This window comes from Colossoma macropomum, unplaced genomic scaffold, assembly GCF_904425465.1.
Source record: "Colossoma macropomum unplaced genomic scaffold, Colossoma_macropomum, whole genome shotgun sequence".
In the NCBI taxonomy this organism is placed as follows: domain Eukaryota; kingdom Metazoa; phylum Chordata; class Actinopteri; order Characiformes; family Serrasalmidae; genus Colossoma; species Colossoma macropomum.
Genome location: NW_023494787.1, coordinates 34,224,343 through 34,468,135, shown reverse-complemented (window position 1 = coordinate 34,468,135; position 243,793 = coordinate 34,224,343). Strand labels below are relative to the sequence as shown.

The 243,793-nt window shown below is 38.6% G+C and overlaps 5 protein-coding genes and 1 long non-coding RNA gene across 11 annotated transcripts; 3 read left to right on the top strand and 3 right to left on the bottom strand.

Moving 5' to 3' along the window:
• The first annotated feature begins 633 nt into the window (after positions 1-633).
• hsd17b8 (hydroxysteroid (17-beta) dehydrogenase 8) lies at positions 634-15,289 on the top strand. Its single transcript, XM_036567068.1, has 9 exons — positions 634-728; positions 4,676-4,878; positions 5,110-5,226; positions 7,325-7,420; positions 7,883-7,968; positions 9,827-9,911; positions 12,757-12,799; positions 12,911-12,985; positions 13,072-15,289. The coding sequence occupies exons 1-9, from the start codon at positions 683-685 to the stop codon at positions 13,089-13,091; spliced, it is 771 nt and encodes a 256-aa protein (XP_036422961.1). The 5' UTR covers positions 634-682; the 3' UTR covers positions 13,092-15,289.
• A 793-nt stretch (positions 15,290-16,082) lies between these two features.
• col11a2 (collagen, type XI, alpha 2) lies at positions 16,083-64,513 on the bottom strand. 4 transcript variants are annotated; one of them, XM_036567064.1, is made up of 66 exons: positions 64,248-64,513; positions 63,980-64,110; positions 59,918-60,079; positions 57,361-57,571; positions 56,871-57,033; positions 55,604-55,726; positions 50,952-52,160; positions 48,862-48,993; positions 47,374-47,595; positions 45,819-45,872; positions 45,245-45,286; positions 44,924-44,986; positions 44,749-44,823; positions 44,144-44,230; positions 40,687-40,743; positions 40,493-40,546; positions 40,268-40,321; positions 40,079-40,132; positions 39,800-39,853; positions 37,689-37,742; positions 37,537-37,581; positions 36,043-36,096; positions 33,800-33,844; positions 33,632-33,685; positions 33,383-33,427; positions 32,705-32,758; positions 32,271-32,315; positions 30,545-30,598; positions 28,794-28,838; positions 28,607-28,660; positions 28,165-28,272; positions 27,913-27,966; positions 27,753-27,806; positions 26,758-26,802; positions 26,554-26,607; positions 26,423-26,467; positions 26,104-26,157; positions 25,872-25,925; positions 25,549-25,602; positions 22,831-23,028; positions 22,605-22,658; positions 22,379-22,486; positions 22,172-22,279; positions 22,028-22,081; positions 21,850-21,903; positions 21,629-21,736; positions 21,500-21,553; positions 21,359-21,412; positions 21,207-21,260; positions 21,053-21,106; positions 20,833-20,940; positions 20,681-20,734; positions 20,421-20,474; positions 20,023-20,076; positions 19,752-19,805; positions 19,495-19,602; positions 19,183-19,236; positions 18,880-19,041; positions 18,607-18,660; positions 18,440-18,475; positions 18,293-18,346; positions 17,884-18,169; positions 17,410-17,522; positions 17,199-17,267; positions 16,811-17,047; positions 16,083-16,323 (listed from the first exon to the last, which is right to left on the bottom strand). In XM_036567064.1, the coding sequence occupies exons 1-66, from the start codon at positions 64,271-64,273 to the stop codon at positions 16,177-16,179; spliced, it is 6,588 nt and encodes a 2,195-aa protein (XP_036422957.1). In that variant the 5' UTR covers positions 64,274-64,513; the 3' UTR covers positions 16,083-16,176. The 4 variants fall into 4 exon arrangements, with proteins under 4 accessions (XP_036422957.1, XP_036422958.1, XP_036422959.1 ...); XM_036567065.1 differs by lacking the exon at positions 48,862-48,993; XM_036567066.1 differs by lacking the exon at positions 50,952-52,160 and having other exon boundaries at positions 64,248-64,512.
• A 24,988-nt stretch (positions 64,514-89,501) lies between these two features.
• rxrba (retinoid x receptor, beta a) lies at positions 89,502-124,175 on the bottom strand. Of its 2 annotated transcripts, XM_036567062.1 has the most exons (11): positions 124,036-124,175; positions 123,201-123,430; positions 114,704-114,857; positions 112,968-113,147; positions 112,058-112,218; positions 111,472-111,601; positions 108,326-108,458; positions 95,692-95,733; positions 95,024-95,115; positions 93,982-94,087; positions 89,502-93,180 (listed from the first exon to the last, which is right to left on the bottom strand). In XM_036567062.1, the coding sequence occupies exons 1-11, from the start codon at positions 124,049-124,051 to the stop codon at positions 93,033-93,035; spliced, it is 1,392 nt and encodes a 463-aa protein (XP_036422955.1). In that variant the 5' UTR covers positions 124,052-124,175; the 3' UTR covers positions 89,502-93,032. The 2 variants fall into 2 exon arrangements, with proteins under 2 accessions (XP_036422955.1, XP_036422956.1); XM_036567063.1 differs by lacking the exon at positions 95,692-95,733 and having other exon boundaries at positions 92,901-93,180.
• An 18,609-nt stretch (positions 124,176-142,784) lies between these two features.
• Positions 142,785-151,925, top strand: LOC118805909. 2 transcript variants are annotated; one of them, XR_005007068.1, is made up of 5 exons: positions 142,785-142,862; positions 145,938-146,119; positions 146,257-146,361; positions 147,951-148,049; positions 148,543-149,617. XR_005007068.1 is itself a non-coding variant. In XM_036567061.1 (5 exons), the coding sequence occupies exons 2-5, from the start codon at positions 146,341-146,343 to the stop codon at positions 151,520-151,522; spliced, it is 690 nt and encodes a 229-aa protein (XP_036422954.1). In that variant the 5' UTR covers positions 145,779-146,119; positions 146,257-146,340; the 3' UTR covers positions 151,523-151,925. The 2 variants fall into 2 exon arrangements, 1 of the variants encoding a protein (XP_036422954.1); XM_036567061.1 differs by lacking the exon at positions 142,785-142,862 and adding an exon at positions 151,058-151,925 and having other exon boundaries at positions 145,779-146,119; positions 148,543-148,647.
• Positions 151,926-164,999: 13,074 nt separating this feature from the next.
• Positions 165,000-234,745, top strand: sdha (succinate dehydrogenase complex, subunit A, flavoprotein (Fp)). Its single transcript, XM_036567059.1, has 15 exons — positions 165,000-165,132; positions 169,774-169,857; positions 171,618-171,779; positions 180,885-181,028; positions 188,233-188,397; positions 204,370-204,518; positions 209,923-210,047; positions 214,171-214,339; positions 214,718-214,913; positions 217,321-217,492; positions 217,653-217,771; positions 232,848-232,959; positions 233,858-233,988; positions 234,202-234,315; positions 234,442-234,745. The coding sequence occupies exons 1-15, from the start codon at positions 165,073-165,075 to the stop codon at positions 234,526-234,528; spliced, it is 1,989 nt and encodes a 662-aa protein (XP_036422952.1). The 5' UTR covers positions 165,000-165,072; the 3' UTR covers positions 234,529-234,745.
• Positions 234,475-235,802, bottom strand: LOC118805908. Its single transcript, XR_005007067.1, has 2 exons — positions 234,658-235,802; positions 234,475-234,562 (listed from the first exon to the last, which is right to left on the bottom strand). It is a non-coding gene; the product is annotated as an uncharacterized LOC118805908 (long non-coding RNA).
• Positions 235,803-243,793: the final 7,991 nt, after the last annotated feature.

Here is a 243,793-nt window from a genome sequence, read left to right as displayed (position 1 = left end):
AGCCCATGTTGATACCTAGAGAGAAAGGAACAGAATTAAACACAGCGCAGTGCAATACATTTCAATAAGTGCAGTAAAATACATTACAATAAATACTTAACTCAGTGCTCACTTAAGTGCTGTACAAAGAGAAGTGTCTTCAGTCTGCGTTTGAAGACCGCAAGAAAGTCTGCTGTTCGGACAGCCAGCGGGAGTTCGTTCCACCACCTGGACGCCAGGACAGAGAAGAGTCTTGATGCTTGTATAACGAGGAGACGAAGAGAGAGAAAAAGAAAAAGAAAAACATAACACATATGTGCATCGCAGGCACGTAACAACATCTCTCTATCTCGAATTGAAAACTACATGCTTTTTAGTTATGTGTACCTACCAGGCTGTAAACGCAATCTACACATTTTTGGAAACACATGAAGGTCACGGAAGTCAGATGACCGAACATTGCTAGATTAAAATGCCTTTTGCCCATGTCTGCATGTACGTACGATACATTTACATACATGCATAGTACATAACTTACCACTGTAAAATCTATAGAGGGCAGTTACTTAGGTGTACTTAAATGGCTGAACAACTTCTTGCATGCTAGCACTGTTGGTTTTTGCTGACATTTTTTCGCCATCTGGTGGACGTTTTGCTATTTGCAGCTTATCTTGCCTCTCCCCTCCACTTCCCCAATATCATCATGGCGGCGCCCTGTCGACTCATTTCAAGGTTGGCTGTTGTGTCAGGTGACTTTTTTTTTACTACTCTTTTTTGTTATTCTCATTCAGATCATTAAGCTTAAAACAAGAAACACTTACATGCCTTCATTCAAGGGCGACAAAGATTTATTTGAAATGCCAACCGAGAATTTCATTCATGTGTGTTTAAACTCGAAAGCTTAACAAATATGTTGGCTAAGGATAACATAAATCAAAGACAAACATATTTGCTATCCGTTTGGATGTAAACGGCTTCGTCTAAACCGTCAACAGCTAAGCACTCTTGCAAAGGTACATATCGCTTAGCCAGTTTCGGATCAGTTTAAGCAGGTGCCCAAAACTACTGTGGTTGTCGCACTGAAAAGGATCTGGCGGTGATATCGTGCCGTAAGTAACGTTTGTTCAAAGGAAAACAATAATGCATCCAGGAGAAGCGCTGTAAGCTAGCTACCTTAGCTGCAGATTACCTACTCACATGGGTTGATAGTCTACCCTTTGTGACCTGTTCTTAAATGGTTAGATTTTATAGTTCATTCCAAGTCTGTACACCAATGTAACCCATTCATAACGTAGTTCATTTTTATAGGTTTGTATAACAGTACTTAGGTAGAGTTGCAGGCCCTTTAATTCTTTTTTTTTTGCAATATTGTTGTATTATTTTGTTACTTTTCATTTATATATTGTTTTTTTTGTTTTTATATGTTGTATAATAACTGATTAATGTTTTGTTTTGGGAAAAAGAAGTTATTATGAAGCTCAGGCAAAGTCATATGACTGCTCAGGTGTTGTTATTTATATCACTTGTGTTGAGTTTGTTTAATGACTCTTCCTTATGATGGCTCACGCCAAGACAGAGAGACAAGAGATTTTTGAGAGATTGAGAGATGTTTGTCTATATATATTATAACCTAGGGTTAATTATGGGCAAGTTTATGATAATTACATTTGATTGGCTCCTAGCTCTGTAAGAATAGTAATACATTAATCTTACACTACCAACGTTGCTACTGATGTTGGCTGATTAGTTCTGGATCACAAATGCCATTTCAGCTCATCCCAAAGGTATTCATCCATTGGTGCTCCATTACTCCAGAGAATGCAGTTCCACAGGCCAGTGCTGGGGGGGTTTCACGCCCCTCTAGCTGTGGATGACCAAATATCCCTGTTTTTCGGAGACATCCGTGTTTTTGGCCTGTCCCCAGCTGGAGCGGTCCCGGGAAATGTGAATTAAAAACACCTGGAAGTTCCAAAGAAAGACCTGGCAGCAGAGCAGAAGGGCAGATGTCTCACGTTGTGTTTTGCCAACAGAGGGGGCTGGCTGCTGCTACTAACCACTTCTGTCACTTGCTTGTCTAGTTTTAAAGAATACTGCTGTATAAAACTCAAACAGAAGTTAGCTAGTGTCAAGTAAGTCCACAACATCACCACAAATGTCTTTTCAAGACACAAGGTAACCCAGAGGTTAAAAGCAGCGTTTGGGTTACAGGACTTGCACCATGCTGCCAAGTGATAGGCAGCCTGTCTGATTTGTACAGGCATACAGGCTATGTAGGCTACCATGCAATCTACAAATAGTGCATAATTTATTAAAACTATGTCACTTCTCTGGCCGTCCATATATGGCATATGTTGTATATGTTGATAGCGGTCGTCTGTCTCTACAGAACTGGAGTGTGTTTAAGGTCTGGCTATTGGGCTATAGCCACAGGTCTCCTTTTACTGCCAGAATATTTAATATGTATATGAATTATGGGTTCATACTACCACTGAATAATTTTTTGGTAATGTTAACATCAGCCTCAGTCATCAGCTTCTCTGGCACTAGTAGCTTTTGGTTGTTAAATTTGTTTTGGGAGAGTTTTTGGGTTTAAATTAATATTTTCCATCACATCTTTATGTTCCTGCGCACAAATGGGAAATGCAGGCCATATACAGTGAGCATTTTTCATGTTTCATGTATTTACTGCAGCAGACTGAGCCAGCTCCATTTTTATAATGTTCAATACTATCAGTGATCTTTAAAAGTTGTGGTAAAAGACAAAATGTTTAAATGTCTAAGCAGACTATGATAATGTGAGATACTGCCTGCTTGTTATCCACTGCAGGCTCCCCTGGCTTAAAAAGACTAATGCTGTAGCCTAGTTTGTTAGCAATAGATAGCTAGTTTAGTATGTCTAGATTTATTTACTTCATTAAAACTAGACAAAAGCTTTTATATCTAAAGGTGTACTAATGTGTTTCTGTACCTGTGTATGTCTAACTAGGGTTGTCAAGTGTTCCGATTTTGGACTGTTCTAGCCTTCTCATTGTGCTTCTCTCTCTCAGCCCTCTGTCTAAAAGCTATGCTGATCTGTGCCAGAGGAATCACAGGTCTTTGTAAACAGCAAAGAAGAAAAGGAAGCAGATATTAGAATTTTTTTGAGTGTCAGAGGCAAAATGTGAGCGTAAGGAGTTGTTTTACCATGTAGAGAATCGGTCAGATACTTCACTGTTCTTCAACTGTGTTGTAATTGTGAGTAATTCTGGTAATAGGGAGATTGATAGCATGAATTTGATATTTTCAATGTAAGAATATTTTGCATATTGGATAACCATTTAATGGTGCATTCCTAGTGTACAATCAGGGTCAGGCAAAATGCTTTGAAAAAGTAGTGATGGCTGAATTCTAAACACACTGTCCTAAATTTATTATAGTATTCTTTTATGATGCATAACACTAACATACTCAGAATAGATTTAGAATACATTTATAATACATGTCACCTGTCCAGGGTATTTCCTGCCTCCTTCCCATTGACCGCTGGGACAGGCCCCAAACCCCCCCCCCCGTGACCCAGAAGGATAAGCGACTTAGAAAATGTCTGTGTGTGTGTGTGTATAATACATGTTGGTAAGAGAGATGGGAAAACCTTTTCCTAAGAAAAATTCCTAACTGTTTTTTCTTCCCTCACCACCTGCCTCAGTCCTCTGCTACTCCACAATTCCCTGTGCAGGAGTCCAGTACAACACTAATGCCAACTTATCACTTGTAAACTTTGTCCACTACTTAGAATATTATTGGCTTGATCATTCCTTTACAAGAGCTCAGTAACACTGAGATTAATAACTGGTTCATCACATTGATTTATCAATCTACTCAGTAATACTGAGGTTAATAACTGATCATCGTATTGATATATCAGTCTACTCAGGCTTTAGCAGAGCTCAGTAACACTGAGATTAATAACTGCTTATCACTTTGACTTATCAGTGTGCTCAGGCTTTAGCATGAACTTCAGTGCTTGTGAAGAGGTTATGTGACATGTGCACTGATTCTGAAATAGTTTGACTAAGGTTTTTTTTACACATATTGTATGTTTTTTATTTAGTGGATACGTATTCTAAAAGTATTGTACCAAAAATATAAAAAGTAACTGTATTCTGATTACTGCCTTTGCAATGTAACTTGAGCTGAATGCAGACACTTCATTTTTGTATTCTGAATATGTATTCCAAATACTTGTATACTTGCATCCCAACCTTGTGTAAAATGTACTTAATGCTAATAATTAGTATAAGACATTTGTCAAATGATGGATCAGGTAGTATGAGCAGTGCACCTGAAACACATAAGCTGCCTTTTGAAAGAATACTTTGCCAAAAATAAAATGACAGTCTTGTAATGATCTGTTTAATATAAAGACCATTTGGTTTTAAATTTTGTTTCCTAACACAGTGAACTTAATACATTTTTTAAGTATGACATAAATGCCCAAATTGTTTTTGGGGCTGTTGTATATAATCAATGACATGTTTATTTTGTTTGTTAAAATCTAATCTAATCATGCTCACAAGTGATTAGAAAAGTAATTTTGCCCTCAATTCTTACATTAAATGACAAATTTACAGGTTGGGGAGGCAAACATTGATCAGTTGAAAAGTGCATTAAAACATTCTGACTTTGATGTCTCATAAGATAATATTTCTTTTTGCAGGAGGGGGCAGTGGCATTGGAAGGGCAGTGTGCCAGAGGTTTGCTTCAGAAGGTGCTTCCGTAGTTGTAGCTGACCACAACAAAGAATCAGCCCACAAGACACTTGAACTCCTTTCACGTCACTACAGAGGACAGGAACATGTGGCACTTGAAGTGGATGTGTCATTGAAGAAGAGTGTAGGAAGATTAGTAAATACTATACAGGTGTGAGATTATTTTGTACATTCTTACAGTTATTTCTTTATTAGCATCCATATACGCTCGTTTACAGACAAATTCAGTCAAATATTCACTCTAAGTCTTGCTGCTTTGTCATAAGAAGTGTATGAGCATTCCAGTGCTCATAAAGTACAATCAATCAACAATACAAATAGGAATTTACTGAATATAATATTAATGAATATAATGTTTATTAACGTATTTTTGGTGTTCCAGAGCCATTACTTCCAACCACCCTCCATATGTGTGAGCGCTGCTGGCATTACTCAAGATGAGTTCCTACTGAAAATGGAGGAGAGGGACTTTGACAGCGTCATTCAAGTCAACCTCAAAGTACTTCCCTGTGTCATGACAGTGATATCCTTGCAACATTATATACTGAGGCAGTATAGTTGGGTGGCTACCTTCAAAAAGATTTCTAGAGGACGCATATTACGACTGACCGTAGACCATAGATATATATGTAATATGATGTAAATGTTTTATTTTATAACTAATGTATATCTGAACTTATCTTAGTATTCATACAGCTTATTTCTGGTATCTGAAAAGGCATGTGTAGTTTGGAATAGAACAAAACTGAAAAAAATTGCATTATCTTGTAATTTTTAAATAGATTTTTGAGTGTGCAACCTAGAACTGCACAAAAATACATGTGATTCTGAGGCATACCTTAAGGAAGGACCTTTAAAAATCTAAGAATTGAAACTCAATGCAAGTCGGCAACTTGTATATGTATATACACTCCCTGAGCACTTTATTAGGAACACCTGTACACCTACTCTAATCAGCCGATTGTGTGACAGCAGAGCAGTACCTAAAATCATGCAGATATGGGCCAGCAGCTTCAAGTAATGTTCACATCAAACATCAGAATGGAGAAATATGTGATCAAATCACATAGTGATTTTGACCATGGCATGATTATTGGTGTCAGACAGGATTTTCCCACACAGCAGTCTCTAGAGTGGTGAAATAATGAAAAAACATCCAGTGAGCGCCCATTCTGCAAATGGAAATACCTCGTTGATGATGTTAAAAAAGAATTGCCAGACTGGTTCGAGCTGACAGAAAGGCTACAGTAACTCAGACAACCACTCGGTTCCACTGTGGTCAGCAGAAAAACATTTCAGAATGCTTGTCGAACCTTGAGGAGGATGGGCTACAACAGCAGAACGTCAGCCAAGAACACAAAGCTGAGGCTGCAATGGGCACAGGCTTACAAAACTGGACAGCTGAAGAGTGAAAAAAGTGTAGCCTGGTCTGATGAACCCATAGACCCAATCTGCCTTGTGTCAACAATCCAGGCTAGTGGAGGAGGTGTAATGGTATGTGTAATGTTTTCTTGGCACACTTTTTTCGCCAATTAATACCAGTCAATCATTGCTTGAATGCCACAGCCTATTTGAGTATTGTTGCTGACCATATGCATCCCTTCATTGCCACAATTTGCCCATCTTCTGATGGCTTCTTTCAGCGTGTTAATGCACCATGTCACAAAGCAAAAGTCATCTCAAACTGGTTTTATGAACGCGACAATGAGTTTAGTGGTCTTCCGTAGCTTTTCCAGTCAGAGGCTCTGAATTCAATAGAACACCTTTGGGATGTGGTAAAATGGGAGATTCACAGGATGAAAGTGCACCTGAAAGATTTACAGGAATTGCATGATGCAGTCATATGAACAGAAACTTAAAGGAATGTTTCCAACATCTCATGGAATGCAAGCCATGAAGAATTGAAGCAATGGGAGGCCCTACCCAGTATTAGTGTTCCCAATAAAGTGCTTGGTGAGTGTACATGTGTGTGTGTGTGCTACAGATAGTACTTTATTGGCTAAAATTCTATGTTTTTTCAAATAATTTTGGAAGTATTTTAACTTGTTTACCTATGTAATGCCATAACTAGATCAAAATTGCGTTTTGTTTTACTTCTTGAATAATGCAACTCTCTATCCTGTGGAAAGAAGTTAGTATGGCTTATTGCTTCATCACTTAGTGGTTACTGCTCCACTTTACAATAAAACCATTTACATTTGACCACAGCAGCTCTAACAGGACAGAAATTTGACAAACTGACTTGTTGAAAAGGTGGCATGCTATGATAGTGCCACATAGGAAACCAATTCTACTGCTGGTGTTTGTATGGCTGTGTGTTAGCAATTAATGTAGCTTATATAGCCTAACTGATTAGAATAGGTGTCCACATACTTTTTTCATGTACATAAAATCACACAAATGTTATAAGTGGACTTATACAAGAAAATGTAGAAACCCTTTCATACAACTCTGAGCTTGCTTACATAAATGTGTTTCCCAGCAAATGCGATATCAGGCCTCTGCTTTATTTAAACATGCAAATTCTTGTGTTAAAAGTGTTGAAGCATTTTAACTTTTGTGCACCATCAGCTGTTACACTCTCTTCTCTCTTTTAGGGTACTTTTCTTCTAACACAGGCAGTCTCAAGCGCTCTTGTAGCTGCTGGCATTTCCAAAGGCTCCATCATTACAATGGGCAGCATAGTAGGCAAGGTCAGCTAAATTTTAACACATAGTGTTAAAACATATGTGCAACATACAACGTTGTATGATGCCACACTAAACTGTGTAATTTGCAAACAAATGTATAAAATTGTGTGATTTGGTTTTAAAGAAAATATGCTGATGAAACTGATGAATTCATTTTGAAAATAATATTGCTTTCTGGTAGGAGATCCAGGATATTATATAATGATGACAAATTTGTGTAATCAATTTGTTATGAGCTATGTGGCCACCTGTAAAATGTGATGTGAAAACATACAGATTCCTCTTAAATAGTGGGTTTATATGAACTTTACTCGATCACTATTATGGCTATATTATGACTTGACTGAATCTGGGCTTCTGTTCTTGCCTCATTTTTCATAGGTACAGTTTGTACAGAGAACTACATGTACCCTTTGTTTCTATGCTTTGACTGTTTGCTTCATGTTTGTTCTTGGCTGTCACAAGGTAGGGAACGTTGGTCAGATCAACTACTCAGCCTCTAAAGCTGGAGTGGAGGGACTCACTAGGACAGCAGCCAAAGAACTTAGCAAGTATACACACACCCACACACACACACACACACACATACATGGGAAGAAGTAGGTACACCCTGTGAAAAGTTCAGACTTTTTGTTGGACATATAAATTTGTATTATTTAAACAATGTTGATAGGTAAAAGTGATATAATTCAACAACTGACACTTAAAATTATTTTTTTGTCATTCTTTATATGATTGAAATAAACAGAAATGCAATTTCTATATGTGTGAAAAGTAAGTACACCCCTGTCTACCACTTGACAAAATGTGTCAAATTGAAATCAGGTGCTAATGTTTAGAACACGATTAGTAAATATTTTGGAGGATCCTGTCAAATATCTGGTCTGGTTTGCTCTTTGTTTTTTGAGTTTGGGGTATCATCATGCCTAGACCATAAGAGCTTTCTGAGGCCTTCAGAAAGAATCCCTGTGAGTCTGGGAAGGAGTTAAAGAAAATATCACAAATATTGGAAATGTTTAGCTGATGATCAAATACCGATACGCCCACATGCCCACAAAAAAGCGTGCTTTACACATGAGTGAGTGTGTGTGTGTGTGTGTGTGTGTGTGTGTATATATAGCCACAGGTGTATAAAATTAAGCACCCAGTCATGCAGTCGGCCTTTGCAAACATTTGTGAAAGAATTCTAAAGAACTCACTGAATTAGAGCGTGGCACTGTAATAAGATACCACCTTTGCAACAACTCACAAAATCCCCCCACTCAAATATTCCATAATCAACTGTGAGTGGTATTATTGAAAAGTGGAAGCGTTTAAGAACCACAGCAACTCAGTCATGAAGTGGCAGACCATGTAAAGTTACAGAGCAGTGTTGTCGAGTGCTGAGGAGCATAGTGCATAAAAGTTGCCAACGCTCTGCTGAGTCAATAACTGCACCGAGTTCCAAACCTCCTCTGGCATTAACATCAGCACCAAAACTGTGCGCCGGGAGCTTCATGGCAAGGGGGTTCCATGGCCGAGCAGATGAATGCAAGCCTTACATCACCAAGCACAATGAAAAAGCGTCTGACTCTGGAGCAGTGGAAACTTATTCTGTGGAGTGACAAATCACGCTTCTCTATCTAGCAGTCTAATGGATGAGTCTGAGTTTGGTGAATGCCAGGAGAATGTTACCTGTCTGACTGCACTGTGTCAACTTTAAAGTTTGGTGGAGGAGGGATAATGCAATGGAATTGTATTTCAGGGGTTGGCCTATGCTCCTTAATTCCAGTGAAGGGAAGTCCTAATGCTTCAGCATACAAAGCAATTTTTGACAATTGTATGCTTCAAACTTTTGGGGAGTTTGGGGAAGGCCCTTTTCTATTTCAGCATGACTGTGCCCCAGTACAAAAAGCAAAGTCCATAAAGGCATGATTGGGTGAGTTTGTTGTGGAACAACTTCACTGGCCCACACAAGCCCTGACCTCAACCCCATCAAACACTTTTGGGATGAACTAGAACGGTGATTGCGAGCCAGGCCCTCTCATCCAACACTGGTGTCTGAGTTCACAAATGTTCTTCTGGATGAATGGGCAAATATTCCCAGAGACACATTCCAAAATCTTGTAGCAAGTCTTTCAAGAACAGTGGAAGCTGTTATAGCTGCAAAGGGAGGACAGACTCCAAATGAATGCCCATGGATTTAGAATGGGATGTCATAAAAGCTCATGTAGGTGTAATGTGTACGTGTCCCAACACTGTGTCCATATAGTATATATGAGTATGTTTGTGTGTATGTGTGTGTGTGTGTGTGTGTGTGTGGGCAAGCAGGTACCTTGTTATACTGTAAGTGTAGCAGAGAAAAGAACAGGAATTAACCTACATTATGCTAACGTTGAGACAGTTTTAATTTTTAAATTGACATTTCAGATATGGGATACGCTGTAACTGCATCCTGCCAGGGTTTATTGCCTCACCTATGACGGAAAACATGCCAGAGAAAGTCATGAGCAAGGTATGACATGTCATAGAACCAGTGTTGCCAGCTACCTTCAATGGAAAGTAGCATTAATTTTGCTAGATGACGTCTGCGCTAATTAGCATATTTGCAGAGGTGGCAGAAGTACACAAGTTTCTTACTTAAGTAAAAGTACTAGTAATCTAGTAAAAAATACTCAAGTAATTTGACATTGTAAATGGACATTGTTAGAATCTCCACCAAAAAAAAACTGTTGATTTATACTTTAGTAGTCAGTACTGAACACCTTAAAAATGTTCAGTAAAAATTCTTTTAATTAAGGCCAAGGCCATGAGTTACATTATGCAGACCAGCCCACCCCAAACTACACACACACACACAACAAAACACAATAATGTCCTGCAGTGTCATTATATCAGGCTATAGGCTGTCAGCCGTGCAGTCATCACCCTACATATTCCAACACTTCCACCCTGATACAAAACTAGAGCAGTCAATCAGAAAGCTGGATTCGTACATACACAACCAATGCTGCAGGACCTTCCCTATAAAGCAACTTCCTCCCAGAGAAGATGACAAATTAAAGTCAGACAGTTAAACTGACAAAGTTAAAGATGTACAAACTTAAAACCTAATAATTATTGAAGCCAAAAACACAGGTTACTGCCACAACGGGCAGACCCAATGCAGACGACATGAAAGTTAGCATAGAATAGAAAAGTCAAACAGCTAATGTGTGAAGACAGAGAATTATACAACAATTAGTTCCAGCCACGCAAGCTGATTGGTTGAGAAGCGTTCTTTTTTTTACAAACATTGTATCGCTCCACTGGGACGCCATTGTTAAGCAACAACTTTGACAGCTGTAGGAGATGCTCAAGCCATTTGAAGGTTTTTGCTTCTTACTTTGCTCACAAACAGAAAATGGATACTTTTAAGAGTACATTTGACCTACAGCCGATTTGGTCAGACTCTGAAGATGAGACTACACTAAATTCAGAAACTGTCATTACCACTGAGCAAGCTTTTCAGTCGGCAGCTGTGACAGAAGAACACCAAAACATCCTGGAATTAGCCAGAAATGAACCAAATACCATTTGGCAAACAAAATGGTTGGAACAAAACAACATTAATATTGATCTAGCAAAAATGGACGAAACTGAGCTAAACTTGATATTGCGTCAGTTTTATGGCTCGGTCCAAATTGGACAGACTCTGAAGATGAGACTACACGTTTGGGAAATGGTATTCGGTTCATTCTGGCTAATTCCAGGTTGTTTAGGTGTTCTGTCACAACTGCTGATTGAAAAGCTTGCTCAGTGGTAATGACAGTTTTGGAATTTAGAGTAAGGAGCTGGAGAATGAACTGCTAGCTGTGCAGCGAGTGAGCAGAGTTCGTAACTCTGACATAGCAACAAGCTGCTTGTTAAGGAACTATAATTTGGCGGAAGGAATTGATAATATTAAAACATATTAAATGCCACGTTCACAGCCTAATTTATTTATTTCTTACTTTATTTTAACTGTTGTATAAAAACAATAGAACACTTGAGGTTGGGCGTGTGTTATCACGAACCAGTGCCTGTGACCAAATCACAGCCGTGATGTTATTTCGCGATCACACACTCCCTCTCGTGTTCTATTGCTTATATATAACACGGCAATCTTAAACACCTAAACCTAATCATTGTAGACAAAAGTATTTAGCCATGGCGGGATATGAAACACATTCATGGTCTGTTTATGGTCTATATATATATATATATATATATATATATATATATATATATATATATATATATATATATATATAAATCATGTTAATGCAATAAGTAGTGATTATATGTAAGCCAATGTGCTTATTTAACTATGTCCTGACCTCATCTCAGCGCAGTACTATTTGTAGATATCATCCAACACTTCATTAGGGTAAAAATCAAATATCAAGGACTCATCTGGAATCAAACTTTGTTCTGACTGCTTCAGAAGATATCAGCTACTTTTTTGAAAACAAGAAATTCATGTTACTTTTACTGTATTTTTACTGTATTTTACTTGCATTTATTTTAGTGATATGGTGCTTTTACAAGCACAAGCACACTTATTGTCAAGATAAATTGTTTACCAATGTGATTAGGTGCCTAACACTTGCACAGTACTGTTTATACACTATATTGCCAAAAGTATTCACTCACCCATCCAAATCATTGAATTCAGGTGTTCCAATCACTTCCATGGCCACAGGTGTATAAAACCAAGCACCTAGGCATGCAGACTGCTTCTGCAAACATTTGTGAAAGAATGGGTCGCTCTCAGGAGCTCAGTGAATTCCAGCGTGGTACTGTGATAGGATGCCACCTGTGCAATAAGTTCAGTCATGAAATTTCCTCGCTACTAAATATTCCACAGTCAATTGTCAGTGGTATGATAACAAAGTGGAAGCGATTGGGAATGACAGCAACTCAGCCACGAAGTGGTAGGCCACGTAAAATGACAGAGCAGGGACAGCGAATGCTGAGGTGCATAGTGCGCAGAGGTCGCCAACTTTCTGCAGAGTCAATCGCTACAGACCTCCGAACTTCATGTAGCCTTCAGATTAGCTCAAGAAGAGTGCATAGAGAGCTTCATGGAATGGGTTTCCATGGCTGAGCAGCTGCATCCAAGCCTTACATCACCAATCGCAATACAAAGCATCGAATGCAGTGGTTCACGCTGTCACTGGACTCTAGAGCAGTGAAGAAGTGTTTTCTGGAGTGACTAATCACGCTTCTCCGTCTGGCAATCACTATTTCATCACTATCACTATACAATATTGACGCACACACATCTGGAACACAAGTCATGTCATTGTGTTGTGTATGAACTGTTTTCTATGTTACAGATCACCCCACTGATTCCGTTGGGCAGGATGGGGAAGCCTCTAGGTTAGTTACTTTATTGACCTATAATGTAAGCTCTAGCCTGTCATATTGTCTTCTAAAATATAAAATTACATTTGTCACTTGTGTCACTCCCTCTGCATCATATCTTTGTAGAGGTAGCTGATGTTTGTGCATTCTTGGCCTCAGATGATAGCCAGTACATAACTGGAGTCAGCATTGAAGTTGCAGGTGATGATTTTTTTTTCTTCAGTTTTTGTCATTTAGTTTTGTATAAATTTAAATCTGATGTTTATTTCTCTCCACCACTTCTTCAGGAGGATTGTTCATTGGTTGATATTGTGCTCTGCTGCCCTGAGTGAAAACAACTAAATTGCAAGATCTCCAAGTGGTGCCTTTACTGTTGTAAATGACCTCATGTAAACACATTATATGTAAATGGAAATTTTAAATTACTACTTGAAAACTGTATTGTTATGGGGAAATTATAATACACTTACAAGTAAAAAAAAATCATCAAGTATTTCTTTTAAACATATTGCAAAATATTTTGTTTTAATTGTTAGAAGGATCAGAATCCAAATCTTTATTCTTAGTAGAGATTTTAACATAAATTCCAAATATAAAAAAACATAAAATATGGGGGCAGAAATGTATCCTGTCTGTTCACATAAAGTAGGAAAACCACAACAAATGATGGATATTCCAACAAGACAGTGCAAGATGCCACACACTTCATGACGTGAAATTCAGGCAAACCCATTGAGAGGCATTTTTGGGAAATGTGTAGAGAAAAGAAAATCCAACCACTTTTGATAGTTTATGGACAGACATGAAGAATGTGTTGGATGCAGTGTTTAACATTTCATCTAGTCTTGGAGACAACCTCACACTGCTTTATCATACTTTCCTAAAGTTTTTTAAATGGAACTTTTACCAATTCATTCTTCACCATTGTCCACAAACCATCCAGAGTAACTGTTTTTTTTTTCTTGTCCACACATTTTACAACGTAGCCCAGATCAATGGGTTTTAAGTTGTGCCTGAAGTTCATTAATAAACTGTGTGGCGTCTTGCATCTTGTCTTGTTGGAATGTCCATAATTAATGTTTTTCGGTAAATCTTTATTTTGTGGATGCTTTGTTGATGCTTATCTTGCATTTAACTTGCATTCAACTACGTATTTCTTAAATTTATCTTATTTTTCCCTAACCCTGGCCCTAATGCTAACCCTAATCTTAACCCTAATATTAACCGCAACTCAAAACCTAACAGTTCTTACCTAACAGTGTTGCATTTATACCTAGTTCATAATTCAGCTCAGTCCAGTAAGATATCATTCATTCTATGAGCAGTTTAACAAAAAGTACAAGTAGAAATTTAGAATGATGTTGGAACTAACAACTACAAAAATTTGGAGCACTGTTTTGAAAATTTGCATGAATAGTTTTTTGCTTAATTTTTTACCTGAAAATGCAAAACATGACCAGTTGATAGTAGTAGTAATAATAATAATAATAATAATAATAATAATTATTATTATTATTATTATTATTTTGACTGAAATTATAAGGCATTTAGCAGTCTCACTGTTCAGATCCCTAATTTCCCTAAGTAAGGAAACCAGCAATTTGAAGAGGAAGATGATAAATAAAAACAAGTGAGTCATATAGATCTTTTTAAAAAGATTATATATATTACAGAAACAACATTTAAAAAATACTTACACACATACAATAATCTTTTTCTCAGCACCATATTTTAAGACATAGATGTTTGTTTTGCAATAACACAGCACACCCCTCCTCAGTGTTTCCTGACGAGAAGACCACACCATTAAGAATTGTGTATAGCTTTTGTGTCTCCCATCTCACTTATGATATAAAAAACAACAATGTCATTTAAATAAAATATTTTTGGCAATACCTTGTGATATTTTTATTTGTTATCCTTCCCACATGCTCTGCCCTCCTCGTTGTAGCTCTATAAACCGTTTTATCATCTTTATAATCTCCACTTGTGTCAAATGAGATATTGTTCCACTAAAATCCACTTGATCGTAGTCTGTACATGACAACGTATTTACTTCACAAGCAAATAGACAGAAGTGTAGTGTACTGAGAAGAGTGTAGTGTACATAGAAGGCAGTTTTTTTGTCTTAAGTTTTAATGCTTATATATGAACTGGTGAGAAAACTAGAGGGAATAAATACAGATGAAAATACCACATTTTATTTTATATTGTAAGTGTTTTGTCTTTGTAGTTAACATTCTGGTTCACTTTCTAAAAAATAAATACAATAAAATATTGTTACTGTACAAATGGTTTCTAATGCACATTTCCAGCCTGAACACTGCTGACAAGAGAAGTTAGTCATTGTAAGATGATGAGCTTGTTGTCAATACTGATCACTTGGATATAGCACCTTCACCATCTGCTGTCAATCTTAACAACAAGGAATTAATTCTACTATAAAGAATATTTGTTTTGTGTCACATTTGCATGTGCCTCATGCTTGAGAACAAAGATGCATTGCAAAAATTAACTTTACTGTCTTCTCTGTAAATACTGGTCTAGTATAACGGCTTGCTTGCAAAATCTTAACATCAACCTCTGAAAACACTCAATTTTCATCTCTCTATTAGACATGTACACATCAATACAATTTACAGGGATTTTGACTTCATTGCATATATTAGGCTCAACAAAACAGTCATACAGTACAAAAACATTGCTAGGGTTTTAGTACAGTAAGGAAAGGGTAAATGTTTGATCTTATTCACATTTGATTCCAACCAGAAATATCAAAGTGAGAAACTCCTCCTCATTCATATGGCTTGATTTCACCTTATTTTTCAATTATCTAAAGGAAATGACCTTGCTTTCGTCCTCATTTCCTTATTTGCATTTTAATAAGGTAAAATGTACTACATGGCTGGGTTTGTATGAAACTAAAAGTGGACATAGAGGTAGAGAGAGTAGGACACCTCAAAAGAGCACCAACGAGGGGAGAGAGGGATCTGAGGGGTCTTTTGGTGGCTTTGCAGCAGGACCTGCAACGTCGGCCAACAGCTCGTGCCAGAGCACACCTCTTTGTAATACACATCCTTGCGAGTTGATATTTAAGCTCTTCTGCCACAAGAATATTTCACCTCGGCTCTTTCTCCTCTCTTGTCATCCATCAGATGGTTAAAGGATATTTTCCATGGGCGTGTACTTGTTTGAGTTAAAGTCTGCTTTACAACAGCTTTTGTGTATGTTTGTGTGAATTGCACATCTTAGATTGTCACTGAGCATGTTTTTATTTTGGCACACCTTTGTGTGGTTATTATTTGTCATGGCTTTAGGTGTGTGTGGTGTGTGTATGTCTGTGTGCTCTCATTTAGGTTTGTGTTCCTTTTGCTCTTTGCATGTATATATGTTTACCCTAGGAAACAAATAGGTCCCACTTCAAAACCAAACTTCTGATCATTCTCGCCAAAGTCAGTGATCTTAATGTCCAGGAGAGGGAGCTGCTCCACCTGAGGCGTATTTACCTCCAGAACTGTTCTGTCATAACCTTTCCGATACTAGGTAGAAAGAGAAGAAAAAAATATTGGTTTTGGAAAAGAAGAAATTGTTTTTTAAATTTATAAAGGAACAACATTTTTTGGCATTGCCAAATAAAATGTTAAGCATGAATGATTCAGACCTTAATTCCCTGTGAAGTACATACCTTCAGTGCCAAGCAGGCTGGTAAGCAATTAATATTCGAAATTAATTCTCAAATGTTTTTCAATACATCTTTTAGCTGTTATATATATATATATATATATATATATATATATATATATATATATATATATATATATATATATATGTGTGTGTGTGTGTGTGTGTGTGTGTATGCTTAAAATCCTCTAAAAATCCTCTAAAAGCAACCTGTAATAACCTCAATAAGCTAGGGATGGCAACAAACCTATTTCTGCACTGTGGAGAAACAGCCTAAGCTGGATGGGCTATTTAGGGGTTCAACAATGTTGCTTAATAATTTAGAAAGAAAAGGTCATAACTTACAGAACAGCCATCTGAGAGGGCCTTGATATAGGGGTTAGTCTCATAACTCAGCTCTTCTTCATTAGCACCCAGGAAATGCAGTGCCCTGTGGTAGCCATTGTCAGAAGTGCTGTCAGCCCAGGCCACAGAGTGGTGGCAGTGGTAGGTGAGGTTCTGGCGGGCCTGAATACTAAGCAACCGCAGGAAGCCCAGCTGGACCACACCCACAGGCTCACCATTTGAGTCCACGTATGAGAGCTGTGAAAATTGTAGTTTGCTAAGCATTTTCATTGATGACATACTCAAAGCAAAGCTTTTAGACTGTGGCTGAGGTCTCTCTGCTGGCCAGGTCATAATAAATTACTTTTTTGGTGTAGGTACACATTTAGTTCAAAGAAGAAATGCTCACCTTGCTTCCTTTAGCAAAGTTACTGTACCAAGATCCAGGCTTCTCCTTTGGCCAAGAGTTCATCTTTACCTGTGAAGATTTACACACACAAAGACCATAATACATTACGTATTCTGATTGATGTAAGTGTAGACATTTAATGACGCATGAAAGGTCTTCTTCCAATGTGAGAAAATAATAATTTGAGACTGTGTGACCTCCATTTGCTTACATTCTCCACATCCTTTCCAGGATAGAGGCAAGTCTCCCCACCAGCTGTGAAGTTGCAGTAAACCTTAAACGAGTCACGATCGCAGCCCTGATTAGGATCAATCCAGTATTCACCTTGACAGAAATGAAGAGAAACCAAAGAGAACGCTTTACTAACTTGACATATTTAGTCGAAGAAATCTGATGTGACTGAGAGCTAGGATGCGATGTGACAGGCCCGAAACATCATTGTGCTTAGACAGTCTGAAAATCATTTCTTTATGCCCACAGATACCATACTTTCAGTGTGAGGTAAGTTGAAGTCAGGGATTCTCTTTTCTCTATTCTGCCAAAGCCTTTTTAATGTCTTGGTTGCTTGGTTGTTTTTTCTGTTGTTACCTTCACTTAGAATCAGTTTGCCTATAAGTTATAACATTGCTACAAAAGTAGTACTTCCTACTTCTCAACATATGCAAAATATTTATGATCACCATACCATCTTTGTAATCTGGTTGACTGAGGTGGAGATCCTGGCAGGTGCGGGCTGGACTTTCTTTTGTTCCAAGTGGGAAACGCATGGCCTCAATCTCCAGGCGAAGAGAGTTGAGTGAACCAAAGATCTCTTCCATGCCTTCGTTGCCAGTCAGGAATTCAGTGCCTGTGGCATCAGCCTGGGCAGCCTCATCTTCCATCTCAGAGAAAATCTTACTGGCATCAATGGATCGCTTGGATTTTTTCAGGATCTGAATGGGCAGGGGCTGGATGACATCACCAGGTGGTCCCTAGAAGTTCAACAATGAGATGTTTGAAAATATAATATGCTGTACCTCCTCCAATATGTGTTATTTTTACATTATCAAAACTGACAATAACTGTCACATTTTGGTTGTGTGTTAAGAACTTACAGGGGGTCCTGGAGGCCCTTGTACACCTTTCTCTCCTTTGGGTCCAGCTCCACCCTATAATATCACAGTAAAGGCTTTAGAATAGCATGATCCCACCTACCACAACTTGGAACAGCTGTTGAAGACTTTTTTGTAGTAGATACTCACAGTGGCACCCTTTGCTCCCTTAATACCCCGTGGGCCCTGTAAGACAAAAGAAGTTAATTTTTTTGTGTGATACATGTGAACATGTAAAAATCTAAACAGTGTGAAAACACCTGCAGTGGTGCATGTATCAACTATAAACAGACAAAATTCTGCAAAAATATGCTCACAGGCAAACCAGCAGGACCAGCAGGGCCTAGAGGGCCAGTTCCACCAGGCATACCCTAGAACAGAGAACAACACATCAAATACACCTTTGCAAATTCTGTGAAATGTATGCTGCTCTTTCATACATGTATATACAAGATATTAGCACAAATCTTAATAGTTTTTTAGGAGGTATGTGCAGTCAAAGGAGTATGGTGTAAAGTTGAATTGGTGTTTTTATATGCAGTTAGCTGAGCTGGACAACCAGCTGGACAAGGTTGTTAAGCTTCACTTACAGTTTCTCCTTTGGGCCCAGGTGATCCTTGAGGGCCAGGCAGTCCTCTGTCTCCCTTTTCTCCCTGCTCTCCTGGTGGTCCGATCAGACCAATCAAACCTGGGTGTCCCTTTTCACCCTTAGCACCAGGGTCACCACGCAGACCCGGCAAACCTGAAGGACCCTGAGAAGGAGGGGGGAGTTAACTGAGTATTTAACTGAATAAATTTGATAGAATTGATTGATGAATTCTAAATCATAAAGTGTTAAATTACACAATATACATTCCTTATTATTATGTAATTTTAATTTTATAAATATTTACAATGGGTCCAGGAGGTCCTTTCTCGCCCGCAGGACCTGGAGCACCTTGCTCTCCCTGAGAGAAATCAAGAATTAAATTGGATTAAACAAAAATTTAGATAAACGCTGTACTCTATTACTGATACTACTGTGAACTGTGCAAATCATGTTGGCAGAACATAAGGTGATTCAAGTATAACACGGATCTTTTCCACATTTCATGAGATATTTAAGGTTGAGACCCCGCAAAAAATCTAAAGCAGGGCCACTTTCAAACAATGAATAAGCCAAAAAGGGGAAATTTACCACAGACAGTGGTTGACTATGAACATACCACTGATCCTGGCAGTCCTCTCAGACCCTCTGTTCCTGGTTTTCCAGGAGGACCCTGTGGCCCCACAGGACCAGTCTTTCCCGGAGGCCCAGCAGCTCCTGAAGCACCCTAAGAAAAATATATTAAGAGAGGGAGATAGAATCTATATTGAAGGTCAGTGTCTTTCAGCAACTCCCAGCTCGGTGCCCTGAGCAATAGCAAAAAGAGCAATAGCCTCTGTTAAATGATACCATTTAATTTTTTGGTGTCATCCTTACCTTGCTTCCCTTCTCTCCTTCACGACCTTCAGGTCCTCTTGAACCTGGAGGACCCTGAAAAAAAGTGTTTAGATATGTTTTAGAAAAGGTTCAGAATTGTGTTGAGATGGTGATTCAAATCATATAAAATGCCTGTTTCAAATCGCTCAAGAGGCATTATTTTGTGTATAATTTTAGCATTAGTGAAAGTCTGAAAATCACCTGTGTACGATCAATGAGGGTCAAATATATGAAGAAATGTCAAAATGTTGGTTGTGATGTTTATTCTTACTCTTTTTCCTGGTGGCCCAGGTGGTCCATTTTCTCCAGGAGGTCCTGGGGAGCCCTGAAATGAGTGTCAGAAGTATATGTACCTTGCAATTGATATGAACTGTGCAACGTCTTGTCCAGAAAGGAAATTAAATTTATAAAGTGTCAAGATTGTTTTAAATCAATATAATACTAGCATTGAGATCACAACCCTTAACCAGGGCTTCAACTGTTTTCATCAATGTTTTATTTCGTTCTTGACCTGGTGATTTGGTGTGATCGTACAGCAAGTTGTAACTTTTTTTTTTGTGTCGTGAAATTAATCTGACTACCCATCATGTTTCATATACATAATATGTCAAAGCATTTGGGACTCTCTAACTGGTGTCCAAAACAAAAGACTTAACAAATGCCACTCACAGCCTCTCCTTGTTCACCATCCTCTCCCCTCTCTCCTTTTGCTCCATCCTGGCCCTTTTTTAAGATAAGATATTAGAAATATTCTTACAGATGTATCAGTAAGGATAATTCCAATCAATAGAGCTCACAAATGAGCAAAGATTAACCTTAATAATAAAATCTCTTAATTGGAATTAAATGCAGCAGCGTTTCAGTAATGAAGTTCAACATGCAGTAGCCAATTCACAGCTATATCAGATGTGAATACAGTATGTACTTACTCTAGGTCCAACTTCTCCAGGGGGGCCAGGATCACCAGGGAAACCAACAGGACCCTTAAAAAGAGATAAAACAGGGGCAAAGATAAATCTCTACAGAATCATATTTGGACCTACTTTTTGTATCAGGTGGCTTTTTACTTTGTACCACATACAGGGTTTCCTTTAGGACCATCATCTCCAGGAGGTCCTTTTCCACCGGGAGGACCAGGAGTGCCTGGTTGTCCAGCTTCACCCTTCTCACCACGTTCTCCTCTTGGGCCCTACCATCGGTGTCAATCAAACAGTATATGAAAAATAGCCAGAGAAATAAAGAGCAGTGAAAAGCAGTGAGAAAGTGGCTCAGAATACAATAAAATTACAATTAATTCTCACCTTTTTTCCTGGCTCTCCACCTACACCTGGTGGTCCATTTTCACCAGGTTCACCCTGTCAGTACATGTTAAAGGTCAGCACAATCTATGACAGGCATACCCCTTACCATACATATTAAACAACAACTGCACAAAAAACTGCATTTTGTATTCACCTTTTCTCCAGGGGGACCTGGGTTACCCAAACCGCCAGGAGGACCTTGAGGACCCTGGTGAGGAAAGCATGTGTTGCATAAGTGTTAGCTGTGTACTTTATAAAACTGTGACAAACAATTGTATTAAATGGTATAAATTTATGATTACTCACATCAGCACCATTCGGACCAGCTGGACCACGGGGTCCAGGGGGGCCGGGAGGACCCTAATAAGTGAGATAAATCAGAATCATAACTCAATATGGTCGACTGATCCTTTTTTGGACCAGCCATATTTGAAAATGAAGACTCACCAGTGGTCCGACATCTCCAGTCTCACCCTTCTCCCCAGCAGGTCCTGGCAATCCCTGGGGAAAAAAGTATACTGATCATACAACTGCTTGGTAAGAAAATGGTGAATCTCTTTTCTTTTGATTTGGTACCTGTAGCCCAATGGGGCCTGGAGGTCCAGGGAATCCCCGTGTTCCTTCATCTCCTTTTGCACCGAATGGGCCCTGCTGACCTCTGGCACCTGTTTCACCATCGGCACCCTGACAAAAAGACAAAGGAATGCAGGCTCTATCTCATTACCAAGAACTTGTTGAAGGTTAGTCTACATTCTATTGAAATGTTTGAATATTAATTGGAGAAATTTCATGCTTACAGGTGGACCAGGCTGTCCAACAGGACCCATTGGCCCAGGTGGGCCAGGTGGACCCTGTCAATAAACAGTTATCGCATTACAACATGAAATAATCACATACATTGTAAAACGCTATGTGGAAAATCTACACACTATTTTGGTCTATTATGATTTATCATAAATGTGCACATTCACTCACTTGCTCTCCTTTGGCTCCCTTTGCTCCCTTTTGTCCATGTTCTCCAACTTCACCCTGTTAGAGGATAAATCACAGTGTCTGTCTTTAGCACAAATAGACAATATAATTTTCTGGCTTAAGAATTGAGATGAATAGATCACTCACCTTGTCACCATCCTCTCCTGGAACACCTGGGGGTCCAGCAGGGCCTGGGAGACCCACTGGGCCTTGGATGCCATCACGACCAGCTGGACCAATTGGGCCTTTCTCTCCCTGAAAGATGAGAGAATGTCATGTTACTGGCTTATGATATGTACTTTCAATATTAGGTTTCAATATTATGAGTACAGCTAAACTGCAGTTAAAACTTACAGGCACTCCTTTCTCTCCTGCAGCTCCAGGGGGTCCTTGAGGTCCAGGTCTTCCAGGAGGACCAATGGGTCCTGCTGTACCTGCCAGTCCTCTCTCACCTGGTGATCCCTATACAGCAATTCAGCTCAATTATTGAAAGAGAAGTTGTCATGAACTAAGTCATAACTAAGAAATTAAATACATCTGTTGTACTTTTTGAAATGTAAGATCTAACATAAAAACTTACAGCTGGTCCAGGTGGTCCTGCAGGTCCCTCATTTCCTTTCAGCCCACTGCCACCCTATTGAGAGCACAAACAAATGTAAAAATATAAATCTATATCAATTGTAAAGGCTCTACAATTTTGTGGCCCCACGGATTTAGTCCAGTTGAACTGTACTTCCTATACTACATGTAATTCCTAATGTTAGTGTTTTTAAGATCTCTCAATCAGTTTTGATGAATTTCCTTACTGGTGTTCCTGGGAGTCCTCTCTCTCCAGGGAAGCCTCTCAGTCCAGGAGGTCCATCTTTGCCAGGGCCACCAGGGGGACCAGGGTCACCTTTGGTTCCTTCTTTACCAGAAGGGCCAGGAAGTCCTTGCTCACCTGGTGGTCCAGGAGGTCCAGGGTGGCCACGCTCACCCATTGGGCCAGTCTCACCTGAAGGACCCTTAATGATAAAGAATGATGATTAACTGAAGGAGTATGGTTCTGTGTGTTGTGTGGCGACGCTGCCAGTTCCAGCAGTTTCTGTCTGCGGTTTAACTGTTTAATATGACTTTAACATGACTTGAGAGTATTCATAAAACAATTTCCTCAGAGATTGTTTGCAAACTTCTGATTTTATTTAAACATTTAAGATTGAAATCAAGCTTTCAGTGGAATACTGAGAATACTGACAAAGCATTAACAGACGAGTGACAAATATAGTTGTTGGGTATCCTTGAATTGCCAAAACAGCTTAAATGCACCTTCTTCACCTCTCTGTAACTGTACTGGAAGAACAGAACACCATTCTTCCAAAAGATATTTCCTTAATTGGTGGTGGAATGTGCTGTCCAGCATGTTGTCTCAAATTCTCTTGTAGGTGTTCAATTAAGTTGAGATCTGGTGACTGCAAATTGCCATAATACAGAGGTGTCCAGTCTTATCTGTAAAGGGCCGATGTGGCTGTAGGTTTTCATTCCAACAAAGCAAGATCAACTGTCTGAAGACCAATTGATTAAACAAGTGAATCAGGTGTGTTCCTGGTTGTTTCTGCCAACTCCTATCAAGTTACAAACACTTCATCATAGAACAAAGGTAATTAGTCAGACAAAGTGATACATATACATATGTGTCAATACAAATACTTCTGTATTGTTTTAAATTTTCCTTTCCCTCTAAGGGCACAAGTGGACACCAACCTTGTCAGTAAAATGCCCCACACTATAACAGAGCCATTAGATACCTTTGTACATGCAGGCCTATACTGTTCTCTTGGTATACGGCACACAACACTTGCTTATGGTTATCAGTGCTTATGGTTTTGCACCATTGAACTTTCAAATTTGCATTTGTTTTTGTATTTTGACTAGCAAGAAGAGCGGTCTTTGTGACTGAAGCTTTTGCATTCGTGTCCCAGTGATAAACTCTCTTTCATAGTTTCCCTTATAACCACCCCATAGAAAATTATACTTTAATTTGTTAAAACTTTAATTTGTTACTAACCTGTATTTGTCTTTCAGCAAATTCGGCAAGCATTCATAAGATGCATCTTCTTTATATATTTGTTTTATGGTCAAAACCATGGCAATGGAGCCTCAATAACACATGCCCAATACATACACTGATGTCACTCCTCCTTAAAAATGTTGGTATGGGTGAAAACCACACCCTCCATTACTGGCCATTACCAACTACAAGGCTCAAATAGGGAGATCTTCACCAAGACATCAAGACATTGAAGTAAAAGTAATTTATAAAACAAGATAAATACAGATTTTAAATCTTATTTTCTTATTTCAATCTGCTTCAAATGATAAATAAATCATTAATCAACACAGAATGACCATTCATGACCAACCAACAAGCAAACGGTATGTTGTACCACAGTAAAGCTAGCTGGGAATGCATACTGCTCTGGGAATGCTCTGAATGTTGAATAAAGTTTTTGTTGTTTGCACATCCTCAGTACTGCTCAGTGTTGCTAACATGAGTGACGTTTGTTATTCAGACAGTTTTTTATTATTATTTTTTTTTTATTATTATTTTTATGGATATAAACCAGAGAATGCTAGTATTAGGCCCAATCCCATTTCACCCCTTGCCCCTACCACTTAGCCCTTAGCCCTCTGTTTTACGCGTTCACGTCTAGGGTTAGGGTGTCCCAATTTTTGTTGAGATAGAGGGGTAGGGTGAAGGGTTGGGGCTACATGCAGAGGCACACTCCAAATGGAGTGTTATGAGAAAAAAAAGAAAAACCAGCAAGATGGCTGCACAAGCGACCAAAGAAACCCACAAATGTAAGTATTTTCTCTGTTAAAAAATTGCTCTAACTATCGTATTATCTTAGTTTAATGTCGTTTCAATGTATTATGGTCGTCTTTTTCATAACAAGCATAAAAATCGCTAATAGCATGCTAATGTCTGAGTAGCTAGCTAGCTAACTTTCCCATTCCACCTTAAATAGTCCAGCAGTGCTAACGCCTGAAGCGCCAGGATGTAACTGCTGCACCATTTAAGGTGGAACGGGAAAATACGAACAAGAAGCTGGTCAATAGCTGACTTGAGCTTTGTATCACCAAAGAATTAGCGGTGGGCGATAATCAATAATTGTCTTATACCCCCTCTTTGAAAGGATATGATGCCCTAAATGTAACTAAAGCCCAGCAGCGAGGTTGCTGAACTTTTCCCTTCTCTGCTATCACTGAAGACGGGCCGGGTCGCCTACAGAGCACTGCTAGTAGCCTGTTAATGAAGCAATGTTTTTTTTTAAATTTGAGAGTTGTCCCATTTCGTAGGGCAAGATTTCAACCACTACTCCTTGTTCCAAGGGGTTAGGGTGACACTCGAAAACAAGGGGTAGGAGTAAAAAAAAGAAATGGGATTGGGCCTTAATCCCATTTCATACAATTAATTTTGCTTATATTTGGTAATTTGATAGTAACAAGTACACAAAAGATGCCGATGACAGTTAAATAAAGTTTACCTGAGGTCCAACAACTCCAGGTGGCCCAGGAGGCCCAGCCTTGCCTTGGAAACCCTAATAAAAAGAAAAACATAAATAAAGAAAGAAAATCAACTTTAACACTAACACTGACTCCTGAGGATCTACTTGCAAGAACACTTTGTATACTTTGTTGACAAAAAGTATAAATGCCAAAAGTTATAAACAGAATAATGTTCTGTTATAAACCTCTAGCATACTCATACAAAGCATTTATGCATTACATTTTACAATTCAAGTGAATCAGCAAAATAATTAAATATTGTGCAAGTTGCCTGATAAATAAAGTTTGACAAAATACTCACAACTTCGCCTCTCTGTCCAGGGTGTCCAGGCAGTCCGTCTTTCCCTGGCGGTCCCTTCATAGATCAGAAGTCGAATTAAAAAAAAAAAAATTGGTATTAAAAAAATATTTAAACTGAATAATCTTTTAAATTATTAAATTAAAAAATGTGACACTAAATAATACAATTATTTTTAAAATGTTATATTTAATTTATTTTCTATAATAAGTGGAATAATGACGAGTTCTCATACTGGAGGTCCCTTTGGCCCTGGGAATCCATTTGCTCCTTGAGGTCCAGGTAATCCCTGAAACAATTAAGTAAAAACAGAAAGTCAGATTTAATGGGTGACTATTATTTGAGCTACATGGAATAGTTAGTGAGAAGTTTGTTAAAGTAGTGAGTAATTTAAAAATAAATTGCTGTTTTAACTAAAATGAGTGAAAAAAATGTTTGAAAAGTGAGTTTACTGAATATCAAAGTTATGGACATCTAAATTAACTTGACCCAAGAGAAAAACCTATAACACTAAAAGAATACATATTTTATATTGAATACTTAAATAAACTTACTCTCTCTCCTGGTGGTCCAGAAGGGCCATCACTACCTGATGACCCCTAAAATATAAAATATTAAATGTTATTCATATGAGGCTGATATTTTTGTAATATTGAGAAAATATTCTGCTAGAAGTGATGTTTACCTTGGCACCTGGTTTTCCAGTAGATCCACGCTGACCTCTCTGTCCTCTGGGCCCCTAAAGAGTTAGAAAGTTGGGTTGGTGATTGAACAGAGAGGAACAGAATTGTGTTGATAGGAATTTGACTGCTGTATAACTTGATTTGAAGAGAAGAGAAGAGAAGAGAAGAGAAGAGAAGAGAAGAGAAGAGATGAGACAAGATCATACTGTTGGTCCCCTTTGCCCTCTTGGCCCAGTCTTTCCAATTAGACCCTGTAAAAAGAAAACTTAATTCAGAAGTGGTTCAAAGCAAAGTGCATTTAGAAATGAAATAACAAATAATTGGTGAATTAAAGCACTACTTAGCACGAAAGATTTTCAGGGTCAAATTCCAGCTGTGCCACATATATCTGGTTGGGAAGGGATGGGCTCTAAAAAACACAACTGCCTTATCCCCCAGTTGGAGCAAAGTGTTTACTGAATGTACCGAAGCCACAAACAATAATGTGTGATCAGATTTTAAATTTGTTTTAGTTGTAGATTTCATGAAGAAAGCTCAAGCAGTTATCTCCCTCCCAGACTGGATACCTGAAAAGGAAGTTATGCTACACTGGAAATTCACTCTGACCAACCTAGAAACCTAAATAAATATAAAATGTATTAAATAGTTTCACTGGTTGTATTAAAGCTTGATAGCCCTGATGTTAACAGTGACTATAATTACACAGTGACACTACAGGCACAATTGTACAGTATTAATTGATTTATTAATACAGTATTAATTAATATTGATTTTTTTCAGAGGTAAAATTTTAGTGTTGATTCTGAAGTTGTTTTTTCACCCACTGTGTAAGCAGTATTTTTGAGGCATGTAAGCACTGCAAGCTTGTGCAAGGAGATGGTAAACTACTTGTCAGGTTGAGATCGTTGAAGATGAATAAGGCAACATAAATAAAAGGAATACATTTCTGAATTGTTCATTGCTGCTGTTAATTTTGTTAAATTTAAGTTTTTAATTTTTAATTTTGTTTTGGATGGTTTTGTTGTGACGATAAATCAGACATTTGTTTACTTACTAAAACAGTGATTTGCCATTTCAGAAATGAAATTATTAAAATATTAAGTGGTGAAAACAAGGATAATAAAATTCAGTACAACTGTTACTATTATTATTATTATTAGGTTATACTATGTCCATTTGTCCATCTGTTTGGAAACCTTACCCTTGCACCCTTCTCTCCATTTGTGCCAGGGAATCCTGGAAAACCAAGTGAGCCCTGACAAAACACAAAAGGCCACAAACGTACTATACAAGTGTATAAGTTGCTTTTTGTAACTGTGCTACAAATAAATTCTTCAAATCACAGATGAAGTGCAATTTACCTTAGGCCCTTGCCTTCCTGGATAGCCAGGCAGTCCTGGTACACCAAGTTTTCCCTAAAACAGCATATTTTGGCTTAAAATATTCAGTGCATTTTTTACATTAGTTAACAAACAAAAAAATACAACAACAAAAAAACACAGTTACAGACATGCACATTAACAAATGGACAAACTGTTACTATGCTAAATAAAAGTTCACAGGTACTGCATGTATCCAAATCCATATTAAACATACTCATATTTTCAATTTACCTTATCACCAACCAGGCCAATAGGTCCAATCTCACCAGGAGGACCAATACGACCTTTTGGTCCCTCAGGACCATCCTCTCCTCTGGGACCTGCCACTCCTACTTCTCCCTGTGAGACAGCAGGACAGAAAATAGAATAATTAAAATGGAATTTACACAAAATGTTAGCAAAATAAGTTTCTGGCATCTAGGATGTAGGTCAAAATTTAATAGTAATGTAATATCACAAAGAAGTAAAAATGCACTGTTATTTTACTGCAATCCTCTTATTAGGCTGCAGATGTATTTAGGGAAATGTATATTGCGGATTATAGTGCATTGTTTAACCCCTTATACACACACACATATATATATATATATATATATATATATATATATATATATTATAGAAGTGTGTGATAAAACTTGGTAAGAAGTAATTATGCACACTGTGAAAGTCTTACCCTCTCTCCTTTTGGGCCAAAGTCTCCCTTGATTCCAGGGAAACCATCCTCTCCCTAAAGGAAAAGCATAGTATAATTTTACACATACAAAAATGAAAAATGCCAGAGGTACTTCCAGAAAAATGTTGGCCAAGTCTAGAGGTCTTTGAATGTCTCACTGATTTAAATGCACACAAAAATTGCTCACCTTCTCTCCCTTATGACCCTTCAGTCCACGTATACCTTGAACTCCCTGGGAATATTACAAAACGCTTTTAATTATAAGTCTGTCACTGTCATTAAATAATTTTTGACTGTCTGTCAATGTCAAACAAAACAAGGAGTAATCATAATCTTCTGTAGCATAGAACAAATAATAGCTTTGACAGTCAGAGCTAGTATCTCTGCTACAAGGATTGACCAAATATTCAATCTACTTGCCCCCCAACTGACGACATGACATTCTGCACATGGCTCCACACTACACGGCTAGGAGACTATATTTCCAAAACTATACTGACACAAATTACTGAAGTCAGCTCCTTTAAGATGCACCTATCGCTAACACAGGCACTCAACTGCGCACACACAGCTTGTCTCCATAGAATGGTACTGCCAATAGAATGGGTGCTCAGAAGCAGCTTCACATGAGCCTAAGGTCACCATGCCCCATGCCAAGCATCAGGTACAGGGATATAAAGCCTCCCAGTACTGGGCTGTAGAGCAGGGGAACTGCTCTACTAACATGTCTGAGATTAGTCTGAGTGCCATTTGTGATACAGAACTAACTACACAACTTCAGTGCACTATTGCTCTTAAGGCTGAATACAATCAAATCATCATTGCAATCATTGCTCTCCATTAGTACCTTAGATTTTAGAAGACCTTGCCACAGGACGCCATTTTCCCAAATAGTCAGCTCATAAAATTTCTGACCTGCGCCTAGTATGCACTGTTATTGTAAAGTGGAAATGTGTAGGAGCAACAATAGCTTAGGTGTGAAGCGGTATGTCACACAAACTCACAGAGCTGGACTGCCAAGTGCTGAAATGTGAAGCATTTAAAAAACTGCTACTGGAGCAAAGTCATCACAAGAACTGCTCTTTGGGAGCTTCATGGATTGGGTTTCCATGGCTGAGCAGCTGAACACAAGCTTAAGACTCCAAGCATCCACTGGAGTGGTGTAAAGTACACCAACACTGAACTCTGGAGTAAGTTTACATATTCTCTGGAGTGAAAAATCAGTCTACCAGAAGACTTTGGTTTTAGCAAATGCCAGGAGAATGCTACCTGGCTGAATGCATAAAGCTTGGTTGGGGAATGATAATGGCCTGGGGATGGTTTTCATGGTTTGGATCTAGGACTCTCAGTTTCAGTGAAAGAAAATCTTAATGCTATTAGTGTTCAATAACATTCTAGAGAACTATGTGCTTCCAACTTTAAGGCAATAGTTCAGGGAAGGCCTTGTTTCTGCATGGCAATGCCTCTGTGCACCAGGTGGGATCCATAAATCAATGGCTTGCAGTTTCTGGTATGGAAGATATTGAAGGGCCTGCAGAGAGCTCTGAACTTAACTCCATCAAACACTTTTGGGATGAATTGGAATGCAAATACAAAAACAATTGGGATGAACTGTGAGCCAGGCCTTATCGCCCAACCTTGGTGCCCAAACTCTTTGATGATCTTGTGCCTGAATGTTTCAACATCTAGTGGAAAGCGTTCCCAGAAGAGTGGAGGCTCTTGTAGCAGCAAAGGGGTATCAGTTCCCCTAATGCCCATAAAAAAAGTTCAATGAGCACATATGAATGCGATGTTTGGGTGTCCACATACTTTGGCCATGCAATGTATATTAACTGCACATAACTTCTTTATTTATATATTGGTTGTGCAACCAAGTGCCAGATCGTCATCTACACCCACTGTCATTAAACATTAAGTAAAAACAGAGAACTGTCATACCTTAACTCCACGAGGGCCAGGATAACCGATAGAACCCTGAGGACCGCTAGGCCCCTGTGACAGAAAGTGACAAATACATTAAAACAACTTTGATAATATATGATGATAATAATAATATTATATAATGATAATAATCTTAAACGTTGAACTGGATTTGTTAAATCTATGAATTAGACTCCTGAGTAAATTACATGACTGGTTGATCTATTATGTGTACAGGGGATGACGAATCAGTTTATCAGATGCTATGTTTACATAGTAATACTTCTAAGTAAGATGCATGCTATTTAAGACATTTTATTCTGTGGTAGGAAGATATAAAAATAGAAATAATAATAAATGAATAACTGAAAGAATAAATAAATAAAAATAAAAATAACTGGACATTCTGAGCTTCATAGATCTGGTACATATTTCCATACACTGTACACCTACAAGGATTTCTTAATCACTCCATAATGACCCAATGGCTAAATTAACTAAAATGCTGTATCATCCTGCTGGATGATAATCCAGCGAAATGCTCAGCTAGCTCAAAGATCCTCCCTGACAGGGGTGGTGCCAAACCTCCAAAAGTAGTGGTGCAAAATGTATTGTTTCAAACAAACAAAAACACAGTTAGCCAGCGACAAAATGCTGTTACGCCACTGACTAAAACTACCTTTAATGTCATGCTAAAAATAAATGTCACTTAATGTCACTAGAAATAAATATAAACAGGGTCAGTGTTTGTTTTAACCCCTCACTTCACTGGGTTCAGCCTCAGACAGCAAACTCTGCTAGATAACATCTCTGAGGGACATTAGGCTGCACCAATTTTGCAGGGAGGCAAGTGCTTTGCTACTCACATTTGCCACCATAAAAAATAGAGATGGCTATTGTCGATGCGCATCATAATCAGCAGTAGTAACAAATCTTACTTGATATCAGCCTCTTTATAATTACTTTACCAATTTGAATTTACGCTAACCAATCAGGTTGCTGATGTTTGGCCAAAAATACACACTGTGATCCATGAGCCAAATTTAAACCCTTAACGTTAAAAGATTAAAAGATCTATTCTATTGTTTAATTGCTCTTCTGCCATTATTAGCAGCAGCTGGAGTTTAAGGAATGATATGAGTGTCTGCAAAGTGTAAAATGTTAAAGCAGGCAGATTATACAAACAGTACAGTGCTGATATGCACTGGGAAAAGCATACTCTGTTTAATTCACTGGTAAACTAAATATAAATAGTGATGGCATGAAAATTTGAGTTTTTCTTTGCCTGTTCAACAGCTAAACTAATGCTTATGGTATGATATTGCTTTTCAAGCACTGTGTCTAAGATTTGTGTCAGAATCCTAGGTCATTTTACATAAAAGGATTCAAATTTAAAAAGAGAAAAAATACACATCATTTTAAACTTTAAGCAAGAATTCAAGAGGATATTGTGAGTGCAAGACAAGTTTTCTACTTTACTATTTCTTTAACATACTTTTTGCAGCTTTTTAATTTAATCTATTACAGCCAGTTAGTTAAATACTCATACAAGCATGGAGTTAGATTAAGTAATTAAGTATTAGTCTTTTCAGAGTATTCAGTGAGTTACTGTGAATGTTATTCAAGTAATATTCAAATAAGTCTACTTTAACACAGGTAAAAATTTGCAACACTTTTACCACATCTGTCAAATATACAGTAATCGTTTTAAAAACACAAGCTGAACATAGTCAAGTATGCAAACCTGATTCCCTTTGGTTCCTGAGGGGCCTTCTTTTCCTGGGTGACCCTTGAAAAAATGAGTTAGAGTATAATTGAAAGACTTTCTTATGATTTAAAATTGAGTCATCCAAACAGAACAGTTGTTTGGTGGTGCTTGTGGCATATCAATTAATCCATGAGCTCCTGGATTATTTGAAAGATTTTATATGTTTCATATACTGTGCGGTACTAAATCCAGTTAAACAGGACGTATTATGCTGTGTTTTTATTAAAATAATTGCTCAGTGCTCTTTAGTTACTGACAATATCCACAATATGCTCAAAACAGCTCATAGCGATGTAATTTATTCTAATAACATATTGCCATTTTGCCCATCCCTAAATGAAGGTAAAGATGAAAAATATGAATGACTAAAAGAGAGATCTTTGAGAAAGGTAAGGATGAGAAGCCCTTACAGGGGGACCGTCAGCTCCTGGCATGCCTGGCAGACCTGGTTTACCTGCAGGTCCCTGAGAAAACAAAACAGTCAGTCAAAACTGGGTGTTCCACAATCACAGAAAATCAAACTAATCCTCAGCAATGCCATATCCATCCATGGCTGGGAGTCCAAGACAACATAATTGGCCTCACTCTGTCTGAGTGGGTAGAATAGTCCGTCCTCTTCTACCATCACTCAGCCCAATGCTAACAAACATGGGTGTCTGATAGCCAATGTAATAGAATTAGCATTCTTCTCCAAGCGTGCTTGAACTGTCCAATGATGTCGCATTAGCGGCAGCTCAAAAAGATTGGATGGCTGGCTATACATGTCTCAGAGAAAATACTTGTTAACGTTCACCCTCCTAGCATCGTGTGACAGAGAGAGACATAACTAGCAGTTGTGAATTGACCACAGCAAAACAGGGGAGAAAAAATGGATATAAACAAAACAAAAAAATATGTATTTAGTGTTTCTTTTGCTTTTCTGTTAGTTCTAAGTTTTTTTTTAAGGACGGCAATTATATGATGCTAGCTGTTACTGTGGTTGACTTTCATAATGGGCTGAATTTAACAAGGCACACTCCGTGTACACTGCATGCTATAACATTTTGAAGAAAAAAAAAAGATGCTGAAGATCTAAAAAAAAATATCACCTTCTCTCCTGGAGGACCAATAGCACCCTGAGGGCCAGGCATTCCCTATAACAGAGAAGAATGTTATTTTCACTAACACACATACATATTTTCATAGTGCATTTTACTTCAAGAGCACAGAAGTCTAAGTAGATACAAATCATCTTTAACCGTATATTTCATATCCTAATAATCAAGCCACTCAGGAAGCACTATTTGTGACATTATTTTTTACATCTAATCATATCATTAATGTAATATGATAGTCACCTGTGTTCCTGGGGCCCCCTGCTGGCCTGGAGGACCTGGCTCTCCCTGGGGTCCCTATGAAAAACAAATCAAGAGACACAAATGATTAAGGTTTTGCGGCATCCGTTAGCCCAAATGTTCACCATTCTAAAGCAAATCAGTTAAATGCATCCAGAGAAACGTACTAACCAAGTTTCCTTTTGGACCAGGAGGACCATCGCTGCCACGAACACCCTTAAAGCAGACACAGTGGAACCTCTATGTATAAAAATGATCATTTTTGGAATGGAATATAAAATGAGCACAATTTGTGAAGGGTAAACATTGTGTAGGGAGCTTCTGGGAGCAGTTGGGGGTTAGGTGCCTTGCACAAGGGCACTTACTGTCAGCTCAGGGGATCAAACCGGCGACCTTCCAGTCACAAGGCTGGTTCCCTAACCTCCAGCCCACGACTGCCCCCATATTCTTAAAAAAGCATTGCTAATAGAATGGGATGCTCAGCAGCCCAGGAGCCTAAGAATCATGCTCTATAGAAAAGTTCAACCAGAGGGGTATAAAAGCGGGAGTTGTCTGGAATGGTGGAGCAACATCAAATAGCATTGGGACAGCAGTGTAAATGACACATATGTCAAAATATACAAGGAGAGAAGCCCCTAAAGGTAAGAAATACATTTATGAAAAGATCAAATTGAATAGAATAAACTCATGAATAATAACATAAAAGAGTGCTTCCACAATTGTGTTGCCATTTAGCTCTTGTAACTCTTAAAAATTTAATTTTGTTTTATCATTTTTTAGCATTAAAGAAAACATTCATTTAACTGTTCAAAAAATACGATAACCCATCTCAAGTACAATATCTCATTTTTTTTTTTACAAGATTTCTTGGGTTTTGGGTTGAGGTCAAGGTTGGGGCTAGGATTAGGGCCACGGTGAGGGTTAGGATTAGGTTTGGGGTTGAAGTTAAGGTCAGGGATAGGATTAGGGCCAGGGTGAGGGTTAGAATTAGGTTTTGGGTTGAGGTTAAGGTTAGGATAAGGGCCAGGATTAGGGTTGGGTTTTAGGTTGAAATTAAGGTCAGGGTTAGGGTTAGGGCAAAGGTGAGGATTACGATTAGGTTTTGGTTGAAGTTAAAGTCAGGGACAGGATTAGGGCCAGGGTGAGAGTTAGAATTAAGCTTTCTGTTTAGGTTAGGATTAGGATTAGGGTAAGGTTTTAGGTTGAAATTAAGGTCAAGGTTAGGATTAAGGCCAGGGTGAGGGTTACGATTAGGTTTTGGGTTGAAGTTAAGGTCAGGGTTAGGATTAGGACCAGGGCAAGGGTTAGGTTATGGGTAAGGTTGTGTAAGGTTAGGTTTTGCATAATCGAAGTAACACATTAAATCTACTTCATGTAACATATCAATAATACATCTACTTAATGTGTTACTTCGATTATGCAAAACCTAACCTTACACAACCTTACCCATAACCTAACCCTTGCCCTGGTCCTAATCCTAACCCTGACCTTAACTTCAACCCAAAACCTAATCGTAGTAACATATTAAGTCTACTTCATGTAACATATCAATAATACATCTACTTAATGTAAGTAATGTATCAACAGTACATCTTCAAGATATTTACCTATTACCTTCACTACTGCTACTTCACTGATATGTTGTTGATGTGTTACTGATACAGTGTCAATAGTTGTCTACAAAGGACCACTCAAAATAAAGTTTTACCTGAGTTTTTAGTATAGAATTAGCAAATACACAAAATGTGATTAACTAGCCTCCACACTAATGGAACATTAAGGACATCCTAATTATTTCAAAAATTTTTTTGTAATTTAGACAACAGGGTTGTACTTTTTAAAGGAACTTAGTCTGTCAGTATCATAATCTTACTGAATTTAAAGGTAAAAAAGGGAATGACAGAATGTACTCTTCTTAATCCCTAATCTTCAGGAAATCTGAATAATGTAATTTTTTGAACATGGCTTTCAGATATTCTAGATACTTAATAGAGGTGAATGTATTCAGCTAACAGGACTGAGCGAATGTTGAGGGATGCAACTAAAATGTAAACTTTTCTATAATAGAGGACTCTTCAAAAAGAATTTTTAAAGCATGAGATATGCATGAGATGGATTCACACATTTAATGCAAAAATAATAAGATTTTGGAAGTATTTTAATGATAATGTTTTAAGGTAAAGTATAGTTGGAGTGAGCTGCGATAGCCAAAAATGCTGTGTTACAAGCTCTGTTTTCCTGGAATACATTTTGCCCTCATGACACTGAGAATGCTGAAGAGCTGAGCAGAAACCTGTCAGACTCATCATGTTAAGCTAGAGCTGAATTCACCACAGCTAGCTTGTCAGTAACATAATTAGGGGTGCTACTGGAAAAGAAAAAAAAAACGTTTTATCTTGGAACTGAATACTTACTGGAGAGCCAGGTACTCCAGAAGGACCTTTAGGCCCCAGCAATCCACGGGGCCCCTATTAGATGTGACAAAAAAAAATACAGTTATTCATGACATGTTCTGACAACACAAACATGAGAGCAAAATATGAGAGAAAGCTAAGAGGAAGAATTAATCATTCCTTGAGTGGTTTTGGGGTGGGTTCACAGACACAGATTAAGCTTAATCAGACTTTTAAAATGAGTGTGATTTCTCTAATGAAAATAATTTTTAGTGCAGAAAAGGTTCTGGAGGGCCACAGCATTGCAGAGTTTAGCACTCTACTTCATTTAATCTGTTTACGCACTGTCACACACATGCCTCTCTCTCTCACGCACGCACACACACACACACACACACACACACACACACACACTCGCATAATAGGTGATGGCCAGGGTACAGTGAGTGAGCAAGTTCTCCTTTTCCAGAATATGCTGGATCTGATGTTGTACAAATCAAGCAGAGTGGGGAAATTAACACCAATGTTTTTTATGCAGACCTAAGGATGCACTGAAAACTGTAAATGTAGTTCACAGTTTTGCTGAGGATTGTGATGACTGGACGAAGTAAGAGGCTTCTCCTTGAAGTCCACTGTCATTTTCGCTGTTTTGACCATAGTCAAAACATGCATTTACATAACATAGAACAACGAAAACAGAATCTGTTGTAATTTTAACATTTCTTCCAAATACTTATTCATTCCATCCCCAGGTGAGATTTACTTCTACATTTTACCTCTCATAATACAGCAAGTTTTGCCTTCTGATTAGCTTGATTCAGAGTTTAGACAGCTTGATTTCATCAACCTTCGCTGATATAAGAAGAGGATTCCTCCATCTCTTGATTCCCCTGAGAGAACTACAAAGAGTTCAGCTGTGTAGAGATGAAAGCCAAGGTGTTTTACAGTGCTGTATGGAACAGATTCACTGAGACGGATTTTAATGAAACGGAAAGTATTGTTAAGAAGTAACAGCTAGTCCTTTTTTCCAAGTGAGTGAATTGAAGTGAGTGAGATTCACTGGGGGTTTAACCATGCTTTCTGGCCTGCTTTCCCCATCTCCATCTCTGTCTTTGTCTCCTGAAGAAAGCAGCAGCTCCATTGACTAAAATGTCCAAAAAGCTGCATTAGTATGAGATTTCAGGAGTAATGCCTATTGGTGTAAGCTTTCGGATATACAATAATTCTTAGAAGGTTCACCAGCGACAAGACAAGCATTTGTTCAGTTTGGCATGTTAGAAAAGGGAAAACTGTAATCTCAGCAGGGCAGTGGCCTACCAGCACCTGAGACTGATACCTCTGTGGGCCAGTTGTGTACATTGTGACACACAATGTATGACAGACATAGCTACATTTCTACATTTTGATTGCATAAAGTACACACACATATATATATATATACATATATATATATATATATATATATATATATATATATATATATACACACACTTGTGTACGGACAGGGACACTCACTGGTTCACCTGGGAGTCCTCTGGGTCCGACATCTCCATCATCTCCCTGTGAAAGAAAATAAAGGCTGACTACATACTATTCTATACTAGATACATATACTGTTGAATTAATTTGAAGTTATCAAGGCTGAAAGGTTTGGTGAAGCTACTAACTCTCTCTCCATCCTCTCCAGGGGGTCCAGGTGGTCCCATTCCTCCAGTGTTGCCCTGGATGCAAGAGAAGATTGAATAAAAATATGAACTAGAAAACAATTCATTTAAATCATCAGCTAGAATCTGTTGATACTCTAAACACATTAGAATAACAGAATAGATAGCCCACATACATTATGTATATAATCACAGATATGTAGAAAAATTAATCTCAGTAATACCTAATGTTGATTTTTTTTTTTTGGTAAACCTGATTAAATTGCCTATCCATGCTTCACCACAAATGTGTTTCTTCATTGCTACTCCTGCAAGATTGGACCAGCTTTACAGAACCCTGGCAAAAAATCCTCTTCAACCTAATGAGAAACTGTAGTGTATAACTACGTTAAAGTTTAACCTACAACATACATTCCTTATTTCACATGATATTAATTATGCATGTGTGTGAAAGTTCACAATTTTCTTACAGATTGTAATTTGGTGTAATTTTGAAATTGTAATTATGTAACTGATCACTCAAAATGATTAAAGCTTGCAATAGCTGTAAGGAAGTGTGGGATAATGATTGAATAATCTAACTGTATAGAATTTGTGTGCATTATCTTTTTTTTCGCATGTAAAAGTTTCTGCCTCTGTTTGTCTCTCACCATCACTGTCACTGAGTAACTTCACCTTATTTGATATAACTTGGGGAAATTTATTGTTTCACTTTCTGTTGTTGAATAGTGTTGGTATGTATGGGAATTACAACAGGGAAAATGTCAGCAAATTCCTTAAGGCCCAGACACAACAAGCAGACATCTAATAATTAGCGCCAACAAAGGCTGACTAATGTTTGCCTTCCCTTAGCTCACCATCACATCACATCTTATTTGAAAATTTACACTTGAATTTATCGCAAAGACTACAGCTGATAACTGTTACACACATACATAATGTGCCTCTGTGAAAAAAAAAAACTTTCTATAGCAGGAGGTGGCAGTGGTCTATATTTGCAATCAAAAAAGAAAGAATTAACACTGCAAGAAACTGACCCAAGCCCAAGAAAATCCTGTCTTAATCTGACCTGGTCCATCACCCAAAGTGCTGAATAAAACCTGATAGGATAGCGCCGGTTAAATTATCACATCGTGACAATAATAGCTGTCATTAGATCATGGACAAATAAAAAAAAAAATAATACATATGGATAAACCTTGCCTAACGTGCTTTACTCTCCTTGAATCAGTTTGTATTTTCTGCACATCCATTTTCTCATGGACCTCTGTGCTAAATGATGATTCCAAAAAGACAGTTTAAAACTGGATAAATAAGAAGAAAATCTAAAGCAGAGGTACATGCTGTTTTAAAAGTGGGAGGAGGGGTGTGAGAATGTCCAAACAAATCAAACAAAACATAAATAGTTTTATAGGACCATAAATAAAGCTAAGTCTCTCAGCTTGTGCGCTCTGCCCACAAATGCACTTTTTCATAGTTACTGTTACTAGGGTATGCATTATTGTAGCTGTTAGGTTATACGTCTTATACATACATTTTGCTACACTGCCCACAGGACACTTTTTATACAGGTCTGATTTCTTCTGAACACAGCATATTTGTACTATACAAAGAGAAGTGCATCTATGATAGCTACAGTTAGCTAGCGAAAAGTACCACCTCACACGTTAGACAGGTTATTTGTGACTTGAACAAATAGTTCGAGGCTTGCTATGGTTTGCAGCAGTAGTATATTTTTGTACTATCAAAATATATTTTACTGATTTTCTAGTACCATGGTAACTTTGTTAACCAGGCCTGATAGGATAGCGCCGGTTAAATTAGCACAGTATAAAGCCTTCTTGTTTCCACAGCCATTTACTGGCAGCAGATTCTCTAGTAAATAATTTCAAAGATCTTAATCACTATGGTACATTCCAAGCACCCTTACTGCCTTAAGTGGTAGTTTCAGTTTAGTTTCAGTGGTAATGGGTAGAAACCCTAGTTTTATGTTGTGCATGTACTTTGAGAGCATGAAGCAATTGGTACAACATACTGTGATTTAAGGATCCAGTAAATTTGAAAAATCCTTCTCTGATAAGCATGCATATTGAGGTAAAGATTGCAACACTCACTCGATGACCTTTGTCTCCTGGCAGTCCAGGCAACCCATCAAAACCCCGGTCACCCTAAAACAGACACATAAGAACAGTGAGGAACATTAAAGCACTGCTGAGAAAGAGTAGTGGCTAGAGCACTCAGAGTTTCAATCACATACTAGACAAGTAGAGTTACATTTACTGTTAGACACATAAAGAATGCTAAAAAAGCAACCAACCAGCCCATTATTACCAAAATAAGAGACTTATAGACAAATATCACAACTCAGAATCAATTACTGGAACATATCTAACCTTAACTCCAGGCTCTCCTGGCATTCCTCGAGCACCATCAGCACCAGCACGACCCTTTAGGAACATCATAAACATTACAAAAAAAAACCCCTAGGCATACAGTTCTATACTTTTAGAATACCCTAAAATAAATCACAGAAGACCACTGTAAAGACAGATAAATTGATTGGCCCAAACATGATCACTCACTCTTCTCCCAGGTTTGCCAGGAGGACCAGACAATCCTTGCGGACCTCTGGGGCCCTGCAGAATAAATGAAGGGCATGACATTATATGACATCATGATATGAGGAAGCAAAATGTGTATGGGTGAAGTAACTGTACATATTTCCTTTTTTTCACTTCAGAAGCTGAATGATTAATGAGCATTATACACATATGCACATAAACACATAAATACAAATACACTCTAACCTGGGGACCAGGGTCTCCAACCTCTCCCTTCAAACCAGGACTTCCAGATGAACCCTATTAAAAACATTAATTTTTGCTATGTGCAATGTAATGGACTTACACCACATAACACTGCAAAAGCAGGTTGCCATTTTCATCTATTCATTGATTTGAAAACATCCAAATAAGAGATCTGTTTGAATATATCTTCTTACCAGGGGACCAGGCCGACCAGTAAAACCCATTGGCCCAGGTGGGCCCTTCAGGGCCATCTAGGAGGAAAAATTAAAAATTCAATTAGCCAAGAGACTGCATTTAAAAACATTATCTGTTAGTTCAGGAATTATTAAGGAACTAGACACTGTGGAATAAGCAAGTGATTGGAACTGAGTAGTAAGTATGAAAGGTGAATGGAATTGGTTAACAAGTGTGTAATTAGCTGGTGAGTGAAACTGGCTAATAAGTATGTAATTAGCAATGTATGGGGTTAGCAAGAATGTAACTATGCGACGTCTATGCATGATGTTTCCTTGTTCCTTGAAAAACTAAATCTCAACCTATTTGAGTAGTGACTTCCTCTTGACTCCTTCTGAAACACACTAGAGCAACCTTGGTCACGTTTCTCTAAGGAGGGGATTTCATTATTTAAAACAATTTATCTGGGCAATCAGTGTTTTGTAAAAGTACAATGTATCATTAGAATAAATGGCATGCAGACATGCAGCATTGTGCAAAGGTCTTGCAAAGCACGTGAGAAAATGACATGTAAAGCCTGTTCTGTAAATAATAATTTGCATTAGAAAAAATTTGAAAAAATGCAAATAAACAATACATGGAGATATGTGTATGTGTATCAGAGTATGTGTGTCAGAGTGTTAGTTAACCATTTCCAAACCTCTCCTTGAGAAAACCCAGTATTTACAATTACCGTCCAAAACCTAGTTTAGATAATCACGTACTTCATTTAATTCAATTAGGTGTGCTAGTGATGGAATTTAACAAATTCATGTAATGACTAGTGTGCAGTGAGAATTCAGAAACCAGTGTAGTCAGTGTTCTTCTAAGTTTATTCTTCTAACATATCAATAACTAGTCAAATAATAGCCCAAAAATATATTGTGTTATAGTGTTTTCATTGGTAAAAATACAATTTCTGCCAAGAATAATAGTTTAAATTAATATTCTTTGCATTATACTGTATATATATATATATAGTCAGTGGCCACTTTATTAGGTCCATGTACCCTGTATCTACACTCACTGTCCATTTTATCATGTTTACTTACCATATAGGTGCATTTGGTAGTTTTAAAGTTATAGATAGTAGTCCATCTGCTTCTCTGCATAATGTGTTAATCCCCTATACCCTGTTGCAATGGTCAGGACCCCCACTGGCCTACACAGAGCAGGTATTATTTGGGCAGTTGATCATTTTCAGCACTGTAGTGACCTTGACATGGTGGTGGCATGTTAAGGTGTTGCACTGGTTTGAGTGGATCAGACACAGCGTTGCTGCTGGAGTTTTTAAAACACTGTGTCAATTTCCTGTCCACTCCATTAAACACTCCCACTATGTTGCTATACCTTGTAGATGTAAAGTTAGAGATGATAGCTCATCTGTTGTTTCACAGTTTGTGTCATCCTCTAGTCCTTAATCAGTGGTCAGTTTCTGGCCTCAGGACACTGCTGCCTGAGTATTTCTGATTGGCAGCCCATTCTCAATCCAACAGTGACAATGAGCCTATTTATGCCTTGCATTAACATATGTTTAATGTCCGGATTGTATCTGGACAAACTTTGGTTGAATTCCATTTACACTTTTCACTAAAAAGCATCCCCAATGTGACCAGATGAGATCCGAGTAGCAATGTGGCTACCAATTCAGTGCTAAGAATTATCCAAATAATACTTGCTGATACCTGTGGGGGTCATTTGGGGGGCTAATAAATTTAATAGAGAAACCAAGTACAATCTGTAATTGAAGAATTACAATATGCACCTATATGGGAAATGGACCAAGTAAAATGGACAAGGAGCGCAGATACAACTTGCACCTGATAAAGTGGCTGATGATTCTAACTGCTACCGATGCTATTACTCTATTTCAAGCTAGGTGTAACATTAGCACACACAACAGCTACCAAATGCACAGAAAACACTACACTGTAGGCCATAAACCAAACAACAACTATGCAAACATATGACAGTTCTAACGTTTGTCAAACGTTCCAAGGGATATGTCTAACTTTGTATGTTTTTTTTTTTTAAGCGCATTTAGCTAACAAACACATAGATGGCAGGTGCTGCTCTTGAGAGAGTCCAAAATGATTGGGGGCCTAAGGAGCTTTTGGACAAATCTGTAATTTGTACATAGTTAATCATTTTCATACAAACAAATGCACTTGTTTACTCAGCACAAAACAGAATAATATTCTCGAATGCTTTTCAGCTTTTTGTCTACAGTATATCAGCAAAGAACAGTGTAATGTAACCTCATGTACATTCATGACATCAGGGAGTGCAAATAGCTTTACTTAGCCAGTGAACTGATCAACTCACCAAATAATCAGCTAGCATCAGTAGCATCAGTGCAGTAATGCTAGCATCCAAAGACTACTGCCCAAAACTTTTTAGCTGTAGAAAACATTGTTTTTTTATACAACATATTCTTCTAATTTCCAAAATTACCATTAAACATTTTCAGCCATTCAACTCCATTCACCCATTAATTTAGGCCTCTAATGTTTTGCAGTCTAGTTTTTGGTATAATGGGACAGGCTCTCCCTAAATAGCTATCATTTAAGTTTCTAATGATAACGTGATATAATTTGGGTTTTCTATGAAACAATACATACGATTAGCTAAGCAATTCTTTTTCCTGGCAACTATTGTGCAACCTGTAAAAAACTTTTAATAAATGTTTTTTGGGAGAACTACTTCTGTAAATGAGATGTGAGGTTAGTGTGAAGAACCTTTTTAAAAGTTCAAGGAACCTCTGTATAGTGCAAACTTTTAGGACCAACCCCTCAATTAACCCCTCATAGAGCCTTTACGTTATGTAGAAGTTCTATAAAATTTAAAAAGGTTCCACATCTCAATTACAAAACTGGTTCTTTAAAGAACCAAACATGGTTCTTCTATGGCATTACTGAAAGAACCTTGATTTCTAAGAGTGTACACCTTGAGTACCTCCTCCTCAAACAACAGAGTAGCCAAAAATATTTCAGAAGGCTACAGTTTACACATTCATTTAAAATGTGGTATGGATTCAATCTTTTTGTGTCTTACAAGAAAATGTTAGAAAAACATCATAAGTGACTCTCATGTAGCTGCTTGAGAGAATGCCAATATTGTGCATAGTTGAATGAAAGCAAAGGAGGGCAGCTTTAGCTTTGATATCTTTACTATTATTCTAAAATGTGGAAAACAATAGAAATAATGGAACCTTTATAAAACTTTTGAATGGTATGTCTAATGTCTTATCCTGCCTTTTGCCCAATGACTGCTGAGATAGGCTCCAGCACCCCCGTGACCCAGAAGGATAAGCAGTTTGGAAAATGTGTGTGTGTGTGTGTGTCTCATGTCTATGGTTTCAGTATGGTAGATATTAAAACCATAAGTCATTGCTATCAATGCTTCTACAAAGCTAAATGGCTCATATGTGCTACTTACCCGAGCCTGAGAGAGAATAGCTTGAGCCTGGGCCTCCTGTGCTGAGACAATGGGGCCTTTGTCCCCTCCACTTTGTCCAAATCGGAACTATGGGATCAAAATGTGTGTTAACAGACATATTAGCAGACATTATTTTAAAAGGTTTTGTGTTTTCCATGTGTTTTTCTGCAACTATTCACAGCAGGTAAAGCCAACACAATAGCTACAGCAAAATAAAACCTATATCTGTCTGTAAGACAGCTGGCTATATAAGGTCCATTTTTCCTTGTGTTTTTACCACATCACAGTAATGCTCAAACAGCTCTTGACATCCTCACCAACTACATATATTCTTTCCAAATCACATTTGATGTCATAAATACTCACCATGTAATGCAACAAAGATGTCATGCAGAACAGATTCATTGGTCAATTTTTTTTTTCATATCAGGATCTGCCTAAGGTCTGTGTTACTTAAATCTTTGAATCGTTGGAGGCATTACTTAATTTGCTGAGCCACACTTTTATGCTGACATCTAGTGGTGGAATGTAAAAAGGACAAACAAATGATGAAGTAATGCTAAAAACGAGAATAAAAAAGTGATGGCAGTAGAAGTAATACATACTGGAAGCATGACAGATGTTCCAGGAGGTCCAGGAACACCATCAGCTCCAGGCAGACCAGCTTTACCAGGTGGACCCTGAAGAGAAGGTCAGTTCGGGGTCAAATACAATATATTACACAAAATTCTCACCCACAACTAAGCATGGTTGTCAAACAAGATTTCATTATAAACTTACCCTCTCTCCTGGATCCCCCACAGACCCAGGAGGACCAGTGGGCCCAGCAGGGCCAGGGAGACCCTGCGGTAGAGTGATGAGGGGGGGAAGAAAAATGGAGGCATGTTTTTGTGTTGCACAATATAAAGCAAAAGATGCAACAGGTGATTTACTGTGCACATGATATTCAGCAGGCATCGGTAACATAATCATGTAAGAAAGAATATATGAACATTTAAGCGGATCTGTGAACTTATAACTAATACTGGACTAGCAATTTAGTGGTCCAGAACGGCTTATCAATAATGCAAGGTTTCTTGCAATTCTATAAGATTCACTCACTGCTGGTCCTTCTGGTCCTGGTGGTCCTTCGATCAACATGCCCTATGAGAATGGTAAAATAATAAAAAAACGTATTAATTTAATAGCTGTTTTTTAAAAGTATTTATTTGTAGTATGTCTGTTTCTTGTCAAGAAAGAACTAGGTTTGACAATGAAATGTAGCAGTACCTTCTGACTGTCTGAATGTATAACTGCCCAGGAATGCACAGTGAATTAATGTGGGGATTTGTTCTGCATATAAACGTAAGTTTCCCTCTCACTGCTGATATGTAGTTGAATAGTTTCCCTCTTGCAATGCCTTTGATTGTCCTTCAACCACTATGAATATCTTTTAAAGAAAACCTGTATTCCAAGAGTGACCATAACTACTCCTGGTGATCTGCTCACTCTAAAGAGTGCAGTTCCAGCCCTAATCTAACACATCTAATCCATTTAATCAGTGAGATTAGATTAGAGATTAGAACAAACAGCAAGAATTAATTTAGGGTTGGAACTAAATTTTCTACTAGAACTAAAGTGTAGATTTTCAAAAGTAGGATAGGGCAGGCTGGTTCTATTCAAAGCTGAAACTTACAGGCTCAAGGACAGCAGGCTCTCCCTTCTCTCCTTTCTGGGCCCTCACAGAAGCCTGAGCAAAACAGATATGTAACCCACAATACAGTCCAGTCAATACACAGCAAGAAAGAAAAGTCCAAGTCAAGCAAATTCAGTATTAAACTGGTGAGGCCAGTTTCATACAGACTGATTACACCCAGGCTTGGGCTAAACTGCAATGTCAATGCCATTTAGTTCAGGCTGAGGCTTAATCTGAAAACCAGCACACTGTGTCTTTAAAACCTGAAGAAGAAAAAAAACACAACCCTTTTATCTTTTTTTTTTGCACAAGGTTAACATTAACAAAGTCAGATAGAAAGATTATATTAGATAGAATAGGATTCTATCTAAAAAAGGTGTTTCAGTTCAATTTTGTGTTCAGTTTATTTGTACCCTTTTCCATCTAATTTTCTGTGTTGTTTGACGTAAACAATATTGCCTTCACTAATGACTGTCTTACCAGTCTGTAGACTCAGAAACAGCCTCAGAGCATTAACTAAGAGAATACAACTTTACCTTCCAAGTAATTTCCTAGGACACTGATTTGATGAAGTATGTTGACCTTAATTCCAATGTATTTTTGAGTGCAATGGTCATAATGAAATGAATACGACAGCACTTGATTTGTTCCCTGGTGTTCTGTTTGGGCTTAAAAAAATGCATATTGGTTTTCAGAACTAAAGTTTTGTTGTTTGAACCATTGTTAAATTAGGTACAGGATCATACATGTTGTTTCATATATCTCTGGTTCTGCAACCAAAAAAGGATGGTCAGCATGGTCTTGCATGATTAAAGAGCCCTGTGTTAGTATCAAAACTAATATACGCAATCTAGGCAGGAGTACTATATATATATATATATATATATATATATATATATATATATATATATATATATATATATATATATGTGCGTGTGTGTGTGTGTGTATATTTATATGTGTATATATAAGTAATGTCATATATATATATATATATATATATATATATATATATATATATATATATATATATATATATATATATATATATATGTATGTATTGCACATACATACATACAGAACAGTCTTGAAGCACAAAATAATGCAGAATGGTGTTGTGCTGAAGAAGGAAGTTGTCCATTTTCACGGATCTAGCATCACTGATCATCCTAATATCATTCATTATTAAGAAACTGTAAACCTGGTTTGAGATCAGTGCATACAAGCAGCTTCTGGAACACTCAAGATGGTTAAGTCCTTTAAAACAGTAACCTCTATGTATTTTTACAGTGGAATCTATGAACGGGTCATGAAGGCTTGTAATGGCAAAGGAACAAATTATTGTACAATAAATTTCAGTAGATTTAAAGCTATTGTCATTGAGTTAAAAACACAATTAGGTCTCGATAGGTTAGCAAGGAAGTCTACGCCCAGTCTCTTCCCATTTCTGTAAGATGCCTCTTTAACTATGTATGGTGCAAAGGTAAATGCTACTTTAGCTCTCAGCTTTCAAGAGCCTGGAAGAGAATTTGCCAGTCATCACAAAATGACTTACGCCTCCCTCATCTGTGACAGCAGACAGGACAGGGCCCATGGTACCATCTGTCTCCCCTCCAGGAATGGGCTCATTGTAATCCTTGTAGGAATAGTCATACTCCTTCATTCCAAAGTCTCCTGTCACATATTCTTCGATGAAGGCCTCATCTGGTGTTTCAGATACCTCCTCACCATTTGCTTTCACCTTTTCTACCTCTTCACCCACTACAGTTTCCTCCACCTGGGGCATTCCATTGGGAACATGGACAGTAGAGAAGATAGTTGTACAACAGAAGGTGGTTAGAAGATAAACAAAGACAGAAGGTGGGTTAGTATGGCAAGGAAAAAAATATATTAATCAAAAGGAAAGAGTAGTAAAGAAAGGAAAAATAGGGAGAAACAGGAAGATTCCAAGAGAAGATGGAGATTCAGAATAAGTCTTACCTGTGGATAGACAGACAACGAGAAGGACACAAACACACACACTAATGCTTATTGCATTGGATCTAAATAATAATGGAGGACAGACAAGATAAATCTCTGGTATTCCACATTTCTATTAAGTTACTGACTTCTTAAAGTGTCCTGTCTCTTTGCCCATGTTTTGTGTCCTGGAGAATGTGTTCTGCCTGTACCCCACCATTAAAGTAAATGGCAGCCCATAAACTTGTGTACTGTGCCTCAACAAACAATAGCTCTTTAGGGAGAGTTTACTATACTATACATACTGTGCAATACCACAAGTGTTGTGATAACACAAAGTTCATTAATCATAATTAAAGTAGGAGAACACAGAAACACACAAGCCTATGATGACGCATTAACTTTATGGAAGAAATGTCACTCCAGTTTCTACTGGAGTATTCTGCAGACTAAAGACAGGTGCTTCTTTAAAGTTTCCTTACCATAAACTTACCATTTCCTGTGGTTAGGGCTTGTGGTTTTTACATTTTACATTTAGATTTACAAACCTGACCATGACAGACCTAGCTTCTTACATAACTGAGAGGGCAATGGTTGAATACAGCTAATTCAGTGAACTGAAAAAACAGCAAATTAACTTCAAAATGAACTTTTCTAAGCACTTCAAATAGATGATATTTTTAAAAAATCTATGTCTCAAACCATCATTAGCAGTCCATGTAATAATGCATAATACACATTCTACCTTTACAAGCCAAACTTCCTGGTTGACTCCTCAAGACATTTTGTTCTTATTTCAAGATTGTGAAGAGATGTTAAATCCAATCTTGATATAGGAACACGGGTAAATCTGGTAGAATATCAAAGTGTCAACAAAGAAAATCTGATAAAATGAATGCTATGCATTCTCCTTCGAGGGAAGTATAGCACCTGTCATGGCACGAGTAGCTTCAGAAACATGTTAATAAGAAATTATATTGTTACAGACAAGATTATTGGATTCTACATAGGATGGTCTCACCTCCATTGTGACAGATTTTATGTGGTGCTGAATGTTTTGACATTGCTAATAGACATGAGTTACCTGGCCTGTGGTTACTTCATGTCCAGTCACCTCACTTCTTGGCCGTGGTTTGGCCTCCTCCCCCTCCAAGGTGTAATAATACTCTGTCTCTGTGGGGGTGTGGTCAGCCTCAGAGTAAGCAGGATCTACATCCTGATTGGGCAGGCCAAGGAGAAGATAGGAACGGGATGGAGGTATGCAGATTTGAAGGAGAAAGACTGGTTAGTTTGAAGTAAGTTCATATTTTGATGAACTTATTAAATGCAGAGAGGAGAGAGCAACGTTCCTTTGCCAGAGAAACAAGATACTTTCTGGCGAAACATTGTTGATATAATTTCGCAATGAAATTAAAGCAGGGAAACGTTTAAGCCAGAATGTAATATCTTGACATAAACCTTTACATCAAAAAGGTTTATTCAAAATTCCAAGACTTGTTTTCCCAGGCTTAACTCCTTTTGGATCTAAACTGAAAAAGCCACAATGCCATGCCAAGGTATTCACATAGTCAAGTTGCCCCTTGTGTGAAGGACAATAGAGGGCCATAACTTGACTTTTCAATCGGTCAAGATTAGTTGTAATGGTCATCTCTGCTGCATCATAAGAAACATGATCCCGTTTTGATACTTGTTATTCATTTTGTGAGGCTGCTATTAAAATTTTGTGAAGGACAGAAAAAGAAGAAACCATTGAGCACAGCCTCACAGAAATACTCTATAAACAAATTAACCTGATGATAGCTAAGTTACACAATAGACCAAAGCATATTGTTGCAGGCGTGCGTTATATTGAGAAGCTTAGTAAACTACATTTGCAAATATCAGCAATAAATAAAAGAACCAGTAGTGCTTTTTGTGAAACTACTTCACTAGTATTCAGTTCAAATATGGATGAGAAAGGAGCATTTAATGAACAAGACAAAAATGCCCAGAAAGAAAAAAAAAACAGACAGAAAGAATAGCTGAGAGAAAGGATGTGTTGTTTCATTTATAGATCTACAGTATGATTAATTAATTAATATGTTGATCCTTACAATAACATTATTGAAAGATTGCATGCTGGCACAACTACTTTCTACAAACTAGAGTAAGGTTGCAACAGGGTGTATAGGTTGGTAGTGACAGGATATTAAAGCATAAATAGACAGAAGACTGTACAGGCAGTCATGCGGTAGTGTTACAGTATATTCCGCTTTATTATATCGTTTCTCATGATCACTGAGATCATTTGATATATGAAACGGTGGAAAGAGTCCGGTAGGTCATTAACTTCCAACCTCATTTCTAGGAATGTCTTCTTTAAGGTTTTACACATGGATTTCCAGTTGCTTTTACATGCCTCATATGTGAGCCAATAAAATATACAGCTATTTCTAATCAGTTAGGGTCATAAGCTATGAAAATGACCAAATTATGAAAATAATCAATTAGGTTGTTCTTATGAACTTATATGTTTAACTGTCTCATTAAATAACCATGAAAAAAAATAAAATATGACAGTTTAGGTTGAGTATTGTCTGCCTTTTGGCAGAGCTACAGTTGACTTAAGAATGTCCAGAGCAAAAGCTTTCAAGAGCTAACAGACAAAATAAGTGTAGATGGAAAGAGAACAAGCTAGAATCTCCCAGCAATCAAACACAGGCATGGCACACCAACCAAACATTTCTGTTTGTTCACATTGTTTTTGTTCATTTGGTCAGTGTGCTCGGGCCTTAACACTAATGTAGTGAATAAATTTGAATGATACAATCTATGGCTATTAGGACAGAAGCAGCACAAACTGCCCACAGGCTAACACTCAGGCTGGCTACAGTCTGCATTTGTTATTTTGTGGACAGCTGTAAATAGGTGTAATTTATGCAATTTGTGTAAATATGTGCAAACTGTGTGTAAAACCTAAAAGATGATAGCTGGGTCTGCGTTCACAACATACCACACAGTCAGAACGATGTAAATATCATTGTCAGTACACAACAATAAGACTTATTTAGAAAATTGTGATTCTAGCACAACACTCTCACTTTGAGGTAATTTGTGAATAAAGACCTTAGCTCACTACATGATGAGGTTGGAAATAAAGATCTGGACAGCCAACACGGGCTTTTGATTTTGTACCTGTTGATAACCATTGGTTGGTTTCTTCTTGGATTTTTCTGGAGCGGAGATGGTGGTACCACTGACTGCAGCCTTGTCGAAGGGTGGGAATTGTTTGGTCATTGATTTGAAGTTACTGACGTCTATCAACACCTTGGGTTTCTCTGGCTTGAGAGAGATGGGGACAGGCACAGGGGCTGGAGCAGATATGGGTGCTGGGACTGGTGTCTCCTTCTTGGATATGGGTTTCAGACTAACAAGCTTTTGCATGATTACAGAATCAGATGTGTCTTTGACAGTTTTTCTAACATCTGCCTTTTCACTCTTCCCAGCTTTCACCTTTAATGTCTCAGTCTTAACTATTTTGACCTTGCTCGGCTCAGTTTTGTTTATCTTAATCTTCGCCTCTTTTGCAACTTCAGTTTTTACTCTGTCAGTTTTAGTTTTAGCATTTTTTCCTGGTTTGGCATCAGTAACCTCAGTTTTCCCTACTTTGTACTTGCTGAACAGTCCTATCTCCAGCTTCACTTCAGGTTTCTCAGTTTTCACTGATTTTTCCACATTTCCATTTGCTCTTTTTTCCTCAGCTGCCTTGCCACTGCCATTAGCCTTTTTCTCTACAACAGCTCTTTCGCTGCCTTTAGCTTTAGTAGCAACATTTGCTTTGTTATCTTCTTTCCTTTTGGCATTGCCATTGATGGCAAACTTCTCACTGCTTTTAGCTGCACTGTTGTTTCTTTTCTCCTTAACTGCTTTCCCACTGACCTTACCATTGGGCTTAGAATTACCATTCACTTCCACTTTTTTCTCCTCAGCTGCTTTGGTACTTCCATTTACTTTACCATCGCTGTTAACTTTAGCACCATTAGCTTTATTTTCCACCATAGTCTTGCTATTACTGTTACCATTTACTTTAATTTCACCACTACCTTTTTTATTCTCAGCTGCTTTAGCATTGCCATTTGCTTTTTTATCTCTTCTAGTCTTAGGGGCTAATGTGGCTTTAGAATTAGATGATTTAGCTGCTACAGATGGCTTAGTTTTTGAAAGCAAATTTTGCACAGCAGTAAGTTTCGCTTTGGCAGGCTTTGTTGTGGCAGCACTTGTTGGGGCTGGGCCTGTGTTAGCTAATGTAATTGGCTTGGCAGGTTTTGCTTTAGCTGGGCCAGCTTTTGTCTTGTCAACTTTTGATTTCTCAGGAGCAGTGGATTTTTGGGTGGCCTTTCTGTCCTATAAAATTCACAGTTTTTTTTAATAATAATGTATTTTTTAATAATAATATTTTAAATAATAAAGTATTTTAAATGAAGTAGTATTGAAGTAAAGAATATAAGACAAAAGGACAGAGGGGAAAAGATGTCAGGGGTGGGTGGGATTGAAAACAGTGGGGAAGGACAGGAGGAGAGAGAAAGACAAGGTTGGTGTTTGATGACAATGACATTAAGATCGCTGGCAATTGGATGACTAACTGAGAATGTTGGCATTACTGGATACAGTATTCAGTGCACAGACATATCATGGTTTAAACCTTGAAAGAAAAAAAGAGTATAAACAAGGAATTGTTAATGAATATTTCCTTTGAATTACAGTCTAATTCATTTGGGGTTTCAACACTTTTCTCCAATAATGCCATTGTCTGTATTAAAAAGCAGCTATTTTATGCATAGAAAGACTCAGAGCCTGTGGTTTGCAGGGACACAGAGACAAATAGGCTCAAATAAAGCATGTGCTGCTGATAATACAAATGCATGACTGGCATACTGTGCTGCCCAACTGTGCAGAGAGAGATGATGACATACAGAGAGAAACAGCGCTGACAGCATCAAGCAACACACAGATCCAGACAGTCCTATTTTGCTATTCATAGTGCCCCTACACTCAAAATAAATGTATTAATTTAAATAATTGTAGTGTAGAGGCCATATGAATGGAAAATACTACCCAAGGGGAGGCACTTCCTCATAGACAAGCAGTAGCACAGGTCAGGTACTGAGGCATGACTGCTTCAGTATGATCCATAAAAAACGAGAGTATATTATGCATATTATCTGCCACGTTAAGCTTGTCAGAGTGGCAATATTGAGCAAACTACCAAAAGAAAACAAAATAAGATGGGTTGGCATAGACAGATGAACAATGATGCAATGACACTCATCTGAGGTAAAATAAAGACAGACCTGTGAGCAGTAATGGCATACGTCAGAAAGAATATCAGAATGCTATAAATAATGGATTCTTTTCAGGGGTTGAAAATTAAATTTTACATTTTTAAGGGAAAACCTGCAAACAAATCTAACCATATCACATTTCATAGGATAAAAGCCGGTTTTTAATTACTGACCGAAAATTCACTGATCATTCACATGATCTTATTTTTTTAAATGTGCTCATAATCATAAATACGTCATGTCAATTTTAGCAAGTCAGCATTTCTCTGCTTAGCTGGATTGTCACAGTGGGGCCAGGTTGCTCTGTGGTTCTTCTTTTGGTGGCACATATTTTTGTGCAGTACTGTGGGTTTGTATGTGAGACAGCGCTACTATACCTGAGCCTCCAGTGCCCACCCATACACACAAGAATTCATACATTATACACAAACATACACAGTGTATAGAACACAGATAAACAACAAATACATAAGAATGGACGGCAAACACAACATAATTGTAGTGTTAGGCTGTTTAGAGTGCGTTAAATGAGATGGTGTAGAGAGAAAGTTTGGGTTTTTAAAAATTTATATGAGATGGGAGTAAATACTGAAATGAAGAGAATGGAAAAGAAGTAAGTTTGACCTTAGGCTTTTTGAACAATAGTTAATTCTCTCTAGGGATATTTGAATCAAATTAACTGTGACGTATAGTTTGGCACCCCAGAAAAATGTTTTTTTTTTTTAGGTAAAAAAGAAGTAAACACAACCTCTGCAACCAACTATTTTAAAAAATGTCATTTTTCTGCAAATGTTAATTTACAGTTCATTTATATTATATTAACTTAAAAAATAGAAAAAAAACTGTAATTGTGTCAAAAGTTTGGACACCCTTCCTGTTCTCTTAATTAGCACATTAGGACTGGCTAGGCAGGTTGAAGTTCCAGAGCTTAATAAATTCTCTGACTTCTAAGCTTGTGCTAACACTTAAAATCCATGGGCTCCTTAAAGCAGGTGACTGAGGATCTAAAAATGAAGCTAATTAATGCCTACAAAGCAAGGGAAGACTAAATAAAGATGTGCTTCTAGCACACAATTTTTACTGTCTGAAATGTCATTAAGAATCGGCAGCTAATGGGAACCAAGGAAGTCAAGGCAAGATCTGTAAAACAGACACATGATAGCGAAGGAGGTTTAGCTGACACAAGAATTCTGGAAGCAAATGTGACACAGTCAGGCAAGAAACTGATGCCGAAAAGAGGCTGGTTATGACAGCACAATGACAAAAAAAAACATACCTCAAATACAACATGAACTACTTCAAGAAACACAAGCTGAAGCTTTTGGAATGGTCCCTACAGTACCCTGACCTTAGGTCTGTGAGTAGGTCTTAAATATGTTGTGCATGCCCGACAGCTCAAGAATAGTGCAGAACTAGGAGTGTTCTGCAATAAAAGTGGCTAAAAGGTTTCTTTTAAAAAAAAAATTGAAAGACTCCTAACTTGCCACAAAATTACTGACTTAGTACGGTGTCTAAACGTTTTCATATGGTACAATTAATATTTTAATTTTTTCCTTTTTTAAGTTATATATATATTGCTGGTGTCGGAAGAAAACCTTGTATCTCTATTATTGTTGTTTTTCAGTTTTTGACATAATTTGAAAATGCCTGTTGCCCTTTACATTACGTGTAAATTGGACCAAAAGAAATGGCCCAAAAATGAATAGGAAAAAAGTCTGATTTCACTGACTTACATTAAAAGTAAAGTATGTTTTTTCTTTCGCCTGTAAAGTTACTGAGGTTTTCTTCCGACAACAGCGAGATGTATGAGATATATATATACACCGATCAGGCATAAAAATATGACCATCTCTGCGTTTCTACGCTCATTGTCCATTTTATCCGCTCCACTTACTATATAGGTGCACTTTGTAGTTCTACAATTACAGACTGTAGTCCATCTGTTTCTCTGCATATATATATATATACATACATACATACTGTTTGTTTGTTCCTGTAAAATATCCACAGGGGTTTTCATAGTCATATACATTTTTCTCTTGTCCTCAAAGTTCCTGAACATTTTCCCAACAGCGAAACAGGAATGAGTGGCTATATCTCGGCCTTCCAAGCAAGGAAAAAGTTCTTTTTTCCTTGACAGGAAAAAAAACAGTTTGAGTTTAATTTAAATGAATTGAATTTAATAAGCACAGCCAACAATAAACAGGAGATAAAATAGAAACTTGCGCGCAAGGAAAGCACAGTGAAATTAAGAGATCCTTTCTACTTGGGTAACAATGAAGAAACTGAAACTGTTGTTTAAGATGGCAGGTCTCCACTGTTGATGACTCTGGCATGATTTTCATCAATTCATTTTATCATTTTTGTATTCAGGTGAGAAACATACATCTAGTACAAAATACAGACCTGTCCTGGTCACAGTATGACTAAAAATATGTCTCTTACGTTGGAATAATATTGCAATTCCAAGCACTGCGACTGGGGAGGATGTAATGTGTTACTCACATAAGTGTTGGGATCCTGGGCCTGAACTTTGGGTAGACGAGTGTCACAGTCAGGACTATAATGCTCACAGAAGTCATAGGCTGCCTGAGGGTTGGAAGCAATCAGCAGCTGTTGAATATCGCCCTGTGAAGAAACATAACCCAAAAAACATGATGGAAAAATCATCAACTATGATTAAGTACCAGTCTAACTGTGAGGGTGTCTGTAGCCTGACATAGCATTACAGAAACATTACTTCATCATATACATCATATAATCATAGAGTGGATATGCAACATTTTAAAGCAGCATGCAGCATTGTGCTCAGTCATCTGTGAACCATCAATAACCAAAATCTCTCAAAAATAAAAAATAAAATGGTATTTTGGGTTCAATATATTAATTTTCAAATAAACAATTCTACTATTGCTCAGCTAGAGGTTTTCAATTGTAGTGCAAATAATGAGTATATATGCAGTACAGTAGTAATGTTAACAATAATAATGATATACGTAGAGGCTGTTTTTTTAATTATAATCTACAAACATTCCTAGTTACAGAGCTCACAATATCCTATACCTCACATATCCCAAACTTAAAATGTTTTTTTCTGGTTTTAAAGAGTCTAGGACACTAACAATAAGAAGAAGGTGAAGACTGATAAACAGAGGCACCACCAGGGGATTTTGTACCCCATGAAAAAATATCACATTAGGCCCCACCACCTCACCATCACAGGTCATGCCAACCCTGAAAAAAATAACACTAATACATTCTGTATGCAGTGGAATTCACTATTTGATGCAAAACTGATACAGTATCAATGATACCCTCTATTACCCTCTGAAAAGCATTTAATCATTTTTCTTTTTTTCATAATAATAATAAAATAAGAAATCCCCATGGACCCCCTGTCATTATGCCAAATGACGTCATGTATTTCATTATGGACTAGGCTTACAGGTTCCAACACTCACAGACTAGTTTTTTGTGTAAATTTAGGTGACATACTGTTTCCATTTCTTTTGTTTCCCCTGTCTTTTTTTCTTTCATTTCATTTTTAGCAAGCTGAGACATGATGCTCCACCAAAACTCACTGCTGGCAAGTACTGATTTGTTTAAGACAAATCTCTGGCCTGTGTACCCAGGCACTAGGACAACTGGCTTGCCTCAAGAAAAGCTTGATAATGAGCTGAACAACTAGTTTAAAATCTAAAGATGAGAGCTTCCAAAATCACTTAACAGTAACAGCACAAGCTGTTATCCCAAAATTTCTTGCACCACTGACCTGGAAAACCTCTTCATCCAACAGACGTGCACCAAATACAGTAATACCCTTGGTGTCCACCACTGGCTTGTTACTTCTAGGAAGAGGTCTAGTTATTCGCTTCTTGCAGTCAAGCAGGAGAGTAACGTTCTTCTTTTGTACAGAGATGGCAAGGCGGTGCCACCTGCAGGATTGGATGGGATTAAGCAGAAGGGTGTGTATGCGAGTAACTACAGTGAAAGAAATGAAGTATGTGAAGGAAATGGAGTAAAAAATGGAGTATGCGAGCATGAGAGTAATGCTAAAACATGTTTATGTAAGTTTTGCCATTACTCATAACCTTAAGATATTAAGATGAATACTGGAAGAATCCAGAGAGAGGATTTTAAGCAAGCAAGGCAAGCAGTATGACTATGATGAAGAAAAAAATATACACATGTTCACGTGCACACACACACAAACACATTAAATTTTATAACAAGTTTGGGTTCAGCAGGATCTGGTTACTGACTTGCCATCAGCCAGGTTGATCCCTGTAAATAGTGGGTAGTCCTCTGGGGCAGGCTTGCGGCTCTGGTCCTCATACAGGAAGACAGGTGAGTGGCCCACCTCCAATCCTAGCTGTTGCACCCCCTGCTCACTGTAGATGGACAGCAGAAAGGCCTGAAGACCAGCCTTGGCCTTCACCAGGGCCATGATGGAGAAGTTCTCTGGGAAACGTCCTTGTGATGAAAAACAAATGAATATATAGCAAATTACCAAAAACCAGAATAAGATAAAAATGAACATGGAAAATAGTGGATGAAGGGGTTAGAACAATTTAAACATGAAGGAAGAACCAAAGAGAGAAAAGAGAAAGTGAAGAGAAGTGTTAGGTGATAGCAAATTAGGACATCATAGAAAAACAAGTTTAAAGGTATAACTCTGAAACAAATGAAGAAAATGAGGACACTAAATGTGATTAACTGAAAAGACAATAGGTCAGTCAATAATAAGTATAACTGCAAAAAGACTGAAAATCACATCCATCTTAAATAGCAGATTTAAATAAGACCTCACAATATCTTTGACTTGCTAAAAAAATTACAATTTTGCTTGTGTCTTGACATGGTTTGGAGTTTCATCAGGTTTAATCAGAGCAGGACTGGGAAAACCAGAAATCCTGGTCCAGCCCAGGCCCCACTCACACATTCATATGTATACTTTATGTCCAAAAGTTCCCAGCCGCCCCCTTCTAATTAGCTAATTTAGCTACTTCCAGGCATGTGCACACATTGCTTGAATGTCCATAGAAAAACAATACCAATAAAATAGGATGCTTGGGTGAGCAGATGTCTACACTCATTTGGACATATGGTGTATGTTATGCCGAATATCCTGCCTACCTATTATGACCACACATGATGTACAGTACCATAATCAGCTCAGTTACCTGAAACTTTTTTGTGTGAACACAGACACACACACCCATTCATACACACACACACACACACACACACACACACACACACACACACACATACACACACACACACACACAGTTTACAATTTCAGCCTATATTATCAAAATAAGATGAGCAATCAATTACTTACTGCTCAGCAAAACTGGAATATAAGCAAGTAACCACAGAAAATCAAAAGAGAGATTTTCTGCACATCAGAATTGCTATTCATAATTATTTGACCCTGTTTGGCCATATAACATCAATGTCAGTACAACAACAAAGGGGGTAATTCACCTATTTTTTAGTTTGTTATTTAACGTAGCTAATGTTATCCATAAGCAGGACAAAGCGCTGGTATCAGCGTAACTAGATATTTGTGTCTATAACCTTCTTTCCAAAAAAGCTGGGAAGCTGTGCAAAGTGTAAATAAAAACAAAATGCAATGATGTGTGAATCAAGAGACAAGGCTGAAAACCAATATTGGATGGCTGCAATCTTTTGGCCCTCAGGCAGCACTGCATTAAAACCAGACACAATTCTGTAGGTAAAATCAGTGCATGAGCTCAGGAACACTTCCGAAAACCACTGTCTGTGAACACAATGTCACTGCCTCCACAAATGCAAGTTAAAACTCTAGTATGCAAAGACGAAAGCATAAACAAACAAGATCCAGAAACAATGCCGTCTTCTCTGGGCCCAAGCTAATTAAAGATGGACTGGGGCTAGCTGGAAAAGTTTCCTGTGGTTCAACAAATCATTTAAAATTCTTTTTGAAAATCACCACGTCCTCCAGGCTAAAGAGGAGAGGAACCATCTGGCTTGTTATCAGCACACAATTCAAAAGCCAGCATCCACAATGGTATGGGGGTGCATTAGTGCACATGTATTGGGTGACCTGCACATCTGTAAAAGTGCCATTAATACAAGAGTCCAGGTGCTAAGAGTCCACTGAAAACATTTGGCGCATTATGGAAAGAAAAATACGACAAAGGAAACCCTAAACTGTTGAGCAGCTAAAACTCTATGTCAGGCAAGAATGGAAAAACAGTTCACTTTCAAAACTACAACAATTTGTTTTTTAAAAAGAAATGACGCAACACAGTGGTAAACATGTCCCTGTCCCAACGTTTTTTAAATATATTGCTGGCATAAAATAAAAATGCACACATATTTAAATAACAAAAATAAACTCTCTCAGTTTCCACTTTTGATGTGTTGTCTTTGTACTATCTTCAATTAAATATATGGTTTAAACAAATTGCACATCAGGAGGTTTCTTTGTGGGTAATGCAGCTAAACAATAACGTTTCCCTGAACTTGTATTTGAGCATCTATTTTTCTTTAACAGACAACATAATGCCATAATAAGGTTTTTTTTTAGGGCCTCCCAGAATTTTGATTTTGAGACATTCAGGGGGTCCAAGAGGTTAAATAAGGTGTTCCGGACGCACCAGATCCCCCTGTATTTCGCACCTTGGTTTTAAGTGAAACTCAATTCAAATTTCAATTTTAGATTTAGCACTTGGTTTAAAAGCAGGTCATCTAACAAAACCTCAAGTGTTTCATACTTATAGCTACTTGCTATGAAGTAAATGAATTATCTTGAGCATGTGAGCTTGGTACCTGAAAATAGTTGCTTGGTTGGGGCAGAGATCTGGGCCTTCTTAGTGATGCGGTAGGCATGGTCAGGAGTGCCAGCACGACGAGAGGTACAAAAGCCCGGAACCTTCTGCACACCTTCAGGGAGTGAGGGCAGCTGCAGCACCCTCAAAACATCAACTGGATCTGTGGAGACAGACAATGCATTAACACATTTAATCTACTAAAACACCATAATTTGTCAGCCACAGCCTTTGCATGCAAAGCATTGCAAAGTATTTTTCATCAAAAACAAGTTGATTCAACAAAGATGTAGCCATATTCCATGAATCATATTGTACTTGCTATCACACTGTCTGTATACTTTGAATGAGGTTTTGAAATTCTGTAATACTCTTTATCTTCATTCCATATTTGTCTGTGGTGACAAATTCTCTAATGCTTCACTACAGTTATTACTAAACCACAATAAATAAAATATTGTGTTATTGCCATATTGAAAGAGTTGGGTCAATTTTCTACATAGTGGCAACTCTATGCATAGTGCAGGCCAAATCTGAAAGATACTAATTAAATAAATACCATGTGGGGTATCAAACATCACATCACATCTAAACCGCTTATCCTTTAGGGTCGCAGTGGGTTATCAAACATACACACACCAAAATCATTCAATTAAATGAAGGACAACTGACCACATTAAGGTATTTGTAAGAGAACACAACTTGGCTTCAAATAACACATTAGATTACATACTGTTTAGATTACAATATGATTCCATCTCTAACCCCCAATAAGACATGCTATTTCCCCCCAGAAAAAGGCATCAGAAAAAGAGAACTGTGGTTGTAAGAGCGTAATTGTACAGGAAATTTTGCAGAATTAAATTAACATCCATATTCAGTCATAAAAAACAATGTTATTAAAAGTTTGTGGTGTACAAAATGGTAGTAGATGACTTTAAACAACAGTCCTTTTAGTACTATACATTACTTTTGAGCTAATTTCAAGTCTTATTAACCTACATCAACATCATTAGACCATAAAAGGTAGGTTTCCTTGTCTTCTCTGTCTAGAGTGCCACTGTGTACTGTGTACTGGGCCTGCGTGGTTGTGTGGTGCAATGAGTCACTGTGGCAGCAAAAAACCCATCTTGGCACTAAAAAGGTGGATATACTGACCAAATGGTTAGTGCACTAAAAAAGATTCAGTTTATACAGACTCCCCACAATTACTGTATACACCCTATGATGTAAACTACTGTAAATGCCTTAAATTCAAACATACAATGAAAAATGTACAAGATGATTAAGTCCCTCAAAAGGCCAGGAACCACCTACAAGTTGTAATATTAAGAAACTCAGTAAAAAAAAAAACTTACTTAGATCTATCTAGTGCAATTCTTTCTGTGTAATAGTATTTTGGTGGATCAGATTGAGATACTATCTTATTTTGTCTTTCTTAAAATATTCAGGAGTATGATCCAGCAAGTGCCTGATATTAGGTAGCAAAGGTACTAGATAAACTCAAAGGGCTGCACCAATGTACTGAGATACTATTGCTAAAACAAAAAATAGAAATACCTAAATAAGTTGAGTTTACTTATTTACTTTTGTTGTTGTTGTTGTTTTTGAACTGGATTGAGTAAAAAGATGCTAATAGGCCTCTAAGGCAAAACAATTCTCTTGGTAGAAGAGTTTGTACTACATGTTTCCATTTTTAACTCATGTTGGAAACAACTTCTTGACCAAATACACTCTGAGACACAACTGGAAAAAGTATCAAAATCTATTTTTTAAAAAGAATAGGGAAGCAAAAATAACATACATGTACTATACCATTATGTGCTGAACCTCAAAGGCCCAAAGGACCTCAAAGGATGCCCAACTCTCTCTCAGAACATTACCACAAAACCACTTTGCCTGAATCGAGTTTTTCTGGCACAAAAATTATTTAAGAAAGTCCACTGTTCCACAAAGACCTGGTTAACATGAAGACGATGAACACTCTGGAGGTGGTTAAATGGATCTAGGTTGTGATTTGGCTCTAAAAATAGCCACAGACAAAATAAACATATATTTTTGGTTGGGTAATGCTTGTTTATGTAAGATTGTTTCGTGTAAGAGTGTTTCATACAAAAGTCATGCTGCAGTATAACTTACAGTGTCATAATATTTTTATTCTCCATATATTCAAAAACGTTACTACATGGGCAGATATAATTTAAGCTTAATAATATGGAATACATTAAGAGATTAAAAGAGCAAAGAGGTCTGAAGAAGTAACCTGCAGGCTCTTTTGTCTGTTTGGTAAAGTTATTAAGGCTTCTTGACACACCCACAATCTTGCAGTGGAATGGTCTAGGCTTTCCCTTTCAAACCTAAGGCACAATCACAGGATAAGTGAAGGTGAAGGCATGAGCTGGGCCACTTTGGTTGCCATAGGAGGGAGCATTTTGGATAGTTTCAGAGATACTACCTATTCCTTGGTGAATGTCTTAAACATGAGGTCAACGTCAAAGAATAGCGGTGAACAAATACAGCCTATTTAACCTAAAACTCTCTGCCTTCCAAGAGCTGTTTCAAGTATATAATCTTTCATTAATTTTCACACTATTTTTTCTGTCTAGCTTTCAGAATGATGACAGAAAAAATGCAACATCATTTTAGGGTGGGCCTTTGGGGAGAGGGACAAACAGCCCTTCCAATGAAAGCCACATGTACCGTCATTGGGAGAAAAGGCCTAGGAGCTCAACGTTCAACGACCACACAGTGAAGCATTCATTTTACCACGAAGGTAAAAAAAAAAAAGTATTAGGTTCACACTGACGTGCATAGTTACACAGACATAACTGAATAAAGCACACACACACACTGAGACACTACTGCTTTCACCCTCTTCAGTCTGACTGCCTTGTAATAAGCTATTAATTTATTCTGACTTTAAAATACACAAGGGTTCAGAACAGCAAATCTCTGAAATGTTTCCTCAGACTCACTCAGGGGAACATTTTCAGTGCAAATAAGCTGGTGCACTTCAGAAGCGGCGACAAACGATCATGTAAGTCTGTGGCTACCTTTACAATGAGCATACTGTGCACAGGTTTGCAATTACTAATCCTTTTCAGTATAGGTTAAATGAACACTTCTGATTAAAAATGGTTACTGTAAAAATTGCTGTGACATCATTAAGCTACAAATGCATAATCAGATCTACACTCACCACATTTAGCTAAGTCCAATTTCAAAACAAACAATGCATAAAACATTTGCATGGTGAAAAAGAAAATAAACAAAGAAACAAATAAACCAAAAAGCATAACGGAAAATAATTCTAAACAGAGAATAACTTTTACAGTTGGGAGTTGGTTGACATTATTACTTGTACCTTATAAGAAATGTTTTATATGTAAACATTTTGTGTTTTAGATGCTGCTTACAGACTAAGGCCCATTAAAATCCCAATTACACAAAATTACCTATATCATGCATTTATCCATACTCATATATCTATAGCGAATAATACAAACAGAACGCGCTTTTGGATAGATTGAATAAGTTCACAATGGAAAATTGTCAGGAAGTAGATTGTGACTTGTATAATAAGAGTGAGAAGGCAGTTGAAGCAGTTGAGAAGTAAGTTAGGGTAAAATAAAATGGTTGTAGTCATGCGAAGTTGTTTTGCGGTATGCTACATTTTTGTTGACTGGTATGTCAGAATTATCTGATATACCTGGATAGTAAAGTACACCGTCCTACCCCATATCCCCGCCTGGAATACTGCATTATCCGCGCGCAACGAAGCCTTCGTCTCAGTCGTTTAATTGTAAAACAACTCAGTTGTCCATAAAGGCCATGGTGTCTATAAGTAAAAAAGTATCTTTTTGAAGGCAACCCTTTTGAAATATGTTATTAAACGTGTGCAATTCTCTGTAATGTTTGTTACAATGAATGCGCAAAGAGAGAAACGCGTGCGCACACGTGGTTACATCTTTAGGTGTTTGTGGCAAGTAGATGTTTCGTTGGATCGTGTCTAAGATATTTTGAACAATCGTCTTAATGCACTGTTAGAAAAGATTTAACTTACCTGCTCGAGCCTGTGGGACCTGGCACAGGACGAGCGTAACAGTCACCAGAAGCAAGGAGCTGAGTTCCAGGCGCCACGGTCTTCGCTTCTTCCGAATATCCATAGTGTCCAAATTTGACCGTTTGGTAAAACTACAAAGCAGAACAGTATCTAATTAGATTGAGGTCTGACACAGGCAGTCAGTCGAGACGAGTGCAATCGACTGAGCTTTCTGTGCGGCAAAAAGAAAACGGTGCGCGCTAAGAGACTTATTTTAACGCACACTCACCTTGACAATAAATTATCTATTTTCATACAGAATTTAAATAGTAACAGGAATAGTAACAGGAATGGGTAATAAATATTTTAGTTCTTCAGCTTAAATCCCTGACGCTAAAGCCCCATTGAGTCAGAGGAGTGAGCAGGAGTCCCGAAAGCGGAGAGAGCAGAGAGAGACTTGGAATCTCTCTCTCTCTCTCTCTCTCTCTCTCTCTCTCTCTCTCTCTCTCTCACACACACACACACACACACACACTTTTTCACTGCCTGTGTCTCTCTCTCTTACTTTCTCCTTCGACAAGCGAGTGAGCGTGTGTGTAGAGAGAGGGAGAGAGCGAATGAGAGGAGAAAGCAAGGGCGGGGGTATGTGCGTAACCACGCTTGCAGTAGTCCGCGCATTAGGTAGGTTACGTGAGCAAAATGTGAGAAAGACGTGCTAGTGTAAGATGTAGCGCAACGATGATCCCAATACTCTGATTTTTCAGTATGGTCTGTTACGGGACGGGAAATGTAATCAGTTATTAACTTCCTCCTCGATCAGCTGCACTTGTGAAAAAGTACACCCAAAAGTGCACACTGCATAAATAATTAGGGTTAGCAGCTGGACTCCTTAGGCTTGATTTGTCATCATCTTTGATCCAGTCTGTAAAGCATTACCTATGGTCTCATTTCGGAAGGTAACTAAATTCTTCCAAGCTGTCATTATCACAAAGAAGTAAGAAATATAATAGTAATTATATATGTTGTTAACTCTTTCAGAAATGCAAAATTTTGTTTCCTTTGTATGACTATGTAGAATTAGTCCTAAATCACATTTTCAGAAACTTAGTCAAGATGATCAAATGGCACATGAGACAACACAGGGATGGTCTAGCTTACATGCCTTTTAAATGAGTATGTATTTTTTGTTTGTGACTCCTCATCCACAGTGTTACCCATCATTTACTTGTTTTTCCTTTCTGGATACCAGTGCCGATTTACTTACTGATGTCTGTGAGTTCAAACAGCCCTGAAACATAACTTGCATTTAAGATTCTTTCTTTAAATGTAGTGACAGGCAGCATACTCTAATTAAGTATAATAATCATCATTTCTGGTTATTGCCCTTTTACTTATTTTCACTCCCTATCATTTCACTGTCTTTGAATTGGAAAAAAATGCTTTGTGTTCTCTGCCCATTCTCTCTCACTCCCTCTGTCAGTCTGACCTCTTATACGCATGCAATAGCCTGCAATTTACAGAGTGATGAAGGTTTATTTGTTTGATTTTTCTTTTTTACCATCATTTTTCAGTTTCAATAATGTGTTTTCTGGCTTTTAAACTATTATTCAGTGTGTCCATGTGCACATGGTACAACAACCAAAAGAAAACCTTCATAAGCAAATGAATGTCACACCAATTATAGTCACAATCACGTTTTCTTGCAACAACATTTGAAACTGACTGTGGCATATTTATACTGATTATAGAGTTTATTGGCAATTTACACTATAGCTTGAGCTTATAGCACTACGCCTGTGAGCTGGCTCCAAGACATGATACTGAAAAGTCCTTATTCTATAATTTCTTAACTATTGGCTTTTACTTGTACATCAGAGGTGACAAATTGAAAGTGCCTTGTTTTCCACCTCACAGAATACAGAGACTGGAAATTTTTAAACGTTCTTTGTAAGTTTTTGTTGCTCCCAGCAGATGCACTCTAGTCCGCATTGTTTTTCCGAAATTGAAACACTGTAATTATGCCCTGAGTGGAACCTGCAGTAGAGTCCTAGACACAGATATTCAGAAATGAATGAGATTTAAAAAGGGGGTAGAGGCAGGTTAAGAGAGTGGGTGTGAAAAGAGAGGTGTGATCAACCTAGTGAAAAGATTTCTGTGGGAAACAAAATGTGACAACAGTGAAACAACATTAAGACTGTCAAACCTTATTCCAGTGGGTAGGCTATTAGCCCTGCTGTTCAAATCCCAGGAGTGGAAATGTGTTGTCCTTTATATTTGGCAATAATGTAATATGACACACATCAGCTGCAGAAGTTTAGACACATACATGCTAAGTCATTCCACAACTGGTTTAAAGTATATACTCTTCATTTCAACATTATCTAATATGAAAACAGAACACCCAAAACATACATTTTCCATGTTCTTTTTACATGTTTTTTTAGTACATGTACAAACCCTGTTTGTTAAATTATTCTGGTCAAAAAGACTGTGAAGACCAACTTTGTCTAGGAAATCCTCGAAATCTTTCAGTCATGTGTTTTCAAGGTCATCAGCCACATGTCACTGCACCCATGTCTTTTAAATTAAATTAAAAGAGCTGAGCTAATTTGGTCATAGGAAATTTAGGGTTTGGAAATGAGCCAAAGGCTCTGTGGTTATGTATAGTTTCTGTCAGCTACTCATATTAACAACTATTCTGGCACAGCAGAGTGTGAGCAAATCAGATTTTGTAATGCCTATCTACACATTTCATGATTTTGTTAGGGGGTTAGACATATCAGGTGGGGTATATGAATGAAAAGACAAATATGCCCTGTAGACAGATACAGCAAGTGCTTGTGGCTAGCCAGCCCTTTTAAAAATAGGACCTTGTAATTACAATAAAGCAAGCAGATTATATTGTAGACTTCCTTGAAGACTCTGTATTTTACTGGGCTGGGTTGCAAACCACACACACACCCTAGCCCGCTACAACATACCAAAATAGATCACAGAAGGGGGAGGAAATGGATTGGGTGTGTGAATATTTGTGTGTGAGTGTGTGGAAGTTAAATGGTTTGCTACAAGGCTCCTGCAAACCCATAGAAAGAATAAGGCTGCTTATGTGTCCATGAGTTTCAAACACAGTAGCCCCAGTCAGTGGTAACTCTGGTATATGAACATAAAGATTTTGAGTGTTAAAAAGAATGGGTCAGTCATTTTGGATATGGGCTTTATATACACCTAACTAACCACATATTGAAAAAGTAGAAATGAGAGAGTGAGTCAGAGGATTAGATTAAAGTCAGATTGTGTAAAATACAGCTACTTTATAAAATAAAAAAAAAATATTCTATGTAACACTTTAGTATCTGCTACAGATTATTACACTACAAAAACTTGCATGTGATTCAGTGTGGCAGTGTAGAGGATGGTCAGGCACAACCTCCTTTGAGCCCCATTTGGCAGAAAAATTTCCTAATTTTAACTTTTTCTGCCTACTACTCTCAACCAATCACAAGGGCATAAAAAAGGATAGAACAAACAGGACAAGGAAAAAGGGCATAAACATGGATAGGACAAACAGGAAAAGGAATGGTCGGTATGCAGCGGGTTAGGTGGGCAATACTTTGCAATGAACATGACAAAAAGGTATTTATACAGAGACATGCAACAAGGAACAGGTATAAACATTTCAGTTGTCAGCTGACGTGGATCTAGGAAGCTGTCCATGGTGAGAGTGTTCAAAGCATCAAGGGAACAATAGTGCGTGGAGTCGACCAAGGCAGGGGGAAACCCGGAACTGCGTCATTCAGTTATTTCATATTAGTAGTACTGGTTGCTAGAGTAGTATTAGCTTATGTTTTTTGAACTGTTTATGATTTGCTTCTATTATTGTTATTATGATTTTTCATTAGCCAACTTATATTGGCCAGCTAGTTAGCCTACTAAAAGATGAGAGGACTGATTTTTATGTTGTAAATTACTTTGCTATTTCTGACCCCTGAATAAATAAATAATCCATTTGAATTCACTAACTGTCTATGCATTTAACACTTCAATCAGCAACCAAACATCTACACTGATTTATATAATGTAGCCCAGCCAGACAATATACTGTGTGATGTAAAGTGTGCAAAAGTGTTGTTGTTCTTGTTGTTTTTGTTCTTATCAACTATGCTTGCCTGTTAAGTTAGCAGTGTAACTAGATACCTTTGGTAAATTTGAGAAAAAAGGCTATGAGAAAATGTTTTGTTAGCAGAGTGATATTAAACTGTAGCTGTGAGAAGAGTCTAACCTTTCAGGGAGGTAAAATTGTTCAAAGACAGTTGTTATGTTTCTCTCAAAAAACATATGTGCCACCTTTGGTGTTTTAGTCTCATCTCACTATATAACCCTGCTCAAATCAAAGTCCGAATGATGTTTCAGTTTGCTGACATAGAGATAGCATCTAAATGTATTTTCACAACCAAATCCTATAACTGTCCTACTGCAATCCCTGGAATATTTTGTGCCTCTCAAACCATCCTCCTCAATGCACAGGGGGCCAAAACCACTTATCTCCTCTTTCAGGCAGGTTAATCACAATTTCAGGTGCTTGAAGACATTTAATTATTGCCCTCATTGCCACATCTGTAATCATTACCACACCTATTGGTAGTTCTCTTTTACATGAACTAGTGATGCAGTAACATACACCTAACCAAAAAACAACTAAGCAGCAAAGTGTCCAATTACTTTTTGTTCTCTAAAAACACACTTTTTGTACATCCTTAGAACTAAAGCTGTCCATGTTTTGGGCAGGCCACATTTGTGTTTCTGTTTGTGTCTATATTAGTTGTTAATAGTATACTTAATTTCCAAGCAATAGTGTCACTCTAACTTGATTTTCCAAACAAGCTATTCTCCTGAGAAAGTTGGACTTATATAGATATAAATTAAATAAATCATATCAATAAGCAAGGCTCAAATTGAAATGAGCCTCATAACGATATTCTCCATATTACCTGTTACTGCATATAATAGTATTTATAAGGGCTGGTCTAGAAATTAATTTTATACATGCATTTGTCACTGCTTGTGAGGACTGAACAAGTTATTGTTTAATGTGTAGTCTGTATATTCAAATAATGGTTTTGCCAAGACTTGCACCAGTAAATTGACATAAACCATTGAAAATAAAGAAGAATAAGGACACCAGGGATACGAAGAACAGTTTATCATTTCCACTGCAGAGACATTGTGGTACACTGCTAATACAGTTAATACAACAGTTGCTTTATGTGAATTTGAACTGCACATTCAACTGCAGAAGTCATGTGTGTACCTTAATAGTGTGGAATGTTTATAAATGTCTTTTTTGTTTTATTCCAGGTTTTCTAGCAAGTTAAATACACCTGGTTCAGCTGTGGGTTTTAGATCATTTAGCACAGTTGAAAACTATTAAACTAATAGTTCTTTAATCACCCTGTAATAGTCACCTCTAAACAATGTACCACAGAGGTATTTGAAATCCGAAAACATCATATCATATTGTGAGTATGCCATGTGTTCATGGAGCGTATATAACAGTTACTTAAATAATTAAAATAACTGTGCCGAAAAAGGTTCTTTGTGCATTGCAATAAACAGTTCTCTCTTTAGAGAACTGTTTTTGTAAATAAAGTTTTAAGATGCTCCTCATAATTAAAAGTTTCAATAAGAGGAACGCATACATTGGTATATAGCCACTACATTATGTGAATAAGTGTTTTAAAAACTTTTTAACAACTTTGAAAAGTTTCCTCACACTCACAAACCTCTTTTTCATGGTTCTTTTAGGAAACCAAAATTAGTTTTTGTATGGCATCACTCAAAGAAGATAAAGATAGGGAAGAAAATGTAGGCAGGAAAGGAGAGGTTTAAGAGAAGCCATGGAAAGCTACAGCAAGGAAAAATTATAGGAATGAATAGAGAGAAACGGAGGGAGGGAGTACAGAGGCATGCATAGGGAGAGAAGGAATGAATGAGGGCTATTGACAGAGAGAGAGAGTGGGGGATCAAACACTATTTACACAGAAAAAGGTGGAAAAGGGAGGGTAGGAGGGGAAAGGAGGAGGTCACTTTAGCTGACCAATTAAGGTGAAAATTTGGAGTCATTAACTACAATAGAGGGGTCTATCACACTCAACACACTAATTGTCACATTACACAGTGGACAAATTGGGGTCAGTGACTCCCAGTTGTGGTGCTAGACTGACGATTTGTTAAATTCCAATTGTGATGCTAGATGGACAATTTGTTCAGTTCAGTTCAGTTCAATTCAGTTTTACTTTAAGAGTGCTTAATTGCAATAGATATCACAAAACCTTTTCACAGCTTTTACATCCACATCCACACCCAGCTAATGAGCAACAGTGAGAAGGCGAGGAAGAAACCATGAAAGGAGCCATGACTTATCTGTCCATATGCAACACTGGGTAATGAAAGTATAGGAAATGACTAAAATGTACATAAGCAAGACATTCAAATGATATAGAGCAAAAAGATTAATGAAGGCCAGAAAGAAGTTTAATGGTTGAACTGTTGAATGTGTTGGACAGCAAAGAAGACATATGTAATATGATTACATGACAATAGTTTAAGACGTAGGTTAATTAATTAATATCAAATCAAAGGTAGGCATGTTTATTGGACAGCACAGCATCATTGGAGCAGGTGGCATGAAAAGCACACATATAGCCTGAAAGAGATATAAAATTGCTAGGTATGCTTGCCAAACAAAAACACAATGCTAATCATGGAATGGCGTAGCTATTACAGCTTACATAAAATATGCCAACCAGAAGGTGGCATAGCGAGGAACATTTAGAATTCTAGATAGACAAATTCTAAATTCTCTAATGCAGGCTCTCCCCCAGTGCAAGTGTATTCACTAACATCTCAAAACTCTAAATCTCAGTTTGGATGGTCTAAATTAGGGCTGTCTAATTTTATCCGCAAAGGGTTGGTGTGGCTGCAGGTTTTCATCCCAAACAAAAAAGAGCACACCTGATTTCACTTGTTTAATCAATGAGTCTCAGTCTTTAAACAACTGATCAAGTGAACTCCTGCTTTGTTGCAGTGAAAACCTGCAGCTACACCAGCCCTTTGCGGATAAGATTGGACACCTCTGGTCTAAATTGACATCTTCCCTTAAAGTGAATATAGCAGAAACTAGCTTTGTGCCTGAAAAGTTAAAGAAGATGAGGCTAGGCTGTAAAGAATATAAATGCCTCATTTTACCATTGGCCACTTCTCCTTGACAGTGGTTTGTATCTTTGTATATGACCCATGGGTTGTAGTAATAGAGCAAACCATTAAGTCCTAGTATGCTTACCCATGTCAGCTTGGCTAATATAGCCACCTTTGAGCCCAGATTTAAGTTAAAAGTGACTAACAGGAAAGCCTCACAATAGGACAGGTCCAGTGTGTGGAATGCATACTGGATGGTGGATGGCAGGAGGGAGAATGTACCACTGGGGTGTTGAGGAAGGGGGTGGGGTGGCCAGGAAAAGTCAGAGAGAACAGAGGGGTCTTTTGTGTGACTGGAAGGGCGAGAGAGGCAGTAAGGTGTAGGTACAGTAGAACCCTAAGAAGACTAGAAGTAGTTGGAAAGATGGGGAGAAACAGCTGTGTGAAAACTGTAGCCAGGGGTACTTTTGCATAGTCTTAAAAACATAACTTTTATAATAAAGCATTTACAGAAATCTGGCATAATACTTTTGAAAAATTCTCTGTCCTCAAAATATATTAAATGCACAATTCATTTTTAGTTGATATCTACCTAAGACAAAATCTACCTCAATACATTATTGAATGGTGAAGACATGGTAGCATGACTTCAGACAAACCACAGAACTACAATTAATTGAACAATACAGCAGCTAAGACAACACCACAAGACAAAGTTTTAAAAAGCTAAGATCATAAGATACAATACATATACAGACACTGCAGGCAAATTGGAGAATCTAGTGAGTCTATAGAAATGTAATGAGATTGTATTTACCAGGTAGGTAGGTAGATAGATAGATAGATAGATAGATAGATAGATAGATAGATAGATAGATAGATAGATAGATAGATCTTTACTGATCCTAAAGGAAATTGCAGCATTACAGTAGCAAGTCATGTTGTATTAATTGTACATGAACTTACATATTAGGCAGAAATAAAACTAGATGTAAAAAATACAGGTAAAAATAGACATTACTCCCTTTAACCGTAACAGTGTGCACTGGGCAACACCAGGTACATTATGGTTACTTTCACTTTCACAAGTGAAAAAAAAATGAAACGCTGACAAAACACTAACCAAAGGCATTCTCAAAAGACAGGCCATCCTTGATATTTCATGCCTCACCGGAAAGAAAAAAGAAAAAAACCTGAATCACATAAAAAGGTGTTAAGGGAAGGTCTGACATCAGACTTAGGCTACAAAAAGGTAAGATGGGAATAATTGTTTTACTGTGTTCAAAATAGCAGCAAATTGCAAATTTCAGAATCTCAACTAGTAACTTCTGTACATTAACAATCTGGGCTAAATGGAACCATAATTGGCAATCAAAGCAAGAAGACTTGCTTGTGATGGATTTTTCTAATTTGGTTCGTTTGAACATTGAAATGCAAGAGCTGAGATAGCCAGACTATGTGTGAAAACGTCAGTAGTGGCAAATACAATATTGCATCTTAGTTGCCAAATAACCTGCACACTTATAATGTGCTACCTAATGTAGCTCAGGACTACAGGCAAATGAAACATTGTGAACACTGTGAATAGTTTTTAGCCAAGGCAAATTTAAATTTAGTGAAATTCACACATGCTAGACACTAGGATAGCAACTGGGCTTATGTGGTAAAATAAGGCCTTACATGAATTATACTTACACTTCATGAAAGTGAATTGCGGGAACAGTAATCAGGTAAACTTTTGTTCTCTACTCTCCAAGCTTGATGTCAGCAAAAAACAAAAAGTGAAATACAACTATTTATTAAGTTTGATGAATGCCAACAAGCAACTGTGTTTACAAACTGCAGCTCAGAAAAGATAATCGTGTTGCACATAAACATGTGTTTATAGCACTTAACCGCTGTGGAGTCCAATCCAGACAATATATAGGCGTGATGGAACACTCCTCATAAGCACACATAATTTAAAAACAAGACAGTGATTATCTAGTCTGTCAGTCAAGGTTTAGTTACAACTCTGGAATAATGCAAAATGTAAAGCAATGGATTGACATTGACTAAATATTGAATTTAAATTAAATATTGAATTAAAAATGTTGATTCGCTTTAATGGAGGGAGGATTGTAGTGGGAGCAGTCAGGTGTGAATGTGTGGCAATTGCAAATGCTTTACATGGGTCAGGTAGAAGGGGCCCTTTGCAGAAATTTGCTTAGGGCCCCAGGGAAGTCAGAACTGGCTCTGCATAGAATAACTACTTTGTAAATGAGAATTTTAACAGGAAAAACCTTTTAAAAGTTTAAAGAACCTCCACATGAAGTGGCATATCAATTCAAGTTTTCTTTTTTTCCAGAACCATACATCTAAGCCAAGAACCATTTGTGAACATTTACTTTTAAGTGCCTACAGAGGATCTGAAAAATAGAGGGCACAGAGGGTTTGGACCCCCTGAAAGGCAAAAGTAACGATCAAATTTTTGGTTTTCCTTGAAAACAACCTTTAAGAACATTTTACAGCATCATACCCCTAGGCCCACTAGTCTTGCTTGGAAAACAGATGTTTAAGGACAGAAGTCACTCCATTTATATGCATATAACCAGTAGTTTTGTCAGCTTTTTGCCACATGTGCCACTTGCTATATGCCACTAGAAAACCACTGTGACCTGCAAACTCACTGAAAATCTATAGTGATTCATATCTCTGGCCTGATGGTACATACTCCCATTATATATAAAATTTGTGAAAGTACTGAATTAACATTGAAACCTAATTCTAAACAGCCACATAAATAAAACTTCTTGTAAAACTGGCAGACCAACAGAAAACAGAACTTTTAAGGTGTTGCACAAATGAGACCCTATCCCATTAATTTCTTAGTAGAATCTTAGTAACTGCAACCAGGTCTGGCCACCAGTGGTGGACTTTGCCTGTTTAAAGGGCAGGGGTAAAAAAATAAAAATGTACTGCATGACATGCAGCCCCACCAGCATGCAAAAAGCAATAATGCATCATGTATGATGAAATAACCATCATCCATGATTAAGGTGAACATTTATTAGGCAATACATATTACACAGGAACTGTAAACCTTTAAAATATTTATTCACATTTATTTTGCAAACATCTCAGAAGGAAAACATAGAGGGAACTGTTAACATTTGTTTCACAAACACGCACACACACACACAGACATGATAATGGCAATGAGAAAGCTATGATTTGGGAGTTTAGTAGTCAATAATCACTCGTAATTTAATTTAAAAAGCAGTTCACACCAAGCTTTAAAGTTCTTTGGGCATTTTGTGTATGTTACCCCAAAACAACTCCCTTAGGGAAAGATTTTTATGCCCCTGCTTGATTTGCAAATGAAGTCCACAGACTAGCATAGAATCAGCTAAGCAAGGTATCTGTTTATTTAGCTAGTTCCTTAGCTATGCATCTAGGCTAAAAAATGTGACACAACAATCTATAAAAGTACTTGCAGTGTATATACATTAATATTTAGTAATGCATCATTGGTAAAACTCAATCTTTTCAACTTCAAAGAAAGATCGTTGTATTACTGACCTCACACACTGTAGTAAGATGTGAGAGTTACAGCTCAGACTGTATTAAGCTGCCTTTGACATCTGAACATTCGAGAGGAGGTGTGTCAAAAACTGAAAACTAACGTAAGTTTTTAACAACAGGAATGAGTACTTTCAAGTACTCTCTCTCTCTCTCTCTCCCTTTTTATGCTGTTGGCTGGATATTTTTGGTTGGTGGATTATTCTCAGTCCAGCAGTGACACTGAGGTGTTTAAAAACTCCAGCAGCACTGCTGTGTCTGATCCACTCGTACCAGCACAACACACACTAACACACCACCACCATGTCAGTGTTACTGCAGTGCTGAGAATGACCCACCACCCAAATAGTACCTGCTCTGTGAGGGTCCATGGAGGTCCTGACCACTGAAGAACAGGGTAAAAGGGGGCTAACAAAGTATGCAGAGAAACAGATGGACTACAGTCTGTAATTGTAGAACTACGAAGTGCACCTATACAGTAAGTGTAGCTGATAAAATGGACAATGAGCGTAGAAATGCAGAGGTGGTCATAATGTTATGCCTGATCGGTGTATATATATATATATATATATATATATATATATATATATGTATATATATATATCCTAAATTATAACTTTACAGGAGAAGGAAAAACTACTTTACTTTCAGTGTAAGTCAATGAAACTTCATGTAAAGGGCAACAGTTCTTTTCAAATTATATCAACTTACAACAAAAATGGAGATATGAAAGTCCAGTTGATTTGTGTGAAGGGGTGCCAGGTGTTTTGCTTTAGTGCAGTGATAGTTGTAGGGTCTGAAAGCAGCAAGAAGGAAGAACCTGTGGTATTTCTCCTTCACACACCACAGGTGGAGGAGCCTGTCTAGGGCTACCACAGTCTCCTGCAGAAGATGGGATCTGTTCTCCATTAAGGATGACAGCTTGGCCATCATCCTCCTCTCTCCCACAGCCTCCCCCACAGTGCATCCTAGGACACAGCTTGCCTTACGAGCAAGTTTAATCCAGGAGACTTGTGCAGCCTGCTTCTGTCTGCTGTCATGATACTTCTATCCCTGTAGACCACTCCATAAAAATGGCTGATGCCACCATAGAGTCATAGAATAACTTTAGAAGCACACCCTGTATACCAAAAGACCTGAACCTCCTCAGAAGAAAGAGTCTACTTTTGTACAGTGCATCTGTGTTGTCAATCTAGTCCAGCTTATTGTTCAAAGGAACACCCAGGTATTTAGAAGATTTTCTGCTCTCAATGTCCATTCTATCCTAGTTTTGTACTGCAGAAGTCTATCACCAGCTCTTTGGTTTTACTTGTGTTGATATATATATATACATACATATATATATATATATATATATATATATATATATATATATATATTCTCTCAGTGCTTCCAGCCCTTTTCAGGTGAAAGAGGGATCTGTGGAGAAGAAAGATGATTGCACCATCCACCCAGATGTCTGGCTGATAAGCAAACTGCAGCGGATCCATGGATGTGCTTACCAGGGGGTGAAGATAGGCAAGGGCAAGCTTTTCCAGGGCCTTGATAAGATGAGAAGTCAGTGCCACTGGCTTATAGCTTTTTAAGTCCTTCCAAAGGACTTGTACCCTCTCTCAATATGGTACCACATCAAATTTTCTCTACTAGAGGGACAGCCATTCAGACATACCCCACATTCTCACCCTTTACAGCACTCCAACAGATTGTATCTGCTGGAGGGGCACTTCACCATTATCCATCATAATGTTTTCTCACCTGTAGGAAAGGGCACCCTTTAGGACGCTGTCATGCAGAGGCAGCATAGAGGGCACTTTACAACGACACACTTTTTTATTGGAAGGGCACCCACAGGGAACAGAAAGTTTAGACCATTTTATAGGCACCTTACAGGGCACAACTTTTCTGGAACATTTAAAAACAACCGAATGTGTCATGTACTGATTATGTGATTTCTTTGTGTCTATTTTTGCCAGAGTTGCTTCCCACATTTACCACTTTTGATGGTGTTTGGATGAACACCAAATTGTCACTGATTTTGTTAAAGGCGTTTACAATATTTTATTACCTGGATGTCTTATAAAATTAACTCTCAGAGACTTTTTTGAAACATACTACAGGCATTATATTTGGAATTCAAGTCAAGTCAAGTCAGAGTCTCTGCTGCACTCTGTAAACTGCAATCAGTCACTTTTTGCAGAATTAACTCTCTGTGTGTTTTATTTTCTTTGCCGAGTTGAACAACTGCCCATCCTGTGCGATCAGATGCTGTTGCTTCTTCTACTTTGATCAGGTGCCCACCGCTTGCCAGCCTTCTGGACCATTTTGACCACCATGGAGCTTCATGCTTCTCACTGTACAACGCTGTGAAAACCTCACCTGCATGAATTGACCTTTCTGATGATACTGCTGCTGCTGCTGCACAGATTCAGTCTATTTAATTTATAACCAATGCTTCACCTGTTTTTCCCTGCTTCTGTATTTTAATATTTTACACTAATGCTGTTTGCTATCTGGTGTCAACCAGATGAGGATTGGTTCCCCATTTGAGTCTTGGCTCTTCTCAAGGAAAAGTTACAGTTTTTCCTTGCCACTGTCTCCATTGCAGTTTTTCCTTGCCACTGTCTCCATTGGCTTGCTCATGGGGGTTTGACCCAGATTTTTCTGTAAAGCTGCTTTTTGACAACACCTGTGTTTGCGCTATATAAATAAACTTTCTCTTGACTTGACTAGACTTGATATTTGGAATGAGCATATATTTACAAATTAAATTAATGAGCATATATTTCCCTGCTTTCTGTTTTTATTAGCATTTCATATACTGTCCCAACTTTTTTCAGTTGGGGTTGTATATTACATGTTGCACATGTGTGGATGATTTCCCTTGGTCCAGTTCAAGCTTGCTTTCTCCACTTGTCAAAAAGCTTGGTTAATCAAAAGCTTGGCTAATCAAGCATCCAATACATGTTAACTAGAGTTTTTTTTTTCTGGTTCAGTTGAGAATGGCCAAATTAGCTTGAGCAGACAGAAAGGATATCTTAACTCTGATAACCCCTCTGTACAATTGTGGTGAGCAGAAAAGCATCTCATAATGCACAACATATCGAACAGTTAAATACCGGACAGTTAAAGACTGGAAAAATGTAGCCTCGTCTGATGAATCTCAATTTCTGCTGAGGTACGCAGATGGTAGGTTCAGAATTTGGCACCAACAGCAAGAATCCATAGATCCAGCCTGTTTTGTGTCAACAGTCCAGGCTGGTGGAGGTGGTATAATGGTGTGGGGAATGTTTTCTTGGCACACTTTGGGCCTGTTAATGCCAGTTAATCATCACTTGAATGCCTCAGCCTATTTGAATATTTTTGCTGATATGTGCTTTCCTTCATGGCCACAATTTATTTATCTGCTAATAGCTACTTCCATCATTATAATGAACCATGGCAAAAAGCCAAAGTTGTCTCAAACTGTTTTCATGAACATGACAATGAGTTCAGTGTTCTTTAGGGGCCTTCCCAGTGACCAGATCTGAATCCAATAGAACACCTTTGAGATGTGGTAGAACAGGAGATTTGCAGCATGAAAGTGCTAAAAATGAACAGTGTTCTCTGCTGTGAAACACTTGGGGGTGTCCACTGAAGGTGCTGAAGCCACGGCCAGTTGTGGGAAAGGTGCAGTCTCTGCTCAGCTTCATATCTGCAAGAATGTAACTACTGCACCATTTAAGGTGGAATGAAAGAATTCAAACAAGAAGCTGACTTCAGCTTCGTATTTGCCAGAATGTAACTGTTGCACCATTTAAGGCGGAACAGGAAAATTCGAATAGGAAACTGATTTAAGCTTCACGTTTGCCAGAATGTAGTCTAACTGCCACACCATTTAAGGTGGAATGGGAAAATTTGAATAGGAAGCTGATTTAAGCTTCATGTTTCCTGGAATGTAAAAGCTGCACCATTTAAGGTAGAATAGGAAGCTTCGAATAGAAAGCTGGCTTTACCTTCCTATTCACCAACATGTTGAGGTGGAATGGGAAAATTAGAACAAGAAACTGGCAAATAGGAATAGCTTGCTAGGTTAGGCAGCAAAACCTCTCTTGGATTAAAATAAAGCTGCTAGCAGCGTGTCAGCTGACATAAATACACAGAATTCGCAACATCATTTTTTTTCTCCCCTTTATGCAACTTAGCAACAGGTATTACTGATTAGCACTACATAGCCAAAAATAAACTTATGTGCTTTAGTTTTTATAATGTTAGGGGAGGGGTCATGCTAAGGTTTTACTTACACAATTAAACATTTATTGTAGGTAGCCTTAGTTTGGTTAGTTAATGTCTGATAGCTATTGCAATGCTAGGTAGGTAAACTCTCTGGTTAGCCTAATGGTAAGCCTGAGAACTCATTTAATGCCCTTTTTTCACTGTCAAAATTTAGCTTGGAACAATTTATTCCAACATTTTTATACATTTATAATTACAAAGTTATGGACCTGGAACTTTTAGCTTGTTTGCACCTACCTAGCCAGTTAGCACACTTAGACCTTTACAGTTCACGGAAAATCATGCCTAACGTATTCTTGGGGACATCATATAAGATAGCTCTGTTAACCTCTAAACAGTACATTTTATTTTAATAGTAGTAGTGAAGTTCTGGAATGGATCTTTTAGTTTTCTCACCACACTAAGCAAGTTAGCATGTTATATAGTTCCAGGAACATCATCCAGTCTTGATCTGGGGGCATCATACTGTTGGCCCAGGGGGCATCATACTGTGTTGGCCCATGGATTTTATTATTTTATGTTAACCCAGGAGGAGTATATTTAATAATACCGGGGGCATGTTTATCACTTGGTTTCATCACCTCTTTTTGAAAGTGAAATGTTTTCCCATTCTTGTTTGATACAGGATTTCAGCTGCTCATCAGTTCAGGTCTCCTTTGTCATATTTTTCATTTTAAAATGTGCCAAATGTTATCAGTGGGTGACAGGTCTGGACTGCAGACCAGATTAGCACTCAGAATCTTTTAATACAGAGCAATGCTGTTGTAATACATGCAGAATGTGGTTTGACATTGTCTTGCTGAAATAAGGCCTTCCCTGAGAAAGTCATCATCTAGATAGCAGCATATGTTGCCACAACTTGTATATATCATTCAGCATTAACGGTGCCTTCACAGATGTGCATGTTACCCATGCCGCGTGCACTAATGCACCCCTATACCATCATGAATACTGGCTTTTGAACTGTGCACTGATAACAAGCTGAGTTGTCCATAGCCCGGAGGACACAGTGTCCATAATTTCCAAAAAGACAGGACACTTTTCCACTTCCCCTCAGTCCATTTTAAATGAGCTCAGGCCCAGAGGTGCCGGTGTTTCTAGTTCCTGTTTATATATGGTTTCTTCTTTACATTTTAGAGTTTTAAATAGCATTTGTGGATGCAGCACCAAACTGTGTTCACAGACAGTGGTTTTCAGAAGTGTTCCTAAGGCCATGCAAAGATTTCCACCACAGAATCCTTTCTGTTTTTAATGCAATGCTGTCTGAAAGCCCAAAGATCACGGCCAGCGGATACTATTTTTTGGCTTTGTCCCTCGCATACAGAGATTTCTCCAGATTCTCTTAATCTTTTAACGGTATTATGTACTGTAGATGACAAAAAGCAAAAGTTTTTTGCTATTTTATGTTGAGAAACATTATTCTTGATTTGTTGCACTATTTGATCGAGTGCCCTGTGATGGACTGGCGACCTGTCCAGAGTGTATCCTGCCTTCTGCCCAGTGACAGCTGGGATAGGCTCCAGCACCCCACCGCGACCCAGAAGGATAAGCGGATTAGATGATGTATGTATGTATGTATGTATTTGATCGGGCAGTCTTTCACAGAATGGTGAACCCCTCCCCATCTTAACTTCTGAAAGACTCAGTCTATCTGGGATGTTTTTTTTATACTCAGTCATGTTACTGACCTGTTGCCAATCAACCACCAGGTGTATTTTTAAGCATTACACAACTTTACCAGCCTTTTGTTGCCCCCGTCCCAACTTTTTTGGAACATGTTGCTGGGATCAAATTCAAAATGGGCATATATTTTTTAAAAAACAATAAAATTTCTCAGTTTCAACATTTGATATGTTGTCTTTGTACTATTGTCAATAAAAGGGTTTAAATGATTTGCATATCATTGCACTTATGTTTTTATTTACATTTTGCACAGCATCCTTTTTTGAATTTGGGGTTGTACTTACCATTACTAAAGATTACAACAACAACAAAAATGTGACACTGAATTGCACGTTTCACAAACAAAGACCACACCACTGGGAAGCTTAATGTTTTGTTTATTAAAAATAAGGAACAGGTAAAGAATTGCAAAACCCAGGGTGTTGAGACTCAGGATGCAGGGTGAGGGTGCTGTCTTATTGTAGGGAGTCTTTAGGCTGAGTTGAATCCCCCTGTGGTTCTTGCCATCAGTCCAAAATCAACTAAACTGCAACATAATGGACAGATAATAGTCAACAGAATCACAAAGCCTAGAAACACTCAATCCATAAGTCATATATTTGTTTACTCATTGAAGTCTCTAATATACACTCTAAATCCATATCAATAGTGATGTATCACAAAAATAGCTCTTTCTTTTTATTGTGTAACTTACGTTAGCTTGTACTCCAAAATGGATAACATTATCTTCATTTTACCTCCTCCACCACCACTCTACAAGTAATCAACAACGGTGGATGAAATGACATTAAGAGCAGGAAATTTACAATTACTAGGATGTTTCTGGTTAATGTTATGTGTTGCTAAATTTACTCAGCATCCTAGCCTAATCTTTATCTGTTAATATTCCCTAAATCTACTAATTTAGTGGGGGATAATCCACTAACATGCTTTAATATACATGTTAATTTAATTCAGATGTGCTGATTATATACAAACTGATTCTTTAAATGTCTTACCCTTTAAAAGTGCATCATAACCGGCCTATTCTGCTGCAACTCGGCTGCGCTGCTAGTATTTGCAGCTACCTTCCGGGAACTATTGAGAGGCTCCACTTTCTGACATTGCTGGAAAAAAAGTAGAAAAGTTTTGGAACTGATAGCTTTCGCACCATAGTAAGCTAGCTAACATATTAAGCAGTCCCAGGAACATCATCCAGTCTTGACTTCATCATACAGTTGTGTTAACCCTGTAATCTCATTTTTACATGTTACTAAGGCACAGTACAAGTAATAATAACAGCAGTAGCAAAGTTTCATAAGGACGTCCCAGGAACATCATCCAGTCTTGACCTGGGGACATTATACAGTTGTGATGACCCAGGGATTTTATTTTTTTATGTTAACCTGAGAGCAGTACATTTAATAATAACAGCTGCAGAAAAGTAGATTTATGTAGCTTTAGCTTTAGTATTTTGACCATACTGGTTTTCCAACAATGATTTAAATAATTTTATTGTTGGTATTAGACCTTGTTATTCTAAGAACATCATCTTGAGACTTCCCATGCCCCTAGATACATAGATATAGATATGTGAATAAATAAATGAATAATGAATCTCACTATTCAGTAGGAATGCAGGGCATTTAATCATAGCAGTAAATACAAAATATAATCTTGTATGGGTATTGGATAATTTCACCTATCCTTGTTAGCCTAATTCTGTCATCTTATTGTTTGCAGAGACAAACAATATCTTCAATAGAGAAAGGAAAAAGGGTATGTGCACATTTAAATGATTACTGTGTTCTAAACTGGATGTGCAGCGATGCTAAAGTGTGCCTTATCTAACACATTTGTAAGATGTATTTTTATACAAGGCTTTTAATGCACCTTCACTCACTGTTGGCCATATTAGATGATGGGCAGTGGCTGGATGATGTTATACTAGACATTCAATTGAGATAACTGTGTATATACAGTTGCAATCAAATTATTCAACCCCCAATGCAAATTAGGTTTATTAGCAAAATTTACAAACTTTCTGCTGTTTGCAATAAACCAATCAAACAAGAGCAATTCAATAGCTCAACACAACTAATATAACAAGTGGTCTCTCCAAATTAAACACAAAATGCCACTTTTAATGATTACTGCAGTCTCAGAATTAGGAGTGGGGGGAAAATCAATTCTTAGATGCATCGCAATGCGGACATGGGTGATTCTGAATCGATTCACAAATGTCAAAAATTGATTTTCTAAATTTGAATTGATAACGCGATGTTGACGGAACGCAAAAGGTGGAACTTTGCAAAGTATGGCATGCACACTACATCAAAGCTAGTGTGGGGGTTGGCAACGCAAATGTTAATAAGAGTGATTTTGTCCTTTCAACAAAAATCAAACCACCTTGGGATCCACAACATTTTCAGTCCATTTTACCGTCTTGACTGTACATGTGTACGTGCTAATGTCCTAGTGTAGGCTAAAAATATAATACAAACAAAAACACAGACTTACTTTGCTCTGCTTTCAGCTTTAGCTCAGCTGTAGCCACTTTTCTTGCATCATCAGCTGGAAACTTTTCCACAAAAGTAAAACAGTTTCTTGTAAAATGTCTCTCACTATTCAACTTTTTATAGGCTTAAGTCAGCTTCTCATTCGCTAGCTTCTCATTCGAATTTTCCCGTTCCGCCTTAAGTGGTGCCCGAGGCGCCAGAATGTAATTGATGTAATTAATTTAAGGTGGAACGGGACAATTCAAACAAGAAGCTGGAGAACGAGAAACTAACTTCAGTTTCACATGTTTTTTAGTGTTTGACAGTTTCTCGTTGCAGATTGAATGTATCAGGAAACCAGCTGAAGTGATTATAAATGCAAATAAGACTCCAAATTATCTATGTTCATCTCAAATTTTTCTCTTTTCCCTTTCGTTAGCTACTAGCTGGGTGAACTAGTAGTTATAGGCTACATTAATTCCAGCATTTAAGATTATTTATTGTTAAAATGGTCAGCAAAGCTTTATTTTACTGCAAAAGAAGGATTATTATATATTTACCTAGAAATCTAATTCTGATGTGGAGTCGCAACCGGCCAGTAAAACAGCCGCAGGTTGCCAACACTTGAGCTAGCTTATGGAAGCACTTTGGCTTCTATGGAGTTGAGGGGGGAAACCATATTACATGTTTCCACCCATTTTCCACCCAGTTGTAGTTGCTGCTAACCAGAAGCAAGCGATGTCAAAGCTTCCACCCAACTCGTAAAGGACGAAGCAATCTACAACTCTGTTGCAGCTTTTATTGCCAAGGATTTGTGTCCGTACTCAGTCTCTGAGAACCAGGGCTTTTGTGGTATGTTGCACACTCTGGAGCCGAGATACAGCGTCCGGTCTCGAAGATATTTTACTGACACAGCTAGTAAACTATTAAAATACAGAAACGGGGAAAAATAGGTGAAGCAATGGTTATATTTAGATAGTCTGTGTAGCAGCAGCAGCAGCACTATCATCAGAAAGGTCGGTTAATGCAGGCTGTGGCTAATGTAATCGTTACTTGAATCTGCAGAATGACAGAAAGGTAATGTTAACTATGTCGGTTATATTTACACAATAACCTGTGTTATGTATTGTATGATAAGGTCAGTGTCACACACAACCTGAGCACTAATGCAACTGCTCTTATTGCTCTGCACGTGGTGACGTGCTTGAATAGAGTCACCCACCGGGTTTTGGAATGACCCTGTAGCAGAACATCTCAGTGCCAGACACACTTGCATTGCGTTGTGTTGCAAAACTGTGGCTTGGAGGTTTGTGATCTTTTCTCTGATCGAGGAAAACTGGAGTAATCTATCCTGCAGAAGTGGTTGCCGATGCAAACCGAGATGTATTTTGTTTTCTTGCAAGTTTTCCCATCGATCAGATCAACCAGCCATTTTTTAAACTTATTTTTAACAGCAGAACTTACACCTACTATATAGTATGCTTAAATTTTGTTATAACTTAAAGTTACATTAAACTGTGTTACCTGGTGCAACCAGTTAAATTTTAGTAACTCATAAACTTGAACGTAGTGGCAGTTACATTCAAACTACATTCAAACCTCTGTTCAGCTGGTGCAACTGGCTCCAGATTAATGCATTACTAAATCAAAACAGGTTGCACCACACAATAGTTTTATTGTTGAGTTTATAGTTATCAAATATTTCACTTCCCTTAAGCAGGTGTAAGTTTTGGGGAAACCATCAGAAAACACGTAGAAAGCACAAATAGTCCAAAAACACCACTTTTTTTGGTTAACTAAGCAAAAAAATAAAAATAAAAAAAAAATAAAAATCTGAGCGCTATACGCTATGATTTCACTTACAACTCTAATCATCACCCTGGATTTAACTCTGAACATGAAGGTAACATCCACAGCTCCAGCTCAGTGAGCTGCCTAAACGTCTAAACAGAGGCTGCTGTTATACTGGTTAGCCAGACACCATCACTTAACAAGTGCATTTGGTTGTCTCAGAAATTTTAACAAATAAACAGACAGTGGCTATAGATAATTAGTTTTAATCAGTTTAACTGTGAAGTACATATTGCTCTCTTCTATACTGGTTGTTTTGTTCCAGTCAGAGTAAGCTGCGCTGGCATTTCCATGGCAGCGGGTTTATAGATTGGTTTTAATCATGTTACCGTCATGTGAATTCCATCCTAAACCTTACGTTGACAGTTAGTTTAAAACTACCGGCACAAAGAATTTCGGCTGCACCACAGACACTTACGGTAATCAACTAGTAGCACGTAAAGTGATCTTAGATCAAAATATTGTCACACAGAATGATGTTTTCACTCTCTGCAGCCAATCAGTAACGCTACCTGACACCGACTCAGGTGGTTGCTGAGGTGTTGCTAGGCGGTTGCTATGGTATCACAGGTGACTGCTAGAGTGTTGCTATGTGGTTGTTGTGGTATCCCAGATGGTTGCTAAGGTGCTGCCAGGCAGTTACTATGGTAATCCAGGTGGTTGATAAGGTGTTGCTAGGCAGTTAACATGGTGTATGGGCTGTTTATTAAGTTGTTGCTAGGGTATTGCTATGTGTTGTTTGAAAATGAATAGGAGTCGATGAAAGAAACAGGTGATGAAGCAAATGACATATAGAGCAGTGTGGATCAATATGGTTGTGGATTAGACTTTTGGGACCTGCTCTGAGTGAATACATGCGGTTTGGTGGCTGTTGGGTAAAGAAATAATAGGGCTTCTGTGTGGTCAAAGATGAATAGGAGTCTATGTGAGGAACGAGGGATGAAAAAAATGACACAGAGGAGTGTGGGTCAGCAGCAGCTGTGACTAGCTATCACAAACATTAGCAAGCAAGACAAAATACTGACCTGTTAGTCTGGTGAAACAGCAAAAATAATTTAATGTTACTCAGCTGTTAAGCGTTAATAGTGAAACCTCCTCATATCATGCCTTTCAACCTTCAGTGAAACTCAAGTCAACTTCTTTTCCTCCGGCTGCTCGTTCGAATTTCCCCGTTCCACCTTAAATGTTTAAGGTGGAACGGGAAAAGTCGAACAAAAAGCTGGTGAATGTCCTGAGAAAATGTCCTCAGAAAAATTACCAGCATTAAAATAATAATTAGGATATTCTGAGAGCCTAAATCAGTTTATCAGGGGTGAGCAGTAATATTAAGATGAGTCTGTACTGGATTAGCCGGAGTGCAGGTACGTTTGTAGATCTTTTCAAATAAAGCTAAAAGGAAAGCTCTATCGTGTTTCAGTGAGCATCAGATGAAGAACAGAGAACTGCAGGGAAACCTCCTGATTTTGTTCTGACTTCTTTTCATCTGCCCTCGGTCTGTAAATGGAAACGTACGCTGCCAAAACCCGCTTAATTAAGGAGGCTGCCAGTCTAATGACGTGAATTCAGTGCGCAGTAGCTTTAGCTCACATGTAGCATTATTCATATTTCAACTCTTTAACGACCTCGTAATTCGGAGGATCCAGTGGTATTCAAGAGAAGAATGTTCACAGGACAAAACGTATCGGGTTCTGAACATTTTTATTTAACACAGGGTGCGATAGAGGCCCACGTTCACACTACTCTTGCCAGTTCCATAACTGAGCCGTAAGTATCGAAAGTGGCACAGATTAGGCCCAAATGTGCCTGCTATCTGGGAAGTGGTTGCTAAGTGGTGTTGAAAATGAATGGGAGTCCACGAGAGGAACGAGGGATGAAAAAATGACACAGTGAGAGTCAGTATGGCTATGTATTATAGCTTGGGGACCTGCCCTGAGTACATGAAATTTGGTGGCTGTCAGTTAAAGAAATAATACAGTTTCTGGGGTGTGGAATTTAATAGGACTCTATGGGGTAAATGACAGGTTAAAACAATCAGATGAGTGCGGGTCAGAACAACACTGAATTTGTGCTGTCCTGCCTGCCCTGAGACAGCATATGGGAAACGGTGTCTTTCGGTCGAGCAGAATAGAGTATAGTAAATTGTCGTTCAATTTTTCACCCCATTCATTTCTAAGAGTAAAAAAGATAATCATTTTAGAGTACGAAAACCGTACGTAAGATCAAAAAGCTGTATACAAGCACACCATTACCGATCAGACCGAACATTCTGGAGTTGGAACAGTGTCCATATCTCGAAAACTGCGCAGCATGTTAGCATACAAAATCCGGCAGAATAATAATAATAATAATAATAATAATAATAAGAAGAAGAAGAAGAAGAAGAAGAAGAAGGAAATAATCGGACAACAATAGTGTTACAAAGTGATGTCCTCAAAGCGTCAATTTCTTGTATGCGTGTTCATTCTGTTCTGCTGCTGCTTGAATTTTTTTCCATGTTTAAACTGGGATACTCAGGCACAGTATTTTAAAGGCACTTTATCAATGAACGGTCGCTAACGTTAGAGAAGCTGAGGTTATCGTAATCGCTATTTGAATTCGCTGAACGACTGAAACAAAATGTTAACCGACGCAAACCGAGGTGTATTTCGTTGTCTTGCAAGTTTTCCTATCGATCAAATCGACCAGCCATTGTAACGGATTTTTAAACTATTTAGATTTTTGAACTACGGCTTACACCTACTATAAGGTATGTGTACATTTAGTTATAACCTAAAGCTACGTTAAACTCACTTGTTACTTGATGCAACCCATTCTAGTGGTTCATAAACTCCTCAATGTAGTGGCAATTTACGTTCAAACTTCTGGTGAAACTGGCTGCAGGTCCTTTCCCGCCTCAGAATTGTGTATTAGCAGGCGGCGTCCAGATACAGCCAGGAACTGTATCACTTTTCACCCTAGTGACTTGAACAGGCATGCACATCTTGGTTTCCTTATATATGATTTAAGCTATGTTTTATTTTAAAATGGAAAAAAGATGAAGTGGTCAGGTTTCCCTTTACAATAAAAGAAAGAGAAAAGAAAGATAGTATTTGTGACTTAATACAAATTATCATTACCGCAGCCTACCACACTAATTAAAAGGGTAGCTGCCTAGGACTGCTAAGCTCCAAACATCAAGGAAAAATCTTGAGCAAAATGGGTCAAGCAGGGATACATGTTCGCATTTGGAGAAAAAATGCTATTGCGGGTCATTGTAGAAATGCTGTAAAACATTGATGGTTTGAGACAGACAGCAACATGCAGTCACGTAAAGGTTCCAATGGTGATAACGTCAATTGAAAATGGATGACAATCAAACAAGACCTTTTTTATCCTCTTATTATTAACACATTTTAAAAAAGACCACCTGCACTCAGAAAATGTTTTTTTTTAATGGTTAACTCCTCTTGGATAGCTTATTATGATTATATAGATTGGTATTTTTATAAAATGTATGTTACCATTACTATTAGGTGCTACTTTTAGAGCACCTAAATGTCCTTATATTTTGCAACATTTACAATGGTAAGGGAGTATCTTTTCTGAATAATAATAATAATAATAATAATAGTAATAATAATAATAATAATAATAATAATAATAATAACAACAACAGCAGCAACACTAATAATGGAGTAAGCTCTAAATAAAAAAATAATTAATAAATAAATCGTACCAATTATTATTTTTTATTTTTAGTATCCAAGCATCAGAACGACTCGTTGTTGTTATAATTATTATTTTTTTAATCTGTTTGGACTCAAAATATGCTCCCTAGGCTGTGTGTGCAACGTCCTGTTTGACGAGCTGAGTTGTGTGAGAGGGTGGAGAAAGCCGTGAAAGAACGAACTAAACCAGTAGATCCCAACAGTCATTGCTTCATTAACCCAAAGTGAGACCAGCCAGTATTCCACCAGCTATTTCGCAGGTCAGGTCGGTTATATAAAACGTACAATTCATGAAAAGTGCTCCCTCCAGCGAGCTACACGTAGCAGTACACCGCCACCAACCACCCAGGGCCCTGGGGTCCTGCTGGACTGAACACCATACCATTCCATGTCTATAATCGGGGGAGCACTGAATTAGTTGACACCTACCGGTGTATACTCAAGACGCTGTTTTTTCATTAAAAAATAGATTTTGGCACGTGACAAGTAGAGAGGAAATCTGACGGTACATGTCAGTTTTGAGTAGCTAATTTCAAATTAATGGAAGACGCGCTCACAACAGCGACTTGACTGACGTACACGTTGTTTCTATCAGCGGACCTCCAAGAGCATGCTGCAGAAGGTGTGGTGCCCAGAAAAAAGTCGTGTACTAGAATCAGATTTGATGTTCCACTGTAATGCTAATAATCACTAGGAAAAAAAAGCTCAATAATGTAATTATTTCTCAAAACCTGGGTTTAAGTAGGAACTGATGATGGAGAAGGAGATGGAGAAACATACAAAAGAAATGACATAAAAATCTACAATATTTAAACCTTTATTTAGACATGATACAACAGGAAAAACATCTTCAGTCACCGTACAGCCCATCATTAATAGAACTGCCAGAGTCTGTTAAAGGCTGTGTCGCGGAAATAGACGTCTGAAATGATCGTAAGTGATTTTTGTGCACTTTAATACGCAAACACTCAGAATGCACAAAATAGCTTGGCAATACCGGGAGAAGCCGTCTTGTTTTAAATATAAGATTTTTTTTCCTCTTATATCTCATAGCCAGCGCTGTCAACTGTCTGTCACATTTTAATTCGTTTGTCCTCAGTGAGCAAATTGTAAAAGGGAGGTTTTCCGTCTTGGGTATTGCCATTCAATATGTGCAATGGCGGAACAACTTCAGTTTTAAGGTTAGGGCTCGGAAAACTGTTTCTGCTGTATTGATTTATAGCTTTGTATTTCCTCTACTAACGTACTGTTGCTGCCTTAAACAGGCTCATACACTGAGAAATATAAAACCACCCTCAATTTCTCGCTGGTTCACAGTTTGCATATTTCAGGACATGCTCAGAAGGACTTTCCACATAAGAGACATAGCAAAGAAGGAGGAAAATGTTTAAAAAATATAAAATTAAAATGGTGCATTCCTTGATTTTGGAGCACAATTTTCAACATGATTTCATCCTTCTTAAATTATCGTTTTAACACAGCACCCTTGTGCAGTATGCAGAGAAATTTTTTGACACCTGCATGGCTGGCACTACTATATAATTTCAGGTATATCACAGGACTGTTTATTTTGTAGAAAAAAAAGATAGCTGTGCTTTCCCCCCAAAAAAACAGTCAGGGTGATCCATGAGAGAACAACATAATCAAGCTCAGCAAATCCTAAACAAGTAACGGATGTTGACGGCCACTGCACTTCAAGAAAATTTTTAGTCTGGTTAAACAGTCCACCTTAGTCAAAGCTCCACCTTACAACTTTGATCACTTTCTGTGTTATTGCAAGCTGATTGGGTATAGGGTACTGCTCGAAAACAAACTTTCACACAGAACAAAGTGGATATATTCAAAATAACACATCCAACAATGCACCAATGTCCACAAAATTTGTATGTTTAACTACACATCCTTCCCACGAAGAACTTAATCACAAGGATGAAGATATTACAGTACCACTGTTTAATAGAGGACAGTAAAAAATTCTAGCACTGGCAATATTAAAAAAACAAAAAAAGAATACAACAGACATGAAGGATTTTTGGAAGCCAGAAGGGCAACTGTCACACAAAGAATAGGAAAAATGATACCAAAGGATGTAAAATGTGCCCCTGATGAAAATTCAAAGCAAAGAATGGCAAATTAACCAGAAGTTGCTGATAGACCACTGCTTGACCAGGCTTCTGAAAACAATGGGGGAACTTTGCACTAACTGTACTAGCAGATGAAACTCACTGCACAATCTTTTTTCTTTTTGAGACAAACATAAATTTCTCTACATGTTTACAAACGTAATGGGAGATTTATGGAGTTGCAGACGAGTGACGAATTCTAGTATGTATGAATACATATGACTCCATATTAAAGCCATTAAAACCAAAAGCAGGGGTACTGCCAAACTCTGCTAGACAGAAGCCCAGCAGGACAAGAGCTGGACAGCCGTGCTCCATTCTATCCACTAAAATATCATTTATTAACTACAAAATCAAATAAATAATTCTGGGCTTGGCCTGTGCTTCCAAACTTTCAGGAGTAAAAGCACCTGGTATGAAGAGATTGCTTTGCTTGCATGACATATAGTCTGTAGAATGGTCATTTATATACATGATTTTTTTCTTTTTTTCTTACAACTAGTACACCTTTCCAAGAGTTTAGAATGTGCATCAACACTCCTCCATGTACACTTATAGTTGGCAAGCACTTTGTTCGTGGATTGTGCACACGAGGAAGTGCAAGATTGTGCCATCTCATGCATGTATTCCTCAAATGCATAGACTGTGACAGATGCTGGTTTTAACTCCTGATTACAGAATAATTACTCTTATCAAAAATTAACACCAGATACTCCAAATGCTTAATAATCCATAAGTGAATCTGGCTATGGGGTTTTGGCAAATGTGAAAAATGCACAGACATCAATATAGATAGAATGTAGAAAATAACCTTTCACAGATCCATCATGAATGTCCTTCATAAGGCTTGTTCCTACATCAGGTTAAACACAGTCAGTAGTATACCACCAGCAGAGTAGATATCTTTGGAAAGAAAGAAGCTGGTCACCCCTGTTGGTCCGTGACCGATCGACAAACACACTGTATGTCTCTGGGGTCAAGTTATTTCTAGTTCTTTTTTAAGAATCCAAGCAATGGACCACATGAGAGACATATGGAGACACCTGGAACTGTGAAGCTAAACAGATCTGTAGATCACAGTCAGTTCTTACAGAATAAACTGCAAAAAACCAAAACAACCCATTCAAAAATTTCTACAAAATTCTCACTGTGCCTTTTTGCTAGGGCTGGGCAATATGACAACATGTATCATTCTCACAATAAATTGTCACAAAAGAGTACGTTATGATTTTCTGACCATACTGTGGATATCGTGAACACTGACGAACTGCATCGTTCATTATAACCAGAGCAAAATTAGCCCCATTTAACCGGATTTAGTGCAACACAAGTACGCCAAATATGGGATAAAAATCATATCAAATGTGTTCACAGTTTTTGATAGGATTTTTTTTAATGTAACACTACTGGTTCTTTTTTCTCTGTTCCAACTGACCAGATGCCTTAAAAAATAAATATCGTGACATATCATGTATCATACAAAGTATCACGCTATTTGATTTTTGTCATAGTGCCCAGCTCTACTTTTTACCCTCCGCTGGATATAAGCAAAAATAAATCCAACACAGTAAAATCATCCCACATACATTTTGTGCATAAACAAGGCCAGACTACAAGATCCTGAATTTTCCATGCCGCATTCCAATGCACTCATTCCATGAGTACAGCACATACAGTGCATAAGCCCCAGAATGGCATGTAAGATAAAGAGCCTGCAAATGGGCATTGTCTGCGCTTAATTTCGTAGCCAATAGGGATGTTATATGAAAGTTTATCTAATGAAATTTCATGCTGTGGTCAATACAGCTATGCATTTGGTCAATTAATTTGAACTGCTTTTGTGTAGCATGTAAAAATAAACAAAACACATGAACACTACTGTCAATACAGGAGCTCTAAAATTGGAAGATAACATCGAAAACTGAAGCCTATCTTAAGATATGCTTCATAACCTGTATGAATGCTTCCCTGTGTAAAGTCTTAACCAGAAATTGCATGTTTTTTTGCTTAATTTTCCAACAGCTTAAAATCTTTTTAGGGCTATTCCAGCATAGGCAACAAAGCAGTAAGGGGGGAAAAAAGGAGGACAGAATAAAGGATGGTATGAGCTGGAGATTTAACTAGGAGACACAGTGAAGCCCCAAAGTCCAAGAAGCTGGTAAACCCTGGTGCAAACCGGATTTAAGTGGGTTGAGTTCAGTCCACATTAGGTCAGCTGATGGGGAGCCTCCAGCATCTCCATAAGGAAGGTGTCGATTGGAGTGTCACCAATCAGCTTGAAAAAGAACAGGTGCTCCAAGCACTTTAAGCCAATGGATCGCAGGGCTGGCAACCGGAGGAGAAGCTTGGCAAACCTAGTGGCAAAGTAATAGAAACACAGACTGTACTCACAGTGCATAATATAAAAACACGAATCATTAGCAATGCAGCAATATTAAATATTTCTGTTAATATTAATATCCAGTATGAACATATCAATATCAAACATACACGTTTCAGACAGATTTGGATATGGCTCTTTTGAACCCTTAAATGCAATTCCTGTAGGGATGGTGATGCTGAAGCATACAGTTCTGTCAATTAATACATATCTAATATTTCAAATGAGGAAAAAATTACACCACCCGAAAAAGAATTACCATATTCTACTATTAGAACACATTCTATATTTTTTGCCTTTTGCTGTGTATCGACTGATACTGAGTTTGACCAATATTTGTATTTTTGGAAAAATAGAGCCGCACAGTGCTTGCTTCCTGTACTGTACAGTTGGTCAAACCAACCAATTTAGGTAAGATATGCTAAGCTGGCAATTTCTTCAATATACTACAGTAAAACCACTTTATTATGCAAAAAGTAACACTAAACTGATTTTTTTACCTACTTCTTTTAAAATAATATTTTTATATTCTAATTGGTCAGAGAGATGTTTGCTACTAGTTACTTTAAAATGCTTCTATGAAAGTAGCCTACAGCTTTTGCTTGGCCTGAAAGGAGTTGTTAATGATGAGTGTGTAGCTGCACCTTCTCATTTCACTTGCAACTAGTTTAGGTGTTTTGACTAAAGACAGCTAGCCTAACCACTTTCTAAAAAACATAAAATAGGTTAGGAAATGTGAGACAAAAAATGAGTGCAAATTATGTGAATTCTGTACCTGCCCTGCTGGTCAGGGTATCTTTGCTTGCAATAAGCCTCCAGAGATGCATAGACTTTTTCTCTGAGCAATTCCACCTCACTCGGGCTGGACAGCCCCTTTGCATCTGTGAAATACACACAGACAAAACTGAATGACTGCACCTTACTTCAGCCAAACAAATACATGCATGTTTTCAATCACATATTGTGTAAATATAAAGTAAATGTAAACATCCTACTTTTGCAAGCTTGAAATGCTCATGTTTGGGCTCAGTCTACCTTAAGTAGAATTAAATCCAGTGTGGGGAGCTGAAAGTACACCACTGTTGGTTTGGCACTAAAACACTGGAAATCCCAAGGACTTTTTTTTAATTAACTGAACTGCGTAATGCCAAATTATGGGTAGTGTGGTACAAGATCATCACATAGCAGATCTGACTGGTTCAGCTACGTTCGAACCCATGGTGAAATACTCCCATTGCTCATGTAATTAACCTTTATTTAAATTATTTTTTCTTCCTAAACATTTTTATTATACTGTATAGATTTTTTTGTGTTGCTGTTTTATATAAGGAATAAACCACTCCAGTCTGTTACAGGGATTTCAATTCGGTTAGCAAGTTTTAGTTCTTCCTAGAATGGTCTGTGTATACTTGAAACACTGTCTCATAAGCCTCAGAACCTTCATAGCTCTTTGTAAACGTTACAGTGCTCTATGGCAATGATTCTCAGTTCTAGGTCTAACTGTAAAAAGGTATATATGATATTTCTACACATAGTAAGCATCATGATAACAGCATATACATTTAATGATTATAATATTGTACATAATATTAAATGTCCATGATTTTTGTGCCCTAAAATGCAGCTATGATATGTAGTTGACAGCACAAAATAACCAATATTATTGTACAACAATATGTACTACAGTAAGTGTTCACCACCTGGCTAGAACAAGAAAAATATTATGATTTTTAAAGAGTACAAAAACAGTACAATTAATAAACATATTCAGCTTTGAATTCACAAATGAATACATAAAAAGGTTTGAATTGTAGTACCTGGGTTGAAAAGGATGATGGCTCTCAGACAGCCCAACTCAGTCTTGTCCATCTGCATATCTCTCATTTTACTCACTAGTTCAGTTAGCACCCTGTGTCACAGTACAAAATGAGACAGAGGGAAGGAACAAGAAAGAAAAAGCAAGAGTGCGGAAAATGAGGGGAAAGGAAGGAGTGACATCTGTTAAAGTTTAGGGCTATATTTAACTTTGCCTTCAGTTTGGCACCACAGCAAAGATCTGAACAGGGCACACAGTTCTGCTGCTAATTAGCATACTTCAGCAAATGAATAACATGCAGTACTGAAGTCTCCAACTTTATGAACAGCATTTGAATAGGCAGGTTATATAGACAACAAAACCAAAAAAAAAAAGTAAATAAATAAAAAACAAAAACAAAAAAAAACAAAAAACCAAAATGAGATCTTAACAACACATCTTGAACAATTAGATTTAGCTAACAAATTAATGGCAACATGAGGGCTGCAAGACAGACATTAGCCCGCTGGCACAGAGAACCTGTTATTGATATAGACAGACAGGCCGACTTTAAAGCCCCTAACCAAAAAACTGTACACTCAAGTATCAAATAAACAAGATTTCAAGATGTTGTGTGTTTGCTTTTGCTGTTTTTTGCAATATTTATGCCATGTGGTGTAGCATCATTACCTGTCAAATATGGCCCCAACCTCTGCATTGTGCGCACTCTCCCTGTGTATTCAATCACAATGTGTTATTACAATGTCAATACACAGATTATTACATTGTTAATATTTCCCCCATTTAAGAGTTATGACTCCATGTGCACTAACAAAGGGGCCCATTCAAGGAGTAACAAGTTACAGGCTATTGTTGAGAGGGAGACAGCCTGTTCATATTGGCTTGTAGCATTAGCTATGCAAAGCAGCAATAAAACTTAAAGACGATAAAATGAAGACCTAAGAGATATGCCACTAAAAGTTTAAAATTCTGAACATGAACAAGAAAATGAAGAAATTATTTTTTAATTTTATTTATACAGCATGAAAGCAATGTTAAGGGCTACTGATGTTCCCACTACTGAGAACAGTGTAAGACCAATTACATGCACTACAGGTTAGTCATGTCCAATCAGAACAAGTACATAAAAGGTCATTTGCTAGAATAAGAATAAAGGTTATTAACTGTATGAGTGTTGAGCAGAAACGCAAGCATATAGTAATGGTGCAAGTAATAAAACAGGAATACAATGAAGCACCATGAAAATCAGATCAGCTACAGACAATACAAGACTATTTCAATGTTATAAATCCATTGTGTGAGCAGGGAAAAATAAAGATTAACCCCTTTTTGTGCACCAAAAAAGAGAGAATGAAACAAATTGGTATAAAATAGAGACATTAAGCTGATTGAACATTAGGGCTGGGCGATAGGGCGATGAAATCTGATAATCATTATTTACCAGTAGCTCGATGTCTGTGCTTGAGACGATAACTGCACATTTGGAAAACAGAACTGACAGCTTAATTGTTAAACCGCTTGCCAAATAATTTTAAATTTTTTTAATAAAATGTTTAGACATATGTAATGATATTGTATATTATTGTTACTGACCAAGGAGTATTAAAATGATCCATTGTTATTTCTTTTACATATGAATCACATGGACCTGGCTTTGTAACTTACTCTCTTGCTCATGTTTAACAAGCTAAAAATTCTCCATTTGCTTCTGCAAGTTCCTTTTGTGTACATCATTGAAAAAGGTAAAAGCCACAAACGCACATCAGATCAATGATGTGTATCGTGTGTGTGTGTTGGCAGTCACAAATTTTAAGATGTGAAGTGAAATAGTTTATTTTCTACAGAAGAAAGCTCAAATAAGAAAACAAAGCAGAATAAACTACAGGGAGGTGTGTCAAATGGGTGGCTACAGATAAACAATATTCCTAACAAGACATTGCAATAATTGTTTTTAGATATCGCCCAGGCCTACTGAACATCAAAGCCCACTGAAGCAGGGGGATTTTAAAATGTGAATCTGAAACAACAGCCTGCAACCAGTTATTCCAAAATGTATTCTAATCCTAAGCATAAAAAGCTGGAGTCTAAAATGTGCTCAATTTTAGCCTTTTAACAATGTAACTGCTGTGTAATTAGCCACTGCTGAGGAGTGACGAAGGGAGAGTGCGTCAGCAAAAGGGGCTGGGTACTTCCCACAAGCAGAGGAGACAGTCTTTGACTTCATACATGTGTATGTAGGCCAGTGCTGCCCTTATCAGTGTGTGTGTGTGTGCGTGTGTGTGTGTGTGTGTAAGAAATGAGTGGAGAAACATGATACATTTAACATCCTGAGTAAAAATGCTAAGCAAGCCTAGTTGACCTTGATTTTGGATTAAATGGCAAAAGGGCTCATTGTTGGGGTACAGACAGGTGCAGCAGCTCCAGTTACAAAGACTGCTCATCTCGCTTGTGTTTCAATATGAACAGTGATTTAAAGTAAAAGGATTGAAAATTGTACTCAAAAGCACACACTCAATGATGTGATACGTAAGGAAAAACAGAAGAGCAAGTGTTCCTCACTCCATCCGCAAATACATTTGGGTGGCACTTTGTTGGCAACGTTCAGGTCCACTTTTTGGTGCAGCGCCCTCAATCACCATCATCAACACAATTCAGGGAACAGACTGGTTTTTCCTTTAATTTTTCACCTGCCTCTACTGTATTTGTATAGCCAAAAGCATACATAGGCCTGACTATCACACCTATATGAGCTTGTTGAACATCCCTTTCTAAAACCATTGGCATTAACATGGAGTTGGCATCTCTTGCGTCTACAAAAGCCTCTGCCCTTCTGGGAAATATTTCCACAAGATTCTGAAGTGTCCCTGTGGGAATTTGTGCCAATTCAGTCAAAAGAGCATTTATGATGTCAAGCACTTATGTAGGAGGAGAAGGCCTGGCTTGCAAGTGCATTCCATGTTTGATGTTTAATGTGGCTGAGGTCAGAACTCTGTGCAGGTCACTGGTGTTCCTCCACACCAAACTTGACAAAACTATGCATTGCACACAGGGGCACAGTCATGCTGGAAGAGGAAAGGAAACCTTCCCAAACTGTTGCCACAATGTTGGAAGCATACAATTCTCTAAAACACCTTTGTAGAGTCAGTTTGGAACTCTGTAGTGAGCGGCGACAGAAGATTGGCAATTTTTAAACGCTACGCACTTTAGCACTTGGTTTGCGTGGTCTACTTCTTAGTGGCTGAGCTATTGTTGCTCCTAGACACTTCTATTTCACACTAATTGCATTTGTAGTTGAAGGGGCAGATTTAGCAGGGCAGAAACTTTATCAACTGACTTGTGGCAAACGTGGCACCCTTTTACACACATTTAAAGTTTATACACCTGTTAGCGATGGGTGTGGCTGAAACATCACATATTTGGTGATGTCAAGTCTCAATTTAAACAGTGTTGATAAATAAAGGTGACAATTTAACAAGATACACTTAGAATCAACACTGTCATCATTTATATGAATGAAATAAAGAGTAATGAAATTTTCTAAGGTGGAAAATGCAAGCACAGCCCTACACACATCACTTCAAACAGGTCAAATTAAATTAGGTGCACCCAATCAAGCGCTAATGATTAGAACACCATTAGAGAATATCTTTGACAGTCTGGTCTAGTTTGTAATTTGTTACTGGAGTGTGTGTTATCATGCTTTCATCACAAAGAGCTCTCTGAAGAAAGAGTCTGGGAAGGGTTTTAAGATGTACAAAATATTGGAAATGGATATGTCCACATATGCCCAAAAAAAAAAAAATACTTTTTCACATGTGACAATTATGCAAAAATAGAAGAAATCAGGAGAGGACAGTTTTTCACCTGTGTGTGTATATATGTACACACCTACATACCCTTTATATGGCTGTAAAAGTGTCCACTCCTGATGTAACTATAGTAAGACAAAAAACAACCAGAGTAAACAAAAAATAGTTTTTAAATGATTATTTCATTTATTGCAGGGAAAAAAGTTATCCAATAAGAACTTGCCTTGTGTGAAGAAGTAACTGGCCCCTTAGAGACATAATCAACCAATTAACCAAAAATTTAGTTGCATTAAACTATACATATACCATACCAGACATGACAATGTTTAAATATAACATTCAGCAATGTGAAATAGGCTAAAATGTCTTAACAAGGAGCACACTATGCCACAATCAAAAGAAATTCCCAAAGAGAGGCTCTGGGACTCCAGCATCCACAGTAAGACCCACTATATCCAAAAGGAGAAAACCTGGAACAGTAGTCAATCTTCCCAAAAGTGGCCAGCCTACCAAAATTTCTCCAAGAGCACAGCAATAGCTCATCCACAACCAAGACGAACATCTAAGAAACTGCAGGCCTCACTCGCCTCTGATGAGGTCAGCATTAATGATTCCACCATTAGAAAGAGTTGCAAGGCGAAAACCACTACAAACAAAGAGTAACAAAGGCTTATCTGATATTTGCCAAAACCACTTTGTCAATCTTTTGGAATTACTTTCTAGGGACTCATGAGTGATGATGAAATTAGAACTTTTTTGAAAGCATTCCATACTAAGAACATCAACATGGTGGTCGTAGTGTGGTGGTGGTGGGCAGGGGTGCTTTACTACTTCAGGGCCTGAGTGCAATAACTGACAGAACCATAAACTCTGTTTTCTATCAGAAAAATATTGCAGGAGATGTCTGGTCATCAGTATGTGATCTGAAGGTGTAGTGCAACAGAGTTACGCAGCAAGACAACCCAAAGCACAAGAAACCATTTAGTGTGACCATTCAGTTTTTAGGGTAACAATATCATTAACATATTTGGGAAGCCCTTATGTTGGCCTAGTTTTATTAGAAGGACAACTGGTTGGTTTTAAAACTTATTGGTTTTTAATATTGGAAGTGTGTGAGTTAAACTGACAGTAAGGTCCACAAAAGAAGAGACTGGACAAATTAAATACTCCAAGATTTGATTTACTTGTACATAATGGCCGTTTTGACTGGAACCTATTTTTTAAAAGGTAAAAGTTTCCCTGTTGAAAAACGCAAACCAAATTGGGATAAGAAAATTCCATCTGCACTCCAATCAGCATGGCTGAAGGACATGACAAAACCAATCAAAATGATCTCTCACACATTTACCCAAGCTCTGTAATTGCCTTAGAAGCTTGGCAATAAAGTCAAGTTAAATGTGCTTTTAAATGATATTGGGAAAAGGCAGCTAAAAATGAAATATTTCTCCACTGACCAATTGATTTAAAATGTAGTTAGAAGCAGTCTCTTCGAGTGCAGTGTTCATTCCTGCTGTTAATAAGGTTAGCCAGCTAGCTAAATTATCTCTACAAAACAGAGAACTAACAACAGTTCAAGGAGTATGACAAAAATTCCATCCCAATGTTGCAATAAAGTATTACATACCATAAAAGTATTATTGCTTGACCACTCAGCAGGCCCACCTATTAGGACTGAGGTCTCTTACAGTGTCACTGACTTGACTTGCTCACGTTGCTGAGATGCACATGCACAATCATTGCCCAAAACAAGCAGCAGGTGGCGCTGTAATTTTTTTTATTTATTTATTTTTGTGGAAACAATAAGTTTTGCCCCACCACTTTTGGAAGTGTTGTGCCACCCCTGTCGTTCTGTTCGCCCCTTGCCTAATTAATCCTAGCACTATACTAGCACTATAGTGACTTCTGTGTATGTCCAGACCAGCAGGATGTCCTATGGGGTACTACATGCTGGTGCTTTGCATCAGCGACACTTTGTGTGCTTACTTTTTTGTTTTTTTTTAAGCAGACTGAAGCACACTGCCTTGCAGCTTCTCCCAGTTTTCACACCATCCATCTGTCCTTCAATTTTAACAAGAGGTCCAGCCCCTGCTGAGGAAATGCATCCCCACAACTTAAATGATGTCGTCCCTATACTTCATTGTTGGGATGGTATTTGTTGAGAGAAGTGTCAAGTTTGCACAACACACAGCATTTTCAATTTTGGCCAAAAAGCTCCACTTTTGTCTCATCATACTACAAACCTTGTACCAGATTTTAGCTGGGTTGCTCTAAGTCACTCTGTTTTCTCTTGACAGTCGACTGGTGCACATTCACTCTAGTGTCAGTTATAAGAGACAGCCTTGTCTAGGCAGAGCCTGGGTGGTATAACACAGCTTCCATTTCTTCACAAGTGATCCTGTGCTCACAGGGATATCCAAACAGCCTTTCCCTATCTTGTGCAAATCTTATAACTTCATCTCCTTAGAATGCTCATTGGTCTTCCTACAGTCGGACCAACTGTATTTGAATTAAATGGGGTCTTTTATCCAAAAGCTAACTTTTTAATTCAGGTTGAGACAGATTGATCTTTTTTTTACTTTTTTGACGAAGTAAAGTGCAAACGTATTACATTTCTGGGCATTACTGTATTGTTGGGAAATTACTACAATATTGAGTTCTATAGATTTTTCCTGAAAAGATTAAGTAACAGACGATAATGGTAAAAGGCAAGTTGAAGTGCTGAAAATGTAATAAATCATTTAGTCATTTAAAAAATGAAGTTTTATTTTCTTAAGTTTTTGAGCTAGTGATACTCATTGCTGTTAGTCAAATTAGTCAGGTTGGTAGCCAACTAGTGAAATTATCATTGATTCAAAACAGAAAACTAACTAGCTAACAAAGGTGAGTTCAAATACAGATTACCGATTAGCTAAGTACCACAATCTTTGGCAGTAATTAGTTTGCAAGGAAATAAAACACTAAAGTTAGGTACCATGCTTACCCACACCTCTCAAGTCTCATGCTTTGGGGGTAAGTATGTCCGAAATACACATATTTTTGTAGATTTTTCATTTCATTTTATTTACTGCCAGTAGTAAAGTAGTAAAGCGACAACATCAAGGAAAGTCAACAATGAAAACGGTGTTTAAAAAAAAGAATGAACAAAGAACTGAATGAACCGCATTTTTCTCCTCGGTTCAAGTTCATAAACAATGTCTCACATTCGGTGAGCCTGTGGCACAAATCATAAGTGGAAACATTAAGTGCCAGGACTATGAACAAAATCACTTGAATTAACCTACCAACAAAACCCAATTATGAGGAAAAATAAAACAAACCCAAAGCTCAACACGATAGGTCCACAAGAGTGGTTGTTGATTCCCTGATAGCACAAGAGCATGAAATGCTCAGTAAGAACAGCTTGATTTATTGTTTTTTTTAAATGTATTATTTTATTTATTTTACCTTATTGAAAGACAAGAATTTTGTCTTCTGTAAATAATTTGTTTTAAAAATATAAAAAAAGAAATTAAAGACTTTTTTCTTTTAAAAAGTTTTACAACTTATTTTACAAACAATAGATAATGGTCATACAATTTTAAAATGCACATTACATTGTAAAATATTATTCAAAATAAAACATTTAATCAAAATATATTTGATATTTGTTTGTAAGCAAGAAATTTTATGTAAATGGACCTTCAAGTTTTAAAGCAGGTTTACACTTTGCAATAATTGTCATGACAATGCTGTCACAGACAAAAATAGCAAAGTGATCATGAGTTAAAATCTATGAAGATTTAATGTAATGCTCCAAGGTGACCAATTCATTGCCTCTGCGACCAAAGACGATAAAGTCCTGGCAATGTCCAAAACTTTGATCTAAAATCTAGCAGTGTGACCGCTGCTAAGACACATGACTAAAAACAACCACTACGGAGCCGCACGAAATGCTGAAGTTTTGGCTTGCATGGCCATACTTTTTGGCAAATAAACAGTGCATGCGGAATGTCTGCATTTTCTTGCATTGTAAATCTATCACTAGAAAATCTTTATCATATAACCTGATGTGGGGCATAACTGAATTAGCACAGTCTGACATGCAGGGTGGGCCAAGATTTTATTTGCAGCATCTTGTGCAATACGACATGCAGTAAATTAAAGTAAATCAGTAAAGACTACTGTCATCACACAGTGTAAAATCTGCTTTAGTTGAATACCCTGCCCTATACGTTTACACACTTTCTCCCGCCAACCCAGGGGTTTTCCTCCAGAAGCTAAGGAATATTTTTTTGTTTGCTTTTTTGTAGTTTATGTTTTAGTTACTGTTGCTTTGTGGGGTGTTTGTGTGTGATGTTGTGAAGCTTCTTCGGGTTTGAGAAAGGCTCTATACAAATAAAACAATCTAATAACAGGGTAGTGTTAGTATCAGGTTATACTTCGGGGGTGTGTGAAGGTATATGGACACCTGCCAAAGTATATTTTTGGTTTCTTTAAAAAATGTTGAGCATTTTTATTAATCAGTTTCAAAAAACAATGTGCTTTTATTTTGACCACTATGTAAACACAGTTTATGTCGAGGGGGGACAAGCAGGAAGAGAGTGAAGGAGACATCAGAATAAGCAGCAGAATAAGAGGCACTTGCAAAAAAAAGTGAGCTACCTCCTATACGTTATCTAGCAAAGCTGCTGTTGCTGAATTTGCTTTCTCCAAGTTCGCAAGAATGCCTAGTTGCAGTTACACTAATAACACATCTAAAATTAAATAAATTTTAACAAGAAGCATGATAAAATATTTAAAGATACACCACTAAGACTCAAAGCAGACAGCTTGTAAAATAAAAGTGTTTTTAATATTTGTATGTAATTATCACATGTACACAGAATACATATACCAAAAAAGAGTAAATAAATTAAAAAAAAAATGAGTATTTGCAGTGGCAGAGTGGCATTGTTGTTTAAAAAGAATTAAAAGTTACTATATTGTTAAAAGTTATTAGGAATTGTTATTTATTAATTAATATTAGTGTCAGTGTGGCACCAAAATGTATTTCAAATATGTGGAACACATTGCATATGCATGTGTGTATTATACCAGTGCAATTATTTTAGAACTCTGACTTTGTTGGCAGTCATTTTCATTAGTTTTTTGTAAAATCTTGTGCATTGGAATTTTCTAAACTTTACAGTTATGCATGCTTAACTGCTGTTTTTTAGCCACCTAGTTAAGTATTAACCAGTTTATTTAGCTAACTTACCTAATCTGCAAAGCAGCAAGCTAGCTACCTACCACAAGAGTAAGATAACTTAGCTGGCTAGCTAATTAATATCAGTCTGCAACTACAGCAATCTTACAAATTACTAGCTAGCCAAGCTAACATGACATTATGAAAATCCAAATGTATTCATTGTTTAAGAGCTATGTATGTAGTTCATTATATTATAAGTGTCAGTGGTGCTTCTGTCTAACTTAGGCAGCTTTTCAACTAAAAAACTATCAAGTACAGCTGTACTGGTCTGTTCTGCATTGGTCTGCGAGACCAGTTATGGGTTCTTTTTCCATCTGTTGTACTGCTCAATCAGAACCAGGAAATACCCAAGAAAAATATACAAATGCTAACAGGCTAATAGCCATGCACACACCACCCACTACAAAACATGTTTGATTCGGTCTGTCACTCCAACTGCTGTCTCTCAGTCTGTTTTCGTCTTCTTTATCCTCTAAATGGGTGTTATTTGAGCATCTGTTACAGAAACAGCCTGTACTGTGGTGGGTTTCACCTGTAGTCGGACAACTAGTTACGTTAGCATAAGCGTCGACCAGCAGGGTACAGCTCAAAGTACCACAGAACAATGCTGTTTTTTATCTTTGTCACTTCAACACCAGTCCTTTGAATCTGTGCACTCAGATACGCGTCGTTATCCTTTAAACAGTTGTTTTTATTCGTCAGTTTGCTAGAACCGAGCATGTACTGCAGTGGGAGGCATTGTGGGATACAGCTTAAAGCTTTACAAAACAGGTAAATTTTGGCTTTGTCACACCACCAGTCAGTCAGTCAATATTGCTCTTGCTGTTGTACATTTATTATCATATGTTATCATTTATGTAGTAAGTTTTTATCATCTATACTTGTGATAGCAGCGCACCAGTTAGTTGAATCAAACCTGCACTGGGGTGTCCGGATCTCTTCAGCTATGCTAAGTTAACTAGTAGAGAGAAGCTAGCTAATGTTAGCTTAGCTAGGAGGCTCCAGCTCCAGATACCAAAGAACATGTTTAATTTCAGCTTTCTGTCTCTCTAACATCAGCCGCTCAACGTTGCTTCCTCAGAGCAGGGTCATGATCATCAAAATTTGTGTCAGTAAAGCTTTTGTTAGTCAGAATCGAACCTGTTCTGTAGTGAGCTAACGCTAACCAGTTACTCTCTCCTGGTTATCAGCGCTGTTTAATATTTAGAAATTAGTGTTAGACTAAAGCTTTGACATTTATTAAATGGTGGGTTTAAAATCGTGCACTGCCTTCATTAATTTGCTGTCCGTGTGAGCGAACCAAACTTAATTGTTTGTTTTAAATAACGCAGCAGGATGCGGTGGCGCAATACTGACATAAACGTAGAACCATTCAACGAACAGCTATGTCATTACCTCATCCCACCGAACGGTTCTGTGGCCCTGAGTACAGTTAGCTAACTGTGCCGAAAAAAAAGGCTGAGCCGCTTTTTAGGCATCCCATGTCAAACCGTGTCTATGTGGAAACGCCACTGGAATGGTTACCCCCTGTGCTCAGAACTGTTCGGCCTGCAGTGGAAAAGAGGCCCTAAAGGCAGACACGCAAAGGTCTTGTACACATAAATGTACATTTTAAATATTTCATTTCAGAAATGCTGAATGACTTTGTTGACTGGTGTAAGCTGAACCAGCTGCAGCTAAACATTAGTAAGACTAAGGAGGTGGAGCTTACATTCTACCAGTCTGTTGTAGCCAGTGCTTTATTCTATGCTGTTGTGTGCTGAGGCAGTAGCATTAACAAAAGTGCCCTGCACAAATTGAACAAACCTGTTAGGAAGGCTGGCTCTGTTGTTGGAGTCAAGCTGGACTCTTTGTTGTATCTACCTCATACCACTTAGTGCAATACCTGCTCTCAGGTAAATACAACAAATCTGTCTTACATGCTATGTAAATATGCAATAGATATACTTTTATTCCTACTCTTTTATAGTTTACCTTAATGTATGTCTTTTTCTATTTCTGCGTAATTTATGTTTTTTTACTCCTATTTTATTTCCTCCTAATATGTGTAAGTTAATGTGCAATCAGTGAAGTTCAATCTATTTACCTAAACCCTACCTCCCCACTGGAAAATGGCCCAATAAGGTGTCAAGTTAAATCTGGCCAAATGTACTGTTTGTTAGTAATTGTCTGTAGTGACTGTTTCAAAATGGCGATGCAGGAATATGCAAAAAAGTTGTTGCGTCACGTCAGGGGTTTGAAAAAAGGTGTTTTTGCCATCAAAGCCACTTCAGATAGAAAGTGAGGAAAACCCATACCAGTGATGTTTTTGGGTATGTTTTAAAAAGAGAGAGGATTCCTCTCCTATAAATCACCACAGCGGAATGACTGTCCCATTCAGGCACTCTTGTTCACTAACTCAGGTACATATTCAATATAACCCGAGTCCTGACATCTTAGATGCACTAAATTGCAGATGAATTAAGTGGATTTCTTTGAACACTGTCTAAGTTTCATTCAGTTTGACATCAAGATCGCAAACTGCATCACTGGTCAGCCAGGCTTTGCTACAGTGACCCTAAATCATTCTGCAAGCTGTTCATGGCACTTACCGGTGTTACATCTGATTCAGATCCCACTCAAATTCAAGTTCCCCTTCGTAAATCGAACACTCGGGCACGCGCACTTGAACAGATATCAGCGGCAAGCAACACTGGAACTACGGAAAGCAGGAAAAAAGTTTGAGAAAGTCAAACGTCAGTCGGTAACCTTTCCTGAACCATTTCGCTTTCCGTAGTTTCAGTGTTACTTGCTGTTGATGTCTGTCAAGTCAGTACGCGTGCCTGAGGGATTTGTGAAAGGAAACATGAATCTGATGCAGCACCGGGAGCTTTATAGAGACTTGCAAGAATCCTCACTTAATCGATTCAACATCTTTATTACAAACTAAGCTTAGATTAATTGACTTATTTACAGTTGGTACAGACAGCTGGCATATCGCAGCCTTGTGAGGTGGTGCTGGAAGGTATTTAGCTCAGTGCGTGAGTGTGGTTATTTCCTAGCTCTAGGCTCCTATGCTTACATATTTATGAGTGCAGCACGAGTAGAGCGTCATCAGGAGGCGGTAACGTTGTTTGACCAAGTTGTATACCGTGACACGTCATCCGTGCCTATAGCAGAGTTGAACCGGAGGCAGAACTGACAACGATAAAAATGATAATGTTTACAGTTTGGAAAGATGTGTTCACATTTTAAGCAAGGCAGGTATATTTTATTATTACAGAGCAGTGCATTTCAGCTGTTAATGAAAAAAAAAAAATGTCTTAGGGTGTAGTTACTCTTTAATACTGAGAATCAGCCAATACTATGCCCAATCTGATATTTGTATAGATATTGTAGCTGCACAGTGTGCGCTTAAAAGTATATTCAAGTTAGCAAAACCAGTCCAATTTGGGTAAAATATGATAGGCTTCCAATTAAGGCTATAGTAAAATCACTTCATTATTTATACTTTCATAAAGTGATACTACTAACATAGCTGTTAAACGTGTTTTTATTTTTATTTTTGAGTGAAGTGTTTCTAGTGGCATGCAGAAGGCTTATCTGTTTTTTCATATATTCACACCATCCGGACAATGCACCAGCATATATGGTATATAATGGTATGTGAGTTTATATAATAAAAAAAAAAAGTAGTCACTGTAGCATGTATGGCACTACTAGATACACTGCTGTGTATGCAATTAGCCTACTTAGACAAGTCTTTAAGTTTAAATACTTAAGGCCAATAGAATAATGAATGTATGGGAAATAAATAATCTTTCTTAGATTCAGCATATCTTGCTGGACGACCTAATGACACTGCCATAGCAATTACCAACACATCAGTGGGCTGAACAGAGATGTGCGGGTGGATAATAGCCGCGGTTTTAACATTTTACGATAATGTCCATTAATGGCACCCCTACGACAGTGGCATAGACAGAGTACAATGAACTCTAACAAAGGATCGGAAGTGGATCAGGCTTAGTATAGTTGATACCACATCCAATAAAATATGCCTGGCTCTAATCATGATCCTCTGAATCAAATAAAGACATTAAAAAACAAATAAAACAGCCTAGACCTTACAGCAAGAAAGCTCACTTCAGCAGTTCAAGGTGTTTTCAGCCAAGCTATAGAAATTTTATTAGGAATTTTATTTTCATTGGCAGAACTGAGATTTTCCTACAGATATGTGAATCATTGTGTCCTACAACTATTGCCTGAATGTGTAGGAAACAGTTACCTGTCAAAGATAGCTCCAACACCTGCACTGTGTGCACTGTTCCTGTGAACATGGAGACCAGTGGCCAACAGAATGCCGTCCTTTACTGTGATGGAGCGATGGGAAAATGAAGCGATCAGCAACTCATTCCAGCCTAAAATGAGAGGATTTTGGAAAAAGAGTAAGAACACATCAAATGTTGAGTAGATTTTATAAACTGAGTATCCACTGATTTGGCACATCTCTCCTATCACCTCAACGAGACAAGCAATTTAATCTGCACAATCTCCATTTCAGCAATTTTAGCTACAGCAAGCAAACACATGAGCTTAAATGAGTCCTAGTCCACGTAAGGCATGAAAACAGAATATACTCCACCAAACAGAGAACTATTGATGGTATTTGCTGCCATCCCAGTGTGGTCATTTCAGGGACTACATGTGCAACAAGGGCAGACCCTCATTTTTGCAGTTAAATTAAGTCGAAGGAAAATAAGTGGGAAACAAAAACAGAAGAAAAGAAGGAGTTTACAAAACTCAGAGTTCAAATTCTTAATCTATTTCCTTCTAAATTTAGTTCTTTATCTAAGATATAGAGAAAACAAATCTTCTAACCATGGAAGATCTTGTTAGACCACCAAAACTGTCACCATCAGATAAACAGTACTTAAAGTTTTCATCTTTGAGAGATGGCAGAATATCAAGTCCCACTCTTGCTTCAGATCTGGAAAAAAAAACCTCAGTGTCCAGAACTCATCATAATAAAATGTGTTATGGATTACTAGGAACATGAGAAACAGAACATGCAACCAACTTCTAAGACTAAACTCTGGGTATAGAAAGAGGTAAGAGGTATAGAAAAATATCCCTACAGATTTCTTTGAAAAACTGAACGCAAGTCTCACAAAAAAAGGAAGCAGTAATAAAGGCAAAGAGTGGACACACTAAATACTGTATATTTTGATATTATATTTGGTTGTTGAGGCTTCTGAGTAATTTTCTGTTAAACAGATGTTTTTTGCCCCCCCCCCCCTGCTGAAAAATTAATAACTTTATACTTATTGGCTGTTGTGACTGGAAATCAAATAAATGAATGGGTGTTCTGAATTTTGCACAGTACTTCTATTTATCACCTACGTTTATTCAATAGTAGGCAACATAATTTCCCTGCTGATCCTTGATCATAAATATGTAGTCAATATTGAGCCTACAGTTATCTGGCGATTTTGTTAATCGTTAGTTGATGTCTTTAGTTTAACACAACTACTAGAATGGCAATTACTGTCATTTTGACAGCTTTAAATTTACATGCTTATTTACCCTATAACAAAATAAATGCTAAAACACACATTTATAACGTTAAGGTATGTTATAAGAAATCTCAGGAAGACATTAAGCTATTTTGCAGTATATTTTATGCAACAAAACTAATATTGTATTTGCATGTTAGAAAAAACATTTGATCTCAAATGATTTACTTGCAAATATGGACACCATTAAAAGAAATCTTTTTAATGCATAGTGAATATTTTTGATTGATAAATGATACAGAAATACATATTAAGCAGAGTAGAGACATGATTTACCCAGTTCTGCGAGTTATCATTTTCCTCGAAACAATTTCGAGGATGTTTCAAATTATTGCCTTAATATTTTGTTACATGAATGACAAGCACCAAGAAAAGGGATGAGCAATAACAAATGACAGTACAAGAAGAAACTCTAGGGGGACAAGGTGGAAACAAACAACACAATCATGTCTAGGCCAATCATGTTTTTGTGGACCCAGAAAACTGAGAGGAGGCCAGCACAGGCCCAAAAACCCAAAAGCCCAAAAACTACCACAGACAATGCAGAAATTGGTGCACGAGTCCTTAAACAACTACAACAGCTGTTGTTCAACTATTGTTCAGCTATCAGCAAAGCCATGTGACGGTATGTGACTGATGTGACAGTACAACTGAGCTCTTTTTTAGGGATCCCACCAGGTGAACAATATGTCTGAGCCTTGAGTCAAAGGGGCTTGACTAGAGAGTATACCAATTACTACAATGACAAAATGAGATTACAAGTAATAAAATGTTATGTATTGTGAGGAGTTCAGCGATTCTGAGATTTCACAAGTTGTGTAATACGTTCTTGGCCGTAGGCTTCAGAATCCACAAAAGCTCCTACTCACATTATCCTGTTCCTTTAACCTTCATAGAGTTTAATAACAGTCAGACTTAAACCTAGTTGAGAATAACAGTCAAACAGTTTAATCAATTAGATTCTGCAGGTATCTGGAACTGTACTGGAGCCATGGTACAAAATTCTTCCTCAAGACATTTCCTCAGATGATGTTTTGATGATGGTCGAGGTTGGTACTGCTTTCTAACATGTCAGCCCAAAATCTCCTATAGGTGCTCAGTTGAGATCTGGTGCCTGCAAGGCCACAGCATATTACTTTTTTTCATTTTCATACAGCTCAAACCATTCAGTGACCCCATGTGCCTTGTCTTATTAATGGACGCATTGTCATCCTGCAAGATTTCACTGAAAACACGATAGAAAATGTTCACATCTACAAATTATATTAAAAAAATTTTTTTTTGTGTGACAACAAACTTTTGATCTTAGTCACCTGCCTCTTCAGTGTGCATATACATTAAGCACGAATAAACATGCAGATGCATGCCTCTGACAAAAAAATCACCATTGCTACTATTTTGACAGAGCATATATCATGGCATACATCACAAGAAGTCTAACTATCCTGCCAAATAAACTTGCAAAATAGTCTCACAGTTTAATTAAGAACTGCTTATTAAAGACTCACATTTTTTGCCTTTGCTTTGCTCTCACGGCAGTGGATGTAAATTTCATGAGTTTTCATACTCTCAAAAGGCTGTTTCAAAACACACTGTGCAGCATCATGACAGAAACAGGAACTAAGGTCAGCTGCATGTTTGCAGTGCACTGTCCAGCATTATCAGCCAATAAGTCTCCATCAAATTGACGAAGCTGTTCTAGTGGCTCATGGTGGTTCACCACCTTACCAGGACACCATGTTGGATTTTGGTCCTTTAATTTGTCACCTGTCTGTGCGTGTCTGTCATTAGCCAAAATCTGCTGTGATCCCCATATTTGATAAACCATCCACTAATAATACAAACATTCAATATTTACCAGCACGCAGGAGGATGACCTGATCATCCAAAGGCAGTTCTGAGAAATGTGGGATCCTCTTGGCCCACTCCACAAGAGTGAAGAGCTGTTTGTCAGCTGCCTGGCAGATATTAGTGACAGGATCATTTGGCTGTGGGGTGGGTGAGGAAACAAAGAATGGGGGAGGGGACGATGGATGGAAGGAGAGAAACGGAGAAACAGAGAGAGAAAAGGGGGATAGAGAGACAGAGAGAGAGAGAGAGAGAGAGAGAGAGAGAGAGAGAGAGAGAGAGAGAGAGAGAGAGAGAGAGAAGGGAGGGAGGGATAGGGGAAGGGGAAAGGGGAAGACAGGGAAAAGAAAAAAAAGGTAGGTAAAGAAAAGAAAAGAAGAGGGATGTGAGGAGCAGGAGGAGAAGGATAGGAAGGGAGGAGGAAGACAGGGAGAAAGGAAAAGAGACCGGGGAAGAGAGAGAGCAGAGGAACATTGTAGATACTGGTCAACATACAGTTTATTACATTTGGAGCTTTTACATGATTTTCCTTGTGTTTACAGAGTTAATGATACTAAATTTAAAACAGTTTGTGGTGTGTCAGGTGAGTCACTCACAGAGCTGGCCACTGAGCTTCCATCAGAATGCATTTCTGTTTTCTGTTCCACAGCCATTTCTGCTTCCAGAATCTTTTCTACTGGCATCTCTTCATTCACTGCACTGGTAGACTCCGCTTCCCCATCTCGCTCTTTGTTCCTCTGACGCTCTTCCTGAACGGCTGCAACCCATGCACAGAGCAACACAAAAGAGACAAAAAGATGAGATACAAGTCAAAGAAAGTCATGAGATCAGCGAAAGATGGAAAACAGAGTAGAAAAAAGCAAAGATAAAACCCAGATATATGCATACAGGTATTTCTGAATTAAAGTCCTTTGGGCATGCTCCAATCTAATTTAATTCTGGGAAAAAATGTTCTTCTGGGAAACATAAAATTGAAGAATCTTGCAGTATATGGCTTGATAAGGGTTTTGTTTAGATTTTACATGACAATTTTAAGTATCTAACTGATCTCTGAGGATTCCCTTTTGTACACATGCACACATACACTTTTTCCCCCCTCCCTCTTTTCTCCTTATGTCATGCCATTCATCTTGGACCACTACAGAAGGAGAGGGAGGAGACAGAATGAGAGAAAAAAATATGGACAGAGGAGGACAATGACATAGCTATTCCTCCTCCCTCTCCTCTAGTTATTTCCTTTTAAAATTGATATTTGCCATCTACTCACAATTTCCACCTAATGTCACAGTAGTTATGGGAGGTATTTCACTTCACTGCTAAACTGTTTCAATTTATATGTATATATTTTTAAGCTTTTAAGTTTTTAAGCTTTTTCTCAAAAAAAAAAAAAGAACAAAGAACAATCTCAAAATCCCAAATCTCCTTCTTCACATTTTTAACTTTTTATTCTATTGTGCCACGCTTGTGTACCAGCAATGTGTAAAAGGTATGAAGTGCAAGCCTCACCTTCTCTCTTCATGCCCATAGCCAGGCACTTCTGGTAGCGGCAGTACTGGCAACGGTTCCTCTGGCGCTTGTCGACCATACAGTCCTTGTTATCTCTGCAAGTGTAGCTCAAGTCCTTTCTCACAGTGCGCTTAAAAAAGCCCTTACATCCCTCACAGCTGTACACACCATAGTGCTTACCTAAGAGATTAAGAGAATGAAAAAAGTAAAGAAGAGTGGCCCAAAAAAAAAAAAGGCTCAAAACAAAATCTGTATGTTGGTATGCAGGGAAATCATAGGTTATGCTTTGTTGTTTTTTTTTTTTACTTACTATTTATTCTTAAAGAGTCAATAAAAGTACAAGACAATTTTTAGTTTATGTTGTCAAACATTATCACTTTGTGAAGAGGAGTAGGCTTTGTTTTGTCCTTTGCAATAGGGAACAGGCTTCCTCTTATTCTTTTGTACTCTACTCAACAAAATGCATATAAAGTAAACTTGTTGCCTTTATTAGCTATAGCAAATGGAAATTGCATAGACCAGATGCAGAGTTTTAAATAAAGCAATGATGTATAAGCAACAAAGTTCAAAACGGGCCAGAGGTTAAGGAGAAAGGGAGGGTCCATGTTTATCCTTCTAGGTTGCGGGGAGGTGCCAATCCCAGTGGTCTTGGGCAGAAGGCAGAAAGATACACACAGACAGGCCACCAGTCCATCGCACGGCAGACACAGACATATATGTTCACACACACATCCACACCTAGGGGCAATTTAGCATGTCCAATTAGTCTGACTGCGTGTCTTTGAACTGGAAACCGGAGTACCTAGATGAAACCCACACAGACACAGGGAGAACATGCAAACTCCACACAGAAAGCACCCTGGTCGCCCAGCCAGGGAACAGAACCCAGGGCCTTCTTACTGTGAGGCTGATGTTTTCAATCATAAGCATCAAACAATAACATGCAAGTTATGTTGCCACTCTGTATGTTGCCCAGCCATGTTTCCTAAAGTTCCCAAGGCACAGCTCTTGTGCTTCACTGACACTGATATAGTGGTGGAATGTTAGTGTGAGTGGATCACACACAACAGCACTGCTGGAATTTTTAAACACTTTGTCCTCTCACTGTCTATGTCTATCTATTACCTTGTCGGTCCACCTTGTAAATGTAAAGTCAGAGACAATGACTCATTTGGTCCAGCACAAATGCATTACTCATCCTGTAGTCCTTCATCAAAAGTCACAGGACGCTGTTTTGTTTAAAAATCTTCAGCAGCACTACTGTGTCTGATCCGCTCACACAGCGCAACACACACAAACAAGCCACCACGTCAGCGTCACTGCAGTACTGACAATGATCCACCACCCAATTAATACCTGCTCTGAGGTGGTCCTGTGGGGGCCCTGACCATGGCAGAACAGGGTACAAGGGGGCTAACAAAGTAGGCAGAGAAACAGATGGACTACAGTCTGTAATAGTGGAACTACAAAGAAAGGGGAGCTGATAAAATGGACAACAAGTGTAGAAACAAGGAGGTGGTTTTAATAAAGTTGCTGGTTGGTGTACACATACGCGCGCACACACACACACACACACACACACACACACACACACACACACACACACACACACGAATATGCTAAAATTTCAAATTGCCCATCACTACTTTCAGCATCTCTATTTAACTGTACTACATAAAGTTGGTCAGTGTCCTCATCTTTATTTCACACTCATCTATTATGTTTTCTGTCAGTACCAGAGGAGCGGTCACCACAAATTGCACAAAGGCGTTTCTGAGAAAGCGTGGGTCCAGGACTGTGGCTCGAAAGTTGCTTCAGGCCAAACGGTGGCTTTACATCATCTGAACTGCTAACAGCATGTAGACCAGACATTGACACAGTGGAATTGATCTGGAGAGAAGACAAAGGAGAAATATTTTTATTAATTTGGCTTCCACAACTAAAAACAAACTGTATTATTCTGGTGCTCTCTTACATTTCAGAGTTCCCATCAACATACCTTCTTAACAAACTGTTAAAAAGATCCAAAAAGGCTAGAACACAGTAAATATTTTGTGAAAATGGTAGAGGCATTGCAACCACACAGTGGAAAAACCATTAAAGCAAAATATGAAATAGCATAAAGATGAGATGATAATTGACTTAAATTACATAATCAACAAACAACAGGTTTTGACAATTTAAAATCTGTAAATTTCCTTTGCTTTTGAAATGCTGAAACTCTGCAACTGGCAACATGCAGTTGACCTCAACCTACTGCAAGTACTAAAGACTACAGAAGAGAGGGCCAGATGTATATAGGAGGGCCAACACAGAGCAAACTATGCCTTAATGCAACCTAAATACAATATATTGCCAAAAGTATTCGCTCGTCTGCCTTTCCATGCATATGAATTTGAGTGACATCTCATTCTTAATCCATAGGGTTTAATATAATGTCGGCCCACCTTTTGCAGCTATAACAGCTTCAACTCTTCTGGGAAGGCTTTCCACAAGGTTTAGGAGTGTGTTTATGGGAATTTTTGACCATTCTTCCAGAAGCACATTTGTGAGGTCAGACACTGATGTTGGACGAGAAGGCCTGGCACGCGCTAATTCATCCCACAGGTGTTCTACAGGGTTGAGGTCAGGACTCTGTGCAGGCCAGTTAAGTTCTTGCACACCAAACTCACTCATCCATGTCTTTATGGACCTTGCTTTGTGCACAGTCATGTTGGAACACGAAGGGGCCATTCCCAAACTGTTCCCAAAGTTGGGAGCATGAAATTGTCCAAAATCTCTTGGTATGCTGAAGCATTAAGAGTTCCTTTCACTGGAACTAAGGGGCCGAGCCCAACTCCTGAAAAACAACCCCACACCATAATCCCCCCTCCACCAAACTTTACACTTGGCACAATGCAGTCAGACAAGTACCGTTCTCCTGGCAACCGCCAAACCCAGACTCGTCCATCGGATTGCCAGACGGAGAAGCGTGATTAGTCACTCCAGAAAACACTTCTTCACTGCTCTAGAGTCCAGTGACGGCGTGCTTTACACCACTGCGTTCGACACTTTGCATTTGATTGACTCTGCAGAAAGTTGGCAACCTCTGCGCACTACGTGCCTCAGCATCCGCTGACCCTGCTCTGTCATTTTACGTGGTCTACGATTTTGTGGCTGAGTTGCTGTCATTCCCAATCGCTTCCACTTTGTTATTATACCACTGACAGTTGACTGTGGAATATTTAGTAGCGAGGAAATTTCACGACTGGACTTGTTGCACAGGTGGCATCCTAACATGGTACCACGCTGGAATTCACTGAGCTCCTGAGAGCGACCCATTCTTTCAAAAATGTTTGTAGAAGCAGTCTGCATGCCTAGGTGCTTGGTTTTATACACCTGTGGCCATGGAAGTAATTGGAACACCAATTCCATGATTTGGATGGGTGAGTGAATACGTTTGGCAATATAGTGTATGTATGCTTATGGACGTTTGACTTACTAAAGCTATAGGCAATCACACAAACTGAAATGGACATTTGACTTACTAAAGTAATGCAAACTGTGCATGGATTAACTGGGAACATGTTGTGAGGTGCAGGGTTCAACAGCTTCACACAAACAGTGAAGTCATCAACAAGTTTGGGATAAAGATAAAACTGCAAATTAAATGACAAAGAAAAAACACTAAACCCACCAAAACATTCTACAGGGGTGTAGTGACTAGTGGTAGAGTGAAAGACAAAATTGTGTTCTGTGGTGTGTGTAGCTCTGAACAGTCACTGAGCCACTATCATGCTTAGTTTTTTTTTTAGTTTTTCCTTGGCTCTGATTTTTCCCCTTCATTTGATCAGCTCCCACACTACCAATTTAAACTACAAATAGGTGGAATGTGTTTATTTGGTTGTTTTGAAGTGGAATAGAAATTTAACATGTAATTTGTAAATACCATAATCATTTTGAAATAATGCAGTACAAATTATTGCTGTTACACTGCTCAATCCTACAATGTAAGCCCTCTTTCTGTCAGTACTATGCCACCCTGAGGCCAAAAACAGGCATCATTTCCTGGCATTTGCACACCATTATAAATGTTTCCTACACAGAAAATATGTAAAGCAAAAGTGCAAAAAATGCATTTGGATGAACACCCTAAATTTTGTCCATTGTTTATAACTTCTCCCTTTACACATGTTTTGGTAACTTTTTACCACACCTGCGCTATTGCCAGTGTCATTTGAAAATGCCACCATTAGACTATAAAATCATCTTTTGTTTTGCCTTGTAAATACAACTGTTGCACATAAGCATTACTGAGTGGTACAAGCTTTATTAAGAGCCTTTTGTCAGCAGGGGTCATTTTTGGACATATTTGCCAAACAAAAATTGTCTAAAAGCAATGACTTGTCCCAAACAAGAAACAAATGCTATAATGGAATATTTTGAGCTACAATCCCCCATCCAGAAGGCATCCATATTTTATGGAAGGTGTTCCAGAATCTGCAAAAGGAGCTGTTAAACATAAGACTAATATGGCAAATGGATCTTGAATGTGTATTTAAAGAAGACACATGGGGTAGGGTTTGGTCTAATAATGGGAGACATGTAAGAGAAGCATGGGGCAAACTAATTCAATATAATGTGCTACACATATTTTACTCCAACACGATTTCATAGAATGTGAGTGCTTAAGAATAATTTGTGCTGGAAGTGTGAACAAGAAACTGGCACATGTTTTCATGCATTATGAGGATGCAAAAGGATTTGTTTTTTTGGAAAATGGGTTTAAATGGGTTACGGTCCTTCAGTTTCATCAAGATTATGTCTTCCAGGAGACAAAACTAAAATTCCCTACATTAATAAGAGGGAATTTTCTCTTATGACAGTGGGAATTGTCACAGCAACGTGACAGATTTGTATGTGTTGGAAGGAGACAAATCCCTACATTTAGAATGTGGATAGACAGAGTGTCTACTGTTTAAAACAGCAAAATTTACAGAGAACACTGCGAAGTGTGGAAAGACCTCCGTAACAAGTTTATTTTGGAGAAAGAATCTGAAAAGAATGAATGTGACCTTTTTTAAAACAAACAAAAAACTAAGTGTGTCTTAATGTGCTAGCTTATTGTGTGATAACCAACAAAAACTTACTTTCCAAAAGCCTTTTGTCACTTGCTAAATCAACAGAAAGGGGGTTCTGTCCATCAAAGGCATCGGGCAGCAGAAAGTGGCCACTCCACTATATGGAAATGGCATGAATCATCATGTGCCCCCTCAGGAATGGTACATGCCATCAATAACTGTTAATAAGTAACATTTTTTACCGTCATTCAATTAGTGCTGCCTGACATTGGCACATACCCTGCAGAAACAGAGAGGGCACAAAACAGGCACAAACAACAACTGTGAGTAGACCAGTAACTCTGGGTACCCGCAACTCGGCTATGCTATCTAGCAGCACATCATAACTCATAACACTCCAGCCAAAAGGCTATGCTTCAAATAATAATAATACTAACTTGAATACAGATAGAGAGTCAACGAAGAAATACTCATACTAATTACCTAATTGGCACAGATGTGTTGTTTATGCTAAATCTAAACATTGTAAAGAGCATTTATCCATGTATATATTAAACAACACAAGAAATGTAGGCCTGTGTTCTCGTCATTTATTAATCTTTTATTCACTAAAAAAAAATTATTTGTAACCCCTCATCGGCATCCGCCTGAAGTGGCACTAGCCAACTGCCAGCGGCACCAGCCATCTACTTCTAAGTGACAGCCATCAGTGTCTGCCTTTCAGAAGAAGCCAGTAAAACTACAAAAAAAAGGTTTTGCTTTGAATAATAGCATGTTCACAACATTAAAAATCTATAGGGAAGGTTACACAAGTGCACTTTTTACTTTAGGCAGTAATGTACTGTGCTGGTAGAGAAATGTCTTAGCTGTCACAAAGTACGTTCCTGCAAAGAAAAGATTTTGGGACTCAATTCAGTCTCCCATGACTGACAATCTGGTCCAAATAACAGACAACCAAAGGTATATTAGCCAAATTAGATAGTCTGAACAGTTACACACATGCTTTGAAGTAAATAATGAAATAAATTACTGTTCTAATTTACCAATAACATTCACAATTCAAGGTAAATAAATGACAACTTAGATCATCACCCAGGTAGCTATAACTAAACACCCACCACACCTCTTGAACAGTGGGTGCCAGTAATTACAAAAGAGCTTTAGGTGATATCATAACTTTGCTTTATATAGTTCTGTCAGTTCCAAGTAAACAACTGGTGCAACTGACATTTGGCTAGCACCACTCTTGAAGGCAGATACCGACGTCAGTCAGCCACGCGTGTTGGCTGGTGTCACTCCAGAGAGGCATATACCGATGATAGATCACTCTATAAAAAAAAAAACAAAAAAAAAACAAAAAAACACAAGCCTCAATTTCTCATGCGTTGTTTAATAAATGCGCCAACAAATATGCAATGTTTTGATTTAACATGAAAAACGTCCCTATTCATTCAACAATTGGTATGAATGTCTAACATGAGCTGTGTTTTCGTTAACCCTCTGTGTCACAACAGAAGGCCTGCATGTAGTCCACAAATTTAATTCCAAAAAAGACAGGACAGTAAATAAAATGCAAATGAAAACAGGAAGCAGTGATTTTTAAATTTACTTTGATCTTTACTCAAAAAAAAACAAAATACTTAGTGTTTAACCTTTCAAAGTTCATAATTTTTGTAAATATATGCTCGTGTGTTCTGTATAATCAAAGAAAAGTTGAAGTTTGCCAATTTGCCTCAATAAGCATTTGCAAGGAATGTTGGTATTTTACCCTCTGCAATACAGAATATCATTAAAGGATTCAGAGAATCCAGAGAAATCTCTGTGTGCCCTGTCCAATATTGATTGATGTTCATTTCCTCAAACTGCACAGCATTAAAAAACAGACATGCCTCTGTAACGAATATAAACACACTGCATTCTGTAGTGCATATGCTTGAGTTCACCCAGTGTACACTGAGATTTAAGAGAGACATTAGACTTACATCTGAGGTCCTGTCTCTGAAATTTATTTTCTGGATGGCAGATTATACCTGGGCTCCAAGTGCTCCAACAGGCTGCGAAATCCAACATTTTCCAGTACAGATAGTGGATGGTCATCAAGTATAATAAAGTTCAGCAACTCCTCTGTAATCCCTTTAGCTTTTGGGTTGTCCGCTGGAAGTTTATCGCATTTCTGGAAAGCATCAGCGGGAGTCGCTGCCAGGTGGTATCTTCCTGTCTGTTGTCTATCATGAACTCCTGGTACTCTTTCACGTGAAACCTCTGCAGGTGCTTGATTAAATTGGTTGTAGTGTACGATGCAGCAGTACTTGCACCCCTCGGCCTGCTGGCTTTGCACATTACATGCAGCGGTCTTGCTTTTCGGCATTTCCAGACTAAAATATCTCCAAACAAACAACATCTTACTGAAACCAACAGCTAATGGTATTTACTCACTCAGTTACAGACTGAACTTGCCATGGGTTAATGCTACTATGTGGAATGGAATCTGGATCTGTGACATTTCATGTTAGGCCATGTTACATTACAGCAGGTTCAGGGTCCAGCGCAAGCTGTGGACTGGAATGTGGATCGGTAAGTGGATCGGCCTTGTTTGTCCGATATCCCACGAGTGAATTACGTCAATATCAGTCCCTACACTGATATAGGATCAGATCGGTCCCATCTCTACCATATGTAAACAATATCCATAAATGCCACCAACTTCCCTGGGCTAAAGCTCATTTAAGATGGACTGATGCAAAGTGGACACTCTGTGGAGTCCAGATTTCAAACTGTTTTTGGAAATAGCGTGTTCTCCAGGCCAAACAAGTAAAAGACCTTCCTGGTTGTTACCAACGGTAAGTTCAAAAGCCACTGTCCATCATGGAGAGGACGTGTGTTACTGCTAATGAAATGGGTAACTTGCACATCTGTAAAGGCACCATTAATACTGAGGGTTACATATGCATTTTGGAACAACATATGCTGCCATCTAGACAACGTCTTTTTTAGGAATGTCCCTGCTTGTTGCAGCAAGACAATGCCAAGCCACATTGTGCATGTTATACAACAGCGTGCCTTTGTAGGAAGAGAGCGCAGGTGCTAGACCGGCCTGCCAGACCTGTCTCTTATTTTAAAAATGTGGCACATTATGAAGCACAATATATGACACTAGAGACCCAGACTGTTGAGTAGCTTAAGTGTTACATCATGAAAAGGAAAAATTTCCACTTTCATGACTACAACAATTGGTGCCCTCAGTTGCCAAACGATTACTGAAGGTTCCTAAAAGGAAAGGCAATGTAACACAATACTAAACAGAGAATCCGGAGAAATCTATACTGAAACATGCCAGTCTCACATTTTTTGAGAGATGTCGTAGGCAACAAATGTATATAAGTATATATATACAAAAACACAAGTAAATTAGTTGAAGCATAATATATTGCATTTTTGTGCTGCTTTTGAATAGAACTCAAAAATGATTTGCAGATCATGCTGTCTGTTTTTTATTTACATTTTACATACTGTCCCACCTTTTTTTGGAAATGGGTTTGTACATTTACTTACTGCTATTGTGGCATAGTGTTTTGCTAAGTGGTTTGACTCGCTTAGAATTATTTACCCAACAGTAAAACCAACAAACCAACAACATCTCTATGAAGTCTTCAAATCAACACTTCTCCTTTCTTTTTTCAGATTTTGATGACCGATGGGGGAGTTACGAAGCGCTGCTAGCCAAGTGGCTGTTGCCCAGAGTTTACTTGCAGATTTTCTCATTATGTACCCGTTTTGAATAGCACACCCCTTTGCTGCATGGCACATGCCACCATCAAGCATCACTAAACGAGGGTTTCAAGTGTCACTTATTTACAGTTATGGATGGCAGGTGCCATAAGTGAAGTGGCACATGCTGATACGTGTCATTTCCAGATGTAGAGTAGCCACTTCCTGCTGCCAGATGGCAATAAGACACTGACCCCTTGCTGGGTCAGCATGTAACAAATTTTGCTGTACTGCATGTCATCTTACAGTATGCTATATCATTAATGACTGGTATCATGTACAACACAAGAGTACCCTATTCATATGCAAAGGAAAATACCCATTATATTCAACTGCAATAAGGTTCACATGAACACCTTACTTAACAGATTCCGTTTCATGTAAGCCCTTCCTCCAACTATGTGTAACAGCATAACAGCAGCAGTAAGGGTGCGTTTTATAATTGAAGTTTGGTTCACTTGGTCTGGACCAAAGCAGAAAATGATGAAACTGTTGCATTTCAGTTTTGGTTTTCTTAGCGTTTACACTAACACAGTGCTAATCCTGCTCCTGTAGATCTAGCACCCTGCTAAGTGTAGCTCAAGGGTGTTTCAACTTTAGAGCCAGGTGTGTTGGATCTGAATTCTCCAGGGCGGTAGATCTCCAGGACCAGGATTGAGCACCTCTGCACTATATATTTTACCCAAAAGATGTAAACAAATATATTTAAAGCTGAACCAAAAGATCTAAACAAAAGTCACAACAATATATGGCCACAAATGATTGGGCAGATTTCATGACATACAATAACTGTAAAAATGTCTACTGAATTTTCTGAATCATGCTGTTTCTGTTCTATCTGGACTTTTTATATTTTATAATGAAGCCTGAGCCTTGTTTTAAAACCAAAATTATCTGTTCTATAATCACTGATTCAGAACTTATGAACAGATGATAAGACACATGCACAAGCCAAAGTAATATCACAGACTTGGCTTTTCTACATGCCAAAGAGATTATGGAGGGAGGAAATGATGGTTCATTTTGTCTTTAGTCCGATTAGACGTCTTTCATCTGAATTGCCCTCACACCTCAAACAAACCGCACCAGAGTTTGTTTTGAAGTGAACCAAAATCAACCTACTCAGGGAATCTCCGTCTGCTTATTTAGTGAACAGAGGTCTCACTTACTCTAAAGAACCGCACTAACAGAGAACTCACCAGTGTTTGTTTTAATGGGGCCAAACCTGTCAAGTCTAAACACACCCAAAATCTACGCTTTAATAAACACAGAAAAAAGTCATGTATAAACATAATACCAAATCATACTAGCACCAAAGTGTCACTATAAAAGATTAAATCACATTAAATTGTGAAGTACCAGGCAACACATAAATTATTATAAACCTATGCACCTGCGTACTTACTTGGGGACTGCTGATAGGGCCATAGCCCACGGAGGGTGTCCCAGGTAGGCATGGGGAGCCCAGTGAAGAACTGATGACAGAGAAGGGTGATCCTATGCTACTAATGGGACTGTTGACCGCTGAGGTAATAGGAGGCAATGAGGTCATGGCAGCTGCTAAGGAAGCCAGTGGGGGTGAACGCTGGCCTGAAGGTGGTGACGACACAGAGGAGCTGTCTGGACTGCGAGAATCTTGGAAAAAAAAAAAAAAGAAATTTAATGGATTATTATTTTCAAACATACAAATATAACACATTTGAAAATAGTTTTGAGAAGAAGTACAACTTTTCACTTTCATCTGAAATACATTTTAAATGCTAAAAGATTATTCATGCCAAATCTACAGGGTCTCAATAACTCCCAAGTTACCAGACTACAAAACACAAAATCAGAAAAACTGATTTTATGAAATTAATCAAAACCTTTTGTCTCAAACACTAGGTTACATGTCTCGAAGTGTTACTTTGTATAAATCCAAACTGATGTTGCATTCATACAGCCTTGGCACAAGCCTACTTATTTTGCCACAATAAGAAAGAAATGCCACAAGAGAAAGAAACCTAGCCAGCAATGACCAACACTATATACTTGGGAACAACAAAAACAGTTCATACCATGTTACTAACCATCCGTAGTTAAGACACACTAATGTAGCCATTAAGCAAAAACGCTTAAAGTTCGTTGTTTTTTTGGTTGAACTGCAAAGACTGAAACGTTTGAGGGGAAATTTATTGTGTAATGTACAAGTATCTAGTAAAAGGCTTCTCTTAAAAGTAAAGATTAGAAGAGTATCTCACCTCTGCTGTCGCCCATGACGAACGTCCAGCTTGCGTAGGTGTATTGGCACAATGAATCACGTTGGATCCCGAAAGGTTGCTCAACTCAAGACCGCGGACTGAGGCCCGAGCCCCTGTTTAACAACCCAAGCTATTCCTATCTGCAGGACACCAAACAAAAGTGGACAAAAGCCGGTTACTGTGCCCTAAAATGTAACGTTATTTCAATATTTATCAGAATGCTCCGTGTTTAGCTGTTTAACTTGCTGTTCAGAACAGAATAGCAGCCAATAAGCTAGTATGAGCTAGCCTATCTAGTTAGCTAGCTAGCATGTATAGTCTTGACCTGCTACGAATGGTTGTAATTTCACTGCTTACGTCGTTAGCCAACTGGTGCATGGGAAGCTAACTTTCCGCAAAATAGCGAGCCACTAAAATACATTGTAAATAAAATGCATGCACTAGTTTTAAAACTATGTTACATCTACCTGTCTTAAAGATATAAACGCAAGCTCTACTTAAAGTCATGTCTAATTCTAACGTTCGCGTTTGCCGATTGGCTCCAAGCTAGCATGCTAACAACTCCGAAAGACAAACATCATGTAGTAAACAAAAGCTCCAACTGGACGTCCAGCGTACCCGCTTTCATCTGTATACATATATAGCGATAAATCAACAGATATAGTAACACTAAGTTCAGCTATTTTATTTAGTATATTTAGCAAGTGTGGGTGGAAAAAAGTAACAATAAATTTCAATAGGCCCGTGCTCCCCTCTCTTACCGTTTCGGTCCCTTGGTATGCTATTTTGTAACGTCGACAAATCCTTCCTTTCTGAAAAGGAAACTAAATCTGTTTACATTACGCCATTCTGCCTTAATTAATGTTGTGCAGGGTTAAGGTTATTATAATACTAATGGAATCAGTGAGCCTATATGGGTAATTCTTGAGACCAACATTATGTTGAGGAGTGCAGGGTTTCATATACAAACATTCATCAAAATGATAACCTAGTCTTAGTAGCGACAGTTTAACGATAAAAAAAATGCCCATACTCAAGAAGGCACTTTCCATGAATAAAGTTCAGTGTATGTGCAATTACCTTTTTAAAGCAATGAAGTGACTTTTTTAATTTCTATGAAATGTGAAGGGATCTGTACTTTAACTTTAAATTAAACCTTAACTTAAAATTAATATTTAAATGATTACAAAAACACTTAAAATATCACTGGCAAAACCTCACTGACAGTGAACTTTTCTATGAAATATATTAATGAAAATGTTCCATTAACACTTAAATTACAATGTTATTTGGTCACACTCCAAGCTATTTTTGATTGATTAAAAATCCCTATCAATTTAGTTAATTTAACAAAAAGTTATTTTAACATGTGTCCCACATTTTATGCACAACCCTGTTAGCAAAACCTGTTCCCCCTCATAAAAATGGAGCATTCTGTTTATTATGATATATATACAAGAATTTGCATCATCTTGTTTTCTGCAGAATGCCAATGTGACAGGTAAGCATTCTCATTCTGGTTTCTCAATTTATGCAAAAAAGTGATTTGGCTGCATGGGTAAAGCTTGGCCATTCAGCCATGTTACCAAAATTATTGTTAGAAAAACAGGATACATATATATATACACTGATCAGGCATAACATTATGAACACCTTGTTTCTACGCTCATTGTCCATTTTATCAGCTCCACATACTGTACAGGTGCACTTTGTAGTTCTACAATTACAGACTGTATTCCATCTCTCCGTTTCCGTTTCTCTGCATACTTTGTTAGCCCCCTTTTACCCTGTTCTTCAGTTGTCAGGGCCCCCATGGACCCTCACAGAACAGGTACTATTTGGGTGGTGGATCATTCTCAGCACTGCAGCAACACTGACATGGTGGTAGTGTGTGTTGCGCTGGTCTGAGTGGATCAGACACAGCAGTCCTTCTGGAGTTTTTAAACACCTCAGTGTCACTGCTGGACTGAGAATAGTCCACCAACCAAAAATATCCAGCCAACAGCGTCCTGTGGGCAGCGTCCTGTGACCACTGATGAAGGGCTAGAAAGATGACCAACACAAACTGTGCAGCAGCAGATGAGCTATCGTCTCTGACTTTACATCTACAAGGTGGACTGACAAGGTAGGAGTGTCAAATAGAGTGGACAGTGAGTGGACACACACTAACACAACACCACCACGTCAGTGTTCCTGCAGTGCTGAGAATGATCCACCACCCAAATAGTACCTGCTCCATGGGGGCCCTGACAACTGAAGAATAGGGTAAAAGGGGGCTAACAAAGTATGCAGAGAAACAGATGGAATACAGTCTGTAATTGTAGAACTACAAAGTGCACCTATACAGTATGTGGAGCTGATAAAATGGACAATGAGCGTAGAAACAAGGAGGTGGTCATTATGTTATGCCTGATCTGTGTATATATACATATATATACATTTTTTGTAAACTATATAGTAATTAACAACATGTGCACCCAAGTGTAACCACTTCTGAATGCTAGCTTATTTTAGGTTAATTTGCTACCCTGTTACCCATTTTTTAACATTCATTTATTTTAAATGAAAATTACATTTAAATGGCTTAAAACAAAGATTTTAATGAAAATATTTAAACTAAAAAATTTCAACTTTCCCTTTTCCTCTATGTTGACTACTTTATATGTTTTTTACTGCATTAGTATCAACTAAATAAGGAATATGATCTCCATGTTCAACACTGTTACTCACTTCAATCCTGTTAATGTTGAAAACAGCTCATATAGTATATAGAAAATAACATTTTCTGAAGGTTAAGCACTTACTTTGATTAATACTTTGTCAAGAAACACCAAAGAAAATGTTAATTTTTAAAGAGTTTTGAGGCATAAAATGGACTCTGTTCACAGAAAGTGCCAGAAAAATACTGAATTCATGTGTAATAGTAATTAAAAACAGAGAAAAAATAGAGTGACATACAATCTCATTTTGAGCACTGTAAATGCTGACATAGATTCAGTGTATTGTCAAAAATCAGTGTTTAACTGAGACTGATTTGTGTCAGTACTACTCAGAAACATAAACAACCAACAGGCATACAATTTAACACATCATAAAACATTATTTCCTGGGAAAAAATCATTAAACAGATTTTTGAAAAAAATAATTAATTTTGACTGTAGCCACATAGCCATATGCTTCGAGATGGCAAATATTTTCATGTTTTTCCAGTTAAAAGTGACATTAAGTGTTCTTTAATCACTGTGATAATTAGTTTAATCACTACGATGATGACACTATGATTGCCTTTACCAAGCTTTTTCATTTTCATGCTCCCAACTCTGTGGGAACAGTTTGGGGATGGCCCCTTCCTGTTCCAACATGACTGTGCACCAGTGCACAAAGCAAGGTCCATAAAGACATGGATGAGCGAGTTTGGTATGGAAGAACTCGACTGGCCTGAACAGAGTCCTGACCTCAACCCAATAGAACACCTTTGGGATGAACTGGAGCGGAGACTGCAAGTCAGGCCTTCTCATCCAACATCAGTGTCTGTCCTTACAAATGTGCTTCTGGAAGAATGGTCAAAAATTCCCATAAACACACTCCTAAACCTCGTGGAAAGCCTTCCCAGAAGAGTTGAAGCTGTTATAGCTGCAAAGGGTGGGCCGACATTATAATAAACCCTATGGATTAAGAATGGGATGTCACTCAAGTTCATATACATATCAAGGCAGACGAGCGATACAGTGTATGTTTTTTAGTCTATTCTTATCTGGTGTCACCTCTAGGACAATGGAGTACCCTCCTGAGTCCTGGATTCTCTTGAAGTTTCAGTCACGTAACATCTGGAGAGTTTTTCCTTGCCACTGTTGTCTCTGGCTTACTCAGATCATGACTTTGGAATGCCAGAAGACACCATGTGTTAGGTCTTGGAGGGTGCTACTGTACCTTCTAGGAGCCTGCAAGGTTTAAGTGTTTTGGTTGACACTGTGCTCCGAATGTGCAGAAGTGAAGCTTTTTTTTTTTGCTATGCTGCGAAAGACACCCAGTCAGAAGAATGACTACTGAACCATGGCAAGCTATCTGAGTGACGTACTACTGACCTTTTCTCTGAAAGTCCACACATATCTGCTCTACATGGTGTAAAATTACATGCAGGCCAGAAGACAGAAAGCATCTTTATTTTTCCATTACCTCCTTCAGAGTCTTTAAAAGACATAAGGATTCATGCTGATATTCTTGTGATGCATGAAAGCTGGTTGTTGTGTTTAAGAGGGACATGATGACATAAGATAAGAATTTGTTTATGCCCAGCTACCAGTTACTTTGCAGATGGACTGGAGCCATTCAGGGTCATGAAGCTGAAAAACAAGATGCTGTTTTGACACTGCCTTTATGATCTATGTGATTTTTGTTTTCCAGAGTTCTGTTAGTTGGTCATTAGTAGTTTTGATACATGTTAAGGACCAAGCATATGGATAATGATAGCATTGATTTTAATATAGCAAATGATCATTAACATTTTTGATTAAGTGTGATTTACATATTATTTGCATTAGAGTATAACCATTAGTGCACAGAGAGAGATAGCAGAAGAGCTTTTATGGGATTGTAATTGTCTGTTTTTACTTCTGGTTTCATTTTTGGATTTATTCTTTTGAAATATCTTTTCTCTCTCTTCTCTTCTTGTTAAGTCATTCTTTGGTGTGCCTGTAATGTTGAAATGATTTTTCCAAAAAAATCTTGATCTGATTTTAAATTGGAAATTTGCTCACTACTTCTTTTATTTTACTCTTTTGGCTGACTTTATTCATGCTGTTTTAAATGAACCTACATGTCTTTTTTACAACAGGAGTGTGGTGTATCCTGAGAATCATTATGCATGATCACACCCTCTAAGTTACCCCACAGCAGCGTGGCCTTTGGTGGATGCTACAATATTATGACCGAATGCTTAGAGGATATTTTTGGCTCTGCCTTAAATAATGTGGCTCCACTGAGAAGTAAAAAAAAGGCACAAAAAGCTTACCTCACAGTACATTGATCATACTAGAGCTTTAAAACACACTGTTAGACAACTAGAGTGTAAATGGCATAGAATTGTTCCAATTCACCTGAAAGGATAAGATTATTGCCTATAGAAAGACGCTTACCGTCATGCTCAACCTTTCTCGCATCTCTAATTGAAAATAATAAGAATGAACCTAGATCATTACTTAGCACAGTTTCTATATTAACTAATAATAACCAAACAGCTACCAATCTCCAGATATCAGCCAACAGCAGCAATGATTCCATCATTATTTTAATAATATATTTTAAACCATTCAATTTAAAAGCACAGTTAACTGCTACAAACCTACCGCCCTACAAAACCTGTTTCAGCTTGGATTACTTGGATACATGAAAATTTCCGGTCTGGATTTAAGCTTCATTACAATGTAGAGACACCACTAAAGCAGAAATTGTAAATGACCTGTTATTATTCTCTGACCAGGAAATGTATTTTTGCTGTTTCTGCTTGATCTTAGTGCAGCATTTAACACAATAGACCACACTATCCTACTAGACTGGCTAGAAAACCTTGTAAAAGTAACAAGAATAGCTCTTTCCTAGTTCAGATCTTACTTGACTGATTGCTATCAATGAATGCAAATGGCGAATCATCTGCTCATACAAAAGTGAAGTATAGTGTTCCACAAGGCCGTTTTTAAATATGCTACCACAACATAAATTCCCACCGCTATGCTAATGACACAGATATATGTCATATATACACAGATATATGTCATACACAGATATATGTCAATATATATATTGGCCAAACCAGATTATACATTTCAACTTAATAAGCTCTAGGACTCTGTGAAAGACATAAAAGACTGGATGTGAAGTGACTGTCTCCTACTCAACTTGTACAAAACAGATGTTGTTGTTCTTGGTCGAAAAAGCTGCTAGATACACACTGTCTAATTTAACGCTAAATCTTAATAGCTTCTCAGGTGCATCAGGAACATCTGTGAAAAACCTTGGCATCACTGTCATCTTCAAACTATTGCCAGGGTAAAAAATGCACCTTTACCTACAGGATGTGGAAAAACTAGTTCACGCCTTTATTACCTTCCGTGTGTCTCAATTCAGGGGCTGCGTCCTTCGGAGGCTGCATTCGAAGGCCGATTGCATCACAGCTGTTCGATTAGACTGCCCCATTTCGGAGACTCCTTCATATGTGGCCGAGAAATGTGTCCTTCTTTTCCATGGCAACGAAGGATCCAACGGGTGCATCCTTCGCCAGCGAACATATCCCGAGGTTTATTGCGTGCGGCATCAACAGAGGAGCGAACAGTGGCTGAAGAGTGTGGAGGACCAGGTTTGCCAAAATGAAAAATAAATAAAAATAAATGACTCAAATACATACGTGCATGCATACATACATACATACATACATCATCTAAACCGCTTATCCTTCTGGGTCGCGGTGGGGTGCTGGAGCCTATCCCAGCTGTCATTGGGCGAAAGGCAGGATACACCCTGGACAGGTCGCCAGTCCATCACAGGGCAGACAGACATACATACACAAACACACACACATTCACACCTAGGGGCAATTTTAGCACGTCCAATTGGCCTGACTGCATATTGGACTGTGGGAGGAGCCGGAGTACCCGGAGGAAACCCACGCAGACACGGGGAGAACAGGCAAACTCCACACAGAAATGATCCTGGTCAACTGGCCGGGAATCGAACCCAGGCCATTCTTGCTGTGAGGCCCACATGACTTAAATAAATGACGTAAATTAATATATGGAGTAGAATTGAAAAGAATAATGATGCTAAATCTATAAATAAATAAATATACATAATTAATATATTAATAATTAAAATCTTACATAAATTAATGTCCGCATTTATTTATATGTCTGTTCAGTAATTTACCCTTCTCACTAATTTTTGTATTTATTTATTTTTTTGTTATTTATATGTTTCTTTATTAACATTTTTTCTGTTTTTCTATGAATTTATTTTATTAACTTATTTCCATAACTATTTGTTTCTATATTTATTTATTTTTCTATTTATTTCTGTATTTCCTTGTCCTTATGCTAATAAAGGGGCTGTCAGTCAATGATGTCACAGCGTCTTAATATTCCTATTGGTTGATCGATGTCAGACTCTGTAGATCGATTGTACATGTCTTGCTCTCTCAGCGGTAACTAAGGACGAGACAGTACAATAATGGCTTCTTACAGCAGCAGACAGTCAGACATCAGAGAGTCTCGGCTGATCTGGCTGAAAATGCAGGTCCGGATTATTTACTCGTTGGTGTGGAGGCTGTGGGGACAGTTTGATCCATTTTGCTGCCTCTGCTGATACAGAGGTCGAGCTTTCAGAACTTTGGAGGAGGTGGTTCATCGTCTTTTCCTGCAAAATTCAGATCACTCAGACATTTGGACGCACTTCTCACATATGGCCTGTGGAAGCCATCGAGAGTTATTTATCGGCAGGTTTGTCTGTCCGTGCAGTTCTTTATGGAGTTGGTGAAAGAACAGTTTAATCAGCTCTTCTCCTCCTGGTCTTGATTGCTAAGCCTGAACGTGAAAAACACGCCCCCTCATTATCATATGAACGAAGAAATACAGAAATAAATAAATGAATTAATGAAAAAATAAATTAATTAATTGATGAAAAGATAAATAAATGAATACATGAATCAAAGAATAAAGCGAACAATTGTTAAAAATATAGATATGGAAAAAATATAAAAATGGCATGAATAAAACAAAATTAATACAGAAATAAATAAATTGAGAAATATATAACTGCAGAAAAAGGAAATATGTGCATAATTACAATCACAATAAGCAATATATACTTTATTTAGTTTTTTTTTTTATTTATTGATTAATTTACTGAGCCATTTATTTTTTAATTTTATTTATTTTTCAATTTGGTAAATCTGGTCCTCCATAGTTTACAGGGTAAAAACAGGGTAAGCATAAAAAAAAAAAAACAGGGTAAAGGATATTTTGACTAAAATGATGAGGTTTAAAAAAGTCAAGTAATTGTCAAGCCGTTCAGTAACTCATAACACTTCTCTTTAAAATAGCAGTAAATTGTAAAATCAGCTCAAAAGTGTACTATTGTCTTATATTTGGTAGAATGAAACTTTTGAAATCACAAAAAAAGGTTAAAAGCAGACAGCTGTGTGCGTTCATTGGACAAAATCGTGGTTATGGTCTGTTCAGCCAACGAATGCCGAGAATCACTTGTTTGAATCTGAGCGCCAACTGCACCAGGAGAGCGTTCACACAGAATCTCTCAGGAAGAGAGAGAGGGTTCAGTCCCTGACTGGCAAATGGTAGCCGGAAGTGGCAGTTCCGCCGTCCAGAATGGGACCTGCCATGGATAACTGGTGACGAGTGGCACCTGCAGCTCACGCCGTTCAGTTGGTGGGACTCGCCATTGGCACCTGCCGCACAGAAACGGCGCGTGCCTCTCAAAACAGGCATGTACCAACAGCTCCTGTGAGTAAAGCAGTGACTCTGGACAGCGGCTACGTGGCTAGGCTAACTAGCAGCATATCATAGCTCCACCATCGGCCTTCAGAACCTTTTAAAAGAAGTTACAGGAATGTCGACTTGAAGACGTTTTGCAGATAGTCTGTCATTTTGTTGGTTCACTGGCTGTGCTGTTGGGTGGACGATTCTAAGCGGAATAAGCAGCTTTAGCCAAAGGCTATGCAACAATAGCAGTAACGCTAGCTCGAATATAGACTCCTTGCAGGCTTTTGAGTTAAAGAAAACAGCTTGTGGTACAGATGTACTCAAACTAATTACTGTATTATTTGTGATGAGTGATTCATGCTAAATCTAAACAGTATAAAGACCATTTATCAGTGTATTTATTAAACAACACGAGAAGCGCAGGCTTATGATCTTGTTTTTATTCATTCATTTGTATAATTCACAGTGATCCTCATCGGCGTCTGCAATGGATAGCCAGTGGTACCTGCTGCTCAGGAGTGGCACTAACCAAATGCTAGTGGCACCTACCACTCAGGAGTGGCACTAGCCTTTGGCATCTGCTGCTCAAGAGTGGCACTAACCATAGGCATCTGCTGCTCAGGAGTGGCACTAGCCTTCAGCATCTGCCACTCAAAAGTGTTACTAAACAAACCAGTGGCACTAGCCATTTACTTATAAAAGACAGCAGTCAGCATGTGCTTTATAAGTGGCACCCACTGTTTAAGAAGTGACCTCTATCTGCAGCTGTGGCAGCAGTGATCACACACAGTGGCTCCGCTGACATCACTATTCATTTTCTTAAGCCTCCACTAAGGTACAGAGTAAACACTGTTTTCTTTAACCTATGTGTTAATATTGTTTAATAACATTACAGCATCTACATCTTCTTACAAAAAAATCTTTCAATAGAACCTTAATCAAAATAAACATGAATCACTATAAGCATGTAACAGTATTATGTAAGAATGCTACACATGAACTTTTCCTTGAACGCTAAAATGTTCTTGTGAAAGTGGTGCTTCTTACAATAATGCAAAGCATTGTTTTCCTTGAGGACCACTATTTTTTTAAGGTCCTTAATAAGAAAGACATTACCTGACAGTCAGTGAAATTGGTATAGTTTTAAACTAATTACGTTAATGAACAGGGAGTTTCATCACTCTGCCCGTAGAGGTAGTTCTGAAGCCTGAAAGGGGTGTTGATGGGGCAGTCTCAACATTCGCAGGAGGTGGAGTGCGCAGAACAAAGTCAGAGGAGCTGAACTGGGTGCCATTTTCTGTGATAAGTTCTCTTGGAATGCCCCACCTCACACACATACTCTTGAGCTTATCAATGACATGGAGACTCGTTGTAAACTGCAAGTATGCACTCTCAATGTCTCTGGAATAATAGTCAATCGGATAATTTTACCTGAGAGCTCGCACAAGTCAGCCCCTATTTTGCACCAGGGGCCTGGTGGCAAAGGTGTGGTAATGAGTGGTTCCTTCCTCTGGGTCGGCCTGTGTTCCTGGCAGAAGGTGCAGCGAGACATCTTAGTATTAAATTCGGCCCCTATGCCAAGCCACCATACCGACATTCTTGCTCACTCTCTGCACTTGATTAGGCCCTGGTGGCCATCATGCAGGCGTTCAGGGATCTCCTTGGGCTGAGCAGTGGGGACCACAATTCTATCACCCATGCAGGAGCAGTCCCTCTGCCTCAGACAATGATGCTCTAGCAGCATAGTAGCTTTGTAATTCCAATGGCACATGGTTTGGATTGCTCCTAGTAGCTTCTCTGATGCACTCCACTTTTGGCTCTGACACCGGCCTTGTGCTTGCTACTGCTTCCATGTAGGCTATTTACATGAGCTTCTGTATCTGAGTTGGTAATGTTGTCAACTGGGTCACGGGACGGTGTGTCAGCCACCACCAGTAACTTCCCTGGAATGTGCACAGCCCTCACATTGAAACGCATCAAGCGCATGAGCTGCTGCTCGCATTGTAGAGGTGCCTTATCAAGGTCACACGTATTAATGAGGGGAACCAGGGGCTTGTGGTCAGTCTGCAGAGTGAATTCACTCAAACTATAGAGATAGCAGGCAAGGCTCTCACAAGCCCACACTGCAGCCAAGCATTCTTTTTCAATTTGTGAATATCTTTGTTCTGCCCCCTTCTTGAGCTGAAGGTTACTGGCTGGACCCTGTCCTCATGCATCTTCAACAGGGCCACCCCAAGCCCACAACTGCTAGCATCAGCAGACAAAACTGTGGGCTTCTTCACCTCATAGTAGGCCAAGGCTGGGGCTGAGGAAAGCATTGTCTTTATATGGTTGAATGCCTGCGGTTGTGGGGTATCCCACACCCATGCAGAGACTTTCTTCAGTAGATCAGTCAGCGGGTAAAGTTCAGTGGAGAGGCCTGGGAGGAATCTTCCATGGTAATTTACCATGCCAAGCACTTGTTTCAGCTGTGAAATAATGTCTTTCGGGGATGACATCTCTGCAACTGCGTTTACCTTATCGGGGTCAGGTTTAACACTGTCTTTGCTGACAACATGTCCAAAGAATCAAAGTTCACTTTAACTAAAGTGACATTTATCATTGTGAATCTTCAACTCCGACTCTTGAATTGTCTGTAAGACGGCTACTAGGTTCCTATCGTGTGCAGCTTAATCTTTAATCCGTGAGCCATGTATGTGCTGCAAAACATAATCGTGATATCAGCCCCCGTATCTATTTTAAGGTTATTGGTTTACCACGTACTGGAAGGATCACCTGCCATTTAGCTTCTGAATGTGCCAAGAAAGAACGGCTTACAGTCGTTCTCCTCACTGTCCTGCGCAGTCACTGCTCTCACTGTTTTGCTTTTGCATGTTACAGCAAAATGTCCCATTTTGTTGCATGTACGGTACTTATTGTTAAATTCAGGGCATTCGCATGGACCATGTGATCTATTGCACAGTGAACAGAAAGCTCCCTGGTTCTGCCTGTGCTCTTGTTGGTCCTTCTTATGCTGTCTCTTACTTCCACTGAGGCGTTTTGCACCCCTGGGCTGCTGCTGCACTGCGCTGGCGTCTGTAGCTGAACCCATGCTGGAATTCTGTGTCTTTATTAACTCTGATTGTCATGCCAGTTGCACAACTTTGTCTAAGGTCAGGCTGCTTTCCATTTGCAGTTTCTGAAAAACATCCCGGTGCACTTTCCCTATCCCCACTCGTGAGTAGGGAGCCATGTGAAATTCAGCCTAGGTATTGGATGGTAGTAGATGGTACAAATAATCTATTTTTTATTTGTGTGTTTGTATATATATTTTAAATAATAACATTTACTGCCCAGATCAAGTATTGTATATATGCCATTTTCAATTTCTTTTGCAGTTGAATACTTTAAGTACACTTTAGGCCAGGGAGTTTCGCTGGACCTGGAAATCCTGGTTAACCCCTTTAATGAATTTAGGTACATTAGTCTTAGACATTTAATGTGATGATGCATCTGTTAAGTTCAGTTTAGGCAAACAAACGTTACTTAGTTTGTAGTGGTCATTGTTGTATTGCTTACCTTATTTAACATGCTAACCTAACAGTAACAGTAAATGTGAAAGATGTTAGCTCTTGATAGAAGTCCAAAGAGCTCCATGTGATTATTGTTATCAAGCTGACTAGGGTAAACCCAGTGAAAATGTTGGGGAACTCTACTTAAATAGTAATTAAAATTTTAACTCTTGCTTTGTTTCTTGTGCTGTTGCTTTTTTCTGTGTTTTTTTGGTCACTTCTGTCCTCGATATGTCAGAAAACCTCAGTTCAATACTACATCAGGAACATATTTTACTGTCTTCTTATGTCTTCAGAAGATTCCTACAAGAAAAGGGACATGACCAAGGAATGTTTTGCGGTTATTTTCACATAACATTAGAAAATAAAATAATGCTGCAGTACGAAGGTTGGAATGTTACTGTTTGTGCTACAGCTAGGCCTGATATATTAATCGCTTTTATATTTAAATTGCAAGAGCTGCAATGTTTATTATAGAAAATATATATTAACAAGGTTTAAATTAGGAAATTTCAACAAATCATACAGAGCTTGTGAACTGCCTGTAGATGAGTTTGACCAACTGACCAGCTGTATATGTGATAACCACTAAATAGTAGTCTTGCTCACTCAGTGTTCAAGGGCCTCAAGCCAGAAAAAGTGGATATTCTTGGCCAAAAAACCCTGGAAGGTAACTGCATTTAAATCGATATTGCAGTATTGGTCAGAAAATTTGCAATTAGATATTTTCCCCAAATCGTTCAACCCTAGCTACAGCTTGCACATACTGTGATTCAAGATTATTTTGATTTTTTTTTTTTTCTTTTAAGAAATTGGTAACACTTTACTGTAGGGCACGGTAACGAAGGCTACATGACACCTACATAAGCACTTCATGACAACGGACACAAACATACCTAAACATTTATAAACACTTATTCCAAAAGGCGTCAGCTGTCATAAAGACTGCTTTTGTCAACTTCGTTGTCAAATTGACATAACAACTATGTCAAGAGACATAGAGTTTTGGTGACATTAGGTTGTGTCATGACATTTTGTGAGGTGAAATGACATAGCATGTTATGACAACTGACTTTGTCGCTTTTTTCTTTGTGTTTGGTATGTCAGGGTGACACAGTGCTGATGATGTGACACAGCTTGATAAAATGAGGCAGTTGGTTAAACTGAACAAAAGTGAAAACTTAAGGCCTACACAATCGCAGTAGTGAGGTTGGGCACTGATTCTGGGTGAATAAGACTGGCGTTCATCAAAGAAAACGGACTACAAAGTAAAAGTCTATAAAATTCTTTGTACAATTGTAGTCCATCATGTGCAAACTCTGTAACTCTTTACTCATCCTTCATTAAAGAGAAAACAATGGTGCAGGATGCAAATTTCAGCACTTTTCTGTGACTCCTCTGTTGAGATCCTGTTGAGGGAAGAAGATGCAACTAGTTCTTACCTTCCAAGCACACCGGCTTAGGTCTTCCACTTCTGGGCTCTTGAAATGTCCTTCCATAAAATACAAGCATGCCTCTAAGGTTACTGCTTCAGTGTCTTGGCCCCTCAGTGGTGGAATACACTTCTCCCTAAACTCTGCACTGCACGATCTCTCAGCTCCTTCTGTCATTGTCTGAAGAATCACATACTCTTAACTCAATCTCTAGACTTGTGTTATAAATATGTAGTTTACTATATTTAACTTTATGGTACGAGTTGTCTTTTAGAATAGACTCTTGCAGTCTCAATCTATAGTATTCTGTTGTGCTTTTGCTTCCACTGTTTGCACATTTTGTGCTGGTTAAGAGAATCTGCTAAATGGCAAAATAATGTGGGTAATGAAAAATCATTTTCATGAATCCTTAATCAAATACCATGACACTGTAATGACACTCTTATGTATGTTCTCTCTGGCTCTTAAGTGAGTTCCATTTTACAGTTTTTAATATTTTTATGAATGCTTATTCAAGCGCCATGACACTCTTATGTATGTTTTCTCTGGCCCTTATGCAAAGTGAGTTCCATTTTACAGTTTATAATATTTTTATGAATCCTTATTCAAGCACCATGACACATATAGGTTACATATATTTTCTCTGGCCCTTAAGTAAAGTGTGTTCCATTTTACAGTCTATAATATTTTTATGAATCCTTATTCAAGCACCATGACACTGTTATGTATGTTTTCTCTGACCCTTAAGTAAAGTGTGTTCCATTTTACAGTCTATAATATTTTTATGAATCCTTATTCAAGCGCCATGACACTCTTATGTATGTTTTCTCTGGCCCTTATGCAAAGTGAGTTCCATTTTACAGTTTATAATATTTTTATGAATCCTTATTCAAGCACCATGACACATATAGGTTACATATATTTTCTCTGGCCCTTAAGTAAAGTGTGTTCCATTTTACAGTCTATAATATTTTTATGAATCCTTATTCAAGCACCATGACACTGTTATGTATGTTTTCTCTGACCCTTAAGTAAAGTGTGTTCCATTTTACAGTCTATAATATTTTTATGAATCCTTATTCAAGCTCCATGACACTCTTATGTATGTTTTCTCTGGCCCTTAAGTAAAGTGAGTTCCATTTTACAGTTTTGAATAAGAATTCATAAAAATATTAAAGTTCCGTGATATGATAACATCTTTATGTATATTTTCTTAAGTAAACCTTAGCCTCACCTTGTTTTATGTGAGTTTTATTTAAGTTTTTAAGGTGCTGTATGATATGCTACCTGATAAACATTCGTAAATTAGTATGAAAATTGTTACTGTTAATATTTAATGGCAGCAGTAAATCAAAATGTGGAACCAAATTTACATTAAACACTTTTACTGAGAAAAAGATAATGCCTTCAGTATACAACGTTGTTTTTTTCAATATTTGTGATCAATAGGCAGGTTGTTCTGTCACCTAATCACTTAAACTTAAAACTTAAAAGCACAGACATATTAACTAGCTTGTACTACAAACTGACTGTAGTGAATATGAATGAAACTTGTTACTTTGTAACAACCATATTAACAATACCAAGATACTCCAAAGCTCTAAGACATCCTACTTAAACACAGTACACAGCATTAATTACTTGACATTTCCTACAAGATATTTTTTTCAGTTGGACAAAACAAAATGAACACAAACCCAAATAACAAATTTACATGTTCAGATGCCTTTGTATCACTAATATTTTATCAACTTTTATGTGAGCTTATACACAATTGGAAGAAGGAGGTGTTTCTTTTTCATTTCTAGAATTTGCTGAGCCATGTCACAAGTAATTGCCTGCCTACAACGTTCAGCATAAGCTGACATCTTCTCAACAGTGTCATTCCATTCTGGCAGAGCAGCAAAGGCATCTGGAAATGCTATGTAAAGCTCCGCAATTGGAGCAGTTCGCGCAATCGTGTTTCTGTCGACATTTTGCTTTTCAAACGCCCTCTTCCTGGAGCCACATCTTCTGTACAACTTCAGTGCCAGCTTATAGCGTTTTATGACCCCTTCAATCGTCTTCACTGCAAAAAAAGGCATGAAAAATCTGTCATACTCCACAAATACTGTTCAACAATCATATGCATGAATATCTAAAATTACAGTCTTGTGTCTTTGGAAAATCTGACTAATAATGCTGGGAAATTTCCAACATGATTTATTTATTTTAATTACTTGAAGAAATTCTATGTGCTGTACAGTTAAAATGACAACAACAACATAACCAATACTGTATTCCTATGTAAGCTAACCAGCATGAAAATGTCTAATTACTTCAGTGGTTGGTAATATCACTAAAGTGAAAATTTACTATGTACAAGACACGAAGCGAATCTTAATGATCAACACATTTTGCAGCTATGGCAACGTCTAGGCCTGCAACTATTGAAAATTGTTTTGAATATCCAAATATCGTATAAGAAAAGCTCAAGACATGTTTCACTTTAAAAATTCAATGAAAAACATTATGTTTTACTCTTACTGTTATGTATTATTATGGCTATTTTTAATACTACTAAGAAACTGAACAATAATTACTATAATTATTACCATCACTTACTGTTAGGTTACTTTTGTATGAATGCTGGAATATATTTATTTATTATGCTCTTTATTTACAGTCTTTTACAAGTTTGGACAGCCCTCCTCAAATCACACATTCTGTTGATTCTGCAAGTGAAAATAAATGAACACACCCACTATAACAAACAACTTAAATATGGCATAAATGTGGCAATTTCTAGTAATTTGCTGAATTTAACACATTTAAAAAAATAATTTATATATATTTTAGCTTTTGTAACATAACATATTTAAAGTGCCGTAAAGCCTGCACACGGCACATTTTTTAAAATTTCCAATATGTCAGTGTCAGCAAATAAAAAGTAATTGTGGATTTTACTTTTTGACCAAGGGTGTCCAAACTTTCCCATACGGCTGCTTGCTCTTTAAATAAACTTATAAGTTTATTATGTAACACAACAAAGTAATGAGAAAACATAACTGATAAATAATTATTGTTGTTGTAAGTAGCATAAAGTGCTAATCCAGGTAAGCTTGTCCGGTCTAGTTTGACAGGGTCAGTAAAGACTGATGCACGAGAGCAGACACCCAGTCTGGTCTGAATTTCCTTTTTTCTCCAGAGAGCTTGCTAGTCAGCACAAGCTAATTGACTGATTAATGTAGAGCAGCAGGAAACCTCTGTCCTGCCTCTGACTACAGCCAAGAAGTGTTTGCTTTGACAGAAGACAAGACCAACCAAAAAGTGCAGTTTTTTTGTTACCTGTGAGCAGGTACTTTGCTAACTTTAGACGTGCTACTCTTTGCAACATGTTACTTGCAAAAAATGTGATGGTCACAGTGGTATTTCTACATGAAAGTAGTCTTCTAATGGTGCTGTACATTATTCTGAATTATGAAGACTTTGTATTAAATGGCAAAGAACTTTGTATTGATCTAATTCATTTATTAAATTACTTTTTTGAACGCATATTTTTTCTGAACTGTGATTTTTTTCAGTTTTCTACAATATTGCTCTTCCATTATGTTGCAACAGAAGACAATCATTAAAATGGCCACTGCAATAATAAGTCTAATAAGTCACAGAACTGATACAGACGAATAGAACAGGAACATTCAGTAATGAGGTGGAGTCGGAAAAGGAACCAGGAAGTAGGGCTGGGCGATAACGATAATTATCGCGATATAACTTTTCCTCGATAGAGCGATACGACATGTTCGATAAATGTTCGATATAATACACCATTCTCACACTTCCACGTTCAGCGAAAGCCTTCGTGGCGTTTTCTACTGCAAGGAAAGCGACACTACTCTGCTGTCGCCAGGAGAGGGCGCACTTCCGAGTTTTTCGACATGATTAGAGAGGGAGGGGGCCACGAGTAAGATGAATCTTTAGCAACTGCTGAAACGCGGAGTTATACATTCCCTGTTTGAGTGGAGCGACCGGCGACCTGTTCTCCTGTGACCGAGTGTGAGTGACGAGATCAGTGGTGTAACTATACTGTCCTACAGCGAACTCACCTCTTTCTGTTACGTTACATCCTAACAAGCTTTAGCAGCGATAAATCACAATCCTCACAACTACAGCGCTGTTGCAGCGCTCGGACAGTCATAATTTAGTATGAGTGCATTCCCAAGCAACGAAAGTGAAAGAAAGAAGTGAGTTCATGTAAATTACAACCCTGATTTATACGAAAGTAAACTGAGGAAGCTGTGAGGCATTGGAGAGCAGGAGAGCGCTATCTTTCCAAGCTAGCTGTTTTTAGCAGCTGGCTAACTTGAAGCAGCGCACTGTCACTCACACAACACGGAGAACTGATGATACTGTAGATCAAACACGACGCAAAAGCACCGCTTTCAGTTTAAACATACCTAAAAAGAGGACTCCGTGTGTCTGGTGTTGATATTTTCCGGTTCACCCCTTAAACTACTACGATAGTATAGAGAAATCCAGTCGTCGCTAGCTGGTGTCTGAATACTGTAATGTCATTTGTAACGGGGTAGCCGAGCGCTCGTCACTGGCTAAAAATAATCTGTTTTCTTTCTTAAATTATGACTATTACAAAAATAGCCATGTTTTTCCAGCTGACAAAAACAGCTCACCAGACACTTTCTCCCACTCTCCCATGGCAGATCTGTGAAATGTTCCATTGTTTGGCGAGTGTTCGTCATGTTCTGAACATAAAGGATAGTTTAAAACACGATATCGATATTCAACGATATGAATTTTGTTTATCGTGATAACATTTTTGGCCGTATCGCCCAGCTCTACCAGGAAGGGAGTGAGCAGAAGAATACGCTTATTCACTTACTACGGGTCCTGCTGTTACCAAGTCGAACATTCTCGCTATCACATCCACAAGAAGACTTCTTCCTCTTCTTTTTTGGCACCTCCTCTGAAGAGCTGGACTTGTATGATGATGTACTCGGTTCATCATATGATGAATCTGATGGTTTGCCTCTCCGGGTCTACAATGATAAAATAAATAAGGGTGGAAGAAAACAAGAAAAATGCTGTTTTAAAGAATATGGATTAGATTTAAGTCTGTTGTCATGTATTATGTTATATACGTTCATTTGCCCCATGTATTGCAATACATTGTTGCTGTTTCGTAATACATACTCAGTTGAGGAGCTGACGAGTTTATCTGGCTGAGCAAAAATTCTTTGTCATCCTTCAGATCCGAATTCACTTGTTCCAGCATTTTGATCTTTTGCTCCATCAGTTCAACTTTGCCCCTCAACTTTTGATGCTCCAAAGCAGCTGTGGGAGACATCCCTGCAATGAAAAAGGTAACAGTCAAAACAATTACAAGACATCTGAGACAAAAGAACAGACCAAATGAATCAAGTTCATCCATAAGCTAAGATAATATACTGCAGACACTGACTTTCCAGTCGGTCTTCAGACCTAATAAAAAATTCTGGGCCTTATTTAAAGTGAGCAGAAGGCATTTTAAAAATGCATTTGCAATGTAATCGTGTGATACAACTTAATTATTTATCAATTCTATAAAAAAGGGTGGACAAGATGCCTCTGAATGATAAACAAACAAGACTAACCGCTAAAATTTAACTGGTACAGCTATACTCAAATTCAACAAAAGACTACTATAATCTATAACATTTTTGGTCATGGCCTAATTAGAAAGAGAATGAACATAAGGTATCTTGAAAGCACCTCTCAGAAGGCAAAGTGATTTCTGTCTTGATGTGTGACATTTGTTAAGCTGAATTAGCTCACGTTACTAGCCTAATGCTTTACCTGGAAGTTCATTTTTCTTGTTTGTTTGTGTGAATTCTTAATCTTAACGCCAATGTGAACATCCGGCTATCAGGTTTTGATCCAGGCAATCTGGGGTAATTTGGTGGAAATTACATAGATGTTTGCAATACCAGACCTCCTCTGGTAAAACAAAACCAGCTCGAATAGGGCTTCATTCAAACAGAGTGTAAATACAATGTAACCCACTATGAAAAAATTAATTAGTATAATAACCTTTTTTCAGGGGGCTTGCCATCTGCAGCTTTCTCTTTTTAGGAAGTGAGGTGGATGCCTTTTCTGGGCTGGAGTCCAAAGCCAATGTCCTCTCATCTGTTTTATAGAAAAATAAAAAGAAGAGACAAGCATTAAGAGAGAAATTAAATGAAAAAGAAAAACAAGATAAAAAGAGAGAATTTATGCTTTAAAATATTGCATGGTTGCATGTGAAATGTTCAAAAAATACAAAAAGATATGTAGAAAGAAAATTATAAACAGCTACTATTAAAACAGTCAGAACACTGTTAATATTCAACAATAAATGTTTCAGTCTAACTTAGTTTTCAGCCTAACTTCGAGTAGAATTGTAAAAGCTGTCAGAAATCTACCAAGCTTGACAACCTAGACCTAGTTAAATGAAATACAGGGTATGTTTACTGTGGTTTGGAGTCTTTTCATTCACATACAGGCAATTTGTGACTGAAGGAACCTGTATTAATGAGGTCAGTTCCTTTCCTTTTAACAATGCACATTAAATCTACTTCTTGGGTGCTAACAGCTCCCTTTTGCAGAGATTTTTTACCCTGGTTTTGGTTTTGACCCGGCTTTGTCCTTCTACCTGACTGTAATCTGGATGTCTTAAATGATAAATGTATATGTAATAAATAAGTACAGATAATAAGCGTATAATAGTAAGAGACATGTTATACTTTTTGTGCGTGTAAATTGTCTGCAAAGTCGCAAATTCTGTCAAATGGAAGTTCACGTCAGAGGGAGAAAATCTCTCCCACAGAAACAACATTTCTCAGCTGCCCAAAATACCTTGTTGGAACTCCAGCCTTTTCTCTGTTATAAGGTGATGTCTACCCATAATACAATTCTTACTGCCTGCCTACTGGCAAGCTTGGCATGCTAATACAACACGGTAATATGTTTTAGGAACACTGAAGCATGTAAATCTATTCTAGTAGACCTCAAAAATGAAATAATGAACACTCAAAATGAGCATACACAGAACAATAATTTGTGGTTTATATCTTATTATTTTAAGTTTAATAAACTCAAACTTTTAAAGATCCCCGTTGCTTACTTTATACTGCATGTGTTGCAAATAATTAAATAATAAAAGTTTCATTTTAGCTTACAAAAAGTAACCTACCTAATGTTTATTTCATTTAAAATTAACCATGAGTAATCCCTTACACTAAGCATTCAAACTATTTATATATGTAATACAAAAAGCTGTCAGTGAAACATCTTCATAAAATGGCATATTAGTTCATATTACCACTATGTGAAACAACAGTCAACTGTAGATATGTTGATTTTAACCTTTATGAATACGAAAGATGAAGTATAAAAGATGTTTTGCTATGCAGACAGCCTTCATGTGTACTACCAAACTCAGTTATAAGGTGATGGTGGTTTGTCTGTTTTACGCCAGGGATTTTTAATGTGATTCTATTTATACTTCATATTTCTGATTTTATTTAGAAAGCTTTTTTATTTCACTATATTACATATTTTTGTAATATTTTGTTTACACTTTATCTCCAAACTGCTGTACACACACTAAGAGACTGTAAGATACAGAATGAAAGACCTTCATATATAAATTCATATTGTTCTGTACAAAATTGCTGTGTCAAAGAATTATAAATGAGAATCATGATTTCAGTTTTAAGTCAAAAATCATGAGTAAAATTTAATCAAAAATCGTGCAGCCCTATTTAAGTAACCCATATAACCATATGCATGTAACTGCCTTGGCATCACTCTAATTGATCTAGCGTCCGACCTTTCTTGATGGATAACGACTGGGGTCGTGACAGCAGTTTCTTACTGCCACTCTGTGGACTGGAACCTGAACTCTCGCCCATGATTATTTTCATATCTGTTTTTGAGAAATAAAGTTACTTTACTTTATTTACCCTTAAACTAGCCAGCTGGCCAAATACGTTGAGTAACTGTTACATACCCTGCTTTTGTGGTGGAAGAGATGTTCCTTGTTCCCCACTTGGCTCCTTTTCAACTTGTTCATTTGAAACTTGTCCCTTTCACTTGGCGCGTCTATTTATACGATTCTGTTTCTCAAAATCAGACATGAAAGAAAATAAGATCACAAAAAACATTGTTTTTATGCTTTAGCAATCCCACAGCCCAACCACCCTCAGGCTCATGTTACCACTTGCTAACATGTTGGTCGCTACACCTAGCAAGCTGGCTACCACTGTGTTAAGCTAGGCTATCTAGGAACTTGCTTAAATTGTTCACAAGACACTGCACATTGGGACTAACCTTAAGTATATGATTACGCTGTATGTATAGTAATAAACTATTGTATGCGACCCTTAAGTATTACTTACCATGATTTTCCTTGGCTGCAGACTAAGCGGCAAAAACATGAAATTTGAAATAAACTTGTACATCGAAGGGACACAATTAACAACAGGAGAAGAACTGTGAGATGGATGCAACGCCGGGGAATACTGAAAAGATCAATGCGGTGTTGCATATGCACACGTCGTATGCGACTGACAGAAAGCCCACGCAGTGATGGTTTTACCTGGTAAGTGGCCTAACTGCGCTTTTGCTAATTTTTTGTTAGATTTCATAAACCATAACGTTGAGCATTGCCTAGACTCATTTTGGCACACAACAACGTAAACTTAATGAACTGATTGAACATTTATTGTTTGCCTTAAGGGTTTGCGGAACAAACCACAAAGCAAAGAAAACATCAGTACGTTATGGATCTGTGATGTACAAATCTCGCAAATCTCTGGCGAGATGGCTGATGTTCATTTACAGGTAGGTAGTTACACTTATGTCTCAGTGCTTCTAGAGTTGACTTCTTATTTTCAGTTCCATCTTAAATGCTGCCGCAGTTACATTCTGTCACCTGTAGATGGCGCGTCTTAACACTCGGAGAATTATCTGAATGAAATGTAGAAAAAATCTAAACACTCCTAATGAAAGGCAAATAAATAAATAAATAAATGCACGATTACTGACCGTGTTCCATTTTAAAACAGAACGTATATCAGAATATTTATAACATCTTATGTTTCAACACTGTGTTATAGTTAATGATCTTTAATAGTGCAGTCTTCCAAATCATCAGCAGATGACACAGTACCGTTTTTTTATACCCAAACTGTGTTTTTTTTTTTTGTTTTGTTTTTTTGTCTGCTGCTTTCAGTTTACGTCATACAACAGCGCCACACAACAGTACTTGTCCGATTTTGAAATACGAAGTTAGGTAGCTAAGCTTAAATCTCAGATAGCTCCAGACTGTAAGGTACGTCACTTTTATTTTTTATTTATGGCAATGAACAGATGTCACAGCGAAATGGATGACGCGCTTTGAGACTTTAACTTAGGTTTATCGAAAACTGACGAACCTCGATGACATTATCGTTACCGTTTGTGGTCAGCTAGGCTAGCTAACTGTCATCACATGCTATTTATGCACGGGCTGGCTTTTATGTCATTGGCCTATATACTTGTTTTTACAGTATACTAGGAAAAGGGAAAGCAATGATTGTTGGCTGTCATTGCCACCTATCCAAACCAACATTAACGTTACTTTATTTACCTAAAGCCAGCGGCATTTGCGTTAGTCACGAACAGAATTAATATTACCTTTGTGATTACCATAATCACTCCTGATTGAACTTAGCTTTACCTCCGTATTCCGATATCTTGATATTGATTCAAGGTCTGACATCTGTCTGAAAATTAAAGTTTAAAAAGAAATATAAATATAAAAAAAGCCTGCTGCCTTACGTTTGTTTACATTGCCATGATTACAGTTACATATACACAGTCCTGAGCAGACAGAAGTGGAGTTTTTATAGCTTTTAAGTATATTTGATATTTTCCAAATTTGACTTTGGTCATCAAATGATCATCAAGTCACATAAGTTCAGAATTACAGAGATAAAGATTTATTATAACAATCCAGTGTCCAGCCCCTTTAGCAAGCTAAAGCTTGAATAAGAGCTTGAATAATATTAACTTGTCACTGTAATTATTTAATGAGGCATTTATTTAATCCACATATCAACTTTTCCAGACATAGCCCCTTCACTAAAATTTGTACAAAACCACTGTGCCTATTAGATGTAAACTATTATTAATCTGAAATCAATTAAATTTAAAAATGCAAACTGGTCAGTAATTGTATATTTATTTGTATTTCTTTTATTAAGAGGATTTAGACAGCGTTTCATTCCAGTATGGTCGACTGTGTTATGGAGGTGGGCATTACTTTCAATGGGGTGGAACAGGCCTTAATGAAAGAAACGCCTCCTGCTCAAATGTTGACATTTGTAAGTTATTTTTATAAACTTATGGGTTATTTGGACTAATGTTTTACCCTCCTACACCAAATGTAGATTTCCCAAGGTCTGCAGCTAAGACAACTTGACATGCTTGAAGATGGGATTGCTGGCAGTTCAAGAACGCTGACCAAAATGGCACATACAGTAAGGAAGGTCTGTTTATGACTGCTTCATTATATATAGAACCCTATAAAATAAATAGGTCAATCAAATTTGACAGTTATTGTTTGTGCCTTTTGCAAACAACTCATTGGTGATTTAGGTGAATCGGGTTGTGACCCAGCCAGAAATTGAGTTATGTATAGTCCATCACTCCCTGAATTAAAGCTGGGAAGCAGGGACACATATATAGCCTATACAGTGAAAAGAAACGGATCATACTTAAACATGTCAAGTGGATAATAAATAAAATACATTACATAAACACAATTTTGTTTTTTTTGGGTTTACTTGTTTTGTGTTAATGTAACATATTTTAGTCATTTGCTACCAATGGATATACCTAAATCGAGCAAATACAAAGCATTATTTTTTCAGTGTATTTTTAAATTTTGCAAGGGCTTAGAAATGGGAAAATGGAAGTACATTCCAGCTACAATATTTATAAAATATGTGGTACTGAAATGTACTTCTCTGTGAATATCAGGTGTGCATGAAAGCTGTTTCCTGTCTTAAAAGCAAAGGCATGAAGGTTGGTGGTCGACATCACTTTGTTGTTCTTGATGAAAGCAAATTCTCTCACAAAAGGAAGGTAATGCATTATTTTACTAGATGTGTGATTAAGGTAATAGAGTTTTTTTCACATCAAGTGCTGTTTGATGAGTGCTCTGTGATCTGAAAAAAAAGGATTCACGATTAAAATCAGGGTTCGTATGGGTCCTGGAAAACTTAGGAAGGTAATATAAATAAATACTAAATACGCCAAAATGCAGTACTGAATTCTTTTGAAAAATATTAAAATTGAAAAATGTGCTTTAGCTTGGGTTATGAAAAATATTACCATTTTTCTGTAATCATGTGTCAAGTTTCTGTAATCATTTTTATTTTATGAAATACATTCATGCGTGTTTGTACGTGTTGGTTAGTATGATGTTAAACATTACCATTCTCTAGCAGGATGGTAACCCAACGCTGTAAACAATAACCTTACCTTATGGTGTGGCCTAAGGGCCTTTATACACCAAATGCGAATATCAGACAGTGAAAATGCGCTCCGTTTGAACTATTGCCAGCGAAAGTAACTCTCTAACCAGTCACAGTCATCTCTGCTGTTGGCATGAGAACACATCAGATGATGAATTATTTTTCAGCAACTGGAACATTTTAACAAGTGGCAAAAGGATCAGAAACTCCAAAAGCAGCTCAAACTGGGCTACGAACATCTTATATGTGGATGCATCATATGTATTATGGCAAGAATGCAGCACATTTTATTTAAGTGCATCACTTGTCACATTTTAATCATGTAAATTTAAAGTGCCATTTTTTCAGTGAATGATATAATTTACATTTGTATAAGATCCTATGAAATATACTCCCAGAATCCCCATAAATATTTACAACATTATTTCAGATTATTCAGCAATAACACAAAATATGGTATATTTAATGAAGAAAGGTTTAAAATTAATATAAACTTTAAAGACTTTGGGCATAAATAAAATGCAAGATACCGTGACTAGCCACTTCATTAGGTACACCAACCTTGTATGGGTACTCGTCCTTTTTATCAGCTCCACTGAACTAGGTGTGCTTTGTAGTTCTACAATTACAGACTGTAGTCCATCTGTTTCTCTGCTTTTTTAGCCCCCCTTTACCCCCTTGCATCAGTGGTCAGGACCCCTCCAGAGCAGATATTATTTGGGTGGTGGATCATTGTCAGCACTGCAGTTACATTAACGTGGTGGTGGAGTGTTAGTTTGTGCATGTGTGCTGCACATAGTGGATCAGACACAGCAGTGCTACTGGAGTTTTTAAACACCAGTTAACAGTGTCCTGTGTCCAGAAACTGAGCACCATCGAAGGACTAGAGGATGACCAACACAAATTATGCGGCTTCAGATAAAATATAATCAAGGAGGACCAATAGGTTAGATGTGTCTAATAGAGTGGACAGTGAGTGGACACTCACAAAAACTGTATGATCCACTTGTGCCAGCACAACATACACTAACATAAAACTACCACGTCAGTGTCACTGCAGTGCTGTGAATGATTCACCACCCAAATAGTACCTGCTCTGTGAGGGTCCTGACCACTGAAGAAACAAAGTATGCAGAGAAACAGATGGACTACAGTCTGTAACTGTAGAACTACAGAGTGAAACTATATGGTCAGTGGAGCTGATAAAATGGACAATGAGTGTAAATACTAGGTAGCTGGACCTAATGAAGTGACTTATAGATGTATAGGAGGTGGAGTCAGTGAATCAGGAATTTGTTCTTGGATTTTTCCTTTTAAAAAACACCAGATCAGCAGTATTTTTACACATTTACAAATATCTACCATTAATTAAAAAAATGTTTTATCCCTGAGCGGTATCTAATAATTAATTACCAATAATTTTTTTAATAATGTTTTTGTTACACACACATGCCCTGCAAGCTATATATGCTTTAGCTTATATGCTTTTAAGCATTAACTGACTCAATGAAACCGAATACTAAATAAGTAACCCAACATCTTTTTATAATATACAGCTTCATCTAATAGCTCTCTGCTCAGAAAATGGGCACAAGTGAATGTGTGTTGTTATTGATGTAAATTTACTAAATATTTTCATTTCAAAGCAGCACCTGACAATTAATTTGGTAGTAAAGCATTACTTTAAAATTGTAAATGTAATAAATATACAATTAAAGTATTTCTATAAACGTGGCCCGCAAAAACTTAATTTTGGCTACCAGATATGTTGAGGGCCTGAGTGCCCAATGTGAATTTCTTATTATCTGTCTGCCCCTGCAGGAAAGTACTGTGTGTTTACTATAGTTACTGTGGTTTTAATGCTGTAGAAATATAGTAAAATAACAGTAAAATGTCTTACAGTCCATTGCTGTATATTTACAGTGCTTTGCTGGCAACTAAGCTACTGTAAATGTTACAGGATTTATTTTTTTTTTTTTACAGTGCACTACCTCTAAATAGATTTTTTTCTCCTCTAGTACAATCGAGGACGATTTGGCAACAGCTGGCGTCGCAAACGGCAGTGGGTCTACGCTATGCTGGAGGTCGGGATAACTACTAGAAGACCAATCCTCAAACTTGTGAAGACACACTCACGCCGTGTTGTTCTTTGTGTGATCAGACGGCATGTAAAACAAGGAAGTTACATAATAAGCGACGAATGGCGTGCGTATAGGGGTCAGCTCAGTCAGTATGGATATCAGCATTTCTCTGTATGCCACAAAGACAATTTTGTTGATGCCAGGACAGGCAGCCACACTCAGTATATTGAACGCACTTGGCAGACATACAAGGTGGACATATGGCGTCATAGGGGTAGTCGCACATCCAGACTGCTTAAGTACCACCTTCGATTGATTGAATGGCGGAACTGGCTTGGAAATAACCACCCTGAAGGTCTATTGGGTAGGCTGATGCATGATTTGAAAAAATTCCAACGATAAATGAAGGCTAGGAAGATTTGTTCATTGGTGTCACTATTTGGATACTAACACTCCTGTTTGTTTTCTCAGTAAAGTCAGTTTTGCCACAGGTAATTGTAGAATGGACTCCGGCCTAACTTGAAGTGGTTATTATTGCAGATTTAAAGATGGAATGGTGTTAATTTACATTTTACATAGCGAATTACTAATAAATTGAATATTATTGAAATGTAATTTCAGTCATGTTACTACTGCAAGTGTCAGATGTATCTGGGAAAAGAAATGTGTAAATTTGTACTAGTTTGGGGAAAAAAAACAGTAGATCCAGCTTCAGATTTTTTTTTGTCTCATGCAGCATTCTATGTAAAAAGTGATTCAGCCATAAATTCCAAATAATGTCAAGTAAAAGTTCAAGTACCTTTTGTACATATGACTGTCATTACATTGAATATTACACTGATTTACTGTATGAAGCTGATACAAAATGGTACTCACTTAGTTGCCAAAGAAAATATACATGAAGATATTATTATAAATCATGGTATTTGAATAAGGATTCATAAAAATATTATAAACTGTAAAATGGAACTCACTTTACTTAGGGGCCGGAGAAAACATATATAAGAGTGTCATGGCGCTTGAATAAGGATCCATAAAAATATTATAGACTGTAAAATGGAACTCACTTTACTTAAGGGCCAGAGAAAACATACGTAACAGTGTCATGGCGCTTGAATAAGGATTCATAAAAATATTATAAACTGTAAAATGGAACTCACTTTATGTAAGGGCCAGAGAAAACATACATAAGAGTGTCATGGTGCTTGAATAAGGATTCATAAAAATATTAAAAACTGTAAAATGGAACTCACTTTGCGTAAGGGCCAGAGAAAACATACATAAGAGTGTCATGGCGCTTGAATAAGGATTCATAAAAATATTATAAACTGTAAAATGGAACTCACTTAAGAGCCAGAGAGAACATACATAACAGTGTCATTACAGTGTCATGGTATTTGATTAAGGATTCATGAAAATGATTTTTCATTACCCACATTATTTTGCCATTTAGCAGATTCTCTTAACCAGCACAAGATGTGCAAACAGTGGAAGCAAAAGCACAACAGAATACTATAGATTGAGACTGCAAGAGTCTATTCTAAAAGACAACTCGTACCATAAAGTTAAATATAGTAAACTACATATTTATAACACAAGTCTAGAGATTGAGTTAAGAGTATGTGATTCTTCAGACGATGACAGAAGGAGCTGAGAGATCGTGCAGTGCAGAGTTTAGGGAGAAGTGTATTCCACCACTGAGGGGCCAAGACACTGAAGCAGTAACCTTAGAGGCATGCTTGTATTTTATGGAAGGACATTTCAAGAGCCCAGAAGTGGAAGACCTAAGCCGGTGTGCTTGGAAGGTAAGAACTAGTTGTATCTTCTTCCCTCAACAGGATCTCAACAGAGGAGTCACAGAAAAGTGCTGAAATTTGCATCCTGCACCATTGTTTTCTCTTTAATGAAGGATGAGTAAAGAGTTACAGAGTTCGCACATGATGGACTACAATTGTACAAAGAATTTTATAGACTTTTATTTTGTAGTCCGTTTTCTTTGATGAACGTCAGTCTTATTCACCCAGAATCAGTGCCCAACCTCACTACTGCGATTGTGTAGGCCTTAAGTTTTCACTTTTGTTCAGTTTAACCAACTGCCTCATTTTATCAAGCTGTGTCACATCATCAGCACTGTGTTGTCAGTTGTCATAACATGCTATGTCATTTCACCTCACAAAATGTCATGACACAACCTAATGTCACCAAAACTCTATGTCTCTTGACATAGTTGTTATGTCAATTTGACATCAAAGTTGACAAAAGCAGTCTTTATGACAGCTGACGCCTTTTGGAATAAGTGTTTATAAATGTTTAGGTATGTTTGTGTCCGTTGTCATGAAGTGCTTATGTAGGTGTCATGTAGCCTTTGTTACCGTGCCCTACAGTAAAGTGTTACCAATAAATTTGTCTTAAAGGCTATATCATCAAACTGCTGCTTATTATGCCTGACTATCAGACAACAAACTTCTAGAGTTACATACAGACATAGAACAAAGAGTGGCAAATCAGTCATCAAAAGTCAGTAATTTCCAGTTGATCAACTAATTCAGATATTAATACTACAATTACTGATGATAACAGTAACAACAACAGTTATCATGATTTCAGATTTTTTGCATTTTACATTACAATGGTATGCATGCAAAATTGATTTAAAAGTGCACAGGAAGTAAGACACAGTTATGATAAGGAAGACACAGGTAGAGCTAAAATTAGACCACTGTCTATCATTGTCTGTAGAGTTTATTGGGCAAATTACAGAGTTCTTTATGTTACTTGATGGCTAGCTAGCTAATGTTAGCTGTGTCAAATTAGCATTATAATGTTGTATTATTCATTTTGTCACACAGACCGAGTTTATATGTCAACTCTGCAACTTTCCTGACTGTACACCTGCCTTTGTCCGGCTCACACCTGTGGTGAAGTTTTCTAACAGGTTTGTGGAGTCTCTCATGTAAGAAGAAATTTCACTATATGACCCTAACAAAGTTTTTGAATATATTTTGAGAATATGTTTTCTGCACAATGTTTTCATTACTTACATATATTTTCTAGTAAACTGACAAAAAATGAGCAAAGGCAATGTCCTAACTGCCAGGCAGTCAAAATACCAATACTTCCAATTTTGCAAGACCTGTGCAAGATAACAGTTAAACCAATCTCAAGTAAACACTTCAAAGGCTTGTATTCAGACTCAAAGAAGCTGTGATCATTCCAACGCATCTTTCCATGTTCTTGCTAAATCATAATTACTTAGGATTTAATGATCAAAATGTATAAGAATTTATAAGTACGATATTAGGTCCCATCATCTTAGTCTTGTGACCAATGATGTTAAGTCTTGTTCTTTTTCTACTTTTATTGCCATCTAAACATTCTAGCACAACTCTGGTCCTGGAGGGCCATTGACCGGCAGTTTGGTGATTTACCTACTCAAACACACCTAATCACTGATAATCACTACTGTCATTATTGAAGTTGCTACTTTGATATCTAGCAGTGATTATTGATGCTATACTATATCTATTGACTCTATACTATATCTAATGTGAAGATGAATCTTGGGCTTTTATTATGTTCTGTGTGTTCACTTGTTAATAAAATATTGATCACAAAACACACCTGACTACAATTATCTGTTAATTGCCAGGTTTACTGAGTGTGTTTGAGTAAGGAAACCTCTAAACTTTGTTAAACACTGGCCCTACAGGACTGTAGTTGTGCACCCTGTTGTCGCAGGTATTTATATTTTAAAACGAACAGGAAATGACTTTATCTAATGAGCTACTAGTAGGCCAATACTTGTTGTACATTCAAGGAATATTCTGAAGATATAGAAATTGCACGTTGGAGTAATAGTGTGCTTTTTCTCAAGAAATTATGAGATGTTTGAGACATGCTATGAAAGCCATTTAGAGATTAAGTATTATTGATTTTTTTGTCAGTTGAACTGACAGCACATTTTTTGATTCTTGTGTCTTTGCATTACAGAGTGCCAAGTGAAACTGCAACCCAAGTCTTTTGCTTGAGAAGATGCTGAGCAAAAGGCCTTCTAGATAAGTAAGACAGAACCGTGACCATCATGTCTGTAATTATTGTTATCATTGTGAAACTGAAACGGTATTAAACTCACAGTGTGTAGACTGAACATTTAGGCCCAATCCCATTTCACCCCTCACCCCTACCACTTAGCCTTACCCTTCTGTTTTGTGCGTTCACGTCTAGGGGTAGAGTGTCCCATTTTTTGTTAAGGTAGAGGGGTAGGGCGAAGTGTCAGGGCTACATTGACCTCAAAATGGAGGTTTTCAGAGGCACACTCCACACGGAGTGTTATGAGAAAAAAAAAGGCAAGATGGCTGCGCAAGTGACCAAAGAAACCCACAAATGTGAGTATTTTCTACATTAAAAAATTACGATAACCATTGTATTAAGAGCCCCCCTACTTTGACTAAAGCCCAGCAGCGATGTTGCTGAAATGTACCCTCCTCTGCTTTCACTGCAGACTGGCAGGGTCGCCTACAGAGAACCGCTAGTAGCCTGTTAGTGAAGTAATGTTCTTTATTTGAGGGTTGTCCTATTTCGTAGATGAAGATTTCAACCACTACCCCTTGAAACTCAGTACCAAGAGGCAAGGTGACACTCGAAATTGAGGAATAGGGGTAAAAATAAGAAATGGGATTAGGCCTTAATCTTTCCCATTGGTCATAGATCCAATTTGCTGATGTACAATTTTTGTTAGTCATCCTCTAGCTCAGTGGTTTTCCCAAACCCAGCCCAGATTATAAATATTTTTGTGCTTTGTCTCATTGCACACACCTGATTCAACTCATTAACTAATTCACAAGCATTTTGTTGGCTGGGTTAAGTGTGTAAAGAAGTGAATGTGCTTATCAAAGGGTCAAAAGGACTGGGAGTGGGAAACCTTACCTTCATCAATGGTCAGTTTCTGACCACAAAGCTGCTCTTGACTGGCTATTTTTGGGTGGTATGTAGAAAGCACTGCTGATGCAGTAAAAGCCCAAACATCAAACTTTTACCAATATCTCACACACACTGCCATGCCACTAACATGTCTGTGTCACTGCTGTGCCACCCATAAAATATCCAGTAATAACAGTATCTGGTCAAGAAGTACTGTGGTCAGAAACTGATCATGGTTTGTTCTATGCATGGCTACAACCTGTAATTGCACTCGTGTGAGACTGGTCTTTTGCAACAGTACAAAACTAGTGATATTATGAGGACTTGCAGTAAGACAAAAACATGCTAAAATTAAATTAATAGAGTAGAACGCTTTTACATGTCAAACATATTTGTTTAACATATTCAACTATTTGTTGCTTCTTTTTTCTTTATAGTGGTATTAGATGGAGAGACTGAGAGCCCTGCAAAGAATTCTATAGTATCACTGTCTGGTATAGAAACTGCTCTGCGTCCAGTGGGAAAACACTGCAGCAGGTGGTGAAAACTACTCCATCACTGGTTCAAGTTTTCCTGCCTTCAAGACCACCTACAACAAACGGTATATAAAAAAGTGTCTGCATTATCAGGAAAGATCCCACTTACCCCCTGCATGGACTGTTCTCATCCCTCCCATCTGGAAGCAAGCTATGGAGTCCTCCAGACTGATAAAGATTTACTGTCTGCAACCATTGAGACAGTTGAACAGATCTGGCTGGTGGACTTTTAGGCAATCATCTCTAAACCTAGTCACTTTACACCAGACAGACATTTTTTTGGCTCCATCATTTACATGGACAAATATACATTTGTATACATACACACTGTACAGGATCTGTTGACTGCTGCGAGGACAAGTAAGTTCACAGCTTGTACTGATTAATAACACATCTACAGTGTTCATTTCTGCAATAGTCAAGCACTGCACATTTGTCTTCAGTCTTGTTGTCTATGATTCTTACAGTCTGATGTCCTGTCCTTAATGTTAGCATGGTTTATTGTAAAGAGAAGTCTATTGTTGTGTGTATATAATAGTTACCCTCTTGTGTTATGCTGTGTTTAAATTTAGCACTGTATTCCAGAGGAACTGCATTTTGTTTCTTTATTGACAAACCTGTAATGGCATGACAAAGTTTGACCTGACCTGACTTGATTTGAAGTGTGTGTGTGTGTGTGTGTGTGCGCCACAGGCCCATAGATTTTTAATATGCACGTGTATATATTATTGTCAAAGAACAAAAATAAACCTGTAAACGGTGACTTTACTGTTTGCTGGTATTTATTTTGGTTAGTATGCTGAACATATTCTAAATAAAGTGAACTTCACATAATAGTGATGAATACTGGCATCATATGACATTGTCTCATAAGAATGAGCCTAGTTTAATAGATTTTTTTTGCTTGTCTATCATGTAGGTAAAGTGGCCAGTAGACTGTTTACATCATACAGCCAGGTATTTTGACAGCGACACACTTTTTGTAATTTTGCCTCTGTACACCACCGCAATGGATTTGAAATGAAGCAATCAAGATGCGATTGAGGTGTAGCCTTTTAATTCCAGAGGTTTAACAAAAATACTGCATTAACCACTTAGGAATTACAGCCATTTTTACATACTCGCTCCATTTCCACAGGCTTAAAAGTAAGGCCCCACCACCCCATCACCACAGGCAATGCCAGTGTAGTGGCAACAGCAGCATAAAAACTTAGCCTAAACTTGACTACTTAGTTGATAGCCATCCCACAGACTCCCTGCAATTATCCCTTTTTCAGTTGGCAGTAGTGCTGGCTCATTGGTAGGGGTATGGGGATAAGGAGACAGGGCTGGTTCATCGGTATGGGGATGAGGAGGCAGGGCTGGTTCATTGGAAGGGGTATGGGGATGAGGAAACAGGGCTGGTTCATCAGTAGGGGTATGGGGATGAGGAGACAGGGCTGGTTCATCAGTAGGGGTATGGTGGATGGGGAGACAGGGCTGATCATTGATAGTGATATGGGGATGGGGAGTAGGGCTGGTTCATTGGAAGAGTAATGGGAATGGGGATAGGACATCACCAAAGTACAAGGACAGTCATTCACCAAATGCTGGGTTTTCTCCCATGAGATGCTTTGCCAGTCCTTTACTGCAGCAGCCTGCAGTTGCTGCTTATTTGTTGGTCTTTCTGCCTTTGGTTTGCCTTCAGTAAGTGAAAAGCATGCTCAGTTGTGTTGAGATCAGGTAACTGATTCTGCCATTCAAGAACATTCCATTTCTTTGCCTTAAAAAGCTTTTGGGTTGTTTTTGCAGTTTTGGGTCTGAGCAAAATATATCCTGCTACTTTTACCAGCAGTCACATCATCAAAAAACACCAGTGACCTAGTTCTATCAGCAGCCATACATGTCAGTGCCATAATACTGCCTCCACTACGTTTGACACATGATGTGGTATGCTTTAGATCCTGAGCCCTTCCTCTCTTTCTCCATATTCCTTTCCTCCCATTATTCTAGTACAAGTTGTACAAGTTGGTTTTTAGTCTAATCTGGTCTTTCTGTTCTTGAGTGTTATCAATGGTTTGCAGCTGTATTTTTTCATTCATTAAGGCATCTCTTTATTGTAGACTTTGCTAGTGATACACCACCCTCCTTCTAGAATGTCCTTGACTTGACTTGATGTTGTGAAGGGTTTTTTCTTAACCACAGAAGTAATTCTGCACTCATCCACTTTACTTGTCTTCCATCGTCAGGACTTTTGGTGCTGCTGATTTCACCAGTGCATTCCTTCTTTGTAAGAATGTACCAAATGATAGGTTCAATCTGATAGGTTTGTTTTGTATTTTAGCTTAATGATGACCTGCTTTGCTTGCATCAACACTCCTTTAGATGTTCTCATGAACAGCTATGAAATGCTTGTTGAACACTTAGAATCAACTCCAGAGATTTTAGCTCCTTAATTTGTCATGAAAACACCTGGCCATGAAACTGAATTTACCAATTACTTTTGACTATGTAAAAATGGCTATAAATCCTAAACAGTTAATGCAATATTTGTGTGAACCCCCTTGAAATTCTACACTTTAATGACATCTTGATTCCTTAATTTCAAATATAGTGTGGTGGTGTACAGCGGCAAAACAACCAAAATTGTGTCACTGTCCAAATGGACCAGACTTTATGTTTGCTTCCTTAAGAGCCCGGAACATTGTCAGTCTTTCTGCCCAATTCAATTCTTATTTTATGTGTTGTAAAGCTTGATGTCACATCCAAAGAGCCATTTGGTGCCTAATGGAATGGTACGCACCCAATAAAGCCTTGGAAAAAATGACAATAACATCACAGACCTAAGCAGTGGTCCAAATTTGCTTTAATGAATGTTTTGTGAACAGTAGAGCACCATTTTAACATTACATTTGTAAATTTCATTGTAGGCCTACTGTATACTTACCCTCTACAGCAATATTTGGATTAGTGTATATTAAGAAATAAACTAGCTTATATAAAGAAATATAAAAACAATACACAATGCATATACAACCATTTATATTTCTTTATGGGACCACTGTAACAAAATCATGAAATTCAAATCATAAATAAATAATTATGCATTGAAAATACAGGTTTATGTAAAGTTTACATATAGATAGTTGTACTGAAAGCCTAAGGAAGATATTTTATGAAGGATTCTTTGTCTGTCTGGTTTGTACTTTCTGTTTCTGTTTACCTCTTATAGTTAATCAGGTAGTATCATCCATGCATATTTTAGCCAGAATAGCCTGATGCTAAGTCACCAGTAAAAATTTGATTGAACTGTAATTAATTTTTATGGAGATGTAGTGCATTCACATATTCTGACAGTTGCTGGGGTCACCATTTAATAATAGGGGTCAATGTTTAATAATAGTGTTTATTATGTATGACAGTTGTTATATAGTAGAACATAATAGTTATGTGTTCTATAATGATATATAATGTAGTGATTGTTAGATGTCCCTTTATGAGATTTTTATCTTTTTATCGTTTTCATTAGTTAGAGAAAATAAATTGGACTGCTCCTCTGCGTCTGATTCACTCAGTGAGAATGATCCACCACCCAAATAATACCTTTTCATTGAAGAACAGGATGAAAGGAGGCTAACAAAGTGCACACAAGAAAGGCAAAAAAGCATACTTTGGTGGTCGTGCCTTCGTCAGCAGGTCAAACTGCCTTAAGTTTTAAGTTGTCTTTTATCCATTCTGGTGTGATTCTACTGAGAGTAATCTGAGTAATTTTAAGGTGCCTTAATATAGCTTGTCCAGTTTATTTTGTGAGTAATTAACACCCTACTCTTACAGTTCTTGTTCGTAAGATAATGCAAACAGTTTTTTTTTTATTGTTTTTATTAAATAATTACTGATGACTTTAATACTATTTCTATCCATTGCTTTATTTTTTATTGCAACTAATGAAAGTCAGAATATTGTGAAATGTGAACTTCTAGTTTTTTTAGATTCTCTAAATAATAACACCCAAATTGAATTAGATCAGAAAAGGCTCTGTGGATCTCCTATTTCTCTGGAGGAGATTGTAGATGCCGTTGGAAGAAAAACTATGAGTATATGCACATGAGTATATGCACATTATTAGGGGTCCAAGCACCTTTAGGTGCATGGAATCCTATTGCTTTTGCTAGGATTTTTTTTCCTTCTTCTTACTCTTTTTCTTCCCTAAAATGGTTTGTGGAGAAGACACCGTAAGTCACCCAAAGACCAAACTTGGAGGGTAGATGTAGAATCCCCCGCACTACTCAGGCAACTGAAATGACCCCAGTTGGCTATAGAGCAGCATTTTACGTTTTTGCCCATATCTCTTGAACCGTTGGGGCTACACTCAAAATTCTTGCTTCTCCACTGCATGTCTTTAGCTCCGCCCCCATATATATCGTCATAATTGGCAAAATATGTGACATTTACATTTTTCTACTCGTCTGAGGTTTTTCAAGATATCAACACAATTTCGGTCTCAAAATGTTCAGGGGAGTCTGGAGGTCAAGAATTATCAAAAAAATATGAATATTTTTAAACAGTATGGCTGCCACATGCCAATTAAGCCCCTCAGTGTTTGGCTTAATTCACATGAATGGCTACATATCGAGATTGCTTTGGCCAATTCTCATCAAACTTATCAGTCCTGTACCCCACATGATTCTTTGGAAGCTCACCAAGATTGATACCGATTACTCAATAGGGGGTGCTATAACAACCAAAAATCTGTTTCTCAGCAACTGCTTGGCCAATTAAGCTGAAACTTTGCATGCTGTATCCATGGCCTAATGTTTACATGACCTATTAAGGACAAATATGGCCGCCATTGGCCAATAAGCTTTCAACAGGCATTTAGAGGGCTTAGCATTGGCCAATCATCACAAAAATTATATCATGTGTCCACATATGCAGTCTCTAATAGCCTATAAAGTTTGATCTCAATTGGCCCTGAGGTGGTGCTATAGAGCATAAACAAGAATAAGTCCTATAAATTTTATCATAGATCAAAATAAATCAATTCATATAATTGCTTACACTGAGAATGACATTTTAGAAGATAGAAGTCTTTTAAAATTCTGTAAAGTTTTTCTTCGATTGATCAATGTTTGAAAATTCAGCTTTTCAAACTAGTCTGTGGATTTTAAGACCATTGTTTCAACGTTGGTCTTAAAACAATCTGTGAAGTCTGTAGGTAAATAATTATCAAAAAAACCTTGACTTTATTGCAAAGAACAACCATAAAACACCAATAAACCTGTTCAGCCTGGCCTTTTCTGACTTAGGGGGCTATAGATTCTTTAGTTTTTAGGTGATTGTGATAAATCTTTGTAAACATGTACATTACTATTTTCTAAAGAAAAATGTAAAGTTTCAGTTAAATCGATTGTCATAAGCCCCTACAATACTTAATCTAGTGCGTAATTATTAAAATGTCATTATATTCTTCTATGAATGAAATAAAGAAAAGATAATGGTTTCAAATTACACATCTTATTAACATCTAAAACATTGCAATTATATGTATGTTCCAAAATCTCACGGGAAATGTGGAAATTTGACCAGGTTGGCCACATAATTAATAACTTTTCTGCCCAGCAGAGGGAGCATCAACATCAAATGCAAATTACGACTTCAAACATACTTATGGTTGTAGTCTTTGCAACATCTATCTTGTGGCAAAGGAACTTTCTGAATTTTATGTATTCCACCGAGCCAGGCAATTTTGCGAATACAAGTCTTTTAAAAAACTATATTGTTTTTCTGTAAATCATCAGATGTTTTCATACTGCTTGCTGAAATGTTTTTGCAATGTCTCAAACTTGGTCTCTAAACAACCGTCAAAGTCTCAAGATCAATAATTATTTAAAAATCTTGCCTTTTAAGCACAATTTATTTGCAAGTTATGGATCAATCAGTTCGGTCCAGCCTATTCGGGAACGAGGGACCACAAATCTGTCACTTATGCTCTGATTGTGACCAAAATTGATATATACATTGAAAATAATCAGCCGAGGAAACATATGACATTTGGCTTGAATTGGCTTAAGTTGGCTCTTACAATGCTCAATATAATGACTCCAACCTAAAATGTAATTATTCCTGTCTAAGATTAAAATAAAGACATGACTATTGTTTCAAATTATGCATCTTAATGAGAATTAACACTTTGCAAATATGTGTAGGTTGCTTAACTGTGCAGGAAATCATATAATTTGATTTCAACAAATTTTAATTAGAGCAAGAGGTGTTTTATATTTCTCTGGCCACCAGAGGGAGCCAAATCAGTATCTGCAAATATCAATGTTGAACTAATTAATAAAAATATACTATTAGTGGAAAGCTTTACTGTATGTCTTTAGGTCAAGACAATTCCTGTATTTTTTGCTTTCCACTGTGCCTGACAATTTTGAAAATGCAAGTCTTTTAAAAAACTTTATTGTTTTTCTGTAAATTATCAGAGTTTGAAAACTGATGTTTTCATACAGCTTGCTGAAATGTTTTTGCATCGTCTCAAACTTGGTTTCAAAATAACCGTTGAAGTCTCAAGATCAATATTTATTTAAAAAAGCTTGCCTTTTAAGCATAATATTATTCCATGTTATGGAACAACCAGTTTGGTCTAGCCTATTCTAAAACAGGGGACCACAAATTTGTCAGTTATGCTTTGATTATGACCAGCATTGATTTGTCTATTGATAATAATCAGTTGAGGAAACATATGACATTTGGCTTGATTTTGCTTATGTTAGCTCTTACAATGTTCAATTTACTGCCAAAATCTAAAATGTAATTATTCCTGTCTAAGAATAAAAACAATAAAAGCCTGACAATTGTTTCAAATTATGCATCTTAATGAGAATTGTCATTTTGCAAATATGTGTAGGTTGTACTGTGCAGGAAATCCTATTATTTGAGTTCAGCAAATTTTGGTCAGAGCAACAATTTTTCTCTGCCCACCAGAGGGAGCCAAATCAGTAACTGCACATCATTGTTGACATATACATGGACAGCTTTACTGTATGTCTTTAAGCGAAGAGCATTTCTGAGTTTTCCACTAAGCCTAACAATTTTGCAAATACAAGTCTTAAAAAACTTTCAGTAATATCACAGTTGAAAAAAGATGGAGAATAGACATTTCTTACTAATACTTGAGTTTACATCAAATTTATCATCATAAAAATATCATGACTTTTAAGCACAGTGTGGCTGAAGATTTGAATAAATTGGTGTGAACTGGCTTATTCTACCATAAGGCTAAAAATACACCAATAATTGTCTGAATATAACCATATTTGACACAAATATACAAACTGACAGTGTATTATGATTTCATTTGAAATTATACTACCATGTAGTCACAGTTATTGCAAGGTGGGAACTAATTCCCAAAATGGTGCTTGGGTCCTTATTGCTCCATACCAATAAATTCTCACAAAAAAACAGGTCTGCTGTGGGTCTCTTGTAGCTCACCACAAAAACATCCGCCTTTGAAGATTAATGTCATGGGTTTGATTCCCTGTTACAGATGTTGGATGGTGCTGTAGCAGCTGTTGTGAACACACACTTAATAACTATCTTAACGAAGGGTCTTTCTTGCTGCCTTCTATGTCCAGAGACATAGAAATTTGTTTATGCTGCTACTTTGTCCTAAAACGGTGTGTGGTTCTTTGTTGCTTCTTTTCAATAAATTGTTTCAAAAACTGCACTTGTGCCACGGATGTCTTGTGGCTCGCCATGAGAGCCTCTGCCTTTGAACTCTAGGGTCGTGGGTTCGAATCCCTGTTATGGATGTTAAACATCCAGAGACCACTACTTTACTCCTCGATGTCTTCCTGGTGCTTCCCCACAGATTACCGCTTGCAGCTATATTTTAATTTTGTAAAAACATGTTTTCTATACCCTGGCTCTTTCTTATTTTTTATTGTTTAAACTTTATTGTTTAAAATTATTACAATATTTTATTTTTATATTTACACAGTTTGTTAACTATTTCTTGTTCTACTATAAACTACATTTGTACAAACACAATAATAATAATAATAATAATAATAATAATAATAATAATAATAATAGTAAAATAATAAAAACAAACAAACAAACAAAAAAAAACAGTTCCCACATCCAGTGCTCAAACGTATAGGGGACGTAACAGTACTGCTTAGGGAGTGCAATGCAGCTTCAGAGTAGTGCCTCACCCGGGTATCTTTGGCGTGCTGGAGAAATGCACATATGGTCACATACTACATACTACTTTAGGGCACAATCAGAACGCGAGCAGAATGAAGTAGGTTGTTCCGAACCAAGCCTTGTTTTTCTTCATAGGAGTTGATGAAAGTCATGGGAGGTGTCACAAGTTTCCCGTCTATACTCCAGTTCAGTAGGTGGCGGTTATACACCTTAAGCTGGTCTACCAATCGCCATACTGCGAAGAAGAAGAGGAGAAAAAGGAAGAAGAAGAAAGAGAAGAACCTTTACCATTGCGACATAAGCAAAATGGCTGCAGTATTAAATGTTTCTCGTGTCCTCGGGACAAAGATCTTGTCATCGAAAGCTGTAAGTAAAAAAAAGTATATATATATATATATATATATATATATATATATATATATATATATAATGTAATTTGTATTATGCAATGTTTATATATATATATATATATATATATATATATATATATATATATATATATAAATTCAGTTCAAAACATTTAACGTTATACAGCTTTGAAATGTTGTTACATTTAGCATGTCTTAGCTGTTGGTTCCCTTAGCTAACGTAGCTACGTTACTGCGCTGCTGAGGTTAGTTAGCTAGTTAGCTAGCTTAGCTGCCTAGGTTGGGTTAGCAAGCTTGTAAGAGTACTGTTGTGAAAGTTTCCGCTTTTATCTTGTTTTTAAAAAATATCTTGAATTCGATGTCATATTTGGGGAATTTTGTAGTGTCTACCTGGCCATGCATTATTTATCTGTAATTCCGCTGACACTGAAGGTCAAAAAAAATAAAAATGAAAGTCAAACTTAAACTTTTTGCTGAATAATATTATACCTGCTGTATTTTATAAGTAAAGTTATTGGCGTGGTTTCTGATGACCTTGTTGCGTCTTTGATAGTTAAATTGCGTTATTTATGCCCGTCACCCTTAACGTGTCCATTTGGTGGTGGGCTGTGAATTTTTAAATTGGTCGATCCATAACTAGGCTACTGCTAACCATACACTAGAAGACTTTAAAAAGATTTTGAAAAGGCTAACGTTAACGTCTGACACCTTCTCACACCTACAGACAATCACAGAGTTTTCTGACGTTGGAAATTTGTCTGCGACAGTGAAATCGCTTGAAGTTGTTTGGTGTAAGGCCGGCAGCGCCATTGACATGCCTAGCTATTATAGCTGCTGAATTTTATAAGTGAAGTTATTGGCGTGGTTTCTGATGACCTTGTTGCGTCTTTGATAGTTAAATTGCGTTATTTATGCCCGTCACTCTTAATGTGTCCATTTGGTGGTGGGCCGTGTCTGTGAGTTTTTAAATTGGTTGATCCATAACTAGGCTAATCCTAACCATACACTAGAAGACTTTAGTCTTTTCAAAATCTTTTTAAAGTCAGACACCTTCTCACACCTACAGACATGCACAGAGTTTTTAGTCACAAGCTATGATTTTTGCAAAGACTAGGGATCTTGCAGGGTTACTATTGCAAGACTGTCAGTGTATCCCATTTCAGGGGCTGCGTCTTTTGGAGGCTGCATTTGAAGGCCGATTGCGTCACAGCGGCGCGACTAGGCCGTCCCATTTCGAAGGCTCCTTCATATGCGGGGGAGAAATGTGTTCTTCTTTTTCATGGCAAAGAAGGATCCATCGGGTGCATCCTTCGCCAGCCAACATATCCCGAGGTTCATAGCGTGCCGGCAAGGATTCAAGAACATGGCGGCATCAACAGAGAAGCGAACGGCGGCTGAAGAGTACACTTTTAAATATAAGAATTGGGTTTAAATTGAGGCGAAAGGCTATCGATACAAATGTAGAAAAAAAAAACAAACAAAAAAAAAAACAATAGGGCGGGAACAGCGGTGCTGTGACGCAAACAGAAAATCCGCCAAAAATAGGGCAAAGCGTCTCATTTCGTTTCAGCCTTGACGGGTCTAAGCAGCCTTCAAAGGACAGGCCTTCGTAGACCATGTCCTTCGAAGGATCCAGGCCCTGAACTGGGACACACTGTGCAGCTAGATTTTTGAGAGTATTTCCCATCATGCACATGGTGGAAATTTACAAGCAAAGAAACCCTTTTTCTTCTTCACACTATAGTAGTACAAATGGAAAGATACGTTAGCTGGGCATGTAAAGATCTGGGGCTCAGCCCAGCTTACTGTAGAACTGTATACTCTGGCAGATAATCACCCAGAATTTTATTAATTAACCTGTAAAATATGCAGTTACTTTTTTATTTAACATAAACATTTACACATCAACAAAACATGCAGCGATTCAGCATTGTTTATTGGCTCGCAGTGTAGGGTTCTCCTTTTGCAGCCAGTCAACAGCCTGTCCATGGTGTCCACCCTCACATACACGCACACATATACAAACACATACACACACTGAAACACACACACACACACACACACTAACAGCAGGCCATGTAGGAGGAGCTGAGTGAAAGGACACAGCACCTCCACACTTTTATTCCCCACAGGTTCACCTGAACATCTGAATAATATAAATGTGTAGGGGGTGTACAGTGTGAAGTCATTGAAAATGTATGTTTATATGTTAAACGTTGAAAATGGGTCCCACAGACCCGAACACCACACAAGGGTTATGTGTGCTGAGGCAGAAAATAGTTACAACACACACTAACGCAACACCACCATGTCAGTGTTACTGCAGTGCTGAGAATGATCCACCACCCAAATAGTACCTGCTCTGTGAGGGTCCATGGGGGTCCTGACCACTGAAGAACAGGGTAAAAGGGGGCTAACAAAGCATGCAGAGAAACAGATGGACTACAGTCTGTAATTGTAGAGCTACAAAGTGCACCTATATAGTAAGTGGAGCTGATAAAATGGACAATGAGCGTAGAATCAAGGAGGTGGTCAGAATGTTATGCCTGATCGGTGTATATACACGCATACATAAACGCATACGTGTGTGTGTGTGTGTGTGTGTGTGTATGTATGTATGTATGTATATATATGTGTATATATATATATGTATGGATCGAACATTGAGATTAACAAAAATGAATACTATAATTTATAAAATGCTCTGTTCAGAAACACAGGTACTTTTGAGGTTGTCTGTGGGGTCTGTCCCAACCCTACCGCCCACCTGCTAAACAGACTGTTTATGTTGTTATTATGTTGTTTTTTAATTAGTGTGTGTATGTGTTTGTGTTATTTTGTGCCCAGCTTGGTGTTAGTTAGAGTGTGTTTGTGTTTGGTAACCATTAGAAGAAAGAGTAGGGCTAGGAGTGACTTACCTCAGTTTTCAGTTCCTTTTCAAATGCCATTATTTTTCTCTGTTCTCAATAAAAGAGCATTTTTTAAACAGAGATTATGGTCTTATCTGACTCTATCAAAAAACCCCTCCCTTTAAGCTCCACCTTGAGTTTGTGTAAATATATACCATCTCAGCTTAGGCGCCTGACAACCCGCTTACTGCAGTGAATTACAATTGCAATAAATAGCAAGATGAGTATAATTAAATGTTAAAAAGTAAATTAAGTAAAGTTAAGGGCACATACAAATTATGTTAAAATTAAGGATGTAACTACTTTTTATTAATTCCTAAATTATACATATATAACCTATATGTTTATAGAATTGTAGAAAATGTACATCTATGCATCTACACATCTGTAGTTTAGTTTAAATTTCTCCACAAGAGGATGGAAGTAGCGCTCAGATAGCTTTGGCGCACACCATTTGAAAATAAAAACATGGAATGAAACCCCCTGTGAACTCCTGTGAATGCATGGATGTTTACAGCCCCAAAATTATGTAATGGTATACAATAATGGGCCATTCTTTGATAAATATTCATTTTACATTAAATTTCTCAGATATAGCACATACAACTAGTCTGTAGTTAAGTACGGGACACCTAAACTGCATGCCTATCACAATGTTAATATCCTCTTCTTTCCTTTTCTTTCCCTGGGTTTTTTGAGAAGAACTGCATCCATGTGTTGTTCAAAGTTTTTTTATTATTCCAGAATTAATCATCATAATGATTAGTTATATAATGTCATAATACAGAACAATTTTATAACTTGTCAAATACAGTTAATTTGTTTGACCTGTTGCCGCCTTACAGATGCACTGTGTGTCTGCTTTTACCCATTGTGTTGTATGTGAATTATGTTGCTGGGTATTGTGGTGGACTGGCATGCAAGAGTAACAGAAGCAGTACTGAGTTAATTTGAAATACTGGATCTTATTTTCCTTTTTTTTAAAAACTGATTCATGTCTGCTACCTCATAGGTACAGAAATTGTGCATTTATTAATTTACTATGTCAAAGTGTACAAAAATGGACATATCAACTCATTCAGAATTACTTGCCAAAAGCTGTTGGGAGTTTGTGAAGCAGTTGTTTTGTTTATTTTTGGTGAACAATGCTGTGTTCTGCCAGATCTGATAGCCATCATGTTTGATCAAGTCCTTTAAGAGAAATGTTCATAGACAATGCTGAAGAAGGTGGTTGGTTAAGTAGACTGAAAACCACTGACTGTAGGAACTTACAGGATCATTAACATGCAGAGGGAAATGCGCTTTAATTGGTGTCTGGTGTAGTAGTCCAATTGTGCACAGCTGCTATCTGTGACAACAAAGTATATTTTTTTACTAAAAATGATTTGCAAATGACAGAGGGGACGTGAAAATGGGTCTTCTTAGAGATTCTGTATTTCACTGATGAGAAATGTTATTAATACTGTGTAAAGCAAATTCGAAAGCTACATTTAACTTACTGTTTTGGTCTTTTTATGTACAGCAAAATAAACCTTGTGATTAGTCGTGTTCATGAAACATATTGGACAATGTGTGTGCTGATTTTAAGAAATACTTTCTAAAATGCTTTAAATGTTTACATGTGAAAATATAGCCTGTGTTATTTTGTACTGATGTGAGAATCATCCAGTTAACTATTTGTTCTCATTTTAATCAGGTCATTAATAAAGTTTCTTCATCTGTCTATTTAGCTGCCGGCAGTTTTCCCAGCTCATATCCGCAAGCTTCATTTCTCCATTTCTGGCAAAAGAGGTGAAGCTAAAGTCTCAAATGCTGTAAGTTATTTTCATTTTTTAATAATTTATGGCAGTACCTAGGACTGACTAAAGTTGTGATTTCAAACATAAGTTCTGTTTTTTGTCAAACCATGTGATACATCTGAGAAATTTGTGATTTATTGGGTGAATGTTTATTTTGAAATATTGAACAGTGTTTGGAAATTTGGACCAGTTATACACTAGGGCTGCAACAAACGACTAATTTGATAGTCGAATAATCTGTCGATTACTGAAACGAATAATCGATTATTCGGATTATGAATCACTGCATTACCAAATAACTTTTATGTAGCTATTAGCTTTTAAATTTAGTTTGAAGTTGTTTCATGCATTTGCTAACAGTGAAGACAGCAAAGATGAATACCATTCAAGAATTCACTGTTTTAAGTAACTTTCCTGCTAAAACAAAAGATAAAAAAATAAAACTTCTGTGTATTTTTCCTGTCAATTTATTACCAAGGACATGCAAAGTAGCAGCAATAAAATATAACAAAACTAAATCAGTTTTTCTTTAATCAAGAAAATAAGAAAATTAATTTAAACATAGCAGTCTGTGCTTTGTGCATTCTGCTGTCTGTCTACACTTTGCTGCAAATAAATTCTACAATCACAGGTCTTTAGTGAAAATGAGTAAAGTCAGCGTCTCTCTATGCTCTTGTAAGAGGCTTGGTCTCCTCTGAGAGCAGATATTCCCCACTGCAGAGGACATGCGCTCTGATGGAGCGGATGGGAAAGTGGCGAGTGTTTGTGGCAAACTTGTTGTCTATGAACAATGGTAATTTCAACGGTAATTCTTTATCCAGCTACCTAAACTGTTAGCGAGTGGTGGCAAGCGTTCGCGGAACACAGAAAACAGTTTGGAAATGCCCTTCTGTGTTCGCTGAATTTGACCGCACCGGTGTCCTCGGCGTTAAGACAACGAAGGAGTGGTTAAAAGTGTAAATGTTATCTGGAAAGTAAACAGGGTTGTTGTAAATAATAGTTACTTCTCTGTTCCAACTCCATTAATGATTCAACAGAACATGCATTTCGAAATAGAAAATGTTACAGCTCATAACATGAAGTAGGAAGGTATTTAGCATTAACATTAGCTAACTAGCTTGCTAGCACAACTATCGCCACGTCCCAAACCACAAACTTCTGTACTTCACATACGACACTAATGAGTGCACTTCTAATAGTATATGTGCTATTTTTACACACTATGTAGTGTGCTAGTACGTGGTTTGGGACGGGGCATGTCTTACCAAGCTGAATCTTCTTCATTCAGTGAGCCGACAAGTTTCCTCTTCAGATGCTCCAGCATGGAGGATGTGCTCCCATAGCCAGCTAAGCTTGGCTTTAAAAATAGTGCAACTGACAACCTTTTTTCTGAGTTTAGATCCCACACTTTTGAGGTTTTTGCTCTTAAGGCATCCATTGCGCTGTTGTTAACTCTCCAGTGAGCAGTAATGTCAAAACGTCCCTAGTGAGCGCGAGAAAGACGCGTAATGACGTCACCAACTAATCGACTACTAAATCAGTTGCGAACTAATTTGGTCGTTGACTAAGTCGAATAATCGTTGCACCCCTATTATACACATCATAATATATCAAATTAAATTGTTAGGTTAAAAATGTATGTTAACATCTAGTTGACAGCAGCACTCCTTTATCTCAAATCTGATGCTGTTAGAAGGACTTTTTACCTACAGGGAAGCAAATCAAAATAGTATTGTTTAAGATCAGTTTCCTAGGTTTCTTTGTGTATGTTACAGATATCCTCACATTATCCAGTGGTAGATCATGAGTTTGATGCTGTAGTGGTGGGAGCAGGAGGTGCTGGACTACGTGCTGCGTTTGGGCTGTCAGAAGCTGGCTTCAACACCGCATGTGTTACCAAGTTGTTTCCCACTCGCTCTCACACAGTGGCTGCACAGGTACAAACAAAGTGTCTTATTTATTTATATATTTTTTCTATCTTTTTCTTTCATGCATGTATTGACAACTAGATGATCTATTAATAAACTTTAGATTAGGTCTCTGCCACTATCAGTATTGATGTACTTGGTTATCCATGTATAAAACCAACTTTGTTAAACCGTGATAGGGATTAATTGCACATTTTCACTTGCCTGCTTCATTTTTATTTGGAACGTTAAAACTTAATTTTATTTAGAGGTATTGGGTGCTTTATTGCTAACAATAGTTATACAAGTAAAACTTGCAGCTCTCTGTTGAACTTGCACTATGTTGAAACACCTTGAGCTTACATGTTACTGATTTTGCTGCTGTTCTCCACCTCATGTCAGCTGCATCTTTCAGCCAGCAAAAGTGAGCTTGGAAGTAGAGTGGGCTGGGCGAATGCATTTGGTTATCTGTTTTAAATTATGCCCCTGAGTAGAGTGTTGTCCGTGTTTCTCCTTTTTTTTGTTTTTTTTAAACAGCGTTTTTGTCTGCATTCTGCTCTTTCCATAGTCAGCAATGATTTTAGATGGCTGTAGTGACAATAGCCCTACAAGTGGGCTTTTTTTAAATGTTGTATATTGTCGGCTTGTTTGTCAAAGTGTGGTTCACGTAGTTTAGGGATCTGTTTCCTGATTGACTTTACTATCTCATGGTTTTCTTTTTGCATTATAACAGTATGGCTTTCTGCTGTTGATTACACCTTGCAGACTTAGTTATTCTTTTCAAACGTTGGTATAAACAGTCCTCAAGCTATAGCGAAGTCAGAGTGCATAAATTCTAATTCTGTTACATCCAAACTGTGCAGTGGGCCCAGGCACGCACACACTTTCTCACTTGCACACTCTAAGCTGGCATTTAACCCAACTGTTGGCCTGGCTTGCATTGTGGCAAAAAAAATAACAATGGCCCCTTCACTGTTATGAGCAAAGCAAGCAAAACAGTTCAACATTTGTTTTAACTCACTGCATTGCTGAGCTTCTCTCTCTGTCTCTCTCTCTCTCTCTCTCTCTCTCTCTCTCTCGCCCAAACCGCTATCTGGTTATAACTGAGCTGTGAGCAAGGTCTAGAGCTTGGTTGGACAGGAGGAGGCTTGGTTGACCTAACCAAAAAGCCACTATTAGTTTCTACAAGAAGTTGGCTGCTAGCTTGAGGGGGCACTTCAAGTGTAGAATTTGCTGACTGAATAATTGCTATAAGTACAAGTAATTACAAGACATTACCATCACTTTCCTTGAATTTCAGTTAATTAGATAATATTGTGCTGATAACATGACTGCGATAACTGTAGTTGTTCTGTTGGCCACAGAATCAACATGGATTTTTCTTGCTTTCTGATTTTTTTTCTCTTCTCCTTGTTCCCTTGGTCCTGCCCCTTTTTTCCTGCAAAGCCGCTGGCAGTGAGTTAAGACCATGAACGGAACCCAAATAGGAAAAGGGGGAAAAGAAGTAAAAATAGAGAATATAACATGGTGTATCAATATTGAACCAAACCCTGTCGCTCAAAAGACTGGCCCTCAAATTTATTTAAAGTAATATTGGTTTATTCTGTGACAAGAATGACAACCTGAATAATGCTGTTTGTATATGTATTCAATACCTGTGCTGTGGGAGCTCCAAGTTTACACAGATGAAAGCTATTACTCTAATATAGTTGATCTCTACCTGTAAATCGTTAAAAAATGAACCTTTTTTGGATAAAAGACCTGCAAAGTACCATTGGTCAGACTGAATGTAAAGAAAAGCTGTGAAAATGAGAGCATTGTAAAAATATTAGAAATAAAATTATAGATATGTACTAGATAGGAAAGTTGGAAGCTGCGTCATACAAACACTGACAAGACGAGGCTGTCCCTCAAAACTCAGCGTCAGAGGAAGAAGGGGTGTAGAACCCTACTAAGCTCCATTTGTTCAGATCTGAAAAAAATCCACAGCTGTTTCTGTCAGTGCTTCCACTGAGAGAAGACAACTCAGCGCTGCGGGTCTTAAGGGATATTTGGCTGTCGAGCTATGAAACACTTGTCTGTTTGCACTCGCACTTCTCCCACTGTGCACATGTGTATGAGCACTAATATGCCCCCATACCATGACAGAGCCTGAAATTCTCTGAAACTTTTTATGATATAATGTGCCATTAAAGCTTATATATACTTAAATACTTAAGGTCCTTGGAGTCACTTATTAAGGAGCGTTGTTCTTGAACTGTTGGATTATTTACTAATGCTTTTTTGGAAAAATGGGTAACCTTGACCCATCCTTGCTGGCAAAGGACTAGGCATTTCTTGGATGCTCCTTTTATACACAAGCGTGATTGCATCACCTGTTAGAGGATTTATGCACATTTTTCAACATTCCTAGTCTTACATTGCCCTTTTCTTACATTGCCCTTTCCCAACTTTTTAGAGTAGCTGTATGAGTGGAAAAAATAAGCCTCATGAGAAGGTATTTATTAGCTTCATTAATTCAATAACATTATTTGTATCATAAGAATGCTGTGCTTACATAAACCTGATCTTAAAAATCATGTGATTTCAATAGGGCAACAGTGGCTGCATGTTCCAACTCTTCTGCAGTTGTAGCCTTTGCTCTCACACTGTTATGGGACCTATAGTGTGTCATTGTTCTTGTCACCTGATTTGTCTGTACCTGTAATCAGAAACTTTTTTTTTCTTACGTTCTCTGTAAACACAGGACTTGTATGATATTTGACCTTCCAAGTATGCTTTTTTTCCCACAGCAGAGTATATGATATAGACTTGGTTAGAGATGTTACAAGAACCAATATTTTGGTGCAGATTGATATCAAAATTTTGGCAGTACAGAGTCAAAAGTGAATCCACATTCCTATGTGACAAAGAAAAAGCTAGTAACAGTCACAGTAAGAGCAAGACACCATCACAATTGCAGCTAAATATACTCCTGCAGTGATCTCACAGCCAAATAGCATTAATCATGGAAAAATAGAAACAACTCTCTTGTCAGATTGTCATCGTTGATGCCCAGTCTTCAGACAATGTAAATAATATTAAACTAAAGGTAAAGGAGAAAACTCATCAAACTTAGAAATTAAGTCTAATGTTTAAATACTTTTTTTATGAAGATGTCATTACCAAAAACATGCTGATATTTTAGTTTGAATCTACTTGTGTTGCTTTGTAATTTTGTTTAAAATTACTTTGCATATTATGTTTCATGAGGCTTAATAACTTGGTCTAAGCTATACAATCACTCAAATTTGTGTGGTCTCTGGAGAACCAGAGACCATAATAAAACGGCTGCTGGGATAGACAAGTAAACTGTTCTTGAATTCTTTAATATTGTGGCATTCTAGATCTATAGTTTAAATTTAGAATGCGCAATTAGTGTAACCAAAAGTCTCTTAAACTATTCCAGTCATAAATGTGTTTTTCTTGTCAATTTGCCTCAATAGTTTGAAGTGAGAAAAAAAGTTAAATTTTTTTTATGGGCCATTCCAAAACATAGGGCGCACTGTTTGATTTTTATTAGTGCTATGTAACTGCATGTAAAGATTAGGGCAAGTTTGTGATCAGTTTGTAATATTAAAAAAGATCAAATACTGCTCTGTATTTACCCCAAAACATTTTTGCATTCCATTTGCATAATAATAATAATAAATAATAATGATAATAATAATGATAACATTATTATTATTATTATTATAAAATGATTATTTAGTCAGGCCCAAGGCTTTGAAGGTTCCCAGGTGGTCAGTTTTCACCCAGTTATATGATTATGGAAAAACCCAGTTCAACTGCTGCGCCATAGGCCATTGCCATGTCCGGTAGGATGGATTGAACATTTGTATAAACATGTTCTTCTCTCATGTCACAGCATACTTCACAAGAAACATGTCACAAGTCTCTTTAATTAAATTAACTATGTTGATGATGATTGTGGGAAATAATCTGTATCCCTTCAACTTGTACTAGTGGAATAACATATGTATAACACACACAATAAGTACAAAGGAAATAGACAATAAATACAGAAAAAAACTAGTGACACAGAAGTTTACTGGTGCAAAATATGTGTGGCGTTCATCAGAGATAGATCCAATGTGTAAATTATTCTTAGAGTAACCCTAAGACCTTTTTTCATTAACAGCTGAAATGCACTGCTCTGTAATAATAAAATATACCAGTCATGCTTAAAATGTGAACACATCTTTCCAAACTGTAAAAATATAATTTTTTATCATGGTCAGTTCTGCCTCTGCAGTACCCCTCTGGTTCAACTCTGATGACGCCCTACTCGTGCTGCGCTCATAAATATGAAAACATAGGACCCTGGAGCGCGGAGATATGAACATGAACATGAACAGCTTGCAGAACGTAAGGATTTTGGGCCACTGCAGCAAACCCTGGCTGACTGGTGTTGCAGGCTGCGACCTTGATGTCAAACTGAATGAAACTTAGTGTTCAAAGAAATCCACTTTATTCTTTTGGAATTCACTGCATCTAAGAAATCAGGACTTGGGTTATATCGAATATGGATCTGCTGAACTACTACTACTACTACTACTACTAATAATAATAATAATGTTTATTTATATAGCACCTTTCATACCTTAAAAATGCAGCTCAAAGTGCTTCACAATACAAAGTAAAACAAATAATAAATAGAATGGATATATAAATAAATACAATAAATTAAAAAGCACACGATAAAAGTATAAATAAAAAGAAAAAAATACAACTAACAAGAACATAAAAGTAATAGTAACATTTCAGTAAAAACAAAGGAAACGAAAAAAAATCTAGTTAAACGCTGAAGTAAAGAAATCAGTTTTTAACTGTTTTTTAAAAACATTGACTGAAGGAGCCCGACGGATGTTTATTGGTAATGCGTTCCAGATCTTTGGTGCATAAAAACAAAACACTGCCCCTCTGCTCTTTAAGTTTCATACGTGGAATATGGAGTAGGATTGCACTAGATGCTCTTAAAGCTTGATTAGGAATATAATCTATCAGGCACTCAGAAATGTATGAAGATGCTAAATCATTAAGAATTTAAAAACTAGTAGTAAAATATTATAGTCAGTTCTAAAAGAGACAGGCAGCCAGTGGAGCTAAAAGTGGTCAAAGAAAACACAAAAGCATGGACCAATTTCTTAGCATCTTGCAGACAGAGATAAGGTCGAACTCGTGCTGTATTCCTTAAATGATAAAAAGCAGTTTTGGTAATATTATTATGTGCTTTAAAAGTTAAATCAGAGTCTAGAGTTACACCAAGATTCCTAACTTCAGTTTTTATTTGTAGAACCAGATTTCTTTCATATACCTTTTTCCTCTTGGCTTCATTTCCAATTATAATTATTTAGTTTTCTCTTCATTAAGCTTTAGAAAATTGCTGTTCATCCAGCTAACTATGCTGAACAGCCATATAGCGAGCTTATCTACTGACCTAACATCGTCTGGAGCCATAGATATATACAGCTCTGTGTTATCTGCATAACTATGAAAATTGATGCCATGCTTTCTAATAATCTGACCCAGTGATAGCATTTACAAAGAAGGCAGAAGTGGACCTAGTACAGAGCCTTGTGGTACACCACAGAGAATATCATGCTTATCCGACATATGTAGAGAACCAGTTTAACACCAGTTCCAACCAAGTTCTCAAGCCAATTCTGAAATATTCTGTGGTCTATAGTATCAAATGCAGCAGTTATTTGCTCTGAAGCCAGACTGGAATTTTTCGTGAATATTGTGTTCATTTAAGAATTCATTAAGCTGTGAGAACTTTTTTTTAATTATTTAACTTAAAAATTGAAGGTTAGAGAGTGGTCTGTAATTGCTAAGAACTGACGGATCAAGGTTATGTTTCTTCAATAGTGGTCTTACAACTACTGTTTTGAGTGTGTCAGGAAAAGTGCCGGTTTCCAAAGAACGATTTACAATGTCCAACACTTCTTTAAAACAATGCTGTTGGGCTCCTGAGTGGTGCAGCCGTCCAAGCGTTGGCCCTATCATCAGGAGATCGCGAGTTCGAGCCCTGGTGATGCTACGGCCGTCCGTAGCCGGGAGTTCAAGAGAGCACAATTGGCCTCGCTCTCTCTGGGTGGGTAAGATGGCCCCTCCTTCTCCCGCATCACTTAACGCGATGCTAGTCAGCGCAGGCGTCTGTTAGCTGACGTAACAGATCTGGCGGTTGGCGCTTTCCTCCGAGTGCATTCAACTGTCCAATGACGTTGCGTCAGCAGCAGTTCGAAAAGATGCGGTGGCTGGCTTCACAGGTCTCGGAGGAAGCCTGTGTTAGCCTTCACCCTCCTAGCGTTGTTGGTATCGTGTGACTGGGGGAGTCCTAACTAGCGGGTGGAATTGGAGACGACAAAATTTGGGGAGAAAATTGGGTAAAAATCCAAAAAAAAAAAATGCTGTTGCAATAAGGTCTATAACACAGGTAGAGGAATTTAACTGAGTGACAACTTTCTGAAGTTCTGCCTCAATAATCTTTTTAAAACTATTAATAGTGTTGTGCTGTTGAATATAAATAGTCTACTATTGGTAGTTTTGGAGTTATAAAATGTGATTGAGTGATGGTGATTTTTGTATTAAAAAAATAATGCAAAATCATTACATTTTGATGTTGAAGCCTCAGTAAGATAATCATTGGTTAATTTAGGATTTAACAGGCGATCAGTTATTGAAAATAAAACTCTTGTCTGTTGTCATTAATAAGTTTTGAGTAGTATTTCTGTTTTTGTTCGTACTGCATTATTATAAATATTACAATGTTTAAGAATTTCATAGTGAATAGTTAGGTTCGTTTTCCTCCATTTCCGTTCTGCTTTGCGGCAGTCCCTTTTCAGTTGGTTTATCTGTTCATTTTTCCATGGCATTTTTGTGGTCAAGGACTTCTTTTTAGTTTTTTCTGGTGCAACATTATCTAGAACAGATCTTAGCGTACAGGTAAAGTTGTTTACCATGTCATGCACTGTTGAGTTAATAGGTAAAGGAGGTTTGCAATGTAGAGCATTACTAAAAGCAGCCACTGTTGATGTGTTAAAATGGCGCTTTCATTTACCGCTTCTCCATTTTTGTTACTCTTTTATGCCAACAGAAGCAAACATACTAAAAAAACACATAGTAGTGATCAGAGATAGCGATATCAAGGATTTAATTCATGTTAATAAATAAACCTTGTGACATGACTAAAGTGTGACCATGAGTATGTGTTGGACTAGTTATGTGCTGAGTAAATTCAAATGTGTTTAAAAGTTGCATGAATTCAGAAGCCTTTTTTATTTTCACGTCACAATTTATTAATTACCTTTGCGTAGTTTGAAGATAAAACAGTAGATCTGCGGTGACTTAGGTGGAGTCCGTCTCTGTGATAAAGAGGTTTTTCCTAAAAAGTGTTCCAATTGTCAGTAAAATCCATGTTATTGTCCAGTAGAGGCTAGCTGTTGCAGTTTTAGGGAGTGTTCTACCATTCTGACACCTCTCCCACTTGCTGCTATTCATTTTCTGGTGCTATATTAACTCTTTGGCAGCTTGAGTCAGTGGCCCATACTCTTAAGGCTCAAGACACACTGCCTGATCAGAAACACCTTTTCTCGTTGAAGATGGGGATGGTAGTAGAGAAAAATCGTCAACCTCATAAGACCTCTCAGTTGCAGAAGTGCCATTTAATTCTGTCACTCTCCATATTTTCTGGTAGCTAACATATGCTAGCTCTAAAAACACAGCAGCACAGCTGACCCAGCTTCCCTCGCAGCCCCACCTCCAAACCCGTACAACACTGCAGTGACCCTCCCAGTGTGCCCCTCCCATTTTTGAGCGTTTTTCAAAGTTGGGCCAGGGGTGGAGTTAGCTGAAAGTAGTGGAGTGTAGTTATTCTTTGTGTTCAGTAAACAGTGTTATGAGTGTGGCTTCCTTTGTGGTGTGGATGTATTGTGTAATGTATCGTGAGCAGCTTGCAGCTAAAGAGCTTGGTCAAGACCTTTTTATATCAGGTCATTTCAGTCATTAATTAAAAGGCCTATTCACTCTCTGCCTACATGTTTGCTGTGATATGCCATGAAATGGGTTTAAAGTACAAAGGCTTGCTCTTTCACACCTAAACCCATTGGTTGTCAAGTGCAGCTGTTTTGGAATGATTTTTCATTGAGATGAATTGCCGTTATTGTGATGATTCACAATTGATATCATGACAGAATTTGCCAAGATGTTTATTTGCATTGCTCAAAAAACAAAAGTGCTGTCTTACTAGATGAACTGAACATGAACATCCAGGGGAAAAAGCCTAAATTATGCAAATTTGCATCAGAACAGTATTGGTCAGTGTCTCTTGTTTTGCATTAAATCCATGTATTGTTCAAAGCTGAATGTGATGGCTGAAATAAATGCGCCATTTTAAAATCCAGACTAAGAAAGCTGTGTTTTTAAAAAAAAAAAAATAAAAAATCTGTGAGAGGTTGTTCTTTTGGTTGTTAATTCACTTATTTATCTGTTATTGCTGATAATACTACTCCTACTCATAAAAGAACAACATTTATTATAATACATTTTTATTGCGCCTTTCTCAAGCTCAAGGTCGCTTTACAAAGTCGATACCAGGCAAAACATTGCATTGCAAAACATTGCCATACAAACAAAATACAACAAAAAACAAACTATATATATATATATATATATATATATAGTGTGTGTGTGTGTATGTATGTGTAAATACAGGTTTATTTTATTTGTCTGCACATATGGACACCTTACTGTACATATTGCACTTCTGCACACCTTTTCGCACATCTGTACGCTCCACACCTAGTCACTTTATTTCAGTACCGATATATGCACATATTTATTCAGTATTGTCATTACCTGCGCATAATAATAATAATCCTAATTGTCCATTAAGGAAATGCACATGTGTTTGCCAACACATATGGCTTTTGTACATTTCAGTAGCATCATTTAATGTAATTGTGGAGTACTTAGAATAATCAAATAATAACTTCACTGTCATACGCATCTACATTCCTTGACCTCAAGTGCTCAGTTAGACTCACTGCTTTGTTTTGTTTTTTGTTTGTTTGTTTGTTTTTTTTTAAATATTAGGGTGGAATCAATGCTGCCCTTGGTAACATGGAGGAAGATGATTGGCGGTGGCATTTTTATGACACAGTAAAAGGATCGGATTGGTTGGGAGACCAAGATGCCATCCATTACATGACTGAGCAGGCGCCTGCTGCAGTGGTTGAGGTGAGAGAGAGACACACATAGACACGTCAATTCTGAAACTTAATCAGAGTTATAAATCTGGATTGTAAGTCTGTACTGGATTCATATTTAGCTGGTTTTATTAAAAGAAGGAAGGACAGGAATGAAAGAATAAATAGTCAGTATATGTCATGACCAACATTTTCAGTTAGTAAGTGTACTTGCTTTGGGTGTAAAAAAGTGCTAATTCTATCTCAACACTGTTCAACTAATTAAGGAAAAACTGGGCTTGAACCATCTAAATTTGAGAGAAAATGTCAGATGACCATAGATTAAGCCAGAGATTCTCAACTGTATATGAGAGTCACTTTTTGTGCTGTTTTGAAATGTATAGTAGATTACTGTAATTTTTAAGGTTTAAATGAAAAAATCCCAAAATTTCAGTGTGGCCGCAGACCTGATTGGACAGTTTTCTGCTCGCTGTTTAAAGAATTTAAACCATTCTGGACTTTACAATAAAACACGACTAGTACTGTAATCCTTGCAGAGTTTAAATACAAGCAGAATGACATGCATTTTTTAGGTTCTAGAAATCATTTGGTCTTCTCCAGAGTCCAGTGGCAGTGTGCTTTACACCACTTTAGCTGTTGCTTGGCATTGCACATAGTGATTTTGGACGTCTGTGCTGCTCAGCTTTGGAAACCCAGTTATTGAAGTTCCTGATGAACAGTATTTCTGCTTACATTGCTTCCAGGGGTATTTTGGAACTCTTAGTGGGTGTTAAAACTGAGGAACGAATATTTTACTTTTATGCGCTATGCATTGCAGCACTTTGGCCATCCACTTTGGGGCTGAGGTGGTGTTGGTTCTTTCCATTTCCAGTTCAGAATAATGGCACTTACCAGTTGACTTGTGCAGGTGGCATCCAATGACAGTGACATGTTGAAAGTTAATGAGCTCTTCAGTACAACCCATTCTACTGCCAGTCTTTGTATGTGGAGACTAAATAATAATAACAGTAATAATAATAATAATAAGTTCAATTTATATAACGCCTTTCACAAACCCAAAGACGCTTTACCTAGTGTCATAGAAGACTAAAGAGAAGAAAAAAGGAAGGTTTTTAGCAGACATTTGAAGGAAGACAAAGAAGAGCAATTACGAAGAGTGGAAGGTCGAGAATTCCAGAGTTTAGGGGCAGCAGCACTGAAAGATCTGCCACCCATAGTAAAAAGTCTGGTTGAGGGAACTGTGAGGAGTCCAGAATTAGAAGATCGGAGAGCACGAGAGGGACAATAGATCGGAAAGTTATGTCGGAGCCGCACCATGTAAAGCCTTGAAGGATGTACCAAAGACGATTGATTAGTTTAGCTGGAAGGCCATAGAAAAGTGAGTTACAGCAATCGATGCGAGAGAAGATGAAAGCATTAATCAACATTTTAGCATTAGTGTCACTCAGCATAGGGCGTAAGCGTGCAGTGTTACGCAGATGATAAAATTCAGTTTTGGTGACTTGCTTAATGTGAGACTCAAAAGTGAGAGATGAATCAAGAAGACAGCCGAGGTTCCTAACTTGGGCTGGCTTAATATTCACACCATCAATGTTGACTGAAAAGTTCAATACCCGGGAAAATGAGGTTCTAGCTTCAACTAACAGAAACTCGGTTTTATCAGCATTTAGTTTCAGGTAATTGTTTTGCAACCAAATTTTCAAATCTCTGACACATGAACTGAAAGCCTGGGCTGGGGTAGAGAGGGAAGTAGTGCTGATATAAATTTTAATGTCATTAGCATAGCAGTGAAAGTTAAAACCATGGTTGCGGATGATCTGACCGAGTGGGGAGATGTGAATGATAAAAGAGGGGAGGTCCAAGGACAGATCCTTGGGGTACACCTCGATCTACAGGAGCAATACCAGATTTGTGGGAGATTGGAGATTGGTCTGTAGTTGGTCAGTGAGGATGTGTCCAACCCAGGTTTCTTTAGGATAAGAGTGACAGCAGCTATTTTGAGAGATGGAGGAACAGTGCCTAATGAAAAGCATAGATTAATCATATGAGCTATAAGAGGTGCAATAACAGAAGAAGCAGACTTAAGAGTAGCCATAGGAGCAGGCTCTAGTTGAGATGTACTAGGAGAGGATTTGGAAATAATCTCAGACACAGTGGGAGAGTTCACAGAGGAGAAAACAGAATGACAATTATCAGGTGAGAGTGAAACAGAGGCCTAAGAAAGACAAGTGCCGGTTGCTGCAGGGAAATGCAGATAGATCTTATTAATTTTATCCAGAAAATAATCCAAAAATGCCTGTCACTGGGCAGAGGAGTTCAAGTTGGGTAGTGAAGGAGGTTGAAGAAGTTTATTTGTAGTATGAAAGGGAGTTTTAGGCCTGTGACTGCCAGAGTTTATAAGATCAGAGTGGAAAGAGGAGCAGGCAGTGTTTAATGCAGCTTTATATATGGAAATCTGCTCAGTAAGAAGTGTGAAATGAACTGGAAGACCAGTTTTTTTCAGTTACAGGTGCTCTGAACACCTAACTTTAACTTCCATGATTCCAAGTTCTGGAGTGAACCATGGTGAAGTACGGGTAGCAGGAACACATCTAGTCTTGAGAGGGGCAAGAGTATTGAGTATTTCAGAGATAGTGCTATTGTAGTATGTGACAGATTCTTCAGGAGAGGACAGCTGAGTAAGATCAGAAAGAGCGGAGGTCTGGAGAAGTTAAGAGAAGGTATTAGTGGGAATAGAGGTAAGATTACGAAATGAAACAGTAGATTTCTTGTAGGATTTAGGGGGGCTAAACCAAGCCCATACTCAGTGGGCTTATGGTCAGAGAAACCAACAACAGAACCAGAAACTGAAACATCATTTAAACCATGGGTACAGAGCAAGTCAAGTGTGTCACCATGAATATGTGTTGGGGAAATCGTGCTGAATCAGTCCAAAACATTCAAAAATAAGGCACGGTTTGGTCACCCAGCAGCATTATAGCAGGTGACATAGATGAAGCTAATGTGAGTAATTCATTCAGCTCAGATAGAAAGATATTAGCAGGAGATTTAGGAGGGCTGTATATTAACAACAGCAGTGGCACAGATGAGAGAACCTTCATAGCTAAACACCAAAAGAAGTAAGATCATGAAAGTCCAACTGTTTGACATTCAAATTGGTGTGGAATACAGTAGCCAGGCCACCTCCTTTACCTGTAAGACGCGGCTTAAGATAAGTAAAGCGTGAGGGCACTAATAGATTTAAGTTCAGGAATTCCCCTGCTTGTTGCCACGTTTCAGTAAGAAGGAGCATGTGCAGGCTTTTCTCAGTGATCAAGTCATTTATAAGTGATACCTTGTTGGTTATAGAACGAGAGTTCAAAAGACCTATTTTTGCAGGGAATGTTCCAATGAAGGAGTAAGTGCTAGATTGCGCAAGAGGGCGAAGATGATCGGGAGTGATTCCACATGTCTGTATATGATCCTTAATGATCTGCCTCTGTGACCAAATAACCGGAATGTGTGCACACGAGGCATGGTGAGAAATATGGAAGTGCCAGGACCGGTGAATATACCTAGGTCGGCGTGTAAACCCAAGACTCTGACATGACGACGAGCATGAGTGTTAAAACTTTTTAGTTCAGTTGCTGAGTATGCAATCATCCAAGAGCAGCCAGTCAGTTGTAAACCAAGGCAAGGCATGATGACTTATCCAGCAAGCAACCACAGCATACACTACCGCTAACACCACCAAAGCACGTTAGCCAGACCAGCAACCCCAACCCAACAATTTGAGTACAGGAAAGTGAAAACTGCCCAGCACCTCAGATTAATCGACAGAAATTGAAACCAGAGAATGATGCAAATCCAGAGAGCAGAGAAGCCAAAAATGAAATGAAAACACAGCAAAAACAGAAGCCGGAGAGAAGAGGTAGCAACAGATGCGCACTATGTACTCTCAACCGGAAACACAACTGAACAGGTGAGTGAGTCATCAGTGCCCCCCAGACTACATGGCTGTGCACTCGATTTAATGCACCTGTTACCAGTGGGTGTGGCTGATATATCCAAACCCGCTAATTTGAAGGTGTAGGCACATACTTTTGGTCATATAGTTTAAAATAGTCAGACCAGAGTGTAAACAGAAATGCTTACTAGGCCAGCTCCTTAGCCCAGCTTGTCCATTTGTTTTAATTTTGGAGTATTTAGGGCATACTTAACATGCCTCAGTCTACGTCCTCGTCCAGTTGCAGCAGCTGTGCCTGGCTCTACCAGAAGATTGTTGAGCTCTAGGGCAGTATCACCCTACTCCACCAAATTTAAGCAGAAAGAAGAACTGCTGGGCTCCATGTTAGCAACAGCCAATGAAGCTTGCCTCATCATAATCAAAGGACCCCTGGCCATGACTGGGTGCAAGACCAAAGATGGCCCTCTTCTGCTGCTTCTCCGTTTCCTCTGGCTATCACACAGTTGTTGTGTTCATGTCAGCTGGCTGTGAATTGCCGCTCTCCACTTCGGCTTCGCTGCTGGACACCAAGGCATGGCCTTCAGGCCAATCTTCACTGCTGCCAACATGCTGGGTGTACACACGTCACTCTTCACCACTTGACTCTATTAGACAGCTGGCTCATAGATATCCGCTGTCTTCTTTGATGAGAGGAGATTCTGTTGTCCATAATGTTAAAGTAGTCTCAGCTGTCACTCAGTCCTTCTCAGGCATTAAGGTTAATGTCATTCCTAGACTTCTGGCTAAGTATTCTGGTGTTTGCAACATGGTCATTCATGTCTGCTGTAATGATTTCATGAACTATCAAAACCTGTGGCAAGAGTTTTTGCTTCAGGTCCAGTTCCCCTTTTGGGAGATAATTGCGATTAGATCAACTATTCACTTCACAAGTAGTAGTGTATTGGATCTAATAGCCTGCTGACTGCATAACACTAAATTGTAGTCAAATTAATGAAGCTGAACTTGGTTCTGTTGTTTCTCAGTTAAAGTCCACTACGTGCACTTTGAATCCAGTTGCAACCTTCTTTTTTAACCATGCTTTTGTTTCCTTTCATAGCACTATTTCAAATAGCGCAAACAGTTCCTTAGAATCAGGGTTTCCAAGCTCACTTAAAACTGCTGCTGCCCACCCTGCCATCCTGAGCAACTACAGGCCATTTTCAATCTGCCCTTTCTGGCTGAAATCATAGAGGATGTGGTGCACAATCAACTAAATAATTTCCTCCTACATAACAATATGTATGAAAAATTTCAGTTAAGCATTGGGTCAGGCCACAGTGCAGAAAAGTAGTTAGTGACCTCAGATGCAATACTGACAAGAATAAAATATTAGTCCTTATCCACTTGGACCTTACTTCTGCATTTGATACTGATCACTTCATACTGTTAGCCAGACTTAAAAATTGGGTTGGACTTTCTGGGAAAGTACTTAAGTGGTTTTAAACATGTGACTGATGGACAGTACTTTGTTACTCTTGGTTAATTTGTATTGGGAAAGCATGACATTCCACAGGGATCTATTCTTGGGCTCTCATTATATCTCATTAATATGCTGACAGTATTAGTGAAGATGGAGTCAACTTCCATAGCTATACTGACAGTGTGCAGCTATACTTCTCTGTTGCATCTGATGAAATAAACTTTTGATCAACTACTTGTTTATCAAGTGTAGAATTGGAACATCTCAATTGAAAATTGGACGAACAACAATTTCTTAAAAATTAACAAAGATAAAACCGAAATTCTTTTAACTAGATCTACTGCACACAGAGCCGAGATTGCGTGCAAACTAGGAAGTTTGGCGTTAAATCTGCAGCGCGAGAACTGGGTGTTATCCTTGACTCTGACCTCATTTTTAATCTTCAAGCTCAAACTAAAACAGCATTCTTTAGAAACATTGCCAGAGTCTAGCCATATCTCGCACAACATGATGCTTAGAAATTGACTCGCTTGGATTACTGTAATGCTTTGTTTACTAGCTTACCTAAAAAGGATGTAAATAAATTATAGCTTAGTTACCCCTTGTTGGCAGCACTTCATTGGCGTCCCGTTCAATACAGAATACATTAGAAAGTTTTTATTTGTTTTAATGCAATTATTATTATTATTATTATTATTATTAATAATAATAATAAGAAACCATGAACAGTGTTATTACAGTTCAAGCCTATTTTTTTCCGCTTTTCACCAGCAAGCATGTACAAAATCCAATTTTTTCACTTGCAACTCATGACCACTGCCCAAAGTGTTGCTTCCAGTTTAACACACAGGGTTTTTATTAGTTTATTAACTTTAAGACATATTATTCAGTCACTTTTACAGTTACTACTATAAAACTAATATGCAAATGGTCATTTTGAGAGTGAAAAACTAAATTGTGTGTAGCCCTTAGCCTTAGGTTTAAAAAGGCCATTAACAGTAACAGCACATTCAAAACCTAGAGCAATATGAAACCATGCAGCACTCACAATTTAATCAGTTGTTTCATGAGTAGTCCCAAAAAGCAAAAGATTGCTTCAAAGTATTAAACACTATCCAAATAAAAAAATACATTTTTACTACAGCATTCGTAATTAACTGCCAAATCATCAGATCAGTCACATTTGATTATTAAACATTAAATACAGTATAAAATAACCATTTAAAAAGTAGTGCAAAAAAACAAAAAATAAGTTCTGAATGCCACATTATGCACATGGCAAATTTAAGTGATTTTACAGTAGCATTAATTGTTAACTTATCCTACCTAAATCGGATTTTAATTCCTTTTGTAGCTGGGATTTGTAATCCTTTGTCAGTATTAGTAACTTTCGTTTCATCATGGTGGTTGGTGTAGTGTAGTGGGTAACACCTCTGCCTTCTATGCTGTAGACTGGGGTACAATCCCCTGCCTGGGCAAGCACGCTACACTATACCAATAATAGTCCTTGTGCAAGACTCTTAACACTACCTTTGGCAACCTGTATAGAGGCAGTCATGGGCTGGAGGTTGGGGAACCTGCCTTGTGACTGTATGTTTGCCGGTACCCTGAGCCGGGACTAATAAAGTAAACTTAATCATCCAAGGCCACCTTAATTACTGAGTTGAAAATTGTTTGCAGATGTCAATTTGTTTCCCCTCACCATGTCTAATAAGCTCCAGTTGGCAGATATGATTTAGTGTTTCATAATACCTAGCACTATGGTCTGGGCTAATTTCTAGGCTGTCTATTTTGCTTTTTTTTTCCTTCCTCATCAATATATACTATTAGCTGGAGAACTTCGGTATGCCCTTCAGCCGTACAGAGGATGGAAAGATCTACCAGCGTGCCTTTGGAGGCCAGAGTTTGAAGTATGGGAAAGGAGGCCAGGCTCACAGGTGCTGCTGTGTGGCCGACAGGACGGGTCACTCCCTACTGCACACCCTCTATGGAAGGGTAAGTCCCCTCTGGAATTACTGGCACTCTTTATGCCTTGTAAACTGATTGTACTACACCAAAATTCCTGTCCAGAATTATTAGCAACCATGGAAAAGATACAAATCAGTTTTTCAGCTTAATCTTATACTTTAAAGGTGATAATCTAACCTTTCAGAGAAAGAAAAAAAAAACATTTAAATATTAAAAATAAAAATCCCAATTATATAAAAAGTATTTGCCCCCTCTTAATTTCTTCTATTTTGCATGTCGCACTTCACTGTTTGAAATCTTCAAACAAAATGTAATACAAATTATGTAACACCAGTTGGCCCTGTGTGCAAAAGTAAATGTTCCCTTAGTCACTCAGTCAACTAATTAACCAAATTTAGTTGATAATTGTGATCAAACTAGACACACGTGGGCTTACAAGTACAAGCAGCACACTGTGCCACAAAAAGAAATTCCGGAAGAAATGAGAAAAAAAATTATAAATTATTTATATATAATTATAAATTATAAAGGTTACCAAAGCCATTTATTAGGCTCTGGGACTCAAACCACAGGAAGAGCTATTATCTATAATGGAGAAAACTTGGAACAGTGGTGAATCTTCCCAGAAGTGGCCAGCTAAAATTCCTCCAAGAGCACAGCGACAGCTCATCCAGGAAGTCACAAAAGAATCCAGACAAACTTCCCAGAAACTGCAGACCTTACTTTCCTCAGATAAGGTCAGCATTTATGATTCCACCATTAGAGAATCGGAAGAGTTGCCAGGAGAAAACCACTGCTAGCCAAAAGGAATGCCTCAGATGTGAAGATTCTTTTCTGCTTCAGGGCCTGGGTGACCTTTACATAATTGATGAACCATTCTGTTCAGCAAAATTATGCAGGAGACTAGGCTGTGATTTGAAGCTCAAGCACAGTTGGGTTATACAGCAAAACAACGATCTAAAGCATAAGTCCACCTTGAGTTGCAGTGGCAGGACCTTAAACAGGCCTTAAACCCCCCATCTTTTTCTCTTTCACAAGGGTGATGGAGGTGTTACAGAATGTTTTTCCTTCAATAAATGTAATGATCTTCAAAACCTTTTGTGTTTCATGTTCTCCTTGCCTTATGTTACATTTTTATGAGGGCAAATACTTTTTCATGATATTCTGTATTTCCATTCATATTATTAGAAATTTTTAGACCTTGTTCACCTTTGCTATTATCATTCTCAAGTGATCTGATCATAAGTGGACAGTGAAGACGTATAGGTGTTTACACTTGGCATTTCCTTGCATGTCCAGTGACCACATGTGGCCAGATTTCATGACTAGAGGAAGGGTACCACAAACATTTATTATGTCTGTCTCTTGCTGTGTTTGTTTTCAGACAAAAATATCCTTGAAATCCATCTTTGTGTACATGTATGAGATGTATATATTTAGATTGCATGAAATGCTAACATAACTTATAAACAAACTAATATAGTAATACTATCATTAACAGATTTATTATGAACTGCAAAGTACTGAATTTATTATGAGGTACTAAGTACTAAAAGCCACAGGTACACAGCCACCGGGACCGAATATTGTTTGGTTTGTTACATTGGTACTCAATTCTCTATTCAGTATTTGGAAGTGTCTTCTTTTTCACACTTTCCATGTAGCCATTTAAAATAAAAGAGCACAGATGCCTAAGCAATTATCAGAACACTACATTATTCAACAATAAGAAAAATGTTTGGTACAAATGTGCAGTAAGAGGCTGGTATACCATAGAGGCATAACATGTTTAATGAATCATCTGAAATATGTAAGTACAGGTCTTGGGAATGTGATGTCATGATGCAGTGTCTTGTGTGATCCCCCACTGCCCTGTGGTAGGGTTAGTCGGTCTAGGCTGGTTCAGAATAGTTGAATTAATCTTCCTTTCCTATCTGCTTTTCTGTAATGTTGTCTGATCTGTAGCCCATGGATTCCCTAAATATGCCTGCAGAGCTAACTAATATGTACATAACTACCAGACCAAATATCAGGGCATAATTGAGGAAAGAAGATCAGAAAGGAAGATTCATTCATCTCTTCGGACTCAGGTCTAGTTAAACCACACAAAGGAAGCATCATATTCAAGCTCATTTTATAGCTCTAATGCTATAGATTTAATAGAATAAAAATTTCAACACCATTTAGTGGGTTTATCACATTGGGTGTCACCTAACTTACTCTTCACAAACACCTCTTAGGCGCCGGAATGTAACTACTGCACCATTCAAGATGGAATGGGAAAAATGAAATAGCTGGCAAATAAGAAACCAATCTTGGCATAGTGATGCATGCATTGGTACTACCACTACCGATCAACATCTAGCATTTTACCTTTCAAAACATGCTGTTTTACCAGCAAAAAGGTATGTCGTAAATTAAGTTATGCTTTGACTGTAGCATTTGTCAGTTTCTCATAGAGAAATTAGGTTGATTGACCCTTCAGATTGAATTTATTAATCCACATGTTACATCATTTATAGTGGGTTTTGTAAAGTACAGTACAGTAATATAGTTAGCTAACAAGCCATGAAAGCAGCATTTGCTGAAAGCCTTCTTGCATTGGAATGTGCCAGTGGCTGAGTGAAATATGCCAATAACTGAGGGAAAAGTGTCAAAAACCGAGTGAATTTTACAAGTGGCTGTGAAAACACCAGTAAGTTAAATCAAAGATAGTTTAAACTGAGATAATCAGTAAGTTAACAGAGTTAAATCTGCGTGAAGCTGGGTGGAATATCCATTGGTAAAGTTTACACAGGCTTTCAGTGACTTAAAAATTCTTCCTTACCGATTCACCAGCTAGGGAAAAAGTCTGTGATTGAAGAAGGTGGTAATGTTAGCGTTTCCAGATTATAATCCATTCTTTGTTTGGGAGTTTGTATGGATCCACACTAATTTTATCATTGTATAATTATGTGGCATCCCTCTGGAGTTGGTAAAGGCACTGCCTTGTCAGTTGATTCACTTCTGCCTCATGACAAGTTTGAGAAATGACAATGAAACAACAATCTCTTTAAGCTCTGAGTATTTGTAAGATAACGATCCTTTATTAGCCCCACAACAGGGAAGTTCACAGTGCTACAGCAACAAAGGGATAGCAAAGCACTCAGGGAATTAAAGTAACAAGAAGAGAATTAACAAAGTAATTAACCTTGTTAATTGTTTAACAAGGTTACAGTTTGTAGAGAGTATTTACAGAGCGGTTCAATTTTTAAACCATTACAGAACAATGCAGTAAATTGTAAATGTTTTAAGTGAGCATAAAGTTTATGTAAATTTACAAGTGCTTAATATAACCTCCTCCAGCTGTACGGACATCAACGCGACAGTCAAATTCATCCCATACTTGATTGAGCATGTTGGGTGTCACTGTACTCATAGCTCTTTCAGTGTGATTTCGGAGATCGTCCAGTGTTGTGGAAACAACGACAAATGCACTGAGCTGTTGGAGGTTCACTGCCGATGAAAATCATGTTGCACAGTTATGATGGATTCACTCTTATTGAAGTGGAGAACGCAAAACGCTTTCTGCTCAGGGGTCGCCATCACCTCACAGACTGAAAGGGGCCATCTTCTGGCAACAGAAATGCTATGACCCCCCCTCTTTTAATTAGAATGTGATTGGTTCCTAGGCGTCTCACAGTTGTAAAAATGTGGCGCTTTGAAATCGGATGAATCTTTTTGAATCACCCTGTGTAATACTAAAGATAAAGGATACGAGATAAAACATATAAACTCTATTCACAAACTCTATTCACAAAAGTTTACAATATATACAATTATAAACAAGCAAAAAATATTTACACTTTAAGGAAATTTTACCCTGCACATGTAATATTGCACATGGAGTATTGTACATGAAGTATTGATTATATTATACATGGGAATATTGATAAGTTAACAGTATAAACATTGTAAATAGAAAAGCAAAAACAGTCTTGACACTATAGAGATTTTACATGCATTGCACATGGAGTATCAATTATATTTTAAACAGCAAATGGTGATGAATTCACAGTTTGTGCTGTAGATGTGTGAGGTCTTATGGGCAGTGGGGGGGAGGGTTCTACTGGAAGCAGTGCTGGTTGTACAGTCTAACAGCAGCAGGAAGGAAGGACCTGCGATAGTGCTCCTAAACATACTTGGGTTGAAGCAGCCTGTCACTAAAGGAGCTGCCCTGTGCTGCCAGAGTCTCATGCATGGGGTGGGAGCATGAATGCTAGTCTGGCTAACATCCTCCTGTCTCTATCTGCACTGGGTCTAGGGGGCTTCCTAGGACAGAGCTGGCCCTCTGAATGAGTCTGTCAAGTCTCTTCCTGTCCACAGTTGAGATACTGCTGCCCCGCAGACCACTCCGTAGAGGATGGCTGATGCCACCATGGTTTTGAAAAAGATCCTCAGCAGTGCTCCTGCACTCCTAACAACCTCAGTCTCCTAAGCAGGTAGAGCCTGCTCTGGCCTCCTATAAAGTGCCCTAATGTTAACTGAGTCCAGTCTATTGTTCAGGTGAAAAACCAGGTACTTATAAGAGTACACTCTCTCAGTGATCAGGATGGATCCTCAAACACTAGTCCACAAATTCCTGGGTCAGTTCTCTGTACTCTGTTGTCCTCATCTGTAATGAGCCCGATGATTGCTGAGTCATCAGAGAACTTCTGTGGATGGCAGTTTGGTGAGCTATGCGTGAAGTCTGCGGTGTACAGGGTGAAAAGGAACAGTGCCAGGACTGTTCCCTGCAGGGGCCCATGTGCTACTGACCACCATGTCCACAGTCCACAGTCCCATGCCCTCACATACTGTGGTTTGTTGGCGAGGTAGTCCATTATCTGATTTGATAGGTGGTGATCCACCCCATTGTTCTCCAGCTTGTTCCTCAGAAGCCCAGGCTGTATGATGTTAAAGGCACTGGAGAAGTCAAAGAGCATAATTCTCACGGTGCTCCCAGGCTTCTCCTGTTGAGAAAGGAGGAGGCAGATGACCACTTCATCCACTCCAATGCCAGGTTGATAGGCAAACTGAAATGGGTTCATAGCCGAGCTCACCAGAGGGCGGAGATGGGCAAGGTCCAGCCTCTTCATCGTCTTCATCAGGTGCGACGTCAGTGACATCAGCCTGTAACTGCTGAGATCCTTTTGGGTGCTGTGTCTTTGGCACTGGTACCCTCCTGAGCTTCAGGCTCATGTTGAACATATGTTCAACTATTCCATGCAGCTGATCTGCGCAGGACTTGAGGAGCCTGGCACTGATGCCATCCAGACATGCAGCTTTCCTCGCTTTGATCTTCCTGAGCTTCTTTCTCGGAGTAGGGGTGCTGGAGTTTCCGGCTAGGTGGTTGGGCTGACAGCAAGGAAATCAATGGGGGTTGGCTGTGAGGTGAGAGTGGAGGGAGGTGAGTGTTCAAATCTATTGAAAAACAGATTGAGATTGTTCACCCACTTTTGGTCCTCTACAGCCTGGGGGTCTGTTTTCTTCCGGCTGGAGATTGTTTTAAGGCTTTTCCAGACCCAACTGATGTTGTTTTTATGCAGCTGTTCCTCCATTGTCTTCTTGTAGCTGGCTTTTCCCTCCCTGATTTTTCCTCTCAGTTCCCTCTACCCAGCTCTCAACCCTTGTCTTCTGAACTGAAGGTCCTCTTTTTCTCCTTCCCCCCGGTCTCTTCCTCCTCAGCTCGTGGGGGATATCATGTCTCTCATTTGCCAGCACCGCCACGTTGCCTCGTGCTAACAGCTGATCCCTACTATAAACAATAGGGCTCCGTATGGGATCTCCAGACACGGCCGTAAACAGAGAAAAAAGTAGAGTGAGGACCAGGCAAACTCTAGAAGTTTGGTGTCCAGACTGCAAAAACCCTTGGCAAACAGTCAAAGAGTATGAATACTTGAAAAAGAAAAGGAGAAAAGTACAGAAAATAAGAAAAAGCTCAAAGAGAGTTGGAAAGTTTGGGAAGTTTATTATACATTCTAAACTGTTTAATTGATTTATATTTAACATTTTCCGTACATTAGCAATAACTGTCTACATGTCTTTGCTGATGACGTGTTGTAGTCGACCAGAAGTAAGATTCTGTTGCTTGCGCTTAATTTATGCTCTGCTTATTGTCATGTCATGTAATGTCATTCAACTTTGTCGTTGTGCAGAGTACAGGTACAGAGCCAATGAAGTGCAGTTAGCATCTAACCAGAAGTGCAAATACAGTATTATTTACATATGAAGTGCTGATGGATGGTATAGTGGTAAAAAAAAAATATAGATATGCAAGTATAAATATACAACCCCATTTCCAAAAACGTTGGAACGCTGTGAAAAAAATTTGATAAAAACAAAATGCAATGATGTGCAAATCATTTAAACCCTATATTTCATTGAAAATGCTTCAAAGACAACATATCAAATGTTGAAATTGACAAATTGTATTGTTCTTTGAAGAATGTTATTTTGAATTTGATGCCAACACCACATTCCAAAAAAGTTGGGACGGGGGCAACAAAAGGCTGCTAAAATTGTGTGATGCTTAAAAAAAAAAACACCTGGTGGTTAGTTGGCAACAGGTCAATAACGTGTTTGGGTATAAAATGAACATCCCAGAGAGTTTTTCAGAAGTAAAGATGAGGAGTGATGTACCACTTTATGAAAGACTGCATTAACAAAAAGTGCAGCAATTCAAGAATGAACGTTTATCAACATAAAATAACTTTTACTTTTCATCATCTACGGTACAAAATAACATTAAAAGATTCAGAGAATCTGGAGAAATCTGTGTATGTAAGGGACAAGGCCAAAAACAAGTATTTGCTGGCCATGATCTTTGGGCTTTCAGACGGCACTGCATTAAAAACGGACATGATTCTGTAGTGGAGATCACTGCCTAGGCTCGGAAATACAGTTTGGCGCTGCATCCACAAATGCTAATTAAAACTCTTAAACGCAAAGAAGAAAGCATATATAAACAGCATCCAGGAATGCTGCCACCTTCTCTGGGCCTGAGCTCATTTAAAATGGTCTGAGGGGAAGAGGGGAAGTGGAAAAGTGTCCTGTGGTCTGACAATCAACATTTGAAATTCTTTTTGGAAATCATGGACACTTTGTCCTCCGGGCCAAAGACCACTCAGCTTGTTATCAGTGAACAGTTCAAATGTCAGTATTTATTATGGTATAGGGGAGCATTAGTGCACATGGCATGGGTGACTGAAATCCTATGTTAAGCAAAAATGGGAAAACATTTCACTTTCAAAACTACAGCAGTTGGTCTCCTCAGTTCGCAAATACTTACAGAGTGCTGTTAAAAGAAGAGGTGATGAAACGCAGTGGTAAACATGCCCCCATCCCAACTTTTTTGGAACATGTTTTTGGCATTAAATTTAAAGTGAGCATATATTTTTCAAAAAACAATATAATTTCTGTCTCAACATTTGATATGTTGTCTTTATACTATTTTCAAAGAAATATAGGCTTTAAATGATTTTCACATCATTGAATTTCATTTTTATTTTACATGTTGCTGAGCATCCCAACTTTTTTGGAAATGGGGTTGTAGTACACATATAGACAGAGTGAGTGGAGTGTGTACAATGAAGGTAGTATGTACTGTGAGAGCAACATATCGTTCTTGTCAGAAGAAAATCTTGTATCTTTAAAATGATAACTTTACAGGTAAAGGAAAAAACATACTTTACTTTTAACGTAGGTCAGTATAACCAGACTTTTTTCCAAGTAATTTTAGGTCATTTCTTTTAGTCCATTCATCATAAAATTTGCATACAATGTAAAGGGCAACAGGTATTTTCAAATTATTTTCAAAAACTGAAAAAACGTCAAAAATGGAGATACAAGGTTTTTCTTCTGACAACAGCGATATGTAAAAGATAAGCAGAGTATACTTTCACATTAACTGTTGGCACAAATATAAATAGTGCAGTAATAGACTGTGCAAATATGAATAGTGCAGTAAGCCTCCATCTTTAAGTCTAGGCTAAAAACTTACCTGTTTAGTCGAGCTTTTGGTTAATTTGTTTTTCTAACTATGTCCCCCTGTTTTCTAACTATGTACCCCTCCCCCCCCCTTCCCCCTCCCCCTTCCCCCTCCCCCTTCCCCCTCCCCCTCTCTTTCCCTGAGCTGAGCGGCTGCCTGTCCTAAGAGGGTCTGACCTGAGATGCGGCCAGTGCACTGCACAGTGGTGTTAAACTGTATCCGCTTATACTGTTTTGTGTCTGTCCTCTTATCCGGTGTCGACCAGAGGAGGATGGGTTCCCCTTTTGAGTCTGGTTCCTCTCAAGGTTTCTTCCTCCTTTTGAGGGAGTTTTTCCTTGCCACTGTCGCCAAGGCTTGCTCACTGGGGGCTTGGACCCGGATTCTTTGTAAAGCTGCTTTGTGACAACATCTGTTGTAAAAGGCGCTTGACTTGACTTGACTTGACAATAATACTAGGATATAAAGTACAATAACTGTGCAGTGGGTGCAAAGTTGCAGTTAAAGTGGCGGTGTGGAGTTCAGCAGGGTCACAGCCTCAGGGATGAAGCTCTTCCTGAGCCTGCTGGTGTGGTGCAGGAGCAGAAGCTTTTGCAACGCCTGACAGATGGGAGGAGGGTAAAAAGTCCATGGTTATCATGTGAAACATCCTTGATGATGTTCCTCGCCCTGCACAGGCAGAGCTTATGGAAAATGTTCTCAGTGGAGGGTAACTGGGCACCTGTAATGCGTTGGGCAGTTTTCACCACCCGCTGGAGTGCTTTGCGGTCAGATGCGGAGCAGATGCTGTACCACACCGAGATGCTGTTTGTGAGTATGCTTTCTATTGTACAGCAGTAAAAGGTCACCAGTAACCTGGGACACAGGTGAGCTTTCTTGAGGCTCCGTAGGAAGTAAAGACGCTGCTGTGCCTTTTTGACCATGAGTTTAGGGACCAGGTGAGATCATCTGAGATGTGGATACCAAGGAACTTGAAGCCAGACACGCGTTCTACCTCAGCTCAGCTGATGTAGATGGGGGAGTGTGCCTGGCTCCTACCCCTCCTGAAGTCCACTCTGACCTGGTTTTCTGCGAGTTGAGCACCAGGTTGTTGTCATCACACCAGAAGAGGGCTGAGCACACAGCCTTGTGGCACGCCAGGATGTTCAGGATGATGGGGGAGGAGAAGAGTTTGTCAGACACAAGATGTGCTGATACCAAGCTGGCTAAGCTTTAAGATCAGCATGGAGAAGATCACTGTGTTAAATGCTGAACTGAAGTCAATAAACAGCATTCTGACAAATGTGTTTTGACAGTCCAGGTGGTTCAGTACAGTGTGGAGTGCCGTAGAGATGGCGTCCTCCGTTGACCTGTTGCGGCGGGAGCCAAACTGGTGTGGGTCCAGTGTAACAGGCAGACACGACTTCAAATGAGAAAGAACTAGTCTTTCAAAGCACTTGGAGATGATGGAGGTAAGTGCGACAGAGCAGAAGTCATTCAGAGCTGAAGCAGTCGAATGCTTTGGCAATGGCACAATGGTGGCGGTCTTGAAGCTAGTTGGGACAACTGCCTGTGCCAGCAACAGATTGAAAACGTCCGTAAAGGCCCCAGCCAGCTGCTTAGCGCAGGCTCTTGCCACACAACCAGGTAATCCATCAGGGCCAGCTGCCTTTCGTGCATTCACCTTGCTGGTAAATCTGTTTTGGAGAAGACCACCTTATTTCCCCTGTCAAAGCGAGGGTAGAAGTGATTGAACTCATTGGCGAGTGAGGCACAGTTGGTAGGGGGCACAGTGCTGGGTGTTTTAAAGTGAGTAATTGAATGTATGCCTTGCCACATAAGCCAGGGGTCAGAGGAGTTCTCCTCACATCCGCTGTTTGTAGCATTGTTTAGTCTTTGTGATACCTCTTCTGAGGGTGGCTCTGGCTGAGGTGTAAGCCAGGCAGCATCTCTTGCTTTGAGCAGAAGGCGAACCTCTCTGTTTATCCAGGGCTTCTGATTAGGGAAGGTCTTTATTATTTTGTGAGTTGTCACTCTGTCCACACAGCTGTTGATATAGTCCAGGACAGAGTTGGTATAGATGTCGATGTTGGTATGAGAGTCTGTGGTGGCTTGGGCTGTATATACGCTCCAGTCTGTGTGCTGGAACTGTTGCAGAAGAAAGGAGTCAGCCCCTTCCATCCAGAGCTTCACAGATGTCATGTTTACTTACTTTTGAGATGATTCATCAAACTTATGGTATACTAAACTCTTATGGCCAATTCCATTTTTCTTTGAAGTGCATCCACACATATGATGTGTGCATCTTTACTAGTTTAGTAGTAATAGGCTACAATTGCGACTTAAAGGATACAGCTTTTGAATACTAAATAGAAAAATGCATGGAGACTGTAAAGTCAAATTTTCAATACTTTTGCTGTATTTTTAATCTAAAGTAATTAAAAAATGCTTGCCGTATTGTTTTTTTTGTCTATTTTCTTATGTCAGCTTAGCAAACTGCTGGTTTGTTTTTAGAAGATGAAAAATAGAAACCTAAATGTCTGCTGGATGAAGTTGATTTAGAATAGATTAGAAGCATCATTGATGGCATTGCTGCAAAGGGGTGTATATTCTACTAAATGTGTAAATGGTTCCTGCATCACATTTGTGTGTTCAGGGTATTGTATCAGGGTATGGTATCTCTGGGGTGCTCGGAGTCTTGGCCTGCCCACTGTTCTGGCCAGCACCAGTGCTGAGGGGTGCCTGCTCCTCGAAAGCAGGTGCCCACAGTCCTCTCTTTGGGCCATGTCTTTGGCACATTGGCTTCTCGGCATAGCCCGCTCTTGTTGTGCTGTTCTCCTTTGACCCAGGCAGGAAGCTGCGCACTGGTTTGGTGGGCGTCCTCTCCATGGGTGCGCCGAAGCGGAGAGACTGAGTGGGTTGCTGCGCTGGTCCCTTCTTTGCCACACACTGGTCCCAGCAATGCTTGTACAGCTCTGCCTCCACCTGTGGGTGCGGTGGAACTCCTTGCAGCTCACAGCGTCAAGTCCGGTGATACGGTGGTGACAGCAGCAGCACTCATGTCAGCTGCTTTCTCAGTCATCCACTGCATCTTCGATTCTGGCGAAGGTGCTGCCCCGACCCTCAGGAATCTGTCTACTAGGGCTGCTGCTGCATTATTCTGCTCCTTCAGCATTAGTGGCTTCACCCACGAAAAGCCATGCTGCCCTCAGCCTGATAGCTTGTCTGCCCCAGGGATCATCAACCGGCTCTGGCGCGGCATATACGGCTCCAGAGCCAGTGGCTTCCCTCACGTCAGCGCGGCCCATAGCAGATGCCAGAGTATTTTTGGTATGTTTAATGTGAGTTTCATGGAGAAAAATAATCAGATGAGGTAGCACAGTACCTGTGTACACCTTTAGCGTTCCAAGATATAACTGTTGAACTTTTTTTCTGGGTGTTTGTACTGTACTTGTTATATGCCTTTTAACTTTAGCATTCGAAGATATAAATGTGAGTCTCATTTCTGGAAGTTTTTCTTCTTATTTTACATAGCATTTAAAGTGAAAATAAACTAGTAAAAAATATGCACCACCAATTTATAACCATAACTGCAACATTCTCTCAAGGGATAGCCCCTCCCCATCCCTTGAAATCGGTAAATGAAGCTACACATTGTCTGGCATATATAAGTATTATAAAGTGTAACTAACATTAAAAGAGAAGAATATGGAAAAGGTTGAAAATAAACATAGCTAACAGAGAATCTGTTAAAAGCTGAACACTGATCTAAATCTTTTAGTTTAGCTGGATCGATCAGCCTCAACCTTTCCTGTGGAGTTCCTCACAACAGGCCCCTCACTCTGTTTTAAACAGTGGTGGACGAAGTACAAAAGTCATGTACTTGAGTTAAAGTAGAGATACCCTAGGTAAAATATTACTGCAGTAAAAGTAGAAGTCCTCCCTTTAGACCTCCACTTGAGTAAAAGTACAAAAGTATTTGCCTTCAAATGTACTTAAGTATCGAAAGTAAAAGTACTATAAGATTAATTATGACTCTAATGTCCTATTACTATTTTTGTAACAAGACTCTTGCTTCATTAACTCATTTTAGGTGAAAATACTCTAGTGTCACTCTTGGTAAACCAATCTTTTAATAGAATGTCATGAATTAGTTTGTCACCGATGTCTATTAAAGTTATCATAAGCACAAAACACTGAAGGCAAACAATTTCCATTAGGTAGAACCAAGTGGCTATGAAATAACAAGCAACGTTCCAGTTTAAGAATTATTTGCTACTTGGTTACAAGTTTAAATTTAATAAAAACTTGCTTTAAACAAGTTACTATATTCCATGTGAAGGTCTCTGTTCATAAACATAAACTAGCAAAAGAAATTTACTATAACATGAAATAGTGTTTGTATAAATTCAGAAAAAAGACCCATGCCAGTCACAAGTGCATATATGTGCATAGTTCTATATTGTGGTCTATTTACACAAAGTTAGGTTAGTTCCATCATTTATTTTGGCATAGGCACTCCCAAAATTTTACGCTGATGCACTGAGGTTGAACCATATGACGGCGTTTTAGGGCCACTGCTAATAAAAATAAAAATAGTAGACTTCGAGAATAGTTGTAATATTTTGAGAAAAAAAGTCATAGAATTATGACAAAGTGGCATTAATACGCGGAAAGGTGGCAATATTGTGACCAAAGGCTTTGAAAATGGAAGGCAGCACCTCCTGGTGTTAAAATGAGGGGCGTTGGGGAGTTGGTGGAGTTATACTTTCATATCGATTTCACCCATAAAGAAATACTCAGTCTCCCTGGCTCTCCTGCACATCAGCACCAGCCTGTTATTAGTATAAGAAATGGCTGAAATGGCTGAGCAGGAAACTGTTAATTTAGAATAAAGAGCCAGACGGACTCGGAGGAAACGGTCTGTCTGTTTTGTTGAAGGAGAATTGCAGGCAGGGTCGTCTACATGGCTATCAAGGCTACATTTCATGCCACTCAAAGAGGGCATGAAGTTTCGCAGACAATGAGAATGATAATCAAAATGATCCACGAAGAGACAGGAACTCCGGCGCCAGTACAGCAACTGAGACCTCAACGTGTTACAGCAGCCCCCTTACAGTTAGTCCACTTCATCTTCCAAATATTATGACTTTTTTTCTCAAAATATTGCGACTTTATTCTCAAAATTTTGCAACTTTATTCTTGAAAGAGTGTTTTTAGCTCTTGCGGCTCTTTTTAGAATCCGCTCCACATCCTGGAAGAATTGGAGCCATGCAATAAGTAGACAAGGTGGCGCAGAGTCCCTCAGCCACTTGCAGAGAGCACTCTGCTCAGTTCAAACAAATACCCTGAGAGATGAATTATTGTTGTGGGTGACCATGTAAATTTCAGGAACATTCTCCCCAAATTTTACCAACATGTTACCATCCAAGCAAGGAGAGATAATTATCCAGACCATGTTTACACCAACACAAAGGAAGCATACAGAGCTTTCCCTCAGATCATGTGACAGAGCAGCCCTCAGGGCTGATAGAAACAGCCTCACTGCTGGCATCAAGAGAGCCAAGGCTTCATATGCTCTGAAAATACAGGAACCCTTCACAACCAATGACCCACCTACACCAGTGACACTGCCCTCCTGGATGCTTTAAACGGCTTCTGTGTTAATTTGGAAGCATCCAATACTCAGGCAGCAGTGAGGATCTTGCCTCCCCTTTGCTGTTTGTAAATGCAACTGATGTGAGGACAACCCTGCTGAGGGCAAACCCACGTAAAGCTGCAGGCCCTGACCACATTTCTGTGTGCTCAAGGAGTGTGCCCACCAGCTAGCTGCTGTCTCCACGGACATCTTTAACATCTTCCTGGAGCAGGCTACTGTCCCAACCCCAAAGGTTATAAAGTTCTGCAAGCAGCTGCTTTATGACACACGTTAGGCAATCCATTCTGTCATCTCTTTGTAACTGGGTTCTAGACTTCTTGAGTAACAGACCTCAGACAGTCAAGATCCAGAACAGACTATCCCACACAGTCTCCAGGCCTCTGTACAGATTCCTCTGCTGTACACCCTGCACATTAATGACTGCGTCACCAAACAACAGAGCAATTACATCATTAAGTTTGCTGATGATATTATAGTTGTGGTGCTCATCTCCATGATGAGAGAGTCTTTAGAGGGGAAGTGAGGCAGCTGGTGTTCTGGAATGAAGACAATCTCTCTCTGAATGTGACCAAGACAAAAGAGATGGTAGACCTTAGAAGAACACAGACTTTACAGACCGCTCTGCACATCAGTGGTACAGCAGTGGAGACAGTGTGCAGCTTCAAGTTCCTGGAATTGCAGATCAGTGACAAATCTCTCCTGGCCACTGAACACCACCTCCTTAGTAAAGAAAGGCACAACAGCGCTTCTGCATCCTAAGGAGACTGAAGAGGGCTGGCCTGTGCACACCTATTCTGAACTGCTTCTACAAAAGCATCTTAGTGAGCATCCTGACCTGCAGCATCACTGTCTGGTATAGAGACTGCTCTGTCTCAGACAGGAAAGCACTGCAGCAGATAGTGAAGACTGCACAGTCAATCACTGGGTCAAGCTTCCCTGTCATTAGGTTCATCTACACCAAACAGTGTAAAATAAAAGCATGCAGCATCAGAAAGTGTCCCTTGCATCTATCACATTGGAATGTTAATGTCACTACCTTCTTGGAAGAAGGCTACAGAGCATCAGGACCAAGTCCTCCAGACTTATGAAAAGCTTTTTCCTGCAGTCATCTGGACTGTTGAACGGATCTACCTGATGGACGTTTGAACATTTTCACTAAACTGCTACCTCAGCCATACTACTCAGTTGATTTGTTGCACTTTAACTTCCACGCTCAGGCAGTTTACTCTGAAATTTTAATCTCACTCACATTATGTGCAGTCACTTTATTCTGTACATTTTTTACGCTTTTATTTTTCTTTATGGTTGCATTGCCAAAAACTGTGATTATCAGTGCATTGATGAACAGTACAACTATTATTGCTGCTGTGGACCAACAGCTGGTCTGTTTTCTCTATTGTCCTGTGCTGAATGGTTTATAATTGTAGTATATTTAGAGAAGAATTTATTGTATAGTGTTTGTCTGTATTTATCTGTCTGCGTTGTTGTCTGCTGCTGTTCTGTGTTAAAAGCATTGTGTCCTGAAGAAACTACATTTTGTTCTCCTTTCAACACATCTGCCTTGAAGAAATAACAATAAAGCTGACTTTTTAAAAATGCATAAAGTAAAACAATGTATGTTCTACACTGCCATCTTGCCACCAGATGTCTGTTTTGTGTGTTTTTAAAAATAAATTTACCAAAACAGTTGAATGATATTGTGATTAAATTTTAAATTCCCCGAGGAATTATAATCAAATGGAATCATGGGCAGGGTTGTGTTGAGAGCTGAATATTTTTGTTTGTGTGTGTATCAGTCTTTGATATAATAAGCCTTGCGTTCACTGACGTAACTTTTTTTGTTTGTTTTTAGGAGAGGGTTTGTCCTTGTGCATGAGTAGTAATATTTTTCTTTGTGTTTCCATGCGCAGATATGCTTGCGTATTACTTGCCCTCAGTGCCTTTAGTGAGTCTGATGGCTCACTTGTATAGTAGCCATTTGCAATTCATGGGCATGGATTCTGGTAACTATATGCTAACTGTAATGAATAATGCTAATAATAAAGAACCATGTGCATGCCTGATTTTCAGAACGGTTGGCATTCATTACCATGAACACATTGTAATAGCAAATTGGCTGTTTACACCCCATATGTGAATCTGGTGTAAAGTTTGGGTAAGGTCCTTTTTTTTTTCCACAATCTACATACATTTCATGAATGAGGCCTATAATTTATACTTGTAAATATACCTGTTTTATTATATAAGTGCATTAAAGCATCAAGAAATTAGCCTGGGTAAAAAAATATTTATCAGATCTTTATTAAATCTTACAATTAAAAGGATTCTGACCCTGAATTTATCTATTGTTCAATAGTCCCTGAGGTATGACACAAGCTACTTTGTGGAATATTTTGCTCTGGATCTACTGATGGAGGAAGGAGAGTGCAGAGGAGTCATTGCCCTGTGCATGGAGGACGGCTCTATCCACCGTTTAAGGGCCAAGAACACAGTCATTGCCACGGGGTAAGAGGAAAATACATGTCTCCAGGTCCTGTAGCGTATGTGAAATCTGTAGGGAGCTTGGATTTTTATTTTTGTTACATAATCTGGACCATTTGTGCCTGAGTTATTCATCAAAAATGCATTTTGGCACAAAGCCCCTAAAACAGCAAATTCTTGATGTTAATATAACACTAAGGGTGCATGATTATGAAAATAATAGTGGTCATTAAAAGAGATGGTGATTGCAATTATGTATTACTGTGAAAAAGTACCATCATTATTTAAAACAAGTGAACTGTTTGGAAATGCTAAGATTGAGAATCTGGAATGTTCACAGTGAATACATCAAAAATTTGTACAACCCCATTTCTAAAAACGTTGGGATGCTGTGCAAAATGTTAATTAAAAAAATGCAGTGATGTGCAGATTATTTAAACCCTATGTTTATTTGAAAATAGTACAAAGACAACATATCAAATGTTGAAACTGAGATGTTATTGTTTTTTGAAAAAAAAATGCCCATTTTGAATTTGATAGCAGCAACATGTCCCAGAAAAGTTGGGAAGGGGGGAAAAAAAGACTGGTAAAGTTGTGTAATGCTAAAAAAATAAGACCTGAAGCTTAATTGGCAACAGGTCAAGTAACATTACTGGGTAGAAAAAGAACATCCCAGAGAGGCTTAGTCTTTCAGAAGTAAAGATGAGGAGGGGTTCACCACTCTGTGTGGGCACAGACGTCTTTTTCAGGGGAGGTCTAGCTTATTTCAGCAAGACCGTACCAAACCACATTCTGCATGTATTACGGCAGCATGGCTTTATGGTATAAAAGTTAGCGTGCAAAACTGGCCTATCTGCAGATCAGATGTGTCACCCACTGAAAACATATGGCACTTTATGAAACAAGAAATACAACAAAGGGAACACTGAACTGTTGAGCAGCTGAAATCCTATACCAAGTAGGAATGGGAAAACATTTCACTTTCAAAACTACAGCAGTCGGTCTCCTCAGTTTCCAAACAGTGTTTTTAAAAGAAGAGGTGATGAAACATGCCCCCTTCCCAACTTTTTTGGAACGTGTTGCTGGTATAATATTCAAAATGGGCCTATATTTTTAAATAAAAAATAACATTTATCAGTTTCAGCATTTGATATGTTGTCTTTGTACTATTTTCAAACAAATATAGGGTTTAAATGATTTGGACATCATTGCATTTTGTTTTCATTTACACTTTGCACAGCGTCCGAACTTTTTTGGAAATGGGGTTGTACCACAACTTGAAAGGAGTACACACAGAGATGCACCAATACCACTTTTTCCCCTTCCGATACAGATTCCTGACCCTTGAGTATCAGCTACTTCTAATACCGGTACCTAACTCTGTCTCACCTACCTAACTAAAGTCAGGATATTTATACGGTTCCAAAGTTTCGCTGGGAGGGACTCTGATCATCCAGCCACTAACAGCTAAGCTACATATTATGCTGTATGAAAATAGAAGAGGCCAATGACAACTATGCACCTTCAAGAGCATTGCTGCCACCGAGGGAGAGCAGTGATGGTGAAAGAAGAGCCAAGCTTGGAAGTGCTGGCTAGCTTTGATGCTAGCTGCCACTGTGTGCTGTCCCTGGCTTCTGTGATATTAGCTAGAAACTTGGGTGCAGATATAATGATGACAGCACCCATGTACAGCATTTAGTGGCAAGCATTAAGACTCCAAAATACTCCAGTAAGATGGATTGTACAATTTGAACTGGTAGCTAAGTCGTTTGAGTGGTCTCATGAGATGCTTTGTTTGACTGATGATGCATTATCTTGCTTGCTATTGCTAGACCCTAGCGAGATTTGATTACAGAGCATTGGTCAGGGCACTCTGGAGATGTTTTGGGCATTGTTTCTGATCCGAGCTTTTCTGGTCTGAGCTTTGTAACTGCCAACGGATAAGAACCATTAAAATCCCTAGATGACGATACTGCAACTTCATCTAGACAGGCTTATTCTCACATGCCACCTCCTCACATGCCAAAACAGTTAATCATGGCACTGTCTCCAAATGATTTGTGCATCCACACAAGGCTGGTCTGCCCAAGTGACTTACCAGAGGCCCTGAAGTTGGTGCTGGAAAGTGAAAAATGGTGTTGTCAGCAGCTGCATGGTGCACAGATGTGTTACCAGTCCTGCAGTCAGAGTTGCAGAGGAGTCAACTGGGTCAGCGAAGCCGGTGTGGGCAGAGATGATGATTTGAATGCTAACCATACTCGCTGCCATACAGCCAGTGGTATAGGGCCACCAGAACTTAATATGGGCTGATCAGGGCATCAGGGTAATGCTTGTCCATTGGTGGTCACTTTGAACAGGACACTGCTGGCCCCTGCATTCACATCAGGATTTGAGCTGGAAGATACAGCAATCTCCACACAGTGACTGGTGAGCTAGCACCAGTGAGGAGAAAGGATGGTTGACCTTGACAGTCAGAGGCAAGAATATGTGCCTCTTAGTCTGAATAGCTTACGTGCATGGCATGCATTCTTGGCCTGGACATTTTCAGTTGGACCTAGAAAGTGCCACATTAAGCTTAAAGGGTGGTCATTTTGTGATGAAACCACCGGATGCCCGGAGCAAAGATCTGGCAGAGCACCAAGAGAGCTCAGAGGCAGCAGAGGGAGGCGAGCCCAGCAGGGGATGAGAAGACGCTGCAAAGAACCAGGCCAGAAGACCAGGGGGAAGAGTATGCTGTCCCGAAGAGTTGTGGCATGCTGGGTGGAAGGCAGTGGCATCCCTCCCCCCACATGCAGGTTAGCCAAAGAAATAACTGACCTTCAGCGGTTGATAAGGCGTTAAACTACTGACCTCCATGGCATATTCGTCCAGTGTGACTCAGCAACAGCAGCAGCCAGCAAAGTCGACGCCCCTTCGCCCAGAAGAGCTGTCCCCTCTCCGAAGCACACTGCAAGCCCAGCAGCCCACACACCACCGAACCAGGCCCCACCAAGCAGAGAAGAATAGAATGGCAGCCGTAAGGGAAAGCTGAAAAAAGAGCACCAGTGAGATAAAGAGCAGCAATAGATCTTGATAGAGGTTCATGGCTGCTTTGCATTTGGTGATGAGGACCTGGGACAGACTCACTTAGTGCAGCACAATATCAACACAGGGGATGCTAAACCTTTGCAGCAGTGGCCATAATGCCTTCCTCAGGTCAACAGGAAGATGCAGATCAAGGTTTGGAAAACATCCAGCATGCAGACATCATAGTGCCTTTGGAAAGCCCCTGGGCTTCACCTGTAGTTATGGAAAGGACATGAGTGGTGCTTCTGTGTAGAAAGACTCCTGTCCCATCCCACATGTGGATGAATATCTGGACCTAGTGGCCAGATCCTTCTGGTTTTTTCTTCAGATTTCAGAAGCAGGTACAGGCAGGTCCTGCTATCCCAGGGAGCCAGATCAAGACAGCGTTCTGCACAGTTAGTGGGTTGTGGCATTTTAAGATTCTTGCTTTCGGACTTTGTAGTGCCCCAGCGACCTTTTGATCTCTTAATGGAGGGGGCACTGGAGGGTGTTCCATTACAGGAGTGCCTAATCTTCTTTGATGACATACTGGTCCATGGAAGTTCTTTCAACTCTGCTGTGACTGTTTTGTGCAAGATACAACCAGGGCACCAGGACTGAAATTACACCCGATTCCTGATCAAAAAACTGACATTCCTTAGGCACTGTGGTGAGGGAATTGGTACTTGACGGAACAAAGTGCACGTCATGCGCGAGTGGCCCTCCCTCACAGAGCGAAAACAATTAAAAAGCATTTTAGGGTTGGCCTCTTATTACTGGAAGTTTGTGTGAGGGTGCTGCCCTTTTGTACAAGTTACTCCAGAAACACCAAGAATTCAACTATTCAGAGGACTCTCAGCTTTTGAGACCATAAAGCAAACCCTAACGAGTGCACCAATCCTGGCGCCCCCAGTCCCGAACCTATCCTTTGTTGTGGATACAGATACCAGTGGAGAGGTGTGTGGGTGCATTATTTTTGCAGAAGTGGCAAACTAGTGTAGCATGTTTTAAAAATGTTTTTACATGTTAAATATAGGTTATTTGTTCTCTAGCATTATTCACTGGGTAATATAAGTGCTGTTATTGTGAACAGCAGGGAGAGTATCCACCCGGTATGTATGTGTGAGCAGAAAGAGCTGAAAGACATGAGCTGGGTAGCAAACATGCTGTTAGTAAAGAGAAAGCTCTGCTTGTGTACGGCATGGCTGTGGCCAAGAACAGCTGGGTAATATAGCACCATGATGTGTGAAAGCTGTCTCTTTTAAAAATGATTTCTGTAATTAGCGTTATTATATAATTTGTAATAAGAACTATGTTTGACAAATCAATTAAATGTAATTTTTTTGTGAAAAACCGTTAAAAACAACTGAACAATAAGTAGATAAACCTGTACACTGTCTGTACACGTAAGCATGCAGCAACTTCTCTAGCTTGGCAAAAATGGTTTGCCTTCATCCAAATTTCTCGAGTCATTTATGTGATATGTGCATCTCGTTCACTCATGCTTACATCTCTGAGCATCAGACTCTGAATTTAGTGAAGATTAGTCATTTACGCTGTTATTAGCAGCCGTTCAGCTGCAAGTGTCTTTGTTGAAGCAAAATCTGATGCCCTGCCGCTGCGTGATGCAGCTGACCGATGGAGGTGCACCACAGGCGGTGCGAGTGAACACACGGGACCAGCAAGCGGGCTGCTATGCTAAAGGCTAAACCAAGGCTGTCATTACCGCAAGAGTCAAGCAGTTCCTTCCCTTATATTCACTCCCTCAACAACAACTTGGACTAACATTAACTTAGACTGTAACTGACTGTACAGCGGCAGATGAGTGATAACGAAAAGAAGCCTTGCTTAGACAGCTTACGTTAGCATGTTTAACACTTTATATGTTGCATTGTGTGGGGTATTTGTGACATATCAGTGAAACCAATAGCTTATATAGAATTCTAGTTGGTATATTACCCTCTACAATTGCGTTTCCACAAAATACTGGCTTTATAGATGAGCATTCTTGCTGCTACTTGTCAATACTGTTGATGTGTTGAGCTCTGCCTACTAGCATCAGAAATTGCTTTGTGGTATCGGTCAAAGGTATCTGTATCCCCGTCACTGACACTGATGCTGCGTTTGGGAGCCAGTATTGGCACTAGTACAGTATCGGTGCAACTCTAAATACATGCGCTGCAACACAAAGTGCAGCTTTTCACAATGAACTATTTACAGAGCTCAGCCATCAATTTGTGATTAATTGTGGAAACCTAGTTAATGCTTTTTGATTAAAAAAGAAATAAACTGATTTTAAAAACTGATGTAACACCCCTTTGCATTTACACATTTAGCATTTTGAATGAATTATAATGTAAACCAAACAAAAATTTCTCTGCAGTGGTTATGGCCGCACATATTTCAGCTGCACCTCAGCCCACACAAGCACAGGAGATGGTAATGCCATGGTAACCCGTGCTGGTCTGCCGTGTCAAGACCTGGAGTTTGTGCAATTCCACCCCACAGGTCAGTCACACATCTTGTTGAACATACGCAGTATGCTTACAATAAGAAGTATAGTTAAGTGCAAGTGGGGACATGAAATTAAAATAAAGAAAAAATTTAGTTTAAAATAATTTTCAAGCTATAGTCTTCATTTGTTTCTGAACATTCACTGGTCCCATTATTAAGTACACCTCTACGCTCATTGTCTATTTTATCAGGTCCACTTATCATATTTGTAGTTTTACTATTAATGATTGTAGTCCATCTGTTTTTCTGCATTATTTGTTAGCTTTCCTGTACTGCATTCGTCAGTTGTCAAGGCACCAGTGCAGACTGCTACTGTGTAGGTCTTATTTTTGAGTGGTTGATTGTTCTCAGCACCGCTGACACTGACATGTCTGTGTTGTGCTGGTACAAATGGATCAGACACAGCAGTGTTGCTGGAGTTTTATACACTGTGTAGACTTACTGTCCACTCTATAAGACACACATGTCGTGTTAGTCTGCCTTGTAGAAGTAAAGTTAATGATAACTCATCTGTTGGTGACTGATGTGTTATCCTCTAGTCCTTCATTGAGGGTCAGTTTCTGGCCACAGGACGCTATTGGCTGGATATCTTTGGTTGTTTGACTGTTCTCACTACCACTGTGGCACTGAGAGCTGGAGAAAACTACCAGATTTATTGTCTCGTTTAGAGCAAGTAGTAATGTTAGCCGGTAGTATTAGTAATAGTAGTATTGCTAGAATTAAATGAGGACTACTGGTGTGTTTTATCGCTTGCATAATGTGGTATGTGGCTACGCTTTTCCTTCTTTTTCATGTGCCAGAAGCAACCAGCTGTAGTTTAACCCCGGCAAAGTGTATAACTGTTACTGTGGGAGTACACAAGAAGGAAGGCTTGAGCAGAATTTCAGATTAGCAGATTTAACTGGCACAATCCAAATAAGTGAAGATTTGACATGTTCCGATTATAACTACAGGTCCGATTAGATTTTATGGTAAGCTGCTTTAGCTTTTAATCCTGTTTATAATGTATTTTACAAAGGAATTAATTTGCACGTTTAAAAATGTTTACTAGTAAAGCAATTGAATTGTTACTAGTCGAAATTTAACATTTACTAATCAGATTTTAATTTTTACATGTGCATGTCATATTCCTGATATCAAGAATTAAATGTAACAAACTTAAATACGACAAAAATAAAAAAAATTAAAACAACTATTTGTCATTTCATTTTTGTCATTATTCTGTTATTTCTTGGCCATATTTACAATGAAAAAGCTAGTAGAGAAAAGAAAATCCAAGCTTCACTTTGGCTTTGCCTTTATTTCATGAAATGCCTAATACATGCCAAAACTAAAATCGAAATGCAGTGTTTACGTTCTTATTTCTTTTTAATAGCAATAGCAATACCTTTTTCTGAGGCCATTTGGTCTGAAGGCGTTTGATCTGATGTTCAGTTACACCAGATCTAAAACATGACGGTGTTTCTCGAGAATCACCAGCAGATGGCGCTTGTGTTCGTTTGCATTGCCTTTTTATTCCTACACTTAAAGCACATCCACGCTGAAAACTGTCACGTTGCTGTTTATTTATCCATTTTGCATTTTGATTTTAGCTTTGATACATTTTATGCAAGAAAAGGCAAAGCCAAAATTAAGCTTGAATTTTTTTTTCTCTGTTAGCTTTTCCATTTCAGAAATGGTCATTGAAATACCATAATAATGACTAAAATGAAATGTCAATTAGTTGTTTAATTTTTTTTTTTTGTCACAAATGACTCGTGCTTATGTGAAAAATTAAATTGCAAATGTAGGTATTTCATTTCATTTTCAGTTTTGTCAGGATATTTGCACAGATGTTTGGAAAAAGAAATGACAAAGGTTTGCATTCACATTTTGTTTTCATTTTAATTTCTTTTTTGGCTGGATTTGCCTCCCATTTTCTGAGATCAAGATAAATAAGAGATAAAAGCTAAAACAGCTTGCCATAGTAATTAGAATTTCAGCATGTCAATTTGTATTTTATTGTAAAATAATAGCACATGTTAAATTCATGTTAGTAAAATTGTTCCTGCAATTATGAGTTGGAAAAAGACTAATTCTTTGCATTAGGAAATCTTGTGTTAAAATATAATTTCTACAAATTAAGGTTGAAATTTGAGAATACATTTTTATATATAATTTTCCTTTGTTATAAGTTATAAACAACATTAAAAGGATCATTACAACAATTTTACTATTATATTTCAATATTGCTTCTCTTAAACTTGGCAGCTGTGTTTTAGAGAATTATGGTTTGTTTGTTTTGGTTTCTTTGAACTGTGTCCATTTTGGCAGCCACTTTGCACAAGTCTTTAGTATGTATGAGCTCATTTACGTGTAGATTTTGGTTGTCATAGAACCATGGTATTATGACGTGGTACACAATGACTGTGTTGTGCATCACCAACAATGAAGATTTTCGGTTCCACATCAACCCTGCCCTCTTGCACAATTCACCTTTTTCCATGTGGGATTTAATCCTGTTTTACCATGATCACATTTAAAGATTCGTAAAACATGCATCTCTCATTTTAGATAAAAGTAAAATGTACAAAATTTGTGTTGTAGACATTATGCCCCTGTTTCATTGCTATTGTAAAGAAATTCCAAATGCATTATTTCATGTTAAACTAGTCTGAATGGTGTTGTTTACATATCAGTGAATTAATTATACAGAAATTCTGGAAAAATCTAGTTTTGCACCTAACATGTTATACACAGTACTGCTGTGACTCTACACCAGGGTTGCACAACTCTGGTCCTGAAGGGCCGGAATCCAGCACATATTTGGTGATTTACTTGCTCAAACACACCTGTTGCAACTTATTTCTTAATTGCCAGGTTTAGTGGGTGTGTTTGAGCATGGAAACTACCAAACTGTGGCCAGGACTGGAGTTGTGCACCCCTGCTATACACACTAAACAACATCATTGTTTTATGATGTAATTGTGCCAGATTTAGCTATAGCGCTCATTTTTGTTTTACTAATATGACATGTTATTCATCATATCTATTTACCATTAAAGCTTAACTAGCACATAAGGATGCTAGTAATATTCTATCCTGTCTTGGATAAAATGTTGAAACATCCTAACAAGTTGTTTCATTTTAATGTGGCAAACTGTTACAACCATGAGTTTACATTTTCAGTGTACAAATACAATTACTAAGTTAAGATAGTATGTGAAATGGTAATAAAAACAGAAAGCAGTGATTAGTGAGTTCTGTATTCAACTGAAAGTGGTACAAAAATAAAATATTTTATGTCATACCTTATGAGTATTTTTTTTATGTATATATGCTCATTCTAAACTTGCTTGCATTACATTCCAAAAAGTTGGGACAGGAGCATGTTCACCATTGTGTTAAATCACCTTTCCTTTTAATAACACTTCATTCTTTGGGGACTTTTGTGCCACTCTTCTGTTAAACATAATGTTATATATAGAAAGTTCTGTACTGCAGGCAGGGCATTCCAGCACCCATACTTGTAAATAAGCTAAACCTCCCTGAAAAAGACATGTAGAAGGCAGAAAGAAAGGTTGACTTAATATCAGTAAAAAAAGCATGCTAGTTTTTGTATGTTTGTAAATATACCAGGTTAAAGGTCAAAGTTATTCAGTTGTGGTTTTCAGTCTTGCACTTTAAGCACAGAAATATCTCCAAATTCCCTGAATCTTTTGATGTTATGCACTGTAGAGGGAACAAAAAAGTCTTTGCAATTGCTGTTTGAGGGACGTTATTGGTAGTTGGTGAGCCTCAACACATGCTTGCTCATAAGGGACTAGGATACTTTTCCTGGATTCTCCTTGTATACCCAAGCACTTCTTCTGAAAGTGCTCCTGACCCCAATTTGCATGCATCAAGTTCAGAATAATTATTTACTAAAACAGTGACTTTGTACTGTTTTTGTTTGAATACAGGACAAAGTAGATTTCTAAATCACTGCTATCTGTTTTTATTTGCGTTTCACCTACTGTCTCAACTTTTTTGAAATAGGGTTTGTACCTGATCAGCTTGGATATAAATATCAGTTTCCCAGTACCACTGTCCTCAGTCAGTCTCTGGTTTCGTATAAACTTTGAAGTACTCCTTCTAGGTATCTATGGGGCTGGGTGCCTCATCACAGAAGGCTGTCGCGGGGAAGGTGGAATCTTAATCAACAGTGAAGGTGAGAGGTTTATGGAACGCTATGCTCCCAATGCTAAAGACCTAGCCTCAAGGGATGTGGTGTCACGCGCCATGACAATTGAAATTCGTGAGGGAAGGTATGATATTTCCAGGTTTTTCATACTAAATACTGTTTTTGCTCTAAATAATTTGTATGTGCTGTTGTTTCAATTAGTGCTCGGCAATTTAAGGTCAAGGTTAAATAATAGAGAACAAGGCTGATAAGACAAAGAAAAAATAAATTCCTTTTTGAGAATGTGCTTTCACCAGACCACTAGTGGTATTAACAAGTACTAGCGTACATGTAACATTTACCAATTTTGCTGAAAACACTTGTTCGATAAAAGGTTGTACTGTGTCAACCCGAAAATAAAAACAACGCTGCACTGTTACTGCACTGCATTTTGGTGGGCTGAGACTAAGGAGTTATATGCAAGATATGTCTTTTAAACTGTTAATGCATTGTCCTTGCTTAGAGGTGTAGGGCCAGAGAAGGACCATGTCTACCTACAGCTCCACCACCTCCCACCTCAGCAGCTTGCTGCCCGTCTACCGGGAATCTCAGAAACCGCTATGATATTTGCTGGAGTGGACGTCACCAAAGAGCCCATCCCTGTCTTGCCCACAGTCCACTACAACATGGGTGGCATCCCCACCAACTACAAGGGACAGGTATTCAAGCCCTCTTTCTGAGAGAGGTAGTATAGAAATATATTATAGCGATATCTATGCTTCATCAACAAATGTGGTGTTTCACAGCTACTTTTGCAAGGTTGGACAAACTTTACACACTCACCAAGCACTTTATTGGGAACACCTATACACCTACTTATTCATCCAATTATCAAATCAGCCAATTGTGTGGCAGCAGTGCAGTGCATAAAATCATGTAGATGCGGACCAATAGCCTCAGTAATGTTCACTTCCACCATTAGAATGGAGGAAAAATTCGATTTTGACCATGGCATTCCTGTAACTGCTGATCTCTTGGGATTTTCAGTCTCTAGAGTTTCTGAGAATGGTGCAATAAAGAAAAACATCCAGTGAGTGGCAGTTATATAGACTGAAATGCCTTGTTGTTGAGAGAGGTCAACGGACAATGGTTTGTGCTGACAGAAAGGCTAACTCGAATAACCACTCTGTACAGTTGTGGTGATCAGAAAAGCACATGTTGACACTTGAGGCAGATAGGCTGCAACAGTAGAGGCCCACATTGGGTTCTATTTTTGACAGTCAAGAACAGAAAGCTGAGGCTGCTGTGGGCACAGGCTCATCAAAACTGGTCAGCTGAAGACTGGAAAAATGTAGCCTGGCCTGTATCCATGGACCCATCTTTTCTTGTCTCAAGACAAGGCTGATTGGAGGTGGTGTAATGGTGTAAGAAATGTTTTCTTGGAACACTTGGGGCCCATTAATACTGATCAGTCATTGTTCCAGTGTCGCAAAGCAAAAGTCATCTCAGTCTGGTTTCATGAACATGACAACGAATTCTTCAGTTGCCTTCCCAGTCACCAGATCTGAATCCAGAACGCCTTTGGGATGTGGTAGAATGGAAAATTCACAGCATGATAGTGCACCTGAAAAATCACATGAAGCAGTCTTGTCCACATGGACCAAAATTTTGAAGGAATGTATCCAACATCTTGTGGAATCCATGCCATGAAGAACTGAGGCTGTTTTGATAGCAATAGGAGGCCTTATCCAGTATTAGCAAAAAACTAGGAAAAAATCCATTCAGCACAATCAGAAATTGTAGTGCACAAGTCAGTTTTTGTGAAAATATCTCAGTTGAGAATGTGCTGCTAATTTCAAAGGTCACATTGGAAGATTAAATCGGTTGTAGTGTTTGTTTAACCAAGGGTTTATAGACTAAATAATCTAGAAATTTAGGTAATTTGATAAACTTGACATTGTTTACTGCAATTTCACAGTAAGTTGAATGAGATTTTGGTGTTCTTTAAAGCTGGGCCTACACTACACAATTTTTAGCCTCTTCTGGCAAGTTTCCACTGTCTGAATCTGGATGTTTTTTACGACTCAAAACATTCTCAAGTCCTGTAGTTTGAATGCGGTCAAATGTAATTTAATGAATGATTCATGCAACAGGAAAAAAGGTGAAGAGACATGAATGGACACTGCATGTTTCCAGGGTTTTCTCATTGAAATCTTTAAAAAAACAGCCTTATGTTTCCAGGGCCCTATGTTCCTCAGGTCTTGTATTCCCTCTTATAATTTTGGAAACAGTCCTACATTCCCAGGGTCCTGTGTTCCCTCATTTGAAATTTTCGCAATATCTCAATCACATTTCCTCAACATATAAACAAAAGTAACATCCATACTCCTGGTATATTTACAAACATACATATTCATATGTTATGTTAAATAAAATAAATCTGAAGTTGTGATTATGTACATGCTGCTTCCAGATTTTCTTATTTCTAACACTCAATATGCATATACTTATTTCAATATGCAAGAATGATAATCTGGTTGCCAGCATTTAGTTTTTTGTCATAACTTTATTGGAACATCACAATATTAATAACATTGCAAAACATTAGCAAAGTTGTCATTTGTGCTAGAAGTGGAATTTTTCAGCCTGTCCTCAAGGACATCTGCGCTGAATTTCACTTACAATTTTTACATACTCTTGTCTGCTTGACCTCACCATTTCTCCATATACCATCTTAAGTTTCTTTCTTTCTTTTCTGCTAGCTTGGGCTACACAACTAGCAGCAACACTAGCTTTATTTGTTTCACAACAAGAAGATTTGGGTTTTAAGATGCTTTTCATTGTAGCTGAAACTCACTGTGTGTGTGCTAGCCTCTTTTTGCTTCATTAGCTAGTGTGTATGCCCAGCTTAAGTCTTGCTCAACCTCACAACAGTAGCTACAAAATAACATGTTTGTGGGACCATGGATAAGTACATTTTCAGTGTTCAAATAAATTTGGCTATTAAGTTGATTAACCATACATCTCATCAAAATGACAGTCATTACTATAGTGTAATAAAATTTCATTAGTTACAATCCTTAATTAATTAATACTTTATATGTGGTTGTATTATTTCCCCCATAGGTCATCATCTACAAGGATGGTGTGGATAAGGTAGTACCAGGATTGTATGCATGTGGTGAGGCTGGATGTGCCTCTGTGCATGGTGCCAACCGCCTGGGGGCCAACTCGCTACTGGATCTGGTGGTGTTTGGGCGTGCTTGTGCCCTCACCATTGCTGAGAACAATACTCCTGGTAACCACAACCATTTAGCAGATGCTCATGGTTTTAGTTCATTACAATATTTATTTGATGTAATTTTTAGGTTCAGTCATATGGAAAATAGTATAGGAAATACAGGAATTCATTTGGCAAGCTGTGGACTGTGTCTGATGCATCTTGTTTTGTTGTAAAGGAGAGAAACTTGCACCCCTGATGGCGAATGCAGGAGAGGAGTCAGTTGCTAACCTGGACAAAATCCGCTTTGCAAATGGCAGTACCAGGACCTCTGAGATTAGGCTTAATATGCAGAAGGTACAGAATTTTCAGTAATTTTACTCTCAAAGAAAGATTCATAACGTGAGTAGATGAAGATTTTTAAGCAGTAGTTTCGGCTGACTGTGTGTTATACCTTTGTGTTAAGATCTAACCACTTGCCCTCAGCGATTTTGGTACTTGCTGTGTATGTGGGGAAAAATTTAAATACTACTACTACTACTACTACCAATAATAGTAATAATAATAATAATAATAATAATAATGATCATCATCTTTATTTAAATAGCACTTTTCATGCTGGTGGCAGCTCAAAGTGCTTTACGGACAGGTAATAAAGCTTAACAGTAATACAAGAAATTATGAGTACTAATTTAAAATCTTATAAGAAACTTATACAGATCAAATAAAAAGACAGATACCAAGAGACGTAGAGTTTTAATTAAACTCTAAGCTAAAGAGATACATCTTAAGTGTGCACTGAGCAAATAAAAGGTGAAATTTAGGTCCACAGTTCAGAAGCATAATAACTGAAAGAGGTCTCTCCACGTTTTCTGTATTTTCTGAAAGGTATATGCAGAAGGCCAGTATCTGCAGTTAGTGCTGGGCGAAATTACCTCAAATCAATATCACAGTTAATTAGTTTACCTCGATTATGATTAATGAACATTTATTTATTTATTTGCCCTCATAGTTCGCTGATGAGGTTTGTACTGTAAATATGCTCTCCATATCTTAATGTAAATCATCTCAACAGCCAGATCAGAATACACATGGCTTATACGTCAATCCAACTCGACATTCATCATAATTTTACGCTGCTGAGACCTAATAAACATTTAGGGTGATATTTCTGTACAAAAATTAAGAGACATATCCAAAACACCTCCATGTTTGAGGAAATTTCGAAAGAAATGGCCGAACACGGCCGTATGAGAACGAGGCTGCTGCGTCAAAGAAAAGTTAAAAATCTGAAAGCAAAGTTTAAAGAATCTGAGGACGTGAACCAAAGAAGTGACCGCACCCTTTTTACGGCGAACTCGAACACATTCTGGGTGATGAGCCCAGCTGTCAGTCAATGAAGCTTCATGATCGCTCCTGTGATGCTGGCAAAGATTAAACTGAAAGCTCCGGGAGCGACTGGTGTTTGTTCATAGTCATGATTGTTTACCTCTGGATGAGCCACGTGAAGCAACGTACAGATCACATTTAAAAGATATTGTGAACAGCCAAACAAAAAAATTGCATTTGGTGAGAAAATCAGATCTGGCCCACTTTTACCTGCTGTGTGAACATAGCCTTAGCTTACATGTCGCAGAGTGAACGTGGTGGAGTCATGTGACTACACGCGCAGTAGTACGTTTTTAAGGGGACAGTACATGAACACAGAGTGGGGAAAGGACTAACAGAATTTAAAAAAAAATCGAAATAACCGACATGGGCAAGATTACGTCGGTTAGATGTTGTGAATGTCTGTTTCGATTACTTTTCGATTAATCACCCAGGCCTATCTGCAGTTCATGTGGTGGAACATAGACAGACATGCCTACGATGTGTGATCTGTGATGTAAGTGGGTGCTAGGTCTTTTAGAGCCTTAAAAACTAGTAGCAGAACTATAAAATCTATCCTGAAAGACGCAAGGTAGCCAGTGCAGTTTTTTCAAAATGGGAGTGATGTGATCTCTCTTTTTTCATTTTGTTAGGATATGTGCTGCTGCTTTGTGAACGAGTTGTAGAGGATGTATTGTTTTCTTAGGAAGCCTAGTGAAAAGAGCATTACAATAACCAATACTGCTTGTAACAAATGCATAAACAAGCTTCTCTACATTGCTCTGAGGTAGAAAAGGCCAAACTTTAACCATATTTCTCAAATGCCAAAAGAGGTGCTTTAGCGACTGCGTTTACATGCAGGATAAAATAAAACTAAGATGACACCCAGATGTTTTGGTTTGGTACATGAAGCTAAAGAACCAAGCTTCTCATTAAAGCAGTTTTCTGAGTTTTAGTAACAAGGATCAGCATTTCAGTTTTTTAATAATTTATTGGTACACATTTTTGCGACATCCACTGAGAAATATGACATACAGCTGGTAAACCTGCCTAGAGCCTTGATTGTCAGAAGGAATGGAAATATATAATCGTGTGTCATCAGCATAGCTATGAAAATTGGTGTGTTTCTTAATGACCTCACCCAGAGGTAACATGCATAAAGAGAAAAGCAAAGGCACTAAAACTGAACTTTGTGGGACTCCACGAGAAATGCATGGATGAATGATTTCCAGTGAAACCATGAACTGTCTATTAACTAAATAATTTAAACCATTCTAAAATTGTGCCTGAGAAGGCCTACTCAGTATTCAAGACAGTTGATTAGAATTTTGTGACAAGTGGTATCAAAAACTGCTCCAATAAGACCAGAATAGGTTTTTTGTGCATCAGCGCTGAGCCTGAGGTCATTCACAACACAAACCAGTGCTGTCTCAGTACTATGGTTAGAACGAAAACCTGACTGAAACTTCTCATACAATTTGTTTGATATTAGTTATGCATTTAATTGTTTGAAAGCAACCTTTTCTAAGACTTTACATAAAAAAGGAAGGTTTGAGATTGAAATTGATTATCTAGTACGGAAGGATTCATGATGCTTTTTTTTTCATATGGAAAAGCACCAGTGGACAGAGAATAGTTTACAATAGTTAAAACATCACTTTGAACCTAATTTGTTTATAAAACCTGTTGGCTCCTGATAATTAATTGTAAGGGTTCAGCTGGCCCCGCCTGCTGCCGGCAGAGGGCAATGGCGGCAGGGTGTCCAGCCTGCGCCGCCTGCTGCCAGCAGAGGGCGACGGCGGCAGGGTGTCCAGCCTGCGCCGCCAGCTGCCAGCAGAGGGCGACGGCGGCACAGGGCCATAACTTCAGGGAACTCCAATTCCCAGAAGTCCGCGGGCTGATTAGGCCCAACGCGACACACCTGCGGACTCCCCTACTTAAGGTCAAGGCAAACAGTGGTGTTTGTCACACCTTTGTAGAGGGGTGACCGGTACGGTACTTAGTGTCAGAAAAGAAAAGAAACGAAACTGCCCCAAAACTAAAAAAGAAAAAGAAAAGAGGGCTGAGAAAAGAAACTGCCCCAAAACTAAAAAAGAAAAAGAAAAGAGGGCTGAGAAAAGAAATTGCCCCAAAACTAAAAAACTGTCCTAAAGCTAAAGGGAAAAAAAAGTCTGCCTTCCCTTCGTTCTTGGAGTGGAAGTGTTTTTGTTTTCCTTTTATCTGTCCTTTCGCCTTTCTAGTTCAGCCTTTGTTTGAGCACGCTGCTCTCAGCGTCTCTTTTGTCTGCCGTTCGTCGTTTTCCCGCCTTTTCTTTTCCCCCTTCCTTGAGGTGTTTTTGCCAGTAGTCACCTGTGCTCCTCAGTGGCGCAGTGGTAACAGAGAGCAGAACTCTCCTGACGCAGCATCGGGAGAAAGTTTTGTCAAGGCCATGAGGGTGACCTTTCATAACCCCATCGGGGGTAGGGAGGCGGCACCCCGCCTCCTGGCCCTCTCCCAAGAAGCCCGTTCGGTGGCGGATTATGCCATCGAGTTCCGTACCCTGGCCGCTGAAAGTGGCTGGAATGAGGAGGCGCTGACTGCCGTCTTCCATCAGGGACTTAACGGGAAGCTCAAGGATGAACTAGCCACCCGGGAGCTGCCCTCCACGTTAGAGGGTCTCTATGACGTATGCATCCATCTGGATACCCGCATGTGTCAAAGAGACTTGGACTGGAGAGGTGGTTCCCGCGCTCCTGTCTCCCGTCCCCCCTGGCGCCCCTCTCCAGCCGGGTCACTACCTAGCAGGGACCTGCCTGAGCCCATGCAACTTGGTAGTGCTGGGCTGCCTGATCGCGGTTCTGGGCCTCAATCATTTGAGACCAGACGCCCTGGCAATACTAGCCAGCCATGGGGAAACGCACGGGCCCGCTCCGGTCAGGGGGGACCGGTGAGGGGCCAGTCGTCCTTTTCCCCCACTTCGGGGCTCTTCTTGGAAGTAAAACTTTCATGGGGGCCCAGTCAACACACGACCTTGCAGGCCTTCGTTGACTCAGGAGCAGCAGAAAGCTTTCTTGATGTCACATTGGCTGCTGAGCTGGGCCTACCCATTGAGCCCCTGGAACGTCCTCTACCGGTTATGGCCATTGACGGCCAGTCTCTGGGGTCTGGGCCCGTCACTCATCACACTGGGCCAGTCACCTTGCGAGTGGGCCCCCACAGTGAGAGCACAGCGCTATACCTCACCCAAGCCCCCCACTTGCAACTTGTGTTGAGGTTCCCTTGGTTGAGGCAGCACAACCCTCACATTGACTGGTCGACACAGTCCATATATGCATGGGACCCCCGGTGTAACGGTCATTGCCTAGTCGACCCAGGCCCCCTCCGAGGGACGCCCTCCCTCAAGGGTCCCGCTATGCCAGACCTTTCAGGGGTCCCCAGAGACTACTGGGACCTCAAGGAGGTCTTCAGTAAAGAGAAGGCCCAGGTTCTGCCGCCCCACAGGGAGTTCGACTGTGCCATCAACCTGCTGCCAGGTGCCACACCACCCCACGGCCGGTTGTTTGCACTCTCGCCCCCCTGAACATGCTGCCATGGATGAATACATCCGTGAAGCATTGGAGCTGGGGTTCATACGCCCATCCTCCTCTCCCGCAGGAGCAGGCTTCTTCTTTGTCGGAAAGAAGGACGGAGGTCTCCGCCCCTGCGTGGACTACCGTGGGCTCAACGCCATCACCGTAAAAGACCGCCACCCCCTGCCCCTCATGTCAACAGCGTTTGAGGCACTGCAGCAAGCCGCAGTATTCACTAAGCTGGACTTGTGCAGTGCTTACAACCTCATCCGCATTCGGCAGGGGGATGAATGGAAGACGGCGTTCATCACCCCCACTGGGCATTATGAGTACCGGGTATGAACGCCCCGGCGGTCTTCCAGCGCTTCATAAATGAAGTCCTCAGAGAAGCCCTGGGTCTTTATGCGTATGTCTACCTCGACGACATACTCATTTACAGCTGGTCCCTTGAGGAACATGTCGGGCATGTCAGGTGGATCCTGCAACTATTGCTGGAGAACCGCCTGTACGTAAAGCTGGAGAAGTCGGTGTTCCATGTCTCTACGGTGTCCTTTTTGGGCTTTGTGGTGTCCAAGGGCACCCTCCGCATGGACCCGGCCAAGATCAGAGCCGTGGTGGACTGGCCCCGTCCTACCTCCCTCCGGTTGGTCCAACGTTTCCTGGGGTTTGTCAACTTCTTCCAACGCTTTGTGAGGAACTTCAGTTCCGTGGTGGCACCCCTCACCGCCCTTACCTGGAAGACCCCAGGGCCCTTTCGTTGGACAATCGAGGCCCAAAAGGCTTTTGAGGAGATCAAGGAACGGTTGACATCTCCCCCGGTCCCCCCGGAGAAACCGTTTGTCGTCGAGGTAGGATCGCTACGATGTCGGAGACAGGGAGCTTCTGGCCGTGAAGCTCGCCCTGGAAGAATGGAGGCACTGGCTTGAGGGGTCTAAACATCCCTTTGTGGTCTGGACCGACCACAAGAACCTGGCCTATATCCAACAGGCAAAGCGGCTCAACCCTCGCCAAGCCCGATGGGCACTGTTTTTTAGCTTTGATTTCCTGCTGTCTTATAGGCCAGGCTCTAAGAACACCAAGCCTGATGCTCTGTCCAGACAGTGGGCACCTCCAGGGCCTGACCCCTCCCCGGAACCCATTATTCCCGCTCCTCGGATCTTGGCCCCACTCCGTTGGGAGCTGGAGACTGCCATCAGGGAGGCCCTACGGCAGGAGCCCGATCCTGGAGGTGGTCCCCCCGGTAAGCTGTACGTGCCTGCTGCCGTGCGGCAACGGGTGCTGCTATGGGGGCACGCCTCCCCATTTTCAGGTCACCCAGGGGTGGCTAGGACCCTGGACTTTTTGCGCAGGCGATTTTGCTGGCCTAGCATGGAGAGGGACATCCGTGCCTTCATTGCGTCTTGTGAGACGTGTGCACGCTGCAAAGCACCCCGGTCACGGCCCCAAGGTCTCCTCCACCCACTGCCCATCCCTGCGCGTCCATGGTCTCACGTCTCCCTGGACTTTGTCATGGGTCTACCCCCCTCCAAAGGCAACACGGTCATCCTGGTCCTCGTGGACCGCTTCTCCAAGGCATGTAAGTTTGTGGCCCTACCCAAGCTTCCCTCTGCCAAGGAGACAGCGGAGCTCCTGTTACAGCACGTGGTCAGGGTTCACGGGATACCTAGTGATCTGATGTCTGACCGGGGTCCCCAGTTCGCTAGCCGTTTTTGGAAGGCCTTCTGCCAGCTCATGGGAGCCTCTCCTCCAGCTTCCACCCAGAGTCCAATGGCCAAACTGAGAGGGTCAATCAAGACCTTGCCCGGACTCTGCGGTGCTTGACCTCCACCAACCCCTCCTCATGGGCGGAGTATCTACCCTGGGCCGAATATGCCCATAACACTCTCCGGCATTCGTCCCTGGGCATGTCACCCTTTGAGTGCCAGTTTGGGTTTTCTCCGCCCATGTTCCCCGAAGAGGAGCGCGAGGTTGGGGTTCCTGCGGCGGAGCAGTTTGTGCAGCGTTGCCGGAGAGCATGGCGGAAGGCCCGTGCTTCCCTCCTGGTCACCACCGAGGCCAGAAAGCAGGTGGCAGACCGCAAGAGGCGCCCAGCCCCCACCTTCCGGCCAGGCCAGCGGGTCTGGCTGTCGGCCAAGGACCTTCCGCTCCGTGTGGAGTCCAAAAAGCTGGCGCCTAGATATGTGGGGCCCTTTAAGATCGACCGGCGGATTAACCCAGTCACCTACTGGCTACGCCTTCCGCCCTTCATGCGGATCCACCCCGCATTTCACGTGTCGCGCCTTAGGCCGTTCCTTTGTGGGACTCGGCCCCCAGAACCGCAGCTTGTTGCTGGCTCCCCGGCTTACACGGTCCGCCGCCTCCTGGACTCCCGCCGTGTGCGGGGTGGCATCCAGTACTTGGTAGACTGGGAGGGCTACGGGCCTGAGGAGCGGTCTTGGGTTCCGGCATGCCATATCCTGGACCCGGAGCTCATTAGGGAGTTCCGACAGACACGCGCTGCTGGCCTTGGGACTTCTGTAGAGCTGAGAGAAGAAACTGCCCCAAAACTAAAAAAGAAAAGAAAAGAGGGCTGAGAAAAGAAACTGTCCTAAAGCTACTTAAAGGGAAAAAAAAGTCTGCCTTCCCTTCGCTCTTGGAGTGGAAGTGTTTTTTGTTTTCCTTTTATCTGTCCTTTCGCCTTTCTAGTTCAGCCTTTGTTTGAGCACGCTGCTCTCAGCGTCTCTTTTGTCTGCCGTTCGTCGTTTTCCCGCCTTTTCTTTTCCCCCTTCCTTGAGGTGTTTTTGCCAGTAGTCACCTGTGCTCCTCAGTGGCGCAGTGGTAACGCCACGAGGTGCCGATCAGTACATCGCAGGTTCGAACCTGGCTTTGGGTCACCTCATACGTATGTGTCAGTCTCACAACCCAGTGCCATAATAAACTCATTTTTCCATTTTTTCTGTTTCCATTTCTGCACTTGGGTCCACCTCCCCGCCGTCCCGTAACATTAATAGCAGAGAAAGATGTCATTACTGATATAAATGGCTTATCAGGAAGGTTATAGGAGCTTGTTTCAGTTGGCTGAGCTGTGCTCTGTCAAGTCTATTTTATTTTGAAAATTAATTGCAAAATCTATGCAAAAGTTAGATAAATCAGCATGAGACACTAGCAGAAAAATTGGGGTTCATGCCTCTAGATGTCTGAAGAGTTCTAATGCATTACAGTCTGATGGATTATCAGTAGGTAAGTTAAAGTGCTTAGAGAGAAAATTTTATCATAGATTGTGGATAGAACTGATTAATTCTGCAGTTTCTGCCTAAAAATTTGCGTTGGAGGTCTGTATATAACAATTAGTAACGTAGAAGTATCATCAAAAAGGTTGACTGCAACACACTCAAAAGATAAATTCACTAATAGTGGTAATTTTTGCAGTTAAAGTCATTATTATAAACCACTATATGCTACTCCTTCTCCTTGCCTGCCCTGTCTTACTGTTTGCATAAATCTGTAGGTTTTTCATTTTTACTAAGTACCACGTTTACCACGTCTCTGACAGAAACATAAAATCAAGCTTATGCTCTTTAATAAGGTCTTGAATCAGAAGTATTTTGTTATTTAGTGACCCTTTGTTGAGTAAAGCAAGGTTAAATTTTCTGCTCACTGTTTGTTGGGGACTAGCCTTTTTTAGAGGTGCGTAAATAAAATTCTTGGAGTTTTGACCACACGTTTTTCTTTATTTATTGCACAGGGTTTGATGACTTTAATGACATTATTGGCACATGCTCTGCCTTCATAGCTAGCAGAAGGTTTAGTATTACGACAGCAGAGAAAGAGAGGAATGGTAGAAATTGAGAATGTATTGTCTATATAAAAAACCTGTCTGCTGTCTAGGCACCTCACGATTCGATTCGATTATGCTGTGATGCAATTATAAAATGATTATAAATGCATCTTGATATATCTTTTTTTTCTATACAGGATTTCTTTTTTCCACTGTGTATGGACTTGGTACTTTTAAAGCAAAGTGTTTGTAATGATCCATAATGAATTTACTTCCAACATCTTTTATTAATAAAACAAATGGAAGTGATGTGGCAAGTGAACAGGAAGGTTCTCATTCACTGCTCTTGTTTGGGGCACATGAGATGCAGGCTGCCACTGATCTGTGATAAAATGCGCAGTTACTGTGACATAAAATTCTGTGGCAATGGATGTCCACGCATCACGTTACAGCTATCCTACCCCTTTCCATAACTTCGGTTTTGGTCTCGTTGTGGAGAGTGGGGGGTTGCTGTGTCAGTAAAATATCTGCGAGACGGGATGCTGAATCTTGGTTCCAAAGTGTGCAGCGTAGCGCGAAAGCCCTGGTTCTCAAAGACTGTACGGACACAAATCCTTGGCAATAAAAGTTGCAATAGAGCTTGTAATTCGCTTAGCCGTTTTCAAGTTGGGTGGAAGCTTTGACATCGCTTGCTCGATGGTCCTCTGGTTGGCAGCAAGTACAACCGGACAGAAAACGGGTGGAAACGTGTAATATGGTTTATCATGTTTGTCGTTTGCAAAATATTTTAGTTTAGTGTGACACAACTTGCATATAGTATGGCTCTTGTCCAGGTCCCTTTTCTACAATAGCGTAATGCTCCAAGAAAAAAGTTGTAATGTTCCGAGAAAAAAAGTCAAAATATTTCAAGGATAAAGTGGGCTAACTTGTAGGGGGGCTGCCATAACACGTTGGGGTCTCGATTGCTGTATGGGCGCACCGGAGCTCCCCACACTCCTGTCTACCTGTGGACCGTTCATTTTGATTATCGTTCTCATTGTCTGTGAAACTACACGCCCTCTTTGAATGGCACGGAGATGTAGCCACCGATAGCTGTGTAGATGACCCTGCCTGCAATTCTCCTTCAACAAAACACCAGACAGTTTCCTCTGAGTCCATCTCGCTCTTTCATCTAAATGAACAGTTTCTTGCACAGCTGTTTCAGCCGTTTCTTATACTAATAACAATCTGGTACTGATGTGCCAGGAGAGACAGGGAGAGTATTTCTTTATGGGTGAAATCTATATGAAAGTGTAACTCCACCAACTCCTCAGCGCCCCTCATTTTAACACCAGGAGGTGCTGCCTTTCCTTTGCAAAGCCTTTGGCCACAATACTGCAAACCTTCTTGGTATAAATGCTATTTTAATGTAATAATTCTACGATTTCTTTTCTCAAAATATTACGACTTTTTCTCTAAATAGTATGACTTTTTTTCTCAAAATAGTACAACTTTTTTTCTCGAAATAGTACGTTTTCTTTTCTCAAAATAGTGCGACTTATTTGCATTCATAAATACCGCAGTTGGTTTCCTGGTACGTTAAATCTGCAACGAGAGACTGTCAAACGTTAAAAAGTTGCGAAGATGAAGGCTTCTCTTTCGAATTCTCCCAGTCCATCTTAAATGGTGCAGCATTTACGTTCTGGCAGATGGACTACAGTCTGTAATTGTAGAACTACAAAGTGCAGCTATATAGTAAGTGGAGCTGAAAAAATTGACAATGAGCGTATAAACAAGGATTAATTTATAAACAAGCCATAATGTTATGCCTGATCGGTGTATAATGCAGGGCCCACATGGAAAGGTACATGTTGGTGAAGCATCTCAGTCTTAAAGACCATATCACAGAACATAGGAGTTCCATTGTTTAGAAATGTTCTAACTTGCAGGACTTTTAAGGAAGCTGGTCATTCATTCTATTTCTTTTTTTTAATTTTTGGTATTGAATATTTTCACCCTATTTTTTTTTTCTCCTGCAGTAACTTGCATTTTTTTGCCCTTTGATGTCATGGTGATCTTTTAAAGACTTCTTTTATTTTGAATGCTTGTTAGAATTAAGTAAAAGCTAAATTTATTTATTTAATTGTGCATCTTTGTGTATGTCTATTTGTTTTGGGTTGTTAGTTATTTTTGTACTGAAAATGTTCAATAAAAATATTTTTGGTGTCTATCAGAGTACAATTTAAGAAAACTACTATGCACCAGAAATTAATATCATGCAAACAGTTAAAGTCCCAGAGAAACTAAACTTGAGTTTTCTTTCTATTATTTTAATCTTGTTCCTCTGGGCCCAAGACATACATGTACAAAGCAGGTCTTACTTTGCACGAATCGTACAAAATAAGATGGGTGAAAGTACAAAAAGTATGAATACCTTCCCAGTGTCTAATAAATGTCTGCTGTCTTTCACCATCTTTCTCTACTCTTGATGTAAACTTGGGCAGTCCTGATCTTGGGTAATGCTTCCGTAAGCATTTCCTGACCGGTCACAAGGCTGACGTCTCGTGCCCCGTTCTTTGTTTATCCATCCATTCATCTTCACATCTGTCCATCCGTGACTTTTTTTTGTCCAGTTGCCATCACATAAAAGCTGGATAATGGTTTTAGTTCTCTGTGAGAGACGGTGCAGGCTAGAAGTGTTGGACAGATCAGATCAGTCTAATCAGCGTTTTTTAATTTGTATTTTATCATATGTATATCTTAAATTTTTTATTCAAGCTTTGCTGGATGTTTAACATAACACTGAAGTTTAGTAACGTTCGAAAATTTGTAATACTTTACTCTGTTTCTCTTGGGACTTAAGGGGTATTCAAAGTAGCTGTATTGTCAGGATTTACTCGAATGTACATGGATATTAAAATCAGAAAAGTAGAAAAATGTGAACAGATAATATCTGTACATTTCCCAAGTTAGTTTAGGTTTAGAAGGGCAATATACTAACGCAATTAAAATGAGCTGTTGAGACAGAGGTTTACATCCTGTCATTAATGACAGTGGAACATGTTGATCGGCAGAGCAGGTGTCAAGTTTGTAGTCAAGTTTGAGTAATGTTGCAGCAGTGTATGTAATCATAGCCAAAGCCAAGATTGTATGACTGTGCTGTACACCACAACCAAACCCAAATGTCCTGGTTTTAAGTGAAGACAAGTTAGCAACCAGGGCTGCTCAACCATTTAAGCAACAAGGGACCTGATTCACCATTTGACAGAGATCAGCAGACTGGAGGAATAGGGAAGGAACTAAGGAGCTAAGGGAGGGGACACAGTCTGCTGTATATTGTGGCAGCAGATATGGTGTATCAACAGAGAGTGATCTGCAGAGGGCGTTACTGTTGCAACTAGCAATGGAGGTTGAATTTTTCAGAGTCTGCACTCTAGTGTGATCAACATTTAATAGCCATTTACTGCTATCCTCAACTTTAGGGTTAGTATTCTGTTTATCACAAATCAGGCAGTGTTTCCATACAAGCTTTTAACTTCTGTGACATATTATATAAAAAATGTATTGGCTGCATACTTTGCTTTCCATTAGGGATTCTCCTTGGGTTAGGATTAGGGTCCTTCAACCACTTACATTGTCAAGTCACCCCTTCTGTACTTTAAACCCATCTTTTTACATTTTATCTAACATCTCTTTCCCCTTTTGCTGCAAATAGAATTGTGCTATCTGCACACAACAAAGCTGGAATACTTCTGACTCCTTGATACTCATACCAAGTGGAAGAAAGGAAGGAAAACAGATAAATGAGTTTAGTCATTGTCTAAGAAAGGTGATCTCACTCTTCAACAAAAACTGTATTGAGGACACAGTAGCACAGGCTACACTCTAGTTCCCCTGTCCCTCCTGGAAGATTTAATAAATAGCAATTGTAGCACACAGTCTTGTTCACACCAAAGAAAAGCCTTTGAAAATCCAGCCAATTAAAGTAATCCAACTAATCCATAGAGAAATGGCGATCACCAGCATACTCTCAACCAGACATATGTCCACAGACTTGTACAATACTTACAAAAAACCATGTACACATTCCTTAATGCAGGGGTAAAAAAGCACATGAATTGTCATTTTTCTCTCTCAAGAGACTTCTGAGCGCATCTTTTAAAGAGTGTCTGTTCTTACCTAACTGTGCTTAATCAAAGGGGAGGAGTAACAATATCTTTGACAAAATACTGAAAAACATATAAAAAAAAATCTAATACAATTTAACCTTCAACCATGTACTAAAGTCCCCTCCCAATAATCACTGATGCCAGGATAGCTCAACTGTTTCTATAGTGGCCGGGTTTGGTTCAGTTGGTGGGAGAAGGCTTTGATTAATTTCCTTTACAGCTGGTTGTGTTCTTTTTGATCAGAAGATAAAAGTAATCCTCCCTGTTGATACAGGTCAATGGTAGTCAGCCAAGAGTCTTTGGTAAATCACTAAACAGAAGAGAGCTGTCAATGTTTCTTGGTTAGCAGCTATGGTGTATTTTAGTAATTGACTAATCTGTCATTGTTTTTGTTATTAGGTAATCTAAAAGGTATCACTTGTAACTGATCAAATTAGCTATTTCATTGTTATGCTTCATATTAGTTGACTTTATTTCATTATACATAAATTACTGACCTATAACGTATCTTTCTTTGCAAAACTAGCACTTGACACTGTACTCACTGAACGTGTACTCAAACTGACTGAAATTAAATCTATAAAAGCAAGACTATTGGGGGCCCTTTTTAATAAACAGAGTGCAGTCACTCTGTGTAATCTTGGTTAAATATGAACCTCTGACCAGAAAGCCAAGCAGGGACTGAAACGTAAAAAGGCCTTTTTATGGCTCAGCTCAGACAAAATGCTTAAACAGACAGGCTTTCTGACCTTAACATAATTTTTCTCTCTTAAGAGACTTTAGAGCACGTCTTTTGAAGAGTGTCTGGTCTTACCTAAATAAAACAACTGTGCTTAACCAAAGGGGAGGAGTAACAAATATCTGGAAAGTGGAATGTGGTGGTAGCCCCACCCGGTCTGTCATAACACATTTCATTTTCCAGAAAATAAAAGAATACAAGGTGGACTATGATTAAAATGGAGAGAAAACAGAAAAAATGCAAGCAATGGTGCATTTCAATAGGACTTTAACCTCTTATTCTCCAGGGTATATTTTGGTTTGTCCATCTGAATTTACATGACCAAATTGTAAGGCAAATTATTCAGTAACTGCATGAAATAAATGTAAATTTTTATTTTATTTTTTTTGTAAAAGCTCCCCTCATATTAACAGAACGTTTTACGATCATACACATATTGCTATATGCTTACAATTTACTGCTGAAAGCCAAAAATCTTAGACGCTCTTTGCATTATTTTATAAACAGATGCTCTTTGTATTATTTTATAAACAGATGGTGTCTCTTCAGTGATATATCTTTAGTGAAATACAGAGTATATCACTGAAGAGACAACATCTGTTTATAGTTTATAGCCCAGATTTGTGGAAAAATGGGTCAACTTTCAGTAGACAAAGAAAACTGTGTTCAGCTTCTTCTATTATAAGAGTTTAAATTACATTACATTACCCATCTATTTGACTGGAAAGAAGGCAGTTACAGCTCTCATATGACACGATATGAAACGTTATTCTGGAATTGTTGCACTATTTGCCCACATAGTCTTTTACAGAGTGGTGAACCCCTCCCCATCTTTACTTCTGAAAGACTCTCTGGGATGCTCTTTTTCTACCCAGTGATGTTACTGATCTGTTGCCAATTAACCTTCAGGTGTTTTTTTAGCATTACTTAACTTTACCTTTTGACTTTTGTTGCCCTGTCCCAACTTTTTTGGAATGTGTTGCTGCCACCAAATTCAAAATTTTTCAAAAAGAAACAAGATTTCTCAGTTTAAACATTTGATATGTTGTCTTTGTACTATTTCCAAATAAGTATAGGGTTTAAATGATTTGCACATCATTGCATTTTGTTTTTATTTACATTTTTCACAGCGTCCTAACTTTTTTGGAAATGGGGTTGTAGTAGTAGTAGTAGTAGTAGTAGTAGTAGTAGTAGTAGTAGGCTTTGAGTAACTTTTACACCTGGTCATGTTCTTTTTGATCAGAAGTTAAAGTATATTAAAAATAAAGTGTAATACTTGTTAAATATAGCATGTTATATATTATTTCATAGGTAGAAGGTAGTTGGTGGCTAACATTAAGGCATATGTAAGTAAAGTTAAGAGACAAATACAACTGGTGAACTAAGTAGCTTTTTAAGTAGGTTGACATAAACACTTCAGTTAGTAGAAAACATCAAATTGATTGTCAAGTGTCTTGCGAGACCCAAACCCATACTGTTGGTAGGTTTAGTTCTTCCCAAGTGTGAAAAATAAACAGTTATTTTTTTTCACGATGGAGAGGCAAGTAAGAACATACAGTATTTGTCCTCCATTTTAAAACTTTTTGAAAGTGGAACTAGAGATGTGATGTTATTTCCGGTCAGGGAGCATAATAAACAGTCAGTGCTCACTGGTTTTTATGGTCCATTGTGGAAACTTTCAGGAAATGAAAGTTCCAGTGCACTGAAACAAGTTTTACAATGAGTTTACAATGGGTAGAAAATTGCTCATTTCCTGAGCAGTACCCTAACTACTGAACTAGAGAGTGCTTTGAGACACACACAAGGATTTAGAACACCTAGTTTAATCCAGATTTTCACCTGCCCTTCTTGACTGCCCTTCTCCCCTTCTCAGACTATGCAGTCTCATGCGGCTGTATTCCGTACTGGAGATGTCCTTAAAGAAGGATGTGTTAAAATGGATTCCCTTTATGAGACACTGGCTGACATCAAGACATTTGACAGAGGTTTGTCTGAGTTTTAATGCTCAAAATTACAAACATACAGACTGGAACTGCTATGCTCAGCATGTCAAAGATCCATACAGCGCAAGGGGTGTTTATGGTATGCATGTTAATATTAATTTTAAAATGAACAATTTCACACCACCACCACTTCAGTGATGAGAATGAGCCATCACCCAAATATTACCTACCCACTGGTGGTCTTGACCATTGAAGAACAGGGTTAACAAATGGTGCAGAGAAACAGATGGACTACAGTCTGTAAATGTAGAACTACAAAATGCACCTATGTGGTAAAATGGACAAAGTGTAGATACAAGGTAGGTGTATTTAATGAAGTGGGTGGTCAGTGTATTTTAATGTAGACCTTACTGGCTATTTAACACAATGTGTAGTAGTTGGTTTCACAACATGTAGTAGTTGTTTGCATTTGCCAGTATTGTTCTTGAACTTTCTTCGTGTCAGATGCATGCCTAAAAAAAACCATGAAGGATACTCCGGTAGCATCCTGGAAAATTATTCAAATGTAGGCTGAATTTCTTGGCAGGAAGGATCTTCTGATTCAAACAGACTTTGGTGGCGTAGTGATCTAAAAATGCAGGTCACCAAGACCCGTAGCCTAGCTTTTGGAATGCAGCTGTTGGGCAAATGTTTATAATGCAGCAAGACAATGAACCGAAGCATACTTTACACTTACAGAGATAGTTAGCTGATTATACACATAATAATTATGAACACATCAAAATCTTTTTTCAAGCATTGTTTGAGATGTAGATGTTCAGATCTTTCACATTTGAAAACACTGAAGGTATCACCGTTTCTTTCACTTCACATGTTGCTTTATACCATCTTTGCAGTAATATGATTGCTGACCTTAAGTTGTGTTGCTGTGGTTGCGCAGGTATTGTTTGGAACACTGACCTGGTGGAGACGTTAGAGCTGCAAAACCTGATGCTGAATGCTGTGCAGACTATTCATGCAGCTGAGGCTCGGAAAGAAAGCAGGGGGGCTCATGCCCGTGAGGATTTCAAGGCAAATTTCATTCAACAGTTTTAAAACAAAAATTTCTTTACTAATGGATGCCTAAAGTAACTACTCTTAACTTGCAACATTATGTAAAAAGTTGTGTCTTTGTAATGATCTAAGATTAAAATGCGGAAGCATAAAAATAAGAGTTTGATTAAACCACTTTATATCCAGCCAAGTGGTATATGACTTTGTTCATCAACTTTCTGTCTGATATAGGAGCGTGTGGATGAGTATGACTACTCCAAGCCACTGCAGGGCCAAGTGAAAAGGCCTTTTGACCAGCACTGGAGGAAGCACACTCTCTCTTATGTAGATCCTAAGACAGGAAAGGTATTATTTGTTTTACAGTCTTTTTGCACTGAATGTCCACTGAAATGTTTTAAAAACAAAATGTGAAGAGACACTGCTTTTTCCTAAAGAATGAAAAACGTGAGCTGGTTCTTTTGTCTCTCACAGGTCACTCTGGTCTATAGGCCTGTGATTGATTACTCTCTGAATGCTGAAGACTGTGCTGCCATTCCTCCTGCTATCCGTTCCTATTAAACAGCGCTGTACCTGAACATCTCTGGCCTCTTACCTATTTATCTCTGAATGCTGAAGACTGTGCTGCCATTCCTCCTGCTATCCGTTCCTATTAAACAGCGCTGTACCTGAACATCTCTGGCCTCTTACCTATTTATCAATATATATGCATTTAAGAAAATTATGGAATTATCACGTAGTTCTTCAGATAATAAAATTGGGGGTTTCACAACTTGAATTGTGAGGTTTATTGTATATTGTTAAACACAAAAAATAAGATTTGTTTTTGCTTTTTTTCTGGCAAATTAAAAAAACAATTTAATTTCAAGTTATTGTGCAGAAATATGTAAATAGATTGTACCGTGGTCCTTTATGCTCTTTTTGGTGTGCATAGGCTTGGTTCCTGAGCATATTGCAGATCTTGTGTTTGATGTCAGTTGATGAATGATGTGAAACTGACTCATCTTTGAGTTCACTTTTCTGCATAGTTATTGTTCTTTTTTGTATGTGTTTGAAAAATGAGACAAATATGTGGATACCCCTGAAATCGGGTTGATAGATGTCACAGCCATTTAGATGTTTGCTCACTCAAGCTAGTAATGCTTACAGTGTGCTTTCATGACCATGGCAGAAAGTTAATGGAAAAAAAGTTCTACTGACCACATCAGTTATAGTTCCACGAAGTTTATTGGATGCATTTAAGTTTTTCTTCTTGATTGGAAGGTGATGTCTTATGATGATTTAAAAACCCAGGAGCCCCCCAAGTTTTTTTGTTTCCCTCACTAATTTGTTCACAAGGACACAATATGTCCTCTTACTACTGTACCATTGCCTACTTTCTTGCCCCACCTCCTGCCTATAATATAGTCATTCTCAAGCCATGTCTCTCAGCATCTGTCTCTTGCATCTCCCTCCTTTTCTGATGTCTACCATAAGAAAACAAATTGATATTTGAACATGAACACAGAACTAACATCATGCTTGCCCCCTGATGGTTTACCACCTGAAAGCACATCATGCTTTCGCAAGAGGACCTCCTATCACATCATGTTAGCTATTAGCAAGAGGACCACAGGAGCAATGTTATATAGGTAAGCTAAGATTATTACATCTTAAATTCTTTACTGACTTCAGAAATTTGCATTTTTGTGAAATATTTGAATGGAAACCCAGCTTGTGTTGTCTGCACCCTCTGTTTTTGCCATGCAAAATTCTTACTAGAGTATCTAAGTGATGTAGATATAAAGCCTTCCCCATTATTTTAATGTGAAGTGCCCATTGTGTAATGTCTGTCACTACTCTGTCTTTATTGTGTGTGGTTTAACGATTAGACAAATAAAGGAGCCTGAATAAAGTGCGGCACTGAAGGTGTGTAAATCTTCAGTGTTCACCCAGATTTTCAAGATCTCGTAAAACTACCATTGCATTTTGTCAGTTCTAGTGGATGTCAGAATGATTGACAGATGAAAACTGACAACAATATACAGATGCCTATTCAGTATAAATGGAGAATTAAGATTTAATAAGCGATCTAATATTACTGGTTTTATGATTAAAGATTTTTTTAGATGTTCTGGTAACACTTTCTATGAATGTCACATTTTTAAGCATTTATACACACATTGATAACATGTTACAATGCGTTCATAAGGCATTATAAACATGGTTATAAATATTTATAAAAATGAATTACACTGAATGGTACTTTATAACCATGTTTATTAAACATTATGAATTGTTAACATAGTGCATTATAAGTAGTGTTAATAACATGTTATACTTGATAGTAAACTGTCATTGTAATTTGTTCCCTCACTGATTCTAACATCAAGCACTAGAACCCTTCACTCTGTAACATCGCTACACTACACTACAGTGATGCTAATTTCTGCAAGCATTCTATTGGATATGCAGTGTTAAGTTAGTGCCAAGCTAACGGTGGTGTACATTACCTTTCCCACATCAAATCAAATCAAATCAAATCAGATTTATTGTCACATCACAAGAGTACAGGGACACAGGTGAGTGAAAAACTTGAGTGCGAGTTCCACAAATTATGCAGAGAACAGTATTTACACATAGATAAACAAAACTATAGATAGGATAGAAGAATAGATAAAACCAATTTAACTAAAATATATACATATAATCTTACACAATAACTTAAAAATAATAATATTGCACCGAGACATATAATATTGCACTGGGAATGTAGGGTGGGTGTAATCAACTATATACTATATATAGTAATGGATATTACAATGCTATGTGGATGTGCAAATAATCACACTAGGTGTGGAGGTAGAAGATGGTACAGTAGGTGGCAGAGTATTTAGTAAAGTGCAAGGTACAGGAAGTTAAGTGGAAGCGCAGGGGGAGAGTATTGTCTTTGGATAGGTATTCAAAGTCCAGCTATGCAAGTAAAGTGCGGGAGTACAGTGGGTGCACGTACGTGTAATGGGAAGGGTTGGGCTGGGCAGAGCAGTGATTACTTGCTGTTCAATAGCCTGGTTGCATGGGGGAAGAAGCTGTCTTTGAGCCGACTGGTTCTGGCTTTTAAGCTTCTGAGCCTCCTACCACTCGGCAGCTGAGAGAACAGACAGTGACTAGGATGGGAGGGGTCCTTCATAATCCTTTTGGATTTCCTCAGACAGCGACTGGTGTATAAATCCAATAGGTTAGGGAGCTGAACCCCGGTGATGGACTGTGCTGTCCGCACCACCCTCTGCAGAGATTTCCTCTCACGAACAGTACAGTTCCCGTACCAGGTGGTGATGCTGCCCGTCAGGATGCTTTCCACAGTGCAGGTGTAGAAGGTCTTAAGGATGCTGGGGTTCAGGCCAAACCTCCTCAGCCTTCTGAGGAAGTAGAGGCGCTGGTGGGCCTTCTTCACCACCTGTGAGGTGTGCACTGCCCATGTCAGGTCCTCGCTGATGTGAACACCGAGAAACTTAAAGCTGCTGACCCTCTCTACCACAGTCCCATTGATGGAAATCGATGGGTGTACTCTCTCCTGCTTCCTGAAGTCCACGATCAGCTCCTTGGTCTTACTGACATTTAGAGAGAGGTTATTCTCCTGGCACCAGTTTTCCAGGATTTTAACCTCCTCTCTGTAGGCCGATTCATCGTTGTTGGAGATCAGGCCCACAACTGTTGCGTCGTCAGCAAACTTTATGATGACGTTGGAGCTGTGTCTAGCAGTGCAGTCATGGGTGTACAGGGAGTACAGGAGCGGGCTGAGCACACAACCCTGGGGGGCTCCGATGTTGAGGGTCAAAGAGGAGGATGTGATACTTCCCATCCTTACCACCTGCCGTCGGTCCGTCAGGAAGTTCAGGATCCAGCTGCACAGTGTGCTGTTCAGACCCAGATCCTGGAGCTTGCAGTCGAGCCTTGAAGGAACGATTGTGTTGAATGCTGAACTGTAGTCTACAAACAGCATTCTCACATACGTGTCCTTCTTTTCCAGGTGGGAGAGGGCAGTGTGCAGGGTCAGGGCGATTGCATCGTCGGTGGATCTATTCCGCCTATATGCAAATTGCAGTGGGTCCAGGGTGGCAGGCAGTGAGGAACAGATGATATCCCTGACCAGCCTCTCAAAGCATTTGCTTACGATGGAGGTCAGGGCAACAGGTCGCCAGTCGTTCAGACAGGAAATACTAGCTGTCTTTGGAACTGGCACAATGGTGGCTAGTTTGAAACTAGCTGGCACGACCGAGAGAGACAGTGAGGTGTTATAGATGTCTGCAAAAACTCCTGCTAGTTCCCTGTAGCAGGCTTTAAGCACTCTCCCGGGAATGCCATCTGGTCCTGCTGACTTGCGTGGGTTCACCCTCTTGAAGGCTTTGCACACATCAGCTACGGAGACGGAGGGGGGGTTGGGATCAGCGGTGGGCGGGGCGCTCTCCAGTGGTGCTGCAGGAATTCCGTCGAAGCGAGCGTAGAAGTTATTAAGCTCATCCGGCAGATCAGCGCTGGTACTGGGCAGAGTGCGAGAGGCAGTTTTATTGGGTAAAACACTGGTGGCAGCACTAGTTTAAAATCTGACATTTGAAGCCTGTAATGTGCTTTATTGTGTATGTTTTAGTGTTTCAGTAGATTCTTCAGTAAATACTTCAACTTGAAGCCTCACTCTTAACACTGGAGGAGGCTTTAGTACAGTATGCTTCACTTTACTTAGAGCGGACAAATACAACTTATGAGCTCTTATAATTTATGAACTACTTATAATGCATTATGTTAACAATTCATAATGCATAATAAGCATGTCTATAACATGTAATGCATTTTTAGAAATATTTATAGCCATGTCTATGATGCCTTATGAATGCATTATAACATGTTATGAACGTTTATAGATGCTTACAAACGTGGCATTCATAGAAAGTGTTACTGATGTTCTTATCAGTGTGATTAAATACACAAATTAGTATTAATAATTAATAATACACACAACACATCCCCACAAAAAGTGAGGATGGACAGAGGTGAAAATACTCCCAACTCATCAGAAACACATGCAACTTCTCCCAACGTGGCTGTATTGAACTAACAAATCAGAATCAAGGACCTGTTTCATTCATTCATTTGTTCATCTTCTAAGCTGCTTATCCTCCTGTGGCCAATTTCCTTATTGTACTTTTTTAAGTCTTTGGGCTTAAATGGGTTAATTTCAGGCTATAATTTTGAAATCAAATACATCATAGAAGTTCCTATTACAACATACTACAGTAAAAAGAATTTGGAAAAATAAAGTTTTTTCACTCCCAAAAATTAAATAGCTTCTTTAATCTTGGTCCTATAATTATAAAACCAAATGCCAAATGCAATACAGACTTTCCATTTATTATAACACACTACAGCCAGTAGAATATAAACGCCTATTGTCCAGTTTTTATTAATGTTTTTATAAAAAAAAACACTTGCTCATTTACTGTATGACCTACTCAGTCAAATGCTTTACACACCCTCTTTTCAATGCAGTGTACTACAGCAAAAATAAATTGAATAAAAAGTGTTTTCTCCATATTAAATTTTTTTTCTATCAAATATTTAATTGCTTTTTACAAATACCAACCCAAATGTGGTGCAGTTCTTTCTATTGTTACATCATACTACAGCAAGTGGTAAATGACAATTTCCTGTGTTGAATTTAATTAAAATTTAATTTCTTAAAATTTAATAGCTTCATAAATGTGTGGCGTACAATTTTAAAATCAAAATATTGAAGCAAAAAAAAGTTTGAAAAAAGGTTGACACTAACTTGGATTCAGATGGACAAAGACTCAGCATTGACATACAGTAAACATGAAGCTACATTCATGACACATGAAATTCCCCTTTTAATAGCTTTCTACTCACAAACATTGAAATAAAACAAAATAGGACAATCAACCCTGTTGGGTCACCATCTTAAGGGATATTTTATTATAATACTAGCTTGACTGAAGAGTGTTAGAAGAGCTCTTGGAGGGTGCACCAGTGAATTTCCATGGTGGATAAAGCCGTTTATAAGCCATAGCAATAAAACTACTTTAAAATGCTAAACATTTCCAAACCATTGACCATTTGAATAATCTGCTCCTCGATGTTCCTTCCTCTCCTTCTGCCACTAGTGGCCACTTGAATAACATAGGTATGAAGCACATCCAAGAGGTAAGTCAAGTTTATAAGCCATGTTTGATCATCCTAATAATGACAAAGAGGGAGAGAAAGGCTGCTAATGATGCATACGGGCTCACAACTGGCTTTTGAGTATGCTCTAGTATTTTATATTGTTGCTGTACCAGTTATCTACATTGCTAAACCCATGACCATTACTAATACAACTCTAGTCATGGTTTTCTGAATGGGGCTTCGAGAAGAGAGTCAAATAAAAATGGCTTGCCATGATGACTTAACACTGTATGAACTTGAGGAGATGTTTTTTAAATGTACTTGAAATCCACGACTAATTAACAGGTTTCATAGACGTTCTGTGTTGCAGACAGACACGCTCCTGAAGCAGCGAGTCACTGGTGAAGAAAATGATGGAGAACTCTGTGCAACATGCAGTGGTCATATCACAGCTTTGGCATGAGACACAGAATTTTGGGGCTTTTCTCAAGCTCATACACCGCACACTCAGTACGAACTTGCATCGCAACTACTTTCTATTCTTTCTGCATGGTGACATCTGATTGCTTCATATTGTAGATTATTGAGAGGACATTGGACACAGCTTGGCCTTTTTTATGCCAGCACAGCCAGAGAAGGTAGTGTGGAGTGAAGCACAGGGATGCATTTGAGGCCAGAGCGACTTCAGAAATACCACTCTATTCCATGTGTGTAACACATGCTAAATTCTTTGGCTTAGCTACTAATTTGTTCCAAGTTTTGCCAGTTATTGCCAATGCTATGCTTTATGCCCTGCAGTACCTTCTTTAAACTTGTGGTAGTGGCATTTTTGCTGGCTGTGCGCAGTCTGTGTCCTGTGCAGCCAACTCAAAGGCCGGTTTGAGCTTGCAAGTCAGCTGTGCTGCATAATCTGCAGTTGATCCTGGTGTAGAAGTAGAAAGTATTTTGCAAGGCAGATTACCAGCTATTCTTGTTTTATGTCCATGAGTGAGGAAGAAGGGACTAAAGCCTTGGTTGAGACAATCATGCCACCTGCCAGGCTGTGGGACAAGTGACTGCCAGATGGTCAGTGAGAGTTCTATTAAAGCACTCAACAATGCCGTCACATTGAGGATGAGTATTCTGAAGCAGTTAACAAAGCTGACTGATGAGGTCAGACTCAAATTGTCAGCATTGATTTGTGTGTAAGATTTCTGGGATACCATGTTCCCAAATGTAGTTTTCTAAAAAACACCTGGCTACTGTCGTAAAGTGCTGATCTGAAATGGCTTGACATGGAAAGTTCAAGTATGTCCGCAAAAACCTTTTGAAATGGTAAGGTAGCAACAATTGTTTCATAGATGTCCTCTGATAAAGTGTAGGACTTCATCTAGCATCACATGAAGCGTACTTGGATGTCTCGTGACGTAAATGCCCGGCAACAAATCCATTGTGCAATTTCCTGTGTTGAATTTAATTAAATTTTAATTTTAATTTTTTTTTAATTCATTTTTTAATGAATTATTAATTAATTTTTAACTTGAGAATATTTTCCTGCAAGGCAAAAGAAATAATTACATGATATTTAGCACTGACCCAGGTGATAGACCATAGACATTGTGGCGTTATTAAATCTCAGCCTGTGTTATATTCTCTCAAATGCTTTCGCCACAGATGAGCGCTTTTTCATATGCCGGTAAAGGCGGCCTTTGACCTCTAGCTTTCCAGCTCATGACCTCTGATAGTAATGGGTCCTTTTGCTTTTTTTTCTTTAATCCTCTTCTATGAGATGAAGTACAAATGTAGATGAAGTAACCTCGGAGGAATACTGTGAGGTAGGGCTCAGAGTGATAGTACTGTTGATTGGCTTGAGATCAGTACTGTGACAACTGCCATGGTGTAATGCACTGACAGGACATGAGTAACAGGGCCAAACTTTTTTACCATTGTTTCTGAACTGTTTGGGTCTGTTCACATTCAGGCGACGTGAGAAAGCATTAGCATTACTGTGGCGATGCATCTTACAAAGTACAGTCTGCTCAAAGGAATCAATTCCAGAGCCCAGCATGCATGTCAACCAATGCTGTCATTGTCAATGAGAAATCTGGGAAAGGAACCACTGGAGGTTTTGGCATGGCATGTTTCAGACAAACGTATGCATCTTGACATTGAGAAGTCCACTAAAATGTCACATTGTGTAAGTGCATAGAGAGGAACTGATGAATTTGCAATAGTAGGAACAAAGTCCCAAGAATGCTCTGACTTCTGTTTGTATGCTGTCTTTAGAAACAGCATGACCTAGGAAACAGACATGGACTTTGGCCAGACAGTACTTTGCAGTGTTTAGCTTGAGGCCAGTAGCTTGAAATCTGGAGAAAACCTCTTCCAAATGCTGAAGATGATCACTGAAGAACATCATTCAAGTTCACTAGGCATGTTTTCCATGGGAAGCCACAAAGCACCATTTCCATTAGGCTGGTGGGCTGTTAGTAAGGCATAACTTTGAAATGACAGAGCCCAGAGCCAGTAATGAATGCATTTTTTTTTTCAATCCTGCTCTTGTACTTCAACTTTCCAGTAACCATGTTGATGATAATGCATCAAGTGCATTGTCAACATTTGGTAAAGGATGGGAGTCCTTGATGGTCACGGGATTAAGCTTTTTATAAAGGCAGAATTGTCAGGTGTGCCAAAGCTCCAGTCTCCTGACTCTTCCTGCTGAATTTCTAACAACTTGGTGCCGTGCCGCGGATGGCTTACTGAAACCTACTTGGTGAGTAAAAACACCATTTTCGAACCAAAGAAATTCTGGCTCTATAAGATAGAGGAGTCAGTAATGGTTAGCCTCTCTGAAACAAGGGAAGTTTAATTATTGTCAATGGTAAAGAAACCTAGAGTTTTTTGTGGCTGTTATCCCCTCTGTTCTGAGGGAAGGTTACTTGTCGTCACTGATAAAGAAACCTGGTGTTTTGTTTTGTTTTTTTTGTGGCTGTTATCCCCCCTGTTCTGAGGGAAGGCTGCTTATCGTCTGTTACGTGCCTGCGATGCACGTATGTTTTGTTTCTCTCTCTCTCTCTCTCTCTCTCTCTCTCTCTCAAGCAGATCGTGGTGCAGGTGTGGACTAAAGGACCAATGTAGACATCAAATGCTTGGCTTTGCTCTTCTCTCCACCAATCCAGATGGGGCGGGCCTTAGCAGATAAAAGGACTCACCTGAGACTAGTTATGGAGGGGAGCGTTTAGCGTGCATGAGACTTGTGGTGTCAATCTGTGTTACTTTAAAACGAGAATATGTAGCCAGTAATGCTAATCTCCTGTGCTCCCTCTCTAGCTCTTTCTCTGCTGTTTTCTCTCTCCCAGCGCATGTGTGGACAGGCAAGTTGGGCGCGCCTATACATATGCACACACAATAGTGGTTGGATTGTTTAGATGCATCAGGTAAGGGGCGAGTGCCACCCGCTGTATTTTGGTGAGGATTAGCCTTGGCTAGGCAGATTAGACTTTGGTTTTCTTGGTTTCATTTCTTTGGCACCGTCCTCCGTCCACCCTTGCGGTTGGTTGGGTCCCCTTAGTCAATGTTCTTGCATACTTGGTGGTTAGTTAACTCCTTTTCTTTTAATCTATACGCATTCAGCTCGGCTTATTGTATTATCCCTCTTTCCTTGTAAGTATATTGTTCCTGTATCAGACAC

Coding starts and splice junctions, on each gene's coding strand:
- col11a2 (XM_036567064.1), bottom strand. CDS start 64,273: ATGAAAATAGATAATTTATTGTCAAG. Junction 22,487..22,604: donor CAGGACCACCTGGACCAGCT/GTAAGTTTTTAT, acceptor ATTGCTGTATAG/GGATCACCAGGTGAGAGAGG. Junction 20,735..20,832: donor ATGGTCCTAAAGGAAACCCT/GTATGTGGTACA, acceptor TCTCTTTTTAAG/GGTCCTGTTGGTTTCCCTGG.
- rxrba (XM_036567062.1), bottom strand. Junction 94,088..95,023: donor CATCATCCTTTTCAACCCAG/GTACTACAATTC, acceptor TGTATTTCACAG/ATGCAAAGGGGCTGTCCAGC. Junction 93,181..93,981: donor TACCCTGACCAGCAGGGCAG/GTACAGAATTCA, acceptor CTTTGCCACTAG/GTTTGCCAAGCTTCTCCTCC.
- hsd17b8 (XM_036567068.1), top strand. CDS start 683: ATGGCGGCGCCCTGTCGACTCATTTCAAGGTTGGCTGTTGTGTCAG. Junction 5,227..7,324: donor TCATTCAAGTCAACCTCAAA/GTACTTCCCTGT, acceptor TCTCTCTTTTAG/GGTACTTTTCTTCTAACACA. Junction 7,969..9,826: donor GCAGCCAAAGAACTTAGCAA/GTATACACACAC, acceptor TTGACATTTCAG/ATATGGGATACGCTGTAACT.
- sdha (XM_036567059.1), top strand. CDS start 165,073: ATGGCTGCAGTATTAAATGTTTCTCGTGTCCTCGGGACAAAGATCTTG. Junction 169,858..171,617: donor AAGCTAAAGTCTCAAATGCT/GTAAGTTATTTT, acceptor TGTATGTTACAG/ATATCCTCACATTATCCAGT. Junction 204,519..209,922: donor AACACAGTCATTGCCACGGG/GTAAGAGGAAAA, acceptor ATTTCTCTGCAG/TGGTTATGGCCGCACATATT.
- LOC118805909 (XM_036567061.1), top strand. CDS start 146,341: ATGGCTGATGTTCATTTACAG. Junction 146,362..147,950: donor TGGCTGATGTTCATTTACAG/GTAGGTAGTTAC, acceptor CACCAAATGTAG/ATTTCCCAAGGTCTGCAGCT. Junction 148,648..151,057: donor AATTCTCTCACAAAAGGAAG/GTAATGCATTAT, acceptor TTTCTCCTCTAG/TACAATCGAGGACGATTTGG.